The sequence below is a fragment of the Paramormyrops kingsleyae genome, chromosome 1 (genome assembly GCF_048594095.1).
Source record: "Paramormyrops kingsleyae isolate MSU_618 chromosome 1, PKINGS_0.4, whole genome shotgun sequence".
NCBI classification, from domain to species: Eukaryota; Metazoa; Chordata; class Actinopteri; order Osteoglossiformes; family Mormyridae; genus Paramormyrops; species Paramormyrops kingsleyae.
The window spans coordinates 36,541,151-36,780,511 of record NC_132797.1 but is presented as its reverse complement, the minus strand read 5'-3'; the positions used below and the strand labels follow the sequence as shown (position 1 = coordinate 36,780,511).

The 239,361-nt window shown below is 43.2% G+C and overlaps 11 protein-coding genes across 42 annotated transcripts; 4 read left to right on the top strand and 7 right to left on the bottom strand.

Moving 5' to 3' along the window:
- Positions 1 to 2,199: 2,199 nt before the first annotated feature.
- Positions 2,200 to 7,468, bottom strand: fzd5 (frizzled class receptor 5). Of its 2 annotated transcripts, XM_023826660.2 has the most exons (3): positions 7,135 to 7,468; positions 6,940 to 7,013; positions 2,200 to 6,700 (listed from the first exon to the last, which is right to left on the bottom strand). In XM_023826660.2, the coding sequence occupies exon 3, from the start codon at positions 6,462 to 6,464 to the stop codon at positions 4,731 to 4,733; it is 1,734 nt and encodes a 577-aa protein (XP_023682428.1). In that variant the 5' UTR covers positions 6,465 to 6,700; positions 6,940 to 7,013; positions 7,135 to 7,468; the 3' UTR covers positions 2,200 to 4,730. The 2 variants fall into 2 exon arrangements, with proteins under 2 accessions (XP_023682428.1, XP_023682429.1); XM_023826661.2 differs by lacking the exon at positions 6,940 to 7,013.
- A 6,391-nt stretch (positions 7,469 to 13,859) lies between these two features.
- Positions 13,860 to 55,748, bottom strand: plekhm3 (pleckstrin homology domain containing, family M, member 3). Of its 3 annotated transcripts, XM_023826637.2 has the most exons (9): positions 55,647 to 55,748; positions 52,556 to 53,468; positions 44,385 to 45,317; positions 32,342 to 32,487; positions 31,546 to 31,739; positions 26,565 to 26,628; positions 17,979 to 18,136; positions 17,411 to 17,449; positions 13,860 to 17,308 (listed from the first exon to the last, which is right to left on the bottom strand). In XM_023826637.2, exons 2-9 carry the CDS (start codon positions 53,001 to 53,003, stop codon positions 17,128 to 17,130), a joined length of 2,163 nt encoding a protein of 720 aa, XP_023682405.1. In that variant the 5' UTR covers positions 53,004 to 53,468; positions 55,647 to 55,748; the 3' UTR covers positions 13,860 to 17,127. The 3 variants fall into 3 exon arrangements, with proteins under 3 accessions (XP_023682405.1, XP_023682406.1, XP_072571277.1); XM_023826638.2 differs by lacking the exon at positions 17,411 to 17,449; XM_072715176.1 differs by lacking the exons at positions 13,860 to 17,308; positions 17,411 to 17,449; positions 17,979 to 18,136 and adding an exon at positions 23,467 to 23,524.
- Positions 55,749 to 63,499: 7,751 nt separating this feature from the next.
- On the bottom strand, positions 63,500 to 73,543 carry idh1 (isocitrate dehydrogenase (NADP(+)) 1). Of its 4 annotated transcripts, none has more exons than XM_023826669.2 (9): positions 73,416 to 73,543; positions 71,931 to 72,060; positions 69,163 to 69,454; positions 68,276 to 68,378; positions 67,731 to 67,908; positions 67,427 to 67,578; positions 66,316 to 66,456; positions 65,970 to 66,132; positions 63,500 to 64,371 (listed from the first exon to the last, which is right to left on the bottom strand). In XM_023826669.2, exons 1-9 carry the CDS (start codon positions 73,453 to 73,455, stop codon positions 64,278 to 64,280), a joined length of 1,293 nt encoding a protein of 430 aa, XP_023682437.1. In that variant the 5' UTR covers positions 73,456 to 73,543; the 3' UTR covers positions 63,500 to 64,277. The 4 variants fall into 4 exon arrangements, with proteins under 4 accessions (XP_023682437.1, XP_023682439.1, XP_023682438.1 ...); XM_023826671.2 differs by lacking the exon at positions 73,416 to 73,543 and adding an exon at positions 72,958 to 73,042; XM_023826670.2 differs by lacking the exon at positions 73,416 to 73,543 and adding an exon at positions 72,845 to 72,993.
- Positions 73,544 to 81,849: 8,306 nt separating this feature from the next.
- On the top strand, positions 81,850 to 177,425 carry kcnh3 (potassium voltage-gated channel, subfamily H (eag-related), member 3). The gene is made up of 15 exons (XM_072715068.1): positions 81,850 to 82,394; positions 133,608 to 133,841; positions 141,873 to 142,007; positions 144,243 to 144,382; positions 145,078 to 145,333; positions 146,133 to 146,290; positions 146,743 to 146,950; positions 154,969 to 155,373; positions 161,066 to 161,265; positions 161,578 to 161,827; positions 166,222 to 166,436; positions 171,521 to 171,771; positions 173,391 to 173,491; positions 173,932 to 173,984; positions 174,760 to 177,425. The coding sequence occupies exons 1-15, from the start codon at positions 82,319 to 82,321 to the stop codon at positions 175,681 to 175,683; spliced, it is 3,606 nt and encodes a 1,201-aa protein (XP_072571169.1). The 5' UTR covers positions 81,850 to 82,318; the 3' UTR covers positions 175,684 to 177,425.
- Positions 177,426 to 177,810: 385 nt separating this feature from the next.
- On the bottom strand, positions 177,811 to 195,359 carry armc8 (armadillo repeat containing 8). Of its 8 annotated transcripts, none has more exons than XM_072715088.1 (22): positions 195,224 to 195,359; positions 191,679 to 191,755; positions 190,951 to 191,022; positions 188,996 to 189,138; positions 187,748 to 187,845; positions 187,511 to 187,603; positions 187,342 to 187,422; positions 186,662 to 186,737; positions 186,354 to 186,444; positions 186,178 to 186,238; positions 185,845 to 186,045; positions 185,096 to 185,191; positions 182,631 to 182,713; positions 182,383 to 182,464; positions 181,774 to 181,860; positions 181,483 to 181,575; positions 181,168 to 181,317; positions 180,101 to 180,196; positions 179,784 to 179,879; positions 179,624 to 179,696; positions 179,311 to 179,428; positions 177,811 to 179,101 (listed from the first exon to the last, which is right to left on the bottom strand). In XM_072715088.1, the coding sequence occupies exons 1-22, from the start codon at positions 195,224 to 195,226 to the stop codon at positions 179,047 to 179,049; spliced, it is 2,025 nt and encodes a 674-aa protein (XP_072571189.1). In that variant the 5' UTR covers positions 195,227 to 195,359; the 3' UTR covers positions 177,811 to 179,046. The 8 variants fall into 8 exon arrangements, with proteins under 8 accessions (XP_072571189.1, XP_072571175.1, XP_072571170.1 ...); XM_072715074.1 differs by lacking the exon at positions 195,224 to 195,359 and adding an exon at positions 194,423 to 194,757 and having other exon boundaries at positions 185,872 to 186,045; XM_072715069.1 differs by lacking the exon at positions 195,224 to 195,359 and adding an exon at positions 194,423 to 194,756.
- On the top strand, positions 194,884 to 201,556 carry dbr1 (debranching RNA lariats 1). 10 transcript variants are annotated; one of them, XM_023805720.2, is made up of 10 exons: positions 194,884 to 195,046; positions 195,324 to 195,360; positions 195,842 to 196,199; positions 196,307 to 196,431; positions 196,561 to 196,641; positions 197,273 to 197,358; positions 198,914 to 199,138; positions 199,454 to 199,531; positions 199,967 to 200,112; positions 200,238 to 201,556. In XM_023805720.2, exons 3-10 carry the CDS (start codon positions 196,003 to 196,005, stop codon positions 201,001 to 201,003), a joined length of 1,704 nt encoding a protein of 567 aa, XP_023661488.2. In that variant the 5' UTR covers positions 194,884 to 195,046; positions 195,324 to 195,360; positions 195,842 to 196,002; the 3' UTR covers positions 201,004 to 201,556. The 10 variants fall into 10 exon arrangements, with proteins under 10 accessions (XP_023661488.2, XP_023661482.2, XP_023661487.2 ...); XM_023805714.2 differs by having other exon boundaries at positions 195,324 to 195,364; XM_023805719.2 differs by having other exon boundaries at positions 195,324 to 195,375.
- On the bottom strand, positions 201,441 to 212,315 carry rab5b (RAB5B, member RAS oncogene family). 2 transcript variants are annotated; one of them, XM_023805723.2, is made up of 7 exons: positions 212,186 to 212,315; positions 211,321 to 211,463; positions 209,532 to 209,769; positions 209,109 to 209,260; positions 208,657 to 208,779; positions 206,423 to 206,516; positions 201,441 to 204,284 (listed from the first exon to the last, which is right to left on the bottom strand). In XM_023805723.2, exons 3-7 carry the CDS (start codon positions 209,692 to 209,694, stop codon positions 204,172 to 204,174), a joined length of 645 nt encoding a protein of 214 aa, XP_023661491.1. In that variant the 5' UTR covers positions 209,695 to 209,769; positions 211,321 to 211,463; positions 212,186 to 212,315; the 3' UTR covers positions 201,441 to 204,171. The 2 variants fall into 2 exon arrangements, with proteins under 2 accessions (XP_023661491.1, XP_023661492.1); XM_023805724.2 differs by lacking the exons at positions 211,321 to 211,463; positions 212,186 to 212,315 and adding an exon at positions 209,912 to 210,198.
- Positions 211,483 to 216,787, top strand: lcmt2 (leucine carboxyl methyltransferase 2). 4 transcript variants are annotated; one of them, XM_023805699.2, is made up of 14 exons: positions 211,483 to 212,038; positions 212,325 to 212,449; positions 212,704 to 212,785; positions 212,943 to 213,132; positions 213,581 to 213,731; positions 213,872 to 214,061; positions 214,156 to 214,263; positions 214,509 to 214,596; positions 214,679 to 214,924; positions 215,334 to 215,444; positions 215,578 to 215,675; positions 215,905 to 216,092; positions 216,324 to 216,459; positions 216,556 to 216,787. In XM_023805699.2, exons 1-14 carry the CDS (start codon positions 212,009 to 212,011, stop codon positions 216,715 to 216,717), a joined length of 1,905 nt encoding a protein of 634 aa, XP_023661467.2. In that variant the 5' UTR covers positions 211,483 to 212,008; the 3' UTR covers positions 216,718 to 216,787. The 4 variants fall into 4 exon arrangements, with proteins under 4 accessions (XP_023661467.2, XP_023661466.2, XP_023661465.2 ...); XM_023805698.2 differs by having other exon boundaries at positions 211,484 to 212,038; positions 214,682 to 214,924; positions 215,205 to 215,444; XM_023805697.2 differs by having other exon boundaries at positions 211,484 to 212,038; positions 215,205 to 215,444.
- Positions 216,788 to 217,161: 374 nt separating this feature from the next.
- On the bottom strand, positions 217,162 to 219,423 carry crygs2 (crystallin, gamma S2). 3 transcript variants are annotated; one of them, XM_023805710.2, is made up of 3 exons: positions 219,371 to 219,423; positions 218,580 to 218,834; positions 217,162 to 217,519 (listed from the first exon to the last, which is right to left on the bottom strand). In XM_023805710.2, the coding sequence occupies exons 1-3, from the start codon at positions 219,386 to 219,388 to the stop codon at positions 217,262 to 217,264; spliced, it is 531 nt and encodes a 176-aa protein (XP_023661478.1). In that variant the 5' UTR covers positions 219,389 to 219,423; the 3' UTR covers positions 217,162 to 217,261. The 3 variants fall into 3 exon arrangements, with proteins under 3 accessions (XP_023661478.1, XP_023661477.1, XP_023661475.1); XM_023805709.2 differs by having other exon boundaries at positions 217,162 to 217,534; positions 218,592 to 218,834; XM_023805707.2 differs by having other exon boundaries at positions 217,162 to 217,534; positions 218,592 to 218,834; positions 219,359 to 219,379.
- Positions 219,424 to 220,590: 1,167 nt separating this feature from the next.
- Positions 220,591 to 228,207, bottom strand: tbccd1 (TBCC domain containing 1). 4 transcript variants are annotated; one of them, XM_072715109.1, is made up of 9 exons: positions 228,118 to 228,207; positions 227,629 to 227,695; positions 226,089 to 226,413; positions 224,939 to 225,270; positions 224,630 to 224,791; positions 224,007 to 224,373; positions 222,644 to 222,830; positions 222,055 to 222,558; positions 220,591 to 221,580 (listed from the first exon to the last, which is right to left on the bottom strand). In XM_072715109.1, the coding sequence occupies exons 3-9, from the start codon at positions 226,138 to 226,140 to the stop codon at positions 221,358 to 221,360; spliced, it is 1,827 nt and encodes a 608-aa protein (XP_072571210.1). In that variant the 5' UTR covers positions 226,141 to 226,413; positions 227,629 to 227,695; positions 228,118 to 228,207; the 3' UTR covers positions 220,591 to 221,357. The 4 variants fall into 4 exon arrangements, with proteins under 4 accessions (XP_072571210.1, XP_023661472.2, XP_023661470.2 ...); XM_023805704.2 differs by lacking the exon at positions 226,089 to 226,413; XM_023805702.2 differs by lacking the exon at positions 228,118 to 228,207 and having other exon boundaries at positions 227,629 to 227,766.
- Positions 228,208 to 228,217: 10 nt separating this feature from the next.
- dnajb11 (DnaJ heat shock protein family (Hsp40) member B11) lies at positions 228,218 to 233,837 on the top strand. Its single transcript, XM_023805722.2, has 10 exons — positions 228,218 to 228,352; positions 229,162 to 229,318; positions 230,116 to 230,213; positions 230,424 to 230,556; positions 230,655 to 230,797; positions 230,887 to 230,969; positions 231,768 to 231,825; positions 231,961 to 232,072; positions 232,412 to 232,571; positions 232,822 to 233,837. Exons 1-10 carry the CDS (start codon positions 228,255 to 228,257, stop codon positions 232,884 to 232,886), a joined length of 1,107 nt encoding a protein of 368 aa, XP_023661490.1. The 5' UTR covers positions 228,218 to 228,254; the 3' UTR covers positions 232,887 to 233,837.
- The last annotated feature ends 5,524 nt before the right edge of the window (positions 233,838 to 239,361 follow it).

Below are 239,361 nucleotides of genomic sequence, written 5' to 3'. Positions count from 1 at the left end.
AGATTGAACGCTACAAGTGTACAGCTGCCCGGAGCTCTGGCGTGGCTTTAGAATGCACCAGCAAGACCTCATCTGGAGCCCTGGACTGAAAGTACACTGGTATTCCAGTGCGACAAGAATACATTTTTATAAAAATGTAGTTTGTCTAGCTTCAAGCAAAAAACAGGAGCCATAATGAGATTGTAGTTATTGGAGGAATAGTACTAGATTTACCAGGTTTTCACCAAGTGCAAAATTTTCATATATATTTACCCTCTTTGTGATATTGCTATTTAAATATTTAAATAACTTTCTATTTTTATAACAAGACCCTGTACTGGATAAGTGGTTAGAGGATTGATAGATTTGTATGAATTTTATAAGATGGGCTGTATTCATTGTTTAAAATCTTTTAAGTTAAACAAAACATGGGTTAGTCATGCAAAGAGTGATTGCAATCCCCAGAAGCAGATCTCTAACCAGCAGTGGGGGGATTTAGTTACGGGGCCTAAACATGGATGATGAAAGCAAACTACTCCCTCTGGGCCTTTGTTCCATTTATGATATTGTGTCATGCATTATGCCCAGGAACGTTTTGCACTGAAGCTCCATGTCACTTGGCTAAAGAAAGTGGATCAATTTGGGTGCTTAAAATTCAGTACCTGTTTACTGTGAATGGAGTGCACCAATATTATTCAATTACTGAAGTACACTGCTGTGATTATGCTGAATTCACTGATGCACTGGCAAAGTAATACTTTGGAAAACCCTGTGAAAATAAGGCTGATGGTGGACCTGAAAATATGAGCATCTCGGCTCAGTAAGCCAAAGCATAGTGGCCTCTGACTCCAGCGTGATCTCTGGTGGCCATCGATCCATAAAAAGGGTCACTTTAGCTATGACCAGAGTGCTGGGAAAGCTATAGAGTGGGAACCTGTAGCTTCTGTCAAGTTATAGCTGGTTGCAGGCAAGTCCTTCATCACCACAATACTCTGCTGATTTTCAATCAGTGACAATGACCTCATATCTTGTACTATCCACTAAATATATGCTGTGCTGCAAAGGAGGGGCATGAAGGCTAAAAATCTCCACTCCAGTGTTGGCAGTTCCCATGTTCTCCCCCTGTTCTGTAGGATTCTTCCAGCTACCCCAGCAGTCCAAAGACATGCAGTTAGGCTAACTGGACACCAAATCAGCATTTCCCAACCCAGTCCTCAGGGACCTCCAGATAGCCCACATTTTTGCAAAAACCAGGTTGGGAATGCTGCTCAAAACTGACCATAGTGTTTGCATGAAGGTGCCCTGTGAAAGACTGGCATCCCATGCACAGTTTACCTGCAGCCTCGCACTGTGTGCCGCCTGGGATAGACTCCAGGCCACTACACCACTGACCAGCACTGGAAGTTGTTGGAATAGTCCACTGGAAAGAAAGGCTTGCAATTTATATTGATTTATTAAGTATAATCTGTATTGATGGCAGCTATATTCTGTAATAGCTCAAAGTAAGTACAGTGGTACCTCGGTTCTCGAACTGAATCCGTTCCGGACTCCGGATCGAATCATAAAAAGTTCGAGTTCTGATCGAAGTTTCCCACATAAGAAATAATGGAAAACCAATTAATTGGTTCCCGGCCCCCCAAAATTACACCTAAATATATATACAGTATATATATATATATATATATATATATATATATTTTTTTTTTTAAGCATTTAAACACAAAATGAACAGGATAAAACAAGAAGAGCATTTTTTTCTTAATGGCTTCCAAAACGATAAAGATCTTATCTCAACATTACCCCTGTCCTGCCCCGATTGTCCGCTCCTTCCGTGTGCCACGCCCCCTCGTTAACCTTGTGTGGGATCCCCATGTGATCAGCTGTTTCTGGTTGTTGTCATTAGTCCTCTGTATTAAGTCCGCGGAAGGACAGAGAAACACCACTAATATGTATAAAACATGTGATGTGCTTGATGTACACATTATGACAACAGGATCTGTGAAATTTTCCCCCCAGTCTAAGTTAAAGTGTTCAAGAAACCCTCTAATGGATGGAACCCTCTAAGAGTATAAAACTAGTTTGTAGTGGTTATAATTGCGTTAGTGCAATCAGAAAAGTTGATTGGGGTCATGCAACATTTGCAGTTTTTTTTTTTAATTTACAGCTACCATACGATTCATGAAAGTTTTCAGTCCGAAAAAAAAGAAACCATATGCAATGTAATACCATGGTTGAGGTGTTTAATGGAATGTCGGAATATAATCGCATGTTACAACTTATAACACGTAGTAAATGTAAAGCTTACTGTACATGCTAAAAGCAATATGGCTGTGATGATATCCTCTGTGACTATTAGGTAACAGCTGGAGAGCAACAGTGACACGACATACAAACATTGCAAAATCGGTAGTTAGTGAGAGCAAAGCTGGACAAAATCACTCAATATTTGGTTCACAGACTGCACCACATTTTATTCTCTACCAAAATCAGAAGTGTTAATAAAACAGTACTTTTGGCAAATGTTTAGAAGTATCATAAATATCTAAAATCCTTAACATCTCAGCATGTGAATGACTCCGCTTACAAGGCTGCAGTCTGGAGTATTTACAGCAGTTCCTCAGAAATATGTGGAGGGGGGAAAAAAATCATTCTTTCAGGCAACGAAATGCTCACAAGTAAGATTATAACCTATTAATGATTAATACACTGGTGTACAATATTGAGGGCCAAAAAAAAAATTACACACTAAACAGAAACATTTTACAGGATCTGACTAAGACAGGCTGGACAGAGGTTTACTGCTGGGGTTTTTCAATTTTTCGTGGCTCCAGCTAGAACTCTGCTGCAATCAAATTGATTTGATGTTTCTCTGCCATGTGAAAAGCCATTACTAACATATTCACAGTGCCCAGTATCATGGCAGAGCTGGCCGTCTATAGTTTGGGGAGATTGTGAAGCACCTTGAAATCCTTTGTTGCATAGTTGGACTCTGCCCCAAGTCAAGTTTGTTGTTGGTTTCAAAGTCTCTTCAATATTTTACTATACAATTAAATCCAGTAAAACTATCAAAGGTGCACTAGTAAACTAGTCTGAAACCAGTAAGCAGACCAGTTTATTGTAAAATAAACCGGGGGGAGTCCAGAACAGGTACTACATTTACTAAAGCTATACACACAGTGTAAGAGTCAAGTACCATAAAACTGGAAAAAAAGCATGGTTGTGCAATAATGCACTCTGATCAGTTATTTTGATTTTGTACACCCTTTAAAATCTTCCACATAGCTACACGATTATAATAAAACGGTAAAGACGACTGGGATAGGGTTGTAACGAGCATGACACACCACTAGGGGGAAGCAATATCATTCCCGGACAAAAGAAAAAAAAACACAACCAAAGAACTGACAAAGCTGCTGAACACTGATGTACATCTGCACTAACCAGGAAATTTCAGAAACCTAAAAGGAGCTTAGGGCAACTTCTCCATAATCATAATAAAAAACAATGTGTTTTTTTTCCCTTATTACTTTTGTCAATCATAAAAAAAAGTGAATTTCAATGTGCCATAAAGACTTTTTCTGTACATGAAGAAGTGCTCCACACTTACAAATATTATCCTTCTTCTGGGGATGAACATAGAAATGGCTAATGAGACATTGAGTCCGTTCACCCGTATTTGCCAACTCCAGATTGAACAGAAAGTGGTCACTAAACGGTAGCATTTAGTAGATGAACATCTGCCCTGCATACGTTACCTGTGCAGTGTCTCACACTGAGGCAGGCATTTTGAGATGATGCATCCCTATTACCTGTAATGTACCCGACCATCAAATTTATACTGGAACTCCATTATGATGAGATGCACTATACCCCAGGAAATTAAGAGTGAAATTATCCTGCAGACATGCATACAAGCATTTACACACACACACACTCACACACACACACACACACACACACACACACTTCATTGTCCTACGGCCTCTTCAATACCAGACAAATATTCAAAAAGGCAAGCACAAGGACAAAAGGATATAGCTGAATGGGAACTGTACACAAGACCAAAGGCTAGTTTTAGCATCCCGAGGAGCATGAAGCTGAACATGGAGTAAAGGACCCAAGAGAGAATCAGCCCTGTACATCACAAGCAGGACAGTCAGCTGCTCCCATCTCTGGACCCATTAATTACATGAGTTCCTATATCCAGAGTACAGTGATCTCAGATCATAAAGAAAAATATATATATATAAATAAATAAGTCCATTATGATGGATGATGGATTTTTCCTCCCCACTGTTTTATGATTATATTTATTCTCCAATCCGTTGTCACTGAGGCATTCGCTTTTGAAGGACTTCCTCTACATTTGGCACACGGTCGCTCCTAATTCTAAAGGCTAATTTTAATTAAGTAGTACACCAAAGCAGCAAATTCAGATCACACAGCAATACAAACACTTAGCCATATTTGCATTTCAGTAACCAAAACAGTATCTCTCTCTTTTTTTCCCCCCCCTTCATTTTATTTCCTCAGTCTGTGTTCATTCCGGCACTTTTGTGTCCGTAGTCCCAGTTAGACGCTAGGGGAAAGTTAAAGGATAAATGTGGTATTTACAACACAGGAAATAAATTATTCTTTCCACCTCTCCACACTTTTTTTTTTTGTTTTTTTTTTTAAATCAAAAAGAGGAATGTCGATGGGGATCAGAAATGTCTGTAGTCCAAGACCATCTGGCTGGAGGTGAGCCAAGGTCACACGTGCGACAGAGGTGTGGGCTTGTGATAGGCCCCCAGTCCGGCACTGCCGGCACGGGCGGTCAGTGCTGCGCTTGCTTCACTGTACATGGAGGCGCCAGTGGTTTTACGGCTACGGCAGGGGTGGCAGTGAGCGGTGAACTTGCGCCAAGACTCCAGGGTCTTCCCGGACCAGATCCACACCCCGGACGTGATGCCTACCACCAGGCACATCAAGTACTTCAGCATGAACACGGCGTAATCCGGGCCGTGGCGCTGCCGCTCGGCGGCGCAGGAGCAGCCCAGCGCCCTCTCCCAGGCAGGCCGGTAGTGCTGCTCATACACCAGGCAGGCCACCACGATGGTGGCAGGCACCGTGTAGAGCACCGTGAACAAGCCGATGCGGATCATCAGCTTCTCCAGCTTGTCCGTCTTGGTGCCGCCCTGCTTGATGACGCTGCGGATGCGGAAAAGAGACACAAAGCCTGCAAGCAGGAAGAGCGAGCCGGTGAAGAGGTACACCACCAGGGGCGCCAGTACGAATCCTCGGAGGTTATCGAGATTTTGGTTGCCCACATAGCAGATGCCAGCCACTGGATCGCCGTCCACGGAGCTGAGGGCCAGCACGGCAATGGACTTCACGCTGGGCACGAGCCAGGCGGCCAGGTGGAAGTACTGCGAGTAGCTGGCGATGGCCTCGTTGCCCCATTTCATGCCGGCCGCCAGGAACCAGGTGAAGGAGAGGACCACCCACCAGATAGAGCTGGCCATGCCGAAGAAGTAGACAAGCAGGAAGACGAGCGTGCAGAGTGCCGGGCCGGTGGTGTCGTAGAGGATGTGCTGGTGCTCGGCCCCGCAGGCCACGCGCTCGTGACCGGCCACCAGGCGCACGATGTAGCCCAGAGACACGAAGAGGTAGCAGGTGGCCAGGAAGATGATCGGCCGCTCGGGGTACTTGAAGCGCTCCATGTCGATGAGGAAGGTGGCCACCGTGGTGAGGGTGGAGATGAAGCAGAGGACGGACCACAGGCCGATCCAGAAGGTGGTGAAGGCACGCTCGTCCTGGGAGAAGTAGGGCTGGTGGCAGGGCAGTGCACAGTTGGCCAGGGGCCCGATCCGCACGCGGTTGTACAGCAGACGGGCCTCGGGTCTGATTGGCACCAGGGGCTCCCGGCAGCGGCACTCGCGGTCACACTCCTGCGATGCCGGGGGCCTGCGGCGCGGAAGCCCCTTGGGGGTGGGCTTCTGGAAAAGCGGGGAGAGGGTGGTGCTCTCACTGCTGTTCTGGTCCATGCAGAGTCTCTCGGTGTCGCCCAGCATCGGTAGCTGTTCGCAGTTCATTCGCTCGGGCCACTCGAAGCCGTACTGGCTCATGAGCGGCGAGCAGCCCCGTTTGGCCCGCTCGCACACCGAACGGCAGGGGGGCAGGGGCTTCTTGTAGTCAGGCAGACAGATGGGGGTGTACATGCTGCAGAGGAAGAAGAGCATGTCCGGGGAGCAGCGGATTCGCACCAGCGGCCAGAACTGGTGCACCTCCAGCCCCACCTCCTCCTGCGTGTCGTGGTTAAACTGATTCGGCATGTAGGTGAGGTTGTAGCCAATGCCCTTGCACATGGGCACGGTAATCGGCTCGCACACGATGTCCTTGGAGGCGGCGAGCGCCTGCCAGGGGACCTGAGCGAAGAGCAGCAGGAGCAGCCAACTCAGGACGCAGCAGAGGGACGCCGCAGAGAGAAAGCAGGGCCGGGGCATCTTCTGACACGACGTCGGGTCAAATATCGATGAAAATGTAATCCAAATATTTATGTTGTTAATACAGGTATTCTTTCCAATTTTAGATGCTTCTGGGAATCATATTTTCCGAAGTAAAACCCTTACAGCTCCGGTGGCACGTCCAACCTTCTGTCTTATATGTGAAATAGATGCGGCTTCATGCCACACCGTTGGCACATTTTCCAGTTTGCGACCTTACATGATGCAGGGATAATCTGCAAAACGAATAAAATTACAAGATGCCAGTTTCCTTGAAACATTAACATGCGCTTAAATCCATTTGTGCGATGAAGCATATACTGCAATTTTAATGCGGCAAGAAAACACACGCAAATTGGCTTCTTTCATCTGCAGCCGTGTTAATCATTCACTACAGTTTAAAACATTCAAGTTAAAAGTTTATTTCCTTATTGTGTTTCAGTCATGGGCCAATACATTTAAGAATCCTTCTAACCTTTTGAAAGTAATTACTTCCATCGTTTTATTTCAGATGACAGGTGAAGTCGCCGCAGTTTTCTTTAGGGTTTCCTGAACGCCAAAGACCAGTATAATTGTTACTGTTAAAACGTACCCCGAAAAATATTAAGTTGATTTTAAACAAGGGTTTAATAGTTAACAGAACTTGAAATAAATCAGAATCGGCACTTACTTGATACTCCGTGACTGAGCAAACGCTCCTCGCACTTTGCCTGGGTAAATGGCCAAGTTTTCAGGTGTTTCAAAATATCCCCTCTTGCCAAAGTTTTATAATCCAGCCGTAATTACTTGGTACAGTTCCCGCTTGCCCTCATCAAGCATCGTATTACTTGTGTTAAATTCGGGAGATTTTTTTTCCCCGCAGTTTATTGCTATATCCACAGTATGGTTGTTTCCGCTAAACCGTACCGGTTTAACTTAAACCACGGGAGCACCAGTAGGTCTGATCCTGGCTTCAGGCAAGTGAAATAAACCCCACCCGCCTACAGACTGACAGCACGCCTACTTCTTCCTAATCCCAGCCCCCTAAAGACCATTGACCGAAGCTCGTTAAAATAAAATGTCTCAGCGTAAACACACTCCTATGCCGCGCCCTCGCCGATGGTAGCCAGCTGCGAAACAGGTGTCTGCGGGAAGAGTGGGAAGCGGCTCCCCGGCGGAGTGAACCCCCACGGGTAAAAGGGAAAATTAAATACTTATTCCCAAAAACTGACGCAGTCCTGCATTATACATCTCAGAACAAAGAAACAACATATCTGTGGTTTAACAGAAAGCCCGAAAATAACACCATGTGACGCTGGAAATTGCATAATGCAAGGATGCAAGGGAAAATTAGGAAGATTGATACAAGAGACTGGAACATGCGTCGAGTTATATAAGAGTATGGCCATCCATCTTCTCACTGTCATAAGAGCATGGGTTCAGGCTGAAGATCCTATGGGAGATGTGCACTGAGAATTGGCAAATCCCGCAAAACACACAACACTACGTAAACACAAGGATAATGGTGGTAAGGCAGGCTTAATTCTCCTCCTGCAAACACCACTGCCTCATGGGGAAGCAGCCATCAGAACTAGTTACCGTAGAGACACTATCAAAGCTAACACACATTTTGAAGGAGATAAGCATTTCATTTTGTGTGAGGTCCTGAAGTTCAAAGGTCATTTGTATGCTTACTAATGTAGTTCACAGCTGCATAATCAATATGTATAAGTCAAATAAACCCAAATCCTTAAGTTTTCTATATAAATGTTTAGATGGATGCATAAAAATAAGTTCATATTTTTTATAATATATTTATGTATTGGGGGTGGTGCAGTGGATAGCACTGTGGCTTCACACCTCTGGAACCGAGGTTCCGTGTGTGTGGATGTTCTCCCTGTGTCATTGTGGGGTTTCTTCCCCCACAGTCCAAAAATGTGCTGAGTCTAATTGGAGTTACCCAATTGCCTGTGTGAGTGTGAATGGTGTGAGTGTGAATGGTGTGAGTGTGAATGGGGTGAGTGTGAATGGGGTGAGTGAATGATGTGAGTGAATTGTGTGAGTGTGTGCCCTGTGATGGGTTGGTGCCCCATCCTGAGTTATTCCCTGCCTTGCACCCGTCGCCTCTGGCATAGGCTCTGTACCCCCTGCAACCTTGAATAGGATGAGGGGTTTCAGAAAATGGATGGATGGATTTATGTATTGCTCATTAATATTTTTTGTCCTACTCATACAGACACATAAATTGTTACATATTCAATCATATTCCAGGAAAAAAAAAACGTTTTTTTTTTAATTATTATTTTGAGCTTGTTTTCAATCCATGTTACAAAACAAAGAAGGAAAAACTGTGGAAGAGCACCATAATATATAGTCCATAAAAGTGTTTTGTTTCTGTTTTTTTGCACATGACCTTTATTGATGGCTTTCAGACAGAGGACATGATGGCACCATAAGTCGTTGAGTGTCTTGCATGGTGTCCTTCAGTATCTATGATTCTGAGATATTCACTTGTTCCTTGCATTTGGCAGTTCCCTGTTTTATAGGAGACTCCCAGATGTACCAAGACATTTTGACCATCCATGAATTATGCCTGGAATAATTTGCCTTTTACATAAGTGAGTCAGGAGAAGGAGCGACATAGTGCTACCTGAGGATTTACGGAAACATTCAGTATCATTCGGTTCATGTTCCCTCTGCTACAGCTGCACACTGCACTCTTCCTTCTTTCACAGCAGCTCTGCATCCCAAAGAAACATGTGCAGTTCTGTAAAAGCTGTGATATCCTTCATTTTAAGGTGTGTTTCTCTCTCATTTTTCTGTGATTACTTTAAGCTGACTTAGAAACCATAAAAGAAGTTAATAAGTCCAAAGTTCATTATAGGTGTGTGTGGCTGTGTGATTTAACAGCTTGGTAAATGTTTCTATTGCCTGTTAACACCAAGATTACAGGGGCTAACTGCAGTGTAGAAGATAGATGGAAGCAAATAGAGAGAATCACATTCCTATGGGGCCCAAAGGCATCTGAAAGGAAACTTTCTAGTTAATCAATCACAAACTCACACAAAGGGTCTTGGTAGATTTTTCCCTCCCTCTTTAAATTACACAAGAATTCTTTTCCAATATATTAAAGATATTGCTTGTTTTTATTGGCTACTCTTGTTGCTGCAGATCAGTTTTTTATACTACCTCAGGTGACTTTTTAGCTGTTAAACTACGATTGTCACAGCTAGGTAATGAAGTTTCGGAATTCATAGGATACTTTGCGGTAATGTAAGAGCTCACCCAGAGATCGACTAAACATTAATACGCCAAGGTGACACTTTCTGAGTAGCAGTCTTCAGGTTTATACATACATACCCATATTTTGCAAATGTGGTCACAAGTTAATGAAGGTATGTTTTCTCTCCTAATATTTTCTTTTCTCTACCCTTCTGTTCATCTGTTTGTCGCCCCTGAGTTTCAATTCCTTTACCTAGATGGGATGTAACATCTCAGTTGATGAGAGGATGCAACATCACATTTTCAGTGCAATTCCGCCTGTAGGCACTGGGAAGATATTTCATACATTCATCCTATTATTAGCAAAACCAAAAAGCAAGTTACACAGTCACAACTAATTCCTTACTCAGTCACCTTTCCATGCCCATAGCTTCATGTACGATTGGCGTAAAACAAATTATCGTATCTCACAACCCTATGGACTAGGGAGTCTCACAGGGTGGAGGCATCTAAATGTAAACAAACACTTCCTGAGCCTATTATCATTGAACCCCATCCCCGCCCCTACCCACCCCCACTCCTGCTTACTCCAGGAGTCACAGCAGTACACAGGCTGCATAATATTTCATATGCTATGCATCACCATGAGCAACCAGAAAAGGTCAACAAAGGAAATTAATAAAAAGGTACTATACCTTTGCAAGGAATCAACAATTTACATATGTACTGAAAGATACAAAAACCCTTTTGATTTTTTTTTCCATGATGATAACAAAGACCTTTATTGTCAATGGTTTTCTGTTGCTTTTCCTGAAACACCTACTCCCAGCTAGACTTCATGAACGAAAAAGGTTCCTTGCAAACTAGGTGATATAAAATAGGGCTACCAAAGTTTACTTGATAAATAGATTGCTGATTGTTATGAATGTTCTGCAGTGAATAGCTGCCTATGAGGCAGGGCCAGCAATGGCTATGCTCTAAGTCTCCTAAGTAGAAGCACTCTCCACTTGAAGACTTACTGGCTAGCCAGATCTTGTGGGCATTCACGTTTGCCAGTCAAGAGAATGAGAATTATACACGAAGAAATGCATGCATACACATTTCTATGAGCCTTGAATTAAATGGAATGAAAAGGTAAGAGTTCAATAGAAATAAAAAGTAAAGAATAAAGAAGGAGCAGGACTAACTCCTCCCAGGAGTCACTTTGGTAGAACAACAAGCTTGTTGGCTGAAAGTACAGCCTGGTTCCACTGATGGCAGTGGTGGTGACTGCAGAGGGCTGTTGTAGGAATTCTCTTAAAGGCTGCTAAAGCCATATCAGAAAGATAGGGAAAGATAAATGAAGTTTATCTGCGTATGACTCAGACTATTACGGTTAACATTGGGTGGAATTGAGATTGCATCTTCTGACTAATTACTAGTAAGAAGATGGCCCACACACTGAGAAAATGTCAGGAAAATATTGTAATTTGTGCTATTTCCAGACTAAAATATACAGCACTAATGGAAACTGAAGATCTTCTGGTAAATAGCTTAAGTGGTTTAAAAGACTTTCAATTACAGAATAGCAAAATATTTTTGATTGTATAGAACAATGCACATATATGCTATAATCACACCAAAATTCTAAGAATTTGTATTATTTATAAAAAAAAAACATATACAACATGACAAATGATTATTATTATTTTTTTACATTTTATTCCTGACATCTACTTGAGAAGTGAGCATTAACATTTACTAATCCTTGTGAAGGGTTACGCAAGTAGACATGTGGGTAAAACGTAGGTGTAGACATTGACCCTCACATAGGAAAAGATGCCACCACCAACCAAACGCAAGCTGATGCGTATATGAGGAGTTTGTGGGATGTTTTCTACCTAAAAGACAGAGCTCCTAAATCAAAAGGCAACACTAACAAGATGTGTAGCTCATTAATATAAAGGAGGCTGAACCTGCGCTCTCCCACAAAGACAGATTCCGTCGCTGTCATCTTCCACCTCCTCGCTCTCTAACCACTTCACCCCCCCCCCCCCTTTTGTTCGTCGTCTTTTTCTCTTTAAACCATCTTTTGTTTTCTTTTTCTGATGGCATTTCAGACCAAAGTTGTCAGGCTTCTAAATAGGTTCTGACTGGCCCGCGGGCCACTGGAGAAGCACAAAGGGGCTCGTTCCGCTCGCTACAGTTGAGCCATTGTGGTTGCTGACAATGCACTAATTGGCAACGACAATTAAGCATGGCGGCCACTCACATTCAATTTGCTGGCCGCTCAATACAAATCAGTGGCAAATGAGTCAGAGGACCCAGAGCATGCATGCACACACACACACACACACACACACACACACAGAAAACTGGTAACATTCCTCTTTTTCTACACATTTTTTATCACGTGTGAAGCATGCTGGGAGAGCAGAAGTAGGTGCATGTTGGGCCGAATGCCAAAGACTCCAAGGTCAGGATTTACAGCTTTGTCTATTATGTACATACACACACATAAAAAGAAAATTGATAGAAAATGACATAGCCTGCTACATTTCAACACAATAATCACTTAAAATCACTAACGACTTTGTGCAATTGTTTTATTGGATAATAATGATATTAAAAAAATGTTTATGCCTCAAAATATTATTCATGATAATTTTATTTCTATTAAATAATCTGAAAGATTTGATTGACCAATAGTTTTCCGAATTATCCAGTTTCAGCTCCCAGTTTGAAATTTTACATTAAACTGTTTCATTGAATTAGTAACATTTATGCTGTTCCGGAACCACGGTCATTGGAAGAAGACAACTGTTATTTTTTGCTTCTCAAAATTAAATTTGATTGAGGCATCCAATTCTTCCACTCATACACATACAGTATAAGGCACAGGGAGTTAAAAATGACTTTACTCTGAAATGTGTTTACATTTGACCTTACCACCAATTACTATAGTTGCACTGGGTCCAAAGGAATCTTTGTTGAATCCATCTAAGCACTCTTGGGTGAAAAAGCAATGAGATTTGAACTTTGGCCTGCCATACATTAAGACCTTAATGGAGTTTAGAATCAACAGAGGGGCTTGACTGAAAACTAAAAATCCCTAAGATAAACCTTTCAACATCTCAGTGCTTGTAGAATAAAGGAAAGGACCCGTTCTGTCCTGACAGCTCTGCTCAGAGGCCTGTAGACTCCTCTCTGTCAAGGTAGCAGAATGGGAAACGAAACAAAATGAGTGCTGAGGAAGAAGAGTGCTCCTAAATTGTATGAAGGCTCTTAAAACAATGAGAAATAGCCCTGCAAAGAAACTTCAGGATGCATTCTAGAGGAAAAAAAGAGGCAACTTTGAGAGTCTAAATAAACAGAATAGAGCCGTTGAGTGTGTTGCTGGACCAGACTGAGACAGACAACCTCCTAGTTTGTCCAGAGACACAAGACATGCTGCTGAGTGTTCGGCACAATCAAGGAATCAGATGGATCTTCTCTGTCACTGAGTCTTACCTCTTTGCTGGGTAACTGTGTGCAGTAATGGTTATAGCACTGGACTTCAGATCAGGAAACAAACTTCATGCACTTTGATATCATATTAACTGGGTACATTAAAACACATCTGCAACAATGTTGAAAACACACGTCAAGTCTAGTAAAATTTTCCCATATTATGTGCCATGAACTAACTGAAAGCCCTGTATATAGGCTGGTGTATAATATATAATGGGGCAGTCTTTAATTAATAGTATAAAAATATATTACAGATTTACTCACTTGGATTAGTTGAGTATTCAGTTAATACACTGAGGTCCAATATCAAGACTTGGAAAAACTTAATATGACTTAAAATATGCAGCGCAGAGCTGAGTTTTGGGTGTAATTATCATTTGAGGGATTTGTCAAAGTTTATAGACAAGCATCTCTCAAATCTGGAGTTCACTTCCATACAGAACACTTTATACTGTCAGATGTTTTTTGGAGTGCAAAATAAACAATGACTTGTTTTGAATGTTTTTGCTTCAAAAGTAGGGCACTTTGCATGTTAAATTTATCTAAATCATATCCAATCAGAGCTAAATCTAATCATATTGTATTTGAGTTGAATCATATCAAGTAATCATGCATATCTTTTTGTGTATCTTACTGTGGACTGCATATTGTGTTATCTGAGAGGGAGAGACACACACCCTTAATATCAGAATATTGCAAACCAAGTGTGATAAATAATTTGCTTTATTGGCATCATTGGTAGAAAAAAAGTAACAGGATTTGACACACAGTCTCAGTACTTGCATAAGAGATCAGCCACAATATGGAGTAACAGACACACAGAGCAGTTCACAGACACATGGAAAGCAGAGCCAGGGCATAGAGGCATCAAAAAAATACAATAAATATTCAATAAATAATAAACAACCTGATATGTATGGGTTTGTATGTAACATGAAAATGTCAGAGCAACACCGTATTTCAAGTCACTAAGGGTTCTTGCTTCCCTTTTAATAATAATAAAAAAAAAATAAAACATTTAGTTCGGTGCACAAAACAAAAACTTATCCTATACAATTTGAGTTCAATTGTCTGGCATTGTCTGGCAATTGATATAGTCCTCCACAGAGTGCTGAGGATCCCTGAATTTGAAAAAGACTTTATGTATATAACACTATATTCAAGTTTACTGACAGTTAAGTAACAGTTAGAAGCCTGGCAAGACTCCTGTAGGATTTAGTGCATTGAAACATTTACTTCCCTGATCAACTGAAAAGCTGGAGTATCTCTCTACCTCTTCAAGTATCTAATAACACTCATAAAAACACCTCCAGTTCTTATGTGGTTTTAGCCACCTCCTCTCTGCCATCTTACAAATCTCAAACTCTCCCCACTGCTCTATGGAGCAGCGTCTACTAACAAGCCGATTTAATCCTGACTTGGGATGTAATAGAGTTAAAGAACAATTTAGAAACTTTCTATGCAGAATGTAAAGTACAGCCAGTTTCCACACAGTTTAAGCAAAAGTACTACTGGTTATGAAGATCCGCTTATGAAAAATGCACATGAATTGTTATTATATTACAAGGCTCCCTATGCACAGTGAAACTTAAATTTACTGTTTATATATAAAGCTATATCTATTCAAAGCCAATTTCTGTAACATAAGCCTATCCCACATCCATAGCAATGTATTCAAAGGGATCACAAAACATCAATAGGCTTTTATTTTGGCTTTTGATTTAAGGCAAGCAAAGTAATTCAATAAATAAAATACTCTAAGCATTTAGTAGGAGCAGAGTAAATGTCCCATTTTCCCAAGATACACACAGTATTTACAAATTTACAGAGTATAACTAAAAGAAAGTTTCTTTAGTGCAAGTATAAATGGTCCAAAAACAAAACAAAACAAAAATAAAAAACAGACAAGAAACTGATGAGAAAAATCCATTCTAATCCCTTACTTTTGGTTAAACTTCATCTACATCAATTCCTAACAAGTTTCCATCTATGTCATCTTCAATTAAATAAATACACTACCAAAATTATTACAAACAGGAGATGGAAACACACTGCAGGTACAAGTCCACCTAATTGCTTCTGCCAACATTAATACATGTTGAACATTGTCTTCCAGTGGACAGTTCAGGTAATCAGAAGGTGTCAGTCAGCTGGGTATTTGATAAGAATGTAACCCGACCATCAGTTATGAACAACATTCTTATTGTCTGCTTGTGATGCCTTCTTTAGTAACTTTGGAAAACCTCAGCTGCCAAGCGGCACAGGAGATGATGATGATGATGATCATCATCATCATCCCCATTCCAGACAGCTGGGAATAATGGCTACTTAGGGAGTTCCTGCTTTCAGCTCCATGCTGACAGAATTTGAGAGGAAAAAAAAAAAGAATAATCAAAGGAAACGCTGAACATGCTGGAGAAGGCACCAGGTCCAGACCAGCACTCCGTGGTCAATGGGCTAAAAGTCCGTAAGTTGCATAGGGGAGTTTCTGAAATTCTTGTCAATCTGCAACGGTCATTGTACCATAAAGGAAATGCTGTAAATATTTAATAACAGCAAATCAGAGCTAGTTATTGCCGTAGGTTCAGGAGAAGCAGCGAGGAGCACGGCAGGAGGAGACATGGAGATTCACATTTGGCTTTCTCATCCTCACTTCCACTTCGGACTTTAAGCCGTCTTCCATTTGTGGGCTGTAATAGTATTGTTTTGAAATCAAACTTCAGCTGAGGTGACAGGTTGGGATTAAAACAAAACGGATTGCACCATTTTCCTTGTACAGCTCAGTCCAAAGACCAGGCCATTGAAGTTCTCATCACCCAAATGACCAGCCCTAGCATGACAACAGTCAGCCCAGACATGAAAAGTCAGTCAGAAGCCAAGTGATGGGGAGGATGGGTCATCACTCTGGCTCCTGCTTTTAGTGGAGATACACAATATAAATGGTTACTGTGGTAACACACAGAATTATAAGCATTTTCAATACTGGGGGATTCTTAGCAATAGAACAATCTCAACCATAAGCAGTAGTGCAATCGATGACACAACAAATTAGAGACAAATGGAAGACTTGAACAGTACATTGATATTAAATTTAACCCGCTAATTACATGTTGCTATTTAAGGAGCCAACGTCAGGACAGAGTGGTGGAGTTAACAGTACGATGAGTCAGCATGTGTGGTCCAATCCATGGGAAGAACAGGTCAGTGATGCACTCTGGATGCTGGGCCTGGGCTCTCAGCCTTTTCCAACATGATGCGAGCATCCCAGAAGCCTCTTTCTCTAGCACTGCTCACCCAAAGCTTTGTAGGTGGGAGAAAGCACTAGTCCAGCAGAAGCGAGTGGAGTGGAGCCTGCAGAGCAATGGGAGGTGCTGCAGCAACGCGGAGGAGGACACTGCACAGTCCTCTGCACATCACGGACCACATCCTCAGAGCCTGGGCCCCTTCCCTTTCATCTGAGTGTGTGCGACTAAGGATGCGCGTCTTGTGTGTCTCTGAGTGTGTGCATTCTTATTGGTCCCAGCAGTAATTTCAAAGATGAAAGGAGAGGGTCATTTGGTCTCATTATGGAGCAGCACTTCTTCTGTGAGAGGTGCAAAGTGTTTTTGTCTGGGCTGTCTTTCTGTACCAGGTGAGCAGACAGGGAGAACAACATCTATCTCTATCCCCCTGGGCACTTACACTAAGAGCTTAGTACTCCGGGCACCACCATCTTACGCACACGTGCACACGCACACGCACACACACACTCCAATTCCACCATCAGTGAGTCTCATCCACACAGGTACCATTCACAATTCACTACACACGTTCCCCGCACACAAGCCACAATACGTGTAGATTCCGTTCTGTGTTTCCCAGAACAGGAGGACAGATGCCCTGCCCCGGAAGGGGTAGTAGCACACTCTCCACCCAAAATCTGCCCCGTCTTCCATCCCGGCCCCCAGACGTTTCCCTTCTCTTGGCGAGTCCTTCAGGTGTCCTGGAAGGGCAGCTCAAAGCAGTTGTAGGGGTCGTTCGCAGGGTCGTCCCAGGGGCCCATGCTCCTCCAGAAGGATGAGGGCTTCTTGTGCAGCTCCCTGCGCACGCAGCGAGGGCAGGGCTGGGCCCGCATGCGGCACTCCGTGTGGAACACCGCCCCGCAGCCCTCACACCTAAACACACATGCATGCGACAGCGTCAGATACAAGAGGCTGAGCTGGACTCTGAGTGTCTCCCTAGAACATCTGAACTGTGCAGATATACACAGAATATACCTTTTGTTTGTGATTTTGACAATCGAATGGCACATGGAGCTGAAGGGGGGAAAAATTAGCATGAATGAAGTTTACAGTTTCCCAGGAAGGCGCTGCAGTTTTTGAGACTGAGCACTCACAGATGCTTTTTGTCTAAGCAAACAACAGAAGATACATATTCTAAGGTTAAGAAGAGGACACAAAGCAACAAGCAGTAATTCTTGGCTTAAATCAAGAGAGGAAGCCTCAGCATGCTGCTTTTCCACATGCAACAGTAGCTGAAACAAGTAACAAGACTGAAATGCCAGTAATGACCAATATGTGCCTGGTCTCTTGGCATCCTGGACGTCGTCAGGCAATTTTTCTTTTTATTACCATCACTCTTTGGCTCCCACATAAACTCTCCTTGCTCACAGACCTTGAGGAGCAATTTCAGGGCCTATAAACAAGCTAGTGACAGGCTTGTTAGGCACTGACGCTGCAGGACATGAATGTATTGTGGTATCAGGGGTCGTCTAACAGTACATCAGCTACCAAAGACCGAGGAGCCCCACATTACTGAGAATCCCTGAAAGAGGTTTCACCTCACCTCCGGGTGGCGCTCTCCTGGAAGGGGTAGATGACCTGGCCGTTGTGACACATCTCGCAGATGAAGCCCTTCTCACTGCACAGGCTGCAGCTATAGACGTGGGAGCTGGCAAACTTGATCACCTTGGAGAGGAAGGGGGCGAGCTTCCCATCGATCACCTGGGGGGTGACACACACACACACGGCGATGGAGCGGAGAGACGGGCGAGGATGTGGGAGTGGAGAGGGAAGAGGGTGAGAATATGGGACAGAAAATGTAACAAGGATGCAATGAAGACAAAGGCAGGGTGCAAAGAAGAGGAGAAGAAAGAGAGTGGAGGGATAAAGGAAGAACATAAAAGTCCAGTCATGAAAGGGACAGAGAACAGGAGACACGCAAACAGAGGACAGCTTGGTGGGATAAAGGGGAAATGCTGCCTTCCACCAAGGTATCCATAAATTTATAAGGATAAATTTAAAATGCTGCCTTCCACCAAGGTATCCAGCTCGCTAACTGGAAGTTAATTTGTCTAAAGCATGTGAGAAAACTGCACTGATCAGTGTGCGCAGCTTCCCAAGATGCCAGGAAGCTGCCGGAGCCTTGTCCCAAATGCCTCATGAAGCCAGTAAGTGACAGCATGCGCTGTACGGCGAGCTGCTCAGCGGGACAGTCACCCCATTAGCTGACAGCCAGGCCGCCCTGAAAATGCCCCCCGCGGTCTCATCGTTTCTGCAGATGCCTCTGGGTCGGTCCCGCAGCATCTCGCTCTCACACGCTCATCCTTCACAGGGTCAGCCTGGGGTCACAGGCCAACACTTTCTTTAAGACCCACAGGAATAATAATAGATTTCATAAAACAAAACAAAAAAACTGTTCACCAATATGGGTTTCCCCAAATATTCACTTCAAATCAATTATTACAAATACAACATCCCAGACCATAATGCTGCTCGGAGAAAGGAGAGCATGAGCTTTATTAATACAGAAAGTACTATAAAAGCTTCAGGAAATTTTCCCTGAAACCCATTTTCTTAGGATTCAAAAAATGCACGCCGAGAGCGTAATCAGTGCATGACTCAGACTGTTTTTCGGCATTAGTCAAGGATACAGAAGCTGAAAATAGTGATTACATACTGTGTGAGCTCTTTTTCCTGGAAAGCCATGACCACACACACACAGGCACACTCACACGGACAGCTTCCCACTTCCTGGACACAGAATAGTATAGCAACATATAAACCAGGAAAAAAATCAAGTGAGGAACCAGACTTTTAGCACCGATATTCCAATAAACAAACAATCCTGAGAGTTTCAAGGTTTTTAACATGCTACATGAACAGCTAAGGTACAAAATCTTTGTTTTTCAAGCTAAAAAGTACAACAAAATACAAAATATAAGAGTGAGAAGTATTCCAGAAATTTCACAATGACTGGGTGAATAATCAGATGACTGGGACTAGTGGACACTCCCGGGACTAGTGGACACTCCCAGAACTGGGACACTGCACACAGGGTTACACACTGATGATTCTCAGAACTGGGACACTGCACACAGGGTTACACACTGATGATTCTCAGAACTGGGACACTGCACACAGGGTTACACACTGATGATTCTCAGAACTGGGACACTGCACACAGGGTTACACACTGATGATTCTCAGAACTGGGACACTGCACACAGGGTTACACACTGATGATTCTCAGAACTGGGACACTGCACACAGGGTTACACACTGATAATTTCAGTCAGAGGAGAAGCGGTAAAATGGAGCCCAGCACAAAAGAAATTACTGGAATGCAAACCTTAAACTAATTAAGGATTTTTTCTAACTGGGTGTAGGAGGGGAGAGTCTTTTTAGGCAGCTCAAAAAATAATATGTGAATGCCATTTAGTGGGCAGCTAGTTAGGAATGGGCAGGCTTTGAAAGCCTGGGTCTGAAGGAAGCGCATTGTGGTGGCTGAATGGGCCGGGGAAAGGGGCCCGGACCTCCAGCGCACATTCAGCGAGGGGCCAGGCACAAGTGGCTACACCTGGCAGAGCCGCGGCCCACCAATTAGAGGGCTGGCGAGCATTCTTCAGCTCCAGGAATGAGCGGGATGGGGGGGGAGAAGGAGTAGGGAGGGGGACTGGTACAGAAAGAAGAGTGAAGCCCCCACCTTCTCCTGAGTAGTGGCGATGGCTATGGGGGGGGGGCAGTGAAAAGGGCCTCTGTGAGAGGTCCCAATTACAACCCGCTGCTTCTGTGGTGCACAGGGCCAGGGGAGGGGGCAGCATGCACACACCCAGGCCTGGCAGAAGGAGAAACCCTGCAGTAGACATCAGCAGGAGCCGAGACACGTCGCCCATGCACATTCACCAGGGCCACAGGACACGCCGCACACATTCACCAGGGCCACAGGACACGGCGCACACATTCACCAGGGTCACAGAACACGCCGCACACATTCACCAGGGCCACAGGACACGGCGCACACATTTACCAGGGCCACAGGACACGCCGCACACATTCACCAGGGCCACAGGACACGCCGCACACATTCACCATGGCCACAGGACACGCCGCACAAGCACATTCACCATGGCCACAGGACACGCCGCACAAGCACATTCACCATGGCCACAGGACACGCCGCACAAGCACATTCACCAGAGCCACAGAACACACCGCACACATTCACCATGGCCACAGAACACACCGCACACATTCACTAGAGCCACAGGACACGCCGCACACATTCACCAGGGTCACAGAACACGCCGCACACATTCACCAGAGCCACAGGACACGCCGCACACATTCACCAGGGCCACAGGACACGGCGCACACATTCACCAGGGCCACAGGACACGCCGCACACATTCACCAGGGCCACAGGACACGCCGCACACATTCACCATGGCCACAGGACACGCCGCACAAGCACATTCACCATGGCCACAGGACACGCCGCACAAGCACATTCACCAGAGCCACAGAACACACCGCACACATTCACCATGGCCACAGAACACACCGCACACATTCACTAGAGCCACAGGACACGCCGCACACATTCACTAGGGCCACAGAACACGCCAAACACATTCACCAGGGCCACAGGACACGCCGCACAAGCACATTCACCTGAGCCACAGGACACGCCGCACAAGCACATTCACCTGAGCCACAGAACACGCCGCACACATTCACCAGGGCCACAGGACACGCCGCACACATTCACCAGGGCCACAGGACACGCCGCACACATTCACCAGAGCCACAGAACACACCGCACACATTCACCAGGGCCACAGAACACGCCAAACACATTCACCAGAGCCACAGGACACGCCGCACACATTCACCATGGCCACAGGACACGCCGCACACATTCACCATGGCCACAGGACACGCCGCACACATTTACCAGGGCCACAGAACACACCGCACACATTCACTAGAGCCACAGGACACGCCGCACAAGCACATTCACCATGGCCACAGGACACGCCGCACACATTTAACAGGGCCACAGGACACGCCGCACAAGTACACTCACCAGAGCCACAGGACACGCCGCACACATTCACCAGAGCCACAGGACACGTCGCACACATTCACCAGAGCCACAGGACACGCCGCACAAGTACACTCACCAGAGCCACATGCCCGTAGGCATGAGCTCTATATACTGCTTGTCTGCAGGCTGCTTTTTTCCTTCACACACAGAACCACCCAGTCTGGCCACAGTCTTGTCCTTCAGGTCCTGCAAACCCACAGCAGAGGGGTTGCAAACCACAGGCGCATTTACTGAATTTTCATAGCTACTGTGTCGTCTTACACAGGAAGAAAAATTAACATTAACCTATCTAAAAAAATCATCACAAGCAGTGTCTAAAACCCTAGATGTACCTTAACTCAACAGTCATACAAAATCACAAAATGACACACACACACACACACATATATATATATATATACACTCACCTAAAGGATTATTAGGATCACCATACTAATACGGTGTTTGACCCCCTTTCGCCTTCAGAACTGCCTTAATTCTACATGGCATTGATTCAACAAGGTGCGGAAAGCATTCTTTAGAAATGTTGGCCCATATTGATAGGATAGCATCTTGCAGTTGATGGAGATTTGTGGGATGCACATCCAGGGCACGAAGCTCCCGTTCCACCACATCCCAAAGATGCTCTATTGGGTTGAGATCTGGTGACTGTGGGGGCCATTTTAGTACAGTGAACTCATTGTCATGTTCAAGAAACCAATTTGAAATGATTCGAGCTTTGTGCCATGGTGCATTATCCTGCTGGAAGTAGCCATCAGAGGATGGGTACATGGTGGTCATAAAGGGATGGACATGGTCAGAAACAATGCTCAGGTAGGCCGTGGCATTTAAATGATGCCCAATTGGCACTAAGGGGCCTAAAGTGTGCCAAGAAAACATCCCCCACACCATTACACCACCACCACCAGCCTGCACAGTGGTAACAAGGCATGATGGATCCATGTTCTCATTCTGTTTACGCCAAATTCTGACTCTACCATTTGAATGTCTCAACAGAAATCGAGACTCATCAGACCAGGCAACATATTTCCAGTCTTCAACTGTCCAATTTTGGTGAGCTCGTACAAATTGTAGCCTCTTTTTCCTATTTGTAGTGGAGATGAGTGGTACCTGGTGGGGTCTTCTGCTGTTGTAGCCCATCCACCTCAAGGTTGTGCGTGTTGTGGCTTCACAAATGCTTTGCTACATACCTCGGTTGTAACGAGTGGTTATTTCAGTCAAAGTTGCTCTTCTATCAGCTTGAATCAGTCGGACCATTCTCCTCTGACCTCTAGCATCAACAAGGCATTTTCGCCCACAGGACTGCCGCATACTGGATGTTTTTCCCTTTGCACACCATTCTTTGTAAACCCTAGAAATGGTTGTGTGTGAAAATCCCAGTAACTGAGCAGATTGTGAAATACTCAGACCGGCCCGTCTGGTACCAACAACCATGCCACGCTCAAAATTGCTTAAATCACCTTTCTTTCCCATTCTGACATTCAGTTTGGAGTTCAGGAGATTGTCTTGACCAGGACCACACCCTTAAATACATTGAAGCAACTGCCATGTGATTGGTTGATTAGATAATTGCATTAATGAGAAATTGAACAGGTGTTCCTAATAATCCTTTAGGTGAGTGTATATATATATATACATATATATACATGCATGCAATGTCCTAGGCCTCCCAAGGTGACGAAACAATGGAATTAAGTGCTTGCCAAACAAGGGCAGCAGTAGAGCCCCATGTGAGCGTGTGATTTATGTCTCCTCCAAAGATGCAATATAAACCCTCAGATCAATGCTGACAGAAGGATTAATTAAACGTATCAATAATTTAGCTCGGGAGAGTGAACACAAGCTAGAGCCCAGTGCTCAGTTCCTAGATTTATGCTCAGCTGACAGCTGGGTGGGGGGCAGGGGGCGGGGGGTGGGGGGCATCATGCTTACATTGCTTACCTGTGTACAGCCTAGGGCAGCCTTAGTGTTCATTGCCACGCTGATGGCAGCACCTCCTGGAACTGCCCATATTTTAAATGCTTTAATCAGAACCCATGTTCTCTTTTGTCCATTAATTATTTCTCCATGTTCGCAGTTTATATCCATCATACAGAAAATAAAGCTTCATGTCAAACAGCACTCAGTTTTCTTTTTCATTGTACCATGGCAGATACTCTAACACACATTCAGAGGTGTTGTTCAATTATTATAAATTTCTGTACTAAAAGAGACAAAAAAGATATAAAGAGATAAAGATTTTCCACTGGGATCAATAAAATTCATCCATCTTTTAAAAAAAAATATATATATATATATTAAAACTGGATGAAAATACATATATCTTTTAATTATCACTGATCAAGTATTAACACTAGGTTAGACAGGAGAAAGAACTTTGATATAAATACATTTTAACAGCATAATGGTGAACCTAAGTTCTCTCATTTCAGAGTGCAGCCTCCAGCTGCCGTGGCAACACGCAGAAACACAGCGGCACGCAGCTGCACCCCTGGCCCCGCCCTCGCCCCGTCCCATCCCACGCGCCATTGTAAGGCCACCGCTTAATCCCCTAAAACTGCTGTTTAACACCCGCTACTTTATCCCTCCAGCACATGCTGTAATGAAGGCCCTAATGTCCTCATCTGCTTCATTAAATTGCTCAGAAAGGACCCGGATTAGACAGATAAAGAAAGGGTGAGCCCTGTTTGGATAACGCCCGGCCTCCGACCAGCTTGGAAAACAGGATTAACACTGCGCCGTGTGCCTCTGTGCGTACATGCTAGTGTGTGTCTGAGCTGTGTCATATATGAATTACAGGCACAGCGGTGGAGACCCAAGACGCTGACTGGAATGCAGTGACACCACTGGTACCTAATACTTTCTGCAGTTTAAGTGTCTGAAGCCTTAGGGTGGGATGTTTGCAGCCACAGGAAAGGAGCACAGAGCTCTCTGGATAACCTCAATGAATATCCCATTAAAAACAGTTTAATGTGCGAGCAAAAATGTCTGGTTTGATTATGACCAAACAGCACCATAGGGGACTGTGTGAGAAACTGTATCCATCACTGTGTGAGGAACAACAAACGAAATGAGGGCAAAACGAAACCACGCATAGGTGTGTGCATGTCACATGCAAATGGAGAATGCCAACATCTCCTTCAGCTCTTTCTAAGTTGTTGGCAAGACTAACATGGAACCTCGTAAAAGGAGCACAATACAATTAGCATTTATATGGGACTCTTAATCCAAACCATCTAAGTGCACTTCACAAAAAAAAAGCAAAAACTTGCTATAAAATTAAATCCAGCAATCAATCAAATCCACCAAATCATACTCACACTGGAATATTTGATTTCAACAACTTAGTATTTTAAGTTAATTCTGCTCGGATGGGACAAGGTCCACAGAGAATAGTGTTTTATTTTTTTTTTTTTTAAATGACTCTGCAGCAGTTCAGCATTCAGCAAACTCACAGCAGAAAAGCCTAAACCATGAAGGACCTTCTAACAGCACAATGAATAAAAGGAGCGGAAAGGCTATTATGAGAGAGTGAAGAGGAGAACAGCGAGTTGTAAATGTGACCTCCCTCTGCCACAGGCTGAAAAAGACCGAAAGGTCAAACACACAGTGTCTCACACTGGTCACAAAGCAGGAAATAATGTATTTATCAGAAGACCAGGGACTGGGACTGCACTGGTAAATACAAAAAGAGCTTAGATTTATTGTGAATTGAGTATTCTGGGAATAGACAGAAAAAACCTTATAGGACCACAAAACAATTTCTAGGGTAAATCGTTCCTTATCGGTCATCTAGCCTGTGACAGGATGCATCGAAAACAGCAGTGACACCAGGATAGGATCAGTTCTGCCCTGTGGATGCAGCACCGCTATTCAGGGGACAAGCTCAGCTCAAGCTAATGCCAAACACTGACCTGCACTCAGTAATTCCAGGAATGTCAATTCGGTGCTTTAATTCTGGTGCCCTATTCTGTGTCTGCTCTTAAGTACAACCAATGTGTACTTAATCGCTGGTACAATGCAACCAGGGTTGCCAACTTCGGTCAGCTGAGATGTTGAGATGTTCAATTTGAGACAAGTCTGCACACACATGCACATGCATACATGTCACAATTGTATTACCTTGTAAATAGTCTGTAGGGTTTCCAAACTACACCACACACACACACACACACACACACACACACCATTAACCACAGATAAACTCACAAACACACACACACACACACACACACACACACACCATTGCACGCACGCGCACACACACACACAAATACAAACAGATACAGATTAGACATTTAGATCTGTGTGAGGACTCTCCATTCATTTATATAAGCATAACCCTAATCCTATGACAACATTAACCCCGAACCAGCCCTAACCAAAGAAAACACAAAGACTTTGGCATTTTAGTTTTCTGATTGCATTCACAGAATTTATGTTGTGGGGACATGAAAATGTAACAAGTTATATCACACGTACCACAAACACACACATGAACACACAAATACACAAAAATGCACACGTGAAGGAACACACACACACACACACACACACACACACACGGGCAGAAGGCGTGCAGGAAAAAGGACGCGACACTGTCACGCTTTGTTTTTTATGCCTGGTGAGCTTGAATGAGTATAATTAGTTATAAGGTTGGGGGAAGTTTGTAACAGGCAGCTTGGAGGACTCTGCCCTCCCACTAGGCGAAAGCCTCTGTGGGTCAACGCTGGGGGGCAGGGAGGGGAGGCGAGGGATCAAGCTGGCGTGCAGATAGGATGTGAGACAAGACACGTAAGCACAGGGAGCCACTGCTTTAATCTTCCCTGAAGAAGAGAAACAGCGGCACTGGCTGCAGTGCGATGCTCACTTCCAACAGACTGACAGAGGCCAAGCGTACAACAGGACAGCTCCCAGGTTCACACCGCCAGCCACCAGACTGGGTGTGTCACATCATCTGAGGGATGTGTAATCACTGACTTATAGTCCTGGTATAGAGGGGATACAGCAAACTGACAACAGCTGCTCTTATAAGCATCTTACCTGCTGAAGGTCAGCCAAGGAATACAGGTGAATGTGCTGCAGGAGATACTCCCTGGGAAAGATCCTGGAGGACAGGAGAACAGTGCAGATGCCAGTGTTACTGCGATGCTGCCCAGCGCTCAGCGGCACGGCGCAGGCAGGAGCCCAGTGCAGCCACCTGTAACCAGTGCTACTGTAGGTGACTCAGCTCTGTCTTGGGTTGGTTGGACACAGAGCAGTAAGCACACGTGCACAGAACGCAAATTCACACGCCCGTACATGCCCCAGAAGCCAAAGAGTGGAGGACCTTCACAATGGCCAGTAACCACAGCAACCCAGAGACAAGGTGCCTACAAAATGAGGGTTAACTGAATTGAATGCAAACAGCCTGTGAAACAGGCATTTAAAAGCACTCTCCCTTATTAAGGGTGAAGTAGGGTTGCTCAATCCAGATTTACCCGGCTATTAAAGCCCTCTTCAGCGTTCACTAGCCTGCTCCATCTCCTCACTCTCTTGCCAAGTGGTCCTGGCAGGAGCACAAAGTGACGGGATGAGGGCAGCTATGGGGGAAAATGGTTTTGATGACCCATTTGTTGCCGTGGTGCTAAAATCAGATGAAGCCTAAAATGGCTCCAGCAATCAAACATGTCAGTCAACCCCTGACGCTATGGCTCTAGCAAGGCGACAATAACAAGCCTTATGAAATGGATAGCTAAGGACGATCGGTTAGAAGAGGACCCTGCCTCAAAAAGTGCACAAAATACTCGCCTGCCTGATTATTGACAACACTGACTGCCACATGATATTACTGGGAGACAGGAGTAGACAGGAGTAAGCAGGAGTAAACAGGAGTAAGCAGGAGTAAACAGCAGTAAGCAGAAGTATACAGGAGTAACGAGGAGCACAAACACACGGGCAGTTACACATTTACAGGTTTTGAGGTGCACAGCTGAAGTGTCACTTACATTAAGCAGGCAGTCTGGAAACTAAAACTTTCCTCCTGAACACACACTCTACCTGTGCGATCTCTGGTACTTTGTCACTTGGTCTAAGGAGAAATCTGACGACTACAACCAACTCAGAAGGCTGTTTCCAATTCTATCAGTGATGGGGGACAAAATGTGTTAGGTAGGTGTTTGTGTGTGTGTGCTTGTGCGTGTGCTTGTGCGTGTGCTTGTGCGTGTGCTTGTGCGTGTGCTTGTGCGTGTGTTTGCGCGTGTGCTTGTGCGTGTGCTTGTGCGTGTGTTTGCGCGTGTGCTTGTGTGTGTGCTTGTGCGTGTGTTTGTGTGTGTGCTTGTGCGTGTGCTTGTGCGTGTGTTTGTGTGTGTGCTTGTGCGTGTGCTTGTGCTTGCTGTGGCATTGGGGAGGGCTGGACGCAGCCGAGCTGAGCCTAGGTCAGGGATAAACTGACCCACAGTACTTGGCAAAGCTACCAGAGATGTAAAGTACTACCTTATATATTACTTAAGCAGATGGAGATATTCACAGATCCAGAAAAGCACAAGAAGAAAATGACTCATCCAATTACCATCCAGTCTATAGATCATCTTGATAATACCAAATCTTCTAAATGTACCACATTTTATACTTCATATCACAATATTTAGATCAGTTTCACAGCCTTTCTTGTCAATTATTTTTTACATGTCTAAAGGCTGCCTCCCAAATGGAATCACAAATGCAACTGAAGGTTAGGGCTGCTTTGAAGTGACGACCTGTATTAGGCAGCAGGAAATAGAAATTCTAAATGTATTCATATTTTCCAAGGAAAATGGTGTCAGGGGACGGCATGGTGCTGGGTCAGTGGGTATCAATGCCTACAACTGAAGGCCACCAGGAAACCCTGGCCAGGATAAGCAGATGGAAAATGGATGGAATAAATGTTGGTGCTCAAGTCAGTGTAAGACATCAATCAAAGGTATCTAACTGGCTACAACCTCCAATTAAAATAAAAGCACAATACCAATGTTTTATGGATTTGATACCTAGAGTCTGCTTTCCCAACTTCATGGCATAGTGTTTACCAACCTGGTCCTCCAGGACTCACAGACGGTACACATGCACACATTTTTCTTCCTCCTAGTTCTCTGCCACAGTCCACAGTTTTGCGCCCTCCCAGGAGGGAACAAAAATGTGGACTGTGTGAGGGTCAACGAAGATTGAATTGGGAAACACTGTCCTATTCTATGCTCCTGAGATAAGCCCCGGTTTCAGCTGTGTGGCGGCCATGGTGATGACTTACAGGTATCATGGCTAACAAGCAGAGTACAGCTAGATCCAAGCACTTATCAGTTCAAGTAAAGCACTGTGAGCCCTATATAATACGCTATGTTTACTGACTGTGTTGACCCTTCAGAAATGTTAAATGCCCAAACGTTGGCAACACCTTGTTGGGCAGCTGATTTGTGGAACCATGCTGGAAAAATGTCAATATTTCATTATTACTGTCATTTCACTGTACGAAATGCTGTTTCCCAGTGATAGCCGGAGCACAGAAAGCAGAGCACAGGGGCAGCACACATCAGTAGCACAGCCTGAGAGTGGCGGAGCATGTGACAGTGCACTGTCAGCCTGCGTTTGGGTGTGGCTCACTGGATCCGCCGCGGCAGTGTCGGCTTTGACGGCTCTCTCCTCCATTTTCAGGGCTGCATTGTAAACAAACGCTGCCTTTTTCAGCCTTGGAAATCTGTACGGTCACTTCAAGGATTGATGGCTGGGATAATATTTTAGCGCCACCGTCATCATTAATTTCCCACTGTTTTGATGTGCGGGGCATTAGCCGCCGCTGGCTAATGGCGGGCCGGTAAACACTGGCTTGAGTGCACGTTCTTCACCGGGGTCGCCCTGGCTGCGGTAAACAGTGCTGCTGGTGGAAAAGCCCACCAGTCAGGCAGCTGGGATCACTCATGCGCTCCAGGTGCCAAAAAACGGCCCATCCCTTGCGGCAGAGCCCTGCCTCAAAGAGGCCAGTGCCGACGTCACAAAGGAGAACTTCAAAGAAAGGAGAAACTTGGGTGTTTCCATTCACAAAGCCGTGATACGTATGAATAAACATTCACACATGTGAGCTGGGGGAGAATACCAAGGCTTCCCATTGGGAACTGGGCATAAAAAACTTCTCAATTAAAATGAGAAACACACTGAATTGCACGTGTATACATGGGGTTGTTTCAAATATGCCCTTACGGGCTTCATGCTTACCATTTCATTTGAACACTAATGGGCTATCAAGCGCACAAAACATGTTAAGCAGTATCCTGCCCTAAGATGAAAGGCACTGAAGCCGAAAGGACATGGTGCATGGCCCAAGGTAAGTGGTCTGCTGAAATGGCACCATTCCTTCCATGATGCACATTTCGTTTTAAGTTGATGGATACCAACCCACCTGAAGTGGCATGTTCTCTGGCATAAGGCTGCACTTCACAGAAATGAAGATAAACCAGAAGCCTAAGAACTCTTCAGGTTTAACACAGACGCAACTTTTAACCTACAAATATTACAAGGCTACAAGGCTGCAGTATTCTAAAGTAAACAGAACAATCTGATGGTCTCACAATGGAGAATCTCTGGTTCTCAATGGTCAAACGGGCTAAGGGACGGTCTAGAGCGATCAAACAACAATCCTCTCTTTTCATGAGGAAAGAGGTTAGAGAGGTTAGAGGTTAAGGGAGGGACATTCAGAAATGCCCCTGGTCAGTGTGAACTAATGTCTCCTCACTTAGGAACCTCCCTTGTGTAAACAGAACCTCAACACATGCTCACTCACCCTGCTTGCATGGGCACAGTCCTACCCACCTTAGCTAAAGCAGGGTATGTGGAATGAAGGCATATCTCAGTATGTGTGTCGATTTTGCAATAACTGAAACTGAGCGAGAATCAACCAAGATGAAAGCAGTGCGACATTCTGTAAACACAAGATGTACAGCAGAAAAACAGGCAATTTGCATGCTAAGGAAGGCTTAGGATTGTTTATAAAAGTGCACCTTCAGTGACTTTTTTCAGTTTGTAACATCATATTTATGCTAATTTAAATAGTGTCAATCCACCCATCCTCACATTGGCAGATGTACTTACTCAACTGAGGGTGGCAGTTCTCAGGAATTTAAACACTTTTGTAGGGCCCTTGAGATTAGACTGAAATTTCAGACATTCAGCTTCCTTTATCTCTCTATGACACACCAGTTGCGTCAACAGGCTTCCATACAATGGGAACAATGGAGTATAGGAGAAGTTTCTGGGACAAAACAATAACAAAAAGCCAGAGAATCGATGGTGCCTCTATACAGTCTTTTTTAAGAACAGGTGGTTTCCTACTTCTCTCTCTCTCTTTCTCTCTCTCTCTCTCTCTCTCCCTCTCCCTCTCCCGCACCCACTCCTATACACGGCCAATGTGTCAGGCCCTTCTAATGAGGCCTCTGGAGGCGGGAACACATGCCCCCCCACCGGTAGCTTTCTGAACGACTCGCTTTCCCTCCTGCGGTCCCCCAGGTCACATGGGCATGGGGTGACGTGTTCGCTTGGGGTCAGGTGTCGCCGCAGTCCCGTGTGTTTGTCTGGCTCCGCCTGATGGACGGACGGACGGGAAGAGGCGATGTGGAGGAAGCCGCTCAGCCACATAGCTGTGCGCTCAGACAAAACAAACCGCACCCAACACCGAATGTACAGTCCGCCAGATAAAAGGCCACGGGGGCCATTGTCTGGTGACGGGGGGCTCAAACGAACTCCATGTGGATGGATGACGAAGCCACTGCTGCTGCCTAAACATAGACATGGTATGAGTGTGAAGGTGCGTATGCTCACACACTATCGCAGGCATCAGCGGGTGCAGGACAAAGCCGCCTGCTTATCTTGCTTCCTAAACATCTCCGTTAGCACACTATGATTTTAAGAGAAATTCCTGCAGACAGGAACGGTCTCTCCATGCTGCCTTCCTAAACTCCCACCCAGGCTCTCCATCCTCCCCCCGCCCCCCCGCCCCCCCCGTCCTCTGGGCAGCACTCGCCTGCGTCGCAGGTCCTCGGCCACGGCAGCCCGGCAGCTGAACAGGTACGCGCGCAGGGACTGCAGCTGCTGGCGCAGTCGCAGAACGGCGGCCAGGGAGTCGCAGTGCTCATACAGTCGCGGGTTCAGCTGCTGCACATCCAGCAGCGGTTCCTCCTGCACAAACTCCAGGAACTCCTTGGCCTGCTTGGACACCTGGGTCAGGATTGATGGGGGCGGGGGGGGGGGGAGGGCATGTAAACAAATGCACCATCCAGGATCAGGCTTTACAGAGGCAACAGGCGAGGAGACCTATATATGGAAGCATGCTCATGACCCAACTCACCCAGTTTTGCTGCACCATCCAAAGCAATTTACACTGTTTATCGTTTTACACATATACGGCTGACTATTTACTAATGTTTACTAACTTCCCAGTGACAGCTCCTTAACCGCTATGGTGCCAATTTGTGTTTGCATCTCTGTTAAGGCGGACACTTAAACCAAAAATATGCAGAAATATACTCAAGCCTGAGAAATGTAAACACTTTACAACAGCTGAAGCATTTGGTTATTTGCTAAATGCATTTAAATGAAACAAGGCCATTATACAAACAACTTAGCTAACATCTGTTTAATTTGGAAAGGCATCTCAACAAAGGCTTTAGAAAATATATATCCAATGTCATATAGGGAATAAGGAATACAAAAACAGCATACAAATTGCCATTTCCATAAAAGTAGACTGTGGCTGATTACAGAACAGCAGAGACTAAATGAGACCCCCCCCCCCCCCCCAAACCCGCATGAAGGTCCACCTTGTGCTTGCTGGTGTCCCAGTTGTGCAGCAGGCGGGCGGGGATGAGGAAGAGGTCGTCCTCGTGGCAGCTCGGGCAGTAGTACCAGCCGCTGTAGCAGCACACCTTGGCCTTTCCCCGGGACAGACCCACGGGTTTCTGGCAACCTGCAGGAGAACAGCCCAGTGGAGCAGCTATCAGCATGGGGTCTCCATCCCACCATCCCGCCTGGGAGACTAAGGCCACACAGCCTTTCGTAAATCAATCTTAGGTATATCCTAATATCAGTACAAAGAGTATGTTTATTGTAGGCTTTACATTTGTTCTAATGAAAATATACACTGATGATCCAAAACATTATGACCAGCCCTGTGTGACATGAATAATGTTGACTGTCGTATAAAAACGGCACATGTCAAGGTCTGGGATATATAATAAAGCGAGCCAACATTCCGAAATTGTGGTCGACGTGTTGAATGCAGAAGAAATGGTCATACTAGAGAAAAACAACCCTCATTCACATCTCACAACTGTGAGCACCCCCCAGCCTGGCTGTACTGGAGATGCTCTGACCCAGTCATCTGACCATGATGATTTCAACTGGTTAAAGTAACTCAGATCTTTATCCCTGCCCATTCACCATGTCAAATACGAGTACCTAATGTTAGGTTTGCATCTAATAAAACCCAAACCTTGACATGCACTGTTCTTATCAGATGGTCAAGATTATTTGCCAGACCTAATGCACACATATGAATACATGATACAACTTCTGCAGCAGGACAGTTTATTCTTTTGGCTGGTTGTTCTTAGCGATGTTTCAGTTGCTACTGTGCTTGTGATGTTAGCAGTACCATGCAATTCTGTGTGGCGGGGGAGAATATTGTAGGTAGTATATTTGTACATTTAAGGTGGAAAATACACATATGACATGAAGTGACAACAGCTCTGGGGAAATGCTGCCTCTGAATTTATGCATTATGCACAATTTTGAAAAGCCCTTTGGAGAGTTTGGCACATTTTACCACTAAGCTGAAATTGCTTGAAAGCACAAAGTTAGAAAAGCCACATTTTCTGTCCTTAAAAAAGTAGAAATGTATAATTGAAAATGGAAGGCAGTCTTTATCTGGTATATTTTTAAAAATATATCTCATCAGGGTAGCTTCCCCCCCCCCCATTTCTTTTCCATCACGGAAATATATCTCAGCATTACATGAAACTCCACTCGAAGAACAACACCAGCACTCTAACAGGAGGGGCAGAGCTGCTGCGGGTTTACTGGCCTGACACCCTCCCTTAAACCCCAATGATGGTTCAAAGGGCAAAATCCAAGTGTTTGTACACCTTTCCCTGCATTCTAAAAACTGACTACTTACAAATTATGCTAACAAATGACAAATGAACAGGAAAGAATGCAATGGTGTGGTTGTTCATCTCTGGTAAACAAACAGGTGACAAGGACATCTCTTAAACCCAGACTGACTGAAAGATCTTGCAAGTATCCCATCTCTTCAAAAAGTTGTAGCTAATGATTAGACAGCTGTAATCAGGTAAATCCTCGGCTATTAATGCCCTGTTAATATATCATCGAGTGCAGTATCCCTGTCCAAAGGACATGTGCACAGACATACAGAGACCTGTGCATGCACTGATAGAGGATGGACAAGATAAAAAAAGAATCCCCCACATTATGCATGTAGACACAATACCCAGCAGAAGTGTGCCTAACGGCCAGGGAAGAGTGATCCCCCCCCCCCCCCCCAAGGTTCCTCACAGGATCTTGTGAAAATAGACTGCTTTGTCTCCTTCCGGCACGGCCCCCTCTGCACGGCAGTGACGGTGGTGCTGCCTGAACAGGCAGGTGTCCCTTATCGAGGGCAATCTGCAGAACCTGGGAGGGAAGGTGTACACCGCAGCGGGGACGGTGCACACCAATGCAGACATGCAGCGCTCCGTTCAGAGGAATGCGACACCTCCCAACATCAGAGAGGGACCCGGGACACATCGCAACTGGATAGGATGCATGTCCAAGGTATTCATCTGAAGTTTAACAGGACAAACAGCTGAAGGTGACACAGGAATTCTCCCCAGAGGGCAGAAGCTCACACTCTGTCTTACATTACACTGAAAATAAAATACTGTATGATTAAAAAAAATCTGATGCCCAGTGGGACAAAACATAAAAAGCATGAAAAAAATATGAATATGAAAGGTAAAACTGAAAATGTAAAAATATCTAAAACAGGCCCACAAAATTACAATAAAGAAATTCAGTTTTGGGTGTATACCACGAGAAATACACACTATACAGACAAAAGTATTGACACACCGCAATCAGTGAATTCAGGTGTTTCATTCAGACCCATTGCCAAAGCTGTAGAAAATCAAGCGCCTAGCCATGCAGTCAGGTTTACACACATTTGTGAAAGAACGAGTCATTCTGAAGAATTCAAGCATGCTCATTGGATGTCACCTTTGCAATAAGTTAGTTCATAAAATTGCTTTCCTGCTAGATATATCACAGTCAACTGTAAGTGGAATTATTGCAAAGTGGATTTAGCAACAGCAGAAACTCAGCCACGAAGTTAGAGAACAGGTAAAGTAACAGAGCGGGAACACCAAGCGCTGAGGCGCATAGTGTGTAAAAGTTGCCAACGCTCTGTTGACTCCGAGTTCCAAAGTTCCTCTGGCATTAACCGCAGCACAAAACATGGAATGGGTCTGCAGCAGCAGAAACGTGTTCTGTAGAGTGGCGAATCATGCATCTCTGTATGGCAGTCTGATGGACAAGTCTGGGATTGGCAGATGCCAGGAGAACTTTCCCTGCCTGACTGCATTGTGCCAACTGTAAAGTTTGGTGGAGGAGGGATAATGGTATGGGGGTGTTTTTCAGGGGTTGGGTTAGGGCCCTAAGTTCCAGTGAAGGGAACTCTTAATGCTTCAGCATACCAATAAATTTTTCACAATTCTATGCTTCCAACTTTGTGGAAACACTGTGAGGAAGGTCCTTTCTGTTCCAGCATGTCTGTGCCCCAGTGCACAAAGCAAGGTCCATAAAGAAATGGTTGGGTGAGTTTGGTGTGGAAGAACTTGACTGACCCTCAACCCCAACGAAGACCTTTGGGATGAACTAGAAGGAAAATTGCGAGCCAGACCTTCACATCCAATGCCTGAACTCACAAATGCTCTTCTAATAAATGGGCAAAAATTCCCAGACACACTCCAAATTCTTGAGGAAAGCCTTCCCAGATGAGTGGCAGCTGTTATAGCTGCAAAGGGGGGACCGACTCCATATTGATGACTATAGATTTAGAATGAGATGTCATAAAAGTTCTGGTGTAATGGCCAGATGTCCCAATACCATTGTTCATATTGTGTATGACAGATGTTCCACACAAAGCTAACGTCTTCAAAATATAAATGAATTTTCCTTTACACTGCCCAAGATTAGCAAAATAATTTCCGACTCATTCTTGCCTGCCACAATGGCACCTGAAGGCGAGGAGCTGAAATGCTTCCCACAGATCGAGCTACAGATAAGCACGCACTCTGTAGAATGACGTAAACACTGTAGAGAATCAGCAGAGCATCTGAGGTGAGAATAACACAGACACCTGCATGCTTTCCACCCAGACGGCAGGGGAATGGCAGCTCAGCCTTTCCCAGAAGCCTAGCAAGCATCCAGAGGCAAGCACAGCATGTCAGCCTGGCCACGGAGAACCAAAGACGGGGTGAAGGAGAGCGGGGCTGAGGGAGGCCCGGCGAGAGGAAGGCCTTCTGTAACCGACGGGTGCCATTATAGCTGAACAGCTGGACAAATATCTTACGAAACAGAATGAAAGGGAGGAAGCCATTCCAGTCACATGTCAGGAAAGTTTACTGGAAGTAACAGAAAAAGGAGGGGAGGAGGCAGGAAGAAAGGTGGAGGGGGGAGCAAACAGGTAGAATCCGGAAGGGCCGGGGTGTTGCCATGGAAACAGTCACACACAGCAAGTGTGCCTGGTTTGAAGACGCTTTGAACGTGCAAACTAACTTCAAACTTGTCTTAAGCATTCAGGAATACACATGAAATGCTCCTGCTGACAACAAGCTTTTAACATACCCCCCCTCCCCCTATAAATAACATTTTAGCGGAGTAGCACTGACGACGGACAGGCGGGTACTCTACCTAAAGGCACGCAGCTGCATTCACACCCGCGTGGCTAATCCACAGCAGCATCGCAACAATGAACATGCTATACTTCCGTAAAGAAAACCGTACACAAGCATCTCTAGGGGGGTCTCTTCGGGAAACCACCCAGAAATCGATACAACCCAGAATCTGCAAACCCAGCCTCCAAAACACAACCAGGATTCAGCTACTCCAGACAGAACAGGATATCTGTGCTTACGTGACCATATTTCAAGCTTCGATGGAATATATATGTTTTTCTTCTTCTCAGGAGAATCTTACATCCTCCATGACATCGCCAACATCTGGGTCAAAAGGATTTACTCCTTCCCAAATGTTCAAATATTTTAAGGACATTTCTGATTCTGAGGACCATAAACACTGGTGCAAACCACAGCGACAATGGGGAGAAAACGGAGGATCAAATGAAGACGCAGGACTCTGTACCTGCCCCAGCCACCAATAAACACATCTCTCTCACAGCTCCAGCCAGCAGGTCGTCCCCAACCTCCCCAACTAAAAAGGCGAGAAGAAGGAGTAAAGAGAAAAAAAAGAAAAGACAACAGTGGAACATAAGGCTGGAGGAGGCGGCCTCCACAAAAGCCGATGACAGGGCCGCGTGTGTTCAAGGGGAGACAGGGCCCCCATCGGCGTCCACAATGAGCCAGGTCAATGAATGAACAGCGAGCAGTTATGTCTCCTCAAGATGGGCTCCGGCTCAGAGACTCTTTCAACCGTCCGCTTATTTACACCGAGTGCCTCAAAGAGAGGGAAACTTTATAAGGGAAGAGACAAGACGCCGGCTTTGATGTGCCCCACTCAGAGCGGCAGGCACTCTAATGAAGATGTGTAATCCGGAGCGTGGGGGGGTGGGGGGGGGGGGGCACTGGGCGCACACACACCTTTGATGTAAATGTTTTACATCCTCCCCACCTTACCCGAAATCCCCCCTCCATCCCCAAATCGCACTGTAGCCGCTCCATTGTCCGAGCTCCAGCCAGACCCCGATTGATGTGACATTTCTGCTCCGGCCTCGGCTCCCCCACTAGCTTTTTTTTCTGCCCCGTGAATAAAAACACTTTGAATTACTGAGGTCATGCAAACTTTGAGCTACGGCTTGGGAGATGGGGAGGGATGCGCTCGGCCATCAAATGGGGATCTTTGCGGCACCTTCTCGTGCACCCGTGCGATTCACTAAATTCATCAAAAGAATAAACACTGCCTGGTACACGCTGCACCATGCGGTTTTGATATCAAACGAGCGATTGTGCTGATAAGGGCTGCCAGAGGTTGCATATATGTATATGCTTAAGGAAGCAGCATAAAATTAATCAGCTGAAATCAGCAGGATATTAAAATCAACCTAAATCAATCAGTTCAGAAACGTTTGATGTGAGGCTCCTGCTCATCATGATGGATGGACCCATCACTGGGGCAGCCTTGCAAGAGGGCAGGAGGCGCTGCTGCTGAGGATGGCGAAGCTGTCGCCACGGTGCCGCACGTACGATGAAGGCTGTAGCTGCACCCAGACTATGGCGAAGAACACCTACGACTGGGGGGCAAATTTATTAAATAACTCATGAGTCAATGAATAAATTTACAGGATGCTCAGGTAATTATGCATGGGGAGTCTGCTGATTTACCCCAGGTAGGTCTGTTCAGGTAAATGCTTCAGTATTTTCTGTTTTGTTTTGTTAACAATATTTTAGGAGGGAAGAAATATCACTACTATTAATACTGGCAAAAAAATCATTAATTAAATTCAAATATTAAATTAACATGATATAAAAGCACATCCTTAATTCAGCAATGTTTGGAGTGATGAGTAATATAAAAAAAATAAATAAACTAGTGCTCAGAGTGACCAGATCTGCAATGACCTCCATACAAAATTCACTCGAGTGACCTTTTGTTTTTAGAAAATGGCTTTGATTAAAATTTGCTTCAGTAATGCTCTGTCCAATGTTTCAAGTGTCACATTTATAAATTATGTAGCGTTTTACTATAGCCTAGCGCTCATTTCTGATCAGTTTATAGTGAGGAGGGCTGCTGTGTTGGCAATCATTTTAACAGCTGGGTTGCCCAATCTTAGCTTTTCTTCTTATATTACCATTCAACAGATATTTTCTGCCTAGTATGAAATTAATAGCACTCATGCTGTGGGTCAGGCATGACTATATTTTAATTAATATTGAGGGATAATTATTATTAAAATATTAATATCCAGTGCTGTAGCAAGTGTGGAACTAAATACTTCAAGATAAAGATTTGGATTTCAGTGTTTGTGCTTTCTGTCGTTAAATCTGATTACACTGGACAAAACGGCACGCTTTAAAAATGGCTTCTTCATATTCAAAATCAATTAAAGTCAACAGCAGGATCCTCTGGAGCAAACGAGTAAACGAACAGCCATTTGATCCTTGAGTACTTTGTCCTACTGAACAATAAAATATTTCCCATGCTTCCCGTGCTGGTGTGAGAAAGGGAGAAAAGCCTACGATTCCGCAGGCCGCTGCGCCACCTTCCCGCTGCGGAGTAGCCCATTGACCGAGCGCCTTTCTCTGACATCACGGCTTCGGCGCGGAGCTCACGGGAGTGCGGCAATTAAGAGGAGCGCGGCCAGTCCGGCGTGAATGGGGTGTATCTGCAGCTGGAGTGGTCCCCAGCACGTCGCATGTGTGCAGGATAAATCCCCCATTGTGAGCACTGACAAATTGGGGCTAGGGGTGACGGAGGAAAGGGCCAGTGCTGCCAAATCAAAGCCCCCCGAGGCCGGCAGGGTCCCCTCCCCCGACACCCCCAAAAAGCTGCGCACATTGTCCCGCTTGGGGTGACCCCACAATAGCCTCCTGCCTCCTCTGCCAGCCTCCACTGCTCACCACTTCTGTCCCCTAATCCGTCTGACAGCTCTGGGCAAGCAAAAGATATTTGCTCAGGAAAAAGTGATTAAATTGTAACAGACTGGCCCCTGACTACCTCTACAAAGCTAAGTGACGGACAAGGGAAAGAAGACAAAGGGGAGCCAGCTCTTTAACCACATTAGGCCAGGCAATAGGAAGAGGGGAGGGGGGATACTGGTTGGGGGGGGGGGGGATTTAAAGGAGAAAGGGATTTAGAGTTAGAATTCTGCATCCAGGAGAGCCGTCCAGATTTCTTTTTGAATCAAAATGTTTCAATTAAATGCAAAATTGCACCCCTGTATCAAACAGGTCCCACAGTGGTTGCAATTCGATGGCCTCTCTCAATTTGAAAGAGGATCCACACCCCCCCCCCCCAAGGTTTTATCGAGCATTTATTGTCAGGTGCCCATCATTTGCCGTAGCTTTGAAATCCTCCACATTAAACAGGCAGCTTGTTCCCCCAAAGTGGGTAGAGGGAAGGCTATTCACTTCCTGTGTGTGATTTTGTGATTTGGGTTTTCACGCTGTCTGTGATGCTGGACAGGAGGCCGACGCCACACTGCAAAGCCAGAGTGATGCTCACTGCAGCAGATCAGAGAGCAACTCAGGCATCTCTCTTCAGCTCCAGTGGTCCAACCCTCTATACCTCCTTGTCTCAGGTAATCACATTATTCAGGTGGTTAAAGACCTTCAGTTATGCAGATATTGATTAAGTCATTTAATCAAATAAGCCGGGCCAGGTGAGATACGCTTATCAAACCTGCTTTAGACTATTAATCCAGCAGCAAACCAACAGCAAAATTACCAAAAAAGATTTTTTTGTTGATGCAGACAATGTCTAGGGTCAGACTCATAAAGTAGAAGGCCAAACAGTAAAACTCATGTGCTGCATAATGCACCAAAACATCTGGAACTGGAAGCTAAAGTCAAGCAAAACCGTCACAAATTAAATATAAAACAGGCCATTCGCCTGCAGGACGAGCAGCTTTGACTAATAAAAGCACAACACAAAGCAACATGCAAAGCTTTGGAAGGTGTCTCTCACCAGTGCAGACTTTAAACATGCATCCCAGACACCTTGATCCACAACTCGCCCTGCTGCCTTTGATGATAACCACAACACAGGATGCACCAAAGGCAGAGCATGTGCACAAAGGACTATGGGTAATTCCATATTGTTGTACCGCTAAACCGGTATCCTGTTAACGCAAGACTTGGAGCGGGAGGGGGTTCTTATTTAAATGGCAAATTACAGACTTGATGTTGGTGGTGCTTCACCATTGGACGGTGTTAAATACATTTTAACTACTTAGCAAGTGTAAATATTGTGCATGAATTTCGAAACACCTCATGCTGATAAATGGCAATCTATAGTTCTTAAGCCATATGGGGGCAATGAAATACAAACGCTCCTCTACTTCGTAACTTGAAATGTTCGTAAGTCGTTATTCAACATCATTTTAAGGGTATACGCAAGTACTAAGAACTAGGATGCTGGGAGTACGCACGCTACGCTGCTGTGCGGCAGGAGTAGCGGCCAGAAGTCATACTAGGCAGAATTGGCGTGCAGAAAAAAAAAATTATGTTGTGGACAGGAAACAGGAGCCCAACACAATTTGGACTTACAGTCCTCTTCGTTCGTATGTTTGAAAGTTGGTAAGTAGAGGAGCGTCTGTATTGCCTGCTTACAGAGGTGGATAGTTCAGGTCCAGAAAGTAAAAATCCTGACAAAGATTTTGTTTCATCCAGCCAGCTGAGTATAAAAAGAGTCACAGTACTCAACTGATTGGTTGAAACAAAACCTTGGTCTGGATTTTTACTTTCTGGACCTGAACTATCCATATTTTCCTAGTTACCTATATGGTTAAAACCACTAATCTATTGGTCAAGGACCTGACCATCACTGCTCAAGGACCTGACCACTGCAGGAACACCAAGACACTGAATTCAGGGTGGGTTCATAAATATAAGACTTAGGCGATATTAAAGCGATAGGGTATACTGTAGTATTTAGAAATCGTGGCTACAAAATTGGGGGGGCACAAATTTTATCATATCAACCCCCTACTAGGCAAGATTTCAAAATCGCGGAAAAAGTACAGTATTAAGCCTGGAAGGTTGACAGTATAAAGAAATGACATACCAGCCAAGCCTAACAAGACTACTGCAACACATCCAATAATAAAACCTCCCCAGCCATGACCTCAGAGATTAGGGATGTTTCACAGTGTTCCTCAAACACTGATCAGCACAGCAGACAATCAATAAACAGGATGAGGCAGCCCTACCCTCAATGCCACTGACCTGGTAAGGTCATGAAGACCCAATGCCGACCTCCAAAATTCAAAAACAAGTCAATGTTTCACCATGCCTCACCGGCACTGCAGGAAAGTGATGACGTGATACGGTCCACAGGTAACTGCGGTTTTTGTGCATCGTCAGGCCCACAAAGATGCCCTTTCACGAGCCACCCCATTAAGCCACATGAGCGTGTGGGGAAGCCGTCTAACAAATGACCTTTAGCAGTCAGTCATCTGTAAAAGATGCTTAAACACACACCTGAGTATAATGAACACTGTTGGGGGTCTGCTTTTAAAGTGTGTTTAAAAGTCTACGTTGTCATGTAGAGCACAGGAAGCTCAGAGCGCCGCACGTAGCACAGCTCTCACCTGCACACCTAAAGCTCCTATGAAGCCGACACAGCATGTAGAGCGCAGGAAGCTCAGAGCTCCGCACGTAGCACAGCTCTCACCTGCACACCTAAAGCTCCTATGAAGCCGACACAGCATGTAGGGCGCAGGAGGCTCAGAGCGCCGCACGTAGCACAGCTCTCACCTGCACACCTAAAGCTCCTATGAAGCCGACACAGCATGTACTGCGCAGGAAGCTCAGAGCGCCGCACATAGCACAGCTCTCACCTGCACACCTAAAGCTCCTATGAAGCCGACACAGCATGTAGAGCGCAGGAAGCTCAGAGCGCCGCACGTAGCACAGCTCTCACCTGCACACCTAAAGCTCCTATGAAGCCGACACAGCATGTAGAGCGCAGGAAGCTCAGAGCGCCGCACGTAGCACAGCTCTCACCTGCACACCTAAAGCTCCTATGAAGCCGACACAGCATGTAGAGCGCAGGAAGCTCAGAGCGCCGCACATAGCACAGCTCTCACCTGCACACCTAAAGCTCCTATGAAGCCGACACAGCATGTAGAGCGCAGGAAGCTCAGAGCGCCGCACGTAGCACAGCTCTCACCTGCACACCTAAAGCTCCTATGAAGCCGACACAGCATGTACAGCGCAGGAAGCTCAGAGCGCCGCACGTAGCACAGCTCTCACCTGCACACCTAAAGCTCCTATGAAGCCGACACAGCATGTAGAGCGCAGGAGGCTCAGAGCGCCGCACGTAGCACAGCTCTCACCTGCACACCTAAAGCTCCTATGAAGCCGACACAGCATGTAGAGCGCAGGAAGCTCAGAGCGCCGCACGTAGCACAGCTCTCACCTGCACACCTAAAGCTCCTATGAAGCCGACACAGCATGTAGGGCGCAGGAGGCTCAGAGCGCCGCACGTAGCACAGCTCTCACCTGCACACCTAAAGCTCCTATGAAGCCGACACAGCATGTAGAGCACAGGAAGCTCAGAGCGCCGCAGGTAGCACAGCTCTCACCTGCACACCTAAAGCTCCTATGAAGCCGACACAGCATGTACAGCGCAGGAAGCTCAGAGCGCCGCACGTAGCACAGCTCTCACCTGCACACCTAAAGCTCCTATGAAGCCGACACAGCATGTAGAGCGCAGGAGGCTCAGAGCGCCGCACGTAGCACAGCTCTCACCTGCACACCTAAAGCTCCTATGAAGCCGACACAGCATGTAGAGCGCAGGAAGCTCAGAGCGCCGCACGTAGCACAGCTCTCACCTGCACACCTAAAGCTCCTATGAAGCCGACACAGCATGTAGGGCGCAGGAGGCTCAGAGCGCCGCACGTAGCACAGCTCTCACCTGCACACCTAAAGCTCCTATGAAGCCGACACAGCATGTAGAGCACAGGAAGCTCAGAGCGCCGCAGGTAGCACAGCTCTCACCTGCACACCTAAAGCTCCTATGAAGCCGACACAGCATGTAGAGCGCAGGAAGCTCAGAGCGCCGCACATAGCACAGCTCTCACCTGCACATCTGAAGCTCCTATGAAGCTGACACAGCATGTAGAGCGCAGGAAGCTCAGAGCGCCGCACATAGCACAGCTCTCACCTGCACACCTAAAGCTCCTATGAAGCCGACACAGCATGTAGAGCGCAGGAAGCTCAGAGCGCCGCACATAGCACAGCTCTCACCTGCACATCTGAAGCTCCTATGAAGCTGACACAGCATGTAGAGCGCAGGAAGCTCAGAGCGCCGCACATAGCACAGCTCTCACCTGCACACCTAAAGCTCCTATGAAGCCGACACAGCATGTACAGCGCAGGAAGCTCAGAGCGCCGCACGTAGCACAGCTCTCACCTGCACACCTAAAGCTCCTATGAAGCCGACACAGCATGTAGAGCGCAGGAAGCTCAGAGCGCCGCACATAGCACAGCTCTCACCTGCACATCTGAAGGTCCTATGAAGCTGACACAGCATGTAGAGCGCAGGAAGCTCAGAGCGCCGCACATAGCACAGCTCTCACCTGCACACCTAAAGCTCCTATGAAGCCGACACAGCATGTAGAGCGCAGGAAGCTCAGAGCGCCGCACATAGCACAGCTCTCACCTGCACATCTGAAGCTCCTATGAAGCTGACACAGCATGTAGAGCGCAGGAAGCTCAGAGCGCCGCACATAGCACAGCTCTCACCTGCACACCTAAAGCTCCTATGAAGCCGACACAGCATGTAGAGCGCAGGAAGCTCAGAGCGCCGCACATAGCACAGCTCTCACCTGCACACCTAAAGCTCCTATGAAGCCGACACAGCATGTAGCGCGCAGGAAGCTCAGAGCGCCGCACGTAGCACAGCTCTCACCTGCACATCTGAAGCTCTGGGCTGTCAGGCCCTTCTCCACGGCCAGGCAGGTGAGGATGCCCAAGAAGCTGGTGGTGACTGACTGGCGCTTGCCCCGCTGGGTTTCACGGTGGCGCCGCTGGCCAGCCGGTTTGTTACGCATCAGCACAGGAGGACTGGTAGGCTGGGGGGTGTCAACGGCGGTGGCGGCACGCCGGGCCGCAGAGGCCGTCCGCAGGGCTTCCACCCAGTCCTGGGCCGTGCGCTCGTCGTCGGCCTGCAGTCGCAGCACGTCGCGGTCGAACACGGCCTGGAAGCGGGCACGGCTGCCCTCAGAGTCGTCCCGCTGCACGGCCAGGCAGCTGGCCAGCGAGTAGCACAGCACAGGCTCAGACACAGAGCCCCGACCCCCCGTGGGGAAGGCCTGCAGCTGCGTCTTACTCAGCACAAAGGTGAAGGTGCTCCAGTTGTTGAGGTCGGTGCGCTGATGCAGCAGCCCCGCCTTGAGCACGTCGGCGCAGTGCTGAGTGAAGATGGGCAGGGCTGTTGGCCGCAGCGGGGGGCGGGGCGCCGAGGGGGTGACAGGGCCAGGTGCAGATGCAGGAAGCGGCTCCCCCTGCTGGCGAGAGGGCCGTGCGGCCAGCACGCGTTCCCACAGGCAGCGTCGCCAATCCAGCGCCTCCCACTGGCAGGGCGCACGCAGCTGCAGCCGGGTGCTGTTGAAGAAGACGGCCTGGAGCACACAGCCATCCTGGGGCAGTGGGGCGCTGACGCTGTGGCAGTGCGACAGGGAGTAGGCCGTGCACAGCTGTCGGTTGCCGCTGCTGTCCAGGCCGTAGAGGCGCAGCTCGCAGGGCGTGAGCTCCACGTGGCAGGCACTCCAGCGGCCAGACGCACCCTCCCGCTGCTCCAGCTCGCCCTGCTTCACCATGCTGGGGCTGCTCTGCTTGTCGCCTGCAGCAGACAGGGCACAGAGCAAAGGTCAGCACCTACGTCCAGCCACCGGGGAGCACGGGAGAAGACAGGGCACAAGCAGAGCCAAACGAAAACCAAATGAACGACAGAGCCATCTGGGGAAACCTGCAGTTATTTCACTCTCCTAACCGTCTGTCTTCCTGCAAGTTTAAAAGAGCAGCATAAAAAGCAGCACAAAGTAACCCTGTCATGTATCACAGTACAGCAGGACACAGGAATACAGCCTGAGACAGACTCCATGCCGGCCGTCAGGTTAAACAGCAGAGAACTCTGCCACCTCCACGCATACTCCAATCCCCCCCGAGGCGACACACACCGAAGCCTGACCATCTCCTCAGCGACAGGCAAAGCACCTCGAAGAGCCGCCGGACAGAGCAGGGGTTGGGTGCGCGGGGCCAGGCCGGTTGCGGGTGATCCATCCTGGCAGGACAGGGGCATAGGGCTCTGCTCTGTGGGCCGTGTGACCGATGACACCTCCTGCTACGGCAATCCGCACTGACACCGGCATGCCGCACAAAGAGCGTGTCTGTGTCGCCGTGACGCCTGTGCTCACAGCCCGGCCTGACAAAGGACAACGAGCCGCCACTCGTGATTTCATACTGTACTAAGCGACCAAAGAAACAGGCACAGATTTCGCCAGGGAACACCCAGTACACAAAACTACCAAAGTCCTTTGGATATGATTATATGCCAATTATACTGTGTAATTACTTGCATGCTTTAATTGTTTTAAGAATATATTTTCTTTTAATCCAAAGCCAAATCAAACCTGTACGGCTGGATATATTTTGAGAGTAATTCCTTTGCTCAAGCCCTGCCGAAACTGGCAGCCATCAGTTTACAAACAAGGCCCCTTAATGAAGTTAACGTTGACACTGCACACTGAGGTTAGCATTGGGGCTTTATCTGTGTCCCATCCACAAATTCAAGCACACTAGAGTGTAACAAAGCGGCTGCCCATTCAGGGTGTACCCTAGGCTTGTGCCCAGTGCTGTCTGGGACAGCCTCCAGGCCTCCTAACAGCCCAGGATAAGGCATTTGGAGATGGGTGAATGGTTTGAAGGATACAGTGCAACAAACAAACACTTTCTGACAACAATTTTCAGGTAAATTCACTGCAAAAGAAAACAGTGTCACAATCTGCATATCAGACTATGCAGCGCTAAAGCGCTTTGGGTGTCTTGAAAAGCTCTGTATAAATGTAACATTCATACTTCTTCAAAATTGTGAAACATGCGCATATGCATGAATATTTGCTTTGGCTAAGCTGCAAAAACCCTCAATAAAAGTGCACATCCTGAAAAATGTCAATGGCCCCCACACCACTCGCTGTATCAATTCATCATCAGAGTGGGACAAAGGAGCAACACTCCAGCGCCACATACAGCAGCCGGACATCATACTGTATGCCCTGCAGCCCCGAGTGCTGCTTCACTGTGCCGTGAAGAGGTCGTCCAGGACACAGGCACGGGAGACCCATGGACACACAGGATGCTGAAGGGGGATGTCAAGTGGCCCGCTAGCCTCATCATGAGCCGCCCGTTTGGAGGTGAGCAGAGAGCGATGCCTGTTACAAGGCTGACAGCCGGAGCTGGGCTGACAGAATGGCATAACATGGGCAGCCCATCCTCAGGATAACGGTGTGGGCAGTACAGGCCACCGTTGTCGTGCTGCGGGGCGGCGAGGCGCTCTAACATGACTCGATTAACCTGGTGTTGGCAGTGATGTCACCAGGGACATCACAGATACACTATGCAAGCAATGTGTCACAGACAACTTCAGCACTTTGCACACAACGCAATACGCCAAGCACAGCAGCTACCAAACAGCAGGCATATTTTACAACGCTGCCTGACACTGCAGCGCCTACCCTCTACTACTCATCACGAGCAGGCCGACACGTTCACACAAGCCATTTATGAAGGTGTGACTGATTAGACGCTATTTATTCTACAGAGATATGCTTTTGTTTACAAACCCGGATGTGAGGGTGAAAAAAAAAAAACAACTCGGTCACAAATGATCAGTGTTAGTCTAGAAAATAGAAAAACATGCATGTCACTTTCAATCCATGTTTTTGCATTAAAACTCTGTATTTCAGGCTTAATGAATATGTAAACATACAGACCCCAGAGAGTGGAGCTCCACAGAGGTTTTGCTGCTATTAAAGAGCTGTTGAATTCAATTACATCAGCAATTTGGAAACGTCATGGAGTAACAACCGTGGCAAAACATTCTCTGGTCCGAATACAGAACACACCCTACAACTGACACCTAGCTTAGCACTGAAATATCACGCCAGAAATATCCAGAGATGCAATCAACCACGAGGATAGTAACCTGTGATATAATGCGAATAATACTGTATCAACTGGCCCAGTGTCTACCGTATAATTTGAGTGCATGCATGCATAGCCTCACTGTCAAAGCCTTCAAAGTCCCATTTAGGAAATTGCTGTCGCTCTCAGACAAAGCTAGTCAATTGACACCACCTGCTATTATTTCTTGCCATCTCAGATGCTACTCACTGGGGTCACTCTGCTTGGCATCAGTGCTGCAGAATGTCGGCGTTTGTTGAGGTCGGCCAACGAGCACCTTACCCAGGCATAGTGACCAGCACCTGTTACCAGATAATGGTAACACTGTATCTGAGGGGGGAGAAAAGCTCCTTAATCCAGCGATCCATCAGCATTAGGGTAGGAATTGGGCCGTAGCTCTTTAAAAACCGTCCTCTGGGACACAAGCGCCCATGTGTGTCCTGATGTAATGAGTGGTGCGGCCCAGCGGAGGCTCCCCATTAGCTGTCAAGTTCCATGACTCTAGTTGCTCATTTTCAGCAAATCTGCACCTTCTAGAAGACAAATTGTTGAGATATTAAGCAGTTTGGGGCCGAGACAGATCAGCCCCACCATCAAGCCATCTCTCATTCATCACATCCGCATATTCTAAGGCAAACCATCCTTGCCTATGCTCAAAATGACCATAAAAGGAAGTGAAAGAACACGCAAAGGACGATGTAAATACTAAGGTGGCGACTTATTCAGTTATTCCTGTGAATGGCATTTCTCCCTTACCAAATTAAAACTAATTGATAATGCCATGAAAAGATATGCTAATCCTTATAACATCAATGATAAGTGTTAGTAATTCAAGCGTCTCATCAGGTCGGTTTTGTCTCACGACCACAATTATTATTGCACACGTCCTCGCTGGGCGCAGCTCCGCAAACAAACAGGAGAACAAAAACAGGAGCCCTGCCATCACCATGCTGCCGCCGCACAGATCTGTGTCCGGAACAAGCAAGCACGTGGCCGGACACGCCCCCATCCCTCGACAAAGGAGGGGTCAGCGCTGATTATCGCAGAAGAAAACGGAAACCCATTCAGCGCATTCGAGCAGCCACAGCCCCTGAAGTGGATGCGCGCGTCTTCTCTCCATTGGGCCTGCAAACACAAGGTCCTGTTTCATTAACCCCCACCGAGAAACTACAGAGCTGGGGGCCAAGGGTAGGGGGGCTGGAGAGGCACACCTGGGCGGCAGCGTGGGAGGCACACTCCAGTAATCTGCATGCCACTCCGCACACACACAATTTCATATATTCCTGTCATTGTGGGGATTCGCCATTCATTTGCCCATAGGTGTGTGTCAGTGTCCTTCTTTACTGGGCTGGCATCCTATCCTGGGTTGTTCCCTGCCTGTGCGTGTGGCTCAGCACCTGTGATCAGAAGGTTGCAGGTTCAAGCCAAGCCACGTCTGCAGGTCCTTGACCAAAGCCCTTAACCCCCAGCTCCCTGGGCGCTGCAACAGGTGGCTGCCCTTTGTGGCCAGAGAGTAAGCTGGGGGAGGCATAAAGAGAATTTCCCCTATGGGGATCAATAAAGTATCAATTATTATTATTATTATTATTATTATTATTATTATTATTATAACATCACAGTACTGTCAGTACATCACACTTCTTTCTCAATTATTGGTCTCAGTGGATTTCGATTTATGACTAGATCTTGAACTAAAAACTCAATCTTTTCTAACCAGTTAGTTAAATTAGTAAAAGAACCACAAAACAAAACTTTATATATCATTAGACTGCTAGAACTATTGCGACTGTGTTACATGGTAAACAACACAAACAGGTCAGCTACACTGGTTGCAAAGAAGGTTCTACTTTGATTGTGGGGAAATGGTTTGGATTTCTGAAATTCCATGTTCATACAACAGGTAGCAACGCAACATTTTCCCTATTATTATAATTTGTTTGTGTTTGTTGTAAACTGAGTTCAGCAGCACACAGTTACTGATCAAAGTAATAAAAGTCCATTTGTACTCAGAACTTTTGAAACTTTAATACAGGCAGGCCCTGGTTTAAGAACGTCCGACTTATGAACCATGCTTATGAACAGACTGCCATACAGCTTATTATATGAAAAGTTCAGATTCAGATCACATTCGTAACCTGAGGACTACCTGTATTATAAAAAATAAGGCACTTTTATATTCCCTAATAACTTTTGTTATTATAATGCCACAAACAGTGTTTCTTGTAAGGATAGATTTGCTGGCTATATGGTGGCTTATACCCAGTAGCTTTGCATGGTCTGTGTCAGGTAGCTTACCATGACCTATGACCGGAAAATTAGGATGGCTTATACCCAGTAACTTAGCGTGGTCTGTGTCAGGTAGCTTAGCATAACCTATGACCGGAAAATTAGGATGTCTTATACCCAGTAACTTAGCGTGGGCTGTGTCAGGTATCTTAGCATAACCTATGACAGGAAAATTAGGATGTCTTATACCCAGTAGCTTAGCGTTGTCTGTGTCAGGTAGCTTAGCATGACCTATGACAGGAAAATTAGAGTGGCTTATACCCAGTAGTAGTGCCGTCCCAATCGATTATTCTTTAAACGATTAATCTAGCGATTTCTCTCTCTATTATTCAACTAATCTAACAACCAATTGTTCGATTGATCTGATGAAATTTATTGATAAGCAATTATTTTCAAGTTAGTCACTTGATACAATTCACTTCCTCCCTCCCCCCCCACACACATCTGAAATTCTCATTTCAATTTATTAAAATATGTCTGAGCAAGGAACAATTTGGGCTACAGTGTGTAAGAGTCGTAAACGATAAGTTGTCTCACTGTTACATGACAGAATAAGTAAACAGAAAATATAAAATGGCTGAAACAGCGTCATTAATGTCAGCTACAGTAGAGGTGCAGTAAAGGTGTCATGACTGAAGTATTCCCAAACTCTGGAAGACCACATGCGAGCCATTTTTGCCGCGTGTTTCTCCAGAGGCTCCGGAGCTCTGCTGGTAGACGCGGCCATGTTGCCTCGTGCGCGGGGGGGGCGGGCGGCAAATTTCCTTTTTGCAGGGTGGTAGGAGATGTCTCATTAATATTTATGAGAGAAGTGCTACATGATTGGCCAGTGCATGCCTTATAAAACAGTGTGGCACTGCTGGCACTGGCGATATTAGACAAAACTATATTGGAATTCAGTCTATAATTGATATAGTTTTAAAGGTGCCAGCAGTGAAACAACTAGCCAGCTTATTAGCGGAATAACTTTGTATTGTAAATGAAAACCATGCCGCTGGTCCAATAAATAAAATATTGTAGTTCTCGAGTGGCGAAGAGATCATCAGGTGGACAGTAAAGTTTAGTTATTAGCAGACAGTTTTATTGCGTGATTCTTAAAAGGACAGCGTTAACGTGCTCCCGAGGGGATAAAGTACTTTCCCTTACAATACATTTAGCTTATCACTTGCAGTGCATTGCAATTACAAAACATTTACGTCGTTTTCCACAATGCGTCAACAGTAAAATTCCACGTCGATGCATTTTTATAATCGACAACGTCAATTACGTCGAATAATCGTCCCAGCCCTGTGCCAGGTAGCTTAGCATGACCTATGATGGGAAAATTAGGGTGGCTTATACCCAGTAGCTTAGCATGGGCTGTGTCAGGTAGCTTAGCATGACCTATGATGGGAAAATTAGGGTGGCTTATACTAGAGCTGGGCAATATGGCAAAAAAAATGATCACGATATTTTTTCCTGTATTGACCGATATTGATAATTATCAATATTATAGTTTCACAATGCTGTTCCATGTAATAATGTAATAATCAAAATAATAATAAAAAATAACCCTATTCTCACAAATAGAATGAATACATTGAAATAAACAATATTAGTAAACAAATACTTATTTTCCAACAAATTTTACTGTTTACATACAAAATTTCCTTAAAATTATAAAAGGTTATTGATTTTCAAGTATTCAAAGAAACATAGCTCAAATGAACAAAACCATATAATAATGTAACAATGTATTGTATCAGGAGCTGGTTATTGTAAAAGAAGTAATGTGCATGCAGGTGATATTTGTATAGATTTATCTACACCCTTCTGGCAGTGCTGCCATTGCAGTCAGGTGTCACAGACTACGAGGAGTATAAGTAGTCCGACTTGGCTGCAGTCAGTTTATACTCCACCCCTGCAGCCGCCGACAGATCGCACTCCACGTGGCGTCGCGTCAGCTGCAGACAGACCAAAGCCCAAGTCGAATGCACCCACTGCTTCTTTAAGGGAGGACGGGCTATATTACAACGTCGTCGGTGATTGGTTGTTGTGCTGGCTTTCAGTAAACCTCGGCTCGATAGGCCATCGATTTGTCTGTCTCAGCGCATTCCCTAAAACGGAGCAAACTCGGTTGATCGAGTTTTATAGTCTGTGTGTATCATCGTGATCGTCCTCATTTTTTATCGAAAAAAAATTTGAGATCGTTTTATTGCCCAGCACTAGCTTATACCCAGTAGCTTAGCATGGTCTGTGTCAGGTAGCTTAGCATGACCTATGACAGGAAAATTAGGATGGCTTATACCCAGTAGCTTAGCATGGTCTGTGTCAGGTAGCTTAGCATGACCTATGACAGGTAAATTAGGGTAGCTTATACCCAGCAGCATGGTTATAGGTAAATTACAGCAGCCCATACTCAATAGATTAGCATGGGCTCTCTCAGGTAGCGTAGTATGAACTATGACAGGTAGGTTAGGGTGGCTTATAACCAATAGCTTAGCATGGTCTGTGTCAAGTAGCTTAGACCTATGACAGGTAAATTAGAACAGTTTATACCCAGTAGCTTAGCATGGTCTGTGTCATAAAAGTCTGTCAGCAAAGATAGGTATAGCATACTGCTATTTTTCTTACCTTCCCTCTTGTTGTTAAGGGCCACCATATTCTTCAGCATGTTCTTGTCAACAGTTAGCATCCCATTGTCCACACAGGACTTATAGTTGGCATCGGAACGGGAGCGATTATGGCCGGGTTTGAAGGAACTGGTGCTGTTGTTGTCATCCTTGGCATGGGCAGCCAGGTCGTTAGTGGACCGTGCCCGGCTGCGCTTGCCCTGACGAAGCCCGAAGATGCTGAAGGAAGGTGCCTGGTCAGCCCAGGCCAGGTTGTGTGGGGACACCTCCAGGTGCTCTGCAGCTAGCAGCCCCCACAAGGCCCCAGAGCCAAGCTTTCCTATGGCCGACACCTCCTGCAGCTTGGGCTGCCGGCCACCGTGCGTCGACGCCCCCTCAAGACAGTGTAGAAATTCCTCCGTCGCCTCCAAGGCAGGGCTGATGTCCTCCACTTCCAAACCTTCCATCATTTCCAAAGTCAAGGATGTTGATTGACAGGCAACAGTGAGGAAACAGTCAATGTTCCTTTACTGTGAGGGTAGACAGGAAAGAATCCAAAAGCTTCCAGGCTGTACAGGCTGAGCATCTGCTGTCTGCGGCCAGGAGCAAAATGGGCACGCCTGGTGCTACTCAGGGACCTGGAATCCACGTCATGGAAAGCAGCCCTTGGCGGACTTTGCCAGTATTCTAATGAAGAGAGTTCCGATGAGTCGGTAGTGATGGTCAATGGGGGATTCCCAGAAAGTGGCAAGGGCCTTCATATGGTATGGGTCTCCATGGTCATGCTTAGGTCTCTTACTGTCTCACAGAGGCTCGTGAATAAAAACGCATGCTGTCTTGGAATCTGATGAACTGTGCAAACCAACCTGGGTTTAATAAGACAGCATTCCAACTGATGCCTTGCTGATGTCATCACAGGCACATTTTCTCTCAACCTGCATAACAAAATACATTCAATTAACACTTCAGAATATGTTTGAAATAAGGGAATTTTCAGCAGATCTGACTAGTTTCCAGAAAGTGAAACTATAACCCAAAAGCAATTAATACCATATGCTATGACTATAATCTATGATAATACAATCGCCTAGTATACATTTTCCAAAAAAAATGTGTTAAATAATGCTGGGAAAAAATATTCTTACTGTAACATAATAGCCATATAAATTAATCCTATCATCAAGCTAACAAAAGTGCTCCAGGAACAAGGAGACACCTCTACTTTGCAGGATTTCCACAAGGAAAACTCCACACAACCCCAAAAGAACAGGGCATTGGCCAGCTGACTGCATCTGGTTCACCACGCCTTGCCTCTCCCCTCTCAGTGACAGGCCATTGATTCTCCTTCCTGTCCTCTTTCTTAGGGTTTTTCACTTTCTTAAAGGCATGAATTATTAACAGCCAATTACATCATTGCCAGCCAATCCCAGAGCCGCCAACTGTCAGCATTTCAGGGAAGGCAGAAATTCTCAGTGCTGATATAAACCCAGAACAGAAGAATCTATCATGATGTATACCCCTGGAGAGAAGCAGAGTGTGACTCCAGACTGCCAGACACAGCATCATTAATATCCCTGCAAGGGCTGCAGAAAGACTATGTGCTTGCACCAGAGTGCAAATTCACAGTGCTTCTTAAATTAACAGTGACACAGACTAATCTCTATTTGTGATGTGAATGGTGAGAATATGATCATATTACTGATAACACAAAGTTTCAGTTTCACTTTAGTGTGGACACTAAAAATCGAACTCCGTAAAAATACAAAGAACGAAACAGCAGTTGTGGAAACGCCTAAATATAAATTGTGAGCCAAATCTGGATATTTGAAGAGTGTAAATCATGACCAAATCAGACTAAATGTCCTCCATCAAACAACCACACACAGCCAGCCCACTGGCAGAGAACCTTCTTCAGCCTATTCTATTTTACGTATATGGTTTGCAAAACAAACCCTCAAGGCACAGCCACTGTTTTGGGGAAATATTATGTTCATTCTACCAGATGTGATAAAAGAACCTGTTTCACACAGGTACAGCCTTCAAGCTGCCGAACTGCAAACTGTCGTGTGTGAGTGCACTCATGTTGCTGTATACCTGACACCTGGACAAAATACAACACTACCAACATGCCATACATATATCACATCATATGTGAACCTTTAAAATAAGATTACCTCATGGTTTAATTGTTAGGCAGTTAGACAACATTAAATATATATATTTTTTGAGGGTGTCAAAACAGGTTAATATTTTTATACAATACTAAACCTCAGTTGACAATTACGTAAGTAAAGTTAATTTATTGCTGTTAGCTGATAAAATCGTAGTCACCATTCAAATAAACAAACATATTTACTTATGCGACAGATTTCCTTGAAAGCTTTTACATCTGATTATATTTATATTTATATATAAAAACTGCATTAAAGAATAAGTTTTATTACATAAATTCAAGAATTCATAACTTATAAGATATTCATAATTAACAATGAATTGTCAATATCACTTGTAAACCTAAACTACACCCGAATCCTAAACGTCTTTGGGAACTAAATGTCAGCTTTTGAGTTTGGTGCACAATGACCTTTTTATTGTAAAATTTATTTCAGTTATTCGGAATTACTACACTTGCCTGCTTCAAGACTAATCCCACTAGCGGCATCCTAAATGTCATGTCTAGCTAGCCGGCTAACTAGCTACACTATAGCATACCATTAAACCGCTAAGGAAATGTAGCTAGCTAACCGCCTTTAGGTAAAATACTTAATTAACAAAGTACATATTACACAGTCCACATATTAACGAATTTTCAAAGATATAATACAATGGACCTAGCTACGAATAAATTGTGGAAATAAAGGTCAGTGTGTTTTGAATCAGGAGTCGCTAGCTATTTAGCTGGCCAGATACTGTAGCATTCCGGCGTTGTCTTAGCTGGAAGGCAGGCTAAACTAACGGTACCCATCACCATCAGCAATCCGTTTAAAAGACATTGCTAACAAAATTCAGCAACATTATTAGTGCTGACCAATATGCAATGCTGTGTTTTTCAGGTTAAATTAATAGCTCTCAATTTTTAAATAATATAGTTTATAACCTAAACCGTGACTCACCTGATTGTGTTTACAATCTGTCCGTTTCAGTTCCGTCGGCAAAAATATTCACCGGTTGAAATAGTGGCCGCTGCAGGAAGGTTCCGCCGCTGGCCGCGTTATCTTGAGGTTAGAACAACTACTCGTTGCAAATCCGGGTCAGTGTGTTATTTGATAAGAAAAAAATACCTGGTGTATTTCTGGATGTTTTTCATAAATATGATTAATCTACATAAAATCTAAATAATTGCCAAACCTAAAATTATGTTTCAAATATGTTTTGACAGGTAATTTTTTTTAACTTGTTTCACTTTGTGGAGGAAGTGATGTAGGCTATGTGTGTGTGTGTGTGTGTGTGTGTGTGTGTGGGGGGGGGGGATAACCATTTGGATAAGCTCTGTTTTTATAAAAATCTGTGAATGCAATCAAAAAAGTAAAAATGCCAAAAGTCTTGTATTTGGGTGGGTTACTTAAGATTAAGGTTAGGGATGGGTAGGAATTAAGGGTGTCGTGGTGGGGATTAGTTTTTTTCCCCATAGAAATTAATGGATGGTCCCCATTAAGATACAGTAGGAAGACCAACTAGTGTGTGTATGTGTGTGTGAGTAATTAAGAAATGCAGCTAGACAAAGAAAGCTGTGTAAAAGTATATGCATAACCACATATCAAAGAGCTGATATTATTTTCTTAAATTAAAAAAATCCATAAACAATCAAGTACACATTACCATCTGGACCCTTTATTGGTAAGCTGTTATGGAGGATGGATGGATGGATGTAAACACCACATTCTCCCTACAGCACACTGTTGCACTTTGACACTATGACTGATTGTTCTGAGTTCCTAGATTTTGTCCTTTCACTTTAAAGGTTGTGAAACAAAGCTCGGTGCTGCACTGTGACAAAAACATGAGTGCGTTCACGGATTTGCGGCCTGTGAATGCAGTACAGCACAGGCAAAGGGCATGGACTGCTTCTACTTACAGTGTCATTAAACCTCTTTGGACAGTGGAATGAATATCAATAAGGTGGGAGCAGGTGCAAATATGGAGGCCACTCCATATACTCTTCATTCTAATGGACAGACCAAGGGTGAAATCACCTCACTTATCCTCTTTTCTCACCTCAACAGCACTGCTCCTATACCAGTTAATTGCTGAAATATTTTCTACATCAATACACTTTGCTCATAATTATTGACCCACAATCCAGATTATTGTAGGCATATATGATAGCTTACACAATATACAACCACTCCATATCCATGTAAAATAAACAAAATAGCTTTATATTTGTTTCCACTTTTGCATTTCCACTTTTATAGTTATTTGCATACATGTTTATAATGTTGTAACCTGCTATGGACGAAACCAATAAATACTGTGTTAAAACCGTAAGTGGTTTGAAATAAATTTGAGTCAAATGGGATAGAGTCATGGAGGAGGAGGGTGGGGGGGGGGAGGTGCGCGGTTTAAAATTGAGGGAAGGCAGTTTCTGTTAATGGGCCTAACTAGCAAGCCCAGACCCTGGCCGGTCCATTGTCTCAACCTAACAGAAAGAGAAACATTATTCAAGTCTTCTTTCAAGCCAAACAGAGAAACACAATAATTATGGTGGGCTCCCTGGTCAACCTGTGCCCCTCCCTAGCCCTTACACACCACTCCTTGCTTTCATTGTCTTTGTCTGCTGTAAAAAAAAAAAAGGCTTCTTTAATGAAGAAGGAGAGAACCCAGGCTAATGGGTTCAAATAAGTTCCTTTCTGGCACAATGTTGCTGGATAATGGTGGTAGGAGTCGCAGCTGTAGACTTGTGTATGCCATATTGTGCATGACCTAGATAGAACTGCATGTGAACTCCTTCAAATAATAATCTGCCTGAGAAATTCTGCTTTTTGTTCAGAGAGTCAATTAAGGGCATCAGTGGCTCCGATGGCCATTGAATGGACCAGTTGAGAAAGGAAAAGAGCTCAGAGGTGAGCCTTCTAAAACACCCACATTATTAAAATACAAGACAGTAGCATTTTGATTAATGTCAAAGGAAGCACTTTTGCATTATTTTCACTTAATGTCAGTGTCTTGTAACTCAACAATCAGTCACCTCTCATTAACCATTTCTTATATGATGTCATAGAGGACATACAAATGTATACTTTATTTAATCTGAACAGTTTCATAAGAGAAAGGGTAAGATAAAGTTTTTGGGTGACAAAGAGGGCTGATTTGATGGTTGACCTGTCAATAATTAAATGGCAATATTCTACTATATAGTTTTTGGAGATATAAGGCTGAAACATTTCTGCACTTTATCAGCTTGGAAATTCTTTGCAGTGTCAGTTCAAGTTAAACTGCCTGTATATTGAATACAAATATTCTCTATTTTATTTCAAAATTCAGAAATGCAGAATTTAGCATGGGCACTCAGTAGGTGTCCTTATTGCCTCCCGACTCCAAGGCTGAGGGATCCTATACCTGCCACACTCTGAGTGTGAGGACTTTTCATGCTCTCCCTATGCTGTGTGGGCTTCCAAACCATCAATACATTTTCCATAGTATGTGAGTTTGTTTATGCATCTCTTCCGGTTCATAAGTGATTATGTGACACTCTACCTATCTGACCCTCCTGTCTCCTCCCTAGTGTGACCCTTGTGTTAATCACTCCAGCTGCCTCTCGTTTGCTCCCTCATCAGTCTTGTATAAAAGTGCTTCCCAGTCCTGTGTTCCCCAGTCCTACAATATCATTGATGCTGTACCATCTTGTTGTCAGCGCCCAGTCTTCCTGTTCTGATCCCCCATGATCCTGTTTATTTCTAGTTTTTGCTTATTTAGTTCAATAAAACTCCTTTTGTTTCCCCACCATGTCTACTGCCCAAATCTTTTGTCCCAGTAGTCGTGATAGATCAGAGGTGTAAGTACAATTGAAAACTACTTAATAAACATCTATCATTATATAGATTAAATACATAGGTAGACAATAAATTCTAATTAAATTTACATGTTTGGTGTGGTTTTCCATAACCTTTATGAATATGTAACAGTACTCAATACCAATATGACATGTGACATTCAAGTCTATATACATATTTTAGAATCCCATCAATAAAACTATATAATGACATGATAAAATGGGTGCATTGCTCATATGGCAGGTTTGGCTACCAAGTTTTCCAAGAATATATATAGTATTTGTATCATGGCACCTATTTAGAAATTAATAATTGGAATGCTAATAAGAACATAACTTTGGTTTTACAGTGTATATATAAAAATGTTTTTCTGTGTCTTGAAGAATTCAGGCAAATACATCCAAACATTAAATATTTATTTCCCATAAAGTAGGTACATTTTGCTTTCTAAAATTCTGCAGTGCTGGAAAAATCATTCTATTGTTAAGTTTAGAAGAGTCCTTACCCAAAGTTTTTATCTACTTCTCAATAAACCTCTTTGGTTAAGGACTTAAACTCAAAGGTCTTACAGAGGTGACCCTCCTGCCAAACCGGATCCTGTCAGTTTTGATCAATGTCCAGTTTGCAAGAATGGCCTAATGTACAACCCTCTATTTTATGTAAACCACAGTTGTAGTCGTGGCCAGTTGGCTTGCAGGACACTTCTTGGTAGTGCTACACCACTTAATATAAACTGTTCCAATGTATTGATAGAAAGTAAAAAAAAAATGAAATGACCCAAAATGACCATCCATTTGATATTTTCCTATGTTGTGCACACTGCATAATTTTCATTATAAGAAATACGCCTATATCTGACATGCCAGAGCATTAAGCACAGGTTATTCCTCATATTTTTCTCTCTTCTCTGTTTTGTTGACCCCAATCTCTCTTTCCATCTCTCTCCGTCCATTCCCGTCTCTCTCTCTCCCTGGTTTTTTATTATGTCCTCCTACACTGATGACTAAATTATGATTGTGTTTAAGGATGGCCATGCTTTCATCTGCCCGGTGTTTCTCTGTTCCCTCCTCTCTGGCACAAAGGGGCCGCTACCTCTGTTAGTCTGCTTTTGATGAGGAGAGTGATTGTTGTGTCGCCATGGAAACCCCAGCATAGGCTTGTTTTGTTGTCTGCTGAAGCAAGTTTTTTGCTAGCAGTGAAAAAGTTGAGCTGAGGCATAAAAGCAAAGCCATTCCATTCCAGCATTTTGACTGAAAATGCCATAAAACTATATATTCCTCATTGCTACAGATAAGTATCAATCTGTTGCTGTTCATCCATAATTATTAAATAACAAATTAAATAAAATATTTCTCATCTATCATCCACCCAACTGCTTTGCAATAGCTTATTATGCAGTATAAAATTATGTTATTAGTACTATAATTTCAAGTTATCATCAATTTTACCCTCTTACTTTCCTGATTAAATTACTTTAGGTATAATACTACTTGTCTTCACTGACATCTTTTGTGACACTTTTGATTGTAACAAATTTTAAACAAAATTCATAGCAAAGTATGCTGGCTGTAGAACACAAATCAAAAATGTTAAATCATTAATGGCCACTGCCATTAATTAGTTAGGAGTGAAATTGACATGAAAAAACAATTTTAGATAGAAATTGTTTATTGGGCAAAAAATATGCTAATCCATCCATCCATCGTCCAACCCGCTTATACTACTGGGTCGTGGGGGGTCCGGAGCCTATCCCGGAAGCTACGGGCACGAGGCGGGGAACAACCGAGGATGGGGGGCCAGCCCATCGCAGGGCACACTCACACACCATTCACTCACACATGCACATCCATGGGCAATTTAGTAACAAAAATATGCTAATGATACATGATATAACTGTATCAAAATGAGGAACCTGCACATAATTGAACTGCTCTACAGGTGGAAAATACTCCATGACATATTTTATTTTGTCTGGAGGGATAAGAAAGTCATCAAGCCAGCTTTGTAATTGTATGCATCTTTCTCCATCAGCTTAGGCTGGGGAAGCAGCCACACAGGTCATCACAATACTCCACTCTCCAGCATCGCATCGGCACAGTCCTGGAGACTAACTGAAACATGGCAAGAGGGCAGCTAATAAACACATAGATAGATAGACACAAACAAACAGGGCTGCCATGAATAAACTCTCAATGGTTCAGTCTTGGATTAAAATAGTAAGCATTGCACCCATTCATTGCTAATGATCTTGGCTTTCAACAGCACAGTAATCTTTGTGGAACTCAGACTGGCAAATGAGACTCCGTTCTTCCAGGCAAAATCCAATTACAGGAGGACAATAGGGGCAGCCTAAAAGCTTTGATACCTATTGGAACCCTTTTCCACCATCAGTTGCCTGAGGGTCCACGCTTCCCCCCATGTCCCCACTTCCGCTGAAATTAGACAGTATGACTCCACCTGATCCAAAAGGCTAATCAGCTGAAGTGCATGGAAACTTACAAATATGTAGTAATGTTGACATAATCAAGTATAGTTGTATACTTTGTAGGGGCATAATACTACAAATAATTTCTGCTTATGTGAAAATACAGTTTGCCAGTAATATCAAAATTACAGTCATCAACCAAATTCTGCTGTTGAAAATGGTATCATACAGAGATAATTATTGATGAAATTACTATAAAGTGATCTTTAATGATGAAATGTTGCTATTTGCTTCCTCAGAGTGTCTAAAAACAGTGTTTCAGCACGGTTTTTGGAATTAAGGTGGGAAACATTACATGTATATCTCCCCTTTCAGCAACAACTTCATACTAAGAACAATTATTCGTGAATTATGTAAGAAGTATATTTAAAATGCTGATAAACATGCTAGCACAGGATAGAAAATTGAAAAATACAGAATACTTCTGATTCTCGTATGGTACTTCTATACCACCTTGTGGTGAGAAGGTAAAAAGAGAAAAAGAAAAAAACATTAAGAAGTTAATAATTATCTGGAATAACTGTCCTGTTCTTCCTCATCCATCAAGTCATAACAGAATATGGAATGGTTGTATGGAATGGCTTGATCAAAATGTTTAAATGTGAATGTATTATGACGATTGTAGTCTCAATGCGCTTTAAATATTAATGGTTTGACATATTACTCAATCTGAATAGCATAATTAAGGTTTCTTATAATAATTGTCAAACCATTAATATTTAAAGCCCATTGAGACTACAATCGTCACGATTACTCGATTGAACTTGATTACTCGATTATTTAAAAGCATCGATTAAAATTTTTCTTCACGAGTACTCGGCAATATGGCGGAAGGTAGCCGCCACATACTGTACAGGATGAGGGTCCACCAAAATTAAAAACATTAAAAGTGAATGAAAATGCAGATGCCTCTTAATACTGCAAAGACGAACCTGAGCGTCACCACGGCAGGACTGTGAAGCAAATACTGTACATCTTAAAAGAAGACATTCAGGTTTGACGGACTCACCCAATAATGAGAGGTTATTCATAGATCGATATGTACCATTTAGCCCATCGGAGTAGCCTAGCCTGTCTTTGTCATCAATTTGACTTAATTTATTTTGCTTATTGTGATTCCTATATGTGATGTCAGAATAATCACTGCTAAAACGAAGGTTACCCTGTCGCTTATAGCTACATCATTTTACATGATACCGTACATAAGAACCAATTAACATAAATTATATTTCTTAACGTGTTGTTTGTTTTGAGTAGGGCTGATCGAGACTAGAAAAAAGTCAGACTGCGATATTGTGCTACTAACAGGTTCTATCAAATAAGTTGGTGTTGTCGAAACTTACGCCAACAGACGCAAAGCAGTGCCAGCAAATCACTTGCTTTTCGGAATATGAATAGCTTTTCGTGACCAGTTCTTGTTCGCCTTTCTCCTTTTCACTCTTTCTTCGCTTAATTTTTCAACAAAGAAGCTTGATTCAGTCCAAAAGAAAGGACGAAAATGATATCGTTGCCTCCGATATCGCATACAATGCTCATGCAAAGGTAGCGGCGGAAAACTTTAGACATATTTTATACCTATATTAGATAATGCTGAAAAGGAATCATCATTAACCCTGGGGAACCCAGACCACCTTATCATTATAGGAAAAATATGTCCATTGGCTAAAATGATCATACAGACCCAGTGAACTCAAAAACAGGTGTTTTGGAAAAATATCCCTTTCCCAGTCCATTATGAAATGAGCCATATACGACATGCTGGACTGTTCATGATATTCCAATTTGTTAATTTCACCTATGAAATAAGGACAGAAAAGAAGGAAAAACCAAATCTTTGCAATATTCTCATTTTCAAAATGCATTTATTGAGTTTTCCTTTTCATCATTCACCATGTGCGGGTAATAAAACACAGGCTTCAAACATGCCAACCCATCAAGAAACAGGTCAAGTGAACAGACCTGCAAAAAGGTGCACTACACACAGAAAGTTTACTTGTGCTGGGTTGTAAGGTCTGGTGCATCACCTGTATTCCCTGTTTTTGTTTGAGGCTGATGTTGTGCACATGAAACATGATCATCACAGTTGCCAGAAAAGTTTCAAAACATCCAAAACCTAGTTGTACATGTTCTATAACATCTAAAAATTATAACTGATGATGCAAAATTTCTGCCACTTACCTTGACAGGTGAATCTTTGCAGCATGTACAGCAACAACCTCAAAACGCGTTGGGGCCCATATTTATTGTGGAAAAAAATCTGGTTAATTCAGTCAGTAATCACTAAATGTCACTGTTACTGGGTCGTACATGGTACAATGGGCTGTAAAGCAAAAAAAAATTCTTAACTTTGATGAATGGGTTGAATGTAAGGCAGAAATAAAAGGGTCATATATGACCCCATGGGTTCCACAGGGATAACCCTTCTCTTGTGAAACTAAAATGCACCTTGTTTAGCGTACTTTTAAAAATGAAACAAACACAGACCAGCTTTCAGCAACATCTTATTTATTTTGTTTACCACTTAAGGATTGCAATTTAATGCACTATTAAAAATGGCTTCTTGAAAAAACTTCAGTAAGAATGGTAGAGTGAAAAGCTTCTATTAAAAACAAAGAAAATAATTACATACAAGTGTTCTCTAATCAGTAGCAGAAATCAGACCAGTTTCTAGTCAAGTAATAGCCTTGTTCTTAGGTGCAAACCCGAAATGGTGACATTGACAGATTTACACAAAAAATAATGTAACACACACTGCAGTGGGAGACGATTCATCTTCACAGTTTCAGGCAGGTCCTCCTATTGAGGCCTGGCAGACATACATGATATACTGACCACAGGAAGGTTTGTGCAAACAAACAAATGAGTTTTCAGACGTGTTTTTCTAGAAACTTCTTAGTGCTAATGATCCTGTCCACTGAGCAGAGTACCTCCCATTCTTAGAGGAAAGTATATAAAAATATCCCAAAAGCACCAAAGGGCGGGGGGCTCCATTTCATACTGGGTAAACTGGGTTATACTGGGTCAAAGTGCATTCCTCCAGGGAAGGTGGAGGGTCCAGGTGGGAAGTAGGTCATAAGCAGAAGAGACATTTTAGCTTAGTTTTTTTTTTAGTTTCGAGTTTGGACAGAGCCCGTCATGACCTCGTCTGTGGTGTTTGTGATCGTTTTCTTCCTGAAACGATTCCGGGGTGTATCTCTTGCATGGGAGGATGTATGTCCATGAACGATTAAACGTCTGTGTGTGCATGTGTGTGGTGTCTGAACAGCTCAGAGTTTGGGCTGGCTTGATAGCTTGATCTTCAGATTCTCTGCCAGCTTGTCCAAGAACTCAAAAGTGTTCAAGTAGTCTGAGCGCTGGACACTGCATGGACAAATGGGAAATATATCTATTTAAAAATACTCAGATCTGGATTAATAAATAACATTCCATTCCAAAAATATATAATAAAAAAAAGTGCTTAAATTTTTTGGTAGGAAAATATAATAATTTGTTGTTGTATGTCAATTGGTAAAGTCTCAGAGCACTATATTTTATAACTGTCTACATCTTATACATTTTCAACATTAACTGTTTTCAGTTACCATTACACATGTCAAATACCTGGGCCGATCCAAATTTTTCAGTTCCAATCCTATTCTGAAACACAACTGCCGATACCGATACAGATTCCGATAGAAGAGCTATTTTCACTTTAATCACTTTACTCATTTTCCACAAAACACTTCTCCCACCTCTCAAATCACTATTTTTACGAACATTGCAAATCGCTGTGCTACTAGTTCTTGGTAAAAGTGTAAAATGCTTTCAGATCGTCACTCAATTTTTTTACACTCCTCATACTGCAAAGGGTATGCACATGTCGTCACAGCAGGCGGAAGTCACTGAACTCACACCCACTGAGTGGCAAATAGACTGAGAGGCAATGTTAGCATTCAGCTTGAATGCCGCAAAAAACATCTAAAAACAGTAAAGAGCTGTCGTGCGATTGATTGTACAAATCAATTTAATAAGATACAGGAGTTATCTTTTTACAGACTGCCGAAAACTAAATCAGTAAGTACTGGACATGGATCGGTCACACATGGCCGATAACTGATCCGTCTAATAAATCTGGATCAGTGTCGATACTGATCCGAATATCTGGTCAGTGCATCTCTTCTATTATGTTACTTAAATTAATAAGAGGAAAAAATCTTCCATGGCATTATTGTAGTGTTTATATAGTAACTGCTACCAGCACTTGAATACAAGTAAACTCATAATCCTGTATTTGCTCTCAGCTACACATTTCAAGCATTCTGTTATTTACAATTGTGTTATTAATTGCTGAAAGCCAGTGTCCCCAACAGCAGAGAAGGGCAGATCATGAAGTGCAATAAACACCACAATTTTCTTGTGATTTTTTACTGTCTGGAGTTTTTTTTTGCTATCAAATGCTTGCATTACTGAAGGAGTACAACTGGCCATATTGCAACCTTCTTGATTAGAATGGATTTGTTTTTAGAAACTTCACACTCTGTTGTCTTATTTTGGGGTAAACAATCAAATTTGTTTTGCTGAAACTTTTAATAGGAGACCTTCCATGCCCAGTTTTAGAGAGTAGTGTTAGCAAAATGCACTTCTAACATGGTTTTCACAAATGTTAAAATAATTCCACACCCAGCAGACATTTTTCTAACCGTTTAGTGTGTGGATGTGAATTACATACGATGCTCAAGCATCTCAGGCCAATCAGCAGTAAATATCAGCTCATTTTTATCCATCGGTCAAAGGCCAATTGTTGCTGAATTGGCTGATAACGGTAGTGGATGTAAATCATCCTTCCCCTGTTATTGCGATGCTAAAAAATGTCATTTAAGCTTTTAAATCGCCATAGCATTGACCTAAATGACTCCAAGAACTCTTTAGCACAAAATGTTAGCTCACGCCTGATCACCAGGTTAGCTCTTCAGACTTACTTGGGCAGGCCCTTAATGCAGGCAGCCAAGTCCTTGGTCATGAAGCCAGCCTCAATGGTCTCGACGCAGACAGCCTCGAGTGCTTCGGCAAAGACCCGCAGCTCGGCGTTCTTGTCCAGCTCTGCCCGATGAGCCAGCCCACGCGTCCAGGCAAAGATGGAGGCTGGGAGTACATCAAAGAGACCATGGTGGTGCAAGATGTTTAAGGCTGGCATAAGCTTGGGTGGATTGATGCTGAATCTTTCTGAAGTCTTACTGGAGTTCTGTGTGTTTGCATGCGTCCAGAAATATAACATGCAAAAAAAGTACAATTCCTGGTGCCCTTATCCGTCATCTCTGATCTTACCAATGGGGTTGGTGGATGTCTCCTTCCCTTGCTGGTGCTGCCGGTAGTGCCTGGTCACTGTGCCATGAGCGGCCTCTGCCTCCACGGTCCGTCCATCAGGACAAACCAGCACACTGGTCATCATGCCCAAGGAGCCATACCCTGGAAGTACAATAGTTGGTGTATGAAGAGTCACTCAAGTGACCGTATGCACAGAAACAAGTCCACACAGCAAACTAGATCAGGGGTCAACCAAGAGCTTCCAGGGGGTCTATCTGAGTGAGGTCAAAATGTAATGCAGTGCTCTTATAATGCACCGTCTATATGCACACACACACTTGCAGAGTTCTGTTTAAAAAAACATATATATATATAGGCGTTAATGGAAAAGAATCACAATCAAAGTCTTCACAAACAAAACAAATTATTTCATCTTAATGCAGCCAAGAAGATAAGATGAAAATGAAATGGGACAAAAAAAAAAAAAAAAAAACTGGTGGAAAGTTAATCATCTATGCTGCGCTCGATTGACTTGAAGTAACCTGTTCCACAATCAGTTTCGCAAGTCAAATTTTACACAAGTTGAATTTACCATTCAAAACCCTTTACAGCAAAAAACAAATAAAAGAGAAAAATTTGATGAAAACATATTAAATTAGAGCTGTCACAAATACTCAATTAATCTCGATTATTTAAAAGCATTGATTAAAATTTTGCTTCTCGATTACTCGGCAATATAGCAGAAGGTAGACAGCACATGCAGGATGAGGGTCCAGACAAAGAGCGAAAGCGTCATTTGTGTGGAAGCACTTCATGTTAAAAGTGAATGAGAATGCAGATGTCTGTCAGTATTGCAAAACAGAACCCGAGTATCAACACAGCAGGACTGCAAAGCAAATACGTCTTAAAAGAAGACATTCAGGTTTGACGGACTCCCAGAGTAGCCTAGCCTGTCTTTGTATAAATGCTGCATTTCCACTTCTGTAAACTATGCATCTCAGATATTTTTTGTATAAATCTCAATTTATGTGTGTGTCTGTTTCACTCAAGTTAAGAGCTACCTGCATTTCCTGGGTCAAAATACATACAAATGGTTAAGCCAGACAGGTCAAAAGAATAAAACTGTATTTACCTTGTGCTACAGAGTCAGACTGCACATCCCCATCGTAGTTCTTACAGGCCCAAATGAAGCCCCCCTCGGACTTCATAGCCTGGGCCACCATGTCATCGATCAGCCGGTGCTCATACCAGATACCCTTGGCTTCAAACTGGGCCTGGTACTCCCTGGAGTGGAAGAGGACAGTCAGGGTCCTAATACCTGACAGGGTAGGTGTCTAGCAGGATGCCTGGTCCTGCCTAACATGTTCTGAAACCTCACTTTCCCCATCAATAATAACAGGCCAGCCAGTAACAACATAAATGCCTGAAGAAATTACTTTTTATAGATCTCCTGGAAGATGTCCATGAAACGCCCATCATACTTCTTGAGGATGGTATTTTTGGTACTGAGGTAGAGAGGCCAGCACTTAGAAAGGGCCATCTGGAAGGAACTGTGGGCAAAATCCCGAATGGACTTGTCCGTGTTGTACATGCCCAGTGCCACGCCACCAGTGCCTTAGGACACAGAGCAGAGGACAGTGTTAAGAGCACACAAGCTTTGGGCTCTGCATTCACAATGACATCACTCTTAGTTCCAGAATGACATCGTAAAAGTGTTATAAACAGTAACAAAATATACAAAAAAGACAGGATTTCATATGCTATACATACATCATAACATGGTGCCTCATGTTTTTGCTCTTGAAGGCATTTTACATACGTTAAGCCAACAGGAGTAAAGGTGCTTTTCATTAAGAAATGACTACTAAAGGACAACCATGGCAGCTCTGCTCTTACAATGCCAGCCTTTCAGCAGCTGAGGTTCGGGATTAGGATGCGTGAGCTAGTGACCCGCTGCCACACCTCATGTGGGTCGATGTACCTTCAAAGTCGTGGACGACAAAGGTGACAGGGTCTCCGCTCTTGGGTGTGTACGTCATCTCCACCCGGCCTGGGCCAGGCACCACAAAGTCTGTGGCCTTGTACTACAGTACAGAGATTTCCCAATTTAAATATTACATCTTGACATGAAAACAAACACTGGTGACCTATTACAAAAAAAATCCTGAAGCCTTGGTCATACCACCACCCTAAAATGGAAGGCTCTACAAAGTAATCATTTCCTTGGCATTCTAGATGAGCTGAATACCCCGTTTTATGGGGCGAGCTGTTAAAAATATACTGCCCAGTATCAGGAGGACAGTGGCATCAGTGCAGTCCAAAGAGCACGTAGATGTAATCAGTAATCTACCAAGCGTAAAGACAGAAGGCACACACCAACTCCCAAGCCAACTGGAGATTAATAGTCTTCCAGCAGACTTTTCAATCAGAGGCTAGCCGTGGCAGGGGACTGCCACCTTCAGCCTTCCCCACCCTGATTCATGTGTCCTTGTTCTCAAAGAGAAAGAAAGCTAAAACTTTCTCATCTATAGGCAGTGTGGTGATGAACAATGCTAGTTCATTCAAAACCATGTTAAAAAAAAAAAAAAATAGTTCAGACAGTGAGGAACTTAGAAAAGAAAATCGTGATGAATACAGAATTAATCAGCAATAAGAGCAGAAAGAAGCAGAGGATGAGAAATAATTAAAGAAGTGATGGACATTGCAGAATGCTAGTCAGTGACAGTGTGGATGCATGCAGGCATGTGTACACATTCTAGTTAGTTTAGAGATGCCAACTAGCCTGAATGCATGTCTTTGGACTGCAAGAGGAAACCAAAGAACCTGGAAAAATTGGCAGAAAGTGACATTTCATGCATGCAGGTGCACCTGGTCTCCATGTGCATGTCTCCCGATGATGATGGGCTTAACCCAGCCAGTCACCAGCCGGGGAATGTTCTGGCAAATGATGGCCTCGCGGAAGACGGTGCCACCCAGGATGTTGCGGATGGTGCCGTTGGGCGACTTCCACATCTGCTTGAGCTTGAACTCCTCCACCCGCTTTTCGTCGGGGGTTATAGTCGCACACTTGATGCCAACGTTGTAGCGCCGCACTGCCTCCGCCGCCTCCACGGTGACCCGGTCCTCTGTAGCGTCACGGTTCTCTATGCCAAGGTCGTAGCTGTTGGACAAGTTTCATAAGGATCAGCAAGTCCCTGCTGCTACCACACACACACACACACACACACACAGAGCTATAATGAAAGCAAGTTTCCCTGCGACGACAATCAGAATTCAGTTATTCCTGCCCCAAAAAATCCATACATTTAAAAACAACTATTTACAAGCCAAGAGGCCTAAGGTCTCTAGCCCTCCAGGACTGTAATTTGACAGGGGAAAGGAAGTGTGCCATCTTGTGGATCCATTTGGTATAGCCAACACTGACCACAGCTGACCCCTTAATTTTCCTACAAAGCTATTAAAAAAAAGCTATTAAAAGTTTAGATGAAACTAAAACTGAACTGTTTGGCCATAATGATCAAAGGTATAATTGGAGGAAAAAGAGGGAAGCTTGCAGGCCTTAGAACAGCATCCCACCCGTGAGGTATGGGGGTGGCAGCATCATGTGGGGCTGCTTTGCTGCAGGGGGGGCTGGTGCACTTCACAAAATAGATGGTGTCATGAGAAAAGAAAATTACACCTCCAAATTAGTTACAAAGTGGGTTAAGGACAACAAAGTCAAGGCATTGGAGTGGCCATCACAAAGCCCTGACTTCAATCCTATAGAAAATTTGTGGGCAGCACTGAAAAGGTATGTGTGAGCAAGAAGGCCTACAAACCTGATTCAGTTATACCAGTTCTGTCAAGAGGAATGGGCCAAAATTCCAGCAAACCATTGAGAGAAAGTTGTGGGAGGAGATACACAAAGCGTTTGGTCCAAGTGAAACTGTTTCAAGGCAATGCTACCAAATACTAAGGAAGTGTATGTACATTTTTTAAAGTAATTTTAAAAATTCTAGTAAATTCTTTCCCTTTTTATTCTGACATGTAACAAATACAAAAAAAATTGGTGATCCTAGCTGACCTAAAACAGAAAAAGTTTACTCTGATTTAATGTTCAACAGTGAGGGGAAAAAAGGTTTTGTGTCTTTTTCTGAAGTATATATAAACTTCTGGTTTCAACTGTTACTGTAGATGAATAATATAAGCTGAAGATAAAATATAACTTTGGGAGTGTTAAAAAAATGTCAAAATTAGCATTTATTTATCAGATGCTGTTATCTGAAGCCACAAACATTTTGAGATAGCAACGTGAGCCAGTCCTTGGTGCAAATGGGGACTAAGGGCTTCGCTCAAAGGCCCAGTGACGAAACCACTCAGCCGACCAGGGGCTTTGCACCGGCAGATTTTCCATTGCTGGCACAGCATCCTAACCTGCTAAGACACACACTGCCCCTGCGGAGGCTTTGCACAAGCAAATATCCACCAAACATCTGGCATAATCACAAAATGAAGTTGCAGCACGATCATTTAGCAATACATATTTAAAGATTAACCACTCTGCACGGATTATGAACCACTCCTGACTGAACAGGTTTAAAACATTAAAATTAAAAAAACACAGTTCATAACAGTTTCAGAACATTTACAATTTAGATTTGCAGAAAACAAGAGCTCACTGAGGACTAAAATAGAGTCAAATGTGTGCACACAAAAGTATGACCTAAGTGACAAAGCAGTAAATATACAATTAAAAAACACTTGTTTTTTGTGTCCCTCTCAAGAGACTGTTGTGGTTAGAGTACCAGCTACAACCTTTTACCTAATTTTACCCTCCCCCACTCCTGCTTCAACAAAAAGAGGCCTGTCTATTCACTAGGACTCTTAGTGCAGAATTACCATGAAAATTCAGAATTTGGATATGGTTGATGTACATAGCTTCCATTCATTTTTTCTAGTATACAACTCTGGCCTCTGCTTGGAAGGATGTGTGTTTGATTTTTCAAACAAGTCTAGACCTCAGCATGGAACAAACTTAACATGATGCAGTAACCCTCTTAATAAATGACATGCTTCCAGTGTAAGGAATATTAGTTCAGCATCTCCAAAATGTATATCTATATTAAAATCTGAAATTCCCATTCTGACTTAGGCCAGTTGCATATATCCAATATAATATATATATATATATATATATATATATATATATATATATATATATATATATATATATATATATATATATATATATATATATATATAAAAAATAGCAGTGGCAAAAAACAAATACGCCCCAAATGACAAGTTAAAATTAGTGACGAATTTCCATCAGTTTCATAGAACCTATTTTCTACTGCAGAAGAAAACTAAATTATTTGTAGAGATGCAGCCATGTGTGCATGTGCACAAAATAGCTTACAGATTCAAAAATTAGTCTAACATTAAGGATAAATATGACAAGGGGGCGGTTTAAGATCTTGCATCTTTAGAACTGGAAAGCAGATAATTAACTTTCGTTTTCATTACACTGGCCCTCCTACAAATGTTGAAATTTGACTTTCTAGAACTCAGCGAAGAGGTAAGGGAAATATAGAAAAACTGGGGTAGACTATACATTGTTAGGCACATTGTACACCCTTGCCTGACAATGTGCTCACCTGTGCAAGTCCAGTTCTAGGTATGGGAAGATGAGCTTCTCTTTGATCAACTCCCAGATCACCCTAGTCATTTCATCCCCCTTCATCTCCACCACTGAACCTGCCTGGATCTTCTTGGACATCTCTGAACCTTGCGGAAAAAAAGGAATATAGAAAACCGATAGATAAGATTCAAATTTGGTTTAGGAAGTCTTCCCTGGGGATCTGTACTTACGGAACAGCTATCTCCGATTTCCAAATGAACTGCCAAACCAGTGAATCAACATTTTTTACAACGAACTACTTTAACCGTTAAAGAACCTTTAAGCACTACAAATAACCACACCCATTTGACTACAAATCTTTTTACGTCAATCTCTTTCATTCAATTTATTGGATATTCGTCGTCATGCGAAGTTTCCTAGAGTCCTAGATTGCTATTGTGCATACAGATTTAAGCAAAAGTCCAACTATACACATTATCCAAAGATCGCAGTTTCATTTCAGCACAATTATAAACGGGACAAACAACGCTTTTGTAAGAATATACGGATGCATCAAGTTACATAGTATCAACAGCTTGCTGGAGGGATGCAGAATAAGAAAAAATGCACGTAATAGAATATGAAACCAAGTAGAACATTAGATGTTAAATGACCTCGATGGAAATTGACAGATGACATCTTAATTCACCGAGCGTAACATTAGTAAAACATACGGTCATGACTAAGGGGAGAAAGACATATATCCGGCTTAACAGTTTCCCTTAAGCACCGCTTATTTATTTTTTTTCCTGTTCCCTTTTTGTAAAGAATAATGCTTCCAAGTTCTCAGGTTAAATAACAAAACTTGACAGTAAAACAAGTCGGCCAACGTAGACGACACGGCAGATTAGTCATTCGTCAAATCCACCGTGCACCGTGTTATAGCCTTACCTGGTTAACTTGTCTAATGTGTTTAGTTACAGATATTAAAGCACCAGAAAAAGATTTTGAACAACTTGATCCTTTCCTGGACTAGCTAAACCAAGGGCTTGACAAAGGCGTACCTTGTACTGGTGCTGAGAAACCGTTCGCCCCACTAAGTCAACCGTTGAGCCAATCAGAGACTGGAATGAACGCGGAAGTAACGCCGCGAACCAATCATGACACAGCACCTCTGTCGCCAGATTGGGGAAGGCCTTGACGGGGCGAGGAATGCCAACTGTACCAGCCAAGCGCTCCGGTTTACCTTAGAAATAGCAGATCTACTCAGGTGCCGAGCTAGTTAGTAAGTCAGCAATCTGTTAGCAGTGTGCTCTGCCTTTCACGTAACGCAGCATTGAAAATATATTTAATTTATCTAGAACTTACGACGTAAGACATTTCGGATCAAGGCACGGAAAAGGTGTAGCATTTTCGGCTATACGCATTGCCGGTTTTAACACTGCATAATGCACATAACATTCACACATATATAGTTACATTGTATATGTAGTTAAATAGGAAAAAACAGATAAAAACTAACCTCCAAAACGCAGACGCCGAATCTTGTTACTATTAAACATCACAGTGAAAAACAATGAACAGTTGGTGGCGCGCGTGCACAACTGATTTATACCTTGGTAATTACCATAATATTCGACAAGTAGGAAATTTTAGTTTAGAAAAGTTAAATATGCGCCTTCAATAAGGTCTGTAAATAAATGACAGTCGGTCAGTACAAACATTTGAAAACATCCATGAATTTCCATGGAGTATATCCGGTGCAGGGTCAAATGAGCCTGCATGGTGTTGAAAGTTTCTTCAGTTTACAAAATGATCTTATACAATTTGGAAGAATTTCATTTGAATTCTAGAAGAATTTTCAGGTGGTCTCAAGTGTGTTTATATAGTTTATATATGGCTTAATCTGTATTACGCGCGTATACACCAGCAGTACTGCCGCAAGTTGCTGTATACCAGGTCTAGTGTTAAAGCAATTCACCTTTCAAAAAGAAAAAAAAACTTTTGAAACTAGTTAAGAAGGTCTTCTAGTTTAAGCTTGAGTCACTGTTCGCTTCCTTGCTTTACAGTACTATGCAAAAGCCTTAGGTAGTCAAAGAAAATGTTTAAAGCGATTTATCTGGGTAGTAAGTGTATAATTGCTCAGAAAAAGAACAGAATTTAACATTAGAGCATATGCAAATTAAGAGGAATACATTAAAGAATCTCTTCTGTTCTTCAAAAAGTTACTGATTTCTTTCTGGTCGTCTAGAAGAACCTTGCTTCAGTTCCCAAACCTCTCTTCAGGGGCATTTCAGCCATTCCATGTATTTGTTAAATTTCACCACCAACTCACTTAATTAATTAAATTAGTTTTAAAAAATCAGTAAGGTATTGAATGGCTGTCCTAATCAGTCAAAAAATACATGGGTGGATGGTTGCTGCAAATGCATGCTTGGGTGAATTTAGGAGTGGTGTTGAAATGGCATTGATAGACTTCAATAGACATAATATTGTAGATTCACACCAACATGATGTTCATTTAAACATTTTCTTTAACTGCCTAAGACTTTTGCATGGTGCTGCATAGTAATATATAAAGTGTAAAACAGATTGCAGCAATATGTGAACTTTTAAAACTTTTTTTAGTCCTTGAAGTCTAAAGTTGCGGTTTACAACATAAGGCAAGGCGAGTAACGTACCAACCGGTAGTGATTTGTTCAAGTCTGTATGAAAAGGGTTTGTCCTACTTCCCCTGTAAACAGGAGTAATGCAGATGGATTGATTGTAGCGCCCAATTATAGTAGAAACATCAACAGACTTATATTCATGAATGTATTCATATTCAGTTGAATTATGTTTGACATAATTGTGATTAATAACATACAAATTTCACATTTTATGCACAAGAAACCCCAGTTTATCTTACTAAATTGACAGACCTGACATAACCTTACAAGCATTTCAAATTATGCTAGATGAGTGTAGAGTAGACCTACCCAGTCCCTAGCGCCATCAAATTAACAAAACTGGAGAATTAATTCTACTTGACCTTTTATGATTAACACCTTACCAGACAAAATTGTATACAGCTAAGACACATTTGATGTGTGCATAAATATTTCTTAACAGTTTGAGGCTCTATGAATATCTTATTGTACAGATTGTCACTCAGGTGTTTCAACTAGTAATACTGCATTTGAACATATGTATCTAGCTGATTAAAACAGATTTTACATGAAGGGGCGATTAAATATGGATATGAATTAAATACATTTCCTGTGAATTTAAGTAAGTTTCATTTATAACAAATAGAGTTGATCTAATAGTCAATTTTTCAGTAAAAAAATCGATCTGCCTGGTTTTTCCAAAAATACTACATGCAGTACCTATGGACACTATTGCCCATTGATGTTGTTTTCCTAATATATGCTTATTTGTTGAGTTATACAGTAAATATATTAAGTAGAAAATCTGTCAGTGACAGAAGTGCATACTGAAATGTAAGCTAAAATGAGTCCATTCAGGTAGAGCAGGAAAGATTTAGCATGCTTTAATGTGAGGGAATCTTTGTTTCCTCAGACACTGGCAAAGGCTAAAAAAGATGGTTTGTGATTCTTCGTCTTTCTAAAACAGTAAAATGTGTTGTTTTGAGAACCGTTGTAACTTTAATGAGCTTTAAGGTCTAATGTAAATGTTTACGTTTCTTTTTTAGCCTAGTGTTCTTTAACTTGCCGTGGCATCCAGCCACAGCAAGTGAATGAGAGCAGGAGGTGTAAAACATAAGGGTACAGCTAGTGCAGCACATTCTGGATGAGTGGGAGAGGACTTACAGCACATGTCAGAAGTTCAGTCGTGAGACAGTTGAATTATTCAGTAACCTTGCAAACCAGCAAATTAAACTAGATGAGCATAGTGAACACTCCTGGGCAAAAAAATGGGCAATTAGGGTTTGGCCGTATGTGTAATGTGCAATTAGTGTATGGCCCACTTCTTTGCCCAGGAGTGTAGCATAGCCATTTAATGAGTTTGGTGAGTTTGGCCACTTAAGATGACAAAAGGGAACATTAATGATGTGATGTTCCCTGCTGTCATTTTAATAAAGAAAATAGATGGATGCAATTTCTAGTGTAATCTAATACACTGATTTGGCTGCTAAAGTATACAACAAATTTATTTAAAAGTTAAGCAGCATAAAGTGGCCAAACTCACCCAACTCATTAAATGGTTAGTCCTACAGTACATTATGCTCATCTAGTTTAATCTGCCTATAAAACAAGTCGGCCAACGTAGATGACATGGCAGATTAGTCATTTGTCAAATTGCACCATGTTATAGTCTTTTGAACAACTAGATCCTTTCCTTGTCTAGCTAAACCGAGGACTTGACAAAAGTCTACCTTGTACTGGTGCTAAGAAACTGTTCGCCCCACTACAGCCATGACCAAAAGTTTTGAGAATGACACAAATATTAATTTTCACAAAGTTTGCTTCAGTGTTTGTGGATCTTTTTGTCAGATGTATCTATGGTATACCGATGGAAAATTACAAGCATTTGATAAGTGTCAAAGGCTTTTAGTAACAATTATATTAAGTTTATGCATCGAGTCAATATTTGCAGTGTTAGCCCTTCTTTTTCAAGACCTCTGCAATTCACCCTGGCATGCTGTCAATCAACTTCTGGGCTAAATCCTGACTGATGGCAGCCCATTCTTGCGTAATCAGTGCTTGGAGTTTGGGATTTTTGTTTGTCCATCCACCTCTTGAAGACTGACCACAAGTTCTCAATGGGATTAAGGTCTGGTGAGTTTCCTGGCCATAGACCCAAAATGTTGAAATTTTTTCCCAGATGTTCCCAATGTTGATGTTTTGCCTTATGGCACGGTGCTCCATCATGCTGGAAAAGGCATTGTTCGTCACCAAACTGTTCTTGGATGGTTGGGAGAAGTTGCTGTCAGAGGAGGTTTTGGTACCATTCTTTATTCCTGCCTGTGTTCTTAAGGAAAAATGTGAGTGAGCCCACTAACTTCCCTGAGAAGCAACCCCACACATGAATGGTCTCAGGATGTTTACTGTTGGCATGACACAGGACTGAAGCGCTCACCTTTTCTTCTCTGTACAATCTTTTTTCTGGATGCCCCAAAAATCAGAAAGGGGATTCATCAAAGAAAATGACTTTACCCCAGTCCTCAGCAGTCCAATCCCTGTACATTTTGCAGAATATCAGTCTGTCCCTGATGTTTTTCTTGGAAAGAAGTGGCTTCTTTGCTGCCCTTCTCGACACCAGGCCATCCTCCAAAAGGCCTGCTGCCATTCCTGAGCAAGCTCTGCACTGGTGGTGCCCCGATCCTGCAGCTGAATCAGCTTTAGGAGACGGTCTTGCTGTTTAATAATCCAGATCAAATCAACGTTTATTTATAAAGCACTTTTAAACAACCAAGGTTGACCAAAGTGCTGTACAGAGTCACATCATTAAAACAATAAAAACAAAAAATGAAAAACATAAAATGAACAACAGACTCAGAGTATTTTTATGCCAACTCATCGTAAATCAAATGCCATCAAGAAAAGATGTGTCTTAAGAGAAGATTTAAAAGTTTCCAGAGTTGGGGCAGATCCTACATGCCAAGGTAGGCTATTCTAAAGTAGGCTATTCCAAAGTCTAGGAGCAGCAGCCCCAAAGGCTCGGTCACTTCTGGTCTTCAGCCTGGTCTTAGGAACTTTTAGCAGAAGCTGTTGAGACCACCTAAGTGCTTTGGCCAGAGTATAACAGTGTAGCAGTTCAGTGAGATATTTGGGTGCCAGCCCATTCAGTGCTTTAAAAACAATCAGCAACAATTTAAACTCAAATTCTAAACCTCACAGGTAGCCAGTGAAGCGAGGCCAATATAGGAGAAAGATGGTCATGCTCACGCTTACCAGTGAGGAGGTGACCTGCTGCGTTTTGCACTAGTTGCAGATGATGAATTTGTGACTGATCAATTCCAAAATAAAGTGAATTGCAATAATCCAACTGGGAGGTTATAAAAGCATGGATAACCTTCTCAAAATCTTTAAGGGGGAGGTAACCTTTAGCTAAGAGTCTCAATTGATAAAAACTTGTTTTTATGACAGAGCTCACCTGATTATCAAATTTAAATGCGCTGTCAAAGGTCACACCTAAGTTCTTGACAGATGAACGATGGTAAGGAGAAAGAGGGCCAGAGAACCAATCAGTACGCTTATGGCCAAATAGAATAATCTTGGACTTACTATCATCCAAGATTTGACCTCATTCAAACAATCTAACAAAGGATGAATACAATCATCCCTGCTTAGACTTAGAGGCAGATAAATTTGTACATCATCTGTAAAACAGTGGAAGGCAATATTATATTTTCTGAATATGGACCCCAGTGGCAATAAATACAGTGAAAAGAGTATAGGGCCCAGTACAGAGCCTTGGGGGACTGCAGAAGTAAGTGGAGCTGTAGGTGAAGAGAATGCGCCTAAATGAATGGAAAAGCTTCGGACAGTTAGATAGGACTGAAACCATGAGAGGGGCATGCCTTTGATGCTGACACAGTGCTCAAGGCGTGACAGTAAAATACTAGATAGACTTGCTTGGGCACCCTGAAGCCTTCTTTGCAACAATTGAACCTCTCCCCTTGAAGTTCCTGATGATCTGATAAATGGTTGATTTAGGTGCAATCTTACTAGGAGCAATATCCTTGTCTGCGAAGCCCTTTTTGTACAAAGCAATGATGACTGCATGTGTTTTCTTGCAGGTAACCGTGGTTAACAGAGGAAGAACAATGATTTCAAGCACCACCCTCCTTTTAATGCATCCAGTCTGCTATTGTAACTCAATCAGCATGACAGAGTTATCTCGTCAGAGCCTTGTCCTTCGTCAACACTCTCACCTGTGTTTATGAGAGCTTCACTGAAATTATGTCAGCAGGTTGTTTTGTGGCAGGGCTGAAATGCAGTGGAAATTGCTTTTTTACATTAAGTTCATTTTCATTGCAAAGAGGAACTTTGCAATTAATTGCAATTCATCTGTTCACTCTTCATAACATTCTGGAGTATATGCATATTGCCATCATAAAAACTGAGGCAGCAGACTTTGTGAAAATTAATGCCATTCTCAAAACTTTTGGCTACGGCTGTAAGTCAATCCTTGAGCCAATCAGAGAGACAAATGAACACCTGACATTAAACTAATCAAGAGGCAGTCAAGCATACACTGTAATGAGCTTGTAGTCAAGCAAGCCACTTGCTGGGATGTGATATATTTCCTTCTTTGATCAGCTGAGTTAGAGTTGATGGTCAGCCACTCACCAATTCAGCTGGAGATATCTGAAAGACATCCAGCAATAGCTCTATTCCCATGACAAACATGAAAGATTTTCATTAATGCTCTTGCTGATTTCTGCACATCTGAGTTGTGATGAATGGATGAATATTCATCCATCTGTCTATCCATCCATTCATTATCTGCCACTTATCCAAGGTCAGGTCATGGGGATACAGTCTCAGCAGGGATGCCCAGACCACCCTCTCACCAGCCACCTTCCCCAGTTCCACCTGGGGAATCCCAGGACGTTCCCAGGCCAGCCAAAAGATATTATCTCTCCATCCTGCCCTGGGGTCTCCTCTCGGTTGGACATCCCCAAAACTCCTCCCCAGGGAGACGCCCAGGAGGCATCCTAGATAGATGCCCAAACCACCTCAACTGGTTGCTTTCGATGAGGAGGAGCAGCAGCTCTACTTTGAACCCCTCCAGAATGTCCAAGCTCCTCACCCTATCTCTAATGCTGAGCCCAAACACCCTGCAATGGAAACTCTGCTTTGTGTGTCTGTAATCTCATTCTTTCGGTCTCTACCCAAAGCTCATGGCCAAAGATGAGGGTAAGAACATAGATTGACCGGTAAATTGATAGTTTTGCCTTCCAGCTGAGCTCTCTTTAGCACAACAGAACGACACAGCATCTGCATTACTGCTGACACTGCACTGATTCACCTGTCGATCTCACGCTCCCTTCTTTCCTCACTCGTAAACAAGACCCTGAGATACTTTAACTCCTCCTTTTGGAGCAGTACCTCATCCCCAACCTGGATGGGGCAATCCACCCTTTTCTGGTCGAGAACCATGGCCTCAGAATTGGAGGTGCTGAGCTTCATACTGGCTGCCTCACACTTAGCTGCATACCATCCCACTGCATTCTGCATGTCACAGCCCAACAATCTCAACAGGACCAACATTTCAGTTAGGTTTCATATAGGGTAATTTCACTTCCTGACGAGATCACTCTGTCATGCTGATTGAATTACAATAGCAGACTGGATGCATTAAAAGGAGGGTGGTGCTTGAAATCATTGTTCTTCCTCTGTTAACCATGGTTACCTGCAAGGAAACACATGCAGTCACCTTTGTACAAAAAGGGCTTCGCAGGCAAGGATATTGCTCCTAGTAAGATTGCACCTAAATCAATTGACTTGCATCCTATTCACACCGACATCTGCATTGTACTCTCTGCTTTCTGCTATAGGTTGCAGGCTCATATGGAGGCTCTTATGGAAAATGGATGGATGGAAGACAGATCAATGTCATGTATTTAACATGGAAATAACATGGAAAAAACACTTCCATCAATTGCTCAATAGATGGCGACATTTTATGTCAAGTTCTAAGAAGTTGGATATCCCGAAAGCTTCTCGTGCACTTGTAATTATTTTATGCTTTATGATCATTTATCATATTTGAATCGCACAATTTTAAATATATATAACTATGTTAATTGGAATTTATTATTACTGCTTTTGAGGCAGAATTTAAAAACTAATAAAGTTCTAACTATAATAGAACATTTTGTATAAGTAATCCGACTCAGTCAGTGAATCATAGTCCATAGTACATTGTGCCAAAAGGTTGTTGACTCCATCCTTTGTGTGGCCTAATCCCTAGATGCAAAAATCTCCTTCCAGTCGGTGATCCCCACACGTCGTTGATGCTTGGTTATAAGAGGTCTCTAAGCAACCAGTGTTTAATTTACTGGCTGATGCACTGCAGATAATTGTGGGGGTACCCCCAGAGGTAACGTGAAGCCCATCGCTGGAACACCGCACGCAGATGCTCATGCTCACGCAGCTCAGCAGGTTTGCGCGCTCCCTCTGTGGCTCAAGGGTAATAGAGGTAAAATAATCATGAAATTCTGACAGTATTTTTTTTTATATAAATAATGAAAAATATTAATAGGTTCTATATAAAATACCTGTTTGCATTAGTAAGTCTTAACAATATCTTGGAATTAGGTTTGCTTGTGAGGAGCGAAGGGACGGGTGCTGCTTCTTTGAAATAATGCTCATTTACGGCAGAAAAAAATAGGAGGAATAAAATTATAGGCTAAGGAAGCACCAACCAGTAATATCTTCGTGAAATATATAGATTGTTTTAATGCATGAAAACTCTTATTTTATGCATATTTTATTTTTAAAACTTATAATCTTGCCGTATAATTGAGGTATTAAATATATTCTATGCGCTATTTTTTCCGTACAAAGTGGTTTTATTCTATTACATACTGCTGGTTCCACCAATGTGCCGGAAAAGTCAGCCTCGGCATTTTTTTGTTTTATTACCCGCAATTAAGTTTGCGGTCTTTGAAAACAGAGCACTTAACTTACACATTGTAAACGTAGTACAATTTAATCTCATATCAAGCTACAGATTAATTAAACACGTTCAATCCACAATTATGAATTAATGCATTTTGAGGCGAATAACATTTCAAATACGACTTTAAGATTAAAATAAGACTTTAAGTTTAATGAATATTTTCTAATCCACGCACATACAGTACAACAAATTTATTAAACGTCTAGCGACGCCTGTCTGTCCGCACACTGTGCAGCCACCTTTCTGCGAACCCCCGGAGAAATCACGTGACGAGACATCTGCTGCTGGTGACAAAAAAAAGTCAACACGGGTTCGGGAAAACCAACAGAGGAAGGAGAAGAAAGAGAAGAGAAGAAGACGGAAAGAGAGGGCCTTTACACTAACGAGATAAAAATAACTGCCATTACACAGCATCAGTACCAAAAACCTAACATAATATCGTTTTGCTCTTTCAGTGGAGCAAGTGGATACAGACGTGCTGATTTAAATTAATTTCTTCGTCGCTCCTTTACCAAACATAAAATATTTTTCTTAGCTGATTTAACTGATTTTCTTCGAACTTATTTTGGACTCAAATGCAGGGTCTCAGACCTGACATGCCATTTTCCTTTTGTGGGATATGATAATAAAAGTCTCAAAGTGGAGCCACGTGTGTCTCGCATCAGCGCTCTCCTACAGGGGCTAGGATGTGCGCCTGGTACCTCCCGATTTTTACCCGGTTTCGGGTCTGAATCCGAGTCGACTGCCCCAGGACGCAGAAACAGGAGAGCCCCCTCCAGTCGGTCCAGGATGCCGGTGATGAGAGGTCTACTTGCACCGCAAAATACCTTCCTTGACACTATAGCTACTCGCTTTGATGGCACCCGTAAGTAATTCGTTCGTTTCAGTCATTCATCCCCCAGGGCAAGCTGATCAGTTGTTAATATTTTACGTTCTCTTTGTTCCTACCCAACCTGCAGTTCTATTTGTTCCAAAAACTCCAATCTGTATAGTGGTATCAATATAGCTATTTTCTTGTATCGTTTTCTATCAATGATGTAATTGTATAACATTGCCTCTTCTGTTATAATTAATATAACTGGAAATGTATAGAACATATTAAAATAAATACATTTATTAGGCACGTTATCAAAAGGTTTAAGGACTGGAATACTATAAAAAATAATTGAAGTGCCATTGGATTGAAGTCAAAGTTCTAGAATAGCGGTTGTTTCTTTTGTGTTGCTGCCTTGCTGCCGGATTCATCATTTGCGAAAGACTGGTTTCTGTTTTCTTAAAAGGTGGGTTTATCTTTTGTACGAAGACCCCTTTTAAGTTATTATTAGGTCTATATAAATAACCGACCCGAACGGGTTAATATAAGAAATTAATGTTCAGCAGTGCATTCTGTTATTTAATATAATGGGTATACAGTGCATTGCACTACAGAATATTAGAAGTTAGAGTGATATTTTCCGCACAGAATTAACACCTAATTTCTGCATTGAAATACTGTTTCTTCCTCTTGATCCTTTTACACTACGCCTAAAACCGAGAGGGCGCACGTGGTTTCGTTTTTGCCTAAGAATGACTGTTTTTCAAACTAGAGCAGGTGTGATTGTGGTCTTATCGCCTCAATAATGCGTTTTTAGCGGTGTATGGATCTCACTGCAAATGAGTCATGCAGTTGTTTCTGTCTTGCTGGTACGGAATCGACTGAGCTCTGAGTGTGTAAAGGGCAGTCAAAATGTTGTATTTTTTTGTGAACAATGCGTTCATTTTGGCTGCTGAATAAGGTAATTCTTGTATTTTTGTGTAGGATTTTCAATGTGGTATTTTTGCCTCATCAATGTATTACTCTATTCCGTGATTAAATAAAAATCGGCAAAATTATTTGTATAAAATAAAGAAAAGTGATACTGAACGCTTAAGTCTACGCAGTTCGCGTCAATATTGACAAACCTTTGTCACCGAAAAAGGAAGCTCCACAATCTTGTTTGCATTTCAGTTAGACTGAACTAGTCATACTGGTACCAATCACATGGTCAAAATTCAAGATTCAAGAGGTTTATTCGTCTCATACAGTACAACATGCAATGAAATGTATCTCTGGGTCTCGAACCCCTCTCTAGATTCATTTAGGCTTCTTTTGAAAATGATTGCTTTAATCATTCTATATAACTTTAATTGAAATTGTTTGGCATTCCGTGTTTTACTATATGTTTTTTATTGTTATCTCTAACGGAACAGTACATTCACATATGTAAATTAAATTAAAGCTTCAGTAAAAGATGCTATTGTTAAAATAATTTTATTCTGAGTTGTGTGGCAATTTGTGTGACCATAACGAAGAAAGGAAATTAAAGGAACCTTTGATATAGTCACTTCGAGGAACGCTTTGGAACCAGACACCAGCATTTTTCCTCAATAATCGTTACTAAACTTTTTGTCTTAGGGTAACTTTTATGTGGGACAGTTATTTGTTATTGGTTTGGATCCATGTTTATAATATGTGAATACTGAATTAAATTCTACTTAATTCAGATCAGACTTGCTACGCTGGCAGCACAGCTTTTGACAAAGCAGGGCAACTCCAAGAGAAGCCTACTAATCACAGAATGTCTATTTACGCTTTTTTCCCTCATAGCATAGAACAATAGGATCCATCAAATATCCTTATCGATAAAACAGATCAACTAGTCTTCTGGTTACATGCACTGTCAAAACCAGGCCTACAGAAATAAATAATAATATAAAAGAGAAATAATATCAAGCCATTGGCACAGCATGAGAAGAAATGTAGCTTCTTTTTTCCTTTTCCTAAGCAGCTCTGGAACTGTACTTGCTGAGCCAAGCGTGGGCTGACTGTCACCAATTCCCTCTGCTCACGACGTGTTGAAGCTCCTTTGTGGCTCTTCTGCTGTTTAGTGCTTATAGGGAATAAGCCATGCATTGCAAGCATTGTATGGAGGGGAAATACGTGTTTGTTTTTTGCGTTTGGGTTTGTATGCAACCTGTGCCATACATTAGGCTGGTGCCCACAGCTGTTAAACACACTCATTCAAGAAGCATCTTGCACAAAAGCAGGCCCACATTTCTTGGCCTGGCTGGCAATGTTGTGCTGTAAGTTAGGCAAATGGGGATGTCGCATGAGCATTTTGGTTCAAGTCCCAGGAAGCAACATGCTGTTTTAGGTTTGAATTATGTATGTATTGAGAATTGCTCAAGTAAAACAGATTGTAGTATAAATGGGTAAAAATGTTGAGTCAACATAGATGAACATGTTGAAAGTTGCAAATAATGTTAGTAAGGAGAATATAAACATGTATGGAATAATCACGGCAGCGATTACGTATTGTCAAACTTAAGCATGTATTGTCAAACTTCAATTTCAAGAGTGGATGTTTATTGGTTGTCATTTCATTCATTGTTCCGTGAAAAAATAGTTGTGCTGGAATGAATGCAATGAGCATGTCTTGTTTTTCATTGAATGTTCCCATGCCCTACATTTTAAAGTAAGTGCTGACATCACAAGCCAGACTTCTGTAGTCCTTAGGTTAATTTTTGTTGATGTCAAAAATGTTCACTACAAGTGTAGCACTAACAATAAGGCAAATTTAGGTGTTTTTACTGTATAGCTGAACATTCTGGCCAGACTATATGCTGTACATCTGGATACATATCTGGAAAGTCATTGCTAAAAATTATTTAAATAAAGGAAAAATTGTATTTTTTCTCTACTAAATGGTACACTGAATCTAAGGTCGTGCAGTGTTACATTAAGCTAACTTCCTTCTAATACTGGAAATTGGGAAATAAATGACAGCACTGGACCTGTTTGTGCATAACGTTGGTTCATGTCCACTGATTTGCCGCTAAATGTTCTGAAGCCCCCCAGCAACAGCATTTCTAGTCTAAATCCCATATAACATGCTTCTGTGGCTAATTTCACACCTCGGGGGTGAATCATACATTTGGAAATGCAAATTTGAATTAATTATAGATCATAAATACAGCAACTATAACAAGCAGCCCTGAAATTAATACTAATAGAACCATATATTTGTGTTCACAATGATGCAATATGCAATTGGGGGGGGGGGGGCAAGGGATTGATCCACAGAGACTGCTCACCATCAGAAGACTGAGGTTCCAGACAACTACATCCATTGGCCGGTATCACAGCACAATGACCCTAAGAAGCTGAAAGTGATCATGAACCATGAACACCAAGATGGAGGCCATTTTGGTTCATTTGCAATCACAAAAGCTTTATGTTAGTACTAACTGTTTCAGTCAAAAATAGTTGAGAATCATAGCATATCTTTATTAAATTTGTTTTCTCTTTATTTTTGCTATCCTTAGTTTGTACTCTCCCAGGCTTTTTTGTCTTGTCAGTCTGCCATAGCTCACTTGAATAAGTGAATACCTCTGCTTTTATTTTCACCAACATAAGTGAGAACTCTCAACAGTAGCCTACGTTTTAATGAAAGCTGGAAATAAAGTCCATGTCTGTCAGCATTCCCAGGATGAAAGCAGGAACGTAAGCAAGCTGCAGGTGTTAAACATTTTCCTTGGGAATATCCACAGAAGTAGTTATGTAGTTTAATGTTATAACCTGTGTAGTACCTACTCTGGGCGTATTTAATGTGGATTCAGAAGTATGTAATGGGAGCCAAGCAGGAAAATCTGATTAGGTGTGAATATTTTGAAAGGATTACAAACATTTCAGAGCAAACAAGACTGCATAGGAAAGGCAAGATGTTAATGTGAAAAGGGACCAGTAATGTGCAAGAGGACAATGGATGCGGTTTAAAAGCAATGTTTCAACCATATATGTATAATGTTTATTTAAAATAAAAAAAGATGAATTTAATGGAATAATGGAAATTTCTACACATGCAAGAATATCTTAGCAGTGATAGGTGCCCTAGCATTTTCCAGAGTTTTTTCTGATGTAAATAAGCCATATGCATTTCGATATTTGAACCTTAACTAGATAATGGAAGAAATCAATGAAGAACATATTGAGGGTTTGCATTTGCAGTTGTGTGACAAATGGGGTGTTCCCACAATCATATTGGGAGAGTCAGGTGACTGGATTTAGCTGTATTGATTTGTTCTGCTTCCCCCTAATATTCAGTAATTCATCTTTTACTCTGGACCCCAGTGCTGACGTCATTCCCAAGACTTATAATTGCTACTTTTTCCATTTGATTGTATTTTCAACTCCAGAACATCAGTTCCTACATTTTTTTATTAATCAGCTTCTTTTTTGTTTATATTTTTATATATAATATATTTTATATTGTATTGACTAATAAATATAGTCCATGCCTGTTCCTGAAATATGTGCTAATTGCTACCAAGCCCTGTCTCTGTGGAAAGAAGTTCTCTCTAATGTTGGATATGATGTACTGTAGTGAGCCAGTCATTAATAAATGCAGTGCCACTGAGATTTAGATGTTTTTTTTGTTTAAATCTTGATATAAAGCTGCCTTTCCAGTGTATCTAACTCCTGTTTCTGGGATTAAGGTAATGGTTACTTCTCAAGCTTCTACCACTAAATGAGAATTTTGCACAGCCATGATAACTCACACTATGCATGCACCTACTTTGCTACGAAAGGTTTTTCTACCTGAGAGGCACATCTTGATATGCTTTTCACATGTTCAGACCCTCAAACATCAACTGCAATTGGCTTCCATAGTGATTTCCTTGCGTTAAGTGCAATGTGTCTGATATTTTTCAAGCAAGCTCAAAGGAATTGTCTAAATTGACTAGTTTTTTGTACCATTTTTTTTTTACTATTCCTTTGGTTTTTTCATAGTTTTCCCTGAGAATGTAAGTGTGGGAGTAAGATTGTTTTTGAATATAGTCTGTGAAAGTAAAAAATTCCCATTTGTTTGTAAAAGGTAATATATGGCTTTGATTTCCTAGTCCAAACCCTATATGGTAGCAATGATATTATTGTGACTATGTTGGAACAACATTCAGACTCTGCAACAGCATTGCTCTGTCGTATATCACTCTCTCTGAGTATCACACTTAGTCGGCCTTCTTTATAAATTACAAGACCCCACTCAAAATCGATGGCTTGCATTCTTTAATTGAAAGTGTTCCTCTTTTAGCGCACATTTCTCAATTGCTTGCAGATACTTCAGTGAGATGCACTATTCAGGTTAAATTACATCCTGCATTAGAAAGCAAGTGGGTTGAGATCTTCTACTATACAATAACATCTGGCACATCTGCACATCAAGTCCCATTGCCAAACAAAGTTCTAAATTACAGAATTAAATAGGTATTTTCATGAATCCTTTTCATAGTTGCACACTTTCATGAAGAAGACACAATGGGTCTGTACTTATATACTTCCAGACTCCTAGGCTTAATAACTGCTCCTGACTCTGTGTGTGTGTGTAGACATCTCCCTGTTTTTGTGTCAGCACTCTAGTTTCTTGTCACAGTCCACAAAGTGCAGCTAAGAGAATTGGTGTTCTCACCTGCCCTTAGTGTGTGTGTGTGTGTGTGTGTGTGTGTCCTCTGATGGGTCAGGATGTCCTGTGCCGTCTAGGGGAGGCTGCATTGTTTTTGTTACCCTACACTGGATAAGAAGCATGGAGAATGGATGGATGATTGTGCGCTACCACTACTTTATTTGCAATAATTTTCACAGTGGAGGTATAACACTGCATTGAATCAATACACACACACACACACACAGCCATAGAAAAAATTAAGAAACCGGAGCACAATATTTTGTTTCACTCATTTCTCAAGTTACGGGTGTGCGTCTGTGAATAACATATATTTTTCTGCAAACTGCAGCCTGGTTCTTCCCTGCTTCTCATTAATGAAGGGCTTCTTCCTTGCTTTATGGGACCTCAGTCCTGCTTCTATCAGCCTGATACAAACTGTCCTAGCAGTGCACCTCTCACCTGCACTTAATATTTCCCATTCCCTTTTAAGGTCACTTGATGTCATCCTTCGATCCATGAGAAACTGTCAAATCAGTTAGCGGTGATCTCTGGCATTAGAATGTCGCTTCCGCCTTTTACCTGGCTGGTTTCTGGTCGTTCCCAGTGTCTCCTGGTTCACCTTGTTTTTGTGCCTTGCTGTCTTAGAAATTTTGAACCTGAAAGCATCTTGCTGCTCAGCGTAGCTTCTGCCAACAGAACCACAATTAAACCATGATTTAAAAATGCAGATTTGTTTAAAAATATAGAGTGGGCTCTTAATTTTTTCTACGGCTGTATATATATTGCACATTAATCCACATATTTTGATTTAGATTCTTCAATTCCAGAATTACATGAACATCTAACTTTTTAAAGGATAATTTATATGAACAGTATGTTGTAAGATTATACAAGGCAGGGTTTACATAATCTAAGATAAGATAAAAAGTGCACAGGACACAGATACTAATTATTTTGAATTAGAATATTAAGCAAATAAAAATAAAGTAACGGATGATATAAAAGCTATTAATATAATAAATACAACAGTATAATAAACAGATAGCACTGAACTTTATACATTTAGATGTGATACCAGTCAAGAAGCATAGTATAATAGTATCATTTAGTACTATTTGTTCTTGTATAATTTAATACTAATAACAATTTAGTTATTATTAGAGAGAATAAAAGGATGACGCCAGAACTGTTTGTTAAAGTAGTAAATTTCGCTCAATTTGAAAACCTTCAACATATTAGGCAATATAAAGGTTAATTGTACATCTTCACACATCTCCTGATCATTCATGTATAGGATTCTATGGGGCTTTTCTTGTTGCTTTTCCCCCAGCAATTTCTGTGAATTCTGCAGACTGTCTGTGTTTCAAAGGTGTCTGTGGCCCCTGCTTCACCCCCGGATAAATGTACCTGCAGCTAGCAGCAAGGGGCTAATCCTCTTGGAGGAGGAGGGTCTGATCTCCGCCATCGAATCGCCCTGCAGGCAGACAGCTTGGCAGAGCATGACTCCAAAAACACTGACAGGAAGGATCTTCCCTGGAATTTGGAAACTGCTGACATTTTAAAATCAAACTTACATTCCAACTGTACATGCAGGGAAAAGAAAAGTTTTTTTGTGTGGGTATTGCTTGTGTATAGAAATAAACCTCAGTACATACTTAATTATGGCTTTATTTTTAATCCAAAAGAAAAATCTAAATATGGAGACATTTATCACAGTCATTTCTTCTTTTAACAACGTATTCTAAGCAATTAGTATCAACCGCTTCCTGTTTATACTTAGAGAAACATTTAATAAACAGACATGTTAACTGGTTGTTCAGGTACCTGTCGGCTTCTCTGTTCTCTTACCCTGGTTTTCTGTTGTCATCTTATCCCATTGCCTCTTTTCACCTGCTCTGCTTCTGGGAAGGAATAACAATATATAATACAATATATAATTTTCTCAAAAAGCAAATATTACCATTTAGTGAAGTATGTATGAATGTGTGTGCGTGTGTGGGTATGTGTGTGTTTATGTGTGTGCCTTCTGCATGAGTGAGCGCATATTTCATTGTTTGTCTGATTCTGTATGCGTGAGTAAATCAAATCTGTAAAGCATGAGATCTTAAGCTAATGTGTTAGCAGGGACATATGGAGGCTAGGTCTGCGTATTACAAACCCATGTGGCAAACACAGAAACTGTACCAGTGTCCAATACATGACAATATGTGTAAATATTCCAGTGTACAGTTCTGTGTGTGTGCATGTGCAGGTGTCAGTGGGTAAGGTTCTGCAAGCGGCTCAGGCCAGTTCGCCTTATCTGCCAGTGTGTGCTACTGGGCACGAATGCGTCGTTCTTTTCCTTACAGAAAACAGTGACCCTAGTTCTGTCCCCAGTAAACCTGTAAATAAGCTGCTATTAAGGCAAGAAGAATCCTTCTAGTCTGCTTGCATTTGTGGACGTCTGAGAGGGGCGCAGAGTTCATGGGGTCTTGAGAGAAAACAGCACCTCATCTGGACTGATAATTACAGGTCCCTGATGGAAGATTTGGTCACATTAAAAAAGAAGAAACCCTACTGATACATGGAAAGCAAACTAACAGCTATAGAATTGGGACACTACAATAATACTACTTTAACTTGCAGGCAAGACTGACAAAGGGTTTTCATAGCTGCCTATTTGTATTTGTTTTCATGGTAAAACTCAGTCAAAAGAAATCTATCATATAATTTAATTAATAATGGTATTTCAATCATGAATGTCAGACCTCTTCAGTCAGGAGTTTTTGATAGCAATGGGAAGACAATATGACAGGAGTGGGAAAGAAGCTCACTTTAAGAGGACAAGTTGTCATGGATCCGGGCGGGTTTGGAGTGAGGACCAGGCATCGTTCAGGCAGAAATGTGGACGACCTACTTGCGACTCAAAGGACATACGGGGTTTATTAAATGAACTAAAAACACAAGAAAACACTAACAAAAACAAAGGACCACGAGGGGTCAAAAGTGCAGGCAGGCAGGTAGGTGTAGCATACATCTCACACCAAACATTAACCATCACAATCAACAGAACCACTGGGGAACAGAACAGAAGCATGGACTTAAAGGAAGTGGGATTCGAACACGTGACAAAAGGGATGTGCAGGTAGCCACACGCTCAACACATTGAGCCATACGGCTGACAGAAAACTAGGGAAACACAAAGACTGACAGGAGGGACAGGATGGCCAGCGATGTCTACTGGCCAAACAGGGAAGGGACACAAAAGACTGAGACAACAGGAGCTGACCCTGACACAAGTGGGAAGAACCAGGGTATTAATGAACAGAAAATGAAAAGGGACGCAGTTGTATGAAATAAATTAGGTGTATGTTTGTGCTACTCAGATCATTGAGTAAGAGTATGAGTTCTGTGATGATTCTTCAGTCGCAGGTGCTTGATGGTTTTTCATCATATAAATAGACAGGAGACCAGCTGTGTCCTCCACGGTTAATTGAAGCATAGCTGTTGGAGGGTTCAACGATTAAGGGGCTGGACTTCTGGAGATGGAGTGGGGGGAGGGTGGGGGTCAGACATTAGTCTTTGTGGGGAGCATGTTAGCGGGTCCCTGATGTGCTTTGTGCTCTGTGTTCTCCCTCTCTGTGGACGGCTTCCTGTATTAGTTAAAGACACTCTGCAGCTGCGGCATAGAATCAGGCAGAGCAGCAGCTGTGGTCCAGGTAAAAGGAGAGTTGTGCACCTCCTTTGCCTTTCTGTCTTCACCCATCATACTCTTTCACTTCATATCGGGTTCCTTCATCTCCACCCCATTAAAACTCTTCCATGTTCTTGTTGCCTGAGCTATTTTTTTAACCCCATACATCAAAGATTGGGTGTCAACATTGAACTGAGACACCATATCTAGTCTGTAGTTGTGAGCAGGGGTGTTGGAGGACCATGACAAATTCAGGGGGCCCAGCGCTTTGTAGGGGCCCCCAAAACACCCCCCCCCCCCCACTTGTTAAAATCAACTGAGCGACTGAAAGTGCCAACTCGAGCAGGGGGGCCCAAGGTGACATTTTCTCAGGGGGCCTGGGAAGTCAAACTGCTCCCCTGGTTGGATGAGAGTTATAACTGGTAATTCAAGTATACTGTAAGAGCTTATAGTGGATACGCATTTGGATGAAGACAGTGGTGTGATACATGTTGTGTTGGAGTGTATGTGATGCCTCTGCTCTATATTTAAACACGGTGGATCCTGCATGCTTACAGACGTGGGGCCGTTGTGGATATGAGCTACAACTCTGCTAGGCCCAGGCTCAACTTAAATCTCCAGCCAATACACGGATGGCAAGAGCCTATCAGCTAACCCTCGTGGAGGCAGATACTGCCTGGTACTGTGGTTGCATGCTTAGTTTTATCCTGCAGTACCTCCCTGGGCATTTGCTGAGTCTTCATAGAGAACAATGGCAGCTTTTCATTTTGACTGTGATGGTTTTAAGAAACACCGATGTCTGCTTTTATAATCAGGCTCTCTTTATTTTCCCCAAACATTCGGATGTCTAGTAAATATTTTATGGGGAAGCGGTTCATCTCAGGTTTTCATTTTATAATACAGATAATTACATATAAAAGGATACATTTCAAAGGATAAGGAATCGCTGCAGTGTTTCTGGCAGACGGCAGTTTCATTTCCAAAGCCTCATTAGAGCCCAAGTGGAGTTTCACTATTGCTTCATTTGCTTCCTCTATATATTTGGAATAAATAGTTTAAACTCCAATCAAACCCCAGAATATGTGAGCTGAGACTATGCTAATATTCCCATTTCTGTCCTCAGGAACAGAATGGAGGACTAATGTGTGTTTCAGCTCACTCAGGACGTCCCCAATGCTTTAAACGATCTTTACAGTGAAAGCCCGGCACTCCAGCTTTCTTAAGGTTCGGTCCATGAAGCCTCCTCATGGATGTGTGTTTAACGGCGCTCAGCCTCCCTTTCCAAAGCTCCAGAGGGATGGGGAAAAATCCCTGTCCTGTGGAAGACGTTCTCTAGCAGAACATTTCCTGGCAGATACGCTGGATTTCACAAATTCACGTGCACAGCTTTAATTCCTGTTGCCATGGAAAACACGGGTTCTTGAGGTTTCCTGTGTTAATTTTCCCAGCAACTTGATGCTCAGATATGAAAAACAGGATAGATATATAAAAGTGTACTGTAGCTCTGATACTGATTCTGGATGCACGGAATGCAGAAAGACTAAAAAGACCTCGGAAATGCTTCATAGAGAATAAAATTCTTAATGCTTAACCTAGATACTTTTCTCCCACAGAGGATGATATACGAGTTTAATATTGAATTTGAGGTATTGCGGTATGATTGGTTTATTTTATCATTTTATCGTTTCCAGTTATGTCCTATGCCCGTGGTCACTTCTCTGTCCGTTTTGCTTTGCTGATATGGTTGTCCTGGGAGAGATGTGGCACAAGCTTGTTAATGTCTAATGAGATGAAATGGAAGAAGTGAGAAGGTTGTAATGCCTGTCCGTTTGTCACGAATAAGACCCAAAGAAGCAACACAGCAATCAAGGGGCGGCAGAGCCTGGGAAGGTGGCAGAGGGAATCTTTGCTTTAGAGTGGAAGCGGGTGGCACACGTGGAATGAGGCCTGCTACTGGCACGAATTCAGAAGCAGGCCTCTCCTATTAGTTTGGTCTAACAGCAGCTGCCTGATCCTACAGGAATATGGCACAAAACACCTTTGTCCTTTTTTTACTCACTCTAATCAACACTATATCAGAGTTGCAAGATTCACAGAATGTATAATTCAACACTTCTACGCCAACAGCAACTAATCTTTCAGTAACGGGGAGAATGATTCAATGAAATACTGTGCACAACTGAATTTATGCTGTCTTTTCAATAACCTGCCATGTTTCTTATATGAGGAAAGGTTTATGACTTAAGCTGTGTAACGGTCATTCATCGTTAACATTGAATGGTTTCCTTAAGGCTCTGTGTGGCACGGCTGGGTTGTATTTTGGTACTGTCAAACTGAGTATATTGTGTAGGTATCAACCAGAGTCATGCACTGTCTTCAAGCCAACCTGCACTTTCAAATGGTGCAGCTGAAGGTCTTTTCAAGTAGAACACTCAATTGTTTTCACTGTGGAGGAGTGGGTGCTGTATGTGAGGAACAGAGTGACCATTGTGTAGTTGTTTGAAATAAGAAATCAGAGAGGTATAAGCAGAGAGGCATCCGTGGGCCAGCTAGGCTGTGGGGACAGCAGGACGTCTGCCTCCCTGCAGGTTCCTGCCTTTCTCACAAAGAGAAACAGGAGTATGGATGATAAGAGCCATTCCCAAGTCCATTCCGAAGCTACTGCCGGACTTGAATGGGGTGTCCCCGGCATGCTCCTTACAGATCATTGTTCCCTATATTTCAGTTTCCTGATCTCCATTGAAATTGCAAATAGAGATCAGGTTTGCGGAGTTTTGAATCTTGTTTTAGTGCCTGTTCAGTATTTTGTAAACCTTCTCGGTTTGATCGTGCACTATATGTCATATGTACCTGCTCTTTTCCTGTCTGTAGTCATCAGATTAGAAAGTCCCCCATCAGGGTGCAGCTACTGGAGCTGAATGCTCACCTAGTAATGAATCAGATTATATCAAAGCCTGGCTTTGGCTCAAGACTGGATTTATGTGTAACCCAGTCACAAAAATACCAAGATTATGTGAATCACCTGTAGATTGGTGAACATATTATTTGGTATTTCACACTGTATAGTGTCTCAACTCAGCTTGTTGATGTCTTTAGCTTTGGTTACATTGAGATGAGAAAATAAACATAACATGTCGCAGTGACTGTTTGCTCTGGTGTCTTGCACTCCTGCTCTAATGCATTGTAGGTGTCTAATCCGATCTTTAATTAAGTTTGCTGAGCTCAGTGGGTGGACCAGGCTAGCAGGTCAATGTGCTCTAGAACAGAGTGCATTTTAGATTCTGCTGGTGTTTCCTGCATTGACCTTTATGAGTTGCTGGGACTGCAGTTCACAGCTTACTGTTGATGATGGACCACATGCAGAGTGACCGACGCCAACCCATGACCATCATTTCATGCTGAGTTGTCTTTTTTACCTCTGTTTCGAAGTACTGGCAATAAATTCAAGGAATTATTATGGCTGTGGATTCAATCTCATTGTTTTCGAAAAACTCTTTTGAATGAGTAATAATTGTAAGATAAATCTTTAATTTCTGAAAATACAAATACCATATGACCTAATTTAATCTATCGCTCCTCCAACTACTCATCCTGACCGAGGGAGGGGGGAGGCTGGAGTCTGTCCCAGGCAGCATATGGCACATGACAGGGGTACAGCCTCCATGCTATGGCGCTGCATCGCGGGACACATTAACACACAATTACACACTATCAACAATTTAGAGACATCAATTAGCTGAACTACACGTACACAGTACTTTGTACTGTCGCCGGACTCCCATACAACCCAGGGAAAACACACACACACACACACACACACACACACACACACACACACACACAAAGGCTGGAACTACGGGAGCGCTGTGGTGGGCTCCGCCCATCCTAATATTTTAGTCTCACCCCCCTCTCCCCCCCCCAAGGTTTTTGTCTTGACCTCCCCAGATAATATATACATCTGATTCGCTCATGATTTGTAACCAAAAAATTACAGAGCCGAGTCAAGTTTTCTTCTTTGCCATTCATTTTACTGGCCAACTGGGTTAACAAAAGTCTTTGGGCTGCTTCCACATTTGCAAATTGTGACAACTGCTGAATTGAATAGCCACCATTAACAGCCGATAATTATTAGTAGGGCTGCAGGAGATCACACCACAGAAACCTTTTTACCTTGTTTATCCGCAATATCACACACACATGTTTGTATTCATATCTTTGTGTGGACTGTCCATTCATTCATTTCTATACAAAAAAAAAATAATTTTGAATAAAAATGGAAACAGTGAAAAGGACACAACAATCCTGGCACAGTTTTGCAGCCCATGAATAATGTAAGGCTTCCAAGACATGCTTATATGTGCCTCACTAATGGCCAAAGAGGATTGTGATGCGCCCAGGCCTCCTGTCAGTTTGGCAGGCCTTTTACTGACTGTCCCACAAGGACCGCAAAATGAAACAGAATCTTGTTTATAGTTAGTATCAAATTTTGACAAGAAGCCCTTTCTTACGTGCGAACGGCTTGAGTGCTCACTGAATGCCATTTGCAAGAGACGCCTGTGACTTCCAGTGGGTTCCCCTAGATTCTGCCTTTCTGATGTTCTGATGTTCTGTCAGCTGACATTGACGTCTCAATAATGGAACCATTTCCAAATAAATGAAAGGGTGTCGGTGGAGGGGGCTCTTGTTTCCGAGGAAATCCTGCCGCAGGCACACTTCTGTATTTTTATACGTTGATTAATTTTTATTTAATTTTTAACCAGCGTCAGCATGGGTCACCTGAAGTGACACTGCAGAACCACGGATATATACAGTGAGGAAAAGAACATGAGATAAGAACCTTTGCATGCACAAAGAAGAAGGTGCTCGTAGTGTAACTGTTGCCACAATGTCTCAAGAACGTTGGTAGAACATTAGCTTGGGCCCTCTGGCCAAGGCCTCTCCCCCCCCCACCTGGCCTGACAGGCCCATACAGAATAATGCAGAAGCAGCCTTTTCATCTGTGTGGCTGTGAGGAAGATGAAAGCCCAGCTTTGCGGAGCAACGGATGGGTAACCCCAAATGAATGCCAAATCAGCACACAATCAGGCTGCCTTCGCCCAAGCCTCCGTCTCCACATCCCCTTTAATGGCACATGGGAAGGGAACATGAAACCATGATTACCTTGGTTTGATGTTGGCCATTTTTTTTCCCTAACCTCGTCATGAATCTCATTCATTTTTCCTCTGCCTCTTTCTCTGCTACTTCGGAGGAGTGAACAAAGAGTTCTCCCTACCCTAAATGTCTCCCATGTGCCCAGACACCTCCATGACTACCGTCACACTGCCAGTGTGGAGAGTGAGAAGGCCAGTGAGAGACTAGGATCCATGGAGCTCGTCCCTTATTCCCTCTAAATATGGGCGTCACCGCCACTGAATCTGAGGGGGACGTGTCCCCCTCACATTTCATAATTATTAGTTTGGAACCCCCCACATTTAACAAAAAATATTAGTTCACCCAGCGCTGTTTCTATTGCTTCGCGAAAGAATCCATTCCACTTGATTGATATGAGAATACGCATATCACTGAAAGACCACACAAGTGAAGTGAATCATCAGTGCAGGCTATAGACAGTAAAGGTGCAGACTGCTCGATACTGGAGGAGGTAATGTCAGCCCCATTGCCATCTCACAATGTCCAACTTTTGCTAAAACCTTATTCTTTTGTTATATGCCCTCAAAATTAACCCTAGGCCATGTTAAATTAATGTTCAACTAAACAATAAAATATTTTATGTCACCGTTGCTTGACACAGTGTGATTTTGTGTTATGAAGGCTGCATGATGCCATGTCATGCTCGTTCATTGTGTGAAATTATGAATATTCTTATTTTTAAACATACAGTTGAGGGTCACTATTCCTCAGCACAGTGGCATGTTGTGTTTCATCTAAAACTAAATAAAGAAGAATACACAAAATAAAAATTAAAATGCACCCATAAACTCATTGTTAATGATAAATTGTGTCACATTCATTTCATTATCTTAGGCATAGCAGTGGGTAGCAGTTAAAAACAGACTGATGAATATGGACGACAGTAGTTGAATGAGGACTTATTGCTGAGTCTCTAAAAATCATTGAATTAAGTGACTTTTGTAGGTAAAATTAGGTGTTTACCAACCTGTTCATTAAAAAATTTCTGGGGAAGGGTCCGCAGACCCCCCACCAGTGTGTCCCCCCCACATTCAAAATGCTTCTGACGCCCCTGCCTGTAAATGAATTAATCTCATGTCAGTCTGGGGGATTACAAGGTAATTTAATTCAGTCTAATTAGATGCTAAAGTCTCCCCTTACTGTACTGTTAAGAAACACGATTGTAATGGATCTGTCTCATCACAGAAACACACAGGGAGCATCCTGATTATAAGACGAATTTTGATGACGTTGCTGTTTATAATTTGCATGTGATAGTCTTTGTTTATGTATTAAGCTGGAACTACGGACTTTACTGCCTCCAGCCACCCACCATTTTTAATGTCACCTTATTTATTACTATAAATCCCAGCCTTTTATTATTTAATGTTCACTATTTATTGTTTATTTATTGTTTGCTTGTTTATTGTCTCTGTGACTGTCCTCTGACATGTATCTTTGTTGTTGGTTACTGATGCTGCTATGAGGAGTGAATCAAACAATTTTTTTCTTGCATGTACAGTCGTGTAATCACAATAAAGGATTCTGATTCTGCAGCGTGGGTGGCATGTGGAAACCAGTGCCACAATGAGGTGACATCTCCCTTTGACCAGTTGCATGGAGTGATTGAGAAATGCCGCTGAAGCTGGTCCTGTGATCGGGCCTAGATAGGAGCTGTCATGTGTGAAGGCTTTGTTCTGGATGATCAGCTGATGCAGATTATGACCTTTAGCTAGTGTTCTGATGTACGCTTGATCGAGCTCAGACCATGGGGTGTCTAAATATTGTACTGGGTCCTTTATTTCACCTCATGTACTTAAAACATCATGTTAAATGTTATATCCTTTTCCAAAATATGTTATTGCATATAATATCATCAGGAATGTGAAATTTAAATCCCAGGTTTACACATGAACACCTAGTGCTTTGCAGCTCTCTAAGGCTACGTACGGTAGGTAATACGGTAACATTTTTTTACGGGAGTTTTCAAACGAAAAGATCTGCGTCCGCACTACCATGCGCTGAAAAAAACTTCTGCGTTCACACTGCCCTATGTAAAAGGCAAATGACGTAGCTGTAAGAGTGGTTGTTAATGTATATATTTCTGACATTTTTCATTTGCACATTTAACCAAAACTTTTTATAATACATTTTTCGATGTGGCCCATTATATATTTTTTTTGTTGTAGCTCGAACACAGCATGTCATTTCCACGTTTTTTATAAACCAAATTTTTTTTAGAATTCTAGAAGTGGCAAAGTATACATTTTGAATCATTGATTTTGACTTTGATTAGTAATAAAGTTCAGTTTTTATAAAGACATTGTTGATTAATCTCATACACAACTATGTATTTTGTATTTTATTTAGCAAAAGCAAAATATCACAGTACTGTAGTGTCGCAAACACAAAGCTGTACAGAAAAGGAACCACCACAGCAACAACACAAGGATCCAGAAATTTAGGCACTATAACGTCTCACTTTCTTCCCCTCCATTTCAGTGCACTCTAATGTTTGATGGCTGGACGTATTTATCATAAGCTAGAGCTGCACTTAAAATTGGCTCAGGTACAGTCTCATTTTGAGCTCCACAATAGTTGTAAACAGCATACAATATACACAAAACACGATTTAGCTGCACACAAGTAAGCAAAACAACATATGCCAGGTAGCAAAAGTACCCGTGAAGAATAACCAATTAGGAAAAGAGACAACGAAACGAAGAGAGCTAATCAGGAAAGGGTCACAAGTTAAGTACGAACCAAATGGAGCTCACTGATGTAGGTGAGCGTCCGCAGTAATGCATTTACAGGAAGATTAATTGTCGGAGAGCGGTGAAATTTCTGGGGGAAGAAAAACGTAGTAGTGCGGACGGAAGGCTAAATCGGAATAATTTTTGCGTTACTAAACGAAAACGTATTAGTGTGGACGGGTCCTAAGCTTCATGAAATGCTCCTCACCTTACAGGTCCATGCAGGGCTGATTAACCAGCTTCTCCCCATAAGCAGCTTCAAATCCATTCTCATTCTAGGCTTGCACTGTTACCCACCATGTGTAATGTTCCTTCAGAAACTCTTAGGCCTACATGTAACAGACAGTTTGCATCAGACAAGCAGCATTTCTGGAATTGAGAAACACCTTAAAAGTATTTTTTAAGCCAACCTGGCAATTGTAGGGATTATAGTAAATTTATCGCAAAGCACTTAGCGATTTCAGTAATGAAATCAAATGTTTTGGTATTATTATTATTATTATTGCTGTTATTATTGCTGCTGTTATGATTGTTATTGGAGAACACTTTTGCCTCACACCTACAGTATTAAGGGCTTGTATCCTGTATATGTAGTGTGTGTGTGTGTGTGTGCAGTACTTCCATGTTCTTCTTTGTGTCACAAAACTCCAGTTTTGTCTGTCAGTGCAATGACATGCTGTCAGGTTAATTGGTGTCTCTAAATCAGTGTTTCTCAACTTGGACCACAGGGGTCCCCAGACAGGGAGAACATTTTGGATTTGGCAAGTAGCTGGGAGGGAGCAAAAACCTGGACCATCTGGGGGGTCCCCAAGGACTGGGTTAAGAATCACTGCTCTAATCATCCCTAGGTGAACAGTTACATTGTCTCCTAGGATTTAAGATGGGTTTGTCCACATCATGCAGCCATTACAGGATCCTCTTTTCTTCTCCTTGGCAAACAGCGTGTTAAGCTCTTTGCACCATCATTCTGTCCTCTATCTCCCCACCCGGGCCACAGTAAATGGAAAAACAAGCAGTGACCGACCAACAAGATAATACAAAACAAATATCTTCCATGATAGAGATATTACTTTTAGTATGACACTTTGAATTTGGATGTAAAATCCCACATTATTGGGCTTAGAGCAGCTGGGCAGCAGTGGACAGGACGTGCCATCCGCTAAGATAACCAATGGGGTGCTACACGGCGAGTCTTCAGGGTATCCAAGGTTACTCAACAGAGCCAGGTTACGTAACCCTGCTTGTTGCAATGGTACTTTGACGGTGATTATCAGCACAGTAAGTTGATATGGCTGTTCACATAAAAGGGGTGGTAACAGCATTGTAAACTAAGTACGTGTTGCAGTGTTTATAGTGGAATGGCATATTAATCTGATACACATACAAACTAGGAGCTACCCTTTGATTGGTAGGTAATTTGCCCTTCTTCCCGCTTAGCAAGGGGCCGGTACCAAATACTTGTATCGGAATAAAGACCATGGTATTACTTGGTGTCAGATCTATTAGACAATCAGTGGTATCATCAATCCCTACTATTTAGTCATAGGACAGGTTTTATGGAGGCTTGTGCAGGATTTAACACCTGTCTTAATCCGAAAGTCAGCATTTAAACCTGCTCGGAGTAGCTTAGGTGTGCTCACCATGCCACGTAAATCACCATGGCAGTACACCACGTTTAAAAAGTGAGGTACAACTCATAGTACTCAGAGGTAAACCTCAAGAAACCTGGCTAAGCCGTAAACTCACTTCGTAGTACAGGCCTCCAGGCTGTATTTCCAGAATCAGAATCCTTTTGTGCGCCAACTACAAACTACAAAAAGGAAATTGTTTTGGTGCAGGTGGCAACATGAAGTATACAGTTAAACATACAATCAAGACAAAAGCTATAATAATAAATAGAATAAAAACAAAGCAGGTAAAAATAGAAATATACTATATATATGAATGTAGATGTATATATAAAAACATGTAGAGGTATAAACAGTGGTGAGACAAAGAGATCCAAGCATCTTTGGGTTATATGCAAAACATGCTTACAGGATGACTGAATGTGGAAAGGCCCTATACAGTAGGTGCCAGTGTGCTGTGATGGGTCCGTATTTAGGAGGGCAGTGGCCTGGGGAAATAGCTGTTCAGATGGAGATTTTTATTGAGAATGAAATGTGAATACCAAATGATGCCTTCTGGGTAAATGCTTTCTTAGCAGATAGCAAAACGTAAGTCGGTGTTTCTCGAGCCCAGACAGTCCACATTTTTTTTCTTCTTCCAAATACCCAAAACACCTGGACCAACCAATGAAGGGGAGCTGGGAAGTGGGAGGGAACACAAATGTGGACTATCTGGGGTCCCGGAGGACAAGGTTGGGACACACAAACCTAAGTCAATCAGGCAGTTGTACACTTTGATCTATTTATAACTTTAAGAAGAAAAGCACTAGGTAAACCTTTTTAGTAGGTTATCTCTCAATAATTGAAAAATCTTTTGAACTCAAAATGTCACGTCACTAAAACTTTAGCAGTAACCTTTTTTGGCTAGACTTTGAGGGAAAGCGGTTGCCCTGCTTCTGAGAAACAGAAAATGGTACATTGACAGTGCAGGGGAATATCTGCTAAGACCATGATGAAAACTGTGTAGCTGGGGAAAGCCCATTTCATTTAACGGAAGAGCTTTAATAATTCATGTCGGGACTCTCTGGACAATCAGTGAAGGACAGGTAGGAATTACCATAATATTCACATAGTACTTAATCAATTTGGCACCTAATTCAAAAGCATGCTTATAAAATATCCGAATGTTGTCCTCTATTGACTGCCGGCTTTATCGACACATACCCTGAGTATGTTCAATAGACAGAAAACCTTCTCAGGCCAATAGGTCCAGTGATTTTTTAAATTACGCGTGTAAATGAGGTTACCTCGAGACAGGTTTGGATTAGCTGTGCCCAGCGCCACCTGTCACTGGCTGCCTGCTCTCCATTTCGCCTGTGCCTGAGGCACACGATGCCTGCTGCTCTCATCACCAGCTGTGTCCTGTCACAATGCACAGGCAAAGCAGGCCTCCAGCGCTTTAACCTGTGGCAGCAGAGGGCTACATGATGCTCATCCAGGCTTTCTAGACGCTATTATTTACAATAAAGTGACACAAAGGGAGATTTTGAAAGCCTTTTTATCAGACCTGGCTTTCCTTAATTTCAATTTGTCTCCTTATGTTACAGTAACTTTTCCCTTCGTCTGCCTTGGGCTTCCACTACCCTTCGAGTCTCCTTCTGTTTATCGTTTAACAGACATCTTTATTCAGCGAATCACAGCACATGCTTCCATATTCACACCCGTTTTTCACGGCAGATTCTGTGGTGAGGACGTTGTTCTCTGGTATGGCTCCTTACACCCCCCACGCCACCTTCTATCATTTGTCTCAATGCTTCCTCATCAATAATGTTGCGTTTTAAATACATGGCAATTCTCCCCTTGATTTAATTATAGCCGGGTTGATCTTCATCCCTCCTCTATTTCCAGGCTATTGCATTATAGTGACAAGCCATAGGGCCCAAAGGCAAGGCAAGGCAAGGCAAGCCTTGTGTGGAGCAGCTGTTCAGTGTCCTAATGCAGTCAATCAGATATGTGGAAATATATGCAGGTCAATATATTAAAACTGCAAGTCAGTATATTAATTGAATTTCAGCCTGTATTTAACATTCCAGCTCTGATATAAAACTTGGACATGTAAATATTGCATAAAGGTTTATGTTCTTTATGAAACTGATTTATAGAAAATGGAGTAATTGACAGTTCTGTTTCATTATGTTATATTATAGGTAATAGTGGATGATAATTTAAAGCTTGCTGTCGTGGTGAATGTGTCCAGCTTTTCACCTTCTGTTTTCATTAGTTTCTTTAGCAGTTTACAAGCATCCGTTTTGCTTACTAATTGTTCATCCTATTTGATTACACTTGTAGGTTGTAGATTGTTTGTGAGTCAGCTGTGCAGTGATTTATTCTGAGAGAAATTAACCATGCTCTTGTTGAAGCCTACATAATTGACCTGCAATTTATACACGCTCCCACTGCAGTAGGATCTTAAGCATCCCCTCCAGTTAATCAGTTCAATTAGGAATCAGAATTAAATTAAACAAATTACTGATTGACTCCTATTTGAAAAGAAAACCTTACCACCGTAACATCTTCATCCCCATTTTCCTGGGCTTTCAAAATAGGCTGATGCAAGGAGAGTACCTCCGTTAATCCACGATCACTGTGAAACATGGCAACAATATCAACTGTGTCATGGATTTCTGGCAATTAACAAAAATTCTGGCTCATCTAGTCCTTTCCTCTATTCATTTTATAAAGAGCTTTTCAGGATAAGGTAAACATTAGCATGTTGTAATGATTATTATGGTGATTTATTCACCCAGCTAACACCTGTACACTAGTTATCATACATCTGAAGAGCTCTTTACTGATAATTTGTTTCTCAGTCTGTTGTGCATGGTCAGAAGTATTTGGCTGGTATTTGGCTGGTCAGAAGTATTTCTATGTGTAAAATAATACACAGTAGAATCACTTCATAATGTGCTTTAGATGAGTGAATAAATAAAGCCTGTGTATTCCCAGTTAGACACCTGGGTCTGGTGAGTTGGTGTTAAGTGTGACCTGATGTGGCAGTGCACATATACTTTGTTGATATGCTACTGAATGTTTGTGTGTCTACGTGGGACAGAAGTAACCGTAAGATTGGTTACTGCGTTAAACCACCCTTAATTTACGTTTTTTCATACCAGTATTCACTATTTTACTCTCTCCCTTGTGGAGTCACCAGCAGTGGAAGTACAGAGCGAACATAAGGCAAGAAAAAAGGTATTCTTCAGTAATGAGAGGTAATAATTATGCTGCAGTCATAGCACTGAAAGGATAATTGTCTTCATAGATATTTTGACCATATTTTCTGGGATAGGGCAAAAGCACTGAGTTACAATTTGTTTTCTTTCTTTCCCACTCATATTAAAATTAATTTCAATTAAAATACATTGTGCATATAACATATTACTCTGCATATGCAGCAGATCTTCATTCTACTGTGTTCTAGAAAATAAATATGTCAGTCATGGACTGGGTTTAAAAATCGCTCCTAGGGTTCCTATGGTAAATCTTGCCAAGTTGGGGGGGTGGGGTGGCTCCCCCATGGTAACTTTTAATGAGTAATAGATTTCACATCTTACTGATCGGGGTGGTGGGGCCGTCCCCCACAATACATTTTGCTGGCCCATATAGCCATCGGCCCCCTGGGAAAATGCCCAGCATGCCAGATGGCCAGTTCAGTTCTGTGGCAGAGGCACTGGGATTTCTACATGTTGCCCTAAACATTATCACCATCGGTAACTGGAGGACATTCATCTTATTTTTGATAAAGTCTGACAGGTGGATCGATTTTCAGAAACTTTTTTGTTTTTCATATGACAGGATTTTCATTTATGTCTATCATTCAACTGTCCAATTGTTACTTAACATGGTGTTTATTGTTGAGATGCACCTATATGTCAAGTGACAAGAATAAGAAAAAGGAAATTCAGCATTCCCTTTAAATGGATAAGTGTGAAGATATGTTAGTGATCCCACTGATGATAGTTTGCAACACTTCAGTTACTTTTGATATTTACTATGATTTGCATAAGTATTAGATCTTTGAGCTGCTATTGAAATCATATTTGTCAAGTGAAAAGCAAAAACATGCACACTATTTTTCATTGTGTGTGATTAGATCTCCAACTTCTCTCAGTGCCTGGATGGACATACAGTATAGGCATAATACTGAATTCAAGTTGCTTTCCTTTAAAGAATATGCATCCATTCTTTAGAACTGTTTATCTGATATAGGGTCACAGTCAACTGTACAGAATGCTAATCACAGGGTGCTAATAAACAGTTTAGTGACATTCTGAACCTCATGCCTTTGTACCATAGCAGAAAGTTGGAGGGCTGAGAGTGAACCCACATGAACATGAAAACTACCTGCATAGACTGAAGGCAGGAATCAAACTCATAACCCTAGAGGTCACTGTCATGTTCCAAACAAAGGATGCAGGAGCAGACATGAGGGCAAATCAATGAGGGGCTTATTAAAGGAACGGGAACAGGGCAAACAGACCATGTGAGGTCAAACCAGGCAAAACTGGCAAGAGGGGAAACAGCTGGAGCACACAATGGGGCACCATCAATGACTGGACTGGGAAGCGCAGGACAGAAGGACACTATACCTGCACGTGAGGAAGCAGATGAGAGGCACCTGGGGTGATCCACACAAGGAGTGTAAAACTAAACAAGTAACAGGTGTGGCTCATTAAAGCCACACTAGGAAGAGAACAAGAGGGCAGAAATGCAGGGAGTGAAAGTCCCGTCCCCGTCCCCCCCCCCCCCCCCCCCGCAATGCATGCACTCTGGGCATGCGACAGACCAAGGAAGGGACCCACAGGGACCAAAGAGGATAAGAGGCCAAGGAGGACACCAGACACAACTGGAAAAGACTCACAAGATGAGAACGAGCAAAGGAGAGTTAGGGACTAGCGGGAGTGACACGAGACAGAGAACAGGCCTGCGCTGGGGAGGGGGTATCCTCTGGACCCCAGGAAGAGGGGTGTTGACCCCAGGATACGAGCCCCCCAGGCTTCATGAGGTCAGCAGGACCAGGTGGAGCCAATGGGATGGTAGGGCTAGGGCTGAGGAGCTGTGGGAGCTATAAGGCGGGGAAGGGGGGAACCACAGGGCAGGAACCCGGTGGAGAAGGGGAACCTGAAGGGCAAGAACAGGGAAGGGAGCAGGAACAGGAAGGCCCTGAGGGACCTGCTGGGCTGGAGGGCATGCCCCCATCTTCCTCCAGGAGACCAAGAAGCATCTTACCCCTCTTGGGCCCCCAGTGATACTGGAGGCCACCCCTGGACATGGGTGGTCCAGGTTTGGGACGGGAACCAGGGTCCATGGTGTGGGACTCAAGGCCTGATCCAGGGGATCCCACTCCAGATCTAGAGAATCCTCCTGTGGGTTCACCCTTACTGAGCAGACGGCAACCAGGAAGTCAGACTCAGGGCTGGAAATGAGCTGTGGTCAGAGCAAGAGCCGAAGGGGTGACAGCCGCAGATGGGCGGAGCTCAAATGGGATCTCAGGAAATGGGCAGGGAACCTTGGAGGACAGGAGGAGCTCAGACGCCCCTGGAATCACCCAGGCCAGGCTCATGGGATGGGGTGGCTTCGCCCAGGCCGGGCTCCCACGGCTAAGGAGTGACAGAGAAAGTGCATTCAGAATCTAAGGCAGATTCTGCCCTCTCACCTCCACTACTTGTTGCGGGAACCGGAGGCTGCCTCAGGGAGGTCAGCGGGCGGATCGGCAGCCGGCAGATTGGAGGCATTCTTTGAGAAAATTGCAACCACTCCTCACCTCGCTCAACTCACGCCACATCGTCATAACGTCCTGAGGATTGGAACCTGGGATGAGACGAGTCTCCTACCCACACACTGAAGCATGGCTGCCTCAGGGATCTCCTATACCGCTGGTGTGTTCCATCTCATTTGATACATCTGGAGGGAGATGTACACCTCTGCCTGAACGTGATCAGGTTTCCGTGACAAAGGTAACTTGCAAGATCCCCGTCTCTAAAACAACCAGAGAAAATACGATCCATCGGGTGGAGGTTGGCTTGAAGAAAGTTTAGCAAGTCCAGTCATTCTGTTATGTTCCAAAGGAGGCAGGAACAGGCATGAGGGCAAGACAATGAGGGGTTTATTAAAAGTATGGGAACAAGACAAACAAACGTAGATTGCATGGAGTCAAAGAAAAGGCAAAACTGGCAAGCTGGGAACCCATTGGAGCACACACTAGGGCAACATCAATGACCAGACTGGGGAGCACAGGACTGAAGGATGCTTTACATAGGACATGTGAGGGAGCAGACGAGAGGCACCTGGGGTGATCCACACGGGGGTTGTAATGAAAGGTAAGATTAAACAAGCAACTAGGGAGCGAATGAGGGTGCAGGAATGCAGGGTGTGACAGTCGCAGTCAATGGAATATCTTATTTTCACATCTTTAAATTGTGAGTATATTGTTCCTACAGACCAATAGATGAGTGTGAACTAGGAGCAGGCAGAGCTGAGACTAATGCTGAGCTTGTTCTTGAACGCAGTGGTTTCAGGGTAATTTTCACCTTTCAGACTATTAGAGAATGCCCTTGGATCAATGCGACTTCGGGAATGAATAGACCTAAATACACAGAAATGGAAGAGCACACCCTCAAGTCATTTTCAAAGGCAAAGCAGTGATTTGAACAAAACTTTGCAGAAGTATTCAAAACCTTGACAAAATTTTGCTGGATAACAAAATTGTGCTTCTTTCCCCGTGAAATTTAAATTTAATATAATAATACTCAAAAGTAACATGTTTTAACATGAGCTTTTCAGTGAATGTGTGTGATTTTGTCAAGGGTCTGAATACTTTTTAAAGGGCAATATATGATGACCCCTGCATGGTGCTGTGGGTAGGAGTGTTTCCTCACATCGCTCTGCAGTGTGGATTCCCTCCCACTGTCCACAAACCACTGTCTGTAAATTAGCAGGCATGTGTGTGAGTATAGCCTGCATCCTGTTCAGAGAGATCCCCTGCCTAGTGTCCTGTGCTTACTGCCATTGGCTTCTGGTTCTCTAGTAGTCTATACTGGATAAGTGGTGGCAAGGATGTTTTAGGAATATGGATGCCTTAGACTTCTGTGGGTTTAATTAAACTCAGTGCAGTGGTAGTCTGTAATAATAACCCATTCCTTTTGTCTTAAAAGCTAGACTTATATCAAAGGGCTTCAACTGCCAGCTTACTGGCGGTCTCTGTATTTTGCATGTTTTTAATTGAGCTAAAATATTCCCTTAATATTTCATATTCTGGTTTTGTTGCATCCAAAGGGTTTGGATTTCAGCTTTGATTTAATCATTATGGACTTGCAGTATTAAATTAAATTTGCCCATTATTAAAATAAGAATTTATTTGGAATGAGGTGTTACTTTATACACACTATAAGCAGCTAAATACACTCAGTGACAAAAAAGTTAAGCGCGCAGAAGCAATGGTCCGATTTGGATGTAATTTGATACACGTGCAGATCAACGATGAGCATGTAAATGATTCGATTTGCAAGGAGCTGGCACGTCTAGTCACCAGACACAGGATGCCACACTGTGCCTCGACGACTGGCATCACCCGGACTACGGGTTCACTGTCCCCTGCATAGGCTACCGTTAACACCAGGGCAGAGACGGCTACGTTTGGAGTGATGCCGTAACTGGGAGACATGGACTGATGACTAGTTGGGTTTCGTACCATGTTCAGCAATGAATCTCCCATGGATGACTCTCGTGTGCACCTATGGCGGTGCCAAGGGCAGAGGACCAATCCTGCCAATGTTGTGGAGAGGCACACTGGTGTTACTCCTGGCATCAGGGTGTGGGGAGCCACAGGGTATGACTTCAAGTCATCTCTGGTAGTGATTAGCGGGACCCTGGCGACACATGCACATTAATTTCATTTCCACCACTCCGTCTGGGTGCTTAACTTTTTTTGTCACTGAGTATAAATACTATAATAACTGAATTGTATATTAATTTTATTGCCTTTCAGTTTGACCAAAATTTTGATTAAAAAAAAAACTCCACTTGAATAACGGTTGATGTGAGAATGCATGGCTGCCTCTCTCTGCACTGAAGCAGCCGCGTTAGATAGCTGGCGGTCTGAAGTACGCTCGCATCCTCTCATTGGAAGGCTGCTATGACATCTGTTTGATCTGACTCATGTACGAGCCATCCTTTGTCTTTGCCACTTTAAACAGTCACTGGGTAGACAACAATTGTGTGTCAAGGGCAAGACTTAAACTACTGAAAGGCTGGTATTCAGCGTTAGACAGTTGTAAAATGACAGGAATAATGTTGTGTTTGAGGTAGCTATTACAGCAACATTCCCTATGGGCCCATTGAGGAAGGTCTGCTGATAATGATACACACTAATTTCTGGATTGATGATTCCACTTTAATTACTTGTGGAAATGCTAATGAGGCATTTATGGAATGCATGTGTAGGTAAGTGTCTGTATGTGTATCTAGCCTGTTGACTATGTGCTGGAAGCATTACCATGGGTCTGCGCAATTGAGCTTCCTCTGCACACAAACACAATGCCAAAACAGTCCCGGAAACCACCTGTGCATCTTCTGCCCTTTGATATATCCGTGTTTGTTATTCTTTGGAGTTTTAATACTTTCATCACAGCCCAAAGAGACACATGCTGAACAGAAAATATATATGTAGGAGCATATAGCATTAGGTGCACAGTCTCCTACGGCATTGCTCTTCAATAATTCAGATATGACAAACTGAATAAGGATTAACTCATCCCGTAGCCTGGGTATGATGTATTCACTGAATACTTCACCTTCTTTCTCTTCTTGTACGTGGCTGTCAGTGCAGGCTGATGACAGCACCCATAGCAGTGTCACAGAGAGGTGCTTTTGCCTCTTGCAGACAAATCAAGAGTCAATGAATTAAGAGATTAGAGACCAAGACATGAAAGATGAGATGAAAGACGAGCGCTTGATTAGAGGGAAACTGATGCATCTGCTCCTGTCAGCGACCTAGGCAGGAATCAGGGAACAGCCCCACCTCAATTAGCACCATGCTCAACAAAGGGCGTGAGCCAAGCACAGTGCCCTGGGCATCGGCAGGCTATCAGGACAGCTCATGGCATGCAGAGAGGGCATTGCGACCTGAGAAATGTGCAGTGTTTACTAATGTTTAGCAAAAAATCAGTATGAACAGGAAATTCAGGGGCACACTAGACATGTTACGTCCCATGAAAACCCCAAAGCCAGACCAATCCAATTATGCTCCAGTTTTTTAGGGCCCATCTCACTTAGAGGCCCTTGGAATCCCCCTCCCCCCTGCCCAATTAACAGTACCAGTAACAGTAATTAAATTACTTATTTAAAACACTAAGGCTCAGAAGTTAACCAGACTGTATGAGTATTTTGGATAATATAGTGGTTCTGTGATTTATTTTTGGTCAGTTTGCCCCTATATTTATCACAGGTCAGACCTAATGTGATAAAGCAATTAATTAGCAGCATTTAATGGTCTGCTGTTGGATTCACATTTTTCCATTCTTTTTCCATCCACCTGTTGTATAGTTTAAAACACAGAAGAGCCACCCTCCAAATTTTCTGAATGTTTTGCGCATACTGATTGCACATCTGGCAATGGGAAATCCTGCTGTTTACAATTTAACAGTATTTTTCAAAATGATGCATTAAGCTATTTTAAATATACTCTGTACAGGTAAAATAACAGAGTAGGCCTTTGTGGTTTATATTTGTCATTCTAAACATCGATTACTAAGATTTTATTAATTATTGTCACTATAATTCATATATTGACCTTCTTTTCCTACTCTTTTCAACTACCTACCTTACATTAAACTAAAACTGAAAATCAGATGACCTGACCTCATGATATTTTAGCTATAAATAAGACTATGGGCAGCATGTGGGTCAATGTCACCGGTTCAGATCACAGGATTAGCATAGTGATGTCACTAGAGTAAGACCCCTAACCTTCAGTTGCTCCAGGGACTGTCTGACCCTACTTGCTCAAAAATATGTCTCTTTGGATAAAAGCATCTGCTAAATAAACAAAATATAAACATGTAAGCTCTGAAGACATTTCTTTAAAAGTATGAATGAAATCTGTTCAATTAGATGGACTTGCTGAAGACATTCTGCAATTCATTCTCAATCCAGTAAACTAGTAATTCCATATATCTGGAAATTCCAACAACACCTGAACACCATGTAAATAACATTAATGAATCTTTGAATAGACAATGGAGAACATTGCTGAGGCACATCCCCTAAAATCTATTTGGTTCTATTCCAGCGCCTGCAGAAAAGAAGCAATATCAGAGAGTCTCTGAGGAGCATTGCTGTCATAAGCAGACATTTTCCCTGAAATAATTTAGAAGAGAGTTTCATGCAGGCAGACGCAACACCGGTGACATCCTGTGATGAGAGTTAATTACCGTTTCATCATGTCACTGGGAGGAAAGGCAAAATGAAACATTGTGTGGCTATGAGATGCAGCCCTCTGATTTCTCTGATATATAGTTACAAGGGACAAGGTAGAAACTGACAGTCACATCTATTGCCATTAATTGTTTTCTTTTTTATGTTTGCTCAGTAATGTTGCAGTGGAAAGTGGATATATTAGTTGTTACTTATGTCTAACATCTATGAAAAATGTTGAAAACAAGCCACGCTCTTTGATTTTGCCTGCTAAATGGTGCAAAGTAAAGATTTTAACTTGAGTGAGGAGGAACGTTTCCAAATGCCATGTGACTCATTGTGAGCAAATGGTGTTTTTTGGATCAGAAGACAGCACCCATGACTAATAAGGCCACCTCCATGTTGATTTTTCTGGGTTTTAAATTCCACTGTTTGCTTTTTGGGGCACAAGTCTGACTTTATATGATCACTGATATAGACAATTCTACTCTACTAAGTGTCATTGTTAAAAAAAAATGAATGTGTAATCATGTCTGGTGAAGAGATTAATTAAGCATTAATCCAGAAAGGAAACATTATGAAACACTGAAAGCATACCTATTACTAACACAAACTAACCACCTTATAGCAAGCGTTTTTATTGGTGTCAGACTATTACGTCACTGGGGAATTATATGTGCTCCAGGTGTGAGTCACTGTGCCGATGTGTGAAAACTGCTCTTCAGTTTCGCTTTTGGAAGAACGTGAGCTGATATTTCTAGGGAATTTCTCTTTTCCAGCTTCCCTTTAGGTGACCCTTTCTGTGGGCATTCCACCACCTGCATTTCACTGTCATTTAAATAGCCTTTTCGCACAACCTAAGTCTGTCCAATGGGGGAAGGCACAATGGGCCATTTTAGAACATTTCTTAGAATAAATTTGTTTGCATGCAAATTTAATGAGAAACTGTTGTGAAATGATAATCTTGTTATTGTCATCGTGTAAATAGCCTATAGAAGTGTAGACAGATTTCCATTAGATGCACAATTTGTTCATAAGTATGCTTTTAATTTACGGTGTTCTGCTCTACTTTCCATGAAGTATGCATTTTTAAAAACCTCTGCACATGCAATTAAATGGTTTTGCCCTAAGGATCGTGATTAGCAAACCCCATTTTGCATAGTAGAATAAGTCCTGAAAAAACAACAGCACCAGTTTATGAAAGAGTCATATATGTGTGTCCCTGTGTTGTGCCTTGGGAGTTGGCCATTGCAATAAAGGCACCTTTTCAAAATTAGCATCTTCTAAAGTTAGCATCTTTTCAAAGTTAGCATCTTTGCATGTAATCTCAGTGCAAGCAGTGGATGATCAGTTGTCACTCCTGTGAACAGTTCTGGTATCTGCTGTCAGCAAGGCCTTAAAACCCAGTGTGTCATTTCTCATTAGCTTGGTTAAAAAGCTCTTTATTCTGCTGTGTTTTCTAGCTTTGCCTCTGTAGATTTTTGTTAAGGTTAAAGTTAGCGGTGTGTCTGCTCTGAAGAATAGGAAGGAGTTTTGCTCTTTATGTAACTGTGGATGCTTTTCAGGGCCTATTCATTGTCTTCTGGCAATCAGAGCTCACATGGGGTGTTACAGGCATGCAAATGTGCATCGCTGACTGTACAGTACCTCCTGCTTTAAGCCCCGCCCTGTCTTATGTCTCCTTGGCAACCCCTTGAAGCACAATGGGTGCCTGTCGCCTGGCAACATTGCCTAGTATTTCACAAGCACAAGCTGCATGAGTAAATATGCAAGTCAGTCCTGCACAAGCCGTGTCTGTTTTTGTGTTTGATTAGGGACATTCTCCATGAAAACCATCGTTCTAAAGAAAGCTGTTAAAATGTTTGCATTTATGTGTTCTGTACAGTGCCCAACCTAGCTCATTCCAAGTCATTAAATCAACTATAAAAATATGTTTCATAGTCTATAGAAATGTACAGAATGAAAGCTCAAAACACTTTTTGTTTCAGCCACTTATATGGTCCCTTGAAAACATGATTGTATTTATCAATCACATAATGTAACATCAATGCAGTACCAGTGAAGGCAATTTTCTGCTGAAATGGTTTGTCTGAAATAGTTGTGTTACAATGCAGAAAAATAAAAGGTCTGACGTGGTTTATCAAAAAAACATTGGATAGTGTTAAGTCTTTTTTTTTCATTCATTTTTAGTGTTAGAAATCAATTTTGATAGATTAACCCAGGCTTTTGCCTTTTTACTGCACCAAGGTTGCTATTAATTGCAAAAATGAATAAATGCTTGGTGTCCTTGTCTGACTTTGTTCTTTCTTGACAAAATACCATAAAATTACAAAATTACATGCATTACAATGTCTCAGCCAAGGTTTGTAGTGTCATTCTCTTCCAGTGTAAGTGGCTCAGTGCCTTTAGCATCAACCTTTTCAAGGTCCATCACATGCAGTGTCATATTTCAGCTGTGTTGGGCAGTACAGTTAATCCCCAGGTGCCTAATGTGCAGTATGACAGAAATTGTTGTCTGTGCCCAAAGTGAATAGAGTAAGACTGGGGCATGGGCTGGGAAGAGGGGGAATGAATACAAAGACCTGGTGTGGGGGCAAGGGGGTCATCAGGGTAGCAGAGAAGAACAGGTCATGTTGTGAGCTGCCAAAGGGGCTGGGCTAGGATGAGGAAAGCGGCACATGATATACAGTGAGTGGAGAAGCCCTGCAAGTCAGGAAGTATAGTATATGCTAGGGGAGCTGCGTGGATGTAGAGGGTTCTGACTAGCAGGAGAGAACAGGCCAGTCCACACTAGGACCCCAAGGACTTAGCTGTATGACAATGAGTACGGCAACACACTCCCTCTGGCTCACAATGACCACCTCACAAGCATTGTTTTCAGGATTTGTTTTTTTCTTTGATAATGATAAGAAATATTGGGATTAAAGTTATTCTCAGGATAATTGATGCTGTCTTTGGGAGTTTGTTACTGGAAGACTGTGCCTCAACAGAAATGTTTCCGACCACAGATTCATCGTTACAGTTTTTTTTTTTACAGTCACTGACAAGCGTTTCTCCATACCAAAGTCACTCTTTCAAAACTCTTCATACAATGAACACAACATACGGGGATGAAACTGTGAATCGTGTTACACCAAGGGTGTAACCAGGTTACACCAAGGTTACTGTGTCCCTTTCATCAGTCTAGTTGACTATGGGATATATGTTAAATAAATAATTGAACTCATATAGCTCATATGACACAGATAGAACTCTTAATATAACTAAATAGATAAATTCATGTTGTTTCTTATGACATGAATAATTTGGATAGGATGAAAATATTAAATATGGCAATAAATAGTTAAAGAATAAACACACACACATATGTATTCACATTCTCATAAAAGGGCTTTTCATTTTATAAAAAAAGGGGGAAAATGACTAATGTGCTTTTCCCGAATGTGACAGAGACGTAGGTGCTATGGAGTTCATATGCTCGAGCTGAGCCAATCAGAAGTCGTCAGTGACGTTGCACAGTAAGCGCGGGTTTTTTCTTTTTCTTTTTTCTTTTCTAACGGACTGAGAATGAAGCGGCTGCTTGCTGAAGTTTGCGGCAGATTTGGCACTTGAAAATTTGGCGTTTTCTTTCTTTGTGCTGCTATTGTAAGTGCCAACAGAACGGAATTTATTTTGACCGATTGATTGTGCGAAGATTTCGTGTAATGTGACTGGAAGAGTTTGGTTGGAACCTGGCCTGGCGTGAGCTGTGTTCATCGTAGTGGCCATGTATGTGTGTACAAGACTTTAATCTCTGGCTGGGTCTTTTCTTTTGTATGGTTTCCCGTTTTCTGTGAAGCCCGAAGTCTGCACATGTACTTTTCCGCTGTGATCACTTCAGTTCTTTAGAGGTGGAGGTAGATCCCAGTGGTTGTGGCGAGCCAACCTAATTGGACATAAGAACTCTGTTGTTATCAATTTGGTAGATATATGTATATTATATGCATTGAAGGACATTTTGTTTATTTCTTTTGTTTGTTTGTTTGTTTGTTTTTCTGTTAATACAACATATGCAAAATTTACCTGTAGTTTGTCTGCGTTCTTACTCTTCCGCTCAATGCAAATTTTGATGCTCCTTTCTCCAGTGGCGAATCTAAACATTTGATGTGCTGGTCCAGAAGTAAACACATAGTAGTATAGGTGCTTGTATGCTCTAGCAATCACTATTAATAGTGAGAGCTGAGGTGGGCTACATTTATGTTATGCTATGTTATGATATGAGTATGCTGGCTTGGGTGAAATCACTTACCAGTGTATGGTGTAACCGGTGGATTTCTGCCTATACTCTGCGTTGTGTTGTGGGTTTAGACAGGTGTGTGGAGTGCAGAAGAAAGGGGATGAAGCAGACGTCGCTGTCGTTCTGGGGGTTTATTGAACTCTGTTTGAAACAATTAGAGGGGGGATAAACCACATGTGCTCAGGCCCTCTTGCTCTCTCTTCCCGCGTGTGCGGTACAACAAAGGGCGATGCACACATTATTCGCGCTGAGCTTAATACAAAAAAAATAATATTAATAAAGTAAACTTATACAATTAAAGACATACCTGTTTGAAACAATTAGAGGGGGGATAAACCACATGTGCTCAGGTCCTCTTGCTCTCTATACACAAAGTAAAATAACAGATATTCATATTATATATGGACATGTCTTTAACCCCTATTCATATTATAGAATGAATTAACTGGTTATAACAAATAACTGATTTATTAACCCAAGGGACCCTGCCACTAGATCCTCACCTCTTCCCGCGTGTGCGGTACAACAAAGGGAAGATGAAACGAAATTGGGACCCTTATAAAGGAGAAAAGACAGTGGGAGGGGCAATGCAGGACAAGAGCATCATGGGAAAAATTAAGGGATATTGTACCCATCAGGTTAAACAGAAAAAAGAAAACAGAATCTTGTATAATTATAAACAAAATTAAAATAACAACCTGTTACATTCACCCCCCTAGAATTATACAACCATTCTGGTTTCATTTGAAAAGCAAGGGCCATAGCGGTGCCTCACCACAGACCAGTTAAATACTACCCCTTCCAAAAGGGTTATGAAGACCCAGGGCAAACCCGGCGCCAAGCAATGCCCCAGGAAACTCCAGCAGGTTAAAGTAGTGCCCTATACACTACAGACTCAGGCCCCATGCTCATCATGACTGAAAAACCCAGAAAAGATCAGCACCATCGAGGGAAAGAACAGCCCAACCAACCAAAGACCAAAGGCTAAACTTCCAAAAAAAAAACTTGCGTTTACTTACTGCGCTTCACAAATGTTTCAAACTGAACCATGGATTCCACCAACCGCCTAACCGGTCTAATCACCCTCCCAAACCGAGAAACGCGATCATTGACACCCACAACTGAACAAGGCGGGTCATCACTAGCACCAGCAGGCGAATGAACAGGGGGGGCGTCAATCACAGGGGACGGGGAATCTCCATCACCAGCACCAGCCACAGTGGGATATTGAAGACAAACTAAATCCCCAACGCGAGGTGAGTCACCAATCACCTCTTTGGCGGATCCCGACTCAGAAGGCTGCCCATGAACCCACAAAGAGGTGCGGTCCTCCGATTCGGCACCAAGGTCAGACAGAGAAGCAGCAGTTGTCAAACCCGCAGTGTCCGCCCCTGTCCCCATTTCAGAACCTAGGTCACTGCCCTCCACAAACGGCATATCATCACAGAGGGATCTTGCAGAGGAATCCACTCTGCCAGGTAGGTCACTAGGCAGGGGCAGGAAGTTGGCATCAAGGAGCAAGTTGCGATGGACGACCTTCTCCACACCCTCTCTATTCCTGATCTTATAAATATGCAGGGTGGGATTCAAGGCCACCACTGTATACAGTGTCGGCTCCCATTTATCTGCCAATTTACGCTTGCCTCTTGCGCCCTTATTCGCTACCAGTACAACATCACCAACTGACAGAGGAGAGCCTCGAGCTCTCTTGTTGTACTGGTCAGCTTGATGCTTCTGCTCGGCGGTCGAGTGTTTCTGAGCCACGAGCATTGCAGAGCGGAGGTCTTCCATTAGAGACTTCACATATACATCATAATCACACACTAATGGGTCACTGAGCACATTCATAAAGACAAGGTCAACTGGCAGTCGGGGCACACGGCCAAACATTAGATAAAATGGAGCGAATCCTGTGGTTTCGTGCGTGGTGCAGTTATATACAAAGGTCATGGTCTGCACCATCTGTGGCCACCTCTGTTTTGCCTCCGGAGGTAGAGATCTCAGCATGTTGCCGAGGGTACGGTTGAACCTCTCAACGCTACCATTTCCCATAGGGTGATAGGGAGTGGTCCGCGACTTGTCGACACCCGCCAGCCCCAAAAGTTCAGCAAGCAGCTCACTCTCAAAACTAGACCCCTGGTCGGAATGCAGCCGCTGAGGGAAGCCATAAATACAAAAGAAGCTATCCCACAGCTTCCTTGCCACCGACTTTGCGGTCTGGTCCCGACAAGGGAAGGCGTGCGCCAGCTTCGTAAAATGGTCGGTGACCACCAACACGTTGACTGACTTCCCGTTACGCTCCGCCGACCAGAAATCTATACATACCAACTCAAGAGGGGCAGAGGTCTTGATGCTCTCTAATGGGGCTCTTGCAGAGGGTTCATGGGTCTTACTGACAATACACCTGTTGCAAGTCCTCACATAGTCACGAATGGTTTTCTCCATATCACTCCAAAAGAACCTCTGCCGACCCAGAGTGAGCGTTCTGGGCAGCCCCTGATGACCAGCACTGTCATGAATGCCAGTTAACGCCAGCAACCTCAATGCTTCAGGTACCAGAAACTGGAACCGTTTGTGCCTGGACGAAGGGTCTTTTGAGACCCGATACAGGACACCATTCAGAAGTCTGAGCTTGTCCCACTGCCTTAAGAGTTTCAGGGTTTCAACAGACTCCTTGGCCCGTTCACGTCTCGATGGTCTTCGTCTCCTCTCTACAAAATGTAAGATCCTGGAGAGGACTGGATCATGTCTCTGTTCAGACTGCAGATCCGCTAGAGACATAGGCTGGAACAGCCCGGCATCCGGCAAAACAACATTGCTAAGGTGATTGATGAGAGAAGCCACACGGTGTTCAGAGGCACAGTCTCTAGTATCATGCACACCCAGCACAGAGGAAACCTCCTCTCCATTCATGGACCCTGAAGACGCACTCACGGCGCACCATGATTGCGGCTGACATGTTAACCGGAAGGCATCCTGAACCTGGTCAACTTGCAAGTCACTTGACTGATCGAGTAACCTAGCGTATGGCTCAGACAGCAGACGCTGGGACAAGGGCTTCACAAACGGGTCCCTGCTGAGGGCATCTGCCACAACGTTCAGTCTACCAGGGATGTGCCTGATGTCGAAAGAGTATGGTGCTAATTTAGCGACCCAGCACTGCTCACAGGCATCCAGCTTGGGTTTGGTTAGGATGTATGACAAGGGATTATTGTCTGTCAAAACCGTAAAGCTGTGACCTTTGAGCCAGTGGCTAAATTTATCACACACAGCCCACTTTAAGGCTAGAAATTCCAGGCGGTGAGCAGGGTAATTAGCCTGGCTGCGTGTGAGCGACTTACTAGCGAAGGCGATTGGTCTGGCCTTCTCTTCCCCTCCATCCACCTGAGACAACACTGCGCCCAGACCATCCAGTGACGCATCAGTTGACAAAATGAATGGCCGATCAAAGTCTGGGTGCGCCAGTATAACGCTCTCCAGCAGAGCCTGCTTCAAATCAGCAAAAGCCTTTACACAGGCCGGCGTCCAGTCCTGGGGGGTCAGTCCACGAAACGTCCCGGGTTTCCTACGCCCTCTGGCCCCTCTACTTATCCGCTTCTGACCAGCAGTCAACCCAAACAGGGGTTTCGCTAAGGACGAGCAGCCAGGGATGAAATGTTGGTAGAACATAACCATTCCGAGGAAGGATCGCACCCTCCTCTGGGAAGGGGTACAGCCATCCTCCTCCATCAAGTCCCTCTCCCTGAAGTCCACAATGGCTTCCACCTTCTCCTGGTCAACAGAAACACCATCAGCACTCACTACATGCCCCAAAAACCTGACAGACCTCCTAAGAAAGTGGCACTTCTTTTGGGAAAGTTTTAAGTTGTTTGCCTGTAAGCGCGAGAACACCACTTCCAAGCGATTCAAAGCTTCACTCTCCGACGGTGCAAACACCAGAAGGTCATCCAAATAGCAGAGCAGACTGGAGAAGTTGAGGTCCCCAAAAATGCTAAGCATCATGCGCATGAATGACGCCGGGCTGTTGCAGAGGCCTTGGGGCAGACGGTTGTATTCATATAGCCCTAAGGACGTCGTGAAGGCTGTGTAATGCCTGTCAGCTTCATGCAAAGGGACATTATAGAACCCCGACGTGAGGTCCATCGTGCTGAAAAAGCCATTACCGCCAAGCGCTGCAAGGCAATCAGCTTGGTGAGGCAATGGGTGGGCATCCTTCACTGTTTTCGCATTCAGCATGCGAAAGTCAGTGCATATGCGCAGTCCCCCATCCTTCTTCCAAGCCACCACCAAGGGTGAGGCAAACTCACTCACCGACTTCGTGATAATGTTCCTCATCTCCATTTCTGTCAAGACCTCTCGCAACTTCTGGTAATGGGCAGGGGGCACCCGACTGTAAGGCAGTCTGAATGGCTTGTCATCAGATAGCCGAATACGATGCACAAAACCTCGGGCCTCTCCACAATCCAATTTCCCCCTGGAAAAGACATCCTGATATGAGAGAACCAGGTCAGCTAGTTTCTGTTTCCAATCTAATGATACTTCACACCCGTCAATATCAATGTCATCCAAACCAGAATCACGCAGCCTCAGTTCTGGATCAGACATGTTGGGTGGGCCAGGGCCAGCACCATCAGGGACGAGTACCCTTTCACACAGGCCTTGTGTCAAACACAAATCCTCCAGCGCCAGACAGGGAAACACATCCGCCAACTTACTATTGCGCCGCAAGGTGATAGGGACCTGAGAAGCATTCAAGATTTTCATAGGGACCCATCTATCCCCCCACATTGGTGTAACAACCCGACCCACTAGGATGTTCTTGGGCGTGGAACGAGATGAGGTTGGCTCCACAATAACAGTGCTCCCGGGTGACAGCGGAGCATCTGGCGGCAACTTCCCCCACACAATGTGTTCACACCGTGGAAGCAATGTGACCGCATGGGCCAGCTTCACTGTACCCACTTTGCTGGGCAGAGCTGGGCCAGACCAACGGGAAATACAGCTGAGGAGCTGGAGAAACTGCTCACTCTCAGCATCACTAGAATCAGAAGAAATGAGCTTCCAATATTTTTCAGAAGATTTCATTGACTGAATAACAAGTCTAAGAACATTACTGCCAACAATAAGATGATCCTTCTGGCCAGAAACAACAAGTACCGGTACTGAAAAATGCAAACCATAAATTTCAATGTCTAGTTCATAAATACCCTTAGGTTTTGTCATCAAGCCACCGCATCCCACCAGAACCACTTGATCAGGCACAACCTGAGGACGCATAGGCACACCAGCTGCCACTAGACTGGACACTGCCTCTTCACTGAGGGTGCATGACATGCTGCCAGAGTCAAGCATGCCCCTGAGCACATGTCTGCCGCTGATTGTTACTGGAGCATAAAATAGTTCACCAGCTCCTTCGAGTCTCTGAGATCCCACGAAGATAACAGACCTATCACGAGGCAACAAGCTGGAACACGATTCATAGATGGACTTCAGGTCAATGGGATCGGTGAGGGGGTTCACCGCTTCGCCCATGCCACCCCTCTCCTGACATGAGCTGGCTAGTTTAAAGCAGCCCCTGGGGATGACAATGACCCAGCCGTGGGAGGCAAGGAAGAGGAGCGCGGGCACCGGTTCCTGAAGTGGTCAGGACTGAAACATTGACGGCACAACCGTTCTCGTCTACAGTGAGCGTAGGTAGAATGGTCTTGTGCCTGACAGACCCTGCAGGGACCATTAATTGATTTCTGTGTATGCCAGGACTGGTTGGTGCTCAACACAGTGGATACTGGTAAGGCAGCTGAACACCTGGCTAAAACACTGTCAAGCATAGTGGCTAACTGACTCAACCCTAAATTAGGTGGGTAGACACCAGACGGGACAGTTGGGTTTGGGGCCGTAAGTGGGGGTGTTGCAGCAGCCTGGTCAACTTTAGTCGGAAAGGAACCACTAACACTAGCACAAAAACTGGCCGGGGAAATGCTTGATTCAGGGGTAGGCTGCTGGGCCAGCTTACAGTTACAACATGGTGAAGGTGACACATCCACACTCTGTCCATGAGCCGACACACACTGGGGGCGACGGTTTGCCCCAACAGGGAACCTCATGCTACTCATGTGGTTGTCCAACTGATCTTGCACCTCAGCAGCAGACCACTTCTGTGCAGGCTTAAACTTAAAAGAAACAGCGAGGTTGGGGTCTGGGCAATGTGCTATGAACATCATCACCGCCTCAACACTAGGATCTTCAACACTCTTCCCCCTCCTTCGCAGACATTCATCAACTGCATCAATGGACTTATTAAGCCTTATCCAGTAGTCCAGAGGAGACTCACCAGCTTTCGGAAGGGTGCTATAAAAATCCTTCATAGGAATGTTGGAGTGGGCAAAGTCACTAAAGTGGCGTCTCAGGATGTCAATGACTGCTGAGGGCAGTTCGGTAGGCGCTAACCCAACCTGGCTGCGAAGTGACACCCTAACAACATCCCTCGCCCTCCCAGCCAACCTACTCATTAGGAATTCATACATCTCACTGTGGGAAGCGTATGACATCTTGGCAGCATAGCTCTCCATCATGTCTATCCACTCATGTATGGAGAACTTGTCAGAACCATCTCCTTTAAAAAAGGGAGGTGGCTCCGAGCCCGGCTGCACTACCACCCTCAACTGTGAAGGTCCAGAGCCATTAGCAGACTGGTTAGATGGATGAGTAAAAGACTGACTACCACTGGGCTGGTGCATGGTGGAGAGGTTAGCTGCAATATTATCCCCAATCTGTTTTGCTAGGTCAGTGATTATGCCACTTAGCGCATCAGATGATACCAACTGGATAGGGTTGGGGTGAGGCTGCGAAACAGGAGTAGAAGTATTGGGCCCCATAGTGGATCCTAAGTAATGCCGTTGCGCCTGGATAGCACTGCTCCCCACAAAAGGTGCTACTCCATCCCTCCCATCACTGGACAAAGACCAGCCCCGCCCCCTACCAAAACCATGTGCAGTAGAGCCCCTAGCCTGGTTAGATAGACCACCCATATCAAATAAGCCCTCACTATCCATGGCCAAAAACAAAAAAATAATTATTAGATATGTGCCTAAGGAATCAAAGCAGGTGCAGAGGGAAAATTTAAAAAAATGACACCGTCAGGTTATGCCTTTACACCGCTAGAGCATAAGAGTACCTGGCTGCTGTGGGGTGGGGGACCGAATCCCAGAGAGAAAAGATGCACTACGCTAACATTAACCGTGTGGTCAAGAAAAGGAAAAAAAATAATTGTACAGTAAAACAGCTTCCCAAAATAAGTTATTTTAAACAACGGGCACAGAGCATTACCAACAGCATATATTAGGTAAGTACTCGTGGCTACATCGCTAGCGCATGTAAATCGCGGTTCGCTAAATAAACAGCAGCTCAACGTAAAAATAAATAACAGTAAATTAAACACCGACCGACCGTTTAGGAGCACAACTTACTAAGCGTCCAAAAGAATGAACACTGAAGACGTGCCTTGATCAGTCCCTAACAGCTAACTCTTCCAGCGTCGCTCTCTGTCCGCTTTCCTCGCACTGGCGCTCGCACACCATCCGGGTCACGGCACCAAATGTAACCGGTGGATTTCTGCCTATACTCTGCGTTGTGTTGTGGGTTTAGACAGGTGTTTGGGGTGCAGAAGAAAGGGGATGAAGCAGACGTCGCTGTCGTTCTGGGGGTTTATTGAACTCTGTTTGAAACAATTAGAGGGGGGATAAACCACATGTGCTCAGGCCCTCTTGCTCTCTCTTCCCGCGTGTGCGGTACAACAAAGGGCGATGCACACATTATTCGCGCTGAGCTTAATACAAAAAAAATAATATTAATAAAGTAAACTTATACAATTAAAGACATACCTGTTTGAAACAATTAGAGGGGGGATAAACCACATGTGCTCAGGCCCTCTTGCTCTCTATACACAAAGTAAAATAACAGATATTCATATTATATATGGACATGTCTTTAACCCCTATTCATATTATAGAATGAATTAACTGGTTATAACAAATAACTGATTTATTAACCCAAGGGACCCTGCCACTAGATCCTCACCTCTTCCCGCGTGTGCGGTACAACAAAGGGAAGATGAAACGAAATTGGGACCCTTATAAAGGAGAAAAGACAGTGGGAGGGGCAATGCAGGACAAGAGCATCATGGGAAAAATTAAGGGATATTGTACCCATCAGGTTAAACAGAAAAAAGAAAACAGAATCTTGTATAATTATAAACAAAATTAAAATAACAACCTGTTACAATGGCAAATGAGTTTTTCTGATTTGACACATGCCTGAAGTGTTTTTAATGGCTTTAGGGCATTTTCGAGGTGAGATTAACTGTTGGGCCAAGCTGCGTGCTGGAGCTGCAAACTGTGTGAATGGTTTTGAAAAGGTGACTTCCGGATGGAGAAATACTTGTTAAAAAACTGTAATAATGTAACCTTGGAGTCCAAGAAAGGAGAGGAAGCACTGGTTACTTATGAGAGCTGCTCCCTGTCTTGAACTTCTTGGAGAGAGAATAGTCCGTCTTTCCCTCAAGGAGGTTGTATCCACTTCTCTTATGCTTCTACATCCGGCACTAGCAGAGAATTAAGACTCTCGAGGCACTGATTGATCTGCCATCCCAGCTCACTGCATCTCATTCAGTGGTCTCTTTTGTTAGTTCTGACCATGAGACAACCAGTACATTCTAAATGATTGTAGATTTCCCAATAAGACAGCATGTGTTGTCTATGTGCTGTACACACTTTGTGACTTACTGTGTCTGTGATTTACTGTGAATTTCCAAGTCTGTCACTTGCTAAATGTTTAGCTCTTATGTCATTTTTGCGACACAAGGGGCCATGATTCTAAAAAGTCCCATGGTGGCCTATAGCAAACAGTTTCCTCCGTCCAACTTGTCAGTTCCTCTGCAGTGGCACTGGGGACTTCTGAGCTGGCATCCACCCGGTGCTTAGTGGGTCAGACTGAGTCTACTGTATGCCAGTGCCTGTGGGAGGTGCACGTCATAGGTGAAGACAGAGCCATTGCCAAGCTCACGTTGCTTTCTGGGCTCTGGTAGAAGTGTCCTGCTACCTCTCTTGGCTTCTCATGGATGTCCTTTGTGGATCAATTTGCACCGTGCTTTCATCTAGCTTTCTTCAGTCTCACACTTCTTTCCTTTTTCCTGTGGCGGAACTACAAAATATAAGACCAGCCTATGCATTGTATTTTGACGTACCCAGTGCTAAATCGTAATAACGATGCTTGACCACATTAGGGGAGGGAGTAATCTGTACTTTGTTGCAGCAGAACAATATTTAGATGTGAGGAATTGCGAAAGGGGGCAGGGCATTGATGAAGAGAATCAGGTGGAATGACTGTCCATGAATAGCCAGCATGATTGAAGGCTTGAACTCCTTTGATGTCAGGAGAATAATTGGGTCCTAATTGCTGTTTGTCACACTGACTGTTTTTGAATGAGTGTTTCTCAGCTATTTAAGTCCCGGCGACACTTCCAGCCACAGTTTGTGTGTGTGCATGTGTGTGTGCGTGTGTGTGTGTGCGTTTGTGTGTGTGTGCGTGTGCGCGTGTGTGTGTAATTGTCAGCCCTGGGACTGCTAGCAGAGAGGTGAGATTAAGCACTTTCATTTGACATCAGTGACAGGTCAGTCTGTGCCAGCTCCTGTACTGCTGCATTGTCTTTTTGTCTGAGGCACCCACCTTCTCGCGCTGTTGTTTCAGCCCTTTTGTCGCTCACTGCTCTCCCTCCCAGTTCTGTGGTCAGATTGACTTTGCTAAACTCTGGTTTCTGAAAGGTGCTGCCCACCCCTAAGACCCCACTACAGCTGTAGCCTCTAGTCCAGGGCTCTTCAACTCTGGACCTCGATTCCAAATCCAGGCCGTGTTTTCAGTTCTCCCAGGTAGTTGTTTAATAATTACTGATTCTGATTGGTCAGAGGCTTCACACCTGACTGACAGGTAAAGGAAGGCTGGAAAACCAGCAGTGCTCGGACCTCGAGGAGCGCGAGTTGAATAACCCTGCTCTAGTCATTGCTGAAGACAGGTTGGACGCTTGCAATCTCAGCATCCAACATGGCTAATGCTGAAAGGCTCAGATTTTTTGAGGTCAGGTAGAGTAAGTCTGCTATGGTTTTACAGCTCATGGCTCCCAGCAGATACACATGACTTGTCAATATTTTATTTCTTTTTTTTTAGAAACCATCAAGCATACAGAGTTTCAAACCAAGGTGCAGGTTTTGTTAATCTAATGCCGTTGTCATAAACTGTGGATTGTGCACCACATATATATGCAAGCACAGTTAAGCAAAGAATGCCCACATGTGCTTATTTACAGGAATACTGTATCACTGTAATCACTGAGACATGCCTGACTTTCCTTCCATGGATGGTCTTGTCAGTGAATTCTTCTGGACATCTCCTAAACCCAATTTTGTTCTGACAGAATCAGCTGATGCTTCCTATAAGCACAGAAATGCATTAATCGCCTTACAAACCTTTTCAGAGATAAAAACAGAATTCAAAAACAGTTTTTTTATAAAAAAAAAAGCAAAACAAACAAGACATAAAAGAGCAAAATGTGAACAAAAAGCCAATAACAATATACAGTCTTCATGGTCTTACTTTATATACATTCTGTGCTGTTTGAAAAATTTTACTCAAGGTGGTAAATGTCCTAAATGCTGTAGAACCCATTCTGAGTTAAAACAAGTACAAGCAAACAGTGAGCTCCTTAGAAAAATTATATTGCAGTAAGACGACAAAAAAATAGAGTGCAGTAAAACAGAGCATAAATGGAGAAATCTAAACTCCAAATGCACAATGATACTTACAAATAGAGCCTTTCTGCTTACAGCTTCAAACATGAAAGGGAAGGCAATCATTCTTCTCAACAATCATAAACAGAAACATCTACATCACTTGTGCTTCATTTGTTGTGGGTCATAGTCTATAACCGGTTCACCACAGTTGATTTGCTTTACTATTCAAAACGTAATGAGTTCCATCCTAAATAACAAAATCCAAAATATTAGACTGGCTGTCCACAAATCTTTATCAGTGGAGTTAGACCATTTTCCGTGTATCTAGGCCTACATAGCTCTCTTACCATTAAATAACTGGGTGTGCAAACATTTCCTAAATAAAGTAAGTTAAAAAAATCAGATTTTGTGCTCACCTGGGCTTCAGTTGGCTTAAAATTAAGGTCAGAAATCTTGACTCACATGTTACATTTGAGCTGTCATATTAAGGCAGTTAATAATTCATCAATCTGTCATCTTAAAAATACAGCCAGAATAAAAGGTTTCATGTCTTGGCATGACCTAGAAAGAAACTCATTCATGCTTTTATCTCCAGTATGCTTGATTCTTGCAACAATCATTCCCAAAAAGACTATTAAATGACTGCAACTGATTCAAAACACTGCTGCAGGAATTCTAAGCAGAGAGAACTGAACACTTTACTCAAATCCTTAGACCCTTACTTTGATTCCCAGTTAGCTGCAGAATTGGCTTTAAAGTGCTGCTTTGTATGCTTAACAAATACAAACCCAATAAGACAGCTCAGTTTGGGCTTCTGTTTAAACTGCACTTAATTTTTCTTTCTGTATATGTTATTATTCTATTTTTCCTTTAAGGTGCTATACAAATAATCTTGACTCGCCTTGCTTCCTGCAGATGTCTACAAATAATATGGCATCCACTGAAATACAGCCCTCTTAACACCCTACTTATTTTTCTTTTTAAGACGAAACTGAGTCTGTATCACAAAAGGGATCTGATACTGTTCTGTCTTTTACTGGACCTCTTTAGAATTTCGAATCTCGCTTCTTTTCCAGTTTACCTCAGGGAATGACTTTAACCTCCTCGCTGACATTCATCTAATCCATGTGGGTGCGATAGTAGCCTTCTTTATTTGGGTAACCAAAGGCATTTAAAAATGAAAGTGGTCAAATGAAAGCTAATTTCCGAAGATCAGCCCCTACCAAAGTGAAGCTTTACAAAAAAAATTATTTGTAAAATACAGAATCTCATTTTGTATGCATCTGCGGAGGTGGTAAGGAGCGTGCACTGGTAAGGAGCGCGCACTGGTAAGGAGCGTGCACTGATTACAGTGCGTTGCCACACCCACCACACAACAAACCACCTCAGGGATGAAAAGCTGAGTGCAGCCATGTGGCAGGTGATGTTAGCACCACACTAGTCCAAATGGACCAGCGTGAGGTTTTTTTCTGGTGGCTGGAGTGCCAATCCTGCCACTAGCCCCCAAGTTATTCCCTGTAAGTTGGAGGACCACCTTATAGGGCTGGATGTAGATTAACATCATACCCAAGATGAAGCAATTGCAGGTTAAGGGCCTTGCTGAAGGACTCAAAGGAATAGAATCACTCCAGACATTCATGGGATTTGAACCAGCAATCTTCCAGTTGCTGGCACAGATCCCTCGACTCAGAACCACCGCTCTGCATCTGGAAGAAAGGCTGGAAATGGACATCCCAATTATAGTTAGAGCCAATTGGAAGTATAGTATGTTTGGGATTTTCAGTGTTGATCAGCAAAAGCAGTCTCTTTACCCAACCAGATCCCTAGGCTTGTATTGCTACTACTGGACTACTGCTTAGGAATTTCCCCCCTGGAACAGGTCAGTTTGCCTATAATAAGTACTAGTGCAGATATAGTTAATAGTGATGGTGACGTGCTTAAGTGTGACACTTGTTTAAAAAAACCACGGCCTCAAGATCCAGGCGGGATTCTAAGTTGTTACTTGGTTCAGAGGATGAGCCAAAGAGTGGGAAAGTCTTTGGCAGTATTTGGCAGATGTTTTTGTCCAAAGAAACATACAAGTGACTGGCAAGTGTTCAGTGTGTGTGTGTGTGTGTGCTAATGTGTGCCCACCCAGTGGACATGCAATATTCATAAAGCTAATTCCATGGGTATGGTGTAATTCCGCAGACTGCAGGCACCTGCAAGGCTAGAATTCAGAAGGGAGCAAATGCACCCCAAGTGGAGGCTGGTTTTATCATAAATAGATAAATGTGGGGGGAGGGGGGTAGTAGGGCCGTGCAATCAGAACCATAACAGCTGCTCAGAGTTGCAGAAAAGAGAGAAAAGCTCTCATTGATCAGGATGGAAAATGGCATGATAATTTTACCTGCCACCCACCCAGTGTAAGGGGGGTATTATCATTTGTGTGCTGCTGCCATTGAAGATGTGTTGTTTTATTCATCAAGGCCATGCAGCTGGCCCGCAGTGATGCCATTGCAAGGCAGCTCTGCAATCTCACCGCTGAGCTGCATGGCCAGCCCGCCTATAGACAGGGTCAGCAAATGACCAGCTTTCAGCAAGCCCGCTTTGCTCAAAGGGCATGCTAATTCATTCGTGGCAAGCCATTTCTAAGTGGCTGGCATTTCTAGCCATGTTCCATTGTCCTGGAGCTTATCTACCTCATGCCCTATGTGGGGCCCTGAAATAGCTTTGCCTCCTGGCGAGCTAAATGCCAGCGAATTGTCACAGGGTGAGTGACTGAGCTCCAAGTGGGAGGCAGCAGCCACAGGGAATCCATCTTATACAGCTCCAGTTGTTCCATGCTGCTCGACACAATCTCCCCCCCCCCAGGACTGCAGCCCCCTCCGTACTCGCCAGCGGTCAATAGACACGATGCCACTTGACTAACTGCCCGATAGCACAAACAATTAAACAGTAAATGCACAGATATAGTGGCAGATCTCCTAAACACGTTGGCCATTGTGGGCACCGTTCAGAGCAAATAAGCCCAGTCCTGAATCCAAAAAACATCCATGATGGACTGATATTGTAGATGGGAAAATAGACACAGAGGAAGGATGGGGGGGGCACCCTAAGATCTGAAGCAAGCCTCTCTGAAGCGATCATCATTAGCTGCTATGATGAAGACTAGTCATGTCTCAGACTATAAACAGGCTGGCAGTAACTCCAGTTAGAATTAAAGCACTACAATTAAATGAAACTTAATGCAGCTACATTCCTGTGTAAACTGGCATCATATGGTTGTTGCTGGAGCACCTTCTGTAATATTTACTAATAAAATGCTGAAAAAAGTCTTTGGAGACAAAGGGAAACAGGTGTGATTGCTTGTTGACTGGTGGCAAGTTCACATGAACAGATCAACTTTTATCAAAACATGAAATGAAGGACCGGGTTTTGTTAAAACATTAGGGTTCTCATAGTTTTGTGAAAATAAAGATATATACACACACACTGTAGATCACAACCATAAAGTATTCCAACCAAGTATTAAATTAATATTTCAAATATTTTTCCAGAGTAGGTTTTTACAGTCTATGAGCTTTAGTGTAGATGTTTTAGTTCAATTTTAAAACAGGAAACAAAGAATTTAACAGATCTCCCCCTATAGGTTGTGTGATGCTTCATTAAATGTTACGTTTGACAAACTTTGAGGACCACAATGATACAAAACCAAAAACTAATTCCCTAAGCCTTTGTGACCCATATTCCGGTGTTTTTCTCTAAATAAATGATATTTGTTAGAGATTTGAGTGTGCTCTCTGATAATCAAGTCAAGATTTTAGTTTATAGATTGTCCATTTTCTGCCTCTACCTTTCATTCATTCACATTTCATAGGCTGATGCTTTTGTCCAAAGCAATGGACATGTAGCAATGAACATGTAGCAATGGACATATATGGAAAGCTTGGGAACAGGGAGCAGGGGCAGCCAGCATCTAACAGCCTTGGCCAGCTCTGGTTAAGAGTCTAGCTTAAGAGCCAAGCAGTGCTATGACTACTCTGCTGGCCAGGGGTTTTGAACCCACAACATTCTGTAACCCTCTGAGCTACACAGTGCTCGGGTAAAGAGAAAAAAGCGGTAACACTTTACTTGAAGCAGTCTACATAAGGGTGACATGTAACCGTCATAAGAATGACATAAGAATGACATGACATGTCATGCACATCATTGATGTTTATGACTGTTGTCATAATGTGTCATTCAGTTCCAAAAACCGAATGACACATTATGACAACAGTCATAAACATCAATAATGTGTCATTTATGTGCATGACATGTGTCATGTCATCCTTATGACGGTTTCATGTCACCCTTATGTAGACTGCTTCAAGTAAAGTGTTGCCGAAAAACCTGTATTGATAAGCTTTATGTTTGTCCTGGCAGGGAGAATGAATGGATCAGTCTTTATTTTGCTGTTTGTAAACACATGTTCACACTATGTTACCACTTTGGCTGACATGGCCTCCCTCCTGGGCGGCACAGTGACACTGTTGTTCACAGCTTTAGGATCAGGGTTTGCCCCAGCACTGCGTGTATGGAGTCCACATGTTCTCCCTGTGCTCCTCCAGTTTCCCCCCACAGTGCAAAAACATCCTAAGTTTAATTACAGCTGCTAAATTCTGTGTGTGTGAATGGTGTGTGTGTATGCCCTGCACTGGGTTTGGCACTCTGTCTTGGATTTTTTCCTGCACTGGGTCCATACTGTAGCTTCTCAGATAAAACAAGCAGTGTGGATGGATAGATGGATGGATAGATGGATAGATGGATGGATGGCTGGCTTCCATCCTCCCCATGATCATCAGGTTAAAGCCCCTTACAATTCCCTTCAGGGAAACCATTGACCCTCCTGTATGTCAGAATCAATAAAGGTCTGTTGATTAATTTCCCACTGTAACCAAGTTCTGTCAATGTGCATATATTTTAAAGCCTGATTGATCACTTTCTTCCTAAATATTTTTTCGCTCCTTATTGCGAAGAATCACAAATAATCTGCAAGTGTCAGAAATGTGAATGGCTTACCGGAACTCCAGCAAAAGATGATATGTAAATGAGCCCTGATGATACAAAAAAGAAAATACAAAAAAGCTCTTGGAAAAATAGAGGCGTCTGCAGCAGCGCTTCCAGCAATGAAAATTGTAGCGACCAGCGATCAAAGGTTCTGCAAGCTGTTTGATGTGTTTATGATGAATGACTGTATCACTGCTGTCAATATTTTACTTGTTGGTCATATTTCCATTTCACCACATCATTATGAATTTTCCACAAACCACTCTAACGTAATGAGTTACTGGCAAAAATCCAACCTAGCATTAATTACTGCAAATGTTGCTGCTTGTTCAATACATGCTGATTATGTGTTTTGGGTGGGATTATATGTACAAAGTATTGGAGAAGGGAAATTTACTCTCACAGCATACTGTAAAAAATAGACGGCAGAATAACTCCTCCAGAATAACATGAATGCAAGCGGCAAGTGAACTGTTCTTATGATAGTCTGCTGTATGTTCAATGGCTGCTCTGTGAAATTTCATGCAGGGGGCCTGTCACTCCTATCTCTGCAACTTAGTCACTGTCGCTCTCCGTTTTTCTCACACAGATCAGCTGCCTCTGTGTCATCAGCAGCAAAAGCACAGCCGTGTCTCTAAAAACCTCCCCCCTCCCAGAATTCACTTCCCATCCTTTTCCCAGGCAGCTCTTTGTTGTGCTTAAATACATTTTTCAAATGGTCTTACTTGAGATTGGATTTTGATGGTCCACAGTCAAACATGATTTGGAGTTGAAGTGTTAGTACCACTTTAGAATAAGCTTCCCTCTTGCAACATAGAGACGGTAGTAACTCATTAATTTAAAAAACTCATGACTTTTTTTATAATTGTCTATTAATGATTTACGAAGTGTTACAACCTAATTCATAACCTGGTTATAAATATTCATAAACCCTTTATAAGGGTAGTTGTGCCAAAATATTGAATAGAACTCCAGTACCATCAATGTCAAGCTAACTGATAGAGAAACTAGTTTTTGAGTGTATGAACCAAAATCTCTACATCTATTGCCTCAGGGGCAGCTTAATACACTTCTGTATTATATTTCCAGTTCTGGTGCTTGTTTCTGAGCAGGATTTAATCTCTTGTGCGTATTTTTGTTTTTTCGCCTCTGCACTATCGCTGTTATTGTGGCCTGTAGTCCTGATCAAAAACATGGACTCCATCTAAAGGCTTCCTGTTCTTTGCACATTCTGAACACTAATTAATAGGAACGGCCAAGAGAAAGAGTGTCTGGTAAATTTAGACTGTAGTTGGCTACCGAACAAAGTTGTTAGGGTTAAAATGGTGTGAATTAAACAGTTCCTACATTGTAACTCTCTGAATACTATACCCCTTACATACTTAAGTTTGGTGAATCAACTTCCATGGTATGTCTAAAAAAATTCTAGAAGCATGCCATTACTTGTGAATGCTGTGTGAGTGCACCTTGCGATGGGTTGGCGCCCCATCCTGAGTTCTTCCCTGCCTTGCACCAATACCCTCCTGGATAGCCTCAGGACCCCCCCACGGCCCTGAATAAGACAAGCAGTTACAGAAAATGGATGGATGGATGGATGGATGGATGGATGGATGGATGCCACTACCTGTCTGTGGCTTTAGTAATTATCTGTGTGCAGGTTGATCCCATCATCACTCTGTGACCTTGTTCTCTGTTTGAAGTGAAGTTTTGCCATCTAAATTGGAATAATGTTTCTAAATCTGTGATATACTAGATCTTAATAGAATGCAACCACTCAACATCTAATGCGACTGTACCTCTCCTTGTTTCCCTCTCTCTCTCTCTTTCTGTCTTTCCATCTCTCTTTATCTCTCACAGACAGTAACTTTGTCCTGGGGAATGCCCAGGTCCAGTCTCTCTACCCGATTGTGTACTGCTCCGACGGGTTCTGTGACCTAACAGGCTACGCCCGTGCGGAATTGATGCAAAAGAGTTGTGCATGTCACTTCTTGTATGGGCCTGAGACCAGTGACCAGCTGACAGCTCAGATCCAGGGGGCACTGGATGATCGCAGGGAGTTCAAGATGGAGCTAATTTTCTACAAGAAGGGAGGTAAGATCTGATCAATAATGCAATAATGCATAGTATGCAAAGAAGCATGCAAAGGAAGTAGAAAAGGAAAATAGAAAAAGAAGGGATTTAAGACTGGTCTTTTTCAAGACAGTGAAAGAAATGGGAATTGTAAGCGTGTCTTTTGAGAACAGAAAGGAGAGACTGTGCCAGAGAGCAATGGGAGTATATTACAAAAGAGCATAGACAATATGCCTGTCCTGGCCTTTCTCCATTGTCAAGCCATATCAAGTGATAGCAAGGCACATCCTGAAGGTCTGTGTTTCCTTTAAAGTGTTTGCTGTTACAAAATCTGACAAAGCATGATGTTCCTGGCCTCACCGCATACTAGGAACCATCAGTCAGAGAGCACTCTCATCTTGGGTATGCTGGAGTCACACCAAATAATTAAACACCACGTTGCCATACAGTCACAGTGAGTCTTACAGCAGAATGTCTTGCATAATCTGTAAAATATTTGTTAAAAAGGTTCTAGATAAGACAGTATTAAGTAAGGAACTTCAGCCATTCGTCGTTTCAGCAGAAATCATTTAGCTGTAGAGTTCTAAGTGAGCCTTTGGTGTCTATGGTTTACAGATATCAGTATTCTAAACCCTTATAGGTAGATGTACTATACCATTTGTAAATTAAATAATCCAATACATTCTGGTTGACGCAAGAACAGAGAATACTGGATTAGATTGGTTAAAACTTCCATATGTAGCCTGGGTTTGCACATTTCATTGTTTATTATGAATTGGGCACTGCATGTCCAGCCAATAACTAACATCCCAACTCAATTTTCTGAGTGAAGTAGAAAACAAGCAACTGCATCCTGGTTTATTGTAGTATGATGCAATTTGGTTACATTCATGCTCAGCTAAAAAACAAAAAACAGCTTAAGAGCTGAATACTTGCAATAGAAAAAGCTGTGTGCTGTTCGCTTCATGACCATTGAAATGCTGTTTTAGTCAATTGACAAACAAAAATCGATAGGAAATGAAAGTGACATATAAGCAACACAATTTAGTTCTTGCAAATGCACCATAAGAAGTAAGAGAAGGGTAATGTGCACAAGGCATCAGGGATTGTGCTAAAGACACCTCAGAGAGGTATGGAAGTGTGCTTTTGTACTGGCATATGAAAAGAACAATAAACAAGTAGAACAGTTTATTACTATTAAAAATTCCCACCAGACTCCACCCACCTCTGAATTCCTACCCAATACCTCACGACATGAATTCTCCCATTTCGACATCGCCAGCCACATCCCCACCTACCCCTGCTCAAACCACACCCTCAGACACCACATGGGAGGGTGGAGGAGGAAGAAGTATAAATAAACAAATAAAGAATAAATCCATAAACAAATCAATAAGTAAGGTGTTGAAGGTAGGAAACATGCTGTGTAGTTGTGTGCATATTGGACTCAGGAGGTATTAAAAATAGGGCAGTGAGGGGATTGTAGGTCATGACTGTATTTACGACACTTGGGAGTGTGTTGGATTCTTTAGGCCAAAATTCAGAGAGGGCCAGAACACATGCATGAGGTCAGTAGATTTATACTTCAAGTCAAAAGCCTGGTCCCATTTCTCATTAGATATATATCAATCGCATCCTAGGTCTTTTTCCTGTGCACTTTGGAGAATTGAAGTAGACTCATAAATAGTCCCTTTTGACGGCCATGCAGGGACAAGAGAGCATCAGCGTTGGAGTCTGGGGGGCGACTGGGGGACTGAGGAAACTGGCCTTTGTACTAAAGCAAAAGGTGGGTTTTAGGATGATTGAATTTATCTGACAGGTCAGCAAAGGAAGAGAGAACCTCTTCATTATAGAGGTCACTGATAGTAGCAAGGCCATTACTGGACCATAAGGGAAAGGGTGGATAACAGCAAGATCGAGGAAATAAGTAATCATTTTGGACTGAGGCTCGAGCTGAGGATCTGTGCAGGGCAAAATGCTTCCTATATTGGGTCTATATTTTGATGGTGTTGATAACATTCAGGTTGTCGGTAATGTTTTTGGCAGTGAGGGGTAACTGTGTGGAGTGAATACTGTCAGGGGCATGTTAGCATATAACCACAGAGGGGGTGTGCAACACCTGCATTATTAATCCAGAAGACTAGCAAGATGATATTACAGGCAATACCGAAGGCCGTTCCTATTGGCCATTCCTATTTGTTTGGCAACAAAAGGCCTCCCATTCTCTAGTGGAATTGGAGAGCTGCTCTGCATATATGTGCTCGTCTTTTGGCCCAAAAGAAGTGTTCAACTGCTGATTCAAGGGATAAAGAGAAATGTTTTATTAATAGAACTGGAATGTGATGAATGATATATAACATTTGGGTAGAACAACCATTTGGATCAGATTGACTCTCCCCATTAATGAGGTGAGGGGAACACATCTTGTTTCAGTCTAATTTCAGTTAATCTATGTATGAGTGGAAGATCTTTACAAAGATATCCATGAATGACTTAGTGATTAATACTCCTAGGCATCTGCAACTCAGTGTAAGGATAACAAAGACTGCAGGAGATCTTTATAATGGGGAGAAGCTTGATTATTTGAAAACTGAACTTGTGCCCTAAGCATGTTAAAAAACTGATACAGAATTTTAAGGACTGCTGGGAGACTGGTGGTGGGACTGGTGGTGGGACTGGTGATAGGAGGTAGGTGTCTGCGTGAAGGGAGAGATTATCTGTGAAACCTAATCAGGTGATGCCCTTGAATTCTTCTTCACTGCAGAGCCAAATATCTGGGCTGGGAAAACGAGGACAGCCTTGGCGTTTGCCATGGTAGTAGTACTGGGCAGACGCTACTGGGCAGGTGTAAAGTAGGCAAATCCAGTCATTCATTCATTCATTATCCTTTATTTTACCAGTCAAAGCATTAAGAACAGTTTCTTATTTACAATGATAAGCACTTGTAAAACAAAAACGAAAATGGAAAAAAATACATAAAAAACAAAACATAATGAAAATAAATAATAATAACAAATAAAAGTAAAATAAAACCCATAACAGAATGATTCAATATTCATAAGTGTCATTAAAACAATTCATAAGTAAGCCTTTGAAGGCCATGACAGATATAATTTATCCAGTTTTAAAGATTTCTGTAATGAATTCCAGTCATTGGCAGCAGCAGATTGGAATGATAACAGGCCAGAGAAAGCGCTAGGTTTAAGAGGCTTTATTCTAATATAAGAAGAAGACCAAGTATTATATGTTGTCAAGGAGATTGTCTGTAATAACTGAATTAGGTAAGGGGGTGAATAGCCAAGAAGAGTTTTATAGATAAGCATAAACCAATGAATGTTATGACAAGTCTGCAAAGAGGCCCACGTATTTAATGATATACATTAGAGCCGAAGGCAAATTTTTCCAGATCAAAGACCAAATATTTCCATTCTAGCCTGTTTTTCAGCATCTAGAGACACCACACCTTCAGGCAAGTCAGAATTAGGGGGAGAAGAAGATATTATGTAGCCTCCTGGTGCTGTGGAAGGACTGCCTTCCCAACATGAAGCCTCATTGTTCTGAAGCGATTAAAGCAGGCAGAGCCTCTAAAAGACGAAGAGACAGGACTTTGCTGAAATGTAAGAGGAAAATCAGCCTGTAGCTAGAGCGGATGAGGGGAGCCTTTTTTAAGTACTAGTGAGACTGATGCCTCTCAGAGGGGTGGCAGCAGGTGTCCATGAAATGTAGCTTTTTGGATGTGATGTTGGTGACCCATAATATGCCTGCTTAAAAACATCTAGCACAAACCTTTGATACTACGTAGGTATGTCAAAATTACACCTAAAAGCCAGTGTAGGAAATAAAACCAATTGCTGCAAACTGGGGAAAAATGTCCAGCCTCTGCCAACATCCCTGCTGTATACTGTATGTGTTGCTAGAACTCATAGTGTTTTGTGGGCCTCTTTGTTATTGTCGCCATCATGCTTGGTTTATCTGCTTCAGGCTGCACTGTACCTTTGGTGTGGGTCATGGTCAGTTGCAGCTCATACTCAGCTAACGCTCGCCTCGGGCATGGTGGAGAAGGAAGATACAGATGGCGTCCTGATATTAAGATATGAGAGCCATACAGTACATAAACACCAACAGCATTAGTTAAGGATAGCTAAATCAGGATAGCTAAATCAGGCTAGACTGCAATACAAGGCCTTTAGTCTAGGTTTAAAAATTCAGGCTAAAGGGACATTGCTTAAGGAATGTGTAATGACCAACGTGCGGGCGAGCGGGGAAGCAAGCGAGAGAGCCGTAAGTACGGGTATAATGGGGTTTATTCCAGGCAGACAGCACAAGGGGAGCACACACAAACTACGTCAATGACCAACCTGGGGAAACAGACTTGAATGCGGACTAAATACACAAGACAAGCAGAAAATAACAGGCGACAGGTGATCACAATCGGGGTAGCACGCGTAGGTAATGAGGGGGCGTGGCACACACGAGGATCGTACGAGCAGGTCATGACAGAATGATTCCTGCTCTGACACTGTCTTCGTACTAATCTAGACTGCTATAATGTATTGCATGTTCTAATCTGTATCTTTCACTATAAGAAATCTCTTAAATTTGTTCTGGAGGAAACATGGGTTAAGTATTAAAGACCGGACTGAATCAAAAATTTCTATTAAATTCCAAGTTCCAGATTCAGTAGCAATGTTACTGTAATCGACCTTCAGTTTTTAATATATTTCTTTTACATTTTTTTTTTCATTTTATCATTTTTTTCTTTACCAAAGCAGTTTTTCATGGATGCTATGTTGGGAATGTTACCAGGTGTGTTTGACAGGTACATTTTCCCAAGTGGCTGCATATAGTGGAAAAAACAGTCCCCAGTGAGAATATGTAGAGAGACAATGCAGCTCCACGTAGGGTTCAAGTCTATATTATAGGGGTTCATAAGGTTACTGTGAAATACTACCTAATAATTCTATAAAAAAAGAAAGTGTTCCAGCACCAAGCACTCAAATCTGACCTCTATCTGCCTGTCTGAACTGAAATCGAGCTTGCAGAGATCTGAGAGCTGGGCCCTGGTCATTGCTCAGAATAGTCAGAGAGTTGAAGTTTTGCAAATTTTAATGATAATGCTAATAATTCCCATCAGTTATAATGAAGATGTTTTCACTTATTTAAGCTCTTCTGAAAACTATCCGAGTTGTTGACAAAGCTACTTTGGAAGTCACACTAAGACTGGAAGCAATGCTGCTAGGAGACACACAGTTTGGTTACTTTTTAGAGCTTTTTTACACATTATGCTAAAGTAATATCTGGGATTACTGGGATTTAATATTAGTAACGGACAAGCACATTTTTACTGCTGACAAGAGAATCCAGTCAAGCTTGAATGTCAAACAATGCCCTTGGGAGGAATTTCGCTGAAACCACTGGATTTTAACAATTGAATTTTGAATTTTAGCATTCGAAAATCAGAATATCAGGACCAAGTAGAATCACAATGTCAGAATGATTCCTATTAAATTTGATAGAACTAATAATCCCTACAACTGCCATGAACTGTCTAACCCTAGTATCATTCTTGTCAATACTGTATATCAGACTCAGTCCAAAAAAAAAAAATTAATACAATGGTTCTTAGTATGGACGGGACTGAAGTTCACACACCTAAGACGTTTCAAAGAGCATACTAGATTAGTGTAACTGGAGCTGCTGAATTTCTTCTGCATTTGTCTGTTTGAGATGAATGCCACAACTTAAATACACGCTACAGTTTACAAATGCTTTCTTTGGTTTATGCGTCAAACCTTTTAGTCCAAGAATTTTTTAAAAGAATAATAATAATAATAATAATAATAATAATAATTTGACACTTAATAGTCTGGCTTTTTTGGGATAAATGATGAAAAAGATCTTCCACATTGCCAACTAGCTATGTACACGCTGCAGGAAATGCTAGCATATACATTTTCACACACTCTGCAAGTACACAAACACACCTCAAGCAGCCTTCATCATCGACAGCCTGTCCACAATCCCATAAAATTATGGTAGTGTTTGATCATCGCCAGGCAGACGTGGGTTGCACAGTGAGAGGAATTCATCCTGCATGCTTACTCCTTTCTTGTGAGTCACATGCTTGGAGAACATCCACACAAAGAGCTCCATGATGAAATAGCCCAAAAGCACTGTCTTCCATGTTATACATGTGCTTCCCTTCCTGCACAGATTGTAAAACAAGGACATGTTTGTTGTTTGTTTTCTCTATTTTAAGGTGAAGGCAACTTGCAAAATGAATATGCCAGATATATATTACTCAAGACCTGCTGTTATTGTTACTATACTAAGTATAATGATTAAATTTCTTAAAATGTGAATTTCAGCTAATTCTCCATCACTGTTTTTGTGGGTTGTTTCTTTTGATTAAATTAATAGTGTCCACAATTAAGGTTGCATGTCTTGTCCATGTCTAGGATTTTAGTCGTCATTGTGGTTTGAAGAAGATATGACTGGATGAGTAAGTCTTAGACACCCCAATGTTTTTCTTACCTTTGAACCACATACATATACAGCTTCTATAGGATGCAGTCACCCATTTCATTATACTATAACTTCTAATAGTTTTTTACTGGTTTAAATGCCAATGGCCAATATGTCTAAGGGAGGAAGCAGGCATTTGTAGTGTTTCGTATTTGTATTTGTACCGTTTACTAAGTGCTCAGAGAAAGGGCCGATCCAGTACCAATCCTTTACGTGTTCTGTAGTTGAGAAACCAATCCCAAGCCCAGTAAGGTGGAAAGAGTGAGGTTCCTGCGAAGTGGGCAGGTATCAGCAGGTGTGCCTGGTTGTGCTGGATGGAGGTTGAGGTGGTTTGTGTTCTGGCTGTGGTCCTACTTGTGGACCTGCACCCAGGTCTGCTTGGCCCTACACGTCCCCATGTTGCAGTATATAAATACTTGCCATTGCACTGCTAAATAGGGTTTGGAATCTGCTGTAGGCTGAAACAAGGTTTCTTTAAAGATGTGCCATCACATAGCTTAATCCTCTTTGTTCCTGTTTCCTTTATGCACTGTGAGCTAATGCACTTAATTATAAATTTGAAGCCAACTTGGCGAGGGCAGTCAGCAGGGCAGCGGTAATAAACAACATGGATCAGCTTCATTACCCAGACTCCTGCATTGAAGACAGTCATTAAAATAACTACTACACAGCAGCAACAAGTTCTATGAGAAACTTCTAATATTTTACTTGCATGAACAAAAATAACTATAGCATATTCTTCAATCCAGTATATTTATTCTGATGTTTTCTATAACCACAGAGGCTGGCATTTTGCATTTAAAGAATTTGCTGTGAAAATGTTGAAGAAATTCCATATATTTTAGTTCCTCCTTTCTGATATCCATTGACTGTTAAATTTATATTGCATTTGTCAGTGAAAATACCAAGAAAGATTTAGCGCCTAAGGAACAGTCTCTTGTTTTGTCTTGAAATAGCGATGGATGACGTGTGATGATGTGTAGATGGCAGAAGCAATTACATATATTTTAGTTCATCCCAGAGATGTTTTGAAAAGTGAATAATACGGTTATCTTTCCTTTGAATTTATCACCCAATTATGTGACCTCACGCACAAAGATCCACAAGGGTAGACTCGATTCATATTATTGTGTGAATTCTAAAGGCAGTTGTTTGCACCTAAGCTTATTTTGGAGTCATTTAGTGGTAGCTTAATTCATTATTTGGTTTTTAGCAGGGTTATACCAAAAGCTGCATGCTTTGACTTTTCCGAGTGTTGAGAAGATTGTGTACATCAAAGGAAGAAGATGATTAAATACATACAATTTCCAGCCTATGACAATACGTCTAAATGGTAAACCTTTATCTATAAGTACTGCACATATGCACATAAACAGGGTGCACGTAAACCTCACATAAAACCAACCCAAAATACCAACAACAGCAAGGTGCAGCAGCCTTTGAGCAACAAGTTCCAAAAATATATAATCCATATGCAGAGTGAGGTGTACAAGTGTGTAAGCAGTGTCCTCTGTTTGTCATGGGTAGGTGCCGAGTTCTGGTGTTTGCTGGATATCGTGCCCATCAAGAATGAGAAGGGGGAGGTGGTGCTTTTCCTGGTCTCCCACAAGGACATCACGGACAACAAGAGGGACCAGGACTCTGTGCAGGGTCCCGAGATCGGTGAGTAGGGGGGGGGGGGGGGGCAGGAAACCACAGATAAAAGGAAGCGCTATGGCATGGGGGCGGGGGGGTTTTACACCAAAGTTAGATTGGTGTCAGGTAGGGGGTGAGACTGGTTTTGTTGAGGAAACAGGCAGGGAATTTTATGTAAAATACATGAGAAGGGCAAGGAAATGAAGACTGAACTATACTGGTGTTTGTATGGAGGACAGAAGCCTCGAGGGCTACTGACATTGCCTGAAAGATGATATCTAGCCACAGCTGTCTTTAGTGCAGCTTAGGGGTATGATTAGGAAAAGCCATTGGACAACATTTGAAAGCAGGCAGCTGATAACATGGCTACAGGGATGGTTTGATTACTGGTTTTTAGCAGAGGAGTGCCAAAGAAGGATTTTTAAGGATGCCAGGCTAAGGGAAAGGAGTTACAAAGACATAGGTAACACTGTCAAAACTTAGCCCTAGCTGGTTCATTTATTGTCATCAATTTTAGTCGTCAATAACTGGCACCTGCATTAATTACGAACCTCTGTAGTTGTGCTTCCACTTTGCCACGATGAGAAAAGGCACCTTAGAAAAAGACAAATCAGCAGCCAGTAGGTGTATTGTGCTGAGATAATTAGACCTGAAAGACATTCAGAGGAAGTCAGACTAACGTATTGACTCAATCTGAATAGGGGAGAAATCCCATCACAACCTCCCACTTTCAAAAGTGTTGAGTGATGGGAGCCTTGACGCACTACATAAAGCGAAAATTAATTCAGAAGCTGAGGTGTGCTGCTCCTGTAATGGAGAGCAATGTTCATGATTCTCAGTGAGCCCTTTCATCACCCTAGCACATAATTGGCTGCTGTTGTCTCTCTTATTGCTGGGCCATCTTTTACGTAAGTGCCGGCAAATTGTGCTACACGGAGAGGGTTTAATTATTTAGTTATTTTTGTTCGTAGTTTTCTTGTTTCTGTTCATATTTGTTGTACTTCATAGCAGTCACCAATTTTCCAGATGTTTTGCTTGTACACTGCAAATGATGTTTAACGGTGAAAAACCTTTTACAAACTGCATGTCTTTGGGAGACACCCTGTGCGAATTAGGGAGAAGAGGCAAACTCCACACACCGGATTCAAACCCCAACCCTGGACATGAGGCCACAGTGCAACCTACTCAGCCACTGTGTCACCCCAAGCACTGTTGCTGCATATTAGTGTTTTTCAAAACCCCAGGGTTTACATCTGTAGTCTTACTTGGTCAGTGTTTCTCAAAATGGTCCTCGGGGGCCCTGGGACAGGGAGCTGGGAGGGAGCAAAAATGTGGACTGTCTGGCACTGAGCTGGGAGGGAGCAAAAACGTTAACCGTCTGGGGGTCCCCAAGAACCAGATGGAGAAACACTATACTAGATGACATAAAAGTGAAGAACCTAAATGGTTCATAACCTAACCAGCACATTTTTCTTTACAATTTCTGTTGAAAAGGTTTCAGCTTATTCTGACCTTATGAATATCATTTTTACTGAAGAGAGGCATTTTTGGTACAAATTTATTAACGTACTTACATAAACCTTTTTAGAACATATTGTACATTAATAATATCACTTAAAGGTACAAGTGGGGGTTACTGTACAGGGGAAATAATGTTCAGGATAATCAAAGGCTATAAACTGTGTATGATTTTCCTGCAATGGGAATTTAAAGGGTAAACGAGGTTATACTTAATGATTAGCTATTAAACACGGTAATCCTTTCTGAGTAACTGGCTGTTGAAATGGAAAGACAGCTGACATTTTTGTATTGACAGAAGGTCTTACAAATAAATGGAAAATGTATTTATAGTTGCCAGCCAAAATGACTAAAAATGGGCGGAAAACAGCAGAAATCGTCAACAGTGGAATGATATAGAATGCTATTTTGTGGCATATGACAGCATTGTAGAAAATTCTGCACTTCACAAAACAATGATTTAACATGCCACGTTTTTAAAATGTTGTTGAGTGTTCAGTATCTGAATATCAGAATTAGCTTTGGTTTTACAGTCAATTTCAGCAATCTGCCAGCCTCACTGCACACTTCTCATGGAATTAGGGACAGAGTGAAGGGGATAATGACAGAGAGCAAGGCTGAGAGGGAGCTCTTTGCTGTCACAGAAATGAGTAGGTGGGGAGCACATCAAACCCCCACATCCTGCGGCACGGTCATCCCCCCTGCTAACAAACACTTCCTGCTCAGAATCTCTGTCTTCCCCAGATGAAGAGACGGGCCTGGAGGTGCACAGAGTCACACGGCCCCCGGGGTTCAATGCCAACCGGCGCCGTAGCCGGGCAGTGCTTTACCATCTGTCGGGGCACCTGCAGAAGCAGGACAAGAGCAAGCTCAAGCTGAATAATGTGAGCCTCTATTCGAATGGCTTGTGGGAGTTTTACTTACACAAAAGTGTTCTGATGGCAGAATGAAAAATGATTGGTTGAGAGAGAACCAATCAGATTGTAGAGGAGGTGGGATCAAGCAACTACAGGAGGCAGGACCAAGACATTTGATAGGTTGGTCCTGCCTCCTCTAGTTCCTTCGACCCACCTTCTCTACAATCTGGTTGGTTATTGCTCTTAACCAATAATTTTTCTTTCTGCCCTCAGAACATATTTGTGTAAGCAAAACTCCCATGAGGGTCTGAGTGTGGCCTACTATCACGTGCTTGAATGGTACAAGTTAATTGCTGTCACAAAGCAAAACACCATTGAAATCCTAGTCTTTTGATCACTAGCCTGTGAGTAACATACACACTGACTGACAGCAAATTAATTTCAGCCCCTGCTTACTCTGGGATCCTTCATTTATTCCAACTCCCAGATCACAGAACTCCCCATTCAAACTGTTAGGCTCAAGACCTGTCATATCCATTTGCATTGACATCGACCCCCTTTACCCTTACAGTTTTATGACATTTTCTGTACCTGAATAACCTGCTAACGAACGTGATCCATATGTCTGAGAGCCTGCCTATCTGTGTACAGTGTGTGTAAGTGGCTTTTTGTGCTTATATGCTTTGCATAATCTTCCGTCCCTCAATTCTGTCATTCTACAGAATATGTTTGGGGAGAAGCCCCCCATTCCTGAGTACAAGGTGGCAGCTATTCAGAAATCCCGATTCATCCTGTTGCACTATGGCACTTTCAAGGCGGGCTGGGATTGGTTAATTCTACTAGCCACCTTCTACGTGGCTGTCACTGTACCGTACAACGTGTGCTTCACTGCTGTCGGTGGGCGGGACGAGGGAAGCTCCGCCTCCCGAAGTCCCCCAAGCGTCAGTGACATCCTGGTGGAAATTCTCTTCATTTTGGGTAAGACTTCTGCTGCATAAGCTGCCATAACTATTATGCTATAAAATTACAGCCATACCACCGTGATTGCTAGAATCAAGCTGCTGTTTTTACTATCCAATTATCCAGACTTAATGAAGTCACTCAGGTGGTTGATAGATAACATGTTCTCACAAGAAAAATGTCATTCCCAAGCAGTAATGACCTTTGTGAGCCACAGCAATCCTGCTGTACGGTTTGTGGCAGGGATATACGATACTGAGAACAGCAAACAAACATCTTTTTAGCCATGGGCCAAAACAAGCCCCAGTTCTGAGGATCCATGGTTAGAAATTTAATGATCCTACATGCAGAGATATGACTCCCCAGCTCCCTAGCAGACTCTGCATGCAAACAGGAGCTCCATGTGCTTGGAATGATAAGGCGGAGCTCTGCCGTAATAGCAAGCCTGAATGAGATGTCAGTTTCAGTGGTGAACGTTTGGCTGCCAGGATTGACTCCCATCATAGCAGAACATACGCCTGGTACTTATCAGGATATTATGTACTTAAGAACATTACATCTCAAACGTCAAGTGCAGCCCACACACATGCCCTGTACAGCACTCAGACTAAACTCAGCTCGTATTTCTTGCCTGTGCCTCTCTATACTTGATATGTGTTTCTGTTGGTTTTATTTATCACATAATCTCTTATTCCCAGGTGAATTACTCTTGATGACTTAATGATCTAACAGCCATGTTTAATCCTGATTAAACCGTTACATGTCTGGCTATAAGTGGTCGAGACGTACACACTCGCATAGTATCTGTGTGCCGCAGATATCGTGCTGAACTTCCGCACCACCTACGTGAGCACGTCAGGCCAGGTGGTGTATGATGCCCGTTCCATCTGTGTGCACTATGCTACCACCTGGCTGTTCGTCGACCTGATCGCCGCCCTGCCGTTTGACCTGCTGTACGCCTTCAACGTGAGCGTGGTAAGCTGGTCAGCCCCCAGGGGCTCACCTGCAGCATGCTCCTGGATTTAGTAGGTCTTGTTACTGATGATCGCAAGGAAGCAGGCTTATTAAGCGCTGTGATTAACACTAATGTCCATTCAAAGCCTATTACAGCATTACTGCTTATTCTGAGAATCAAAAGAACTACGCTCAGATATGACTAAGTCATTATTTTTTTCTTGGTAGTGTATTAATTAGTTTAAGATATGTAACACATTTCTGTTCAGTGTGATTCTGGGAACATGCTGGAAGAGTCCGATCAGATGGATTTTTCCACCAGACGTCACTGGTGCGCCCATATCCAGTTGTAGCCTGGCGTCTTTCCCAGCTCCCTGTTTGTGGATAGATGAGCGGTTTTGCCACAGATGTACTTGCTGACGTGACAGGGCCTGATGGCGCTTCCCTCCGTGACCTCTGACCTCTCTGTGCAGTACTTTGGCGTGCATCTCCTGAAGACGGTGCGCCTGCTGCGGCTGCTGCGGCTGCTGCAGAAGCTGGAGCGCTACTCCCAGTACAGTGCTGTGGTGCTGACGCTGCTCATGTCCATGTTCGCCCTGCTCGCCCACTGGATGGCCTGCGTCTGGTACTTCATCGGCCGTCGTGAGATAGAGAGCAACATCCCGGGCACGTGGGATATCGGTCAGTGGCTTCACTGCACATGGGGGACATGATGTGCTGCATGAGACCTTAGTAGTCTGTGTACCATCTATGGACATTTATGTGGTGCTTGTGAAGAGCTGATGAATAGCTTATGAACTGAAGTGACTTGTGGGTACGTTGTTAGCATGCTAAATGCAGCAAAAACGTAATATGTATGTGTAAAAATGTGCTGAATGACTCCTACGTGGCGCAGTCTGTGGAAGAGCTCTGCTGTCGAGTTCTGCAGCCCACAACCCAGAGGTTCACTACAGGTCATAATAACACAGCTGAGATTGCTGCAATAATAATATGGTATAAGAAAAGATAAGCTAGGATCAATAAGTCAGCCATGGTGTCACAATCAGCTGCTGCTTGTGTTTCTCCGAGGGACTGGTAAACTGCATGTACAGTGGGGCAAAAAAGTATTTAGTCAGCCACCAATTGTGCAAGTTCTCCCACTTAAAAAGATGAGAGAGGCCTGTAATTTTCATCATAAGTATACCTCAACTATGAGACAAAATGAGAAAAAAAAATCCAGAAAATCACATTGATTTTTAAAGAATTTATTTGCAAATTATGGTGGAAAATAAGTATTTGGTCAATAACAAAAGTTCATCTCAATACTTTGTTATATACCCTTTGTTGGCAATGACAGAGGTCAAATGTTTTCTGTAAGTCTTCACAAGGTTTTCACACACTGTTGCTGGTATTATGGCCCATTCCTCCATGCAGATCTCCTCTAGAGCAGTGATGTTTTGGGGCTATCGCTGGGCAACACGGACTTTCAACTCCCTCCAAAGATTTTCTATGGGGTTGAGATCTGGAGACTGGCTAGGCCACTCCAGGACCTTGAAATGCTTCATACGAAGCCACTCCTTCATTACCCGGGTGGTGTGTTTGGGATCATTGTCATACTGAAAGACCCAGCCACGTTTCATCTTCAATGCCTTTGCTGATGGAAGGAGGTTTTCACTCAAAATCTGACGATACATGGCTCCATTCATTCTTTCCTTTACACGGATCAGTCGTCCTGGTCCCTTTGCAGAAAAACAGCCCCAAAGCATGATGTTTTCACCCCCATGCTTTACAGTAGGTACGGTGTTCTTTGGATGCAACTCAGCATTCTCTCTCCTCCAAACACGACGAGTAGAGTTTTTACCATAAAGTTCTATTTTGGTTTCATCTGACCATATGACATTCTCCCAGTCCTCTTCTGGATCATCCAAATGCTCTCTAGCAAACTTCAGACGGGCCTGGACATGTACTGGCTAAAGCAGGGGGACACGTCTGGCACTGCAGGATTTGAGTCCCTGGCGGCGTAGTGTGTTACCGATGGTAGCCTTTGTTACTTTGGTCCCAGCTCTCTACAGGTCATTCACTAGGTCCCCCTGTGTGGTTCTGGGATTTTTGCCCACCGTTCTTGTGATCATTTTGACCCCACGGGGTGAGATCTTGCGTGGAGCCCCAGATCGAGGGAGATTGTCAGTGGTCTTGTATGTCTTCCATTTTCTAATAATTGCTCCCACAGTTGATTTCTTCACACCAAGCTGCTTACCTATTGCAGATTCAGTCTTCCCAGCCTGGTGCAGGTCTACAATTTTGTTTCTGGTGTCCTTTGACATCTCTTTGGTCTTGGCCATAGTGGAGTTTGGAGTGTGACTGTTTGAGGTTGTGGACAGGTGTCTTTTATACTGATAACGAGTTCAAACAGGTGCCATTAATACAGGTAACGAGTGGAGGACAGAGGATCCTCTTACAGAAGAAGTTACAGGTCTGTGAGAGCCAGAAATCTTGCTTGTTTGTAGGTGACCAAATACTTATTTTCCACCATAATTTGCAAATAAATTCTTTTTTTCCTCCTTTTGTCTCTCATAGTTGAGGTTTACCTATGATGAAAATTACAGGCTTCTGTCATCTTTTTAAGTGGGAGAACTTGCACAACTGGTGACTGACTAAACACTTTTTTGCCCCACTGTATTAGTGAGAACTGGTTCTGTGCATTGAGCTGTGTAGCCAGAACATATATCATTCATCCAGCTCCCAAAATTGCTTGCCCTGGACAGGGATGCAATGAGCCTGGAGTGTGTGTCATAAATCATACACTCCAGGTTACACCTAGGAGGCTCAGATGCATGCACTCCCACGCCACGGGCAACATTTCAATGCACCAGTACAGGGGGCGAATTCTGCTGGTCTGTTTATGGACTGCGGCAGGAAATGGGGTTACCCAGAGGAAACCCGCACAAACTCACAGAAAACAAACTGCACACATACATGGAAAAGGGGGCAGGAATCAAACCTAGAGTTACCTTGAGCTGCGAAGCATTCAGCTAGTGCTATAAGGTCCTTCAAGGCTGCTTCATTTTTCTCCAGCACCCATGAAGAATCTTTAAAAGGTGGTGTCTGCATACAGATTAAGGACTTGTGAGCAATAAAAAGGGTGATGTCTACAGTATGTGAATTTCTTCCGTCGGAGTGGCAAACAGAACCATGTGGCTCTGGGACTAGGCAGGAAACTGTTGTTTATTGTGCTGCAGGGCATGTGTGGACTGAATATAGAAACCACTGAAAAAAAATTAAATGTCTGAATGCTGTTCTTAAGGTTATCAGCCAAAATACACTAATGAATAACTTTCATCAATAACAAGGGTAAAATATAGGCATTTAACAGGGAAACCATGGTCACCTAACTCCTTCTTCTGAAACCCTCCCTGCTGTATTGTTTTTCTGAGAGGTGCAGCCTCTATTTGGTCCAGTATAATCAGACTTCTTGTGTTATATCTGCAGGCAGTGAAATTGTGTGGTGCAGCAGATTGCAAACAAAAGATTTGCAAAAAGTATTACACAAAATGGACCAGTGCCTGACAAATGAGGACAATGGAATAGTATTGTATGAGAAATTCAAGGATCATACAGCAATCTGCTTTCGGACATTTATGCTGGTGCCTCCTTGTCACCATCTTGATGGTACTGTATAATCAGTCAAAAACTGAACAGGATGTGCTGACCTCGACTCACAATTCAAGTTACTGTTTGAAAAATATATTTTTTGTCTCAGCCCCAGAAAAAATATGTTTTGTACCCCTGCTCGGCAGATTCTATCATGGGGGACACCTAGATTCTAGAATGACCCCAAGTTCCTAGAATCACCCTTGCTTACAATTGTAGGTTAAAAGCACTAAGGGTGAGATTTACTGACCGTTTGTGCCAGTGCAAACCCTCTTTTGGTTTTAAAACGGCACTGTCCAGATTTACTAAAGATGCACAGTGAAAAGTTATTGCCAAAAAGGCAACACAATTGGCCGTATTTTGCATTTGTGCATGTGCAATGCAGTATATGCATTTGTAGGTGTTCCCTTACAAAGTGCAAAATCTTGGGGAGGACAGTATTTAAATTAATCAAGCCATGTGATTTACTAAAGTCTGCAGTGGGCAATTTACTGCTAAAAGGCATATCTTATTTTGCGCTGCCCTTGGTGGATTCATTTAAATGATTAAATAAACTGACTGTATCTGTGTTTATTTAATCATTTAATTTGCGCATTTTTAGTAGATCACCCTCAGAAATGGCCGCTCCCATTGGATGCTTTTTTGGATTGTGCTCTCACACTAATATGCCCTGCTTAGTAAATCTGACCCTAAATCAATAAAGATATGTATGACTGAAGTACTGTTTACAAAATGCCTAGAGAATTAAATAAGGTGAAATGTACAGATATGATATTACAAGGTCAAAAAACTGACCTTTATATATAAGATGCCGGCAGTTTTGAATCGGCTATCTATAACTTCATGCGGTTTAGCTAGTGATGGATACAATTTTACCTCCCTCCCCATGTATAACACTCAGAGAGCGAGGAATTGCAGATGATGTGCGGTATTGCCGCCATTCTCTCAATGGCAATAATGCAGGGTGGTAGTAACAGCCAGCTGTCACTGCCAGGCCTTACAGCCGGCCAATAGCGAGGTGCCAGAAGCTGGTATAATTAAACTTTTTCCATCCTACAACAGCTGTAGCCCAAGGTTGAAAGAGGAATGTGGGAAATGTTGCTGCTAATTGAAATGAAGTCTAAGAATGAACCTAAATACCTACATCACCGGGCACTCCTTAACTACCTGTATTTTGAATGAGGATAGACAATTCTGTCAATAAGTCATGACACTATGACAGCAGACTAGTATTCCAGATCTGAGTCTCCTTAGAAACCTTTCTCCGCCAGAATAATATCATGTCGACATAACCATTCACTCTTATATTTTGTCTCATTAAACTAGCGTTTCCTAATTAGTGTGTGTTGGTTTGTGGGTTCAGCTGAGTTCTCTCTTAATTGGGGCAGTTTATTAAACTAAACAAACAAAACCATCATTCTAAAGCCTACATGTTTCAAATTATTTGATTTTGCCTCTTGAAAGGAACCAGGAACATTTTCATTATTTAAATAAATGGTAAATTAAAAATAGATTGAACTACAAAACACATTCTGTTCAGTTTTGTTAAAGTTTAACAAATACTGATTATGGTGTATTAAAAGAAGAGCTGGATACCATGCAGCTAACGTTCTCCATTATGAAATGCATTCACATCTCACTAACTTTTGATTAAGTAAGAGTTGCGGGTACATTATAGGCCGTAACTTTTAAGGCTGGGAAGCTGCATCACGTGTCATAGAGGCTATAGGCCAGAGGTGGGCAATCTTATCCGCTATGGGCCGGTGTGTATGCAGGTTTTCGGGATAACAGCAAAAACCCGCATAGACTTTCTGGATAAGATTGCCCATCCCTGCTATAGATGATATGAATTCTTGACCAGCCTTCCGAACCTCAGTGTGTGGCTGTATTAGCCTGAGAGTGATTCATATGCTTACCCAGCAGTAGCTAGTGTAACAGGTTGTTATTTTAATTTTGTTTATAATTATACAAGATTCTGTTTTCTTTTTTTTTTTGTTTGACCTGATGGGTACAATATCCCTTAAATTTTCCCATGATGCTCTTGTCCTGCATTGCCCCTCCCCTCCCGCTGTCTTTTCCCCTTTATAAGGGTCCCGATCTCATTTCCTCTTCCCTTTGTTGTACCGCACACGCGGGAAGAGGTCAGGATCTAGTGGCAGGGTCCCTCGGGTTAATAAATCAGTTATTGAGTATAACCAGTTGATTTATTATGTAATATAAGTAGGGGGTCTATATATGATATGCATACACGTTATTTTACTTTGTGTAGAGAGAGCGAGAGGGCCTGAGCATGTGAGGTTTATCCCCCCTCTAATTGTTCCCAACAGGTATGTTTTCATTTGTATTAGTTTATTTTATTAATATTATTTTTTTTGTATTAATTCCCATGTATGTGCGCGTTTCTCCAAGCCCTTTGTTGTACCGCACACGCGGGAAGAGAGAGAGCGAGAGGGCCTGAGCACGTGAGGTTTATCCTCCCTCTAACTGTTCCCAACAGAGTTCAATAAACCCCGAGAACGACAGCGGCGTCTGCTTCATCCCTTTCTTCTGCACCCCACACACCTGTCTTCACCCACAACACAATGCAGAGTATAGGCAGAACTCCACCGGTAACACTAGCTGATCTATTCATTGCTATGGCCAGTTTCAGTTTCCCCTTGTAAAGTTGCCCTGGTATTTACACTGGCTTTATTTGCTATTCCATTATGGCGACCTTAAGAATCTTAGATTCGCCCAAGGTTACAGACTAGGGATCATGAACCTGTCTTGTTTGTGGCAAGACTCATCCATGTCCGTGGGAGAAAAACTATGTAAGCTACCTTTTTAAATACCAGCTCTGTAGTAAACATCGCATTTTTATCATAATGTCCATCAGGATTTGTTATGTTGTTGATCCCTGATATGGAAACACTCCATAATAAACTCTAAGGGTGAAATACAGCACTGGGCAGCTGCTCACCTGTCCTCCATGCTCTACTTCTCTTTTGGGTCTATGAGGCTTGACAGCTGTGGCAGATGTATTGATTACCCAAGCCAGGCTCTACTAAATTCAATCTGTAACAGAGAGGAAGACAGCATGTCAATTGCTGTAGCAGATTATGGGGGGGAAAAGCCACAATCTCTTGTCGTATATTTGCTTAGGTATTAAGTCACATAGTTTAGCGACAACAGGCTGAATGTTGTCTGACACTGAGTGCAGTGTTAATACTACAGGCTGATCACAACTGCTCAGCTTGCATCATTGTGCACTGTTCACACTTGTGGTGTGGTCCCTGAAGAGATAATTATCCCATCACAATAGGAAAAGAGTCTCCTTTGAACAAGCGTCATTGGGGGAATGTTTGGATAATTTTTTTTTCTTGTACAGAGTCATTACAGACCCATTTAGATTCAGAGAACATACCTGAATCCATGTCTCTGTACTTCCCATGTCTTTTAAATTTTCAAATGGACCCTGAATCATAAGAATATTGGATGGATTAAGAAGGGATAGGAATAATTTAATAATATTACATACATTACTAAATGTATTGATATTTTGATAGCATTTTATATAGCATTTTATTTCAGAACACACTAGCAAAACAAAAGTACAAAGTATGCATGTTAATTAATCACAATGGTAACTAGTGTGAGGTACATGCATTTTATTTAAAGAACTTTATGATCTTGGCCTGTAGGCAATTTCATAATATAACAATTAATTTGGTTTTCTTTGTTACTCTTCAAGCCTGGCATTATCATAATTCTGATTAGCTGCAATAGAGTTTTGTCGAAGTAGGTGTGGGTTAGGCTCGAGTTGTCATGGGAGGAAACAAACAGTCAAACAGTATCATAATAACCCATCCAGAGTCAGTTATTGTAGGGCAGTGGATTGACTGAGGAAAATGATGTAGCATGAAGTTCCAGAGCCAGTTTCTATGCACCTCTGATATGAGTCATTCGAGTTGAGGACCTTGGATAGCAGCAGAATGCTTGTCCGCTAAGCTACTGCATTTCAGCACCTCGGACAGCTATTTAAACAACTGTGATTCCTGTTTACATGTATTTTTGTAGCAGCTGCTTTTATCCAATGTGACATCTTAAGGTGATGATACACAGGGCAAATTCTTGAGCGATGCTGCTGGGCAATGTTGTGCAGGCTCATTCCCATTGATATCGGGCCACAAATACCTATTTGAAAACCTTGGACCAGCAGTTGGCAATTTTCGCCATCATCCAGATAGAGATGAGCCGCCCTTTGTCTCACCAGGTTGGCAGTTGCCTGGTAACATTGCTCAAAAAAGTTGCCCTCTGTATCATGACCTTCGTTGTAGAAGCAGGGTCGGCCAGTCTCAGTAGCATTTAGGGTTAAGGGCCTCGCTCAAGGTAATATTACTTCGCAGGATTTGAACCGGTGACCTTCCTATCATGAGTCCTAACTCACTGAAGCACACATCCTACCCTATTTTGAAACAGAGAAAAGTAACTTCTACACTGAAAGATTTTTTTCAATGTTGTATTTTTATGACACAATACTTTCTAATCCAAGTCTCCATAGTGATCTTTTTTTTCCCCAAATTCTCTTTTTAAATTACCATTTAGCATTCTGCTGGTCAGAAAAATGTAGCTGGTATATTCATCCATCCATCCATCCATCCATCCATCTGCAGCAGTCTGGAACCTATCTCTGGCAGGGGGCACAAAGAGGGGGACATAAGACTATACCCTGGATGGGCTGCCAGGGTACATGTTCACACTTCAGGCCATTTACAGGCATCAGTCAGCCTAACCGCTGGTTTTTGGATGATGCAAGGAAACTGGAGCAACCAGAGCAAAAAGAGGAGTGTAACCCCAAAACCCTGTAGGTGTGACGCAACTGTGTCTTATCAGAACATATATGGTTTGATTAATTTGTGGAATGAATTTATGCAGTTTGTTTGCATATTCATTCCTTCAAGCTGGTTGACTTATTCATTAATTGCTTTCGTGCTCATAATTACAGCATTTCACTCATTTGTTTTTCTTTGTCTTATATGCATGTGTTTATCTGTTGTCTGTTAGCGGGTGACTGTGTCTCTCTCTTCTAGGTTGGCTGCATGAGCTTGCTAAGAGGCTGGGCACACCCTACTTTCTGTCTCACTTGAGCACGCTGCTTGGAGTTTCTGACCCGCCGCACTCCACGAGTGCACTTGGGCTGGCAGCCAATGGCAGTCACTGGAATGCCACCGGGGTGGAGTCAGGGGGTCAGGACTCCTGGAATGCCAGCCAATGGAATGCCACAGGTGCAGGGATGCCAGGTCAGACGTCGACGGCAGCCATGGGTCACTGGAACCGAACAGGGGTGGAGCTGAGCGGCGGCCCGTCGGTGCGCAGCTCCTATGTGACCTCGCTGTACTTCGCCTTGAGCAGCCTGACCAGCGTGGGCTTCGGCAATGTGTCTGCCAACACGGACTCTGAGAAGATCTTCTCCATCTGTACCATGCTTATCGGGGGTGAGTTTTCTACCAGACCCCATGGGTTCAGTCTAATACACATATCAAATTCCAGCTCGATTTTGGAGGCCTACTACAATTTATTTTCATGGTTTTGATGTCTGTTCTTTTATTTTGTGTTCTTCCTGTCTGGCTGATTTTTCTCTCTTTTATTTATTTATAAAAATGTTCTATAGTTGATTTTCCTAGGCTTCTCAACTAGGCTTAAATTATTTATCTTTCATCTAACATTATGATGATATTTGTGATAAAAAATGCTTCCTTAGAGTCTAGACTAGACTAGACTCCATTATTTAATATTTCTATTCACTAGCCAGTTGGCAGTGTGCAAAGGACAATGTAAAATACCACACTGCAGAATATGAAGATTAAAAACATATTGTGATAAATAAGCAAGCATAAAGAATGGAAGAGTGGCAGTTAAGCCTCATGCCCTAGCACATCTGAGTAGGAAGTTTAGACACAGAGTCACAAAGAAACTTGGTATAAGCCAAGTAAAAGCCTTGAGAACTGCATAAGTGTCCAATAAGCAAAGCCTTTTGCCCTAATGAAGTCCTTGAGAGGGTGTCACCGTGCACTGGCAGTAGAAGGTGCTGAAAGCTGGCAGTGAATCGCTGTGCAGATTGGGGCATACTAAGGCTGGCACGCCAGGGTGGCACAGGGCAAGCTGGCTCTTCACACAATGGGACTTCATTCAGATATGCTAATAATTATATATGCATATTTTCAAACTATAGGGCTTCCAGTATAACCTGTTAAACTGCTGGTAAATTACTTCAATTATACCTGGTTTACGATCTGGAATATATTTACGAAATCTGTAGCCAAGAATGTGCTTATGATATAAACCGTTAGGTAATTGGATATTCAGACAGCTAATCTGAACGATGATAGACTGAAATCATTGCTCTGGATATATCAATGAGCATCAGACTGCCAGCTTCCCTGCAGCACATAATGACCCTGCTTCGATGCAGGTGCAAATGACGCAGTTTAAGGCTGTGCAATTTAAGAAGAAATATTTGCAAGTGAAAAGAAAGTGAAATGTGAGCAGAAATGCGCTTAGTCGTGGTAACTCTGCATGCTACCCAATGCAATCAGACAGAATGCATCTCCTCATTCCCCTCTTTCCCTACCTGTATCTTTATCATTTTTCAAATACATAAAAAGTTCAGTGAGGAAAATCACTGAATGTGCATTTATCTTTTTATCAGCAGAGAAGGAGGCTGGCTCCTGCAAGGAGTTTATATGGATATTTGGTCATAATATTGTTCATTTGTGTCTCCACTTTGCCCGCTGGTTTCACAGTCATAATCACAGGCTATGACTTAATTTATTAATGTTGGGCTGTCTGATGCTGATCTATTCCTGGCATAAAAACCATGATGTTCTGGGTTGTTCCTAGGGCACTTTAAACCTGCCTGGTTTTGCTCTTGCAGCGGTCTAGTTAAAGATTGTCTGGGCTGATATTTTCTTCTTCTAAAAGCTATCAGTGCCCACTTATAGACACGCAGTACCCAAATAAAGTAAGAACTGGCAATATGTCTTTGGCAAATATACATTTTGCTAGATAACATCTTGAAGTTCCATTCACTGATTCTCATTTGCTCAGGATTACTCCTTTGAGGGACTTTAAAGATTGAGGTCTTTATTAAATCTAAACACTTAAGCACTGGATTGATCCAGTTCTTCGCAGATTGGACTAATTTAGACTTTCTGAAGTTGCTAGCGAGCCACTTACACATCTGTAAACATATTAGCAGATGCAGACTAACCAGGAACTAAGCAAGATATTAAATTGAAATATGTGAGCCCTGTTTCTGTAAATGAGATCATTTTGGAGAATCACTTTGGATTTTGTTATCCAATCATAAATGATAATTTCTTCAGTGTAGCATGATGCACTGCCTGAACAGTTATAGCACTGCACAGGGGGGATTTCCTAAGCTAACGGGTCACGTGTAGCTAATCTATAAGCTTGCTGCAGCCGTCTTGCCTCCGGCACACAGTGGTAGGAATGTGGCGTGTGAGGAAATAGAGAGGCTGGCTTGAAGTCAGGGGCAAGGGCTCGTCTGCCATGTGGGTGGACTGGCACATCACCAGCCAAGAGTGGGAGAGCTAGCTGGGGATCTCATGTGCCGGATTACACTCCTCCATGACACCCCTCTTCCCAGTGGACTCCCCCTGACAGAGAGCGATTCTGCTAATTACCCCCTTTCATGTCTGCTGTGCACAAGAGAGCAGCGATTGCTGTCCTCGAAAGCGGCAGTACCACCCACCTTGCTTGGCCTGATCATTACACCCATCCTTTAAAGCCAATAATAGCAGCGAGTCTGTGTTTTTGCTAATAGTGTAAAACCCGCAGCGTAGCCCTGGGTGGCGAGAGTGAGGGGTGCCTGCCATGGAGGACATTGCGAAGCTCCCTCTGTGTTTGTCATTGTGCCGTCTAGATGCCCACTGAAGGGAAGGTCACATTACAGCATACTGCTGTTGGTGCTTGAGTAGCATCTGTCAACACAATGCGGTTCACCTACATATGCATAATCATTTTTTTAGCCATATACAAGTTAAATTTCATTTTCCTTTGGAAAATAAAGCAGATTGCTTCATTATGTTATCATTTCTTCAGCTTTTCTGCCAGGCAACTTGAAATTCTACTTATATACTGAAATAATCATCCATTCATCTTCCAGTCGCATATCCAGTATATGTTCATAGGCAGAGCGGTAGGGGGACTGATGTCAATCCAAAGCAGTAGAGAGCACAAGGCAAGGGTATACCCTGGGAAAGCTGTCAGTCCATCACAGGGCACACCCACACACACTGTGACCAATTTAAAGGTGCCTGTTCACTTCCTGTGTGTCTTTGGACTGTGGGAGGAAACCAAATTACCCCACGGCAAAGCCCACGCAACACAGGGAGAGCATGCAATCTCCATGCACACAGAGCAGGAGTGCAGTAAGAAAACACCAGTCCTGAAGATCATTCCACTGCTTATTCACAGACCAGGATTTTCGCTAAAGCAGTTATAGTACCTGTTGTCTTTAAATGGGACTGATCAAGTTAATTTTCACTGTTCATAATTTTATTTCCAAAGACACATTATTTTTTCATACTATACATCTCTATTGACCCTCTGTCTGAAACACTTTTAGAATGTAAAGTCCCACCCCTGATGAGCCCAGTGTGCTCTGATTGGTCGCCTAACCTGATTGGTCAGCTTGCCCTACACGTTCTGCCCCTGTCTTGCAATCTGCAAACAGATTCTTGCAGGTAGGTGGCCGATAAGGATTGTTTTATGAGGTGACCTCACTATGGCACAGAAGGGCCAGAATTCCAATGAGGTGTTTCAGGCAATTACAGACGAGTGGTTCCTGTGCTAGAAGTTACTCCTTTTGGCGTGTATTTTGGGGCTTAAGACTTTGCCGCTTTACATGCAAATGAAGCTATATAACACACTAAAGGAAAGGGAAAAACCGGATAAGCATAATAGATCCCCTATAAACAACATAGTTGCAGCATTATCCATTGCCTTATTGTGTGCTTATTTCCATGGTTACTATGTATGTAGGTACAGCACAGTGTAGACTATTGGGAATTCCCCTTAAGCATCCATGCAGTTCCTCACTTAACATCCAAATCAATGTTTGATTGATTCTTTGTTGTGTGTCTGTTAGGAATGGTTTTACATTTTAAAGTCATGCCTCTGTTTCTCCAGACTCCCCTTCTTTGTCATGTACTCCTCTGTTGTTTTTGTTTTCATAATAAAAAATTATTTTCGTTCTTGCCAGCCTTATGTCTGAAGTATCCAAGAGTTTGCGTACACCTTGTGCAGAGAGAACAAACAGTTTGCTGAGAAATCTCACACCCCTGACATTTCTAAATTTGCTTTGAGCACAAAAAGTGAAATTTCATCAGCCGGAATAATGATGAAGACAATGGTCTTGTAAAATGACATTGATCCTTTTTGGTTTTTAATTCTCAGTTTTTCATGATCCTTCATGAATGGTAAATGTAAAGAGCAGTATATTTAGTTACTGATAATTGCATAAAATATGGTTTCGGTTATGATGCAGAAACTAAGAAAACATAAAATGCTTGTTTATTATATGTAAAAGGAAGTGTTACTTTGTGTGGATTGTTTTGGTAAAAATAGACAAAATGTGGAATACTTACATTGCTATGAATTTTGCCCATGAAATAGTTTAGACATAAATAGCTAAAAGTAAACTGGGAAACATCGATTATAATGGTGAGGAAAGATAAAAGGGTATTCTAGATGAGAAGGATATTCTGATAGTGGTAATTATTGGATCATTTAAATAGGAAGAGACAAAAGAATGAGAACTGAAAAACAAACATTTAACAAAATATTATTCCAATATTAAAACTATTATGTGAATGAATCTTTAAGAGCAATCTCATAGACATTTATGGTAACTGCAGTTATTGCCTATTAAGTTAATGCGAAACTAGTTTATATATTAGCTTCTAGTTTTTTTGTTTGTTTGTCACATGTTCCGAGGAACAGAGTAAAATCCTTATGCTAGACTTGCAGAGTAGCGCATCTCAAGGAAGGACAAACTGTGGTACAGTACAAAATAAGACATATATAGCAATATAGCAAGGAGTAACGAAAACGTAATATGGGTAATGGACATCAGTATAGAGGAATAAGGATAAGTGTAAAATAGAAAAGCAACAAAATAAATAACATTATAACATTTTATTGTTTTTAGAATATAGGAATATAGTGTGACATCCTATGTTTAAGGCCTATGATTACCCTGTAAAATGAGGAAATCAGGTTTAAAACGATGATTATGTGAAGGCCAGCCAGCTGCTCTCCCTGCAGTGACGACTGAAGCATGTACTGTTTAAGGGCTTTCCAGATTTGCCCATGAATGACACTCTTCTTCTGAAAACATGGGCATCATAGCTCTTTAAAATAAAGGTAAGATAAATAATACTAGACTAATCTGGTTCATGGAGAAGGAATGCGTAGTATAACCAAATTCTTAATTGCATTTAATAAGGCATTTCGAAATTAGGCTATGATTTCACAAATGTTAATATGAATGAATTCCGTGTGAAAGCTTTTTTGAGGAACGTATTTTTATTACTGCTTCTGATTATAATAATAAATAATATCGTTTAAATATGGTCAGTCTTAAATAGATTCATTAATGATTAATGGCCTGGTTAAGTAACTGAATTATTGATTGGTCTTAATTAGGCTAAATGGCAATTTAGACTGAAAGGATAAAATCAATTAAATTAGCAGGTGGAAAAAAAAACACACTATTCTCCTTTGCTTATGAAAAAATCAGTGACTTAGACTTTAACAGGCAAACAAACAAAGGTGAGACCTCTGGAGAGTTTTAATACTTTAAATGTGTCATCTAGAGCATTTTGTAAGAAGTTGATCAAACCTGATTTTATGAGTAGGTTGGGATTTAGGACAAATTTAGTCACAAATCACTGATCTATAAGATTTTCTGCTGGCCTGATCCAGAGATTCCCAGCCCCAGATCCTAGGGAGGGTTTATATAAAGCCTTGTTTAACCAGTAGCTTTCTATTTAAACTTTGGGATAGTAATTTTAGAAGTGGTAGCGCTGACAGCCCCGTGGACACACCGCGTCTGGGGCAATCAGCATAAGCTGAAGCTGTCTGCTCTGCTTGTCCCCACAGCGCTGATGCACGCTGTGGTCTTTGGCAACGTAACGGCCATCATCCAGCGCATGTACTCGCGCCGTTCGCTCTACCACACGCGCACCAAGGACCTGAAGGACTTCATTCGCGTGCATCGGCTGCCCAAGGCCCTGGAGCAGCGCATGCTGGAGTGCTTCCAGACCACCTGGTCTGTCAACAACGGCATTGATGTCGGAGAGGTGGGCCGTGTCAACTTTCACAGCCCCAGTTTGACTCCCTACATTGGTTACCCTTCTCATCTTCCAGAAACGATTTATTATACATTGGTTCAGTCTCTTCATATCAATCATTCTTTGATTTGAGTCTGTTTCCTCTGCAAGGTCCCTCGAATTCATTCTGCTTTCCTACTGTCATCATTTTCCTCCTGTCCATTCATTCATCCATCTTCCAGCTGCTTATGCACTATGGAGATGCAGTCCTACTCTAACCGCCCATACCATCTTCTGTCTCCTGGAGAGGGAGATGTTGGATGTTCTCCTTTTCTCTTGCAGTTGCTGAAGGACTTCCCAGATGAGCTGCGCGCCGACATTGCCATGCACCTCAACAAGGAGCTGCTGCAACTGCCGTTGTTTGAGTCAGCCAGCAGGGGGTGCCTGCGCTCCCTGTCCCTCATCATCAAGACATCATTCTGTGCACCAGGGGAGTTCCTCATCCGCCAAGGAGATGCACTGCAGGCCATCTACTTTGTCTGCTCTGGTTCCATGGAGGTGCTAAAGGACAACACAGTGCTGGCTATCCTGGGTATGCCACCATGTTACTCAGATTCACACAGGCATGCACAGATTCACACAGGCATGCACAGATTCACACAGGCATGCACAGATTCGCACATGCATGCACAGATTCATATAGGCATGCATAGAGACACTCCCTCAAGCTGGAAGAAGAGATGGGCTTGAGTTCTCCCAAAGATGAGGAGGATTGCACTGCTTTCCCGACCTGCCTCTCACTCAGGATGTGAGGACATGCTGCTCCAGAATGTGGCCCACTAACACATAATAATTTTACATTGCTGCTGTTACATTTTAAAAACGTGGTAAAATGTATGCAGTGATATAACATGGGACTATGGAATGAAATGCATGAATCATCTTTTCCTGTGTGACACGGCAGTTTTGATCATGACGGTTTTTATATTATCAGTTACCGGCTTGGCAATCAGCCTCATTTGATGGCCGAGTTTCTACACATTTCCTGGTATTTTTATGCACTTTGTGAAGTAAAGGAAACTGAGTTTATAACTTCAGGATGAATAGTATTCTAACCATATGATTTTAGGCCACATCCTGGAATTAGACCCCAATGATCTAATCACTTTCAATATTCCTAAATGCTCTTTTTATTTGACCTGTTGTAAGATCAAGTTTCCATGCTTATTTTTTAATATGGAAAATGAGGAATGAGGAAAGGCAACACAGGACACATTTATAGAGCTAGTGAAAGGGTTACATGATTAACTAAGGTGTTTAGTTTGTGGTATGTGCCTAATTAGGCTGCATTCTGTTTGCTAATTGCCTGCAAAGGGGCAGCTGGGGGGTGGGGGGAGGGGGGATCCTCAGGGGCATCAACATCAAAAGAGAGGGGAACCCCCCTGCTTCAAGCTGGGATGCTGAAGACTCATTTGAGGTTAATTAATATGGATGAAATTTTGATTTCCATTTGAAGATACTTATGTTAATTTATACATTTAATTTAGCAAATTGGTTTATACTAAGCAATGTACATTTTTAAGAAATCAGGATCAAACAGTCCCTGAGACAGCAAGGGGGTTAAGGATTTTTCGTGGGATTTGAACCAATAACCTTCCAAATCACAGAGACCTAACCCACTGAGCCACAAAAGATAACAATGGGCTGCTCTGTGTTCTGGACCCATGCAGACCTCAGCCAACTTGCAGGGGGTCAATTCATCAAGGCTGGGTAAAGGACTGGATCGGGACTCGACAGGATGCTGAGTGATGCTCAGTCAGGTGGCTGCTAAACTTATCACTCTCATTTATTTATCATAGCCACTGTCGCGACCATAATTAGTATAGCCTTTCCACACAAGAGTCAGTTCACAGCTCTTGGCTGCAGTCCCTAGCCAGCAGACCAGAGCTAAAGTGAAACTGTGCTAAGTGACGCTAATCTAGCACAAAACTGCTAAGAAAGTCATCTGAATGTGGTTAATGAAGCAGTTTTACATGGAGCCTGGAGCAGCAAATGTAGCACAATGTTGAAGTTAAGTTGAGTGTGGCTGATGTAGCACAGTAATGACAGGACTGTTACTGCGCCCCCCCTAGCCCTCTGCCCTTCTCAGTGTGGCTCATGTATCACAGCATTGTTACTGAACCAAATATGGATGATATTCAGTGTTGAGGAAGTTACTCACCAAAGTAATGTGTTTCAGACAGAGCTGGAAAATCCAGGTCCAGAAAGTACAAATCCAGACCAAGGTTTTGTTTCAACCAACCAGTTGAGCACTCTGTGACTGTGACTCGTTATACGCAACTGATTGGTTGAAACAAAACCTTGGTCTGGATTTATACTTTCTGGAACGGAAAGAGTAACTTCCCCAACACTGCTGATATATTATGGTGCTTTTACTGAGCCATGTACATTTAACGCTGATTGGTGCTGAACCATGCATGGCCTATGTAGCATGCTGGTGCTGTTACCCCCAGCTCAGTAATTGGCTGATTTACATCATGCCCCATCAAACAGAAGCATTTCACAGGGAATTGATCCAGGCATCTGGTGATGTCAGCTGGCACCCTGCTTTTGCTTCCTGAAGGTGTCTTGAATGGATCTATATTCTTGTTCCCAAATCTCCCACTACAAACTCAAATCAGAACCTTAAATCAGCTAATTTGTTGGATCTTTAATGTGTGTTTTTGTCGTCCACAAGTTGGACAAGCTAAGCTTCTCCTCCTCACTTTGCTCTTCTCCCCTGACTTTCCCCCATCCGTCTCTCCCCACCTTCTCTTTTTTCTCTTCTTCCCTCTCTCCTTCTGCTGCCATTAATAAGAGGGTTGTGTTTACACACACGTTGCTCTCATGACTGACAGCCATGCAGTGACCTTAATTGAGCATAAATGATTTAATCCATCTGCTTCCTTCATTGTTTGCAATAATAACCTGTATCTCATACAACAGAGGCAGTGTGATTGGCACCGTTCTCTGTCTGACTGGGTTTCCCTTGGTTGCCTTAGCATTTGCATGCTACTCAAAAAATCTCTGCTACATATTTGATTCCTCTTTATATCCATGTATGCACATTTTTGAGGTGGTAGGGGGATTGTAGAGGCAGATGAGGGGGCTTGTTCCCGCGTTGGTATCAGTACTGGTATTTGACTTCCTATCCAGTTTCCAGTATCCAGCATGTTTTCGATCCAGCATTAATGCAGTGACATCTCAAACATAACATTTGCAAGTGGCAAGAGAAGCTCGTTGCTGTCAAAACGGCACCACATTGGATATAATTTAAATTTGATCAGGGATGTGACTGTATAGTGTGATGTGTAGAGCCAGCAAGCCACAGTGCATTCTTCAGATATTTTGATCTCAATATTCCTTTTCTAAGATTGTTCCACGTTTCATATCCTACAGCCTTCCTTTCTTTATATGTAATTTAAATCTTATCTCCTAAGGGTAGACTTCAAATAATTTTACAACCACAGTGAGCATCAAAAATGCAAATGGTCTGATACCATAGGAGGACATTAAATTGATATTTTAATGGGCTCCATGGTTACAATGTAGCTCTCTGGGTGAATAATGAATTTGGATTTTTGCACTCAGTACTTCAATACTACACTGTAGACACAAAATCTCACAGGTGCAGAAGTTGTGCTGCCTGCAGCATTTACAGATGTCACATTAATTTGCAGTGCTGATTGCTGTGCCGCACTGCAGAACCGCGTGCTTTTCCTGTTTAAGAATTCATCCACCCTGCATAATTAAATATTATGAATAATTGATATGATTGATCCTGGCAGGACAAACTGGAAGCTCATTGATCTGTTTGTTAGAAATACTGAAAACAGGGAATGAAAAAACACCAGAATGAAACATGGCAGCGACATACAGCCTCTGTCACCACCTGTGTGATTTAAACGGGTGGATCCCTTACAGATCGAATCAGTGATGAATTATCTGGTCCATCTTGTTCGTCCTTCAGCGCTGATGGGGATAGTTGTGTAATGCTGAATTCTGCAGCCGGGCCCATTGCGCGATTCCCCCCCCCACTGCCTGCGTGTAAATCACAGCTCTCTTACTCCTCCCCTTGTGGCACCATCTGGGCCTCTTCTCACCGTCTTCCTCTATAGACCAAAATGGAGGCATCTTCTGCGGTGCGTGTGTGAGGTTTTTTCATTAAACAAAGACTATTTAAGGTCCGACCCTCTGTGAATCTCTGCATGCCTGTGTCATGCCGGTGTTTTCATGATTAATAATAATAATAATAATAATAATTGATACTTTATTGATCCCCGTGGGGAAATTGTTTTTACGCCTCCCTCAACTTGCTCTTTGTAGAGCAAGCTGTCCGTGAAGGGCAGCCACCCGTAGTGGCGCCCAGGGAGCTGGGGATTGAGGGTCTTGCTCAAGGACCCGCAGATGTGCTGAGGCTGGGCTTGAACCGGCGACCTTGTGATTACAGGCACACGGCTTAGCCCACTGAGCCACACGCTGCCCCCGTGTTAAGTAAAGCAGTGCAATTTAAAACGAATGTCAATTTAAAGTCGCATATTGATTTTTGGCGCGATTGCCAGCGAAATGTGCGTGAACGTATGATTCAGTGAAATCAGAGAATATAAGCAACAGGATGCTGCCACGTTTTCATAAACACTCAGAACATCATGCAGCATCTCATCAAACATCATACAGAACATGTTGTCTGGCTCCGAGAGACTCCTGAATCACCCGTGTGTCGTTTTATGCTTCTTTCTTAAACAGCCCTGTAACATCTGTCTTGTAATGTGTCTAAATATACCATTTTCACCACAAGGTCTATGCATTCAAGTGGAAGAATCCTGCTCTTGCAGCCAGATTGACACGCATGTCTGCATGTAGGAGGCAGAGCTTCTGGCCCTCTGCTTGTAAATCTGTGCCTGGCTGAGCCGACCTGACTGATGAGTGGTGTCTGCATCCCCCCAGGCAAGGGCGACCTGATTGGCTCCGACTCGCTGATGAAGGAGCAGGTGATAAAGACCAACGCCAATGTGAAGGCGCTCACCTACTGCGACCTGCAGTACATCAGCCTGAGGGGGCTGCGCGAGGTGCTGCGCCTGTATCCTGAATACGCCCAGAAGTTTGTCAGTGAGATCCAGCACGACCTCACCTACAACCTGCGCGAGGGCCACGGGGCCGACGTGAGTAACATGGGGGTACCAGCAATGAATCTTAGGCAAATTATAGTGGAGTCTAGGTGTCCTGCGATAGATCAGTAGCACATACATTATTAGACTTTGTCACTTTCTGTCTGACAGTCAAGCGCGAGCACACACACACACGCTCACTCGCTCTCCCACTGCCAGGAATAGCAGCCCCCGGCTGCTGTGGACATGCTCGCCTTGCTAAGAATAGCAGCGAGGGAGGCTGGGGCTGCCCCCCCGACCACCCGTGTGCCTCCCCCTCCTGCTGCGCAACCTAAGATTAGATGCTGACAGATATAAATAGCTCTGTGTCGGGGGAGAACAGAAGGAGAGACGAGGAGCCGGGAAACCTCTCCTCGCTCCTCCCGCCTGCCGCTCCAGCCAGAGACCCACCCTCCGTCCCCGATTCCTCGCCGAAGAGCTGAAGTGCGGAGATGAGAGCCCGGAAATCCTCCCCCCCCCCACTCTTACATTTTAATTAACAGCCACGGTATACGGTGCCGGCAAACATGATTAGGAATCCCTGAATGGTGACAGGCATTCTCTGCTGCACAAAGGGCTAGTCAGAGCTGGTGTTTATTCAGTATCACCACTGTTTATTGACAGGAGGCTTTACCTGAGATGAACAGTAGAGGACTCAGGGAGGGAGGTGAAGAGCAGGCAAATATTATATATTATTTTGAGAGGGAGACAAAGAGCTCTTTAGGGACCATGCTCACAGCACGCTTACGCACAGCAGTGCAGAGCAGTACACATATACACACATATATACTGCAGCGTGTCCCTAACCTGTCCTCTGGGACCCCCCGACGGTCCCCGCATATATACTGCAGCGTGTCCCTAACCTGTCCTCGGGGACCCCCTGACGGTCCCCGCATATATACTGCAGCGTGCCCCTAACCTGTCCTCGGGGACCCCCCGACGGTCCCCGCATGTACACTGCAGCGTGTCCCTAACCTGTCCTCGGGGACCCCCCGACGGTCCCCGCATATATACTGCAGCGTGTCCCTAACCTGTCCTCTGGGACCCCCCGACGGTCCCCGCATATATACTGCAGCGTGTCCCTAACCTGTCCTCTGGGACCCCCCGACGGTCCCCGCATATATACTGCAGCGTGTCCCTAACCTGTCCTCTGGGACCCCCCGACGGTCCCCGCATATATACTGCAGCGTGTCCCTAACCTGTCCTCGGGGACCCCCCGACGGTCCCCGCATGTACACTGCAGCGTGTCCCTAACCTGTCCTCGGGGACCCCCCGACGGTCCACACATATATACTGCAGCGTGTCCCTAACCTGTCCTCGGGGACCCCCCGACGGTCCACACATATATACTGCAGCGTGTCCCTAACCTGTCCTCGGGGACCCCCCGACGGTCCCCGCATATATACTGCAGCGTGTCCCTAACCTGTCTTCGGGGACCCCCCGACGGTCCCCGCATGTACACTGCAGCGTGTCCCTAACCTGTCCTCGGGGACCCCCCGACGGTCCCCGCATATATACTGCAGCGTGTCCCTAACCTGTCCTCTGGGACCCCCCGACGGTCCCCGCATATATACTGCAGCGTGTCCCTAACCTGTCCTCGGGGACCCCCCGACGGTCCCCGCATATATACTGCAGCGTGTCCCTAACCTGTCCTCGGGGACCCCCCGACGGTCCCCGCATGTACACTGCAGCGTGTCCCTAACCTGTCCTCGGGGACCCCCCAACTGTCCACGCATATATACTGCAGCGTGTCCCTAACCTGTCCTCGGGGACCCCCCGACGGTCCCCGCATGTACACTGCAGCGTGTCCCTAACCTGTCCTCGGGGACCCCCCGACGGTCCACACATATATACTGCAGCGTGTCCCTAACCTGTCCTCGGGGACCCCCTGACGGTCCCCGCATATATACTGCAGCGTGTCCCTAACCTGTCCTCGGGGACCCCCCGACGGTCCCCGCATGTACACTGCAGCGTGTCCCTAACCTGTCCTCGGGGACCCCCCGACTGTCCACGCATATATACTGCAGCGCGTCCCTAACCTGTCCTCGGGGACCCCCCGACGGTCCCCGCATATATACTGCAGCGTGTCCCTAACCTGTCCTCGGGGACCCCCCGACGGTCCCCGCATATATACTGCAGCGTGTCCCTAACCTGTCCTCGGGGACCCCCCGACGGTCCCCGCATATATACTGCAGCGTGTCCCTAACCTGTCCTCGGGGACCCCCCGACTGTCCACGCATATATACTGCAGCGTGTCCCTAACCTGTCCTCGGGGACCCCCCGACTGTCCACGCATATATACTGCAGCGTGTCCCTAACCTGTCCTCGGGGACCCCCCGACGGTCCCCGCATGTACACTGCAGCGTGTCCCTAACCTGTCCTCGGGGACCCCCCGACGGTCCACACATATATACTGCAGCGTGTCCCTAACCTGTCCTCGGGGACCCCCTGACGGTCCCCGCATATATACTGCAGCGTGTCCCTAACCTGTCCTCGGGGACCCCCCGACGGTCCCCGCATGTACACTGCAGCGTGTCCCTAACCTGTCCTCGGGGACCCCCCGACTGTCCACGCATATATACTGCAGCGTGTCCCTAACCTGTCCTCGGGGACCCCCCGACGGTCCCTGCATGTACACTGCAGCGTGTCCCTAACCTGTCCTCGGGGACCCCCCGACTGTCCACGCATATATACTGCAGCGTGTCCCTAACCTGTCCTCGGGGACCCCCCGACTGTCCACGCATATATACTGCAGCGTGTCCCTAACCTGTCCTCGGGGACCCCCCGACTGTCCACGCATATATACTGCAGCGCGTCCCTAACCTGTCCTCGGGGACCCCCCGACGGTTCCCGCATGTACACTGCAGCGTGTCCCTAACCTGTCCTCGGGGACCCCCCGACGGTCCCCGCATGTACACTGCAGCGTGTCCCTAACCTGTCCTCGGAGACCCCACAACTGTCCACGCATATATACTGCAGCGTGTCCCTAACCTGTCCTAGGGGACCCCCCGACTGTCCACGCATATATACTGCAGCGTGTCCCTAACCTGTCCTCGGGGCCCCCCGAGGGTCCACGCATATATACTGCAGCGTGTCCCTAACCTGTCCTCGGGGACCCCCCGACGGTCCCCGCATGTACACTGCAGCGTGTCCCTAACCTGTCCTCGGGGACCCCCCGACTGTCCACGCATATATACTGCAGCGTGTCCCTAACCTGTCCTCGGGGACCCCCCGACGGTCCCCGCATGTACACTGCAGCGTGTCCCTAACCTGTCCTCGGGGACCCCCCGACTGTCCCCGCATATATACTGCAGCGTGTCCCTAACCTGTCCTCGGGGACCCCCCGACTGTCCCCGCATATATACTGCAGCGTGTCCCTAACCTGTCCTCGGGGCCCCCCCGACGGTGCACACATATATACTGCAGCGTGTCCCTAACCTGTCCTCGGGGACCCCCCGAGGGTCCACGCATATATACTGCAGCGTGTCCCTAACCTGTCCTCGGGGACCCCCCGAGGGTCCACGCATATATACTGCAGCGTGTCCCTAACCTGTCCTCGGGGACCCCCCGACGGTCCACAGATAAATACTGCAGCGTGTCCCTAACCTGTCCTCGGGGACCCCCCGACTGTCCCCGCATATATACTGCAGCGTGTCCCTAAGCTGTCCTCGGGGCCCCCCCCGACGGTGCACACATATATACTGCAGCGTGTCCCTAACCTGTCCTCGGGGACCCCCCGAGGGTCCACGCATATATACTGCAGCATGTCCCTAACCTGTCCTAGGGGACCCCCCGACGGTCCACAGATAAATACTGCAGCGCGTCCCTAACCTGTCCTCGGGGACCCCCCGACGGTCCACAGATAAATACTGCAGCGCGTCCCTAACCTGTCCTCGGGGACCCCCCGAGGGTCCACGCATATATACTGCAGCATGTCCCTAACCTGTCCTAGGGGACCCCCCGACGGTCCACAGATAAATACTGCAGCGTGTCCCTAACCTGTCACACTGAGACACACAAGCATATTCACAAACACACATTTTTTATTTTTGTCGGGACTCCCCATTCATTTCTATGAGCATAACCCTAATCCCAACTATAAAATCCTTACACCTACCCATAATCATAAGTAAGCAAACAAAATACAAGACTTGTGGCATTTTTAGTTTTTTGATTGCAATCACAGACTTTTATAAAATTGAGATTCCCATGTCAAACTAATAGGTTTTTATTTGGTCATTTGTAATATTTCCACATAACACACACACACAAGAGAGCATTGATTTATGCTGAGGCATGTCAACCAAGACACGTGAGTGTTGCAGACACACAGGGTGCCTTAAGATTGGGCAATGAGTGCTAAAAATATACTACTGCTGGGGGGGGGGGGGGCAGGAAGAGGCAGCTCCAGTGAAAATGAGAAATGGGATCTGTATTCAGAGGAGACACAGGAGAGAAATATACCGAGAGGAAATATACTGAGAATAAATATGCCCGTGATACGCAGGAGATGAGGTTTGCATTTATCCATTCAGGAGACGCAGTTGTAGCATTTAGCAGGTGCTTTTGTCCCAAGTGAGGTTAGGAACAGGAGATGATAGCGGCCGTATCTTATGTTTATAATCTATGACTGACGGATCGTATGGCAGCTTGCTGTCCCTCGTCTGCTGCTTTGCATGGCTTTCTGCTGGCTTTCCGCGCTGCTCCAGCCTGGACAGTCCCGGGCCCCGCCTCTGCGCCACTCCGGCTGATCTGCATGTTAATTCCCTCTGTTTATTTCCACTTCCTTAATTGGTCTTAGATGCCAATCAGCAGGTCATATTTTATTTAGGCATTAAGGCTGCAGGGGGAAGGAGCAAAATGAAATGTGTGCAGAAGAGCAAAAGAACAACTGGCCTGAGCCCGCTGATCATATTTAATCTAAAACTTAAATATTTGATGTATTTTTCTTCTGGCTTGTGTGTGTGTGTGTATCATGATATATTATTAAAGACCCTGCTAACCTGGCAGCTGCCATCCTCTTACTTTCCTGTCCTCACTTTCACTCACCGCCTTTTCTTCCCCTTTCCTGCCCTGCACACCTCACCCATCTACCCCAGGTGGACTGGGAGAGCAACGGCGGGTTAGTGAAGAAGCTGCCCTCCATCCAGGAGGACGAAGAGGGCGATGAAGCTGAGCGCTCCCCCTGTCCGCGGGCCCCTCGCTCCCCGCTGCGCCTCGCCCGCGGACTCAGCTCACCCCTGCGCTCCCCGCTGCTGCCGCCCCGCCCATTCCGCGAACAGGCCAAGAGCAACACCCTGCAGATCCCCCTGGTCAGCCTCGCTAGTGCCCCCCCAGAGCTCAGCCCCCGGTAAGGAGAATAACCGGTAACGCCTTTCATACTTTCGGTGTCTTGGGAAACATTGTAAATGCTGGAAATACCAACGACCCTAAAGCTGAACAAACACAGAAGACACTCCTGTAAAATAAAGATTAACTCCCGATGTACACCTGAAACACTGGCTGAAGTCACATGAATCCTAATGACTGTTCCAATAAGTCAATGAGCCTTATCAGTGTAGCCTGTGGTTTTTAAGAAGGGAAGCAGAGCTAACGCACAACTGCATTACACTGAATGTGTATATTAATGCCATGCAACACACTGGGTATCCCATAGAGGGTGTCTCTGGCTTTTGCCCTGTGCTTCCTTGGTTCGGCTCCATGTCATACTGCCAAATTGCTGTTGGGTGACGACCATCTGGGTGTCCTGAAGAAATTATTGACCGGGTCGGTGATAAAAATGGCAGCGATTATTCTCATCATGTGACCTCAAAGGCCAAAAGGGGCATGAGAACATGGCAGAACAGCGGGTGTATGAACGCCGGGCCTTTGCTGTGCCTAGGAGTAATAGAAGCCTTAGCATAGGCTTTACGGAGCAAAACTACAAGAAGATCTGAAGCTCTCATGTAAGCTGGACAGAAAGTCATTCTCACCTGGATGGAGGGCACTGGAAGTGAATGAGCATCTTTCTACAAGAGATAAGATAAGCAGTATTGTTACAGGTAAACTGAAAATAATAATCTTTCAAGCTCATCTCACTGGATCAGCAGTTATGGGAGACAGATGAAATGATAAGAAATTATAACATTATAAAGGCAGCCAAAGACCAGGCTTAACTGGCACGTTTGCCTTTATCTAGTTGCCAACAGTTCCTCCCACAAACAGAGAAAATGAAGTCAGTACTGGCAATTATTTGTTTATTAGGAAATACTCTGAATACCTCTCACAGCCCTACGCAGGAAATTGCAAGATGGAAGGAGAGATTATGAATAAAGTTTTTCATTGCATCCATTAATCTACATTTAATGTGATCATTTTGAAGAGCTCTGTAAATTGTTTTATTTTTAAATTGTATCCGTGCATTATCACGGAGGCCATTAAAGTCTAAAGACATGGACCTGAGTTATATCAGTTATTTCCCAGACCACAGTGGACCGATCATTTTTTCGCTAGATCCCACATTGCCATCTGGTGGTCATATTAAGAATTGTGATATTTTTGCACTTCAAACCTCCCTGTCCAGCTGCCATAGCAACCAGGCCTGCGATTATCGGCAGGGGGAAGGTGTGGGACATAAAGGAACAGGCTATTGTGCACTGATTGTGTTTAATTACAGTCTACTGATGCATTAAAGGCTGAATTCAGAAATCAAAGTGAGACACTTCATAAAATTTTCCTTCATTAATCAGAACAGCTGACGTACGGTTCATCGTGGGTGTTTCTGTTTGATAAGTATTCATAATGGACAAATGTGCTTAAATTTAATATAAAAACACAAAAAAGCCCAGACAAGAAAGATTTTTTCCCCCATATGTCTTTGTCATTCTTTTCTCTATATACAGTTCCTCTTTGCAGTTCTTTTCCACTACTCTTTCCTCTGAGTAAAATTCCTTTTTCCACTGCCCTCTTTTACCCTCACTGTCATGGCAGATTTGTGGATGGCATCGAAACAGAAGGCAATCCCAGCTCAGCGCAGAAGTTCGAGTTCAGCACCAGCCTGGCCCAGAGCAGACCCGCTTCCCCTGCTCCAGGTACCCCAGCGGTCACGCACCACCTTCTGCTCACACCCACACGTACAGCCATTCAGCTTCATGCAGACTCCGGGAGCCGCCGCACGCAGAGCATCCACAGCCTCTAACACCTGCGCAGAGATTCTGGCATGTCACATATCTGGCATCTGTCACGTCTGGCATCTGTCACATATTTCCTCCATATGGCTAATGAGGCGGTTCTTCTGCTGCTTCCACTCTCCTTTCTCTCACTCACTCTATCCTGTTCCACATCCCCTGCTATAATATTATTTCCATTTGTAATTCTTTGCATCTAGCCTCCCAGTCTCGTCTGTTATATGCATCACCCAGTAGAATTAGCGTAAATATGTAGGCTAAAATGAAGCCGATAGTAGATTGGCAGAAGCATGCGAGCGGTGTGTCTCCCTCATCGAGCCCGTGTTGTGTGTTTGCGTGTGCAGAGAGCCAGGAGCACGTGGAAACTCGGCAGAGCATCAGTAAGCTCAGTCAAGAGGTGAGCGAGCCGTTCGAGCACACGCCTGAAGGCCACTCGCAGCCGCTGTTTTAGAAATGACCACTGCAGCCAGGCAGCTGAATGTAACAGAGTGCCTGCAGAGGGAGATTAAGCACTGCAATTAGATGAGGCGCTGAGATCAGACACGCTGGCCTGCTGGGTGCGAAGGAACATCAGTACCGGGGCTTTAGCCAAATGAAGTGACAAGACATGCTGTGATACGGGAGATTTTACCCAAGGTGTAAAAGCCATTTTAAAGTACAGATTGAGATGGCGAGGCTATTATCTCACCGGGAGGGCAGAACAGTGTGTGGAGATCTGTATGATCTGAAGGGGGGGAGAGGAACAATCAGGCCATGTTCATAAAAAAAAACACATTACAGTGAGGTATATAGAAATACATATATGAAATCGCCGTGGTTTATTTTCTAACTGGCAACTTGACCAAAATGAAAGGTGCCCGTCCCTCAGTCCATGTCCACTCGTCAATTCAGGTTCAGTTCAGGTTTATTCCGGCTCCCTCGCAGCAGCACAGTCCCATGAACGTCCACACCCAGGTGCCTAGTGTACTGAGGATAAGCTCAGAAATAAGTAAGGAGTTATAGAGGGCGTCTACATTTTATTTTACTTGAGATGAGGAGTATGGAGGAACCTCCATTTGAATGTTGTGGTGACAGCGGAGTTGGGAAATTAACGGCACACAGAAGCGCAGGACAGGAAGCGGGCAGCTTTGTGCTGGCTGTGAGTCTTTGTCCTGTGTCCCCCTCTTCTGCAGATGGGAAGTCTTTCCCAACAGGTGTCTAAGCTCAGCCTGGAACTGCAGGAAATGACACGTCTCCTGAGGCCCCTCCTCCTCCTCAGCTCCCAGCCCATCCTGTCAGCCCTGACGCCCGCTATGACTCCGCCTCCCAGCAGTGCCAGTGCACCTTCGGTCGGAAGCCCCCCCGTGGCCCCACCCCCAGCCCCGCCCTGCTCGCCACGGCCAGCGTCCTGCTCTCTGATGGACAGACTGGAGACCGGTGGGGCAGACCTGCCAGGCTGCCTGGTGCCCTCCACCGCGCCTCAGAAAGCCGCCCTGCAGGCACATGTGCCCCTGCTTGGCTGCTCCGAGTGCCTCCCTCCCTCCACTTCAGCATCGTCTGGAGAAGAAACCTCTGGGGGGGGGTCTTCTCTTACTGGACATGGACATCAGGAAGAGAGACCCACAGCCTCCCGGACCACCTCGCCCTCTCTCTCCTTCTCCTTGTCAATCGCCTCATCTCCCTCCCCATCCCTGTCCCTCTCCCCCCGCCAGGACCGGCACCTCTCCCATCTGAGTGGCAGGGTCTTTCACCCCTCTCTGCCATCCCAGGACTCGACCCTGGCCCACATCAGCCACTGCTCTGCCCCCCCATCCCTCAACAGCTCTCCCGGCAACCACCGGCAGCGGGTCAGCCCCACCTCCTCATTTTCCACACCTGTGATCCCACCCCCTCCTTGCACCCCGCCATCCTGCCCCCACCCCTCCCCCCTTTCCCCCAGCTCACTGGACTCTCTCAAAGAGGCGCAGGCTGCTGTCAGCTCGTTCTGGCCTCAGAAACCCGGAAGTGGCGTGCAGGGCCCCCCCAGCCAGGAAGCCAGTTGCCTGGCCATGGAGATGCAGGAGTGGGGGACTCAGACGGAACACATCAGCTTCATTGACGAGGAGGGCCCACCCTAAGGAGGCAGTGGCACCGATGGAGAAAGATGAGTTGAGCAGCAGAGTTGAGCAGAAGCTCAAGTCATCCAGAGGAACATCTACCATCACATCAGAGATCCTCTGAAGACCCCTCTCCAGGGCTTTCACATGCCAGGAAGGGCATCACCTGTCGCCGTCCCATTTCTCTCTCCTTAATCGGTGGTGGCATCACAGCAGAGCCGGGGATGGGCTTCCCTTGTTCCTGACCGGATGCTGGCTCCTCCGATTACACCCACCAGCGGGCACCAACACGAGCCACTGCACCCTCAGTTGTGGTTCGACCCCTGGGGAGAGCATTTCTGCTGTGAGCTATGAGGGCAGCACAGTAGGGTGTGAAGGGAAAAGTAACCTTAGCAGCTGATGTACAACCTTAACTACAATTCTGGTTTCAAAGAAGCAACAACAATTAGACAGCTTTGGTCTAGGGCTGGTGCCAAGTTTTCAGACATACCTGTAGGGTCAGTCAACAAACAGCCAAGACTCCAATCCTCATTCCAGTAGCTACTCTTGACCCAAAGATGTAGATATACAGTAGTTGCTTTTTTGAAGCAATACACACCTTTCGGCAAATGCATCACTTTGATTTTGTACACATGGTGAGAAACTTGTATGCTTGGCCACTCTGTGATGTGGAAACAGTCTCTTCCACCTGTTTTTAAAAGAAGTTACACCTGCTAAAAAATACAAGAAACATCCCTATGACTTACTGTTTCAGACAAGCTGTGATCAGGTGCTTTCACACATTCACCCTACCTAAGCCCACCTGCCAACAAATTATGGGAACAAGCCATCAGGAAAAAAAAAGCCCTTTATAGAAATGCTTCGGAGAAAGAGAGCATGTTAGCGAAAATATCTAATTTGAACATGCGTCAGCACACAAAGCCACTGCCAGTATGTGTCAGGGCTCCTTGATTGCACTGGACCCTACAGAACACACCTAGACAATCATTAGAACTGTATTTGCATCGAAAAAGCTTTTAGATTGAAAATGATATAAACACCAGCCTACAGCAAGACTTCGGCTTGGGGGAGGTGTGTCATCCGCGTATGGGAAGCGATTAGGTCAGGGGTGGCCAATCTTATCCGCAAAGGGCCGGTGTGTATGCAGGTTTCTGGGATAACCTGTAGGTCAGCTGTTCAAACCCAGGTGTGAGGTCTCTTCAGCCAATCAGTCCTCTAATTAGTAATCTACTTAGGGAGTTGCAGCGAAAACCCGCATACACACCAGCCCCCCCCCCCCCCCCCTGGATTAGGTGATCAAATTAGAATCTGTATTTGGCCATATGGATCCCAGGCTGTAGCCATCTTGCCATTTGTGCCTTCTCTCGTACCACGTAAAACAGCTGATTTGTGTGACTAACATATCAGAACTGCAGCCACTCCTCCATGTCACATTAACCTGTACTTACTCATTGACGCTTATCTAGCCGTCATTAGAGAATGCGTTTGGTTTCCTCCGTTGCTGTGGAAGCGCCAGTGTGGTCACGGCCATGGGAGAGGGAGAGTGCGCCACTGTCTCTGCCAATCAGTGGGCAGGCTGCTTGAAGGAGGCTGAACTTCACTTAATTACAGGACACCCAGTGCAGGCCAGTAAACAGGGCCTGCAGTCACCCAGCATCACTGCGTCAGAGAGCTGCCCAGCAGTGAGAAAGCACAGGATGCATGTAGCGTCAGATTGTAGGGGATGCATTTCCTGGGTTTATAATAAATACCGTCCAAACATGGCTTGTTGCAGTTTTGTTCAGTGTGTAGTGTGTGATGAGTCCATCCTTGCGTGTGTCGGGGGGGGGATATTACGATTCCGGTTGGGGGTGATGGTGGATAGGAGCGTAGGGATTATTTGCATGTCACAGCTTCCTGCATGTGGAACGTGCCTGCTTGTAACACCAGGGTTAAAGATGTATTTTAGTAACAGTTATGAAGTTTAAAAGAATCCATTCATGAATAAAGATATTTTGTAAGAATACAGGTTTTTTTGTGTTGTCTCGGGGATGCTGTAGGCAAACTAGCCATGTTTATTTGGTAAGAACTAAACATCAAGATTGCTACTGACTGAAGTTAGAGTTATTATGTTGCTAAGGAAGTACAATTTCATCAAAATAACATGAATAAAGAAGCATAATTTAGTTTTAATTAGGTGGGTGCCCTGTCAAGTGGGGCTTAATTCAATCTTCATTCTTACAGTGATGGGAAAAGACTTTGTGGCAAATGATTTATGTGCAGCTGTAATTTGAAAGTAGGGATCCTAGAAGAATCACCAATGGTGACACTGCACAAACAAAAGGAAGCTGCATCACTCGGACTCCATCAGTCTGCTTGCATATATTTCAATGACATTCATTGATTCATTCATTCTCTAAGAGCTTCAAAAAAAGCCAAAGGTGAGGCCATCTCTTACAAAACAGACGAAACAACCATATAAAAACAGCCCCCCAACACTGCCGTATTTACCACACCCCTGCTGCACCCAAAGCTCTCTCTATTTTCCCACATCCACACATTTTCATTCCTCCATCACATATCTGTCCTCACAGACAGGAAATATTTCAGGAACAAAAAACAAAAAAACAAACAAAAAAAACAAATATTCACAAAAACAAAACTGAGGGGGAAAACAATTCAAAAAATATATTTATATATTTATATATATTCTGAGGTATGTTTCCACAACCAAAACAAATTGAAAAGAATCCATCCAAAAACAAGCAATCATTTAAGCACCCCCCCTCCCCAAAACATAAAATAATACTACCAATAGTTATAATAACAATAATTAAATTAATGAAGAGGCAACACGTATTCCCCAGTTCCACCTCTCCCCCTACTGTCTGAAATCAAAGTGCAGCAGCATCCAGATCATCTAGTCCATGATGAGTCCACAGCCCCCAGGAAGTGCCACACACACGCAGTCCATTACACATGCACACACGCACAGTCCATTATACAAACACACACGCGTGCAGTTCATTGCACACGTGCGCGCGCACACACACACACACACACATGCACGCACGTGCAGTTCATTACGCACGTGCGCACACACATCTCAACATCATGTCCACAAAGAAAAAATAAACTAAATCCTCAACAATCCGGCTGGCAAGTAAAAAGAGAGCATCGTGCCCGACAGCTTTTCTTCTTCTTTACGTTCTTTACGAGTCCTGGGGCCCAGGGGGGCAGAGGGGCAGGGGAAGAGGCTGTTTGTGCCACAACTCAAAAGGTGTCTTGTGCAACAAAACAAAATGGTTGGGGAAAAAAAAATTTAGAGAAGGGAGTGGGGGAATCGGAAAGGCGATCTCCCAGTGATTGGTGGGTAGTGACTTCCTCTTTCTGCCATCCTCGCAGTCAGGCCAGATACTGCTGCATGGCAGTTTTCGCCCTGGAAGACAGCAAGAACAAACTGCTGCTGGTCAGCAATGAAACATTAGAACACTTCAAAAGCACAGAGTGGTGAACTTCAAACTCTCTTTTCCTAGCACTGCTTAACCTGTAACATAAATAAATGATGCTGCTAGGAATGTAAGTGCCACGCTCTTTAATCCATGCCTTCGTTAAACTGCACATTAGACTCAGTCTGAGAGGAGACACTAGACTTTAAAGCAGAAGGACCTGTCACACAGGCTGGGGTCCGAGGCCTGGGTGAGTTTGTGCAGAATGTCCACGAAGCCCATCTCTCTCAGCTTGTCTTGCCGCTCCTGGGATCCTGGACACAGACAGAGGGGAAGTGCTGAAGACAGAGAACAGTACATGAAGGAGACAACAGAAGAGCAACAGTGTTCATGTAACTGGCTTTTCCCCATATACAGTAATACCATAAACATTCCCCTTCTACCAGAGCCACCCACAGAGCCCCACCTCCCTCCCCCCTCTGGTCCACCCCCCCCCCCCCACGTGACCACCTGCCATCGAGTCCCCCTCTCACCGTCTTCCTCGTTCCAGATGAGGTTGGAGACACAGAAGGTGGCAGCCAGCTGCAGCTTAACGTTAGAGTGTCCCTGAGAGGGTGAGTAAGAGAGGAGGGGGCTTGTCAGGTGTCAGGGAAGCTAGGGGGACGTGACAGCACATGTGCAGGTGAACGCTACCATATAAGACTTGATCTTCTGCAGCATGTCGTCGTTCGTCATGATGAGCTCTTTGGCCGTGTTGCCATCAGCGATGTTGGCCAGGATACACAACGTCTGAAAGGGAGATCATCTTCTGTTACAAGCCTATTGTGACAGAGTACAGTGACAGAGGCAGTGCTCTGCTCATTAGCTACAGTCAGAGGAATGTACCAGAGACGTGGAGCATATGCAAACCACAAAGTGTGAGGCCAGACTCATTAAGGTCTGACTAATGAGTGACGGCTGGAGCGAGAGCCAGCAGACTAGTCAGAGAACAGCAGAGGGCGGGACGCGACCTGTTCCTTGACCTCGATGCTGTGCTCGCCTTCCAGGATCAGGGTGACTGCCTGCATTATCTGTTTGCCATGTGAGCTCATAATCTGGTCAATATGCTGGAAAACAGAGAGACAGACACTTATTCCACTCACTGTGATGGCAAAAATCACACTCTCAGCCCATGTATGCATTCAACATTCATCCAGAATTTTGCACTGGTTCCAGTTATTTCGATAACACCAGTGTGTGCTTACACTGGAATGCTTCTCAAAAGGTGCGTTTGAATTTTTTTGGTAATTTGTTATGACATGATTCTGATATTCTCAAATATGTCCTACTTCTGAAAGGGTTGTAATCACTAACGAAAGGTAAAACTATAAGAAAACATTTTTGTAAATTGAAATAAAATATGAAAGTAAACTAATAAACTACAACTAAACAAAATCTATAAACACTGCTTCCAAAACTAACTGACATAAAATACACAGACATCAAAAACATTCTTTTATTGCTTTGTTAAACACAACTTATCTGAAGTAATGATTTGTTTCTTTAATTACCGTTTAAAATACCTGGAACACGTGACGATCAGACACATAAAATAGTTCTACAACTGTCCCTAGAAATTAAATTTTAAATCAATTTAAACTGAAATTGAAATATACAAAAACTAAATAGAAATACATTTTAAAAATACAAAACTAATAAAACCACACTGAAATCTAAATAAAAATTAATATAAAAAGAAAAGCTAAATTTAGAAAACCGAAACTATAACACTGGTCACATCTTTAAGAAACAAACAAGGAAATTTATACACTGTGATCAAAAGTAACGGGCACTGACATCTGAATGGGTAAGGATCAGTAGTTGAGGACGAAATCCAAAGTAGGACTCTGTCGATATATGTGTGCGACAATACGTCTGCGTGCACGAGTATGTCTGCGTTTCCATGTATGTGCAGGCGAAAACGTCTGCGTGTCCATGTACGTGTGCGAGGATGTCTGCATGGCCATGTATGTATGCGCAAGTATTTCTGCCTGTATGTGAGTGCGTCTGCGCGTAGACGGCTCTCTGCAGGTCTGACCGGGCGTGTGGACAGCAGGTTCCTGAGCAGCCCCAGAGTCTTCATCAGCACGTTGGCATCGGGATCTGACAGCAGGCGGAAAAGCTGCTCTGTGCCCAACGCTCGCACGATCTCCACCTTCACCTTCTGGTCTGCCTGGAAGGCCATATTCTGCGGCAGCAGAGCAGGGTGAGCGGCCTGATCCAATGAAGCCATTTACCTTCCATGCACCAGTCTGCGCTCCTGCAGAAATCTCCCAGAAACTTCCCCATGAGGGTAAATCTGAACAGCATGTACAGTTAACAAGCCCCTCAGGTGAACCAGTGTGAATCTCACCATGAGGGCCCAGATGCCATTGACCCTCAGCGCAGGACTGTCACTCTGGGTCAGACTGCAGAGCAACTCGATCACTCCTGATTCCAGGATGGGCTGGGAAGACACACCAACACACCCATGGTTTAGAACAGCGAATTAATAAACAGCAATGCTGAAATTCCTCTTCAGATTTACTGGATGAAGCCATTTTTACTAGGGCTTCAAAAAAGCCGGGAGTCTGCGTGTGAAACGGAAGCCCCGTGCTGCTGGGGTCCCGGCAGCGCAGCAGCACAGCGCAGGAGCTGAACGCACCTCTTTGCTGGGGGAGAACTCCAGCAGCAGGTTGCATAGTGTGGAAGAGGCCATGACCAGCACTTCATCAGGGGCATTCTGCAGTAGCTGCAGGGACAGATGCAAGGTGAGGGCGGACGTATGGTGAAAAGAGGGCGGGATGCAGTGAAAAGCCTCATAAGACTCCAAGATACATGGGACAGCAGAGGACTGACTTGGGCCTACCATCCCTGAAACCGAAACAACTCAACATAGACCTCAAAATTAACTGCACAGGTTCCTTCCTTGGCTTTCAGACATGTACAGGAACATAAAAGGGTCACATTGTGCTCTGGTGAAAAATCCGGAAAACTACCATGACAATTATGCTCGTCGCAGTTTTACTTACACAAAAATGTTCTGAGGGCAAGATATCTGATTGGTTGGTCCTGCCTCATCTAGCTGTTTGGGCCCACCTCCTCTACAATCTGACTGGTTATCTCTCTGAGCCAATCATTTTTCCTTCTGCCCTCAGGAGATTCTTGTGGAAGTAAAACTTTCAAAAGGGACAATTATTTTCACAGGAACGCAGAGGGGTACTGTCAGTTACAGTGAGGTGCAGAGAACATGAAGGTGGCACGTGACAGACACCTTCATGAGGGGTTTCCACACGGCATGGTCGTGGAAGCTCGTCCTTAACTGCTGCACTGAGCGAGAGAGACTGTGAAGACACCTGGGCAGAGTGACAAAGAAACACAGGGAGGTCATCTTTGGTGACCTGCAAACACTGCTCCTCAGTCAGGAGGAGGAAGCAAATAGAAGCAAATGACAACAGGAGCCGAAAATCAAATCACAGCCCAGGTTACAATCGGCAGCGAGAGGGATGGCAGTGCGCTTACCTGACGGCCGCCAGCCGCACCTTGATACTGGACTCGGACAGGCCGCTGACGATTCTATCCATCATGTTCTCCGTCTCTGTGATCTGCAGAGCGCACGGGCAGCTCATTCACATTAACTACAGGCATTATGGGAGAACAAGTATGGCTGGGCAATATGATCTCAAATCAATATCACGATTAAATAATTTTACCTCATTTACAATTAATGAATGATTATTTTGTTTTTTGCCCTCATGTTTCATTTAGTTTGTACTGTGAATATGCTCAACTATTAAAGATGGGATATTTTTTTCTATTGAAAGACTGTATATCTATGATTTTAAAGTAATGGAAGGAAACACATTTATGGTTATTCATTGAATCATTTGAACAACAGAAATCAAGGCACAAATCACTTGAAACGAGAACATCTTATGAAAAAGGTCACATTTTAATGTAAAAAGCAAGCTCCCTAGGAAAAAAGTAGAAAATAAATAGTTTGCATTTCTTGCAAACAAAATAAACCATTTATAGTGATCACGTCTGTCTGGGTGGAATTGATCAATATAAGCGGATGATCATTATAATTGATTTTCTTTTCTTTTTACGTCTCAGGCAGATTACCATCTAATTGACATTTGTGTATTTATTATACGAGTATAAGGTAATAAAACTGACAGCGTCACTATTTACTGAATTTTGTCGACTCTTTCAAAGTAGTCCAGCTATTTCAAACGCTCTTACAGCTTTTTTTAAGTTACAGTACTGCACAAATTAAATTACTGAACTATGTATAATTCAAATGCACCACAATTCACTACAGTACTGTACATAAAATATAGTTATTGTAGTTTTACTACTGCATCTCCTTGGTTTGTTTTTGGCAGTTTATCATAACTTTGATGTGTCCATATTCGTAATTGAGAGAAAATTACTTTTTTTTTTTGTGCATGCAGCATTAGCCTCAGGTAGCTAGCCAGAAGCAGACCGGTTATCACTAGGGAAAGTAGGCAAGTAAAAAAAATAAAATAAAATAAAGAATTACAGTAGTTTAATTTTTTTCCATATGTTATGTATAAAAAGACCCAAAATGAACGCTGTAAGCGGACTACTGGATTACTATAAGTGAATTATTTAAACAGTATTTGTACAGGAATGATTCTGTCCCAAGCTTTTTGATCTATATAAGCGGTTGATCATTATAACCATGATCACTAAAAGCAGTTTCTACTGTATTTTAAATATTGCTAATGTTGAAACCGATTGGTGCTATTACATTTCGTAGCTGAAACTGTCTGACGTTTGACCTCTTTTTGTTCACTGTCATCTTCACTAAAGCCACAATGGGTTCAAACGATGGACACTGCATTTTTATTTGGTACAAGCTGCTCGAGTTGCTCAGTCGGCACAGTGTTTGAATTCTCCTCTATGCTGATTCCATGTCGCCGATTGGATGGGGCTGAGTCACGTGACAACACATGCGGTAGTATGTTTTTAAGGGGACAGTACAAGATCACACATGGAAGAAAGTATCAGACTCTTTTAAGTATTAACAGAATTAATAAAAAAAAAAAATGAAGTGACCTACACGGGCAAGAATGAATTTCAGTTTTGATTAATTTTTGATTAATTGCTCAGCCCTAAGGGCAATATTCACAATCTCATGTCGCGGTTGTGGATGACTGAACTACGATAGCCACCTCCCCCGCAACCCCAACCCACTGCTGCAGGTGCAACCTGTTGAGCTTTCAATTATATTATTATATTATAACTGTTTTTTTTCCATTTCGCAATTAACACTGTAACATGTAAATCACACAATTATTATTCTATTTAAAGTTAGGGCAAGCTGAATATTTTGTCATATTTATACATCACACATTTTATTGTCTTTCAAATGCGTGCGAGACTGTTTTGGTCCAACCATGATCGAGTGATCACACCTGCGATAAAAACTAGGCTATCCCAAGATAAATAACAACCCAGACACTGTAGGGCACCCGGGTAAATGCGAGTGGTGTGGGAACATTTTGGATATCTAGTACAGTATAGTATTCAATGTAATTAATTTTGTACGCAGTTATTTGATGTGAAGTTAAGATAATCTAACAATTTTTTTTTTCAAAAAAAAGAAAAGAAGAAAAAAAAAAAAGGTATGAACCGAACCATGGATTTGGAGAAACGTTACACCCCTAATCAGACCTGTATTGTTCAATGCTTTCATAAGTTATTTAATTAGTAAGCTTTCTAAGATTGCCCATATTAAGAAAACACTGTACCATAATGACCAGACAGCTACAGGGAGTGTAATTTCAACAGTAAAGATACATATTAAATCAGTCATGCTGGCTAGCCCCGTGATGACGAGAGGAGTTTTACGCTCAGCTGTTTGGGAGAGATGCAGTCCATGAGGGATGGAAAACAGTGGAAATTTCCCAGAGTCCCCAATGGACATAACAGAACAGGAGAAAGGTCAGCAAGGGCACCTTTTTGCGCACGTCCTCGTCGTTGGCGCCCAGCGAGGCGTACAGCTTGAATGCGGCCTGCCGTAGCTCGTGGGCATGTTTCAGGTCATGGTCCAGCTGGGGGTGGGGGTGGGATTGAGAGAGAGAGAGAGAGAGAGAGAGAGAGAGAGAGACTGTCACACCTCACAGCTTCACTCTGGTTGTACAGCTTGATCCGAAATGGGCTACAACCACAGGGCCCCTCCGGTGCCATGAAAATGCAACAGTCAGGATCCTGCAAGCTTTGGCTCACTGCTACACTCTTCTACTGCTTTTCTGTTCTAGTACTGCTTCTATTGTAAGACTTTCAGTGATCTAGTACAAGGTCACGTGGGACCTAAAGCCTATTCCAGCAGCACAGGGCATAACACAGAGAACAGCCCTGACAGAATGCCAGGGGGGTAATTTAGGGACACCGGTTTGCCTAATTGCATGTCTTTGGTCTGTAGGTGAAAAATGGAACCTGAAGGAAACCTGCGAAACACAGGAAGGAACACAGGAATATTCACACACGCAGTGGAGATGGAATTCGAAACCATAACCCTTGGGGGTGACCCAACAGTACACCCTCAGTATAATATTTGCACAATGACACTAATTTCCAACATACTCTAATATAGCTCAGTCACATGATTACTGACCGTGTGACATACACAGCTGTGTGGATTCAGCAGCTGACCGTGGGCCCTCATGCCACCGCACCCCCCCACGCCGCCCCGCAAGCCCCTCACCCGCTTGATGTCCGCGATGGCACTCACGGAGCTCGGGTACTTGAAGTAGTCAGCCAGCATGGCCACCAGGTGGTCGGTGACGCTCGCGATGCGCTGCAGCTCCACGTCGGGCTCCATCAGGTAGGCCAGCGTTTCCGCACCCTCCACCCGCTCCTCCAGGAGCCGCTCTTTACTGCACATGCGCACCAGGCAAGGGAGCGTCTGCAAAGATCAACACGCAAAGACACGTTATTCTTTAATACACATAATGCATGCTCAAAGATCCTCTCTCTCTAGCAGACAAACAGGAATATCACTTAACACCTCCCGACCACCCCACCCATCAGGACTGACCTTCAGAACAATGCAGGTGTCATCGGTCCGGATGGCTCCAGCTCGGCACATGTATGTCAGGCTGTGGGTAGGTGGGGGTTGTCGATAAGAGACTGCTCAGTCTATGGTCTATGGTCTGAACCATACACCCCGACAGCAGGCAGGCAGGCAGACAGACACAGGCAGGCAGTCCTCACCATTTTGCTGCTGTAAGCTGCATTTCAATGGGCCGGTCCCTCTGCATCATCCTGACAAATACCTGAGAGAGCAGCTCCCCGTCCACAAGCACTGAGAGAAACAGGACATGCAAGTCGAGAGCAAACGGAAGGGAAGGATCGTCTCACGACTGATTTTGTTTCTTAACCACAAGCCGGCATTTTTTAACCGAAAGAGTATTACACAGCAGGAAAGATACACTGTTATCCACTCGCTGATGTGACCCTGAAACAACATGGCAGGATGCCTTACATTCAGAGACACAGAGACGGAGAGGATTGGAGCTCACCATTCACCAGTGTCATGGACACCTGGGCATTCTCATAGGCCAGGACTGAGAAGCACTTAAGGGCCTGCATTTGTACCTGCAGAGAGACAGAGAGAGACACACATCTAACTTCACATTTATTTAGAAATAAACCACAGCACACAACAACGAAATGTGTCCTGTGCATTTAACCCATATGTGGCATCATGACATAGCAGGGGGCAGCTAATTCAGCGCCCGGGGAGCAGTGCATGGGGTCAGTGCCTTGCTGGTCGGGGATTTGAACCTGCACTCTTTCAATTACAAGCGCACTTCCCTAACGATTAAGCCACCAGTTTTATGTTTAAGTATACCTTTAGTTTTACGTGTTCTTTTAATACTTCATATGCAGTACTTTGGCAATACTACCTGTATGCACAGGAGTGGAACTCAGGAATTTTTGCTACTAGCCAACTGGGCTAGTTCAGTAAAAAATGAAGTCTGGCATATCATTTTTTACTAGCTTTTTGTACTTGCCCTCCGCCTACATTTCTCGCCTCGGGGGAGTGGGCGAGCCTGATTTCCAGCCCTGTCTATGCAAGTCGTGCCATCAAAGAATGTCGACATCAAATGACAAAGACAGATAGAATGATAGAGAGATCGAGTGACATGACAGGAAGACGGTGAGCCGGCACTGGCGGCGGGAGGGGGCCGTGCTTCACCTTGTAGGAGGGTGAGTTGAGCAGGGGGGCGATGTTCTGAATGGCTCCGTGGTTGTACAGAATCGTCTGATGCTCAGGAGTCTGTGGGACAAAGAGTGCGACTCAGAAACTCCACCAATGAGCTGTAGTGAAGTACAGCCCATGAAGAGCATGGCTGCGCCTGGCTGACCTTGCAGCAATGCGAGAAGATCTGGGTGATGTATTCCTGCGTTCGCTGTGACCGACTCAACAGGGACATCAGGTGGGGGATCACAGTGGGGTCCTGAAAATATCATCCATCACTTACACGAAGGGACTAGAGCTAATATTACTATTACAGAAAAAAAATGCATGCAAAGGTATGACTCAGTATTCTTATGCTAATATGGAAATGAGTGATGTGTGAATGCAGAGGCATTGGTCTTACTGGGTAAAGCAGCTGCACTGGAGTAACCGGACTGATGAACACTGTCCTGAGGCAACGTAGGCAGGCCTCAATAAAGCACAGGTCCTGACAAAGAAGACCTGGACAGGGACACAGACACAAACAGGTGATGTGACAGAGCCATACCAAGAAAGGCGGCGTTTCAGCAACTACAGTGGTACCTCAGAACTCGAATTTAATCCGTTCAGAACTCCGGATTGAATCCCAAAAAGTTCGAGTTGTGATCGAATTTTCCCCATAAAAATTACACCTAAATATGTTTTTTTTTTTTTTTTAGCATTTAAACACAAAATGAACAGGATAAAACAAAAAGAGCATATACTGTACTAAACACATCTAAGCACATTTATCAAAACAGTAATTTGTAAAGTAAGAAAATAAATGTATCAATGCAATGTGTAAAATTAAAAAATAAAATGTGTCCTGCCCCAATCGTCCGCTCCTTCCGTGTGCCACGCCCCCTCGTTAACCCCGTGTGGAATCCCCATGTGATCAGCTGTTTCTGGTTGTTGTCATTAGTTCTCTGTTTCAGTTTGTTTCCCCAGTCCGGTCATTGTATTGTCCATCTGTGTTTTGCCTGCCTTACCTGTAATTAAACCCCGTATTCCCCGATACCCTGACGTCTGCGCCTTTGTCTCCGTTCTGTCCCCGCTGGGCACCACAATATTATTATAATTAAATGTATTCATGGTTTATTATTAATATTAAAATAATGAATAAGAAATCTTTCTTTTTAAATGTATTTTACTATATAATAATAAAATTTTACTGTTACTGTATCATTGTCTAAATGTATTTTTACTGTCTAAATATATGTATTCAGGTAGTATAAACACGCACGGTGCTATCACAGCGAATGCGAGGGTGAGACTGAAGCTTTACACTTTGTTTCCACTGAGAGACGTGCCGCGTGACTCATTTCCCCACTCATACAAGTTATCTTAGGTCTGCGTTCACGGTTTGACTTCTGAGATTCAGATCGAGCTCTAGGTAATTTTTTTTCAAACTGGTTGGTTCGACTTTTAAGAAATTCGAGTTCTAATGAGTTCGAGAACTGAGGTACCACTGTATTTGAAAAATAATAAATAAAATGAATGCTGTGACTAGGCAACCATCTGGGCGATGTGTAAGAAGGTCTATGTCACCCCAAGCTTAAAAGGGGGAAAACACCATGGTGATGAGCAGAACTTTCACGTCTAAGGGTCTGTGAGGTGCTCGGGTCCGGCTGACCTTGCAGCAGGGCGGGGATGATGTGGCAGTCCACCAGGGACTTGATGTTGTTCTCTGTGCCCATAGCCAGGCTGCCCAGCACCACTGCACACTCGGTCCGCAGCTCCAGGCTGGACGAAGGCTGCTGAAGCAGGTACAATAGCCTTGGGGGGGCAATACCAACACAACAGAAATGAGCACCTGCCACTGATGAGCAAGCTCCCTCACACACACTGCACTGGACGGCCCAGCTCACACTGGATCCTGGCTGAACATAAAAACAAATTAATAACAGAAAATTCCATTGGCATAGTGCAGAACTGAAAAAAAATCAATTATGAATTGATAATAACTTGTTTTGGTAATTAGTGAGAGACCATTTATATTTTGTGACACAAAATTATCTTGCCGGATTAGTACACAGCATAAATATTTACTAGAGCAATGGTCTACAAACAGTGCAACCCTGAAAAAACAAAGTACCACTGCAGTAGTAGTTGAATTATTTGAGCCTAGCTGGTACTTTCTCAGATACAGTATATGAACAAAATTATTGGGACACACCTCCTAATCACCGAATTCAGGTGTTCCAGTCAGACCCATTGCCACAGGTGTATAAAATCAATCACCTAGCCATGCAGTCAGGTTTGCAAACATTTATGAAAGAAAAGGTTGTTCTGAAGAGCGCAGTGAATTCAAGCCTAATACTGTCATAGGATGCCACCTTTGCAATAAGTCAGTTTGTGAAATTTATTCCAGGCTAGATATTCCACGGTCAACTGTAAGTGGTAATATTGCAAAGTGGAAGCATTTAGGAACAACAGAAACTCAGCCATGAAGGGTCAGACCACGTAAAGTAACAGAGCGCGGTCACCAAGAGTTCCAAACTTCCTCTGGCATTGACTCCAGAACAAACCCAGCGCTGGGAGCTTCATGGAATGGGCTTCCAAGGCCGAGCAGCTGCATGCAAGCCTCACATCGCCAAGTGTTAGATGGAGTGGTGTAAAGCACACTGCCACTGAACTCTGGAGCAGGGGAAATGTGTTCTGTGGCGTGACAAATCATTCATCTCTGTCTGGCAGTCTGATGGACGAGTCTGGGTTTGGTAGATGTCAGGAGAACGTTACCTGCCTGACTGCATTTTGCCAACTGTAAAGTTTGGTGGAGGGGGGATAATGGTATGGGGGTGTTTTTCACGGGTTGGACTAGCCCCCTTAGTTCCAGTGAAGGGAATTCTTAATGCTTCAGCCTACTAAGACATTTTGGACAATTGTATGCTTTGATCTTTGTGGGAACAGTTTGTGGAAGATCCTTTCTGTTCCAGCATGACTGTGCCCCAGTGCAGAGAGCAGCGTCCATAAAGATATTGTTGGGTGAGTTCGGTGTGGAAGAACTTGACTGACCCACACAAAGCCCTGACCTCAACCCAATCTAACACCTAGAATGGAGATTGTGAGCCAGACCTTCATGTCCAACATGAATGACTGACCTCAGAAATGCTCTTCTGGATGAATGGGTAAAAATTCCCATATACACACTCTAAAATCTTGAGGAAAGTCATCCCAGAAGAGTGGCAGCTGTTACAGCTGCAAAGGGGGGACCGACTCCATATTGATGTCTATGGATTTAGAATGGGATGCCATAAAAGTTTCTGTATGTGTAATGGCCAGGTTTCCCAATACTTTTGTCCATATAGTGTCTCTCATTAACAACATGAACGTCAGAGTATCTTTCTCAGAACAAATAGATAAGGTGTGTAAGCCAGTCTGGCAGTCTGAAGTGCTGCATTTACAGCTGAGTTTGGGCTGCCGTCTACTGCTTTCACTCAACCGGGCAACACGCCATGTCCCCAACAACCACCAGGCCATCCAAAGACTTTAAATCAGCAAAATGTTCATCATGTTTATGTTTAGAGGACCAATGGGATGCTGCGAACGAGAAGCGACGGCATGTGGGGAAGCACATGGATGAGATACCTGGGCACGGCTCCCAGCACGATAAGGTTGGCTTTCTGCTTGTTGTTTCCAATTACAGCATTCTTCATGTCACTGCAAAACATAAGAGCAAATGACTGGAAGCCCACGTTGTAAAGTCTGGGGCCTAGCCAAAAGTTATTCGCATCAGACCCTAAGCAGTATTTGGCAAAAACTAAGTATAAAGAGCAGGTTTCAAGGAACCATCACTTGCAATTTGTGCAGTTAGAACTGATTTAATTGATTGCTTTTGTCTGGAAATCACACATTCTGTCATCAGTCTACAGCTGCTATCTGGTTAAACATCCCTGAAGGTCCATTGTTACAAAATGCAGGAGACTGAAATAAAACACCAGCATCAGACATCTGCACCTAGACGGTAGTCCATCTTGGTCAAAGCAGCAATCTATGGGGCTCTTTACAAAGGCAACTTAAGAGTATTAGTGTATAATTATCAGACACATAAAGACTGAAGGCAGTGGAAAAATACAGCGATCCAGTGTCTGTCACAGTAACCAGAGCACGAGCTGAGGATATAAATAAAGATGGGAAAAAAATCTGCGCCGAAGCCTCATGGGGAACCTGAATGAAGAAGTGATAAACACACAGGCAGGCGCACAGGTGCACACACACATGGACTCACACACACTCACACAACCTGCAGGGCTTCCTGCTAACACACACAGAAGTTATTAGGCACACTGTCACCACACAGAAGGCACTGTACTCACATGACTCCCTGAAGCACTTTCTGTGGGTCGGGGTCGAACAGTCTGTCAACATAATGGCGACTAGTGGCAGTAACCTCCTGCGTAGCAACGAGAATGGAACAGGCGTGAGTCTCTGCCTCTTCCATACTAAACACAACCTGGTGCAAGGATCCCAGTGGAGGAACCTCATTAATTCGGCTCCACCTTTAAACCATTGCTCATTGAACGCACGAGGTGATCAGCATGGGGTTCTGTCATTTGATAACTCTGTTTACAATTAGCATCACCAGCTAGCCAAGAACCTGTTTGATATCATGGAGCAGAACAGCCTCCACTGGTATTAAAGTCTGCACATTCTACGTCCACATTTCCACTGATTCACTTTTATTTGTTCTTGTTCATTTTACGTTATAACATTTTTACTTTTAGCAGGAACTTTAGTCCAAAGTGACATACAGTTGAGAAATACAGGTCAGCAAATCCCTGTAGCAAGTTTAGGGCCTTTTCTCACTCTGCAAGCACCCTAACCCACTGAGCCACACACTGCTTAACAAGTTAAACAACAGGTTGCTACTTCAAAACAGAAGAAAGAATTACAGAAATCATCAGTAACCTGTTGTATATGTATGTAACTATAATAAAAAATAAACCGAACAGTCACTAAGCCAGTCACATATCCATGTGTGTATATATCACAAATATGGCAAGATAAAGCTCATGACCGTATGCTAGCAGACATTTTAGACCCCATTAAAACATATCACATTGGACCCAGACTAATCCAATTACACTCCAAAGTTCTTAGAGGCCCTGTCACTCAGGACCCCATGTATATGTCCAGCTTTCCCTCCCTTTATGCTGTTCCTGATGGTATCCTCTAGTTTTTGTCCATGGAGATTTTGTGTGGGTGGAATATCTGCACAGTTAAGGATTTTCGATACATATCACAAATCTCTTCAGTGTCTGTGACATAACTTGTCTTACTAGTGCTTACTTTAGAAAACCCTTGGCTGGACAGTAGCACCCCATAGTGAAATAGGATATTTGCACTTTACAGAACACTACTATCTTCTTGTTAAATGACTTCTGGGTACAATCTTATAAACTCCTCCCCATAAACAATTTCTGAAATCAGTGCTGAACTTCGAGAACATTTATAGCATTTCTCCAATGGTTTTGACATAGCCTTCAAGCCTGTACTTAATTATATTAATTCATCACTAGAGGATTAGGAATTACACAGTATATTTTCAGTGCACAAACACCTGTGTGTTCAGGTCAAAATACGCGTAATTCCTTGCGTACTCTCTTATATAATGTTATATATTCCTTTGAGAGGTGAGGAATTGATTTGGGAAAAGTTAAACAAGGAAATCAATTATTTTTAAGGTGCGCTGCAATAACCAAGCCACGATGCTCACTTAAGACATTACGGAGAACTATTCCCTTAATTAAAACCATGTTTTCGGTTCACTCATTATTCTAAATGTTACCTTAAAATCAAATCTTGGCGCCACTGTAAATGCTTTCAACACCCCACATACCTGAACGATTTCATACTGAAATAAAAAAAACTAGAAAATACGTTGGTTATGATCAACTTAAACACATACAGTTTTAACTTCAGCGTTGCTTGGTTTGATTCTTTTTACGCACTTTTAGAAAGAAATGGGCGGCACGCTCAAACTGAAAACTGCACGATGTCAACAATCGTAAATTTCAAATATCCCTAAATCATACATGGAGTACATATGACTATCCTTAAGCACGCACGTGTTCCGCGGTGGTGCACATTATATAGTGTGCATTAGACAGCACATTACACCGCACCTCTGACCGGGAGGCGCTGTCAGGCAGTGTGAGCACGGAGGAGCCCAGATCCGCCCCGGGAAGCCCTACCCACGCCAGGCTGCGCATCGGCACACACCTAACCTCGTGTACTTTCACTTCCCGATCGTCATTACACAGGCTGCACTCCCGCTTTGCTTTGCAGAGTATTTCTGACTTTACAGTGCGATCCGATCGGTTATTCTCATGCTAACAGCTTTAACAGGTGGTACGCCACAATGGGAAAACGTCTATATCAATAATATTACTCCCCATCACATTAAATGCCGACACTGACAGTTGAACTTGTGGGCGATTAGCAAGCCACGAACTGAGGATAAATGAAGCAGCGGGACAGCCGGAACAGTGGTTCATAACTATGACTTCGCACGCGTTATTAATAAAAGTGCCGTATAGTTGTCAAAAAAGATACTGCTTACCATTACAAAGTTAACGCCCAGGCATCTCACGCTATATATTCAGAAAGCCGAAACTGTCCGGTTCCGTTTATAATATGCAAGAGCGTTAACTTGATAAGTAATAAAAACGGCTAGCTACACTTAATAGTACTTCATGTTAGCAGACAACTTAATACCCGGCGGTGGGGTAAAGTAACAAAGCGCGCTGTGGTATACTACGCTACTTATAATACCATTACCGACGCGTCAAAGCACCGCAACTGCTGTGTAACGTCTGTTAAATAGTGCAGGGTGCTCAAAACCCAGGGCTTCACATGCGGCTGGCCGGTCATGTCTTCATCGGCACCGGTTCGGTGACCGGGCAGAGCCAGTCAGTGTCACATCACCAAGTTCCGAGCCGCGGTGCCAGCGGACAAGGATCGGCCGCTATAGCAGACATTGTTGCGACCTTCCTGCTGTGCGCCACTGGGGCGCACGGAGGACAGGCCCGGTGTAGCGGAATATGAGCAGAAGACTCACGGACAGCACGCTGATGCGGAGAGGGGCCTCCAGCATACACGCCATCTCTCTTCCCCCGGACGAGCGCCCCAATCGGAGCCGCACTTTCTACATACTAGGCCTTCCAGCCCCTCAGCTCGAGTGCTGGGGAAAAAACGCCACCAAACCACACGCTTTTTTGTTGCAACGTTTGCTACTCTGAGAAGGGGGTTAGTGGATTTCACAGGAACTAAACAACACTTATTTCACATTCCTGTGTCTGCTTAAATTGCCAATTTTCTATCAAATTCGACGTACACTTTTAATTATCGAATATTATTTTGAAGATTATGAGTGCCTAGTTTGTTTTAAACCACGTCGGTATCGCTCGTTTCATTTCGACAGATTATACAAATAAATATCATGACATGATTATCATAAAATGAGTTCCCTTTACACGAATATATTTATTTTGTCTAAAACATTATCGACGATGCGCTACAATAATTCAGTTATTGAATTTAGTTTCAAAACCGGGTTATGTTGTGGATACATTCAATCGAAATCACTTTTCTCAAACATGTACTAGATATACGTAATGGTCTCCATAGGATTCCGTCTGCGCATGTTCTCTATTTGCCAGCAGGGTTGCCAGATCACCTTCCAGTAAGGATTTTTTAAGTAAGAAAGTGCATAGCTTTCTTGGCTTTTTGCACATTTATTTTATGAATGTTTTGCTTTACAAGTTTCTCCTGTAGCGGTGTTAAAGTTTCACGAAGGTAGTTAGACTTACACGTAAATTGAAATAAAACGCTATTTGATATAAAACGAATCTACCCTTACCATTACTCTCAGACGCCATGATGTGAAACCAGGATAGGATAATAATAACACTAAATAATTTTGATTTTCACAAGGAGCTCTAACTTTTGTTTCGTATTAGGGCTACATCAGAAGCATGTCTGGTAACCCTAAGTGAAGTAGGTGAGTCTTGTGTACGTAATCCACATATTAGAGTGTATATGCTGCACGTGAATCCAGTCAGATCAATCTTGATATTTTAAGACAGATGTGTCATACATAATGCTATTATAATATAGAAGATTGATGATGATAATAAGGAAACGGCAAAAATGAAGATCTCATTCGCGTTATGAAGTCTTAGCAGTCAGTAATCTGGCTAGCAGCAAGTTTAGGAAATGTTACACAAGTGAGAAACTTTCCTTACTTTCGTGAATCTGTATCTTTTGCTGATTTGGGTTTCAGGAACGCGGCTTTATTTGGGAATATGTTGCAAATATTCTAGTGCATATAGCTCGAAAGTCAACCTAATGTCCCAGCTAATCAAGGGAAATTAGCTGCACGCTTTCTTACTGTCGATGAACCTCAAAACGCGTTTTACTGTTTTATCACGCGAAACCATATCTCATTTTGCTATGTCTTTTTCTTTCCACTTGACAGACAGCGCCGCCGTGCTCTGAATCTGACCTGTAGTGTTAGTTTGAGGGAAATAAGGGGGTAGGAGATTTGGGGGAGTGTAGGATCTGTGACAGGTTTGAGCGGGTAGTGGGCTTTAATTGGATGCTATTAGTCAGACCATACCTTGGGATCTTTGAGCAACCATGAAGATTGCAGTAGAGGGTTGCTGTCATGGTGAACTGGATAAGATCTATGAGACCATTGCCTATCTGGAGCGCAAAGAAGGCCTATCTGTGGACCTGTTGCTCTGCTGTGGAGACTTCCAGGCAGTGCGAAATGAGGGAGATATGAAGTGCATGGCCGTACCAGCCAAGTACAGGCAGATGCAGACCTTCTACAAGTTAGTGTCACTGTTGGCCTTTTCCTGTATTTTACAATACTGTCAATACTTTGTCTGGTGTGTTCTTTTTAAGTTTCATTCGTGTTCTTTTTTCCATCTCCCTGCAGATATTACTCTGGTGAAAAGAAAGCTCCAGTCTTGACCATCTTTATTGGAGGAAATCACGAGGCCTCCAACCATCTGCAAGAGCTGGCGTATGGAGGCTGGGTGGCTCCCAACATTTACTACATGGGTAACGATCTTCAGATACAGCGATGTCATTTCTTCAAGCTTTTCATTCACATATATTCCTCTGTATTAACCATGGAGGCATTTGCAGGTACACAGATATGCATGATTCTTACATATTCTGCTTGACTAGGTTATGCTGGAGTGGTTCGCTACAAAGGAATAAGGATTGGTGGCTTGTCAGGAATTTTCAAATCACATGACTATAGAAAAGGTGAGTAAGGTCAAATTCCATAAGTCCATCCATCTTCTAACCTCTCTTCCTGGGGTGAATTTCAGTATGTATACTCGATCATACCTGTTCTTGTGTACCCGTTTTACGGCATCTTCCATTATCAAAGACCAGATCCAATACTAAAAACACAAGTACAGGGGACATTAAACATCCAGGCATGTTTGTCTTGCTCCACTCCAAATATCAAGGATACATTGGCTACATCCTTGCCAAACAAGACCGATCCCATGATTCACTGCGCCAAAGTTTGTTCTTGGAAGGCAAGTTAGCCAGTCTTGCCAGAACCACAAGTACAATCTTTGTGTTTTTGGTATTGAGATTCATCCCTCTTCAAGACTGGGGGGGGAGCAAAAACATTAGCTGAACACAATTTTAACTATGTACATGGTTGAAACACTTTCACTTTCTTTCACAACATTTAAATGGCGCAATGTAATATATAATGTACGTGTGCCATTCTGACTTTGCTCTGAAAACCATGGTGCATTGTACAGTTAATATATGGGTTTGTTTTTTCCCCCCGATCTAACTAGTCTTTTGTGTAAAACCATATAAAATGAGTTCTACTGCAAGTATTTTGTATGGGACTTATGGTGTGTTTATATTGTAGGACACTATGAATTTCCACCCTACAGCCAGGATACACTGCGCAGTGCTTACCACGTCAGAAACATTGACGTTTTCAAACTGAAGCAGGTGAGGACTTTGCTATGGGTTGAAATAGAATACAGTGCTGACACATCTTACTCAACTGGTTCCACAAGCCACAATACTTTACATAGCTGAATTTTTTTAGGACCCATATCTTACACAAAGGTTAACACAAAACACAGTTAGCAAATGCTAAAAACTAGAGATGCACTGATTGTATTACTGGACTTGGTCAATGCAGCAATAATCAGCCATTGGTTAAAAATGAGTCGACATTTACCGCCAATAATTCCCTTTAAAATGGTGACCCCATATTAATTTGCACACCTGCCTATTACAAAGTTAGAAAAAATTATGCTGTGTGGAATTTTAAGTGAAGACATCGCCCAGCTAAAATTTCACGAGGAGGATCTACTAATAAACATTTCAACTAATAAACATTTTAAGAAAAGAAAATTCAGTTCAAAATCAAAAGATATTACTCAGAAAATTAGTTTAGCACACTTGTTGATCAGCCCTTCTCTGTTATACATGTTGTTTAATTTCTTTCCTTCCATTTCCTGTTCTGTATTGCTCACTCTACTGATGTTGTTTAGTGTAACACAACGCATCCATGTAAAGCGCTTTGGGACAACTCTGTTGTGAAAGGTGCTATATAAAAATAAATTGGACTTGAAATATATATAAGATGTATACAGTTACAAACCATAGTGCTCTGGAACTGTTACCAGAGGTGGCGTTTTGAATGTAATATATTTCTTTTTAACCCTGGGGAACCCAGACCACCTTTTTATAGGAAAAATATGTCCATTGGCTAAAATGATCATACAGACCCAGTGAACTCAAAAATAAGTATTTGTAAAAATAACCCTTTCCCAGTCCATGTTATGAAATGTGCCATATACGACCCCCTGGACTGTTCATACTGTTCCAACTTGTTAATTTCACCTATGAAATAAGGACAGAAAAGGAGGAATAACCAAACATTCTCATTTTCAAAATGCATTTATTGAGTTTTCCTTTTCATCATTCGCCATGCGCTGGCAATAAAACACAGGCTTCAAACATGCCAACCCATCAAGAAACAGGTCAAGTGAACAGGCCTGGAAAAAGGTGTACTACACACAGAAAGTTTACTTGTGGGATGTACTGTAAGGTCTGGTGCGTCACCTGTATTCCCTGTTTTTGTCTGAGGCTGATGTTGAGCACATGGAACATGATCATCACAGTTGCCAGAAAAGTTTCAAAACATCCAAAACCTAGTTGTACATGTTCTATAACATCTAAACATTATAACTGATGATGCAAAATTTCTGCCACTTACCTATTCACAGCTTGACAGGTGAATCTTTGCAGCATGTACAGCAACAACCTCAAAACACGTCGGGGGCCATATTTATTGTGGAAAAAAATCTGGTTAATTCAGTCAGTAATCACTAAATGTCACTGTTACTGGGTCGTATGTGGTACAATGGGCTGTAAAGCAAAAAAAAATTCTTAACTTTGATGAATGGGTGGAATCTTGGGAGATTGAGCACTGCATTATGGGAGACGGCATGTAAATGTAAATGACGGCATGCTGTCCTTTTCTTGCTCTTAGATCCAGCAGCCCATGGACATCTTCATGTCACATGACTGGCCGCGTGGTATTTATCACTATGGCAGCACAGAGCAGCTGCTGCGCAAGAAGAAGTTCCTGAGGCAGGAGGTGGAGTGTAGCAGTCTGGGCAGCCCTGCAGCTGCAGAGCTCCTGGCCCACCTGCAGCCTGCGTACTGGTTTGCTGCTCACCTGCATGTCAAGTTCGCCGCCATCATGCAGCACCAGGTCAGTTTCACCCGAGAGGAGGCTGCGTCTCCCATAATGCAGTGCTCAATCTCCCAAGAATTCTGATGCTTCCCCAGCTTGGGAAATCCAAGGCTGTGACAAAATTCCAATTATAATTTAACATCATATATTTTTTCAGGCATTGCAATAGAAGGAACCGAAGAATTTTTTTTCTTTTCCACAAATACTTGTGGCATGATGATATGCTGCACAAAGGCAGCTAAGCATGATTAAGTTGAATGTAATGCAGCTTTGTTGAAGTTGGTTAATTAGTATGTTATAGTACGTAGTAATATAGTATGTTTGTTTTTACAGGCTCAGGGTGACTGTGCTGCCCGAACTACTAAGTTTCTCTCACTGGACAAGTGTTTGCCATACCGGGACTTTCTGCAGGTTTGTCTCTAATCTGTTGTACCTCCATTGTGACCAGGTCACTTACTTACCTTAGTTTATTTAATCTTAGTGTTAACCAATAAATATTAAATCACAGTAAATCATTGTTACATGCCTAGGGAGACTTGGTCTGCGATCTATCCTCATTCAGTTTTAATGAATTATATATTAGCACAGTTTTAGTACAGGATGTGTTTGTACCGAGTACAGTGGCAGAGTTCCACAGGCAACATGAGTTGTAATGGGGAACCTTTGAAGAAGAGATTCAGATTCAGGTCTGAGTGGTCGGTTAAGATGTGTGCCTCACCGGATGTATTACATGTCATTCTAGGGTAAATGCAAGTTGAAATGCAATTCCAAAAACCTGCAGGATTCTATCCCTCAAGGTGTTGCCATGGTAGGTGGGTGATGCCAGTCTCTCCCTCTCTCTATCAGGTCTTGGATGTAGCGGAGCGACCAGGTTCTTCGGACTGCTTGGAGTATGACCCTGAGTGGCTGGCTATCCTGAGAGCCACTGACAGCCTGCAGAACAGCACGCCCAAGCCCTGGAACCCTCCGCAGGACAACGGCCTGCACTCCCGGTGAGGGTGCTTTAATGATAGCAGGGATTGTCTTCTCAGCCTTGCATGCTCCAGCAGCTGCTCTTGATATTAAACAGGCTTTGGAATATTTAATCCAGCATGTATCTTCCCTGATTTGTGCCCAGGTGGGACTTCAGTGCATCAGAAGCTGCTATGATGGAGGCAGTGGCCTGTCTGGGGGGGGAGCTGCGCATCCCCGAGAACTTCAGTCAGACGGTGGCCCCCTACGAGCCGAGTCGCCCCCAGCCCCAGCTGCAGCCCAGCCACAGCACCAACCCCCAGACGACAGAACTGTGCGCCACACTGGGCCTGACTGACATTTACATTCGGACTGGACAGGGCGGGTGCCGGTCCGAGGAGAGGGGCGGCCCAGGCGCCTCCGAGGAGGACGAGGAGGAAGACAATCAGAGCACCGGCAGTGTGGAGGAGCCAAGTGAATACCCCACTGACACGTCTGCTCTGTCCAGTTCCTACAACCCGGATGAAATCACCATCGAAGATGAGTGGGAGGAAGACGATGGATCCAGCAAGGGAGGTGACGATGGTGGCCTGAGCCCCGACGCTGTCGTCCCAGAGGGAGAGCCTGGGGACCGGGACTCTGACAGCCCACCGCGATACGTGGCCTCCAGGTGCTTAGTGCTCCCACCTCCCTGTGTAAGCGAAGCCCCTCAGTTCTCCCTCCCCCTTGATGGACCTCCAGCCTCTGCCTCCCAGACACCTTCCCAGTCACCCTCCCATTGCAGCCCAGAAGAAGAGGGCCCCCAACTGGCCAGAATCCCAAAGCGCACCAGTGGGGAGTCTGGTACTACCACAAGCACTGGAATTACCCCCAAGATAAAACGAAGGAACCAGTTAATCTACACTGGCCAGGATGAGGAGGATGAAGCGTAGCGGTAGAGCCTGGCCGTCCAGCAGAGGCACGTGTGAGAGCAGCATGTCTGCTTTCAGGAGCGCTGTATTGCTGCTGCTGCTCTTATTCAATTCAGTCTAAGAATCTCTTTTTTTTTTTTTTTTTTTACAATAGGCAAGGTGATTTTTTTTTTTATACCATTTTGAAAATTTTATTTTAAAACTAAGATAATGAACTTATAGTAAACCTAAAGTAATTTAGCTCATTTCTTTACCAGACTGCTGCATCATGCTAAATTCTGTGCACATAAGAGTAGTTAGCAGAGCTGTACAGGTGCTTGAATATCACTTACTGTGTTCATTCATAGCATCTGTCTATGTGCCTGTTAATTTTTGTTGTGCATATGTTCAATTAAAAATGCAGTTATTTTTACAGCACAGATGCTTAATTCCCCTAGAACACAATTCAACCCAGAAAATGTTTTTTATGTTTTTAATTCAGTAAATCCAGTTATACATGACTTAACCAACAATATGTGTGATTCTGTCCCTTTAAGAATATATGAAACATCACATCTTAAAGGACCTGAACAAATCTGCCGTTTGTCTGTTCTCCTTTCTGATTTTCAGCTCCCAACCAGTAACTGGTTAAATAATCATAAGCCTTACGTTAGTATATAAATAGCTGTGGCTTTTAGTTGTGAAAGGTGAGAATGGGCACACACTGCTTCAGTGCAACATCAATGAACCAGTGTGTGCATGCAGATAGTTCCGGCCCTTCAGTAAGAACTGAATCATAATTCCATCTCCTTGGAGAAACAGTGCAGAGCCAGATCCACTTTGGGGCAAAAGAACAGGTGTGATTGTATGGTTATACCCTTCTGGGAGGAACTGGCACTGCATTAGATGGCACTGCAGACAACTCACAGGTTGGGTCAATGCCTTAAAATGAGAGGGTTTTGTGCTGTTTTCCTAACTGGACTTTGAAGAATACTGCCAAGATAAGACCAAACTAATGAGCATAAAAAATGAACACTGATACACATCATGCCAAGAATATGAAAAAAATGAATAAAAAATAATTTACTATGCAAATTAAAAAGCAAAGGAGCAATATTACACATATACAAATGCATGGGTATTAAAGTAGGCTTAAATGTCACTCGGCTCATTTATGAAACATCTTGTTTTGCCTAATTACTAGATTTGGTGCAGATATTTTGGTCTGTGCCTTTGCCACAGAGTCACAAAGTGTCATCTTTTATTGTGTGATGGTTTATAAAATAGATTCATGTCTTATTTACAATATAGATCCAAAACACAAGTTCAGGTTGCTTATAACATCAAAACAATGACACACATGCTTTATTCATTCAGAGGACTTTCCTTCCCACTGATTTAATGGCAAAAAGGCGAATATGAGGAGTGCAATGATGTCAACAATTAAAAATGTATCCTCTTTTAGATATCACATTCTGTTATCACTGTGTCTTGAAAATTGAGTGATTGTGGTCGTATTTGTACTGTATTTGGATTGCATACTGAATTTCTGATCATCGGTCTATAGGACCGGCAGGCCATTCAAAGCACTAGCTAGAGGGACCATGAGCTCCCTTTAAAAGATGAGGCACATTCAAAATATACTCTAACCATTGGAACCTGCCTCCAGTGAATGGCGAATATACTTTGCACATAGTGTGAGGATATGAGTTGCACAGTGGGAGTCACCGTATGCTTAAAAACATTAGCATTTAATTACGATTCAACGTGCCGCAACTGTCAAGCTTTTCACAGGCCTCTTCCTTTCTCCAGCTGAGTCACTGCATCGTACGGTTAGAAATGCATTCGGATAAACTATAAGAACCCCAGATTAATCATTTATAATAACAAAGCCTAAATTCTTTAGAGGTTTAAAATAAAGGCGGCATATGTTTCAGGCATGTTGCAAGAAAAAAGCTGTGTTGCCCAAAATCCGTTTTGTTAGGCAAACACAAAGAACAAGGGCGGTGCTCTGTCTCTCTCTGTCTCTCTCTGTCTCTCTCTGTCTCTCTCTGTCTCTCTCTGTCTCTCTCTGTCTATTCTTCATTCCTTTAAAGTACCAACATCTGGTACCATGCATCAGAGCGTCCAATGGTTTAGTGTCTCTTTTTGCGAGTTTATCTACATTTAATTAATATATTAGATCCCATTGTCAGGTTGTTCTAAGCTATTAATGGGGTTAAAATCAATATGCATTATTATGCACTGTACATCCGGCACTGTCGTAACAGTGTAACAAACAGGTTCAGTAGCAAGGCAGAATGGAGGGAAACTCCATCATTAAATACCACATTCTACAGTAGTGTGCACATCTACAACGGGGACAGGGACCAGTGCAGAAAAACACCCTGACCATTGCTGGGAGATACTGTTCCTTACTCTTCCTTGCCGTTCTTAAAGTAACAGCTATTACTAAATGCAGAGAAGTGATGCCGCTAACCATGAGCATGGTGTTACATAGCAGGAATCACAGTGGCTGGGAGTGGATGAGGGGAGCAGAAGCCCAGAAAATGAAAATGGGAAAAGAAAAAAAAAAATGGATGTAGCTCTTAATTTGGTAGCACGTCTCTGATTTTTCTGATGCTCAGGGTTCATGATTGATTTTTAATATCAGCCAACCATGAGGCAAGTTTCTGGGAATGCCCTGTAGAGACGGGATACGTGAGATTCCCGATTCTAAAACGGGGCATCCTGCCCCGCAGACAACACTGAACGGGACGGCTTGCTTTCACAGCAGAGCCCAAGGCGGCCAAAAGGAGCGTGGGTATGTACTGAAATGCAGGGAGAATAAACTTTCACTTTCTGCCGCTGTCTGCTCCACCTGCTGCACAGACTCGCTGTCCTGTTATTCAATCCCTCCCTCGCTTCTGACACTTGAGTCAACACTCCGCTTGCATAATCGAAAAAGGAATCATGAGTTAAACACAAAAAAAATCTACTATTTGTGCCATTTATAATACAAAATCCTGGGCACTCCATTGCTCCCTCACATAGTTTGAATTTGGGACTGTCTACCACTCACATTCTGGCAGAGAACAATCTGGTGGAGGACAGCCTCCTCCTCCTCCTCCTCCTCCCGTCTCACTCCATCTCTTTGAATAGTGGCAGGGTGGGGTCTGGGAGGGGGGAGTCCTCCAGATCACCAGGCCCAGGGATGAGGGGCAGGGTGGCTTAGTTCCCACAACAGCCCCGGGTCGATTGGGCATCGGGGTCCTGGAGGTTCACCCCCCTGTGGCGTGCGGCGTGTGTGGGGTTCTGGGTGTCCGTTTTCGGCATCTTTTTTGCTAGACAATGTAAGTGAGAAAAGGTAAATGTTCCCTTTTTTACTTTGCTGTCTGCACCCCTCTCAGGGGAAATGTGACCCTCAGCGAAAACATCATCAAATGAGCTTGGACCACATGCGTACAAAGCTGTCTAGAGAAAGGATGCACATACAGGCATTGTGTAGTGCACTGACACAAAGTACACTGGGCCATTTTCTGTTCCTTGCCTCAAGCACATTTTATACATAAAGTATTTATTCACATACACGCACACACTCACCCACCAGCCACTACATCTCATTAGTAATACTATACATGCTCTTCATGCAAATCATGCAGCAGCACCGCAATGCATAGAATCATGCAGAAACCAGTCAAGAGCTTCAGTTAATGGTCACATCAAACATTAAAATAAGGAACTGATGTAATCTAGGTAACTTTTTTGGTATAGCTGTTGGTGCCAGATAAAGTCGTTTCAGTATTTCAGAAACTGCTGATCTCCTAGGATTTTCACACAAAGGTCTCCAGAGTTTACAAAGAAGAGTTCTGTGGGTAGAAACACCTCATAGATGAGAGAGGTGAGAGGAGAATGGATAGACTGGTATGAGCCGACAGAAAGTCTACAGTAACTCCAGTGTATTTACTTATTTAGCAGCTGATTTTGTCCAAAGCAACAAACAATTCAGGATCATAGCGCTGTCACTATCGAATATATCAATAATCGAGTGATCTGCTGATTGATCTGACGGTTTATTGAGTAATCATCTACAATATATAGTATAATATAATATGCATGTTTTTGAAGACTTGAAAGAAACCAGAGGATCCGCAGAAAAGTCACCATGCAAGGTCAACATGCAAACCCCACACACAAAGAGGCAGTGTGCGACAACTCAGCCACTGGAAACGAGGCAGTGTGCGACAACAACTCAGTGACTGGATTTATTTTATTTTAATGATGGTTCCATTTCAAAATTATTCATTTATTTTTACAGATACTAGGTAAATAACATCAGTCTAGTTTAATGCCGCTGCTTCTGCATGAGCTCTGCATGCGCATTATATACTACAGGGTAGCCAACTCTCACGCATTTGGCGTGACGCTACCGCGGTTAGATTACTCTCATATTCGATACTCACTTTTCATACTCATGCTTTCAGACACTCAGGCTCACGCAAGGAATCTTATGGCAAATCTATATTATTCCATTATAAACAGACAATTAGCTATATTTAAAGTTTGCAAAACGTACAGAATATTTACAAGGTAATAAAACTGTTACATACATGTAAATGCGTATGCACACTTGTCTCGAATTGAAAATCTCACGCCAGCCAGCTGACTAAAGTTAGCAACCCTGTATTACGTAAGATGATGCAATTACGTAACGGGCCTGACCTTCATTTTAGCAACAATTATTTTGACATACAGGAATCGTACAAAGTAAATTAAGCAAAATAATTTAACGTGATGACAGACAGGCTAGGCGACTCCGCGAAGCTAAACGGCACAAATCTATGGTTAACCTCGCATTATTTATTTTCCCAAATGTTATCTTAAGATATACTAGCATTTCAGTCATACCGTCGTGATATTTAAGTTTTGTTTCGCAATAATTACAGACGACTGCAATTTTAATGTGAATGAAATTACTTGGACCCTCCTACCGCCATATTGCAGCGTAACGGAGGAAATTTTTTATCAATCCATTTTTATAATCGAATAATCAAGTATAAATCGAGGAATTGTGACAGCTCTAATCAGATAGCGGGGTCAGTCCGGGAGCGTCTGGGGTTAAGGGTCTCATACCAGCCATAGGATCTGAACCAGCGATCTTCTGATCTGGGGAACAGAGGACTTACCCACAGAGCCATACACCACCCCCCAAACATACTCTTAGATTTCCAAAAATACTACTTTTATTAATTTTCCCCAGATTTACAGTTTTTAGTTTTTTTTCCCTCTGGGGAAAAAGGTACTGTAAATTAGTGTAAATAGTTTTGCATCTACACTACACTAAGTGAAATTTAGTTGACCAATGGTCTAAATTAAGCAGGACAAGATAATTGAAAATATGTAACTAAAAAAACAAGCAAAATAAACACTGAAAAGGCAGCGTGTCACAACATATCATTGTGCCTATGTGTAAGAGACTCACCTATAGCCAGAAACAGCTCGTTTACGTTCATGGCGGTCTTGGCAGAGGTCTCCATAAACAGCAGGCCAGTGTCCTCTGCATAAGTCTGGGCTTCCTATCACACGGCAACAAGAGGAGGATGACATAATTAACACAACAAACCAATCAGAGCACCAGACTGTTCAATATGACTGGCCAAAATGAACTTTTTACAAAATGAGAGATTATTCATCCAGTTCATTTACACCTCACTTTTGCCACCCACTGGTGTACTGATGTACAGATTTCTGAAAGTTTCAATAAGTTTAGTATAATTTAATTGACATAAAATGGTGATACAAGACCTAATAGTAATCGACCAGCAATGGAAACACACAAAACTTTAAGACAGAAAGTGGGATTAATTAAGTAGTTTGAGTTATTTACTTGTTTTAAGGTTATGAGGAGGCTTTCTTCTTATTTATAAGTTTCTGCTCTTTGAGTTTGACAAATTGAATTATATCATATCAGTCAGTAAAAGATCTGTTTAACAAACTACAGGTGCAAAGCAATGTTTTCCCCCATACACTGTCACGTTACACCTTTGCAGTCTTTTTTTAGGTTTCTTATACACAAATATTTCATATTCATTATATTTTATATGTATTATACCTAATATTATACCATTTACACGCTGTACTGTGCCAAAGTCTTTTAGGCAATGGAAATGTTCAGAGTTATTTGTCTGGGCAGTAAATATTTACTTGCCCAGAAAAAAAAACTGTTTAACATCAGAATATATGCATATTAAGAGTAACAAGAAAAACTAACAATAATTTCTTCTTTTTTCCAAAAAGCGGTATCTCGAGGGCTGGCTAGATAAACACCACTTCAGTTCCCAATCCTCTCCTCATGCACACCTCAGCCATTCCATGTATTTGTTCAAATTTTATCATAAGCTTAAATTCATGTAAATACAGAAGCTTCTCTACTTACGAACTTTCAACTTACGAACTTTCAGACATATAAACAAAGAGGACTGCAAGTCCAAAATGTGTTCATTGGGCTCCCGTTTCCTGTCCGCAACATAATTATTTTTTTTTGTGCGCCAATTCCACCTAGTACGACTTCTGGCTGCTATACCCGCCGCACAGCAGCATAGCGTGCAAACTCCCAGCATCCTAGGTCTTAGTACTTGCGTATACCCTTAAAAAGATGTTGAATAACAACTTACGAACATTTCAAGTTGCGAATAGCCGTTCGTAACGTATCTCGTTTGTAAGTAGAGGAGAGTCTGTAGTTAGTGAAGTATTAATTAGTCATATGAGGTGTACTAGTGGTCAAGTCAAAAAATGCATGGGTGTATTGGAGGGTTGCTTGAAATACTAGGGTGACTAGGAGACATTTTGCAATGGTTAAACTAACACATTTTGACAGACATAATAGCGAAGTTTTACACCAACATGAAGATCATTTAAACATCATTTTCTATGACTGATTAAGACTTTTGCACAATATTTAAATCGATATTGGACTTAATATGATTCATATATTTACCCATATACCACTGATGGTATCCATGAAATATCAATATCATATTGATAATACACACATGATAATATCATAAATAATCCAGCGCCAGTGATTATCCAATTCACACTCCAGCATACTAGGCAGTATTGCTGCTTAAATCTGGTTTCCACCAGTGCTCAACTCCGAGGTACCGGAGCTCGGAACAGTAAGCACAAAAGGGGGCTTTAGCCCCGGTCGTCATTTCACTATGCGTTAAGTAGCGTAGTTGTTCTTTTTGTATGATTTTATACAGTCATGGTTAGACTCTCCACCTCACTACACTCGTGTTTTGAGTCAATTGTCAGAAAAGAAGCAAAACACACAAGAAACTAATTTAAAGATAAATTTGACTGGTAACATTATTATAATTTTGTTCAATTTTTTATAGATATCACAATAATATCATCATGAATTCTTTTGGCCACAATAATCGGGTAGTGAATATCTGATATCATGACAACAATAGCATACGTTTTATATATTTCTGCCTGCTCTTTTTCTTGGGGGGAAAAAAAGCATTCTCTTCTACATGCCAACCACACATGCATCACCAAGAATCGAGAGCCCAGGCTTCCGATATACAGTACGAAAATATCCACTGACGGCTGTATATATCGTGGCTTCTGCTTCCGTGGTGCATGTGAGTATATGTGAGTATATGTGAGTATATGTGAGTATATGTGTAATCAGGCTGCACGGAGCACCTCATACTCCACCATGCGCTTGTCAGCCAGGTCGGCCTTATTTCCCGCCAGGGCAATGACGATGTTGGGGCTGGCCTGCCTCTGCAGCTCCTTCACCCAGGCTTTGGCTCGCTCAAACGTCTCCTGTAGAGAGAGGATGCACAGAGAGAAGGACAAAAAGCGTAAAGTGGCAAGAAAGAATGACATCGTAGGGAGCGGATGTGAAACAAGAAAGGAAACAGAGAAAGAGTACAATGTAAGAATAGTGACACAGAAATGTACATGGTGACGTGAAATTAAATAAAAAATAGAATAGAAACATGGCAAACTAAATCTTTGAAATGAACTTTATACAGGAACAATGTTCATTGATATTAGCTGAAACTGTCATACAGTAACAATCATTTAAGAGGGCAGTGCAGCAAAGTGCTGAGGCACAGTTTGTGGCAGTACACTTAGCAGCCCAATCTTACCGGCTTGGTGATGTCAAACACCACGATGGCCGCCTGTGCCCCGCGGTAGTACATGGGGGCCAGGCTGTGGTAGCGCTCCTGTCCCGCTGTGTCCCAAATCTCAAACTTCACTGTTGTGTCGTCTAAACACACTGACTGTGCTAAAAAGGCAGCTGAAAGCCAGACAGGAACATTATAAAAGCAGGAAATGGAGAAGTAGAGAGACATGTCGTGTTTGTCCCGGAGTTTTTCATTTAGACCCTTAAAGCTCATCATATGAAATTCAACAATATCAATTAAAATGAATGATATTTATTAGAAAAACTTCTAGTGTCATTTTGTATTTCTCAACGTAAAAACCGAGAATCTAAAAATGACTGTCAGTAATTAGCCCTCACGCTCCCTATGTTCTTCTTCCCCACACCTGCTTGTCACCACACTCACCTCCAATAGTAGTCTCCTGAAACTCGTCAAACTGGCCCTTGACAAAGCGCAGCACAAGGCTGGACTTGCCAACCGCCATGTCTCCAAGCAGTACCAACTTGAACTGACATATTTTGGTTTGGGTCAGGCTGCCATTGGGCCTGGCACTCCCCCTGCTGGCCATGAGCGGGAGTCCTCCTGGGTGGGAGGTCAATGAGGGGATCCCACAGCTTCAAACAATTGCAAACCCTAAACAATTCTGAAAAAAAGAATAGAGTCAGTCAATTCCCGTTAGTAAATGTACAGCATCTCTCATTGTAAATACATGCTTTATGCATTTGTTCTAGAATTAGGTCCTGCAACCGATATCATCCCATTCTAAGTCCATAATTTTAACTTACCTCAGCACCTCTTATTTTGTATTTTTGGCTAATCTTGAATTACATATCGTGCATAAAAAAAGTATAATGCAAATTCTGCAAGAAGATAACTTTCACTTTGCGGATGAAACAGAACAACAACATGTACTAAATATCACCAGTGGCGTGAACTGCATCTCATCTCAATCTTGGCATGAATCTTACACTTACAACAACAATGTCTTATTTTTGCCTTAGCTTCCTTAATGATTACATTTCCTTGTGCTTGTAATGAAGCAAGCGTTACATAGTATCTGCAGTCTCAGAGTCTTGTTGGGTTGTCAGCAAAAAAATAATAAATTCTGCCCCAGCTGCCAGGATTGACTAACTGCATGTTTTAGATTCTTCTTAACAAGCTTAGTACACAGAAAGAACCAGAATACATACTGGAGTACCAAATATTATTTGATTTTTAATCATGTATTTTTTTTTTTACAATAATATACTTCATAAACTTCAAGATATTTAACTGTAACAAATTTGACATTCGTAAAGATATTCAACTTAAAACATTACAACACGGGACAATATTTCTCAAAACTTTTATGATCAGGCTGAGAAATAACTAAACTGTCATGTGAAATGCCTTACTGGCGCATGAAACAAGCAGCTTTGTCAATTCATAAACCGTGCTTTCCTTAGGTAAAGGCACGCTTTAAGCAAGCTAGTCTGTAAGTAAAAAATATCTATGTATTTATAGATCTGGGTCCAGTCTCTTAGCCATTACAATATTTGTTATGTTTCCGTAATTCCTTAAGATAGATCTCACCTTTTAGTTGCGTATTACTAATACGTATTAGCATACAATGCATATGATATTATATTCATTATAATTTATATGTAACTAGCAAGTCAAAAGGACCCTGCGAAGCAGAATAACAAGCAATGTACTTCAATGCGGCTACTGTAGTCCAAATTCGTCCTTTGTCACTGCCAGGTCAAAACCACACACATACAGAGTCTGAAAACTATGGAGTGCGCTGGGGGTGCCCCGTCGGATCCCCACTTAAACTATAAACTACGTGAATAAAACCAAAGTATGTCTCCCCCGGCTAACCGCAGGCTGTCCCTGCTACGTGAGAGACAAAAACAGCGAGCAGTGATGTAACGAGATCTCCGCCGGGCTACCAGCGCTTAACCTTGGATAACATGCTAATTCACAGGCGGCTATCTGTCATATTTCTTCGCCAGGAGCATATTTAGAAAAAGCCCGTATAGCGACTTCCAGCGTAAAATGACTCCAGCCTGACCATAACCTCACTTGTTTTCGGGAAAAGCCCAATCAGCGGCTCCCCACCTAGAAGTGAGGGCCTGACTCGGAGGTTGTGACTGACAGCCGCTGATCGTCGTCGCGATATAAAGCCAAAGATTAGAAGGGCGGCAGTATTTACCTGATGCCAGTCGTCGCTGCGCCTGTCGCGACCTCAGAGCGTTATCACGCCTCTATGTCGCCGTCGTCGATACGGACTGGATACGGTAGAGCTGCTGGCACTTCCGGCAAAGCTGCGCAGGCGCAGTAATCATCCTTGGCTTCCTTAAACCAACCCGTAACCTGATTTTATTTTCTCACATACCATTAGGTCAGGTGAATTCATTTTATTATCCACATGCTATAGATGTAAATATACGCATATAATTTTAAACGAAATATGTATCCATTGAAGCAATACACGATGCATTAATATCAATACAAAAAGCATACAATATCTGGGCAATTTTGCAATATTTGTGATGTGATGCAATGCTGTGATGCATAAGGTGACGATTTATCAAGTTAGATGCTGAGTAACATAGCCGTTTCTTAAATGTATTATTTTAAAATAAAGGTTGAATGGAGACAAAAAGCTATTTTACTCCGTGCCACGAGGAAGCGCTGTGCGACTTAAAAATGAGCATTTTCTGTAAGTACAGGGTTGTGCAATGAAACAACGTGTTAAAAGCGATTTGGTTAATGCTCTGCATTAGCGTAATTTATTTCCCCTGTTTTTAATCGAACAATCGAATAAACCATAACTAAAATCTAATAGTGACTGAAAATGAAAAATTAAGGAATAGCGCCGGCACATCGTTAATGTCATCATGAGGAAGAAGCATGGGAGCGATACTGCGGTGAGTATAGTTCAAAGTCAGCTGCGTACTGCAGTTCGTATATTTTCCCATATTTTATATTAACAGAACTTGGCACGCCTAGTTGCTATTTAAACCATGCAAGGATTTAGTTATGCTGAGGTTGTATCACATAAATAAAAGACATACCTGAAACAGTAGATCTTTAAACCAGTTATGAAGCGGACGGTGGAATCTCTTGTTTACCTTGACAGTATTAGATTGACTATTAACTTTTCGTGACGACACGAAACAAAGTAATAACACGTCCCAATCTTTTCTCCTTCAGGTGCAGGGAACAAACGATAGTAGCGTGGTTAGTAAGCTCTCTGCTGCGACACAGGGCTATTTCCATGACCGCTTCCTTAAAAGCTTTGTGTCTAAAGCCTCCCGTAGAGCTCCGCTCATTAACAGGTGAGTAACCAAGCAGCAGATACCCATCGCAGGGAATTAGCATACCATAACAAACATATATAGCATGCATGTATGAATGAGTCATGTTTGCACGTCTGAAGCATGTAAATTGCCATGATTACAACGCAAGTTGTATTAGAACTTTTGTATGTTCTCTTAGCATAAAACAATTTGAGTAGTTTTGTAGTTAATTATATATTGCAGTACACTGTCAGAACATAAACAGAACAGTGTTTGCATTTGTTTCTCATCAGAGGATATTATGTGCGCTGGAAAGCTGTAGACCACAGTGTGAAGCAGTTTCTGCACATAACTGAGCAGTGCCCCAAGAGACAGGTACGGGTTGTCTTACGGAGTGCAGCAGGAACAGTGTCAATACCTTTAGTGAAAGTGTTTTTGGATGGATGGATTTCCTGAATTTGTATCCATCTCTTAAGCAACAATAAAAAAAAAAGTTCTACATAATAAGGCTTATCATCGATCTGTCTCTTAGGTACTGTCTCTTGGTGCGGGGTTTGACTCGCTGTACTTCCGTCTGCATGCAGAGGGGGCGTTGTCAGCAGCCGTGGTGTTCGAAGTGGATTTCCCAGAAGTTGTGCAGCGTAAAGCCGCCTTGATCAGCAGCACTGATCTCCTGAAAGAGTCACTGGTGGACTGGAGCCCCAGTCAGCCAGCAGACACTGGTAACTAATGCTATATAAACTGAAGCCATTGATTCCTGTAGGATACCTGATACCATAGTCATGGCATCAGTACAGCACAGTCCTGGGGGGTATTCCACGAAGCAGGATTTATTCACCAGCCAGATGACATGTCTTAAGCCGAATGTAAGGATTATCTAATAGAAATGTCAATTGCCTCTCTTCCTACTGGACAGTTTTCATGTTTGGTTTAAGTTATCCAGTTAACTGGGAAATTCTGCTTTGTGGAATATCCCTCTGGCACTGCAAGCCTCAGTGTTTTTCAAAAGAAATAATGTGTCATATTTTAGAGAGTCTTACAGCCGTACAAAGTTGTCTTGCTAACTAATTTGTTAATGGAATTTAACAGAAAGTACATAACCCATTTGATTCTGTTGTACTGACTCTTGTTATGGATGTAGACATTAAACAGAATTTTAATGCCCCACAGTGTTAGTGTCCAGCAGTCAGTATCGCTTACTGGGTGTCGACATGCGGAATGAGACAGAGCTGGAAGCGGCTCTGAGCCGGGCAGGTGTGGAGTGGAGCACCCCAACACTGTTGCTGTCAGAAGTAGTATTAACTTACATGGACACAGAAAGGTGGGTGGGAAAGCAGGGCTCTCAGCTTCTGGTAGTGTTCTGCTGCTTTGACTCTGCTTCTGTACATGTGGATGTCCAGGAAGCTGCTGCAGTACAGTTCATTTTGATAACATCAGGAAATCTCCTCGTGTGGCTCCCAGGTCCGACGCCATGATCAGCTGGGCTGCGCGGCTCTTTCCGCAGTCGCTCTTTGTGATGTACGAGCAGATCTGCCCACATGACCCCTTCGGGAGAGTGATGCAGGACCACTTCCTGAAGCTGAACTCTTCCCTGCACGCACTCATTCGCTACCCGGACCCGGCTGCGCAGACATTAAGGTTCTTGGACAGGGTAATGTGCACTAGACATTAGAAAGACCTGTAACCTTGGGACCTACGTGTCACTGTTTGTCTTTCTGTCCTGACACCTTGCATTTTGTGCCCAGGGCTGGGAGCATTGTATGTGTATGGACATGAACCACTTCTATCTGGACTTGGTGCCAGAAAAGGAGAGGAACAGAGTGGAGAATCTGGAGCCGTTTGATGAGTTTGAAGTGAGAGGCATTATACATGTGGCCCCCACTCACTCTCCACACTGTAAACCGCCAGCATCTCTGTCTTCATGCAGTTACACCTGTAATAAACACACATAAATGTAGTTTGAAATTCCACAGTAGAACCACACCATTGTTTAGATGCTAGTAAATTTACATTAAGATTAGACAGGACTTAGACTATATGAAACTTACTTGCTTTTTGCCATGATTCTGTTAATTTCAGTTACATTTTTATTTTTTAGGAGTGGCATCAAAAATGTTCGCACTACTTCATTCTCACTGCTTCCAAGGGCTGCCTGCCAAGCCAGTCACTTATCGCTGCTCCGCTCGGTAAGACCAGTAAGAGCCTCTGTTTAAAAAAAGAAACAAAAATCCCTGCAATATGGACTTTAATGTTTCCTCTTTCCACCAGCAGGGTCTCGGGTTCCGTGTGTGACCCCTGTGTCGAGGCCTGAAGCCCTGAAGGTGCAGTTGTTGCGGGAGGGTCTTGAGGGGCCTGGCGTGGAGGGCATTGGGATGGCCTCTGCTGTGCTGGGCCCGGGGGTGCTGCTGCTTTTCGGAGGAGCTTCCAAGGCTGGTCGAGTGGGTGAAACGAAGCTGCTGATCAGGGAACAGCCTGGCTGGACGAGTGTTTGTGTGCAGGCCCAGAATAACTGGGGTAAGGATTTCATTGTGCCTGCCTCTGTGTTTGAGTCCTCATCAGTTTGCTATAGTTTACAGTGAATCACAGTGTAAGAATTGAAGGTTTACTTGAGATTTTTTTTGTTAGAAAGTGCAGGAAATTTTGCTTGTATGCAAAGATTTAGGTAATCCGGTAGTGGTGTATAGTATTTATAATATTAATACATGTAGTCCTATACAGTCCTATTACCAAATGGGTGATAGGCTACATAGAATGTGTACCTGAATATCATATGAATGCCATGTTTGTCCGGCAGGCACCCGGATGCATCACACAGCAACAGCAGTCCCAGGATGGGGTGTGCTGGTATTCGGTGGACGCTCTTCTCCACTTAAGCCTGTCTCCAGCGTTCTCAGACTGACACATGGCCCCTGTTCTCCTGCAGATGTTCTAGGCACCTCTGCTCCAGGGTGGCTTTCTTTAAAGGAGATATCTTGTACTGGGACTGTGCCACTGGCCAGGTGGCGACACACAGCCACACTGCTGAGTTACAAAGGTGAGTATAGCTGAATGAAAATGGAGGTGCCTGTTCGTGTTCGGCATGATGTTGGAGTTACGTGACTGACACACAGCATATAGCTAACGGAAAGCAAACTGACTGGTTCTGTCACTGTAATCCGTCTCATCAGGGCAAGAATTCCTGTTTGTGTTTGGAGGCCGAACAGAGACGGAGTCAGTACTGGGAGATGCTCACTTCCTCAGATTAGAAGATCAGCACTGGACAGCGGTCTGACCTCATTTGTTGTTTTTCTTGTTGATTTGTGAACTTATTTGTAATATTGTTTTATTGCCACACCTATATTTTAGTTTTGAATTTAAGTCATAACATTTTGTAAGATAAAAATATGGACTGGACTTAGTTGTACAACTGGCTGATAGCTGTATAAGCAATTATCACAAAACACACGAGGTGAAAAAAAATACTTGAAGGAAAATAAGGCTGTCTTTGTTTACAGGTACCTGTAGAGGGTGCTGTGCCTGCAGCTCGACACTCTCATTCAGCTTGTGCCTATGAAGAAGGGGTGGTGATTTGTGGTGGCCTGGGACAAGGAGGAGTCCCTCTTGGAGACACAGTTTTACTGCAGTCTACAGCTTCAGGTTTCCACTGGAAGGAGCTGCTGGTGCAGCCCCCCCTAGTGCCTAGGTCTGGCATTGCAATAATGATCATTTGCACAAATTAAGGACATGAATATGTTACCTGCATATATATTGCAAATTTGTGGTTGTTTTCCAGAATTATGTTAATGATTTTTACAAGTTAGTTTTGTTGATTAGTATTTATCTTTCTATGTGTACAGTAGTTATCTCTCCAGTTAAATCTGTGGTTCAAATCTGACTGCTTCAGTTGAATTAAAATGCCACATTTTTGTTTTAGGTATTCTCATTGTTCCCACGTGATTGGCCAGCAGCTCGTCTTAGTCGGAGGAGTTTGGCTGCAAGCAGACGGTGTTCCGGGAGTTGCAGTAATTCACCTCACCACTGGTTGCAGTGTTGAATATCAACTAGACGTTGTGAGTTATTTCTCTTCCTCAGTCTTACACATTTGTTATATTAATAGAGACGATTTTCAGAGCAACTGCACCCAATCACGTTGTTTGTCTTTTCAGTCGGAGGTTCCCTGGCCCCTCATGTTGCAGTCTGTCTGTTCTGAGCCCGTGGATGAAGATGGAGCGATGATCATGTTGATCGGTGGAGGAGGGAACTGTTTCTCATTTGGGACTCATCTGAACCCCCAGCCAGTCACCTTAGATATAAAAGGTGTTCTTTGAGACATATGGCAATGTACTGATCAGTGGATCAACTAGGGGAAAAAAGCCACTTGGTTTGTAACCCCTACCATGCCTGTTCTTATCCTGTTACAGCTTGTTCCAAAAGTTGTATGTGTCATGTATGTAATTGAATATACGCAAAACATTTTATCCCACAAATGTCATCTATATAAATTAAATGCCAATAAGCATTTTTTATAATCAGCTTCCTTTTGTAAGTTGATCCTGTGCTTTGATGGTGTGTGAGAACAGGAGGTCTGCAAGCGTATCCAGGGACATAGACATCAAATTAAAATAATAAAAACTGTAGGCTGCTTTGAGAACTGTCTGCTAAGCTAATGAAAATTTAAAATCACAACCATGCAAGTTCATGAAAAATTCAATTTCGTAGCCTAAACATCGATGGAGACGGAATATTCAGTGAAAGCACAACATCTCTCAAAGTGCTTACCACTCAGGTTTTATTGAACAAGTGCTTAAGTGAGTCATTATTCTAGGTGGGTGGGGGTATTCGGGGTGGGGGCAGGGGGCCTCGGCAGGGAGATCACTCTTTGAGGCGGCGGAACGACTGCACCGTGGGACAGGCGGCACCCCAGTCCAGAGACTTGCGGTACTGGCCTTTCTCCAGCAGGAACTGGCGCCCGCGGTAGTTAGGGTGCTCGTAGAAGACCCACACCCCCTCCAGCACCTTGCATGACTGGAACTCTCTGATGCGGAAGCGCTCCTGAAGGGAGGGGCAGTCCTCCATAGACTCAAAGACGTGTCCTGCAAAGTCGGCCTTTTCATAGAGCTGGATCCTGTACTGGGTCCCAGTGGCCTGCAAGCAGGGTATGGAAATTAAAGGGAGGTGTGGTAATATGGTAACTGTTACAACTTTTGTTTTCTAGTACTGATGTCATTGATTTTGTCTGTTTCAGAAGCGTGCTTTCAGCTTGCAATCAAATAATTCTCTGCATTTTAGAGTAAAGCTTTATATTGTTTGCACTACAATATGTGCGATAATGTTAAATTAGCCACTGTTAAAGGTTTCATTATTATGTTGTCAAAATGTTTTAAATGTTATTCAGTATTATATCTATTTACTGTCTGAGTACTTGTGCTGCACAGGGTCACCACAGGGTCTAACCTACCCAGGCAGCACAGGGCATGAGGTAGGGGTGCACCTTGGATGGGGAGACAGTTAAGTTTTTGCAAGGCACACACACAGTTGCCCAAAGTATGTTCTCGGCATTTCATTTGTCCTTCATACAATACTTCAAGCAAAACAAAGTCACATTGTTGATATGGATTAAAACCCTTCTGTGCATTTTAGTTTAAACAAAGGTTAAAATTTCTTTTAAGCACTGGCTCGGTATGGGAGTAAACCTTTGTTGGTGTTATTGATCTTAGCATCTGAAAGACCATTGTGCTACATTAATTAAATGGAAATAACACAACTTCCTTCCATAAGAGTATCAATAAATTAACTTTTTTGAAAACTTTTGATATCATCATCATTAATGTATGATATATTCATTTTCTTTAAATTTCTAAAATGAATCTATTTTAGTCAGGCAACTGGCCGTCTGTAAATGGCTGACAGTGTATCCATGTACATGCACTCTGCACCCAGGGTGCTTCTGTGTCTTGGCTCTGCACAAAGCTGTACTGGATAAGTGACTGGAAAAAGAATGGACCTATTTAGGCAAATTTACTTCAGGCAGATAGTACTCCAGACATTTACATCAGAGGGAAAACAATTGCTGCATTTATCTTTAGTTTTACTGAGTATCCTAAATCGAGTGCATTATAAGTGGTATTCACAGTATGCTCCTTAATACAATATTTGTCTATTTTTGGAAAAAAAATTAGATGCTCAGCACGAGTGGACTTACAGTGTGGATCATCTTGCAGGAGCTTAAGCGATCATTAAAGCCCATCCAGCGCAGGTATTCAGGGTACTCCCCACGGGTCAGCACATATTGGTAGCCCATGTAGTTGGGATGCTCATACACAACCCAAACACCGCTTTCGATACGGATGGAATTACAGCGGCTCAGGTAGGTATGGAAGTCGGTACAGTCGCTGTCACATTCATACCGACGGCCCTGGAAGTTCTTGTCCTCATAGAAGATGATCTAGAAGGGAGAAGATGCAAATGGCAATCAACATTATTTTGCTTAGATGAAGAGGATTTATTCATGTGACATGCCTTGGAAGTTGAGAGGAATGGCGTTGTACATCAGTTTTTGCATCTCAGACATGAATTACTGTCTGCGTGCTACAACCATCTAATTTTTGCAACTCTCCTGTAACTAGAATACTAAACTTGCCTGTAGGCTTTCATTAGGAAAACAGCATTGCCCTGAACAGATAATCTGGCTGAAAGGTTCAATTCCATGACATCAATAGAGCATGAAAGCAAGCAGGCACCGTGGGCTATAAAAGGTCAAAGACTGACACAAAGCTTTCAGTCCTTTATCTTGACTGCATGATCATGGATCAATATCTATGAAGGGTTCTGTTAGTGCATAGAAAAGAACATGCGTCAGGCTCAGAATCATTCCAGGCTCAGCTGTACAGTCATTACTGCTCTGCAGACTGTGACACCAATGGCTTAAGCATCCAATTAATTGCAGAGAGTCACTGAAATGCGTGAAGCTCCTGTACTTACCCGGCCCATTTTTGACATGGCTCAAACACACGGGTTATCTCCCTGAAGTCTCCCTGGCATTGGGGCAGACTAGCCTGCTGGGCATTTTTATACCCTACTGGGTTTTATAAATGGGAGTCGCTTTGTCATGAAAATTAGATCCAAAAATTGAGTCGGTGATTCTGAGGCTATTCATGTTTTCCAGAAAAGCAAAGAAGGATTATGGCATAAAGGCAGGCCAGTGTTTCCCTGAAACACCCCCACACCAGCCCCTCCCTAACCCCACCCGCACCACAGCACCCGCTGTCCATCCCTTTGCCAAGAAACCCAATGCCAGTTTTCAGAGCCCAGACACTCTGGATCATTGTATCACTGTGCATTGGATGAGCAGAACTACTTTTGTGATTCAGCAATTCTCATATAACAAAAAGCAAAAACAATTAAAAAAATCTATGTGTGTTGGGGGTGCCAATAATAAATACTGTACAAGAGGGTAAAACCTGAGTAAGCAAAAAGAAAACAAATGCACACCACCATGTCCCCATTCAGCCCTCCTGGTTTGGGGCTGACAAGAAAATGTTTGTTAATTGGTCCAGCACATTACACTCCATTTCAAAGCAAAACCAGAAAGCGCATGAGCAAATTAAGTTTGTATTCTGAGTCAGAGTAGCAATAACACATTTATCATTGGATCACTAGTCATATTCACCATATCTTGAGTGGCTACACTACTGTCCACTGCTCAGTGCTGTTTGTCACTCTATCTCACAGTCCCTCTTACATGTTTTACTGCTTATATCCAACCATCTTCCAACTACTCAGCCAGTACAGGGTTGTGGGGAAGTCCGGGAGCTTATTGCAGCTTATCATAGAGCACAATGCAGGGGAAAACCTCAGACAGGGGATGGGATTGCAACTACCAACTCTGAAGCTGGTGGAGGAGGGTGTGTGGCTCAATTAGGAAGCTGTGACCCTGACTGGAAGGTTGCTAGTTTTAGTGCTGGGGAGTCACCAATGTGATTTCACCACTGGGCCCTTCAGCAAGTCCCTTAACCGCAATTGCCTGGCTGGCTGACCCTGACGCTTTGGATAAAAGTATCTACAAAATGAAAAAAATGTAAAGTACGAAGCAACAGTGCTACTCATTAAACCAATGTGTCACTCTAATACTTGCATATGTTCACATTTAAAACGTTCAGACTACTTATTTAAGTTTACAGAGGTCAACAAAAAAACTGAAATCAAGCAAAACATTTAATTTATTTTTGAAATACAATGGGACTGCTTAATATTTTGCAAAAGTCCTACAGAAAAGAACTATCTGATGTACCTTTTGAACCATACAGTACATTCACAAAGTAAGGTGATTTCTAACTAGACAAGCGTACCAGGGCATGTAAAATCTCCAATTTACTGAATAAGGGCAATGCTGGACTTAAAAATTCATAACTTCATTTAATGTAAAAATGCAACTTTAATTACTTAAAATGTTTTGTAACTGGGTTAATGCAGATATATCCACAGTACAATGTTTAATTTCTCTGAGAACAATCTGACTAAAAATATAAACATTGTCTATCATCTGGATTATAAATCTTTTTGCTACCATTACCGCAAAAACTCCAAAGGACAGATCAGCATGTTGGTTGAAAAAACTTCATATTATATCCTCACACTGAAGCTACATATAGACAGATTGAGGTATGCGGCACAACACACATCTGAATGCCTACAGCCTGACTTTCCTGAATTTACAAATGAAATGCTGTTAACAAAAAGGAAATGAAGTGGAAACTAGCATGATCCCTGATTAATTCAATTATGCTATAACCACAGCAGTGCTGGTGAAGGCACTAAACAGTGCTTCCCTGGAACTGAAAGCAGTGTCAGTGTGTCCCTCCAACCAAACACAATGCCTGTAATGCCCTGCAAAAATGTAGACATCTAATCAGAGGTAAGGTGCTGAATGTTGTGGGCAGGTTCTGTGATTCTCAGCTGGCGACAGTCATTAGTAGGCCATGGGTGTCTGCATCACCATCCGCCTTTGACCTTCAAGACTTGGCTCAATAGTCCCGTGTTCAGTGCTTTTCGCATCCTCCGTGGCGCCATTGTGGTCCTTGGTACTCAGAGCGGATGGGATGAGGCTGTCCAGCTGCTGCCGGTTGCCAGAATCCAGCAACCATTCGTGGAACTTCTGCTCCACTAGAGTCTGGAACTGTTTGCGTTGCTCTCTGAAATGTGACATACAGAAGGCAAATGTACAAATGCCTAGAAATGTCTTAACTTGACGCAATAAGGAAGGCATTGCTCATTTCACCAATACAAAATTAAGGGGTATAAATGCTCCCAATAACCAATGCATTGCACTTTGTCAATATCAATTTAAACACCTGGCATTTAAGCACCATATTTATGGTAGCATTATCTGCATGCTGTTACTGGAAAGAACTGGAAACGGAAAGCTGTAAGTGAGTGGTGGCCAATATTATCCAAAAGTCCAGTGTGTATGCAGGTTTTTGGGATAACCTTTAGGTCAGCTGTTCAAGCCCAGGTGTGAGGACTCTTCAGCCAATCAGTTCTCTAATTAGTAATCTAATTATGAAGTTGCTGTGAAAACCCCTTTCTGGATGAGACTGGCCACCCCTGCTACCTGCTAGCTAGCTGTGCCTCTATGATGGGCAACATGATGGGGAAAGGTGACTTACTTATTTAAGTTTGCATTCTGCACTGTCTTCTGCCAGTCCTTCATCCTTTGATTACGGCCATCGATGGCTTTCTGATAAGACGGGGGAAAGCCGCCAGGCACCTCACATGTGTCCCCCTCCATCTTGAAGGGCACCACCAGAGGGTAAAACTCAGAAGGTGGAAGCAAGCGGTAAGGAACATTATCAGGGGTGCTGCCATCAGCACCTAGAAGCAGTGGCTGGTCCCAGGCGTTTGGAACCACAGCCTGGCCAACAGCAGCCATGTGATCTTCTAGGGAGGGATAATGTGTGTGGAAGGGACCCAGAGTTATAGCCACATTGCCAGGCAGCAGCAGAGGCCGGGTGGCCGTCAGCACATGGAACGTGCAGTGGGAGGAGGCGCCCACTGCCAGTCGACCTGCCACACATACCACCCTCACGTTCTCACAGCTCTGCACATGCACGCTAGTCTCCACTGGACCCAACACCACCGTACTGTTTCGGCACTTGTCCAGGCTCACCGACCTGCAATGGAATCATCAAGCAGTACAATGAGCAGGTGTGAAATGCAACATCCTGATCCCCGCTACAGACCCCACCAGACACTCACCTGAGGGGAGAGAGCAGGTAGATGAAGGCCTCACTGCAGCGGTGCAGTTTGATGTTGGCCCCGGCCAACTTGTCCGAGTCCTTGGCCAGTGTTTGGCGAAAAACCTGAGACATCAGCATCAACTTGCTGCCTGGTGGTGCCACATGGGTGTTTCGTGCAATCCTTGCTCTTTTCATTGCACCTTCAACTGGACCACAAAGTCAAGGCACACGGCTATAAGCAATGCTGTAAACAGACACTTATCAGGTTTCTAAAACTATGAAAAACTGCTATTTTCAGTCCTAAATGCCATTTATGATTTGGATTCATAAAAATAACCCCAACACCTAAAACAACATTTGAGAATTCAAGAAATCTACCAGCAAAAAAATAAATAAATACAACAAAATATGAAGAGCCATTGAAGGAGGAAACAGGCAAGGAGAAAAGGAAGGGGAAAAGGGTGTTCCTCAGATCCTTGAGATTAAAAAGTGGACATGGCGAAGGATATCAAAAGGGAAATAATTGAAGGAACAAAGATCAAACAGAGATGAAAGAAATATACAGAAGATCTCCACAGAAAAGAAGAGCAAGTTTTAAATTCTTGAGAGTCACCATCATCAAAAACATCACTTGGTCATATCACACCACAGCATTCTAAGGACAGTGCAATTGTCAACCAGCAGTGTTAGCTAGTTTTCAGAGAAGGCTATGAAGCCTGTCCTCACTGGTTACATAACATCTTTGTACTGCAACTGCTTGACATAGGACTGCGAAGCATTGCAGTGGATCAGAGCTTCAATAGCACAGAGCTCACAGAAGTGCAGGGCATGTATGTAACATGCAGCCTTGGGATGGCATACTGTGTCATAAAGGACTCCAGTCACCTGCATCTGCCAGGTGTTTGTTCATAGCAGTGCTGTTTTTGTTATTATTTATTATTAGCTGCTCATCATTAATTTACTGTCTTTTATATGTCTTGCACTTATTTAACACTATGATCTCCACGCAAAAAGCCCACAAGTAAATTCAAAACTGAATATGAACAGACTAGATACAGATTGGCAACTAAAAAAAAAGATTGCATACTATCATCATAACTTCTCAACTTACAAACAATTTGCAAAAAATCTAAGCGGAGAATCTGGAATAGAAGAAAACGTACAACTGTAACCTGAAGATTGTGTTGATTGACAAGGGTTAAAGACAGACCTTGCCTCCTTGCAACAATCACGAACAAAGAATCCAGTGGACTGGAAATGATTGTAATGTTGGACGATTTATAGGTAACAAAGGAAGAGGATCAGACAAAAGATAAGTCAAAGCATCGCTTATATGATCTGCAGAAGTTGACAGATGTTTTGATTGCACCTAAGTAGAATACCTTGCTGAACCCAAGCCAACTTCTTGCCAGAGCGCAAGCAGGCAGAGACTCCAAATGGGTTGAGGCTCAACACCTGTCGCAGCCACACCTGCAGGTGCTTCGCAGAGAAGGAACGGCTGAGCTTGGAGTAACCAGCCTCGGTTTGGAGGGGGGCACGCCCCAGTAGTTTCTGAAGTGAGTGCACAGTCCTGCCCCTGCCAAGAGATCCCTCCAAGAGGAAGCTGAGACCATGCAGTGCTTCCATGGACAGCTGACTGTCCTGCACCACCTGTCCTGAAGCACTCAGCTGCCCAGGCTCCATCAGCAGTTCCAGCAACTCGGACAGGTGGTTCTGGATAAAGGTTAAGTGTGCTTGGTCATCCCAGTTCTGCAGGTAAAAAAAAGAATATTCATTCAGAGGTGATTCCAAAACAAAGTCTATCGGCTGTTATTTGGCTAACTTTCTTACCATTTAATGATTATAAAAACAAGCTGTCAAGAACAAGAAGATTATTTACATGCTTGACACAGAGTTGCTACCGTCTTAAAATAGATTCTATGGGACTTTTTAAAAATCACTCAGACATTGTAACAATGCAACAGCTAAAACAAAGCTAAACAGTTCCCAGGGATATTGCAAGTACCTTATTTTGAGAACTAGTCTTGGCTTCACGCTCAGAGGATGTGGACAGGGATGTGGATCGAGGACTAGGCCACTCTTCACCAATCAAGGAGGTCCGCAATGACACTCGATTCAAATTTTGTGTGTGGAGGAAGAGAAGGAACTGCAGTGTGTCTACAGACAACTAATTAAGATGGGAATTCAATGAAGACAAGGGGAAAACAGAGAAAAAGGTAAATGAAGAGAAAAATACAAAGTAATGGGTATCAATCAGGTGCTTCAAATTATGCCTATTCTCTGCCCCATTTACAGTGTATCCGGCTGCACTCACCTTGCTGCGCAGACGTTCAAGTTCCTTAGGGGAGCTGCACTGAGATACACCTTCAGCCCACTCTAGCCTGTGTTCAGGGGTGTGGGGCAACAGCAGATCGAAGGTCTCAAAGTAGAGCCAGGCCAGGTCCTCTGACAGCTGCATCTTGCCACATGCAATGTGTCGCCACATAGGCCAGCTCAGCTCGGGGAAGCAGCCCTCCCGCGTCCGCACATAGGTAGCCATCTTGCGCAGGTAGCGCAGACTGAGCTTGGCCGGGGGAGCCACCTGAAGTGCCCCCAGCAAAAAGGGCTCCAGACGTGCCCAAACACTCACACCGCTTTGATCCATTACTACCAGAGAAAGACAACCGGGTTCAGTAAAGATGCTGCCGATTAAGCATCAATGCTCCTGCTATTACAATTCACACAGACAGCTTTTCATTAATTAAATGATGAAGCAGTTTTATCTGGAGTGAGGAAAGAGGATTCAGATCACAATCTAACAAACATCCAAAACTATTAGATACTTGCGCAGCTAAATGAATAAAGGTGTAACTAAAGAAAGAGGTAAATACAAATGATGTTAACGTTCTTTAATGCACTGAATAAAATCACATCGAAACAATGTAAGCGATGAAAGCAGACAGGTTATACTGTAGGTCGCGGAGGACTCCAGTATTTGTTTTTACTGAGCCATCAGCAGGTCAAGAAAACTAGGAACGAACCAGTACAACAAACAACAACCAGCCAAAAAAAAAAAGAAGTTGGATAATTTGTAAGGGACTTATAAATGATTTATAATGTGACTATTGTTTAATTATTACACAGATCTACAAAAAATAATAATTCAGGTGCCTAGGTTTTTTGAATGGGTTTAGGGTATTTTGAGGGTGCTGATTCAAAAATCACATTACTTTTGCTGAATTGGTTCTAGTTTTTGAGATAATGGACATCCATGAAAATAATGCATTACCCCCCAATGCGACTTGGGGGTGATAACAAATGCAATAGCTTTTGGTCTGTCTTTTGACTCTTTCACAGTGTCTTAGGTAATGAAATGAATGATGAAGCGTTGAAGGAGAGTCTGAAAATAAAATTAGAGTTAAGTTCACATGTACATGCTTGCATGTTCATTTATTGCTGTGGTTACTGTGGTCGTGAATATTTACCCAGATCAAATCTGCCAAGTCCTTCCAAAGGAAGGGCATCATGGGAACACATGTCTGGTATTTAGCCAGAAATGGTTGAAATGCTCGTGATAGGGCCATGAAAAAATGTAGTTTGGCCAGAAGAAGGGGATCCATTCGGGCTTCACAAATGCAGTCAAAAGAAGATGTCCTTGGGTTTTTCACCTTTTTCTTCACCAGGTCCACATATTTCACAATAGAGGGCCAGACTTCCAATGCTCATTCGACAGCTGGCAAATTTACAAGCCACAGAAAGGTAGAGAGAATCCTGAGGATGATGTTGCAGCTGTGAAGTCCTCTCTTCTGGCTGGTGCAGAGTGGAAAAGAAAATGTAGTGCTTTGAGCACTTTCTCCACCATCCACACTTCAAAACCAGTCTTGAATGAGTTGTGAATGGTATGTAGGCCACAACTTTCTACAATTACTGTGTCCTAGCAAATTGCTCACCACAGTGTGAATGTCATCATTGGATGTATAGGAGTGATGTCGGCTAACCATTTGCAAGGCCCATAGCACTTCTGCTTTCAGTGTGTCGGTTGAGGAGAATGTACTGAAGGTGCTTGTGGTGGGATCTGGAGACACTGCCAAAGCAGGTGTAGGCCTATCTGTAGAGGTTGTACTTGCAGGACTGGCAAACAACTGAATGGGGACAGTTGTTATCCGACTTTTGACAAAACGCTTGTGCGTTTCTCCCCTGATATGCGAGTCGATCGCTTTAGAGCCCATTGTTGCCAGTTTGATCACTTTTTTCCCCCCAAAGGTCGCAAGGCGCGTCGGAGACATTAGTCGTCTTTTTCAACCAGCCACAGTACTTTTTTTTTGAAGCATTGACATTAATAACAATCAAAACATACATAACTTTTTCCTGTCACTGTTAGATATTTGACATGTCTTTTTTTATGATGTTTACTTACTAGTTGTAACTAAAATAAAAATATTCTTGCAATTCTGAATGCTTTTCAAACGTGTTGCGTTAATTAAGTATGAAATATCTCAGAAACTAGAGCCAATCTGGGTCATATTCTTAATCAGCACCATAAACTTAATATAAAACCGTTCAGACATCGTTGGCACCAAAATCACCGTATACCAGTGTTATATAAAACTAGCTAGTTACGGTCGTAAATTTAATTAAACCCTGCTTATCCGTTTATCCAGGGGTGTCAAACTCCATTCCTGGAGAGCCGGAGCCCTGCACATTTATGGGTTTCCCCTCATTTAACACACCTGATTCAACTTCTTGCAACGCCTTGTGCTAATTACCACACAGCTCTTGAGCCTAATCATTTGTGGTGGAACAGGGAAAGAACTAAGCTACACAGGGCTCCGGCCCTCCAGGACTGGAGTTTGACACCCCTGTGTTAATCGCTAAGGTCCGCTCGCAATTTCAGTGACAAATATCATAGTCTACGCTTCGCCAAGTTCCCATGACAACGGCCGTTCAGGCCTGTGTATGACTCGTTAGATTTAGTTTCAGCATCATGTGTGCAACAAACTGCATTATAAGTACTGAAACGTTTACCTTTTAAGACTCCTCCTCCACTTAAGCACTGATTCTGATGTCCCACAATAAGTTAGTCGTCAGCCATCTGAATGGTGAATAAAAATCAGTCACAATAGTTTTCTTTTGTAGCCTTCAGATAAACACATCGTCTTCCCATTTACCGCGCTTAACGCGAGCACGCGCTTCCTGCACGCGAAGGCGCGCTTTTTGACTTTTTGACACACTGGCACGAGCTGCAAGTCCTTAGACGTTGCTGCAAATAAATTCGTAAAGTTAGAAGCTATATCTCTATCTCCGACATCTAGAAGAAACTGTTTGTTTTGTCGTGCACATCGACGTCAGACTTAGCTTATGGAAACTGAGAACACTACATAACGCTATACCATATTGTTAAAAGTTTCTATGATTTAATACTTCTTCAAATGAGTAGGTAAAATATTACGCTTTAATTGCATATTAATTTGCAACTTCGGAACGAAGTTAAGGCATATAAAAAACGTCACTTGCTCTTTAACGTCCGATACACTAGTAGTACGGAGGGAGGTTTTGAGAGGTGGGTTCTTCCGGGCGGATTCTGGCGAGAAGAGGAAGAAGCTGTTGACAGGCAGGCTGAACCTGGAACTGAGGGGAAGAGTTTACTTCATATGTTAACATCAAAAACGTTATCTATGGCTCCGAGAAGTGTTAATTTATGGAGTGTGTGCTGTTTGCTTCTGTGTTTTGTTGCGGCAGTGTTCGCAGGGTAAGTAATCTAATATAATACCGCAGTTTAAAGTGTTCAAAATGGGATTGCTTGCTGATACACATGTTGCATTGTGATTGGTCTACAACTGCTGAAGTAGTTGGGGAGGTATCGATTCATTTATGATAGAACCAGAATATTTTATTTACATTTTTTTAACACGCATACGTTATTGTGAACCCGTATAGCAATGTATACATGTAAACAATGCGGTTCCTTTAATTAGCCATTTGTTGTTTCGTGTTGTCATGCTATTTTTATTGGCAAGTTAGGGAATTTCTTGTAGGCTTAAAATTCAAATGTACGGGCAATACGTCACAAATGATCAATTGTCAAGCATTCTTCGCTTTATAATAAATTTCAATGTGTTTATGTATACATTAAGAATATATATTTTCTTAAAGAAGTAACCCCAGCGACATGCATAAGCATAACTTAAACTTTGACAGATTATGAAAAGTGTGTCTGACCATCTGATTTCTGTTCTTGAAGGACTGGGTCAGTTGGTTGATTAATCAAATATTTCGTTTTCAAAGTAATTGAATACAAAACGTCACTCTGTTTTCACTGACATTAAGGTTTCACATGGTAAAATAGACGTTGTTAATAATGTCATTCATTGTGCAGTAAATACTAAGAACGCCAAGGGAAATCAGTCACGGATATTCTTACATCACACTTACGGAGTTTCATTACGCTTAAAATATTTTCAAATTTTTATATTACAATAAATTCAATGCATTCGTTTCTTTTTGGTAACGATTTTAAGTCATTTAAGCAAATATGATCTCGCAACTTTTATAATGTAGACGCGATTTCTACAAGATTTTGGGGGTGCCCAAGACGGCATCTATTAAGGACATCAAGAAAGCCTACAGAAAACTGGCTCTTCAGCTTCACCCAGACAGGAATCAAGGCGATCCAGAAGCTCAAGACATGTTTTCAGACCTAGGGGCAGCATATGAGGTAAGAAGGCATGTAATATAATGAGATCTCCCAGAGGTTAGCACGCTATTGTTTCTTATATAAAAATTCCGAAAAAGGTCTGTCAGAAACGCATGCTTGTTCTATAGTGCTTATTGTATTCTGGGCTGAGAACTCTGGAAAAACCGAAGAGGTTTCAGTGTCGCTGCTGTACATGAAACACACACGCAAACACTTTTACGGGAAGTAAAATATAGTTCAGTATCGTATGTGTGAATATCAGTTTTTATCTTGTAAGAAATAGTTATCCAACGCGAAACAGGAATTTCTGAGTAAGTTTTCAGCGAGTCGGCTGATCATGTTGCTGTTGGAAACGATGTGGCATTTCTATTGGTCATGAAGACTGTGTGGCCATTCCTGATTGGTAGATTTCGGGGGTGAAAGTTGAACCTAGTGCTTGCGTACATGTAAACCATGCATCAGATGCTATCCTCCTGAAATCTTACTTGGGTAACGAGAACTAAACTTTTTTCATATCAGAAAATTAGACAATAAATCTCGCGGTCGTGTTTTTCCAATATGTTGCGTTTGTGAAGTACATATGTGAACTTTTTTTGTATTAATGGTGTTTTACAGTGTGTAATGCTCTTATGAAAGTGATGGAAATAAACGAAAAATAATTTTGTCAGTGACTGTGATGAAATCTGGCACATTTTACTAAGAGCCAACAGCGAAGTTTAATAATTTTAAAACTATTTGTAGTTTACTATTAAAATATTAAATATTTTTGTTTGACTCATCTAGTTATGTGTGTATCTTCACTTTTGTATGGAAACCAGGTGCTCTCTGATGAGGAGAAAAGAAAACAATATGATAAGTTTGGCGAGGAGGGATTGAAAGAAGGCCATTCCAGTTCCCATGATGATATCTTCTCTAGGTATATCTTAACAGACAGTGGATATGATGGGAAATGCAGAGGCATGTCTTTTTAGACAGAAACAGCCCAGTTTGTGTACAATCATATATTTTTTGTTTTGTTTTTTGGAAGAATTATCTTTAGGTTTCTGTGTTTAAATGCAGTAAATATGTAATATACACACACTTTCGTAGAGCCATGTTTCCCATTTTCTTCATTCTTTTATTTTAGTTTCTTTGGCAACTTTGGGACATTTTTTGGTGGAAGCCCCCAGAATCAAGATCGCAATGTCCCTCGAGGGAATGACATTGTGCTAGACCTGGAGGTCACACTTGAAGAGGTCTATTCTGGAAATTTTGTGGAGGTAAATTCCACCTTGTCTTTTGATAAAGAGGGTGATAATTTGTAATAATGTCGTGGCCATCCTCATCTTCACATATGTTTTATATGTTTTTTCCTTAGGTGGTGCGTAACAAACCCGTAGCCAAAGAGGCCCCAGGGACGAGAAAATGCAACTGTAGGCAAGAAATGAGAACAACGCAGCTGGGACCTGGGCGCTTCCAGATGACTCAGGAAGTCGTCTGTGATCAGTGTCCCAATGTCAAGTGAGTCTTTGTATTAGGCTTACCCTTGCCAGAGAGTTCACCACTCCAAATCAAAAATAGCTATTAATAATAAACATGTTCCTCCACAGGCTGGTAAATGAAGAGAGGACATTAGAGGTGGAGATTGAGCAGGGAGTAAGGGATGACATGGAGTATCCCTTCATTGGGGAGGGTAAGAGCGTTAAATAGCAGACATGGTAGATGACTCGATTAAAATCCTACTGACAACAATACAAGCTAGTATACGATACAACTCTTTAGTGAAACCACAGTCTGTATCTGATTTGCACAGACTATAACAAGAAGCCAGACATATAGTACATTCTCAAACTATTCAGACCCCTTCATTTTTTAATGAATCATCATACTTAATAGCTTAAGTATGATGTAATGCCTGAATGTGTGTGTGTGTGTCTATTCTATTTAGAATGTTATAGCTATAAGCCTAACAAGTGACAAAAGACGGTATTTGTCAGTACTTGGTACGTAGTTAATGAATTACATATTTCAGTAATTGTGTGGCTGATCAGAGAGAAATGAACACTAGATATTATATTGATTTCAGATAATGTTGCTTCACTGATATGAAGGTCATTCAGTTGGATAAGTCATGGAAATATATTTCGCTTCTGCACAGGGTACACGTTTTTAAATGAAGTGATTTAACATGAAAAGGATTCTGTTTGTCCCCCTCACTGAAAATTCCTTCTAGGTTTTGCATTATATGAAAAATGTAATTATGGCAAAATAGTATCCTTATTGGTACTATTTTACTTGCATTGTCTGTTATTGGGATCGTATTCGCTTTAGTTGTGTTTATTTAAGGTACCAATACAAAAGGCAATTATTAAATCAGTTTAATATAAATACTACTTACTTACTGATTACTACTTATTGTATCGTAGCATCCACTTCTGCTGTATTCAGTTACAACTACATCATTGGTTTCTTTTTTTACTGTATTTCTCAGGTGAACCACATATAGATGGAGAGCCAGGAGATTTACGTTTCCGTATTAAAGTTTTGAAGTAAGGCTGACATCACCTTTCAGTACTTCATAAAAGTACCTTTGGAAATATAACAACATCTATTCTGGTAACTTTAGTCTTGTATGTTGTTGTTTCAAGAAAACAGTAGTTTTTTGTGACTGTCCATGTTTCAAGGCACCCAGTATTTGAGCGCAGAGGAGATGACCTGTATACTAACGTCACCATCTCCTTGGTGGAGGCGCTGGTGGGTTTTGAGATGGAGATCACTCACCTAGATGGACACAAGGTATGTACATCTACAGTATGTCCTCCTAAAGCCATCTTCATAGTACATATCTATAGACTGATGGTTCAGTGGGTAGCTCTGTAGCCTCACCACACATTGGCCGTTTGTAACTTTCCCTCACCCTGTGTTTGTGTGTGGAATTTGCATGTTTTCCCTGTGTTGCGTCACGTTCCTTCAGGTTCTCCAGTTTTCAAAGACATGCAGGCAAATTGATATATAGATTGAAATATGGGAATGAGATTGTTTGCTTCTAATACCTTTTAAAATCTCTCATTTTACTTCACAACATCCTTTAATTAAATTGTTTGTTACTCTGCACTGCTGGCAAACTGGTGTCAGGTTCACTTTGTGAGAGATAAAATCACCAAGCCTGGAGCCAAGCTGTGGAAAAAGGGGGAGGGGCTTCCAAACTTTGACAACGTCAACATCCGAGGCTCACTCATTGTTACTTTTGATGTGGACTTCCCAAAGGATCAGCTGGATGAACAGCAAAGAGCAGGTATGAGAGAGCGTGTGCAAGCTGTAGTGCACAGAGTGGGGCAGAGTGAACGGTGCAACATGATTGGATGGTGAGAAGTATAAACTGAATGGGGCAGGAGCTACTTGGGCAGGGGGAAGAAGAGCAACTGTGTGAAATCATTTAATTATTAGAAATATGTAAAGCAGTGCATGAGAAGGGTGTTAAACATGAGCAGAGTGTTTTGTTGCAGAGCTGTGTGTGATTGTCTCTTTTTGTCCTGCTGTTCCAGCAATGAAAGAGTTGTTGAAGCAGGAATCAATACAGAAGGTTTATAATGGACTACAAGGATACTGAAACACTAATGCACACGAGGACTTGCATTCGTGTGCACAGGCACAGAGAGCCGTATCAGGATGAATTCATTTTTTTCTGGATGTCACTCAGGACGTTTTTCTTTAATGTTCATTTTGTCAGCGTAATGCTTGTGGATCCACCCCAGCTCCCTTTTTTAGGAAATGCAAAGTGATTGGAAGTAGCATCCTTTCCTCCAGTTCTGATGGATATTTATTTTAGTTTTTCAGGTGTCTCCTCCCCCCCTGTTTTCTTTCTTTTCTTTTCTTAAATGAAGATAATCATTATCTGACAGGTCGAAATCTCTTGGTTGAAATCTTCTTAAATGGAACGACTACGACTTGACTAGCCCTTCGTCAGCAGGACAGCCGGTCACAGCTGATGGCTTGAAATCCTAAGAAGGAATCGCTCCATTGCTCAGAAATGAGGCAGCACTTCCTTCGGAATTTTGCCAGGATGGAAATGCTCGCTCTTATTTTTCCCATCAAAGATTTTTTTTATGATTTTTCTTTTAGTTTGGAAAAACTTTTATTCCAAGATTTAAAAAAAATAAATATGGTGTTTAGTTTCTCACATTAGTTGTCTTGTAGTGATTTTACAAGAGTGTGTGGCCATTTTTGTTTCTTTGATTTGTATTTCCTTGGGTACTTGCAACTTCTCCTTGCTTATCTTTGTGTTGTGCGATATTGTTTTCACTTTTTGGATATTCAGTGCATAAGATTTTTAGATCAGCAACCGCCTGTCTGGCTTCAGTTATTCCATTTTTTACCTTCCATTTCCCCCTCTTGGTTCTCTTATCTCTTTACTCATGAACATCTGGACATTTTCTCTGGGCTGCATTTGATTGTGAGTCTGTTGTGAATAACAGACTATTTTCTACAGTGCCCTGGAGGAAGAAAATGTTTCATTTTCATTTGAAAATTGACAATTAAAAGGTTTATTGTTTCAGTGGTACCCTTGTGTCTTAAGCTTTACTTCTCTGGACGCTTTCCCTCTCCTACTGAAATATTTTTGTCATATCATATTTCAAAGCACCATACAAACTGCTAGCTTCAGAATTATACCAAGCAAGCAGTTAAAAAGATAATTGTTGCACTGTCAGTATAACGATTTACTGTATCATAACCATTATTTTATTACCCTAATCAATGTGCCCTGTAATAACATCCTGTAACAATGTAGTGAAAAGGCATTTTCGATGCTTGCCCAACCTAATTATGACTGGTGATGCTCATGGAGAGGACTGAGGAGAGCTGTATTATAACGTGGAATGAGACAGTAATCAAAACTAGAATGAAACCATTTTTCCCTAGACAAATATACCATATGTCATGTTGATTAGAATTATCTGTGCTTTTTGCCAGTATCAGTTTGTAAGCCTCCAAAACAACAGTGATGGTCAGTTGGTTAGATATGTCCTTTACTTAATGACTGTTTTGCTGTCTGTTAATGACTGTTTACTTGTATATCTTGTGTATTAGCTAGTAATATTCTAGTATGTGTGAGAAGCCAAAGTGTGTCTTACTCCTCATATCCTTCTGTTGGTGGTGAAATGGACGAGGATGCACGGTGCATATTGCCATATATGCACTGGCAGTGCTTTCTAGGGCACAGGAGTGTGAAAGGGCCATGAGCTGGGTGGCTATGAGCTGGGTGGCTGGCATCCCTGGTGATGGACTCGGCCCTCTTCTGACAGGAGGAGAGGTAGATTGATTGTAGATGGAAAAGATCTGTTCCGACGATCTTCATGGCTGTCCTTTGCAGTAGTCTGAGGTCCCACACTCTGATGCTTCCAGTCAGGATGCTCACAATGGTGCAGTGGAAGTTCACGAGGGCTTTGCTTCCCAACCCAAAGGTCTCCCCAGGAAGTACAACCTCTACTGAGCCTACTTGAGGACACAGCTGGTGTTTAAAGAGTGTGATCTGTATATCCAGCAACCTGAAGCTACAAGAAGAAAGGTTCCATCACCGTCTGAACTCAGATCACTGGATTCAGAGTCCGGAGTGCCAACCATTACACCAGGGACACCAGCGCTGGTAAAAGCCGAGCTCGGCACATTTCACCAGCATCTTTGTTGTGTGCTGGAAACCGGGATCGAGATTTAATTCATCTGATTTCATCCAATGAATTGTAATAGGTTTATTACATAATTATTAACCTTACCATGAACAATGAGTCCATTTTCAGGTGTTCTGGCTACTGTTTGATTATACAGAGTCTTGCCGTTTTTAAAGAAGTTACGGAAAAGCATGGCAGTATCACGGCCATTGGATTTATGCGGTCCAGTTCTGCCAGTCTTCCTGTCTCACTTTCCTTCACTGGGCTCCAGTAATGTTACTTGCTTCAGCTTTACAGACAGTCTGAGCGTGGCATGCTGACAGTAATGTCTGACATGGAGTTAACCCTGGCTACACCGCGGCTGACCTCTCTAACCGGGCCAGGTGGTTTTACTTAGACTAAAACCATCACCACTCCGATGAACCCGAAGGCACTGCTAATTGAAACACAGCGGTGTTTCCCTTAACCACGCTCCACATGTGTGACTTTCTGTGTCTGTCTGCTTGGGTGTGGGGGTCTCACTGCATATGATTGGATGTCAGTGTTTGTGTGTGAGTATGCATGTCTGTGTTCTTGTTTTTCTGTGTTATACTGCACATCTCAGATGTATCTGTTCAGCTGTATTTGTTTGCTTATGTATATGTGTAACTGGATGAAGCGATGCAAGCCTTTTGTGTATGTGCTTTCTACCGTTTCATGTCTATGGGTGTTTGTGTGTGCGTGTGCATTGCCTGCGTCTCTGTAGCCTTTTTCAGCTAGAGCAGATGTGTTGTTGAGATTCTTCTCCCCACAGCACAAACCCACAAATCCCGTTCCAGTGACTTGCCTTTTGTTTTCAGAAAATCTGGCAGGACTTAGTCTGATCTCTCCCTTGATCTCTCTCTCCCCTTCTAACCTTCCTTTAATTCAAATATTATTATATTCCCATTTCAAAGCTCTCATTTCCCCCTCCTCTGGTCTTTGCCATCTGGAGGCCCCAGCATGTATCTCTTGAAAAGCCACACAGGGACCACAGATTAGACACTGCAGATCACGGGGACTTCCTCTGGCAGTACACCACACATCAGTAATTGTTATCACTCTGGGGACAAAGTATTGGGCCCTCACCTCTCAATGCTGCCAACACACACAATGAATAGTGTTTAGATGATTTCACCAAAGACTGTGACTTCAAATAACACATGATCAGGAATTGATGAATCATTTATGATTGAGACACTTTCATGGTTTTTAGTCATCTAGGGTCTACATGTGTTAGCAAGGCATATTGCTATAAAGTATATTTTAAAAATTTTTTTGCTTTGTTCATGCATACTAATTTGTATAGCTTTATGTCTTTTATGTACTTTATGTTCAATTTATATTCGATTTTTTTTTTTTTTCCAATCTGAGGTAGCTATCATTGCTGGAGGCAATTGTTCTGTGAAACGTGAACGCCACAGACAACTTAGCTGGTTGTGAAGTTCGTGACGGCATTACCTTCATTTGTAGTTACAGCGGTCGCCACACGAGGGCAGCGTTGCACCTATAATGATTCTCTTTGCTGGTCTTATTGGGTGGCAGCCACCCGCAAGTCTGGCTGGATTTTAGGACTTGATGCAGATAAGTACATGGATCACATCGGCTCTCAAAAAGTAACGGCTAAGTGTAGCCTGGAGGCTGAGCGAGTTACTGTGGCTTCAATGGCTAATTGCACAATCAAGGGCTACATCTTTGTAGCTGCCAGGACCAAGCAGGTAACTGTTTATTCACACTGACTTGGCAGTGTGCTCAACTAATGAGGCCTGACCTCAGAAACACAGCCATTTGAGACAGTAGTCTCCAGACCACAAATACACTGTTCGCCAGCTATGTAAGGTTTCCTGTAAATTCCCTCTGTTGAGTCATGCCTGTTGTATGAATAAAACCGCTATGTGTGTTTTTCATAGGTGTTATTTTTTTAGAATTAACTGTGCATAAATTAACTTATGTTCCACCAAATTTCTATTTTAGCCCAAATCTAGTGAGTTTTAAACCAGACCTCATCTTCACTGTTACCTGTCATAGCCACACATTGAATTAATTACCATTTATGCTAATTAATGTGACACCAAAAAGCCACCAAAAGAGAATCATGACGGACAGCTTACAATTTTCTGGATAAAATAAAAATCACGCCAGACACACGTTTCATGAGGAACGTCGCTTGTCAGCGCTGCCATGTTTCTCTGCAGCGGCTTTAAAGAACGCTGGGGGTCTGTGTATATCACAGAACCGCATAAAAATCATTTATGGAAAGAACCTCAGCTATTTAACAGAGAAGACTTTGGCAGGAAAAGTGGGCTTACTGGGTTTTCAGTGTAGTAACGAAAAGAAGAAGGGCTGTTTTTTGAAATTTTTGGGGGATAAAATGTAATTAACTTTCCATATGATGTTTTGTCTTTGAAATTTATTTCTCTTTAGTTTTTATAACCTGATGAATATTTTGTAATGGAACAGAACTAGAGCAAGACAGCCCCCAAAAGTAACTGTGGGGGCCACGAGTCTTAAAAGAGGAAGGTTGAGATTTAAAGTATGTGCAAACTTACCAGCGGTCTGCTTAAGAATTGCTGTTTTAGTTGGCCGCTTACATGTTTTTCTGTCATGCAACTTATTTTAAATTATAAATATTTATATAGAGTTCGTTTTGTTTTCCAGTTACCTACAGAGAATCTTGTTTCTCAGATTTGGACGTCGGTGTCTGTAGTCTTCTTTCGTTTTGTTTTTCGTTTTTTTTTTTTCTGGCGGTTTTATGTGCCAAATTGATCGGTGAATGTGTTCCTTGCGGGATATTATTCCAAGCTGGGACATCTTCCAGTGCCCCCCAATATGAAAAGATGTATTAATTTTAAAGGTATATGCACACATGAGTGTATATCACTGCATGCACAGGGAAGTGCTGGTGGTTTTCCGCGGGCAATTGTGAAAGCTGCCTTTGTGTGCAGGCTGAGCTCTCCCCCTCACTCACCGCAGCCCGGCTCTGTGGCGGCAGATCACAGTTAATAACTGTGCGGTCGGCTGTCAGGATTACTTAGCTTGACACTGGACAGACAGCACCCCTAAACAGAGCTTCCTCTGGTCCAAGGAGAGCTTGGACCCAATACTAGGGGAACTGGCAAGGCAGAAAGGACTGGGAGGGAGGGGCTGTAGGAAGGAGAGATGGCTGAAAGAAAAAGAAATATGCAGAGGATGTGCAGAACCCTCTCCCACCCTCTTCCCAATCTGTGTTTTACTGATATAAATAAAATTATTAGGAAAATTACATTTACTGGAGAGATTTCATTTTCTGTGTTGCTTTTTCCCCATTCTTAGGTATTAGTAATGAGTAATCGTATTCTCCTAAATGACAGTTGCATAGTGTATTTATAACCATTATTTTATCATGCAGACTTTGTGGTTAATTGGGTGCCATTGTGGTGTCATTGTGGACAACAGTTTTAATTTTCAAAGGACAGAAATGTGGAACTGAAAATGAAATCACATTACAAAATCAAAGACAACTGTTTTGACATGTGAGGTGTGCTGTTGAAATAATAATTTAAAAGGTCTCCTTATTTTATACATTTATAGATGCGCAGCTTTTTAGAAATAATCTTATTTTGATTTTGTTTAATATCACTTGTACAGTATACATTACATAATTCTAAAGGCAACAATAATGATGATAAGAAAATACATAAAGCTTACAGTTTTCATGTTCTCCCTGCATTCATCTGAGTTTCCTCTAGCATAAGTATGACCCTATCTATTTGAAATGGAGCAAATACCGTGCATATACTATAAACTGTCATTTGCCGTGCAAGTAAAATATACCCACACATTTTTTATATATACACCCATATGTTACTTTATATGAATGTTTTGAAATGAATGTTTGTGAAGGTTATTTCATGTCAATATAATGAACACTATTTTGACAAATTCATTTCTATTTATTTATGTAATATGATACACAAGAAGCCTGTCTTATTGCCAATATAGAGAACTGGCTTCCAGGCAAAATGCTTCTACAATCAATTGACTTTTAGTGGCTTTTAGGAGGGTTCCGGGTGTCTCTGTCACAATGTTAAAGCATCGTTTCCTGCGCTTATTTGACTTGTCCCTGGTCTAGAATGGCTGCTGGTGCAGGCAGCCTTCCTCAGTCCCTTAAAGCACTTTCCTGAAAAACTCCTTGACGAAGAATTCCAATTAGTCAGCATACCCCAAGCGGCGCTCCCATGCGAAGCCACCCTGAAGTCTGATCTCCCCACGCGGTATGAAATAAAATGGTTTGGCCTTGCCCCTGACAGCCCCCCTCCCCACACTGAAAAAAGCCAGGTGGGGCTCCTTCACCCTCTTGCCCTCACCACTTGCTCTCTCACACAAATCTCACTCTTAACCTCTGTCTCACTCTATTTAATC

Excerpts from the sequence above, each read along its gene's own strand:
- lcmt2 (XM_023805697.2), top strand. The coding sequence starts at position 212,009 with ATGAGGAAGAAGCATGGGAGCGATACTGCG. Across the intron at positions 212,450-212,703 it reads AGAGCTCCGCTCATTAACAG|AGGATATTATGTGCGCTGGA; the intron begins GTGAGTAACCAA and ends GTTTCTCATCAG. Across the intron at positions 215,445-215,577 it reads CACACTGCTGAGTTACAAAG|GGCAAGAATTCCTGTTTGTG; the intron begins GTGAGTATAGCT and ends CCGTCTCATCAG.
- rab5b (XM_023805723.2), bottom strand. The coding sequence starts at position 209,694 with ATGGCCAGCAGGGGGAGTGCCAGGCCCAATGGCAGCCTGACCCAAACC. Across the intron at positions 209,261-209,531 it reads TCAGGAGACTACTATTGGAG|CTGCCTTTTTAGCACAGTCA; the intron begins GTGAGTGTGGTG and ends TCTGGCTTTCAG. Across the intron at positions 208,780-209,108 it reads TGTTTGACATCACCAAGCCG|GAGACGTTTGAGCGAGCCAA; the intron begins GTAAGATTGGGC and ends CTCTCTCTACAG.
- crygs2 (XM_023805707.2), bottom strand. The coding sequence starts at position 219,379 with ATGGGCCGGGTAAGTACAGGA. Across the intron at positions 218,835-219,358 it reads TGGGCCGGGTAAGTACAGGA|ATCATCTTCTATGAGGACAA; the intron begins GCTTCACGCATT and ends TCTCCCTTCTAG. Across the intron at positions 217,535-218,591 it reads CCTGCAAGATGATCCACACT|GCCACTGGGACCCAGTACAG; the intron begins GTAAGTCCACTC and ends CCCTGCTTGCAG.
- dnajb11 (XM_023805722.2), top strand. The coding sequence starts at position 228,255 with ATGTTAACATCAAAAACGTTATCTATGGCTCCGAGAAGTGTTAATTTA. Across the intron at positions 228,353-229,161 it reads GTTGCGGCAGTGTTCGCAGG|ACGCGATTTCTACAAGATTT; the intron begins GTAAGTAATCTA and ends TTTATAATGTAG. Across the intron at positions 232,572-232,821 it reads GGATGAACAGCAAAGAGCAG|CAATGAAAGAGTTGTTGAAG; the intron begins GTATGAGAGAGC and ends CTGCTGTTCCAG.
- armc8 (XM_072715069.1), bottom strand. The coding sequence starts at position 194,467 with ATGGCGTGTATGCTGGAGGCCCCTCTCCGCATCAGCGTGCTGTCC. Across the intron at positions 182,465-182,630 it reads GTGCGGCTGGCGGCCGTCAG|GTGTCTTCACAGTCTCTCTC; the intron begins GTAAGCGCACTG and ends CACTCTGCCCAG. Across the intron at positions 179,697-179,783 it reads AGAAGATCAAGTCTTATATG|GGACACTCTAACGTTAAGCT; the intron begins GTAGCGTTCACC and ends TCACCCTCTCAG.
- kcnh3 (XM_072715068.1), top strand. The coding sequence starts at position 82,319 with ATGCCGGTGATGAGAGGTCTACTTGCACCGCAAAATACCTTCCTTGAC. Across the intron at positions 145,334-146,132 it reads GGAAATTCTCTTCATTTTGG|ATATCGTGCTGAACTTCCGC; the intron begins GTAAGACTTCTG and ends TGTGTGCCGCAG. Across the intron at positions 146,291-146,742 it reads ACGCCTTCAACGTGAGCGTG|TACTTTGGCGTGCATCTCCT; the intron begins GTAAGCTGGTCA and ends CTCTCTGTGCAG.
- dbr1 (XM_023805720.2), top strand. The coding sequence starts at position 196,003 with ATGAAGATTGCAGTAGAGGGTTGCTGTCATGGTGAACTGGATAAGATC. Across the intron at positions 197,359-198,913 it reads ACGTTTTCAAACTGAAGCAG|ATCCAGCAGCCCATGGACAT; the intron begins GTGAGGACTTTG and ends TCTTGCTCTTAG. Across the intron at positions 199,139-199,453 it reads CCGCCATCATGCAGCACCAG|GCTCAGGGTGACTGTGCTGC; the intron begins GTCAGTTTCACC and ends TTGTTTTTACAG.
- plekhm3 (XM_023826637.2), bottom strand. The coding sequence starts at position 53,003 with ATGATGGAAGGTTTGGAAGTGGAGGACATCAGCCCTGCCTTGGAGGCG. Across the intron at positions 32,488-44,384 it reads CCAGAGCTTCAGATGTGCAG|GTTGCCAGAAACCCGTGGGT; the intron begins GTGAGAGCTGTG and ends GTTCTCCTGCAG. Across the intron at positions 18,137-26,564 it reads CCTTGGCTGACCTTCAGCAG|GTGATCGATGGGAAGCTCGC; the intron begins GTAAGATGCTTA and ends GTCACCCCCCAG.
- idh1 (XM_023826669.2), bottom strand. The coding sequence starts at position 73,455 with ATGTTTAATAGTAACAAGATTCGGCGTCTGCGTTTTGGAG. Across the intron at positions 72,061-73,415 it reads TCGGCGTCTGCGTTTTGGAG|GTTCAGAGATGTCCAAGAAG; the intron begins GTTAGTTTTTAT and ends TTTTTCCGCAAG. Across the intron at positions 64,372-65,969 it reads TGCATTAAGGGCCTGCCCAA|TGTCCAGCGCTCAGACTACT; the intron begins GTAAGTCTGAAG and ends TTGTCCATGCAG.
- tbccd1 (XM_072715109.1), bottom strand. The coding sequence starts at position 226,140 with ATGTGTTCCCATGATGCCCTTCCTTTGGAAGGACTTGGCAGATTTGAT. Across the intron at positions 225,271-226,088 it reads ACTTGGCAGATTTGATCTGG|TAATGGATCAAAGCGGTGTG; the intron begins GTAAATATTCAC and ends TTTCTCTGGTAG. Across the intron at positions 222,559-222,643 it reads TACCTGCTCTCTCCCCTCAG|GTCGGTGAGCCTGGACAAGT; the intron begins GTGAGTGTCTGG and ends ATTCCATTGCAG.
- fzd5 (XM_023826660.2), bottom strand. The coding sequence starts at position 6,464 with ATGCCCCGGCCCTGCTTTCTCTCTGCGGCGTCCCTCTGCTGCGTCCTG.